Source organism: Phaenicophaeus curvirostris, chromosome 2 (genome assembly GCF_032191515.1).
Source record: "Phaenicophaeus curvirostris isolate KB17595 chromosome 2, BPBGC_Pcur_1.0, whole genome shotgun sequence".
NCBI lineage: Eukaryota > Metazoa > Chordata > Aves > Cuculiformes > Cuculidae > Phaenicophaeus > Phaenicophaeus curvirostris.
Window position 1 is genome coordinate 65,288,248 of NC_091393.1, and position 288,358 is coordinate 65,576,605.

At 40.2% G+C, this 288,358-nt stretch overlaps 1 protein-coding gene across 3 annotated transcripts; it reads left to right on the plus strand.

The window, feature by feature from the left end:
• The first annotated feature begins 22,120 nt into the window (after positions 1–22,120).
• On the plus strand, positions 22,121–224,005 carry DISC1 (DISC1 scaffold protein). 3 transcript variants are annotated; one of them, XM_069852290.1, is made up of 15 exons: positions 22,121–22,185; positions 42,096–43,084; positions 46,459–46,528; positions 79,100–79,250; positions 82,239–82,368; positions 86,280–86,515; positions 103,429–103,483; positions 107,919–108,021; positions 118,451–118,639; positions 172,976–173,036; positions 195,331–195,574; positions 200,974–201,018; positions 211,335–211,445; positions 217,075–217,246; positions 223,911–224,005. In XM_069852290.1, the coding sequence occupies exons 2-14, from the start codon at positions 42,113–42,115 to the stop codon at positions 217,228–217,230; spliced, it is 2,523 nt and encodes an 840-aa protein (XP_069708391.1). In that variant the 5' UTR covers positions 22,121–22,185; positions 42,096–42,112; the 3' UTR covers positions 217,231–217,246; positions 223,911–224,005. The 3 variants fall into 3 exon arrangements, 2 of the variants coding, with proteins under 2 accessions (XP_069708391.1, XP_069708390.1); XR_011337009.1 differs by lacking the exons at positions 217,075–217,246; positions 223,911–224,005 and adding an exon at positions 199,236–199,308 and having other exon boundaries at positions 211,335–211,411; XM_069852289.1 differs by lacking the exon at positions 223,911–224,005 and having other exon boundaries at positions 217,075–219,893.
• The last annotated feature ends 64,353 nt before the right edge of the window (positions 224,006–288,358 follow it).

The following is a 288,358-nucleotide window of genomic DNA, read 5'->3' on the forward strand; positions in this document are numbered from 1 at the left end:
CAAACCACATTTAGCTTTGCTGAACTCCCAGAGAAGTTATGCAAGAAACTTCCTGTTGACAGGACACGTATGTCTGTCTACTTAGAGTCCTGCTTACTTGGATTTTCAGTGAGTTAATTGAAAATAAAAACAGAAAAAAAATGGACTTTTAATAATATTTAGCTATTAGTGGACTATTTATAATATTGGGTGCCTTATGGAATTCTATGGACCGGATTCTGGCACTGCCTGGAAAGAGTTTGCAGTTTAAGAGTAAGTGAAAGAATAGCCAAGAGAAACAAAAGGAAGATGGTAGAAAGCGGAGGGAGATGAAGGGCAGGAATTTTTTTACCGTAAAACTGTGTGGGAGTGGGTTAGTACACCACTTCCCATTTCAGAAAAGAAACTTGTCAAAACTTCAGAAAGTCTGGAGTGTGGCAGTAAAGGGTTAGTTGGGAAGGGCAAAGGCAGTGGAGAGGCAAAATGGAAGGAAGTGAGGTAGAGACAAAGGGGGGAAGAGTGCTAAGGAGTGGGACAGCATGGAGGAAGAGCAGGCTGAGCTGCAGGACAGCGGGTGCACGTGTGAGTAGGGTGGGACTGGGGAGGACGTGGGACAGGAAGACAGCCCTGCAAGAAGCTGGAAACAACACTTCGAAACCAGGTGACTCGGCTATTAAAGAGACTTGGGGTTGACTGCAGGAAACGAATTTAAAATGACTACAATGTCCCCAAAGCATCTCTCTGTGGGCCATAAATAAGGGGAACTTGATTTTCTGAGCACAGCTAAGAAATTGTGAGGTTTGCAGGCTTCCAGCTGTGCTGTCACAAATCACAGGCACCCAAGTTCCCACACACCTTCCCTTCACTCCTGTGTTGGTAGCCACAAACCTTGATGTGTGAACTACCACCATTTGCAACTGTTAGAGACATGGTTAGACATAGTTTTGAACATAAAAGAATGCTTACAGTGACCAGTGTTCTCCTCTGGTGTGCAGTTTACGTATCCGTTTCGCTGTCATTGCTTCAACACTCTCTCTGTTTCTTCCTTTTCTTTACTTACCCTTTCTTAAGCTGTACCATTCTTTTGAGCTATTGCCCACGTCCATCTCATGGTTTGGTCCTTTCCATGTTTAGCTGTCATCCTGGGGTAAAACATCTCCATGCAGGAAAAGGAATCAGTTGGTTTCTTAAGTAGGTTTATCTGCCTGCACCTCCAAATTTGGAAGCAGTGCTCTGGCTGTGAGGGGAGGTCTGGTACTCCTGCTCTCAAAAGGCCTGGTGCCGTGTGTCAGGATGGATGAGTGGACAGATCTCATGTTGCTTTTGCAGGTGAACAAACCTAAGTTATCTGCAGAACCTAAGAGATTTGCAGTCATCATGAGCCAAGGTAAATTGCCTACAAACATGAAAGAAGTTTCTTCTCCAGTTCTGAGGAAAGTTGTCTTTGAGGAGTATTATTTCCCACTAAATCTGCCTCTTTTTACCTGACCCATTATGCCTTTGAAAGGCTTCTTTGCAGAATATAGCAGAAGAACTTCCCTATGACTTCTGGAGCCAGTCAGTGCCTCTCTGAACAATGGTCCAAATGTGATGTGATGGCTCCTTTCTCAGCTCCTCCCACAGGCTGGGCATGCTGGCTTGATTCTGCAGGTCAGTCATGTGGGATCATCCTCTTTTTCTTTCTAGTGGTGTTATTTCCGTGCTGTGCAGATGTTTACTCCTCCCAAAGAAAGAAACTGTTGTTTAGGCTCTGCTCCTCCACTGCCACAACAAATCAGATGACTTCTTGTGCCCATCTTAAACTGTTTCTCAGCTACCAGTCCAGTATGGGTTTCATGGGGCATCACCTGTGCTTTTCTGCAGGTTTGCAAGGCCCTTTTAATCCAGAAGGGTCCTACCACTTCCTCAAGGTCCTTCCCTCTCATGGCCCCAGCAAGAACTGCTGACAGAACTGACTGTGCATAAGTGGATCTGGAAATAGCCCCAATTTTGTTAAAATGAGCTTTTGCATGCTCGGGGACAGGAATTAAATGGGTGAAGGATGCACTTGAACAGAGAGTCCTGGGCGTTTCAGTGTCATAGAGATACTTAAGTGCTGGTGGTCCTGCTTTAAGGGGGGGAGATTGTTTATCTCCTTGAAGCAAGGACTGTTGGTAGGTATGTTTTGCTCTATGTACCTCCTACTTAAAGGGGAAAGTGATGGACTGGAGATGCCAGCCTGTGAGGGGAAATGAGTGAGATGAAGCTGTGTGGTGTCATAAAGCAAATGAGTCAAGGGCCTGAAATTAAACAGCTCTTTCAGCTTCCAGCACTGCTTCCACGGCTGTGAACCTGAGCTCCTTCTGTTCTTTAGAGTCAGCCAGTGCAAGGAGCTGCTCTGTGACCTTTATGGAACTGTAATGCAACAGCCACTTGCAGGTGCAGGTCTGCCACCTGCCATGTGTGTGTATGTGTTTGCATGCACATGCAGGTACCAGGGCTAGAAATACTGATGTTGAACTTCCAGCTGGCCTTAATAAAACCTGTTTTTTTCAGCAGAACCAGTTTTTGTAATTCTTCCTTATTTATTGAGCTGCCCTCAGGGTAAGGCAGGTTACAGTCTGACACCTCGTGGGGCAGAACATTTCCTTTGCTTTCTTCCCAGACTTTTATTCCAGCATTTTCAGCCCAGTTTTTACCTGTGGAGGCTCCCAGTTGATATACTATTGAAGAAATGTTGCTTTACAGGAATGAAGTAATAATTAGCAATTAATTTTTATTTTTATTTCTTAATTTGAGCTGCCCATGCAGAGTCCTAGTGATTTGTAGTTACGCTGATGTTCCTAAATAACTTGGACTCATTTGAAATTCTTGCCTCTCTGTAAAAACTTTCATTTTCTATTAAATGTTGGGGTAGAGTTTGCCTGGGTCCTACTTTAAAAATGTGTTTCTTGGGGAAAGGGGAGCCATGGGCATCTGTGGCAAAAGGCTTGAGTGACTAAATCATAACACTCATTTTGAAGAACATGAAAGGTTTAAACTCAGCCTTAACAGGGCCTGTACTCTACGGGAACTGGTTAGGGCAGCGATAAGTTTTCAATTTATTTCAGATATATGCTATACTTCAACGACTCTGGGCGGCATCACTGTTCTTTTACCAAAAGGATTCATATGTGTCAGTTATTAGAGAAGATATATTTGTTCTGCCACCTAGTGTCTAGCTCTAGAAATACTCAAAACAAGCTTCTGTGGTTTTTTGAAATACAAGTTATTTTTTGTTTTCTCCTTAAGTTCTTAAGAACATAATTAATGGTGCAGTGTATGCTTCATTTTTAGACTAAGGTAGGCCTCTGATAATAATAAATTATACTCAGCACCTTGTCCTATTTGGAAATTAGGGGAATAGCAGGGAATAGCATATGTTTATTTTATATCTCTTAATATGTGTGGGTGGTTTTTTGAAGGCAAATAAAAAACATGAGAAAGTTTGACCACATTTGTTCTGGCAGACTTGTGAATTACACAAATACCTTTATTTGAGCTAGTGCATTTAAGGAGTACTAGTGGTAATATGGATTTATAGACTTAAGTCCTAAATTCCTTAATCTATATTATAATCATGCTACTCATACAAGAAAGTGCAAGCCTTTTTTTAGCTGTTGAACTTGTGGTATGAAACTCAACGCTTTTGCTTGTGCGAATGCGCTTGTGAATGTTTCCTGATGTGACTATGGGTGCCACAGAAAACCCTCAGGTGGAGAGAACAAATGGCTTCAAACCCATGAGACTTTGTGTCTGTAGCAGCTGTGCTGCACTCTAGACAGAGCGGGGCTGAGGTTGGTGTTTAAGCCCTGGGACATTGCCCAGCTGATGCTAGAAGTGAGTTGGTCCCTTTCATTGTCCTGGTTTGTCAGCTCTTCTTTGTCCTGTGCTCCTCAGGTGTGCTCCGGGCCGGTGGGACAGTCCTGGCATGCACCACAGCAGAGGGGATGATGAAACACTGCAGTGGGATTTTAAAGGGGGCAATACAACCTGAGTTGTTATTTTGATTGCCCCAGTGGAAAGGCAGTGATACCAACTGCTCATAAAATTGCATCAATAGACTTAAAAATGGTAGCGCTGTTACCATGGACATGTATTTATTCTTCTAAAGGTTGTTCAAGGGTAATGTAAGGGTCCTTCTCCTACAGGGCCCATTCATTACTGAGTACTTTCCACAGAATACCTACCCTGGGATTGACAGCCACTGAACAGCGCATATCTCTTGTTCTTACATCCAGAATACCTGCTTGTCCTACACTTTACTCCAGGGTGGTGGGCTGGCACCCTGGAAATGATAGGGCAAGCTTGGTGTGTCTGGACACGTGGCTGCAGACATCTATTGCTACCCAGGCACTCTGCAATAGAAAATTAGCCCTGTTTTACGTTATATTGTCACAGTCATATCTGAGCATCTTTGGCTTTTTGTATCTTAGCTGGGGGCCAGGTACACCATTAATGTAAACTGCTTTCTGGATTACAGCCACGGGAGGAAGGAGATGCTAATTTGTTTTAGAGCAGTCCCTTTGCCTGTGGAAGATCACAGGTTTTGAAGGGTTTTCCATCTTTTTCCACTGCATTTTAACAAAGACTGAGATTTTGTGTGAGCCTCTGAATGTATAGGACCCAACCTGTGCTGTGTGAGAAGGTAGGAGAGAGTTGGAGTCTTTTGGATAAAGTCGGGTGAGTATCTCTAAAGATAGGGAAAAGGAGGTGAGCTGTGAGTTGAGAGAGTTTGCTCATGATGAGATATCCACTATAGTAAAGACAAGTTGAATGAAAAAATCCATAAGAGCATTATGAGACTGGAGAGTGACAGGATGGGGAAACAGATTGAGGGTGGGTAGATGTTAAGCAATATGCACAGGGAGAAAGTAATATCTGTGTGCCTTCTTCAAAATCAAAATACTGGGATTGTTTCCATGAAAATATCAACTCAACTCTTGTCAGCAAACAAAAAAAAGCCAGTTAAATGTTAGGAATTATTAGGAGAGGACTATAAATGATAAGGATATGCTGTATAAATGTCATCACATGTATCTCTGGGTCACCTGCTTTTGAGTGTGACTGATCTCTTACCTCAGAAAAGATATAGCAGAACTGGAAAAGGTCCAGAGAAGGGCAGAAAAAGTTGACCAAAGTTAGGGAATACTTTATCTATGAAAGGAGGCTGTGGAAATCCAGTGGGCTGGAATCCTTCAGCCTGAAAAATAATTGAGTTAGGGCAGGCATAATAGAGGTCTGCGGAATTAAATATGCCATAAAGAAGGTGGGTATGGAGCAATGGTTCACTCTGTCTCTGCCGAGAGAAGGATTACACACCATCAACTGCAGCTGGCCATAGGCTCAGAGCAAGCACCAGGAGTTGATGCCTTGCACAGTGGATGGAGACCTGGGGAACCCTTCACCCATGTATGCTGTGTGTGCCAAAAGCTGAAGCAGGCTCAAGGTGGGGCTGGGAACATTTGGAATGTGTGAGAGCCACTGCAGATTACTGACTTGACAAACCACACTGAGCTGAGGTAAACCCTGAGCCCTTTTGAGCCAGGCTTCTTTCAGGTAATTGCTGCTTTTGGCTGGAGGGTCGCCCTCCTGGCAGCTTTGCCCCTCTGCCTCACCGTGGGCAAGCACTGCAAAGCCAGGCAGCCCCTTCAGGGGCACAGCAACCGCAATCACAACCCTACATACTTGGGGAAAAGCAGCCTGCACTCTGGGTCAGCTACTGCTGGCGTTTTCCTTCTCCTTCCCAGGAGGTCCCCTGAGAGGCTTGTTTGTACAAAGGCAGCCACAACCATGGGGAGGATGCTGGCATAAAGTGCTGTAGCCATACTTGCACCCTCCTGTGTTTCAGCACAAGAGAAGAGAGTTTAAACAAAGTTTCCCAGGTTATAAGAGCCAAGTGCTTTCTACCAGAACCAGCTATGTCTTATGCCTGTCACCTCAAGCAAACTGGTTGGGTTTCTCATGCAGAGCTCAGGGCTGGGAAGAGGACAAGCAGAGGGTGGCCACAGCTCCTAAGCACAGCAGGGAATGGCCCAAAGAAGTGATGAAGATCCAGACTACACGTGCAGCAACGCACAGGAGAGACCACTTGGGCACCTCAACACAAAGGTACTGCTGGACGTGCTTCAGGCACATCTCTGTGGAGTAAACAAGACTATCAAAGCATCCCCACAAAACTCACACCGTGTGAGCTAACACAGGGTTTGATGTCGATGTCCTTAAATTGTTCATGTCTGTTTGTAATAGGCCTGTATTGATTTAGGTTAATTTGGTTACCCAAAAAAACCTTTGTGCTGATTGCTCTAAATGGATTAAATAGTGATTTTAGTTAAACTGACGGCAGGCTTGTGTGTAGACAGGGCCTGGAGCTTTGTAAGCTAATGACTTGGCAGTAATGCAATGAGGTTTTTTAGGCAGCTGAGGCCAAGCTGTTGTTTTAAATACACAACCATAAGTTACTATTCTAATAAGTAGTCCTCAAATGTGACGATTTTCCCCTAACTTGGGCTTATACTGAATCCTGGCAGATCTCTTTGCTAACTCTTGCTTTTCTGATAATAATTTAGCAAGTACTTTTACTCCAAATAGATTTTGGATTAAATGCAAATGTAAAACATGGAAAATTTCCATTTTGGGGGCAAGATTTTCTAATTTTTGTTCACCTTTCTGGCCTGCTAGATTTTCCACACTTTTGGCAATGGAAAAAAAAGTTTGCTTTAATTTTTTATAAAATTTCAGATATTTTGAAGAAAAATGTGAATGAGTCCAGCTGTTGCTGACATCAGAGACTTTTACCCACAAGTGAGACCTGGGAGGAGGATAGGTCCATATGCAGCCCCTGTTCAATTTCTTCATGGAGAAAAGAATAAGGGTGACATTAGCCCTTGGTCATTAAATCTTCCATGCCCATATCATCTCAATGGGAAGAAACCACTGTATCTGCATAAAGTCTTTCCTGCCTGCCTCTGAACCAGCCAACTGAGCTGCTTCTCCATGAATTTGCCTTCACAGGTCTTTTGTCTGTCAAACTACAAGTCCCATTTTGATTCATCTGCTTTTCCTGCTGATGTCTTTGTCTCCAGGTTGGGACTGAAATTTGAAGAGAACTTGATTCTAGAACAATGAGCCACTGAGCCTTAGTTATCTTTGATTTGCAGGGAAGCCTAGGGAGATACTGAATAAGCTTTAGCTCAGAAAACAACAATCCAGCAGATAGGCTGTGTTCCGATCCTGTTTTAGGCAGGTTTATGGAATCAGAAGCAGAAGGTTCATGGCAAGAATGAGAGGAGACTTCATGCCTCAGAGCACAGAGAAAACAGGAGGAAGGAAAAGCTCAGGGCTGCCATCAGGACAGTGATTGAGACCAAGAATCTCAATTACCTAGAGAAAAGAGTCCATTAACCCAATCTGCACTAAGATGAATTTCTAGCAAAGAGCTTTCTATATCACTAGTGCATGGTGGATCCTTCACTGCTTTCTGCATTCATGGGTCTGGGGAACTGAATCCCAATAACCTGGAGCACGTGTAGAGGTGAAGCTGAGGGAGAAAGCCAAGACATAAATTAGGCAAATCAGGGAAGGAGCTGCGTTACCCAGAAGGAGTAACAAACTCATTCTCTGTCCAAAATAGCCCAAAGAGATGAAGGAAATCAGCACCATAATGCACGTGCATTGCGTGAGACACAAATGCTTCCTGGGTGTCCTCAGTCATTTGTGTACCAGCATTACTCGACAACTGACACGTAGTCTTCATGCAAGGGGAAAGGAGCTGGTGCTCCACTACACACTTAAGGCAAGGATACAGAAACACTGTGGCAAAGCAGGACCCCAGAACCACATGCCTTCCAGACCTCAATTCATTCCCATTCATCACCCACAATGTAACACCCAGCCCCAATAAACTAAACCTCCACCAGAAGCCAGGAGCTATTCCTCATCTTGCACCCAGCTAGACAGCCCCTGAGGAAGTCTCAGGGGCTGATCATTGAGACTTCTTATCCACAGACCGTGTAGTCCAGGGGTCTGGGGGCAGAGTTAGTTGGGACAGGTAGACTGGGAATGAAGCTATTTATCCTCTCCTCCCGTTTGCCATCAGGTGGTGCCTGAGATCTCCTTCTGGAGAGCTTCAAAGCTATTTCGGGCTCACAGCAGAAAATGCTACCCAAGAGGGATGCTCTGCCCTGGAAAACAGCACCCCCTGGGCTATGACTCGTAAAATAAACAGATCAGAACAGCCGGCTTTGCTACAAAAGACTACAAAGCTCACAACAAGTAAAAGAATATCCTACAAAATCCTTCTTCAGACTTCCCCAAGCCTCTTCCATGAAACAATTAGTGGATACTCTTGTTTTGAACTCCATGACTCACTCCTGCAATGCATCTGTGGCCTGTGATCACTCAGTCGCTTAATGCACTGTGGGGAAATAGGCAATTGTGAGAATTTCCTTTCTCTCCCCCTCAGCCTCTTGTTTTAGCTCTGCGACACGTTGTACTGTAGCGCTGTGCAACCGCAGCCTGGATGCTCGCATCCCAGATGTGCTGGCTTACCATTCATACAGCAATTTCTCACAGTATTAAACAGTGATCGGGAAGGCTTCTCAAAGAGAAAACGCATCTTACTGCATTTTAGTCCTTTGTAATCCAGCTGCAAGTGCAGTCCTTTTAACAATGGTCTTAAGTTGTGGCTTGGCTCTATTAGTTTTATTTCTAATATGTTTTCTTTGTGTGTGCGTGTGTGTGCAGATTTGTTAAACTCTATTAAATATAATAGATTCTATTAAAGCAATTACAGTAGGTAATGTCTCCCACATTCTTTTCTGTTAACCATGTTTAACTTTTCCAGTCAGCAGTATGTTTACTGTTGTGAACTAGCAAGTTATTTTTAATCATGTGCATATTTTAAAAAATGTGCATAACATGCATATTTGTGTAACTTTTTACAGTGTATAACATACACATTTGTGTAACTTTCCAAGTATATAGTAGTCACAGAAGACATTTAACAATTAAACCAAAAGCGCTTCCAGTGATTCCCACCATCCACAGAAAATTTTTGGAGGCTTCTCTGTGCTTACCTTGCCTTGGTCATGCCGTGATAATTTTGGCAGCAGAGCAAGCAAAAAGCCCTGAATAATTTGCCAACTTTTTCCATGTCTAAAAGAGAATGAAAACAGAACAACAGAATATTCTTTGTGCTGGTACCATGCACCTAAACCCCTGTTCTGTGTCTACTTAACCGTGCTGTGTGCTTGTCAGGATCAAAAGATGATTTTATTCTCTGGCTACTGACTCCCAAGTGGTAAGTTCCTGTTGTTAACACAAACAGCAGAAGGGGCTGTAGCAGGAGTGGCCCAGAAGGAGCAAGCTGTGGTGTCCTTTATGCAGGGTTCCCTCTGGGCCCTGGGGATGGGTGAGCCAGTGACTACCATGGCCACAGGCAGCAGCTACTCCTTTGTTAGTGTTTGGGGACAAGGGCTTCTCCACTGGATGCTCAGCCTTCTTGCACTTTCCTCTACTTGATCTCTTCTCTCAGACACTTTCTGTATTAGTCTCTGTTATTTTGCTTTGGAAGTTGCTTTCCCTCTTACCACTCATTGTAATTTCTTTCCATTTCTTCTCCCTTCCTTCTTTTAGCTTCCCTATTCCTCTTGCTTCTCCCTCTTGCTTTTCCCTCTTGCTTTCTGCCAAACCACATGTGCCACTTTCTCCTTTTCCAATCATTTTCCCAAGGGATGAATGACAGCACCAGTGCTTGCATGGCCAGTTTTTATAGCCCCCACTGCTTGGGGCTCTCAGTGGAGGAGCCTCAGTTTTTAAGGGTTTTGAAAGACCTTGTGAAGACTGATCTCTTACCATGGTTTGTCTGTAGGACAGATGAATTGGGGGCCAAAAGTTATTTAGTACAAATCCTGCTTTTGCAGCCTTTGGCACATGTCGGCTGGATGGGGAGCACAAATCAGAGCATCTTCCCTCTAACCAACATTGCCCTCCCAGACTTCTGCCGCATCCTGATGGGCAACACAAGTTGCACCTGCAGCACAGCAGCAGACTTGCTGACAGAGCCTTGGAACAGCTTTCCTCTACCCTAAAGTCCCATATCTACACTACGGACAAGGCATTTGGTCTCACTTCAATAAGCCAATTGAACATTTTTTCTCATGTTCCTTTTTTTTGCTCTAAAAATAAGTATCATTTGAGGAATAAGGAAATAAAAGTGAAAAGGGAAGCCAAACTTTCATTCTCATTCGACCATTTTAAAGCAGGCATCTGTACAGATTCCACAGCTTTTGCTTTGTTGGGAGAATATCTCCCAGGGGCTAACTTTAACATTTTGAATTGAACCATATTTAGCCTTTTCAACAGTAAATCACACAGGACCCAGGAACTGCAAATGCAACCTTATCTCCATCCAGACATTTCTTATCAAAGAGATTTTTCCAGTTTTCTGTGATCATGCCAAGAAAATATAGGTGACATTAAACCAGCCCTCCCAGAGTTTCTCCTTAGGCACGCTCTATTGTACACTGAGGTTGCTGACAAGCTGTTATATGGTAAAGGTCTCTTTTCTGTTTAGAAATCTGGTCCTACAATCTGCTTGTGAGATTTTGTCAGTGGCTTTCCTAGGATTTTGCACCCAGTGTGGTGCCTGCTGGTTCAATACTGCAAAAATCTGTCAAAGTTGCATCCCTCCTCTCCTTCCCCGTGCATCTCTGCCCTCCCTTCCCTTTTAAACACTCGTGGGCACAGGAGGGATAACTGCTGTATCCAGGATCATTCCCTGTCTCTGGGGCATGCTCGGTGGGACATTCTTCTCCGCACTAGTTTCTTCTCTGCAGGTCACTCACTGGTGGAGGGAAAACTGGGTCTGTGTCCATGGGTTCTTTGACCCAGATAGCTCCTGCGGGTATTTTTGGCTAATTTTATTACTGACCACAGGATACGATCTAAGAGAAAAGTGTAATCCTTGGTCTTGTGTCTGACTGAGTTGGCTGTTGCAGTGGCTGCTGCAGCTCCCTCTCTGCCCCTTGACTACCATTTGGTGTGCAGCTTTGATAATCAAATTTTTACTATCCTGTCAAGTAAATTCCTGGCATAGAACCACTGGCAAATTGTAAAGCTGGCCAAATAATAATTTGCTCATATTGAATGTGGCCCATTTAAAGGTGGTGCTTGTTTCCTGAATGGAAATGAATCTCTCCTTAGGATTTAGTTTAGATTAGTTCACTGCATGGTTTGCTTGAGCCCTATAATTTTACCACCAACATGTAAAGCAGGTTCATAAAAAGAGACTTAGCTGTGCTAGGAGACAGCACTATGCACTGGTGTAAATTATAAATGTAGAATTAGAAAACCTAACAATCCTAGCTGGCAAACTTCCATGTATTATCTCGCAATAATTGCTTCCAGCCAGTAGACACTTTTTGTACAGCAGAAGACATGTTATTTGTATTATATATTTAGCCTAAAACTGTAATAACATCCTCTGGCAAAGGTATTATCTGATGGTGTCTGAAATGGAACCAGCTTTCCTCTTTTTAGGCATTAACAAATGAAAATCTTTGTGTCATCTCATGGCATTTCCTGAACTGGAGAATAAAATGAGGATTTTTAATTCATGTAGTTTATTTCTTAAAAAAATCTATTTTTGACAGCCAAGTTTCCCAGAATTGTTGTATGTGGTTTGTATCACCAGCCAGAGAAAAATTTTTTTACAATTCTAATCAGGCAGAAGCAACAGTATCACTAGCAAGACTGGCTCCTGGCTTAGCAGAGTCAGCAAAAGACCTGTGAACAAGCAAGGCGTGTGAAGGTCACGGAAGAGAGTATGTTTTTTCCTGTTGCCTCAGAAATGCCTGGAGGCCTGCTGTGATGCTCATCCACATATTCTCAGGCAAGCACTACAGTACTGAGGATGTGAAGTGAATGATTAGGAAGACTAATAAGGGTATGCTTTAGACATCTTAGGCAGAGATAAATCTTAGTGATGTGCCGAGGTCGCTGCTCAATGTTACTGTTCAATCTGCTGGTGATGACAGGGAATGAGAAAGCAGGAGTATGGCATCTGGGTTTTAGAAGATGTCTCAGGTGCTTTCCAGTTCTTTGGTAACTTGGGAGGACATAATAAATATTAAGAAATTGGTTGGCCTGAATTGCCTGTACTGTGCCCCACCCCTCCCCCTGCAGTCACAGGTCTTGACCAAAGAGTTTTCTGTCAGTTATTTGAACAACTATCACGTATCAACCTGATTTTTTAAAAAAAGAAAATACATCCAATATTCAATGATATGAAACCTGGTGGATTGAAAAGGTATGGTTGTCCAAGGACAACTATTAAGGAATGGGAGTGACTGTAGTGAAGTTGGCATGCAGGATATGAGGGTAAACGTAACATTTCTTCTAAGAACACTGGTCAGGTGGCAAATAATGATGAAAATTCATCTAGAGTTGCCAAAATTTCTCAGGGGAGAGCCCACCCAGGCAAGTGATGTCTTAGTACATTGCTAAGATACCTAGCTACGTTAGATATCTAAAAAGCAGGAACAGAGGCTGTTCTTCCAGTAGGTGAATTTCAGAGGGTAAGCAGTGACTCTGAAATACTTTGGAGAGGTCAGAACAGAGAAGCAACTCAGTAGGAGCTCCCAGTGTGATGGGAGAAAAAGTGTAGTGTTGACTGTCATTGGGTACACAGTTGATGAGAAGTGGGTTGGGATCAAAAGCCCTACATGAAACCATTGTTGGAATACGTATCCTGCTGAAGTGCTCCCACTGAAAAAGACCGTTGAAGAATTTTTTGCTGGAACATCAAAGAGTCCCAGATATAATTCAAGAACTGGGGAAAAAAAGGCCTTTCATCACCTGCTGTAGAGTTCACTTTACTTGGTTTATTCAAAGGAAGTAGATACCAGCCTTCACCACCTAGGGTATAAATATTTATGTTGGGGAAAAACCCCAGCATGGGATTCAATTGCCTAAACACAGTCACTTACAGCATGTTGGATGCTAGATGTGTTACTTTTCCTTTGGGCGGAGGGAAAGATGAAAGAATCCTGCCTAATCCTGCACCTGAGAATCTGCTGGATAGCTACAAGCTCAGAACCAGGCATGGTGTGCACTCCGTGTACTAAGTGCTTCAGTCTTCCCATGTCAGCGGGTTCCCCCAGCTTCTCTGCAAGCTCTACAGGTAGCAGAAGAGTTGTTTTAACAGAGCAGCAAAGTCTCCCTGCAATTATGGCAGTTCCTGAGGAAAACTCCAATGGCAGTCTCAGCACAGACACACATGGATCAAGTTGATTTGAAGCCAGACACCATGCTCCAGCTGGAGATCCAATGCACTGGGCTTTCAGTCCCCAGACTGCGACCCTGCTCTAGCATCCCTTGCATTTCTGGCATGCAAGAACTGCCAGGCAGGGAACATATATCTTGAGTTGGTTTGTGTAAGTTCTGGTTTGAGCTATAGCAGAATTTGTTTTCCAACTTTTCAGTTAATCCTCACCTAAGTAACTTGATTTTCTGGAAGCTAGCTACGTGTTTTCAGACAGTGTCTGTCTCTAGAACTTAAAATTTTCATCAAAGTTTCAGGGCATCTGTAGGCAGAAATTTGTTATTTTTGCTTATATCTGTTTATATGGAAGCCAAAACTAATCTGAAGTTGTTTGAATGCCATAAATCAATGGGATGAAAAAGGGTCTCACCTGCAGGGAGGAGCAGGGAGAGCAGGTGATCCAAAACTGACCAACAGAGTATTCCATCCCATATACATCATACTCAGTATAGACTGAGGGATCACAAGTAACAAGCTCTCATCTTTGATGGGTGGTGTCCAATAAAAACTCCTATCTGTCCTTTTGCCCCTGATCCCAGATCTGTGTGTTCCTGAACACAGTTCCTGAGTCCAGTTCCCATCTGCCACTGAGTCCAGACCAGAACCTTTCCCCAGGCCTCCTCTGCAGCATCTGTGGTGATGTATAGTCATGGTAGAGTTCAATTTCATAAATTTGTATACAATTTATTATTTTTTTAATCAATGGTGTTTTCATTATTCTTATTATTGTTTCATTAAAGCTGTTTTAATTTTAATTTCCAACCCACATGTTTCCCTGTCTCTCTTTTCTCAATCCCTGTCGGGGGAGATTTGGACCACAGCTGCTCACAGTTAGCTACCCAATCAAGTTTGGGCAGGGCTGAACCGAGACAAAGTATTTGCACTTTTAACATCTCATATTTATGCTTAATAGTTATTTGCTTGTGCTTAATCATTTCAACAATCCTATGCATATATGAGGCATATTGGCCTGAAAAGGAGAAAAACAAATGTGGCAGGAGGTTGTTGCTAAAGCTAACACATCCAAATGGTCTTCATGGTTGTGTACATGAGCAGCTCTGAGGGGCCCTGTACAACCCAGAGCCTTCTCAGCACCCACTGCTCCCTCAGGCATGGCAGCTGTGTTGCCCAGCTGTGGGCAAGTCACAGGATCATTCCTTAGCCGACATCTACCCCTGCACCACAACACCAGGAGGTCATTTGATAGCACCGATGCAGTTAGCTGGGGACTGGCAGGAGTGTGGGAAAGCCGGCAAGAGCAGCTGCATCCCACTGCTACAGAATGGGACAAGCTACTCCTACAGCTCCGTGATGTGAGGTGTTTGTGAGGGACTCTGTGCCAGAGTCACTGCAACTTCACAGACCCCAGATGTGGCCCTCTATGTGATACTCTCAGTCCACACAATACAATAGATACATATACATCGGATGAATACAATGATCACCTTACAGGTATGATGACATGTTAAAAGGGTAAGGTTTATTGAAATCAATGCTACAACCTAATAAGTTCAAATCCAGGTACACACATGCTGTGAAAAAATCCCTGTAATAACGATAATACAATAGAAAATAATTCCATATTCAGATGTAAAAAGATAAATGCAGGAATGGTTGCTTATTTAGTGGCTATACTGTAATGTTTAAATCCCAATTTCTGACAAGTAGTAGATACTGAAGAGCGTGAGACAAATAAATTTCAGGGAATCTGGGACTTGAGGGCATTAGTGTGGTAAAAAGGTTAGTTGCTGAAAAAAAAGAATTATTCTGCTTTTTTAAACCACCAGTGCTCCTCCCTTCATTTCTCCCAGTTTTGTTTTTAATTGATCAGTTGACTTAGAGTTATGTCTGGTTTACACTTGATGAGTAAAGTTCCCTAGAATCTATCTTCAAGGCCTGGAGAACAGCAATATGAATCCTTAGGTTGTTTGCAAGTGATCAGGTGTCTCTAGGGAAACTAATTCTTTTCTTGGAGTCACTTCAGTTTGTAGGAAAGCACTCAGTCAAAATAACCATCCAAAGGCTTAACACTTTTGATTTGTATATCCACTGGATTAGGGCTTCAAACATTTTTGAGTTATCTATGATACATTATTCTGAGTCCCATAAATATTTTTAACTGAGTGGTAATGTGCTATCAACTTTACTCTAGTTTTGAAGTCTACTCTGACACTAGCTGAGTTACTGTCTTTGGAACAGCATGAGAAAACGATGCCGGTAAAGTCAGCTAAGCTGCTCCATTACAGCTGTAGATGAACAACAAAAAAACATGATTCTGGAAAATGAAATGTATTCACCTGTAACAACAATCATAGTGAAGTCTCATCAGTTGCTATCAGATTAGCATAACTTTGATTTAATAAGTTGCTTGACTTTTTTTTAACAAAGTCCTGGCTTAGCTGGAGTCTCTAGAAGTTCAGAAGTTTAATAACTGGGACTTCTCCCTTTTACGTTAAGCACTCTGATTTATTTTATTTACCTATAATGAAGATCACTTTTGTGCAAATCACCTCACAAAGCACATTCCAGAGATATTGTAAGTAGCCAAAAAGTTGACTAAAGCACAACGAAATTTAGGACATCTCATTTGCATAGGGCATTATTGTATACGTTAGCTAAGCACTGATCAAAGCTGTGTAAAAAAATATTTGCTTCAGTTCTGTCTAAGAGCTAAAAGTAGACAAACTTAAAAGTTCTTTGCAGATTAACCCAAAATGCCCGTACTTTTATTGTTATTTGATGGGAAACAATCCTTTGGAGATGAACTTCACCACTGAAAGTGAAATGAGTTCTTCTGGGTTTGGACATTTAAGATGAAAATTAAGGAGGAGTGTTAGTTTTCTCTGCAAGTGATGTTACTGAAGGGAAAGAAGGTGGTGAACAGAGCCATGAGGGTGCACAGGTGAAAAAGAAGAAGCTCAGAGGTTGTTGCCCCAGCAGGACCAGGCAATGGAAAAGTACTGGGTTTTTTCACTTGTGCAGAGTACAGCAATGTAAGGAGTAGGAGTCTGTAGCCATGGCACAACACCGAGCTGAGCTGCCATCTCCCAGCCTCCCAGCCAGCCATGGTGATGGTCATCCCTTGTCCTGAGTCTTCTGGTGAGAAGTGGCAGCTTGGCTGGATGCCCTACCTCCCAGTGGGCACAACCTCCACCTCACTCTAGTCTGCACCAGCCCATGCTGCTTCTCTGCCCTAGCCACGTCTTCCTTGCCTCCCACCTTATTGCAGCTTCTCCAGTCCATGTTGAAGCCATGCTTTAAAAGGTGCCATATAAGTAGTTTTAAACGTGAAGGAGAGATGATGAAAAGAAAACTTGAGAAAATCCTTATTAGAACATGAGGACATGAGCATGCCGGCCATTTACTCTTCTGCTCTGTGATAGATGCTGCAGTGCCATATGTGAGCCTAGCTTAACAAGGTCATGATGTCTTGATCTGGGAGAGATCAAAATAAGTAAGCCTAACTTGTCTGGGCTTTCCTCATTTTTATGCTAGGCAAGACCTTTTTTTCCTGAATTCAACTCAAATTTGCAAGTAGAGTGCGCTTCCCTTCAGCAGCCTGTTTTGGTGAATACGTTATTTACTACTGAAACAGAAAAGGTCTCTGGTTTAGCAGTGACAGGGTAGAGAGTGAAAAACAATTATGAACGCAAGAAGAAAAGCAGAGTTTGCAGCTGAGCTACGAGGGTTCAGAATTCCTAAGGGAGAGAGCTACAATAAATATGTTCATGATGGCAGCAGGTGCAGGAGGGAGCTTTCACGCACTGATGTCAATTGGAAGTGAAGGTGCCGCACAAAAACCCAGCCACGTGTAGACAATGAGAAGCAGTGAGGCTGAGATGAGGAGTGGAAACAAAGGAGGCAATTTTGAGCTGGCACAAGGGCTCAGGAAGATGTTTGAGAAGGAAAAAGGCAGCAGCACTGCCTTCAGCACGCAGGAGGGATTGTTCAAATTTGGTGGCATTTCTGATGCAGCATGTAATGCTGTAGTTTCACAGTCACTTTCAACTGGAGAAAGACTTTTCGTGAGGAAAAAAAAAGTTTAAATCCACATCTGTTCTCAGTTTACTGTAGAGCCAGAGAAATGCTCTTGCCAGCACAAAACAAACAGTAGTGTGGGGGCAGGGAAGGAAGGCACAACTAGAGAAGTAGTGGAGGGAGCAGGCAGGATCATTTCTTTTGGCAGCTTTATATGCCATCATAATGAAAATTTGAAATGAAGAAACAGCAAAACACTGCAGCTCCCTCCTGTCTAATCTAAAATAGAACATAGCCATATAGTATCTGCTGTAATGTATGCTCTTCTGTGTAATTTCTTATTCCATCCATCTCACTTCAAACACCTGACTACTGCCCCAAAGTTAATTAGGGCAAACTGCAGGTGGGTATATTTCTTTGTAAGCTCGGGATTTCTCACCCAGATCTTCCACGACGGACACAATTCAAGCAGCATTAAAACACAAGAATACTATTCTCACTTACTAGCATTTGCTTCATCAGTCTATCAGCTGCCTGCACCTTTTTCTGCAGGCATGCTTAAAGTCCTCTATAGACACTATCTGCCTCCAAACCCTTTCTAACAGTCTGATAATTGAACAAGGGTGATCATCTGAAAACAACTCCTCTCTTGATAAATGAACACGTTGCCATGTTCTAGATTTATACCTATATATTTTTATATTTTTTTCCACACATACTGCTGATTACCTCCCCAGGTCACGTCTGTGGTGTACTCTACTGTAGTAGGACCTTTTTTGTTAAGTATGTGCATTGATATGAGTCTGCATGAGGAAAGGCAAAATCATTTTAAGCAAAAGTTTGGGTACACTTTAAGTCTGAATAGATTCAAAGCAAACAACCCATAAAGAGGGTTCCTTTCTGAGTACAGATTATGTCATGGTTCTTTTGAACATTAGCTTCTAGAAGAGTTATCTTTTAGTAGTTTTGGAGTGATTAATATCTCTAGAACCTCTGCTGTTTAACATATAAGCACCTGAAACAAGTCTGCTGATGACGCCAAGTTGTTTGAGCTAGCAAGAACGAAGACTGGCTGCAAAGAGCTGCAGAAGGACCTTATGAGGCTGAATGACTGGACAACCAAACAGCAGATGAAACTCACTGTGTATAAACTGAATCAGCACCTTGCTAAACTACCCTAACTTCTCATATAAGATGAACAGCTCTGAGATGATCACTGCCACTAAGAAGGGAACAGTGAGATTAGTTACATATGAGAAAATATCAGCGAAGTGTGTGGCAGCAGTCAGGAAAAAACAAATCAGATGTTACAGACTATTGGTAAAGGAACACAGAACACAACAGGAAACATGAAGATGCCAACACTGCAGAAATCCGTGGCTAATCTGCACCCTTACTTAGCCCCCTCATCTCAAAAAGCAGAAGTAGAGAAGATTTAGAGAGGAGCAACAGAGATAATCAAAGGTTTGGAGCAGCTTCTGCATAAGGCCAGCCTAAGTAGCTTAGCATCATGTGGTTTGGAAAAGGGACCACATGATGTGATAAAACATATGGAAATCAGCAGAGGCACATTGGGAAAAATCTATGTTTCTTCAAGCATAAAAACCTGGCAGCTTTCAAAGATGGGCAGCCATAGGCAGGCTCAGAGCAAGCACCAGGAGCTGTTACCTCACACAGTGGGTGGAGACCTGGGCAACCTTTCACTCGTGGGTGCTGTGCGTTCCAAAAGCTGAAGCTGAGGCTCAAGGGGAGGCTGGAAACACTTGGAATGTGTGAGATCCACTGCAGATTACTGACTTGACAAACCACACTGAGCTGAGAAAACCCCTGAGCTGACAATGGGCAGAGGGTGGGAGAGTCCAAAGGGGAAGTATGGCGTTTGCTGCCTTGTTCCTACTCTTGCTGAGGCAACTGCCCTGGGTTTGAGTTGGAGGCAAGGCTGTGCTAGATGGGCTCTTTGTCTCAGCCAGTACAGCTGCTCTTCGATTAGAAATTTCTCCCTGACTGATGGGAGTTAGCACTGACATCATCTGAATAAAACACACTATGATCAGGGCAGAAGGAAGAAGAAGGATGTGTGGCTATTTTTGGTATGTGAGGCGCAGCTGCTGGCTCTCTTCTCTCACAAGTCAGGAAGGGCACAGTCTGGAACATGGGGTCAAAAATCCCTTAGCATGTCCTGTATGTCTCAATAAATGGACTGAAACCTAGGAACCTAAGTGAGCTGTTGGCTTTTAGATAAACCTGGGCTTTTTTTTTTAGCCACTTTTCTGTATGCTATGAAAACTTCCCTGTGCGCAGGATGGTATTTTTAACTTACAATAGCATTTGTTATATCTGAGAAGGCAAAAGTTTCCCTGAAGAGGAAAAAAAGTTGATTCCATGTACATTGCTAATATAATGTATATGATGATCCACCTTTGAAGCAGTTACTATGATAGCAAAGCTGATACAAAGCTGTAGTTAGGAGATAGTCATAAACTTATACAAAGCTCACAGTTGAGGGTATCACTAGAAATAAAACTGGATAAAGAAATACAGGGTGTAGCTAAAAGTGATGCTAGGACTGAGAAGATACAAGGGAAATGATGTGGGACTAAAATTATCTACAATGTAAAACAGAGAAAGGGATTTCAGCAGAAATTCATGGTTTTGACACGATACGTAAGCTCAAGGCAGCAGCCTCAGGAAAGGTACAGGGAGCTTAGAATAAAGACTTGAAATAATTTGCTCTAATTGTTGTATATTAACTCTGATATGAAGCTAAGCCCCACACAGATGCTTACTCACTCTCCCCTGGTGGGATGAGAGGGAGAATCAGAAAAGTAAAAGTGAAAAAACTCAAGAGTTGAGCTAAAGACAGTTTAATAAGTAAAGCAAAAGCTGCACACATTAGTAAAGCAAACCAAGGAATTAGCTCACTACTTCCCATGAGCACACTGGTGTTCAGCCATCCCCAGGAAAGCAGGGCTCCGTCATTCCGAATGGTTACTTGGGAAGACAAATGCAGTAATTCCTAATGTTCTTCCTTCCTCATTCTTCCCTCCTACTTTTACTGATGCGCATAATGTCATATGGTCTGAGAAATCCCTTTGGTCAGTTGAGGTCAGCTGTCCTGGCTGTGTCCCCTCCCAAATTATTGCGCAACCCCAGCGTGCTGGTTAGCAGAACAGTGTGAGAAGCAGAAAACTTTTTGAGGCCTTCAGGTTGTGTAAGTACTGCTCAGCAGTAACTAAAACATCCCTGCGTTATCAACACTGTTTTGGTACAAAGTATGACACCGCATGAGCTGCTATAAAGAAAATTGCCTGTGACCTAGACAAAACCCGTGCATATATGTAAATCACAGCACCTTGCAGCAAAACGAAAAAGCTCTGTATTTGACATTAAGAGATGTGAAGCTGTACAAAGGTGATAAAATAACATACGGAGTAGAGGTTGATTCCATGTTTAAGCTACAGAAAGCCAAAGAATACCATAGTATCTAATTTTATGCAAGCCTTGCTGAATTCAGTGAGTACCTGACCCATGAGGGAATGCCAGAGAGGGGCCCATCAACAGTCACATGGTGGCTGTAAGGACCAAGCGAGGCACAGTAGGGCTACATTTGAAAATGAGTATTTTCCTAGTAGTGTATTTGCTATATAGACTTGGTATAGCCATATCCCCATGATGTGCGGAAACAGCCTCAAGTTGCACCAGGGGAGGTTTAGAGTGGACATCAGAAAAAAATTCTTTACCAAAAGACTGGTCAAGCATTGGATCAGGCTAATCAGGGAATTGTTCAAGTGCCTCCCTGGAGGTGTTCAAAAAGTGTGTAGATGCAGCACTTTGTGACATGGTTTAGTAGGCCTGGTGTTGGGCTGACAGTTGGACTGGATGATCTTACAGGTCTTTCCCAACCTTAATGGTTCTTCTATTCTATGATTCTATGCTGGAACTGCAGCTCCTCAGGATGTGCGGGTGCGAGTTTGTACACCTTGGTATGGGTGGCAGAGGTGGTCCTTCTGGTCTGCTGGTCCCCTCAGGCAGATGCAGACGGGGAAGGGGACCGCAGTGGCCTCATCTTCCCTACCATCTTAACACCAGTGTCTTGCAGACTTGGAGGAACAGTGACTGGATGGACAGCCCCAGCCCCCCGTGCTGACCTGAGGGATGAGAAGCACAGAATCACAGAACCACTAGGTTGGAAAAGACCCCCAGCATCATCAAGTCCAACCATTCCTATCAACCACTAAACCATACCCCTCAGCACCTCATCCACCCATCTTTTAAACATCTCCAGGGATGGTGACACAACCACCTCCCTGGGCAGCCTGTTCCAGTGTCTAGTGACCGTTTCCATGAAAATTTTTTTCTGATGTCAAGCCTGAACCTCCCCTGGTGGAGCTTGAGGCCATTCCCTCTCGTCCTGTCCCCTGTCACTTGGGAGAAGAGGCCAGCACCCTGGAAAAGAGGAGGCTGAGGGGAGACCTCATTGCTCTCTACAACTACCTGAAAGGAGGTTGTGGAGAGGCGGGAGCTGGCCTCTTCTCCCAAGTGACCGGGGACAGGACACGAGAGGGAATGGCCTCGGTTGGAGGCACGATCTTAGCGGTCTTTTCCAACCTCCACAACCCCAGGACGCACAGCCAGTCCTCTCCGCCAAACCCCCCTCCCCGCCCCGCATCCCCCCCAGCGCCGGACCCGCCCGCATCCCTCTCCCTCCGCCCCCGGCTGGGAGTGGCCGCCGCCGCTTTCCGCCCCGACGAGAGTGGGAGAAGGGCGGGGGGGGGGGGGACACGCGGAGACACCGGGGAGCGCCGGGATGTGGGCGCCGCCGCCCCCCCAGGCGGGCGGTACCGGCAGGCGGCGCCGCGGCGGCGCGGGGGAGGCGGCGAGCGCAGGTGAGCGGGGGCGTGCGGGGCGAGGAGAGCGATGGGGAGGGAGCGGTGACCGTATCGCTTCGCCTCCCCCTCCATCCCCCGCCTCCGCCTCGAACGAGTCGGTGGAGCGAGGCCGGCGGGGCCGGGACCGGGCGCTGCCCGCAGGCACCGGGGTCCCGTGGCGCCCGGGGCGGGGGGGGGGGCAAGTTCGGTACGGGGAGGGGAGGGCTCTTGGCTGGAAAACGCTGATCTCCGTGTGGCAGCCTGAAAGTTTGGACATTTGTAGGTTTGGGGGTTGTTTGTCCAAGTCCCTAGTGATGCTACCGTTTATTTCATAGTAAAGGTGGTCTAGGAAATAACTTTATAACACTGATATAGAGCTATTGTTATTATTTTGTAGGAAATGTGGTCTAGGAAATCACTTTACAACGTTGAAATAACATTACCATCATTATTACCAGTTATCGTTATTATCAGTATTATCGTAATGATAATACTGGTAATAGTGATCAATGTCGTTAGTATTATCGTAATGATAATGCTGGTAATAGCGATCAATATAATTAATATCAGTATTATCATTATTACCGTAATGATAATACTGGTAATACTGATAAGTATTATCGTTACTATAAGTATTAGCCTAGTGATAATACTGATAGTGGTGATCGATATCATTATTATCAGTATTGTCATTATTATCAGAATTATTGTAGTGATAATACTGATAATGGTGATCAATATAATCGTTATTACCAGTAGTATTATCATTATTATCACTAGTATTATTATCATTATCACTAGTATTAGTATTTTAAACTCCCCAAATCCTCTGATTTTTTTTTTCCTAAATAAGCCACTGCAAAGAGGGAGGTAATGATGCTGTCAGTAAGGTCACCCACACGATATCTCTGAACTCGGTTTAAAGGAAGAAAAAGGGAACTGCCACCTTAACAGAGAAGCTGTGTGTATGTGCTTTTACAAACAACTGAGTTTTGAAAGACCTCGGTCTCTGCTGTGGATGAGCTGCCCTTCTCCTCTCTCAGAGCAACAGCTGTTAACCCGAGGCAGGGATGCCCCTGTTACCAACAGTGGTGCTGGCAGAAGGCTGGAGCTGTGGGGAAATCCTGGGAAAAAAACGCTTAACCTTTCTGAGGAGAGCTTGAGGAGAGGAGCATGTTACTGTGTGGGTCCACTGCCTTTTGGGTTGTAAGGGATATGTGGTTCTCCAGGCTCTATTAGTCCAGCGAGGCTTTCTGCCAACACTTTGGTTGTTCTTGCCAATGTTGTGATAGAAAACAACTCATTCATGTTTTGGTAATCCATGCTAATCTTTGTGTACATGTGCTTCAGTAACATTTTGCTATGTTTCTGAACAGTGATTTGAGCTCTGCAACAAAGTAACTTTATTATAAAGGCTTTTACAAAATACACTACTGGTAAATAAAAGTAAATGAAAATTTTCAAAGAAATGAACAAAGTACATAGGGATGTGTTATCTCTGATTTTGTCCTTTTGTATTTGTTCATTTACTTTAGAGTAATCCATGAGAATGGGAGTTCTACTTTATTAAACTTTCCTTGTTTAAATACTGAGTCGCTTTAATTATGTTGTGTGGGTATTGCTGAAGTTAGAAGTTGTTGTGGTTCCTTCTAGGAAGCTACTAACAATGGTTTTCCCATTGAAGCTACAGTAGGTTTTTACTACTGATAGGGTTTTTAGGCACTTCTGAAATGGAAGTGTAGGGATATTTAAAATAAATATTTGATTTAATAAGAAAAAAGCTGAGTTTAGGGGTTTGTGGTTACTTAAAATGTTGTGGTTGTGGTGGGTCGAGGGAATGTAAATGAGCCCCTGAATACTTATGAATGGTGTTTTGTACACTTGAGATTAAGACCATGTCCAACTATGTCTTTTCTTTCCTTACTTTCCAGTGCTTATTGATTTTCTGTATAGTTCTTGGAGACTGGGCAGTGAAAATAACGTGTTCTCAAACACAACACTGTTTACAGTGCAGCAGCACTCTGAAGAGTGGTCAGAGGCAAGTATTGTATTGCCATTGGCTTCCTCCCTCTTTAAATTTAATCAGCCTTTGTTTTCTTCAGCAAAGTGAAGTCAAAAGTTTCTGCCTAAGCTGCCACTGCTGGAATTGTAGTGGGGCCGTGTAAGCAAAGAGGATTTATTAGCACCAGGATAAATTAATTGTGATGAACAGGAAGACAGAAAGCACTGCAAACAGTGTTTTGTACTTACAAAAGCAAAACCCGTAAAGGTTAATTCTGGCTTTGTTCACAAATTAGGCACACTCGGTTAGGCTTTTTTTGCTCAGGGTAACTTGGGCCTCTGACAGCTCTGAACCACCTGACCTTTCAAATGAGAGTTACTGGAGTGTGTAACACCTCCTGAGTGCTCGTCAGGAGGTGTTTTTTCTTTTCATTTTAGCATTGGGTTTCCTCGAACAAACCTTTGTTCTAATTGGACTGCAGACAGGCTGCAACCTTTTCTGGTCTTGGAGTAAAGTGTATTAGTGACTCCTGTGGAAAGGGGTTTTCTTACCTACTTCAGAGTATTGGCCTGAAAGGTGAACACAAAGGAACCCGTGGAGTTGCCATAGTGATTTCCAAGTTCCTTAGCATCTTGTGTCTTTTTCCAGAGAAAAGCCCTTTCATGCTGTGTCACTTATATTAGAACTGAGCCCAGGTTATGTTGTAATACTACTCACTATTCTTGGAGGATAACAGCTCCAGAACTCCTATGTATTTGGGATGAATGTGCCCTTTGTAAATCGTCGCCCCAGGAAGAACTTGGCCCTCTGGCACAGAACAAAGGCTACTGTTCTTGTGTTAAATGGTAGTATCCTTATGTGGAGGCATTTACTTAATTCTATTTAACACTCATTTTAATTTTATATTTTTATTCTTATCTCTTAGCATATAGGCACAGATTCCATTAACTGCTCACCTGAAAATTCTTTTAGGGAGAAAGGTTTCTTTATGAAGCCTACTAGGGACTGCTGCTGTGGAAGCTGAGATCAGATATTGATAGACCTTGTTTGTTAAACAAAGTTTACTGTATGGAAATTGAATTAGCTATTGACATGGAGTTACTTCTCTATTTATTGGTGCTGAGAATGTAAAGTGGCTTAATGACTAATCTGAAGTCTGCAGGCAGAGGAGTGAGATCATGTACTTGCCTCAAGTAGGATTTCTTTGTTCAGTGTGATTCCTTGGGGGCACACAGAATTTGGATTCTGCCTCCCCTTTGTACATACTGTACAATGCTGTGCTCTCTGTTTCAGACCCTCGTTCATCTTACAGCCATCTTCCAGCACTTGGATCTCTTATTATCTCTGTGTGATAAATTACTAATTGGGACCCTACTGCCTAATGAATGTGATTGGTGGCACTTTCTATTCTTTCTTACTCCGTCGTCCCTTTCCTTCCTTTCTTGCTGTCTTACAAATAGGCGTGTTAGTTGTGTGACCCTGGTGTCAGAGTAAATTGTCTGGTTACTGTGCCTTTTTGTTGACTTCTGTTAGTATGTTTATTTGTAACAAGTGTAAAAACATTAGGAGTTTACCTTGAAAAGTACATCATTACTAAATAAACAGCTCTGTTCTTAGAATTTAGGGATAGAAAGTGGAACATGCATTTTCTTAAGCTCCTTTCATTTCAAAGGTGTTTACGTGGTCTGTATTTATAGATCAGATCAAACAGCACCTGAATCAGAGCTGCAAATATGATAGTAATTTGCTAAACGCAGTGTATATATGCTCAGATGATAAAATCTCCTTGGCAAAGAGTTGTGTGGGAGAAGTGACTGCTTGAAACTGAGACCAGGATGAATGTGGTGTGTGTGAACTTTCCCTGTTCTCTGCGATGGCGGAACAGTTGGCTGTTCGGAGGGTTTTAGTAGGCTCTGATTGGAAGGTTTCTTTTGCTGGACTGAGAGGTGAGGCAGGAAATTATTACAGAGGAAACTCTCTTAGTAGAGCAACTTCAAGGTAACCTGTGTAGTGGAATGTCAAGAAGCTCACAGTATTGTAAAACTGAGCGAGAATGGAAGTGTTAGCATCTGTGGGAGAAGCAGGAACTGGAAGCTAGTATAATTAGGTTTTCTAAATTGTTTTGCATGTGTCCAGATCTGTGTAAGGTGAGGCATGTGGCATCAGTGTAGCTTTCCAAGGCCTTACTAAATTCTGCATAATAATTAGTGGAAAGGTAGAGTCAAACGATAGTGATGTTGTCAATATGCTTCTATAGACAGTGAACTTTGGCAGTGGCTTCACAATTTTGCTGACTGATAAGGTGAACACGGCAGTCACAAGCTCAGCACACCTAGTTGGCCACACTTTGAATTTAGATCTGCAGTCATGCCTTTGGGTCTGAAATGCATGTTTTGAACACTGTAGTGGGGACCCCACTTTTAGCATCTCCACGACGTCTCCAGAGGGCTTGGGAAGTGGAATCGCAGTTTTTTCCTCATGCAAAGTATTTTGTTCCACATCTGTCATACCCCAGATCCACACGCTTGCATCCAGGCCTGACTGGGGGAAGGGGACTTTTGTTTATCTGTGCAGCGATCCAGAGCCTAACAAGGTCACTTTCAGAGCGAAAATCAAAAGAAATATTTATTCTGGCTCCAGCAAACTGAGTTGTGGGTGTGTTGTCTTCCTAGCTCCTCTCTTGAAGAGCATAGGCAAACCAATCTCAGGAGAATGGAAGAGATAACTGCCGAGTTTGGTGGTCCTTTGCATTGTTGTCACTAGATTTCCTCGATTTTAACATTTTTGTGATTGCTGTGTTCCTAGTGGGAGTGCCTAGGAAGGGGTGCCTCTATCTATGCATCAGTAGTGGTGTGGGGTCTCTAAGGGCATGAGGTGGTCTTGGACACCCTGAATGGTCCCAGATTATGCTGTTGCTGTGGTGGGCAGCGCTGTTTTGACAGGGCACTGTGCAGAAGGTTTGCTCCTGTCCTGCCAGAGTACTCTGTTAGGAGAGCAGTGTATTTTTATTGGCTTAGAGGGTCTCAGTATTTTCACTGCTCTTCTTGAAATTGTATAAGAAGTGCAGCTGTTCCTCTTTGTGGTTTTGCTCTTGTGTGTCAAACTAGTTAATAATCAATAGGTATTGCATTTTCCCTTCCCCTGGGAAATCTGAACGTGGTCATGATGAGACGGCTGATGTAGTGTTCCCATGCTTAAGGTCTGCCAAGGTCTTGTACAAACTTGGCCATGAGAAAGGCTGCTCAAAGTAGTATTTCCCTCTGAGCAGTGCACCAAAGACTCTGTGTCTGATTCCTGGGGTGAGTGGGGGAATCCTCCTTGTTAGGGGGTCTTGGATTGCTTTACGGTAAGAAGACCAGGTCCTGCTTCCCTTGTGTGTGGTGAGCAGTAGCAGTAAGGTATTTTTCTTTTAGCAGATTGAGAATTTTCCTGCTATAGTGTTACTGTTTGTCAATGACAGAATTTTCCTTGAGATCACCTGCTCCAGTGTCACGTTTGAAACCAGTTCAAGTTAGCTGAGGAGATGTTCTCTGCCTACCTTGAATACAGTTATGATGGTTAGTTTTAGGAGTACAGTTGTCATTTTTCCCTGTATGAGGTAGGACTGGGAACTAATATCCAGTATTATTGTTTTGAGGAGAACTTCCGATTGCCCTTGTGAAATCTGCTGGCTTACCCTGTTCTTAATGGCCTTCAGTTTATTCTGTAGAGTGCAGCTGGTAAGGCTTTTCATGTTTGGGTTGAATAGGCAGTGTGTATTCACGCCATTCACTTTTTAATCTAATTTCCTATAATTTAAAAGTAATTTGGCTTTGTTAAAACTAGTAACGGTGTGTAGCAACACTTTTTCTATGTTTCTGGTGAGCTTGGTGTGGCACTCAACCTCTTGATGAGGGTCCAGGCCTTTCTACTGGATCTGGACACACACGCTTCTTGTGTCACAGCTTCTGCACTGCCAGGTCTTAGTGGAACTGTGTGCTTTGCCTCGGCATTAAATTGGAAGCCTAGGTGGTAAGTGTGGCTATAGCAAGTTTAGAGTGGCTGCAGTTTTAAGAGTGAAAGTATGACTGCTCAGCGCAAGCTGTGTGAGAAGTATGTGGGGTTGCTCTCATACTTTCAAGTCTCTTCTTGGGAGCAGTTGTTCTATGTGTTCACCGTCTAAAAATGATCTCATATTTTATATCGTTAGAGTCATTAGAGAAGTTTTTGAAAGGAAAATGACAATGCAGGCAGCTAAGTAGGGAATAGTAATAGTAGTTATAATAATAAAACTCCAAACGGGTCAGGTAAAGTCAATGCAGAGAACAGCTTAGTGCTACTCTTAAGGAATTCTGTGTAGCAGCATTTGCACATATTTTAAACACCAATGTTGCAAAGCAGTGGAATAAGAAAAAGACCAGCCCCAGAAATCCATCAACTTCCGAATAATATCAAGACAGAGAAGAGGAGATATAGAAATAACTGTATTTGTGCACTCAGTTATATAGAGCATTTGTAGCACAGTTATGGCTGTCCGATACAGCATGTGGCAGGATGTTCAGGTTTGCCTGTTTCTATGCCCATGTTATCATAGAATCATAGAATGGTTTGGTGGGAAGGGGACCTTAAAGATCATCTAATTCCAACCCCTTGCACTGGGCAAGGACACCTCCCACTAGATCAGGCTGCCCAAGGCCCCATCCTACCTGACCTTGTTATGATTAGACTTCATGGGCTGGGTAGAAGTCATCTTCCTCCTAACTTTGCCAAGAAATTTAAGAGGCAGGTTTTGTAGCAGTTTTTCATAATGATTTTAGATTCTCTGCGTGTGTGTGTGTAGTGCCCTTGGCACCATTTAAGGGATTAAGCTTTTGAAAAGGAAACGTCCTCTGACAGTTGCAGTCTAGCAGATGGCTCCTTCAACTGGCAAGCAGCCTAGGAAAAGGTATCAGAATAATTTTTAATATTGCAAACTGAATAATGCTTTGAGGAAAATGCCCTCCAATGTTTGCACAGCCAATGAAAAACCCTCAGTAATAATCGTTTTGTGAAATAACTGCAGCAGATCAAAGTGACGTTTAAGTGACACTCATGAGCATCGTTTAATCACCAGCTAACTATTAAAGATCTGCTGCTGTGGAACAGTAGTTCCTATGTTGTTACGCTTTACTGTGTCTGTCTTGCTTCAGGCCCTGACCATCACTGAAGCTTGTGATTTCTGTGTGGGTTTGCTGGATGCTTAAGTGCTGGCTGAGAGGAGAATCTATTTATTTCGAGTACTGAACTTTATTCTTCGTTTTGTTCATAGAAAGCTGTTTCCAGCTTACAAGGAAAGTATGACAAAACTATTGTCTACTAACTTCCTTGTGACTCCTTTGTGGAGTTAAATCAGATAAATTGCTTTCTTGTAAAGTTGGATGCATCTTCACAGATGAAACTCTTGAACTTTTCTTGTGTGTGTAGATAACTAGTGAAATATTGCAAGTCCTGAAACCTCTATTTAAAGCTTAGAGGTATGATAGGATAGTTTAGGTTGGAGAGCACCTCAGGAAGTCTCTGGTCCAAGTATCTGCTCAAAGCAGGACTAACTGAGGCTGGACCAGGTTGCTCTAGGCTTTATCCTGTTGGGTCTAGAAAACCTCTAAGGACTGCACAACTTCTCTGCGCAGCCTGCTTCACTGTTTGGCTGCCCTCAGGGTAAAAAAGGTTTTTCTTTGTATTCATTCTGAACCTGTCTTGCTTTACGTTATGTCCATCTTCTCATCCTGCTCCTGTGCCCTGCTCTGTATGGATTGCTGCTATCCTGGCTACTGATATGTAATGTCTTAGGAACGTTGTTGCTAGTAGAGGGTAATCAGATACAATTTGTAACATCTTCTGAAGTTTTAGAGTAGCACGCTTGATGTTCTTTTATTTACTTTCTTCCTATAGCATGAAGTAGGACTGTATTTGCTGAAATTTATTGTTGCTGCAAATATATCTTTATACCCAAAGAGGGCATTCTAACCTTAAAGATGTCTTTAGTTCTGTCTTCCTGGCTTTATCTGGTACTTGCCTATGAGTCGGATTTCATGTAATTTATGTTTTAAGATGTTTAATATGATTGTGCTCAGTAAAGCACTATGACACTTAAAATGTACAGAAATGAAAATCCACATGTCTTCTCGGTATCTTCAACAGTTTTATTGGCACTTTTTGTTTCTGTAAGGCTGTTCATGCAAGGTGTTCCTGCTCTCTGCAGCTTAGAGGGAGAGAGTGCTTTTCAGGTTGTGAAGCTTTTGCAGGGGAATTACATCTTCCATCTTAAAGGTAGCATTGTTTTACTCTGCATTTAAAGGAGTTAGTCAATTAACTTCTCTTTATGGGCTATCCTTCCAGACTTGCTTGACACAGCTGTTTTATAAGTATACTTTCCCCTATCAGATCTGTGGTTTAGTATAAACTTATTTAGATTTGGAGTACAAAAAATGTAGGCAGGCTCAAGTCATATTATAGATAAGTTAAGGAGTCCTCTAAATATGATTTTTGTATTTGCTTCAAATTTCTGATAAACATTTAAGTTAAACTTGAAGTTTCCAATGAAACTTCGCTGTATAGAATCCCACAGGGAATACTGTTATTGCAGAATCTGCCTTGGCGATACCTGTGAGTCCAAGGTTTCTAAAGTTTTGAGAAAATTAAGATAAAATTCTATCTAAATCTCTAATCTTTTCAAGGAAGAAAACTTCTAAGGGTAGAAAGCCTTTAGGTGTATTCTTACAGTGAAAGTTTTTTTTTTCCTAGTTGTCTTTTGGGAGCCCTGTGTAAGTCCTTAGTTCTGTCTTGGATATGGTGTGTGACTTGGATAGGTTGAGCAGCTTCTCACGTGGTCTGTTTTAACCACAAGCTAATGCATCAAATTATTGCTGTACTGCAGGACTTATTAGATCCAGCAATCACAGCATTCTGCTTGAGAAACTGTCAGCCTCTGGCCTGGACAGGCGCACACTCTCCTGGGTGGAAAGCTGGTTGGATGGCCGGGCCCAGAGTGGTGGGAAATGGTGTGAAATCCAGCTGGAGGCCAGTGACAAGTGGGGTTCCCCAGGGCTCAGTGCTGGGTCCAGCCCTGTTCAATGTCTTTATCAATGACCTGGATGAAGGCATCGAGTGCACCCTTAGCAAGTTTGCGGACGATACTAAGCTGGGTGGAAGTGTCGATCTGCTGGAGGGTAGGGAGGCTCTGCAAAGGGATCTGAACAGACTGGAGACCAATGGCATGAGGTTTAACAAGGCCAAATGCCGGGTCCTGCACTTGGGGCACAACAACCCTGTGCAGTGCTACAGACTAGGAGAAGTCTGTCTAGAAAGCTGCCTGGAGGAGAGGGACCTGGGGCTGTTGGTTGACAGCCGACTGAATATGAGCCAGCAGTGTGCCCAGGTGGCCAAGAAGGCCAATGGCATCTTGGCTTGGATCAGAAACGGTGTGACCAGCAGGTCCAGGGAGGTTCTTCTCCCTCTGTACTCGGCACTGGTGAGACCGCTCCTCGAATCCTGTGTTCGGTTCTGGGCCCCTCACCACAAGAAGGATGTTGAGGCTCTGGAGAGAGTCCAGAGAAGAGCAACGAAGCTGGTGAGGGGGCTGGAGAGCAGGTCTTATGAGGAGCGGCTGAGAGACCTGGGGTTGTTTAGCCTGGAGAAGAGGAGGCTGAGGGGAGACCTCATTGCTCTCTCAGGGTGCTGGTCCCTTCTCCCAAGTGACAGGGGACAGGACAAGAGGAAATGGCCTCAAGCTGCACCAGGGGAGATTTGGGCTGGACATTAGAAAACAAATTTTTACAGAAAGGGTCATTGGGCACTGGAACAGGCTGCCCAGGGAGGTGGTTGAGTCACCTTCCCTGGAGGTGTTTAAGGCATGGGTGGACAAGGTGCTAAGGGGCATGGTTTAGTGTTTGATAGGAATGGTTGGACTGGATGATCCGGTGGGTCTCTTCCAACCTGGTTGTTCTATGATTCTATGAAATGTCTATGAAAGCACTTTGCTTTCCTTAAAAGGAAGCTACAGCAGTTCTGTCTGCTACTTTTTGAATAATAATAATATTTGTTAGGAGTACTATATACTATGTGTAAACCTGAAAGAAGCCAGGGAAGATATACTACTCAGAAGCCTGTCCCATACAACTGAAAGGGACAGGCAGATGCAAGCTACCTTGCAGTAGATGCTACTCATCCTGGATTCTGAATTCAGTTGTGTGGGTTTTTTTTGGTTTTTTTTTTTTTTTTTTTAAGGTATTGGAAATAAGGAGTTAAGGATCCATATTGAATGACAATTTGAATGACACTCAAAATTTCCTCTGCCAAGCTTTTTGTTACTGAAGCAGATCTCTTCAGGTGTTCATGTTTAACACCATATGGTACATAAAACTATCTCATTGCATTATTAAAGACAATATTTTTGTATAGAGAGTATTTTTGAAAGGTCAATTGGATTTTTGTGTTTACTTCTCATTTTGCTTAAGACTTTGTTTCATTACAGTATTGCATAGAGTCCTTGGCGTGCAAGTTATCTCATGAAAGGGTACAAGGTCTTTGTTGTAATACTGTGCTTTAATTTAATTGGGTAGCAAAAGCAGACAGGTGAGGTTCAACAGAAGTTTGCAGATCCTATTGCCTTGTACTGAGGTAGGAATACTTAAGTGAACTACAAATAGCATGTGACAGAAATAAGTTAAAAAAAACCTCTGGCAAAAGTCTGTGCTTTTGTTGAGCATCATAGGCATATGTTAATAAGCGTAACCTGTGTTATTAGCTAATATATGTAAGCCCAGGGAGACTGTCAGAGTAAATTATGGCAGGTAATTGTCTTGATTTCTTAGACGTGAATAGCAGTGATGTATAGTCTTGGGAAAGTAGCTCTTTCATGGGTGTTTTATTGAGATAATCACAAAGAGGATGAATAGAGCCAGTGAGCCTTTAGAGTGGGGCTTGATTTAGATGCTCATACAAACTATTTGTGTGCTATGAAAGAGTTAACAGGAGCCCTGAGAACTGGCTGAAGTCCAAAAGGCTCAGTACCTGGAGGCAATCCTTGCAATCAGTGGACACAGATGGAGTGGGGTGGGCTCCTTATAAATGCACCTGAAGAAGCCTAGAAACTTCTTAGCTCTGCTGATAAGGAGTGCAAAGCAGGAAGGCTTTCCAGCTGGGAAGGGTTTGAGGGGACTAGGGAGCTGGAGGGCCTGGAAGCTTGTGTGAGGAGGTTTTTTTGGTGCAAGTTGAGATGTGCTTGTTTGTTGCTGTGAGGGGAATGCTGTTAGGGGGCTGGGGAAGGTTGTGCTTGTTGAGGCTGCAGTTGAAAGGAGAAACCAAAGAGGTGGTATTGATGAGTGATGCTGTGGAAGAGCGTATCTCTGTGTAGCTGTGAACATTGTTTGGGAGCTTTGGGGATGGTTATTGCTCTGGACTGAGTAATGTTAAGTGTAGTCAATGCAGGGTTCAGTCAAAGGTCCAGAGCAGCAATTGGAAAGACTTTTGGTTTAACTATATTTTTCGCTTACTTGAGAAGAAATGAGCAATTGGTTTGTGAGAACAAATTGGACACCAAGAAAATAAATGCAATGGAAATTGGTGGAAAAGGAGGCAATGCTTGATGGGAACAGTGGAAAGCATATGCAATGTTGGTATTGGCAGAGTTGGGACGGAGACAGAAATGAGTGAATGGCAATCAAAGTAGATCTGTTAGTGTTGATGATGTCCTCCCTCAGCATGAGGTCTGACTGGCTGCTGTCTGACTGTATCCTTTGATCCTTGTCTGCCTCTGTCGGGAATGGCTTTCAGATCTGCATGCAGACAGGGCTTTGGTCCTCCTGAGTCTTAATTCTCTTGTCGTGTTGTGAGGTGTATGGGGTAACTCTTGGCTCCTGCTGGAAGCTGAGTAGGCAGTTGTTCAGATCTTGTGCGAGTTGTCACACCAGTAGTCTGGTTGTGAAGACAATACCTGGTGATATGGGTAGGAAACACTGAGTTTGGCCTTTAATGCCAAGACACTTACTTGGGAAGGTATGGACTTTTAGCTGTCTAGTGCTAGTGCGTACCTTCTCTGAGTGTTCTTCAGCCCCTTCATGAGGTCTTCTCATCTTCTGTATTGATTGTCATTGTCACTCTGTGCTGGCACATCTGCTAAATATTGTAATTCAATGCAGTTTTCTTCTAGAAAGAGACTCTGTTCTTTCCTTAAACGTGATTTTTTTTGTTGTTGTTGGGGATTTTTTTAGATATCAGACTTGCTGCAGGTGCAGTGACTTCTGTCCCACTTTATTTAGAAGGAGCTGTGATTTCTGCTAGAAGAGAGGTGTTTGAGCCTATGATTAGTGTTCTGCTGTTGTTTCAGCAATACGTGCTATAGTACTTCTCCCATAGCTTGTTCATGAGAGATTATCAGAATTTCACCTCAACCAACTACTTTTCTTCTCCATGCTAGAGGAAAAGGATATAGCTGATGTCTTCACTCTTGTGTTCTCATGTCGAATTCAACAGACTTCCAACTTCTGTTTTGTCTGTCTATGGCCTTGGGTTGTAAAAGGGTTGTAAAAGTCAAACCACATTCTTCCTGAAGATCTCTAAAGGGATATCATGTGCATCTTTACACCTTACCACTGCAGGTCTCTAAGGGAACTGCTCTCAGCTTATTGGAGGACGAAGGCTGACCCCTCACAGGCTGTAGCATCTACATGCTGATGATGCTGAGCTTTCTGCTGGCCTTTAGCAAGGAATTCCATTAACTGAAGTTGTTTGTGTAGCCGTTTAGATGGGAGAGCAGTGCCTCGTGGCTTCAAATAAGAATCTTTGTCTTGCCGCTTGGAGTGGTGATTTATTGTCAGCCAGCAAAAGCACAATCCACACAATCGCTGCTGCAGAGAGCAGAGAATACCTGAGTAGAGGAATTTTGTGGGAGTACAGAGTTGTGGGAGTTCAGGCAAAGCCCTCAGACTTTATTTCTGGGGGAGTAGGGTGAAGGACCAGTGCTGCTTCTTTGCCTGTCTCCTCATTTGAAGTGGGCTCTGTGTACCGTGTACTGCTGTAACTGCAGTTTACGTACATACCTTGCTTCTGCGTTATCTTGTATTTAAGCTGCATCCTGAGGTGTTGTGCTTTCTGTGGGAAGTTATTACTCAGCTTTTCTGATGTCTGGAGCTCCATTCCATCTCCTTTGTTGTCTAGACAGCATTGATATCACATCCTCACAGTCTGACTTCAGCTATAAGGTAAAATTCCTGCACCAGGCAAAGGATGAGCATTTGTCCTGGGACTTAGATATTAAATTGTAAAGCTAAAAGCATTCTGACTCCTCACCCTTGGTAATATAGGAACTGCCACGTTGTTTTATTTCCATTAGATGTGATCACTACTGAGCTGTTAAGAGAAAATTACTTTCTATTTCAGTAAACTCAATTTTAGTTTCAGACTGACTGTGCATCAGATGCTTAATTTGGAACCCATTCTCTTGGTGAAATTAAAAATTCAAATCTCCAAGCTGGAGCACTCAAACTGTGCTTGAATTAGAAATTGACTGCTGTCAATGTGCTCTCACACTTCACTTTTTTTTCCTTTTTTTTTTTTTTTTTTTCTTTCTTCCCCCCATGAGTTTTTATATGAGAGTCTTGCTGTAGATGATCTGACTGAACAGAAGTAGTGGGAATCCACATTGTCACTCCGTAGACAGAGTGATGAAGGACGTGTGGTGTGTTAAATAGACCATTCTTGAAATAGGACTGCTGTGTACTAATTTCATAGTTGCATGCATGTTTGGTTAAATAATTGTATGGGATACGACTGCAAACCCATTAAGTGTTTGCAAATTAATTCAGGACCTAACCAAACTTTGCAGTTTCTATGCAAAATCATCACTCCCCTATTTCTGTGTAATATTTAAAGCTGTTTTGTAGTCTTGACTGAAAGAACCAGTGTTTTCACTCCGGTTGAGACTGCACTGAGACTGGGAACAAAAGTTTTTTTTCCTCAGGAAGAAAAGCAGCAAACTTTAAAAAAAGAAAAAGCCCCAAACTCTTGAAATAACCAATGGCTTTCTGATGTGAATGTTCTCTGTAGGCTTACAACTTGTGTATCCTCCTGCTTTTTTGGAAAGTGGATAAATTATTCTCAGTTATTTGACTGTAAGTTAAAAAGAATTATACTTGCAGGTTAAAACAAATTGAGCTAGGTATTTGAGGAAGTTGTCTTCTGTTACTGAGTGTGCAGAAGGCACCCAGTGCTGGTACTGGCCTGTTTTCCCAGACCTGCTTGTGTTCTCCCCTAGGGTGTTTCGTTGTCCATCAGGTGATCCATGGGATGCATTGCAGAGCTGGGTATAGGGTAAGTGATGACTGGGGAGCTTGAAAAGGTAACTTATGTTAGGCAGTTGATTGAGTTTAGCAGTTCCAGCTAGCCTAGGCTGATAGAAGCGTGTTGGGTGAAATATGAGTGAGCTGTATAAGGTCTGGAAACTGATGGGGTTGAGGCTCGTCAACCAGAGATGAATTTTCAATGTGAGATGTAACAGCTGGAGAAAGATGTGTGAGGAATGACTGTAACAGGATTACGCTAAAGTTTATCGCAAGGGTCTTGGGCTCCTCTGGCTTTTTTTTAATGCTTGGGACTTATATAACAATAGGTGACTATGCAAGAACAAAAATGAAAAGAGCAGAAATGTCCATTTGTTTTTGACAGTATCATGCTCTTTAAGTGGTTGTGCTTTATTGTAACAGTGTGAAGTCACCAGCCTGTTCTAGAATGAATTTGGCCACTTGCTTTTCTGGCCAGCAAAATGAGTTTTCTTATAGTGCTGCAGCAGAGAAGTTGGGTAGTGTAATTTTCATTCAGCTTCGAGGAATGCAATTTTCTGTATTATCAAGCCTTGGGTCTCAGGTGTTGATTAGTTATCAAATAGGCCTTCACAGTACAACTGCATGCTTTCACAAGCTGGAAACTTAGTATATTTTTAAATTTGAAAACCCCAAAAAAGGCCTGTTTCTGTTCTTTTTATCACATCAAGGCACTTAGTCCCCAATTCAGCATGGCACTTGCTTGAGAAAAAAGCCTGCTTTTGTGCATAGTCAATGCACTGCTGAATACTGATGGTTGTAGGCGCACTTTAAAGTGTTAGTAATACTGGGCACAATTGTAATATGTAATTAAGGAAAGGGGTGTTTCTTTTACTCCCCCTGACTATATAGGTGATTGCTTCTGACATGGGAAGTGTTTGATATTTAGGAGCTTACTTTTCAATAAATAATCTTTCTTTCTTGGGGTTAAGGCAAAACCAGATTAAAAAACCTTTTTTTTTTCTCTTGGGGGGGGGTGGGGGGGGTGGGAAGTCTACACGTACCGAAATTGGTATCAGCTACTGTGATTCTTACTATAGGAAGAGGTGCTACAGGTTCATCAAATGGCTTAAAATGAGTTGTTGCATTAAGGAGGTAAGTGGTTCAAATATAACAACTCAGTGACGTGTGCCTTATGGGAGTGAGTCAATAAAAGTACACTTCAAACTGGCTGAGGAAGACTGCTGACTTCTAAAATGCACAACTCTTTGAAGTGTTTTTAATGAAGAACAGAAACTAATATGCATTTAATGACTTCAGAGAATATTTTAGATGTGAGGTCTTGGAAATTTAACAGTTAAATAACTGATCCTGGCCTGCAACTTTAGAAATCACAGGAACCCTTTGTGAGGAAATAATTTGTAAATTCTATTAAATATAATGTAGCTCAGCTATTGCTCATCTCTTACAGATACTCTTTATAAAATGCTAGATAAATCAAAGCCTAGTTAACATTCAATGTGATGAAAAAGCTAAATGAGACCTTGGCTTTTAAGAGTTATAAAAATATTTGTTGAAAAATAAATTTCTTTGAAAGCTAGCTTGTATATAGAGGCTGTGCTGGATTGTTTTAATATAGGCTGTGTTGGGATCAGTGACATATTAATTTGAATATTTTGTGATATCTTTGAAATTCAGCAAATAAGTCAAAATATAACTAATTAAGAGGCTGCAACATTTTGCTTATTTTTATGACATAGGAACTGAACAGTAATAGTTATTATCATGTCAGATTCATTAATTCCTGAGAATGGTTCATTTTTCTTACTGATAGGTTAAACATTTGTGTGTATCTCTATGCTTGTAAATAATAAATAATTTCATCTCACTCACTTGGTTTGTGTATGATTTAACACAGGCATTTAAGGCTTCCTTAACAGAAACAGCAGTACAGAAATTACTTGGAGCATTGCTTTGATAGTTGCCTTTGAACATGACCAAGTATCTTTTCCTCCACACCACAGTTAGCAGCCACAAAGGCTGTAAAGGTGAATTTGTAAGAATAAAAATCAACTGTGTGTTATACAGGTGTATTCAGATAGTTGAGCTCTCTCTAAAACTGCATGTATAATTTCTCAGTTACTTTCAGGGAAAACTTACTGAGCTTGCAAGCATTCTGCATTATGTGTTTAAAGCAGGAGTGGGGAGGTGATTGCTTCAGAGTTTGTGTACCGATCAATAAAATCCTAGTGAAATTTACAAAAATATATGGTAGTTACACCTGTCCATCCAGAGATGCTACTTAAGCATTTGATCAAAATACCAGAACTGCTATGTTTGTGGCTGAAAACGAAGACTTACAATCTAAACTTAATTAGATGGCTTTTCTGCTACTGTTTAGTATTAGACTGGGTACAAGGGAATCTGCTTTCTCTGTCAGCGAGAAACGCTCTTTGGCTTCACCTCTCCCTTTTCATTTTACTGGTGCAACTAAGATGTGAGCAGCATTGCTGGTTATGCCTTGCTTTACAGCAACAGATGCTCCACCTCCCCTCCCCATGCTCTGACTCTCAGCTGTTAGTTTTTATGAAATGTTGGTCATCTAGAAAAAAATTTGTGATGAAAGAGCTGTTATAATTTAGTTATTTCTGGGCTGTCATAATTTGGATTTGAAGCAATTTGCACGTAATCTGACATTAGAAGATAATGCAATTTATATTCTAGGATCGTAACATCTTTTAAAAGTTGATGTGTAATATTATAATTGAAAGGCCCTTCTTCCATTTGTAACTTTTCTGTTTTTATAAGTGTGTGTTTCTTGTACAATGCATAGCATGCTATATGATGGAGGGGTTTTTAAATTACCTTCCATTGCTTCACAGTGTTTCAAGGTACTGTTTTGATAGTCTGGGTAGCTAATTGCCATCAGTTATTTGACGTGCCTGAAACTGAGGAAACCATAAGAAAAATTTGAGGCCTGTCTTTTCTTAAAAAGCTGGCTGAATCATTTCTGCATAGTTTTCGATCTGATATACCGACAAAGCAAATTATGATTGGAAGGCTGTGCAAGAAACCAAAGTCTTTGTAACTAAATTTCAAGTATGTGATGATAAACAACTGAAATCCTAATCTTGAGAAAAGGGACATGGCAGAAGGATAAACAGTGCAGAAACAAATCCAAAGCCATAGTAACATTCTGGCTGGATTTTGTGGTGACTGAGGGGACTGGTCATGTGGAGATGCTGCTCCCAGCTCTGTGTCTGTCCACCCCTTCCCTGCCTTGTGCTCAGGTGCAGCTACACTGGGGCCAGGGACCTGCAGCCCTCTCCTTGTAGCACCCTCTGAAAGGCTTATGGTTTAGGCTATAATCTTGTGTGTAATGCAGGCAGTGGTGCTGCTCTGGTAGTCAGGTGAAGGACTTGTGCCGTTGGGCTTACCAGGAGTCTGTGAAGGAGCTGAGTGGTAAATCTGTCTGGGGGCTTACCCGCAAATGTGGACAGGAGTGCAGAGATGTGTGGGGCTTGTGTTGACTGTTTCAGGATAATGGAATTGTACTGCTTTGGCTCCAGTGATTTTTAGAATTGCGTCCAGTTCACTTGGTGCAAATATCTAACACTTCAGCCAATTTAAACCTTACTTACATTAGCTTAGTGTAAATTTGGTGTTTAAAGAGCTGTAATTACCTGTCTGCTTTAGAAATTCATAGTGATTTACTAAGATCAATTTAAAACTGATTCTAATTATACCAAAGGACCTTTTCCATTTTTATGGACTAAGTCTTTTGTAAATGGTGATAAAATATATCCGATCTTAGAATAACTTTTTTTCTGCATGACTGATACCTTCAGCTGAAGGTGAATTTAGGCTGTTATTTTGTATATAAGCTAAAAGAATTAAATTCTAAAAAACACTTTGTTCAGTTTTTGTTCCCTTACTCCAAGAGCAGTTCCCATTTGTTAGAACTCTCGGTACAGCATTTCACTGTCTCTTTATAGTAGACAGGCTGATGGACTCGGTGACCTTTTTTATTTCTGCTTTCTCTGATGCTTTTTCCTCTGACAGAAAAGAATGTAAGAGGCAGCCTGGGGTATTCTAATTTATGGTGATAGGAAGCAGAATACAGAAGCTTAACTGCAGTCCCATGGTGAGATGTGCCACTATTGTACTGCATGGAAAATGTATAAATTGCTTTTGTTGAAGGTTATTTGGAGAGAGTGTAGTGAATGTTGGGAAAAGTCTCCTGGGAAGTATCAGGTCTGAGGCTCAATTTTTTGAGTAGATTGTCATTGTAGTAAGGTATGTATAAGACCTTTGCTGAGGTGTTTAGATTGTGTGCACATCTCTCAATGCAAGAGTTGATAAAAGGTTGTGATTAGAGATGAATATTAAATATATTGCTTGTAAAGAACATTTTTTTTTTCTTGAAACTTGTTTTTGAAAGAGCTCTGTGTGGATGATGGGAATGCTTCTAATGTGAGATTCTGGCAATTGATTCTGTTTTGGTGAGTAGAAGGCAGCTAACTGAGGGCATAATTTAGCTGGTCACTAGATGCCTTGGAAGGGCGATAGAGGCAAATAAGCCTAATCGAGATGTTTTTGTGCTACATAATGGATGATGATGCAGAGCTTGTGTTCCCATTGATTGTGTGTAGGACAGAAGAATGAAATACCTTTTGACTAGCAGTAAATCCATAAGAAACTGGAAGTTATCACCACGTTATCTCTTACCCATATTTTTTTTATAGGCATGTACAGAGAACAAAGACAGAATACCATGTTCTATTTGCCTGTTTTTAATGCTCTTTGTGGTTTTGTATCTTGGTTCTTTCTATTCTGCTCTGTGAGCAGCAAATTCATCTTTTCAGCTATTTAAGTAGGATGTATGTGGGGAAATAGAGCTATTGAGCAGAGACCTTTTCTTAATATATTAACACTACAGCAATGCTAGCAAGCATGTGGTGGCATTAGTTTTCTGGGTCTAGTGATCCTGCATGCAAAACTTTTCACATTTTGGGCAATAGACAGTATAGTAAAACTAAATGAAAACTTATAAAATAGCTCATTAGACTGACAGGTATACAGCCACAGAGTGTTAGTCGCATCTGTTCTGGTAGCAGAATCTGAAACGCTTGTGTTAATAAAACATGGATACAAACACAAGAAACTGAACATGAGCATCAACAGACTGTATGCAAAATTTCTTTGTTAGTATTGATCTCATTTTTTTGATGCAGATTCAGTCCTATCCTAGATGTGCTCGTAAGTCTGAAAATCACTCTGGATCAGAGAGACATAAACAAGGTCTGTGCTTCATTGTGCGAAGTGAATTGAGAATGGAGGAGCAGTGCAGAGCATTTGTATGAATAGGATAGATGAATCATACCATTTTACCCAGGTTTGTGTCCTGGTGGACCTGATTGCATTAGCGAGTTGATCAGATGTGAACTCTTCAGAAAACAGGTGAATACACAGACTGTTCTCTGGTAACAACTTTTTTCTTTGTCTGTTGTATGGTCACTGTCTTTGTTTTGTTGAAATGGAAACCAATGAGCTGTTTGACATTCCTGAAACAATTGTTTTCAGATGCTACAATATGTTAAATCTAGAAAATGACAAACTGTAATGACGCTTTCCACCCCTGCTTCCCTCAGGTGTTCAGGAGCAGTTAATGCTTGCAGGCTCTTTTAGTAAAAAGAAACTGGCAATAAGACCTGGATACATGAGGCCAGAGGCTCCGCGACAGATAGAGTTTCAGTCCCCGCGTGCCTGCAAGCCGTTCAACCCAGAAGCACTCAAACATGGCAGGCAGCATTGTGAAGACTTTGAGAACTGCCCTCTGTGCAGACAGTACAAAAATAACTTTGAATTCTTACACTGCAGTTCAGTTGCAAAAGGTGCTGTAGTTCCCACTAACGGGGTAACAATGTTGGCCACTACTGGAAATATGCCAGGAAGCTGCAAAAATCGTTCATGTTACATGAGTCTGCAGACAGAAAAGACAGTGATACCAGTTAACTCTGCCACAGCAACAAGCAAAGGAGATGTTTCTGCAATATGCTGTATGCAGCAGAAGAGCTATGGTGCTAAAGTGAGCGAGCCCCAAAAGACGTATGCTTTGGATCACACAGAAGTGAATAATGACTGTGAATATCAAATCAGAGATGTTTCTCATTCTGTTGGTACACAAGACAGCTTTAGTTCAAGTTTCAGCTTCATACAGCTCTCCCTGAACTCATCCTCTGGAGTAAGTGATGCTGAAGGCAAGTCAACTGTCAAGGAAGCTGAGTACGTTCTGCATCCCAGCACTACAGGAAATCTGCAGAAGCTAGAGGAGGTGGTGCAGACATGTCAGCACTTGGAAGCTCTGCATTGTCTCACCAGGCCCAGAGAGGATCTTGAGTATGAAAATGAGACGGCAGTGAATGGTAAGCCACAGGATTGTGAGACTTTCTCTCTCTCGGATATGGATGCAACGTTTCCGTATTCTACAGATTCCTCAGATGCAGCATCTGCTGGTTCTTCTGTCACCTCAGGCTATGAAAGTAGCTTTACTGTTAGTGACCATAACTGGGATACTTTGATGAAAAAGTATGAACCAGTGCTACAGGACTGCCTGCTTGGCAACCGCAGTACATTAAAGGTTAGTTATCTTACTTCCTATTTGATTCCTCTTCCTGGACCCCAAAGCATTTGTGCTTATGGTGTTTGTGACATTTCTTCATAGTGATTTACAGTAGTAGTCTGCATGATAATGATGAGAGAACCAGTTTCCTTTTTAGTTTAAAAAAGAAAAAAAGGTGATGTTATTGCAGTACCTGATTCCTATGTTCTACTGAAACTGTGATCCTCTCGCTTCCATTATGTCACACGTCAGTTTCTGAATTCAACCAATACCATTTTCTTTCACAGGCGGCTATTTTGTCTGCAGTTTGGAGCATATGTAGTACAAAATTTGGGGATGGCAAGAACTCTTTTTTTTTTGAAGCACCATGATTTAACAGCACTGCAGTATGTAGCTGGAAGTGTCTATATTCAGCTAAAAATGTCTTGGAGTAAAGCACTTCTATGACATTAGCCTGTAATCTCCTCTCTGCACAAAATAAAAATGGGGGATCATGTCACTGCTCTAACTCAAACAGGGAATCAAACCTTTTTTTCTTTATTTCCAGCCCAGAGGGGTACTGGGCTAAACAGGAGGAGTCTTTCTTTTTACACGTGTGTCTACCAGATGCAGGCAGTTTCATTCACAGTGTTCTTTGTGGGAGAGGGATGGGGGAAATCTTAAGAAGGATCAGGGTGTTTTTTTGTTACACAATTTTTTGGCATGGCAGGGTAGGCATTAGGGGGAAACCATACTGCAGTAAAGAACCACCTACTGTTTTTGTTGTGCGTGCAGGAAGCAGTAATCCAGAGATTAATGTGGACACAGTAGATTCTGCAAATTTGTTCAAGGTGCACTAGATGCTTGGTGGTGTTTTTGTTTTTTTTTTTTGGTGTGTGTCTCACTAGTGCCCTGAGTTTCTGGAGCACCTTTTGGAAACTCAGGTTTCTATAACTTCTCAGCTCATACATACATGCTGAGATGTACTGTATTGTCTTTAGGCCTGCTGAAACAACCTGCTTTGAGGCTTTGCACAATCCTGCTCTCTGGGTAAGACAGAGAATCGAGAAACTTTTATTCTGATTTTATTCTCCATGACATCTGTCCCGGGCTTGTGATGCTTTCTTATACTGACTTTCCATAGAGGATGCGTGTAGGGCTCAAACTAGGTTCCCTTATTTACAGACTTCACACACGTTGTCATAGAGCAGTTTCTTTGGCTTCATGCCTGGAATGATAATGTGCCCATAATCTGGGGTGGTCTTGGAAATTAATTTGCTGCAAATTTTGGAATTTATAACATAATCAATGTAAGAAATTATTTTTCTGTCTTTTCAGTATATTTATTTGATAGGCACAAAAGAAACATTGCTCTTTAATTTCTGTCTTTATGAATTCATTGAAAATTGGGGATTTGTGCTCTCAGATGTCTTTGCCCTTGGTTAGCCAGTTGTGTATGTTTAGTGTGAAGCACCTGCCTGCTGTAATGATAATGAGCGAGTCCAAACTTTTCAGGAAGAAACAAAGGCAACTGTAGTCAGGAAAAGGAGGCAATACCGAAGTTGTTAAAATTTATTAAGTACAGAAAAAGCAAAATGGTCATCACGTACTACAGATACAGGACATGCTGTGCTGAAGAAGGTCTTTGCTTTCTCGAGCTCCAAATGTCTTACCAGCCTGCAAATAGAAAGCACTTTACTGTGACAGCTTCAGTCATTTTGCCATGGGCTCGTCTGGTCTATGGTGTCCAAGTAGACTTCAAATGACCTGCCACTGTAAGTGCGTGATGGGATATACACTCTAAAGAGCAGCGAAGCTATACTTGCGGCATAGATGGTTGTTATAAATCACATATATGAAAAAGTGTCATTTGAGTCATTCTTTCTGCCGGCTTCTTTAAAACTCTATCAAAAGCAGGGCATAAAATATAGAAAATAATTTATGGTGTAGATTCAGAGCTCCTCCTTCAATGTGTTACGCGTCCCTTACCAGCCTCAAGAGAAAAAAGATTGGAGTTCCAGGTAGTGAAAAACAAAATAAAATGAAGCCTTGAGGAAAAGGGAACATATATGCAATATTGTGGGGTGTGTGGGTTTTTTTTTTTCCATTCTGGGGAATCTTATAGCCTGTTATTAATCAAGCATTCTTTGATTCCTTTCTAGCTTTATTTTTTATAGTTCTTTTCCACTAGTCCACTTTCACCTACTACATTTAGAAGGGATACCATGAATTTATGTTTTGCTTGATTTATGTGTTGATTATGCAGTCATGATAACTGAGTGTTTCTATTAAGTTGTTGACTGGCTGTATCTATTTCTCTTCATGCAATTTAGAGTTTAAATATAGGGATTTAAATATGAAAGAGTTTCAAGGAGGAGCAAAATACTTTGTAAATGCAGAATGTTCAAGTATTGATTTTCTTGTTGGAAAATGCTCTTGTAAGCATTTTCAGGTTTTCAGCTACTGGAATATATGCTGCTGCTTTTTCCAGGCCTATCTTTTTCACCCCTGATAATGACTCGTTTATTACGGGTCATGTAGAACTTTAAGAAGAAAACACTTTTTTTCAGTCTTGTAACTGTAGCCATGTTAAGCTGTGGTTGGCGTGACAATGAGAGGACTGCCTACCTTCTAACCAAATTCTTTAATGGTAAAAACTTGTAATGGCCTTTGGGTGAACATTTAGCCTTACAAAATTTCAGAACTTTGATTCAGAGCCTTCCTGTTAACAAAGAGATGCAGTAACTTTTGAAATAAAAGGACACTCCATATGTGGTATAGGTAGTCTTGTTCTTTTGCTTTTTTTCCCTCATCTAGCATTTGCAATGTGAACATTTCAGAAAATGCAAACATTGATGTTATGTAAATGAGCCTAAATTATATTTTAATGAAACTTCATTGACTGCAAATGAACACCAATTTCTGTGCCGTAACATGAGGATACTTTTTCCAAAATGTTCATGCTATATATTTCTTTTTACTTGTTGAAGAAAGTGGTTTGCTTATGGAAATTCTGGATTTGTTGTGTACAAAACTTATATAAGCAAAGAATTGTTAGAATGAACACACTGAGTACAACGTGAACAGAAGTAGATGTGCTGACAGAATTCTCTAATAATCCTTATTTTGATTTATTCAAAGGGTGAAAAATATACTGTGATCACGTGATCTCTTTTGCCTTTCAAGAAACATTGTTAGTTATTCTCTGTATGTCTTTGGACTAAAGCCACACTTGGCTCAAGTAGCTGCAATTCAGCTGACTTCCGAATAAGTCCGTCCACTTAACAAATGTTTGAGTCTCAAAATTGGACCATTGTAGCAATGTAGTAATCTAGTAAATTTATGTAGAGGTTAATAGTTTAAATAGCTTGAAATGCAACCCCTTCATAATAAACTTTTTTCTCTTTGCATAGATAAAATCCTTGATCTTACGGCTTCAGAGGCTTCAGGAAAAAGCAATAGAGGAAGATGACTATGATAGAGGTGAGAGTTGCTTCTCCCTATGCCTCACTGGATAATGGTGCTTTTTTTTTTTCTTCCCTTCCCTCTCCTTCCTCTATTAATTTTATTTTATATTTGCTACATAGCAGTGGTTTGGTGTGGAAGACTAGTTCAATGAACAGTATTTTTTTTTCTGTTAAACGGCAGGAAACAAGTAAAGGAAAGAAGTAGGTCAGCAGCAGGTAGCAACAGTTTTTATCTTCTTGAGCCACATGGCCATGTAGGAAGGTTGAAATCTAAATATCCACCATCTGGATCAGCTGTTTTTGAAGCAGCATGACTTCAAAAAAATGCAGAAATGAATGAAAGCTTTGAAAGGAGAAAGGACAGGCACTGGCTGCTGACAGAGTGTGATTTGTTGCTTGCCACATTTAGTCATGATACTACAGCAGGGCTCAAACACAGAAATGAGGTCAGTAGCTATTAAAGAAGTGAATGATACTGTCCTGTGGGATTAATGTGATGTCCACTGAGATGAATCAAAACCAGCTAGAGAATATGGTGGTAATAGAGCTACTGGCGTATATCTGTATTTGAGAAGCGCTCTTCCTTTTGTGCTGGTTTTCATTGGGATAGAGTTCATTTTCTTCAAAGTAGCTAGCATGAAGCTTTGTTTTGGATTTATGCTGGAAACAGTTGATAATATAGGGGTGGTTTTAGTTATTGCTGAGCAGTGCTTGCTCAGTCAAGGCCTTTTCTGCTTCTCCTGCCACCCCACCAGTGAGTAGGCTGGGGTTATACAAGACCAGCACACCTTTCAAATGCCTTGGCACTTCTTGTAAGCTGTGTGTGTGCGTGTTCATGACTAGTGCATCTGTTAACATGTATCTTGGGGTTTCTTGCTGTTTCCTGTTATGGTAGTCTATGTTCAAGTACTCATATTTTGTTGGTCTTGAGGTTCTAGATGAAATTCTTCCTGCTAGATCTGTTTTCAGTTGAGGACCCCTGCATAGGTTTCAGTAAAATATGCATGGGTACTTCAGAGTAAAGCTGGAAGAAGATAGTTCCTTTCCTGCCGCTTTTTTACTCTCAGCTTTTAGGTATTGGGGAGTGGTCAGACTTGTGGTTTGTCTTTCAAAATTATGTGTGAAGCTTTACCATGGCTCTGTTTCCCTGCCCTCAGTAGTGTCTCCCAAGACAATTAAAATGTGGTTTAGTAATGTCTAGGGAGTAGGTGCACAGCCCTTCTGCAACAGTGGTCCTGTTAATATCTTAAAGGCCTGCCTATATGTAGGAGAAAAATCTGCTACTGTCACAAGTCGTTCTTTTAGTGTGGCACCTCCTAATGGGGAAAACCTTTTAGATATGTTAAAAGTTGAGAGTGTTGTAGATACTAATGGATTTAATCTCTGTCAAATAGACATTACTGAGGAATAGCTTACGAGGAATGGCTGAGAGCGCTGGGTTGTTCAGCCTGGAGAAGAGGAGGCTGAGGGGAGACCTCATTGCTCTCTACAACTACCTGAAAAGACGTTGTGGAGAGGAGGGTGCTGGCCTCTTCTCCCAAGTGACGGGGGACAGGACAAGGGGCAAGCTCTGCCAGGGGAGATTTAGACTGAACGTTAGGAAAAAAATATTTCACAGAAAGGGTCATTGGGAACTGGCAGAGGCTGCCCAGGGAGGTGGTTGAGTCACCATCCCTGGCGGTGTTTAAAAGATGAGTGGATGAGGTGCTGAGGGACATGGTTTAGTGTTTGATAGGAATGGCTGGACTCTGATTCTGGGGTCTCTTCCAACCTGGTGATTCTATGATACATAACCATGCATCTTTAATTTTGAGTCCTTGACCTGCTTTCTGGTACCCACATACTGGCCTCTGTTCCTCTTCCGAAGCAGCTGTGGACAGGGGATGGGATACAAGTATCCTGACTTCCTCAGGTTGTTTCCGTTTCTTTTTTTGTGAAACGTGGACAGTGTATTTCCAGGGAAAGACAGTGCAGTGCTGCAAGAAGGATTAGAACTGTGACCTTTCCTCTTCCTCTTGCAGTGGTAAGCTTTCCACGTTTGCTTTTGGAACCATGTCACTGCTCCTGGTGGAGAACAAAGTCTTGCCTGGCATGAAGTGAAGTTTGAATGCTTATTAAAGAGATTCCAGATTGGCTAAGTAACAATTTCTGTTCAAGTGAATTCTCTAATTAGCCGTCTTTAAAGGTATCTTATTGCCAGATATTGCTAGCAGGAAATGAAAGTGCTAGAAGTGCAGAGATGTGATGTGGGGCATAAATGAAAATATTATTAGGGAGTGGGAAAAACTAACACAGTGTATGTGGAGGCTGAGGACATTTTAACTATAGTGTTAAAAAAAATTTGTCCCTGTAGTCTGGGGGACTTTGAGTTTTCTGTTAAGAACAGAACAGTTTTGAATCAGATTGTGGTAGTGCTGTGTGTGGTTGTAGCATGATTCTTGTGGATTCTGGAGTGCTGCAGGGGAATAGGAGAAATAGTGTGATGTGAGTAGCTGCAAAATGCGCTGTATGTGAAAGAGGTGAGTAGAGGGGAAGGAGAGCAGATGGTGGAGGAGGGCTGTGGGTGGCTATACACCCAAATGGAAAAATAAATTGTCAATAAATGCATGTAACTGCATTATTGCTTCAGTGGAAGAGGCTCTTCTCCAGCTTCCATCGTAGACAAGAACCAAAGAGAATTTTCCAATTTTGACTTTCTAGGAGCCACCCACTATTGCAGGAGAGGACTCTGTTTTTGATAGCAGTTCAGTGGAAGGAAGATGTATTATCACTTAAAGCTCCTCAGAGCGCTTAGGACTGGTTTCTGCTGTCTGACAGTTGCTTTCCAGATCTCTAGAGCTTTTTTTGAAAGCCCCTGTAGTTTATGGTAGCTATACTTTTGAAACTAAGTGCATGTAAAGTAGTGCCACTTCAGAGAGGGTAAAGTGATGCACTGTGGTTTTAAGTGTGGCAACCAACCAGACTTGGAAATGGCACAGAAATATAGGCAAGTTTTTCCTACTACAAAGCCATTAACAGACACCTTATTGCAAACACATCAGAAATAAGAATCTATTGGTTTTTCTCCTTTGCAGAAGCACAAAACAGATGTGTGCTGCTTGTATCTGTTAGAGAACATGTGTGTTTTCAGCTGCTTGTTAATGAATGAATTATTTATTTCAGGTAGTGCCACGGGTACATAGGAGATCCTTTTATCCTCTCAGGACAGAGGCTGTCCTCCTGTCCCATGTTTGTGCCCACCTGCTAGCAGTCACTGAGCGAGCCTGGTGCTGTGAGGCCTGCAAGGTGCCACCAAGACACGCTCTCTTTCTACTGTAGCAGCAATAGGTTGTTTCAAATGCACCTCAGCTGTGAAATGTTTGTGTCAAATATATATTCAGTTGAGACAAGTCTTATCAGTCCTGGTTTAATTTTAAATAGGAGCCATTACGATGTTACATGTTTTGTTGCTCATTCTGTGTTTGTAGGTGAGGAAATATCATGAAGTAGCCTATTTTTTTTCTGTATTTACTTGTGGTCTCCTCTTGATGGCCACATTACTATATATTTTCAAAAGCAGGTGCAGTACCATGGGAATAAGAAAAGTGTTTTGCCTTGCGTTGCATATAGTAAAAATTGGTCTGTTCTCCAAGGATCATTTGGAGCGTTGTCATGGCTCATTATTCATGATGGAGCTTGACAGCTCCAAGGTTAAACACACTGCTGAATGCAGGAGGGGAAAAAAAGTAGCATATTTTTGTTTCTGTGGGAGTTGTGCTTGCAGTCGAAGCAAGTGTATTTTACTTAAGACAAATCTATTGCTGAAACATTTAAAAAACATTTGCTTGTTCTTTGCTTCTTGAACTTCTCAGCCTTACCTGGTGTAAGGGGCAAATGGATTGCTAAGTGTTAGGACTGAGCGTTGTTGCTGAACTCCACTATTGGTTCACATGCTCTCTCACTGATAATAAATACGTTTCTGCAGACCTTCTGGTTAATTTTAAAAAATGTATTTAATATTTAAAAAAATATCGTGTTGCAGGAATGTGAGTGTATGGATTTACTGCTTGCAACTGGTAGGGAACAGTAACATCCCTGTGCAATCACGTTATATTCAGTTAGGACTCTCCAGTGAAAGTCATTGATTAGATTAGAGTAACTCCTTATCAGTCCAGCGTACCAGCTAGAATATAGAAACATTTATGCTTGTCATGGCAAAATTTATTCTCATTGCTGAGATAGGATTCATGCTGTAGACACATCTAATATCATGCAAGCCATTGTTTTTTTTAGTTCATATCTCAAAGCTTGAGCTATATGAATTGGTGAGCTGTTGTGGGCTTGTGCAATGTGTACTACAGAAAAATAGTGTTGTTATGTTGTTTTGTTTTTTTTGCTTGTTGCTTGTGCTCTTTAAGACTTCCTCACAGCAACTGTCCTTTCCATGTCTCAAGATCTGCAGGGCATCACGAACCAAACCCTGTGCTGTGCTGGAGTTGAGGAGTGTGATTCTGCACATCTTCCATTAATCAGAAGTGTAGGAAGGGAAAAACTTTGTAGTAGTTAGTGTTTGTATGCTAGGAGAGATGCTGTTGCTGACTTTAACCAGCTGTTTGCTTTAAGACAACTGCAGAGAGAGAAAACAATAAAGTATAATGTTAAGTAATGTCTGGTTTGAAAATGTCATTTGTTATAGTATTCAGAGGGAGGTCTTGACCACTTATTATGGTAGAACTTGCAAACGCTGAATTATGCAATAACCCCAAACTCCTGCCCAGGTGTATGGTTGTTGGTCTTTCCAAATTTCTCTTTGCAGTTTAAACTAAAAAAATAGTTTTCCAATGTGCGTATGAAAGATTTCACTGCTGAGTGCATGCAGGATAATACAGCTGGCATCCTTGTGCTCGTTGGCAAGAAACTGTGGGACATCTAAGGAGAAGGAGGTTGCTAGATAAGAGAAATATTTGTAGCAAGTAGAGTTATGCTGAATTACTGTAACTGTGAGACTTCATTGTGGAAAACCACTGGGTTTGCTAGCTAATGGGGCAGATAAGGGTATATAAAGCTTTGCTTGTGCATAATAATGGGATTTTGTTACTGCACCTGGATGGAGTCTGTGCCTTTAGTCACCACATTCCAGTTTAAAGTGCTATTTCTAGTCACAGCTCTTAAAGATTTGAACCAGGCAGTTGAGTGGTATGGTTTGGTTGTTTTGTTTCTTTTTCTTTTTTTTCAGAAGAGCTATTTGCAGATGAGGGTTGGACAGAATCTGCTTTATTGTACTTCTGTTATTTTGAACTCAAATGCTTGATTGACAAATGGTTGTTATAATAGGAGGCAAATGAAGGCCAGGTAGCTCCTTTCCAAGGAAGGACAGTGAATTTGAGAGAGAAGCTACATCCTGAAATAACTCTGAACACATTACTTGGGATTGTACTTGTTTCAGGAAGATGGTTACCTGTGGAAGTCCTTAAACCTAGCTGTATATTGAGTCAAGCACTATATCTGAGGCTACTAATTAATTAAAAGGTGGTGGATGCTGGAGGGGCAGAGCTTCTGAGACACAGGACTTAACTGGGAGCTTGTAACTTGCAGTTGAAGGCCATTGAGTTGGAAATAGGTTTGGGATGGATGAGACAAATATGGCTTTCTGATTGTCAGAACCTTGATTGGTTAAGCTTGTAGAAGGTTCCCGAAATCTGTGGTTAAGTCTTTGGGTTTCATTTTTATAAATTTCCAGTAAAGCTATTAAGAGGACGGGGGAAGGGCTTGTACAAATTCTCAAAACAAATCATCTTTAGATGGATCTTGTTTATCTTGTCTTTTTGTGTCAAACTCTGCCTCCACAAAATGGTTTGAGTGGCGAAGGAAATAAGTGCTGATGTGAAGTATAAATTAGACTTAATTTTCATTGCAATAAAACAGAAGCACCGCAGACCCTGCAACTCTTCCACCTTGTCTGGGTTTCTGTGTTTGAGACACCCATCTAAAATGAAAAGGTAGGACTTTTTCTGTCCATATGTATTTATTATTCAATGCTAGCTGAAATTGTGGACCAAGATGCTGTCATTTAAATGCTTGGTCTTGGCTTCTGTCTACAAACATTAGTAATGACATTACTGTTTCTCTTTATCCAACCTATGTCAGGCTTTTCCAGTTGCGATAGATTTATTTATTTATTTTTAAATCGCGTAATTGAGTTGAGATTTGAGCCAGCCACAATTTAAAGGTCTGAAACTCCTTATCTTACTGTCAGGTAGATGGCTGAAAAACTGTGTTGTTTTTTTTTTTTAAATTTTTTTTCCTTGGTAAAACATAATAATGGCCAATGGTTACTAGGTTGAGGGTCAGGTACACATTTCTGAGTAATTTGGCTTCTGTGTTTGCTTATTACATATGCAGCACATGCACCTTCAGCAACTTCTTGAAATGTTTTTGATGTGTACTCTCATTTTGGCCTAGTTGTTCAATTTCCATCATGTCAGAGTGTGTCTTTATGGTAGATCAGGATCTTGTTGGTATGCTTATGCCTATGCATTGAAAATGCAGCTATTTTCTCTATCTTTAATTTCATAGCAAATATTGGAGAGGGAGCTGCCATAGTCATGCAGTGTCGTGCTTAGACTGTACAGCCTAAATATTTTTGGGAAATGGTAGTATTTTGTGGAGTTCTGCTATGCTCTCTTATTTTCATCTTGGCCAGCGTGAAGAGGTTCAGCTACATCTTGTGTTTCTGGAAGCTGCCTGACAAAAAGAAAATTGCTGAAATTTTGGCATACCATGTGCTTGGAAGCTTTCTGTACTCCCAGCCATCTGCTGTCTAAAACTGACACTGCGGGCTACCACTCCTATGATAGTCAGGCTCTGATTCTCAGTCCATGATGCAGCCAATCTGTTCCCAGACAACCTGGCAAGTCTTTTACAAACGGACAAGCAATGAAAAAATCCAAACAAAATAAGCAGTTATGGGTAATTTAAGAGCTTACTTGCTGAATTGCTGTTTAAAGCATTGAGCTCTGATGGGTGTAACTCGGGAGAAGTGTTGATGTGGTATCTGGACAGTACCCGCTGAGTGAGTGACATGGCTCTCCTGCTACCCAGCCCATCTGCTTACTTTGCACTTGCAAAATCATGCAGCTCAATTTTATATTCGGAACAGACTTATCTTTCCCTTGCTCTTTAGAAATATTAACTGCAGATAAGAAAATTGTCTGTCATTTGCAATGTGGCCACTGGAGACGTTAAGACTATTAATTCAACCAACAACTAGAAATTGATTTTGCTGCCCTTGTCTCACACTTAGAATATAAACATTTTAAGGGAGTGGGAGTACACCTGTGCTTTTTTCTTGTCGTCTGCTTAATAGATGAGTGGATGTGGATAGAAACTTCTAGGTGGTGTGGCAGTGTAGCTTCTGTGTAATTGGGGATTAAAAAAGATACTGAATGACTCTGACTACTACTTGAAAGCAAACAGGAAAGACTTCCAGTGTGAGTCCTCGGTAGGGAACTGATGATGCTTCTTGCTGATTGCTGGGCAGTGTCTGCTTGAATTCCTTAATAGGATGTTTTATTGGAGACCTCCACAGACCTTGCGTTGCCTGTCAAACTCCCCTGCAAAGTCAGATTGCCTCAAGTCAATTAACTTCCTTCTACTAAGGTTTTCCTCCTGTCCTCCCTGTCTGCATGCCTAGACTGAACTGCCTGTGCTCGGCATGTCTGTTCTCTCCTGTGCTTTGCTGCCCTGCCTTCAGCATATGCAAGCTTTTGTATATTCCTTTATCTGTAGCCCTTGAGAGGTAAACAGAGTAAAAACTGCTGTTTTATCAATATTAGTCCTCTTAAGACAGTGACAGGCTTGTAGCAGTAAGTGTTAATCAAAAAGGTGAGGAGGGGAAATTTCACATTCTCAGCGCTCTTGTACAGTAATGTTCTTTGGACAAAGAATTATTGAGTCAGAAGGAAGTGCTGACAGTGGCAGCAGCCAAACAGATGCCAAGTAATGTAAGTTTTAAATGTCTGCTGTTGATGCCATCCTACCACTCTTAATACTAGTCAGTATTTCTCATAGATTTTAATTTGACGTGTAGGAAGTAATTGGGACATCTCCATGTTTGCTGAGATTCTTGAAGAATTAGTTGATTAGTTGGATTGGTTTGATGTAAGGCTAAGTTGAACATGACCACCATGCCTCTGCCATTCCAGAGTGCCTGTTTGTCTTCCTCCTTCTTCACTGAAGAAGTAGCATCTTGGAGAAAAGATTAGAATGTTTGGGTTGCTAGAAGCTGTCCAGGATTCATTCAACTTCTTAAGGAACTGTGTCAATGGGAATAAAGAGCAAAGCCACACTGGGTTTGTATGTGCTATGGCACCATACTATGCATCCGTTGCATTGTTTCAGAGTGTCAGGAATAGTGTTGTAGGCTAGAACACCTGGGATATTGGTCTCAACAAGAAGACCTGTTTATAAACAGTTAGATCTCTATCAGTTGTGGGTTTTTTTGGGTTTGTTTTTTTTTTTTTAAATATGATGTGCTGCACCTGTACTTCTATCACAGAATTACTAGGTTGGAAAAGACCCCCAGGATCATTGAGTCCAACCATTCCTATCAACCACTAAGCCATGTCCCTTAGCACCTCGTCCACCCGTGCCTTAAACACCTCCAGGGAAGGTGACTCAACCACCTCCCTGGGCAGCCTGTTCCAGTGCCCACTGACCCTTTCCATGAAAAACTTTTTTTCTGATGTCAAGCCTGAACCTCCCCTGGCAGAGCTTGAGGCCATTGCCCCTTGCCTGTCCCCTGTTACTTGGGAGAAAAGGCCAGCTTCCTCCTCTTTACAACCTCCTTTCAGGTAATTTTAGACAGCAATAAGGTCTCCTGTCAGCCTTCTCTTCTCTGCTGTCCTAATGTCTTCTATGCTCTTCTTTCTATGCTGTCCTAATGTCCAACCCTCTGAATAGGTGCAGCTGGCCTAAGGTCTAAAACTGCAACCTCTAAATTTCAGATAGTCTTGTTTTTAGTGTTTGCCTCTACCTGAGCCAACCTTCAAAAGTCATGTTGCAAGGAGGTACTAACTGATGTGTCCAGAAAAACCAGCATATGGGAGACATAAGGAGATGGAGACTTAAATTTGATAAGCTTAACAATATAACTTCAATACTTAAGAAGACTTAAGTCTTGAATAATGTGTTATATAATTTTTTTTACCCTAGATCAAGGATTTAAGTGGTGCAAAAGATAATGTGGATTTTTTTTTCTTAATTTTCTTCCTGTTCTGTTGTGAAGCAGTGAGGTAAAATTACTCTAGATTACAATTACTCTTGATACAGGTATTGACTTTCTGCAGTTCAATACGCTGATTTCTTGGGTGGTATTTTACAGGGCCATTATGACTTCCAGTAAAGGTTTGTTGCTAAGAAAAATATCTGTAGGATTCTGACCCTAATTAGGTAAGCTTTTGGACACACTAGCTTGAAGAAGGGCTTGTGTGCCTGTCTGTCATAGTGTTCCAACTTAACTAGTTGCCCTTGCTGACCAGTTAGCCGGACAAGCCTTGTGCTATCTATTTCATGGTGTCATGGTAAAATGCGTGATAAGCAATGCTGTGCCATGGTGATATATGGGGGTGGAAGGAAGAACAGTTTCAGCTTCGCTTTGCAAGATGGTAGGTTCAGTGTTTACCATGGAGACTTCATGGTGAAAACACGACAGCTGCTTCTAAAAATGTCATCTCGGTACTTTGCAGTGGTTGTAAATCTAGTCATGTTAGGAGAGCAACAGGGGACAAAACTGAGGTCTTGTTGTGCCACTATTGTACTTTGTGCATACGGTTCTGGTTGCTTCATCTCAAAAAGGATCTAGTTGTCTGTAAGTAATTGAGAAGAGGACAGCAAAGATGAGCTAGTGGAGCTGTTTTCATGTTACTGCTTAAATGCATCAGGCAAAGTGAGGTAGAATTAGTATATATGTATACAATGTGTCTTTCAAATGAAAAAAACCACCAAAACCTAACAAAAACCCAAACATCATTAAATATTTCTGTGAGCTAGGAGGGGAATCTGGAATCAGTAGTTAAGAAGGGGAAACAATTCTGCCTGGCTTTGAATAGCAGTTGATAATATGCAAGTTACAAGTTTGACCTTCTGCATTACATCTGCGTAACCAAGAGAATGCATAAACAACTAAATCTGCTAGAAGAGGTTTATTTTTTACAAAAAATATTCTGATTTTGTGTTAGAAAACTGGAAATTCAGAAGCAATTACTTAGGAGTTTTCTATTTTGTGTACCAATAGCAGAGAAAGAAATGTTGGTGGAGTTAAAAGGATTTTATTTTAGAGAATTCTGGAAGAATTATTATTATTACAAAGCTATTTGTTTTGAAGTCATACATAAAGTTCTCAGGTGTAGCAAGCAAGTACTGGGGAAGCTATTACAGTTTTGTTTTCAACTAGCAGGTGTTTTAGAAAATGTCTTTCTAACATAAAGCAATTCTGTAGAAGTGAGACATTTAACTTTGAAAAAGCCATTTGTTATAGATGAGTACATTGTTTAGGCTGCTGGATTTCTTCTGGAGGCACAGATGGGAGAGGTGGTAGCACTCAATCTGTGACTTTTTCATGCTTAGTTTTCCTAACAGAGGTGAAGATCAGCTGTGCAGTTGCACCAATGATCTGTCACTCCTAGAATTGTTCATATTTTTAAATGAATCATGGCATCAGAAAAAGACATAGGAGTAGGGATGTGAATATCTGTCTAATTCTTAAACTTAATTCTGCTTTATCTGTTTTTGGCATAATTCTTTTAAGTCCCAAGAGACTATATAGTCTTAAAGAGAAGTGCGTGGTTAAACTCTCTAAATAATAGAGCGTGTAAGAGGATTTTTATCATATCAAATGCATATGAAATGCTCGTGTAATGTTCTAGGTGGTTCGATAGTTTTATATTTCGCCAGTGAAACTTTCTTCTCATGTGTCGTTCTCCTGTATTTATAGTTTGAGATAAGCATTTCACTAATATGTAATTATTTTTTTCAGGAAAAATGCATAGCCACCCTCTAAATATGTACACACAGTGTTATCTGCTGATTTACATATTCCCAAACTACAATTCATTTAGCAATGTGATGGATAGCAAATTTTTTTTTTACCCCTGTAAAAATTAATATAATAGGGGTTTATGAAATACAATGTAAATTCAGAGACAGGTTAGATGATATGGCAGTAGGGATGTAGAAAGACTATCATAGGTCTCATCAGGTCTAGGAGATGCTTCCTTTCTGGAATAGATTACTGTTCTGAGAATTCTTTTCTGCTTCAGCTGTGAACTGTGTGCCTGCTCTGCCATTGCCCTTTTCTGTCCTTCACCCTTAATTGGCTTTATTCTGAGTCATTTCAGAAAGGTCATGAAAATGTAACTGTTCAGAAGCAGGCAACAAGAACGTTTCGAACAGAAGACTTGCATAAGCTTTGAGGCTCAGGTGAAGTAGCTGAGTGCTTTAAGAGTAGTAATCCTTTCAAAAAAACCTGCATTTCTTTCAGCTGACTATACTGGTGTTCCACTGTATGCATCTCTTCTGCATCACTATATAGTCCCTGTGCACCTGAACTGTGTGGTTTCTTTATTTTTGTGTTTTGATCATCACCTGCTCATTCTCAAGGGTGTGTGTGACTCCTAGTACTGTCAAATACTCTGGTTTTATAGTGGAATGACTTTCAGCTGCTGCTCTGCTCTTGGCTAGAGCTGTGCTCTCTTCAGTCTGAATCCTGAGTGACAGTGAGAACTTTCTCAGTAGGAGTTGGCTGAAGTTAAATGACTCTCTTAATGATGCACATATAGAAGCAGAGAGAGAAAAGGTCACTGCTGTACACAATAATGTAGTGCAAAGCCTGCTAGTGGGGTTTATTGCTGAAAAATCCCCATCTATCAAATACCATTGAAGAAGAACAATTTCTCAATCCTTTATCTTGAGCAAGTGTCAAACTGGTAAACTGGATGTAGAAAGCTCAGTAGTGCATTAGTAGTTCTACTGAAGTCTTACATTTATAGGTTTAAGAAAGTATCTCTGGTGACTTAAGGCTGCTGCACTGCTCCTGACCTTCTCCAAGTGTCTACAAGCAGAATCTTCTCTATTCATAGGCTGAATGTCATGCTTTTTTTGTCCAAGTTTATAGAGAATCTACTGTCCTGTCCTTTCAAAGAACAAAACAAAAAAGCTGAGCTCATTTAAGTACACAGCAGCAATTAAAATCAAACACAAATTCATATTGAAGTGCAGAGGTATTATTTTGAAATATTTTAATTGTGACCTTTCCTTGCTAGAATAGAACACTTGTGAGCAAGAGGCAGGCTCCAACAGCTGATTGTTCTGCTGTCACCTAGCTAGTAACAAGAATGAAAGTAGTAAGGATTTTGGAACAAAGAAATTCCAAGCATGCTATTTCACCTGCCTTGCAGGACCTAGGGTAGAAGAGTTGAGATGTAATAATGCCTATGAAAAAAAAAAGTTTTTTTGGTGTTGTGTAAAATGATAAGGTCTTCTAGGGAAAGAAATGCTGAAAATCCTGAAAAGGAGAAAGAATTGGAACTGTTCGGAAGAAAATAAAAAAAAGTATTATTCTAGAATTAAAATTTAATTCTGTTTGAGAGCACTGTCCCTGCAGAAACACTGCTACTGGGGTAGCTTTCTGATATTAATTATTCTGCCATTGTAAGTCTGCTCATGTCTGCCTGTAGATGTTTCTTCTGAGTTTTGTGCAGTTTTACATTTCCTGTCTCTGATTCATTTTTACCCTGTGTGCAACTCCCAGGACTTGTAATGGGGAACACACAGGATCCAATAGGATGCTGTCATTTCGTTTAAATGAGTCTGACAGTTTTTCTTTTGGATGTTTTTGGAGTCTGTTATGCAGTTCCAAATAAGGAGCAGAGGAACAAGGCAGAGAAACAAATAATGCCTTGCAGTGTATTTGTGCTACTCTCAAATATTGTAATTGTTCTTATTTATGTGCCGCTTTGCTTGCTAGGTGAAACTGCCTGTTATTGTATACAAGAGATGAGTGTCTCTTCCCTTCTCTTCCTTTCAAAATGCTTTGGCACTGCTCACCTGTAGGTTTTGTGTTGACTGACCCATTCAGTCTGAATGTTTAGGGGCAGCCTTCCATGCTCAGCAAAATTATTTAGTTCCCATTACTTCGTCTGGGAAGGGAGTTCTAGTTCTAGAATAGTTTTAAGGAAGCAAACTTTGACTTCAACAAGCTTGTGATGAGAGGTTTCTTGTACCTCCATGTATGCCCCTGTTGGGATTGTGCTATTAGCAGCGTCAGCCACGTTTCCTGGCCGCCCTTGTGTGCAAGCAACAGCACTGTGTTTCCTGGTCCTGTGGAGTTAGAGGCCAAGCCTGCCTTGCATGCTGTGAGTGTTTTAATTTGTCTAGAAGCCCTTTTTTCAGTGTTCTAATTTTAGAATGTATAATTGCTTAATAGAAACTTCCTTGTGAAAAACCTCTAGGCATCATTCAGCATGAATGCTCTTAGGAACAACTAATAACAAACTGAAAAATCAATTTTTATCTCAGAAGTTAGGAGGGATGGAAAACTAGTTCTTCAGAGAGAGAACTTACCTTCCTTGCTCCTTAAAGGTTTCCCAGCTCTACCTTCCCTAAGGGGCAGCCTTTCCTCTATCTTTCTTAGAAACATCAACTTTTGTGCTTTCATTTCCACACTCCAGAGTTCAGCACGCTGCCTGGCCATCTCTGTGCCTACCCAAGTTTGTTCTTTCTGTAACAGATCATAGAATGTTTTGGGTTGGAAGAGACCTTAAAGATCATCTAGCTCCAACCCCCCTGCCATGGGCAGGGACTTCTTCCTTGAGATCACATTGCTTATAGCGTCATCCTGCCTAGTCTTGAACACCTCTAGGGATGGAGCATCCACAACTTCCCTGAGCAGCCCCTGTTCTAATGCCTCACCAATCTTACAGTGAAAAAGTCTTCCTAATATATAATTTAAAACTACACTCTTTCAACTTAAAAACATTCTTCTGTCCTATCACTGCACTCTCTTATAAAGGGCCCCTCCCCAGCTTTCTTGTAGCCTTCCTTTAAGTACTGGAAGGCTGCTATAAGGTCTCCCTGGAGCCTTCTCTTCTCCAGGATGAACACTGCCAACTCCCTTGACCTGTCCTTATAGGGAGGGTGTTCCATTCCTCTGATCATCTTGATGGCCACATGAGCATATCAATGCTTTATGTACGTTCCCCACTGCTGGAGCAGGGATCCTAGAAGCTACAGTGTGCCTAGACAAGGTAGAGGGGTGTGCGTGCATGTGTGTGTGTATGTATAGTTGGTGCCTCTCAGTTCTAAGGAACATCTTCTTTCTCATGATCATAATTTCTTTCTCCCTATTCATTACAAAGATATGCTCTATGCCTGCCTAAAGTTACCAAAGCCCATTTCTAAGAATAAATATTTATCTGTCATGTAATGCAATGGTTTACATTGTTCCTACCATCTCCCATGCCTGCTTAATAGAAATGTTGTTAAATGTTACCTGTGGTGCAGAATTTCTTGATGGTACCCTTGGGAAAGCGAAAAAAGCAGCCCTGGTAGGCAACCAGAAAGGCTGACTATACCAAAGATCACTGGATAACCTTTGGAAAAAGAAAGAAAACAGTGTGAAATACTAGATTTTTTAAAAAAAATTTAATTCTCATCTGCATACTAATTGACCTGACAATTGGAGGTCTTGAAGTGATATTTAGCACACAAACCTATTATTGCAGCTTCCAAGCAAGTAGGCAGAAGATATCAGGGCCAGCTAGAAGTCACAAAACATACTGATCGCCCCTGCTATATAAAGGAATTTAAAGCAACAACCGAAAGCCATCTTGCAGGAGAGAGATACAGAAAGTCTGGCTCTTCCTTGATGTTAATATTCTGCTCAGCGAACATTAACTAACTGCTGGAGATTTCATTCAAAGGTTAGGATGAAGCTGTGTCAATGCTTGTTTTGAGTCACAGGATGTTCTTTTTGGGAGTACAGGGTAAGGTCAGAAAGCTGAATGTGTTTCATCATTGCCAACTCTCTTGAAATTCATGACAGTCTTGTTTCCTGCCATCAGCAGAGGACAGCAATTTGGCCTCAAATACCTGAGAATTATCCTGTAGATTTGGGATATGTTTAGCAGTGTTAGGATGTGTTCAGTGCTGTAATGCCTGTTACTGGCTTTTGTGCATGTGATGCTTTTGCCATGCTTGTTTTTTTTTTTCAAATGGTATTTAAGCAGCCTCTTCCTTATTGTTCAGCTGCTTCAAGGCACAGGCAGGTGCTTGCTACTGAAATCTGTGGGAATGACCATAATGAAAAATTGAGTGTTAATAACCAGAGTAGTCCAGTGGGAAATAGGGATCTGTTGGAACTGCTGTCCCTGGGCAGACTCTGACTTCTGGGGTTTTCCAGTTGTTTGTTGAGAAATATGCTGCTTGGGGTCCATTTCTGGCAAAAGGGCTAACAAATGGTTATTCTTTACCATGTTACCTTTGGCTGTGGGGAATTGCCAGGGCTTCTACTGTGCTAATTCAGCCCTAGCAGGTGCTGTTTTCAAGTGAAACATCAGAGTCTCACCTCAGATCACATTCCTTGAAACCTGTGTCCACTACCTGCTGTCATCATCTTTTGTGCTTTCTGCCATACCTTCTACTGCAGCTGGCATTGTTTGCACCTTCTGCATTTCTGTCCTTTTCTTCCCTTTTTTCTTCTCTATTTCTATTAGTTCCATACTCTTCCTCTACCCAGTATTCCCAGGCTACATTTAGTATTAGGAGTAGAGGTATTGTGGGACATCTCTGCTGATCTAGCTGCTAAAGCTTATATATATATTTTGTTTGTTGTTTTCCAAGTCACTGGCTGGACCTAATGCTGCTGGTGGTCTGATTGCTTCCGTAGTTCCAATGTGACAGCAGGCCTGCTAGCAGCCAGCCAGTCTGGTGTTCATCTGGAATTGCCCCTAACTCTAACAGTGTTGGGTGAGCTTTGCAGCCTGGCCTGATGAGAGCCTTGTGGCCAGCCACCAACAAGACTTTAATCCTATTTCAATCCTTTTGCTAGAATTTGAGGTAATGTGTATTCATTTCACAGCTAGGGCTCATTGTTAGTGGATTTAGGTAAATAATTCAAAGTCGTCTTCACACATGAAAAAAATAAAGCAAGGCTAGGAAAGGAAAAGAAGCTGTAGCGTTAGCAGAAATCCTAATATCTAAATATCTTAATCCTTTCCTTAGGAAATAAGTAATTTAAAGAGTTGGGTTAAGTATAAGTACAAATGATGGTTTGTTTCGTTCCTTGAGGAAGATTTGTGAAACTGGGTGGAGTGAACAGGAATGTCTAAATTAGACAAGGCATGTATTTGCTACTTATAAAAGACCTTATTTCTACCTTTTTTTTGAGTTTTATGTTAATTCCCTTGCCTTAAAACAGTGGAGGAAGAAAGTGATTATAAATTAGAATTATGACAGCGCAAATTTAGCAGTCAGGGAGAACGTCTGTAGAATTTACTTGAAAAAAACTAAAAAGGCTTTTGATCATCAGTGAAGCTTGGTAGCAGGGATATATTGTGGGAGACAAGGTGGTTGTACAGAGGGAGATATTCTATAGCATTTTTTGGAAAGAATAACCTTAAGGTTTTTACAGAAAGTTTTAAAGAAAGTAAAGATGTTGTTACATTTTTTAGTATACTTCCACATATTTGACACATTAAGTGTTGCGCATGACTTCACCTTCTGCTAGATCTCTTTAAAGTATTATTTCCAGAAAAGATTTTGGAGACTTAGCACCATGAAGTTTTCCGTGAAGGTTTAGTTCTTTATGTTCAGTGTAGCCTAATTGCATGAGCTATAAGGTATGGCAGCTTTGTAATTCCTGGAGCCCACTGAAGAGATCCATAGGATTTCCTGGCACCAGAGCTGTGTGCAGCGTTTCAGAGGCTGGCAGGTGGCCCCCGTAAGGCTTTCTCTCCATCCTTTGATATGTTGAAACATCCAGTCATCACTGTTGCAGGCAGAATCCTGTGCTGGATGGACTGGAGTCTGATCTAGTCTGGCATTTTTTGTCACTTCAATACTGTTTTTGTTTCTTCTGCTGGTGTAATATGCCTATATTTTGTTGTATGCACTCATGTGCTGCTGGTTTGTGCCTGAAAGGTATAAAGTATAATCTCTAAACTCTTCTTTCTAGTTGTTTGTAAGAAAATTTATAATAAAAATCAAATCTTCCTGAATTTAAGCTCTTATAAGCAGTGTAACCTGCAAACAGACTGCACATCTGATCTTTTGGACTAATTTTGGGTTTTTTTTCTGGATGTGCTTTACTGCAGTTGCAACCTAACATTGCAATGCTGCCATTGTTTATAGTGCTTGTCACTGAAGAAACCTACAGTTCCATTATGGCTCTCTAAGGTCTTGATAGTGTTGTTATTGAGTATTTTTGAATAACTAGTTGAATTTGACATGCTTAGGAAACGTGCCAGGGGGTAAAACAAACATTGCTCCCATTCTTGTATGTGGCAGCTGAATTGGCAGTGAAGAGGTCAGTGAAGAATGCCACTCTGTCCCTTGGCCAGTATCCAGCCTCCCGTTCCCCATGGAAGTGAAAACCTATGAAAGGAGCTATATGTTACCATGCTATGCCAGATCTTTTTTTAATATTGGAGCAATAAAGCTTTGAAACAGAGTTATGTGGATTCAGATACTAATACGATATCTCTCCCAGTTCTTACTGGCAGGATGGTCCAATTTTCTTATCAACTTGGATGGTGTTATTTCTACTAGCCTCATTTTGGAGTAAAGTTTATTCTGTATGTGAGGGACAGAGTTGCAGCTGTCTCTGTAGGGGGCTATCTCTTGGGGGATGTGACAGCTGGAGGACACCTGGGAGAAAGTGATCATGATAGAATCTTCAGTTCATGATAGAATTTTCAGTTCTAGGTGAGGTGAGGAGAGGGATTAGCAGAACAGTCATATTAAACTTCCAGAGGGCAAACTTTGAACTGTTCAGAAGGCTGGTTGACAAACTCCCATGTGAGACAGTACTTAAGAGCAAGGGAGCCCACGAGGGCTGGGAGCTCTTCAAAAAGGAAGTCCTAGCACCTCAGTAGCAAGCTGTCCCCGTGTTCTGGAGAAGGAGCCGGTGGGGAAAAAAACCAGCTTGATTGAGCAAGGAGATCTTGCGTGACATCAAAAAGAAGAGGAATATCTATGAGCTTTGGAAGAGGAACAGGTGTCTTGGGTGGACTATAGGGAGGAAGTGAGATTGTGCAGAGAAAAAAATCAGGAGGGCTAAGGCACAACTAGAGCTCAGATTGGCCAAGTCTGTGAAAGATAACAAAAAATCTTTCTATAAATACATTAATAATAAAAGGAGGACCAGGGAGAATATTCAGTCCCTATTGGATTCAAATGGAACAACTGTGACAAGGGATGAGGGCAAGGCTGAGGTACTTAATGCCTTCTTTGCTTCAGTCTTTCATAGTAAGGAAAGTTGTTACCTGTGTGTACATCCCCAGGAGTTAGAGGAGCAGAACAAAGCTCCCATGATCCAAGAGGAGGTGGTCAGAGACTTGCTTGGCCAACTAAGCACCCACAAGTCTATGGGGCTGGATGGGATCCATCCAGGAGTATTGAGGGAGCTGGTGGATGTGCTGGCCAAACCCCTTTCCATCATCTTCCAGCGGTCCGAGCTGACTGGGGAAGTTCCACTGGACTGGAGGCTGGCTGATGTTGTGCCCATCTACAAGAAGGGTCACAGGAAGGATCCAGGAAACCACAGGCTTGTCAGTCTGACCTCAGTGCCAGGGAAAGTCATGGAGCAGGTGATCTTGAGTGCTATCATGAAGCACATGCAAGAGAACCAGGTGATCAGGCCCAGTCAACATGGGTTCACAAAAGGCAGGTCTTGCCAGACTAACCTGATCGCCTTCTATGACAAAGTGACTCAGCTGGTGGAGGAGGGAAAGGCTGTGGATGTGGTCTTCCTGGACTTCAGTAAAGCCTTTGACACAGTTTCTCACAGCATTCTGCTTGAGAAACTGTCAGCCTCTGGCCTGGACAGGCGCACACTCTCCTGGGTGGAAAACTGGTAGGATGGCCGGGCCCAGAGAGTGGTGGGAAATGGTGTGAGATCCAGCTGGAGCCCAGTTACAAGTGGGGTTCCCCAGGGCTCAGTGCTGGGTCCAGCCCTGTTCAATGTCTTTATCAATGACCTGGATGAAGGCATTGAGTGCACCCTTACCAAGTTTGCAGACGACACTAAGCTGGGTGGAAGTGTCGATCTGCTGGAGGGTAGGGAGGCTCTGCAAAGGGATCTGAACAGACTGGAGACCAATGGCATGAGGTTTAACAAGGCCAAATGCCGGGTCCTGCACTTGGGGCACAACAACCCTGTGCAGTGCTACAGACTAGGAGAAGCCTGTCTAGAAAGCTTCCCAGAGAAGGACCTGGGTGTTATGGTTGACAGCCGACTGAATATGAGCCAGCAGTGTGCCCAGGTGGCCAAGAAGGCCAATGGCATCTTGGCTTGTATCAGAAACGGTGTGACCAGGAGGTCCAGGGAGGTTCTTCTCCCTCTGTACTCGGCACTGGTGAGACCGCTCCTTGAATCCTGTGTTCAGTTCTGGGTCTCTCACCACAAGAAGGATGTTGAGGCTCTGGAGCGAGTCCAGAGAAGAGCAGCAAAGCTGGTAAAGGGGCTTAAGAAATAAAGTCTTATGAGGAGCGGCTGAGAGAGCTGGGGTTGTTTAGCCTGGAGAAGAGGAGGCTGAGGGGAGACCTCATTGCTCTCTACAACTATCTGAAAGGAGGTTGGGGAGAGGAGGGTGCTGGCCTCTTCTCCCAAGTGAGAGGGGACAGGACAAGGGAGAATGGCCTCAAACTCCAGCAGGGGCGTTTCAGGCTGGACATCAGAAAAATTTTTACAGAAAGGGTCATTGGGCACTGGCAGAGGCTGCCCAGGGAGGTGGTTGATTGACCTTCCCTGGAGGTGTTTAAGGCACGGGTGGATGAGGTGCTGAGGGCCATGGTTTAGTGGTTGATAGGAATGATTGAACTCAATGATCAAGTGGGTCTTTTCCAACCTAATGATTCTGTTCTTTAACAAAAAGTTATTTCATCTCAATCTGCTGTAAATTTTGCTTAGGAGATGCACAGTTTTGATTATATTCACCTGGCTTCTGGGAAATCTAGTAAGACCTAAAGCAGCTTTGCAGCACATCTATTATAGAAGCCCAGTGCTTACAATCAGTGCATTGATTGCACACTAAGGTGAGAAAGGTCTGTGTTTTTCTGCTTTTAGAGTCTGATGTGTAAAATATTTTTACTACTCTTGTCATTAAGTGTAAAATTTCTTCCAAACTTGTCTTAATGATAAAGGATGTGCTAGTGTTCAATTTGTAAGCTGTTATTATTAATGGGAACAGTACGCTGAGTTCGGTATGAATTGCTTTTGGATTGATGTAGTAAGGTGAGGTGAATCTGAGCATCTTCCTTCCCTTTTCTATCATTGTGCAACACACATCAAGCTTCCTTGGGTGAACAGGGGTCGTATGTCTGTGTTCGTTGGGTTTTTGCTCACTAAGCCTTAGTATTTCAGTTCCAGTATTGAAGTGCCCTAATGCTGACTTCTGTATTTGTATACATTAATTTTATGTTTCACAACACATTGTGATGTTCCAAATGATATAGTGATACTTTTTGGAGAAGCAGAGAAAAATGTTTGAGAGAGAATGAATTATTATAAAGGAATAGGGAGCTGAAAGAAAAGAAAAAAAAAACCCAACACAACAGATCAATATTTTTTTTTGTTTGTTTTGGACTACATAATTGTATTTATCTTTTTGCTGTAGGCACGCTGCTTCAGCATTTTAATTAAAGACTGTAAAATCTATTGAGCTCTTATCATGATTGGAGCTTCAAAGTTGTAAGGTGTCACTATCAATAAATACTGACATTTTAATTTTCATGTTTTTATAGAAAAGTTGTCTGTGTGTTACTTGGTGTATTTCAGTTTATGTACTTGTGGAGCCCGTAAATCAAGCTGTTCTCATTAGTATGTAAGAAAGTTACATTAATGTTGGTTTGTCATATCTTGGAAGAAAATGAAGGACTCGGTGCTTTTGTCCTCTATCATGTTGATGATAACAAAGTTTATTTTTCTGTAGTAGCCATTATTTGATGGACTGACCTTTACCAATTTATGGCGCTGATGTAGTGGAAGGGACATTTTTCCACTTGACCTTTATGCAATGTGTCAGCTTGTTTTGTAGCACCAAATGAGTTACAACTGACAGATTTGACGGATCACTAACTTGACAGGAGTTTATCGTTTCGAAGAAGAAACGTGTTGAAATGCGGAGCCTCTAGTACATAGCATGATTTGCATGTCCTCCATCACTAAGAAACAACTGCTGCCTAAATTGCAATGTGAACACTGATTAATGGAGATTCTAGGCAAGCAGTCATCAAACAATGGTTTCAAGAGTCAAATCTATTGTTCTAATTTTCTCCTCTCTTTGTTTTTTAACAAAATAATGATGTTGTTCTGTATTTTAACCTTGCTTTGTCTTAATACCTCTGTCTATAAAAGGAAGAGTAAGTCAGATAAACCGTTTTCAACACACAGTGAGGAAGACTTCTGCTCATATGTGTGTGTATATATTAGTTTGTTTATTTGTACAGTAACAAAATATTGGCCAGATATAGTTCTGGGAATAAAGAAGTTCTAGGTGTGGGGAGCTATAAACATATCTGAAGTTGAGGGTGGATAATGTAAGGGGAACCGTAAAGGAGGACTGAACGGCCATGCCGTACTGCTACAGCCAGGAGACACAGAGGGCACCTGCTCTTCAGATTTGTTGCAGTAAAGCAGGGAGAGGATTGTGCTCTTTCTTGAGGATAAAGTTAAAAGCAAAGAACAAGTTGGTCAGTTCATATAGTCTTATTATAGTCCTTTTTCTGCTCTGGTTGAAGGGTCTAATACTTCCTGGAAGCAGAGTAATTCCACTTATGCAATGAATAAGACAGAATTGTAGCAGAACCCAGGATGTGAGACTATTTGAGTAATGAATCATCTTGGCTTTTTTGAAACTATTGAGCGGCAGCATTGATAAAAGAGCAGCAAATGCCATCTGTCTGAGCTACGTATTTTACCATGGTTCTTCTCAAGCTGTCCAGCTGAGGTAAATCAGAAAGGAGCCGAATGGGTGTGGGAGGGGAAAGCAGCTATCTTCCATTGCATTTTCAGGAGGTATTTGGAAGAAAGAAAAAACTGTTTACAGAGGTTACTTTGTAAATATATTAATCCTTGTTATTTCCAAGACACACTGCTCAAACAATATCAATAAGAGAGGATGCTACTGAGCAGAATCAAGGTGGGAGGCTGAATGGAAACATTTTGTTTTACTATGGCAAAACCTCTTAGTACTTGTTTAAGTGTAATGAGGTGTTGTGGGTGTACTGGCATAAGGTGAAATTCATAGCAAAATTCAGCACTGTAGCAATACTATTTAGTAGTAACTCATGAAGAAGGTAGAGCTTAGTTATTGTGAATATGTGTGCTAGTAAAAAGCTATTGCATGTAGTGTTTTCATTTGTATGTATTGTATTTAATATTTTAATGCATTTATTTTACATGCTTGCAGGAGGTAGGGCCTGCAGCAGGATCACACTTGACAGAAGTCCTCTCTTCTGTGTGTGGGTTCATGTTAAAATGGCAAATCCCTCATCCTTTCTGGAGCAGCTGCTTTTCTGAACCTCTTCTGGGAGATGGTGGCAATAGTTCTCTCCTTGAGCTCGGTTTCTATGAGGTGCTTCTGCCTTTGCCTCTGCAGACCAACTTCCATCGGACTCCCACTCTTCTTTTCCTCTTCTCTCCTGGCTCTAGCTCTCACTTGGCTCACTTTCAACACAGGTACTGGTCTGGCAGCTTAATTGCCAGCCAGAGAAGGGTGTGATGAGCCGGTGGAGAGGCTGCTGGAGGCACTAAACTCTGTGGACTCAGGCTGGAAGAAAGCAATGTGTCTTTATTTAAAATTTTTAAGTATTGTAATATGAAGCAAGGAGGCACCTGTGAAGGTGCCTTGGCACTGCTGTGCTCCATTCAGGTTGGAGATGCAAGAGGCTTTGTCTGAAAAGTCTAGTAGGTGCTCCTACTTCACCTCAGCTGGACAGTAAGATTTGTTACCAAGCATGCGAACAGCTAATCTCGCATGCCATGTTGAGACATTGATTTTACTACAGAGTTGTGCAAGTCTGAGTGCTAGGTGGATTTTCCATAAGCCTTATCACACCTGACAGGAGCCTCTGTGCTCAATTTATTACAAAAATTACAGGTGATTGTATCATACAACTTCTCTGCTACACATGCTCAGTGAGTAGGGGCCTGCTTCTGGAGGTGGGATTTTATGTTTCTTGCCAAATTGGCAATCTTGATGACAAGGCTTGATTTTATGTCCTCCTCTGGCAGATTGAGCACTCTGATCTTTTACTTAATACAAGTTCTGCTATTGCATTTAATATTAACAAATGTTAGTTTATTCAGCTGATTTGCTTATCAAGATGTGTAGAACAACACACTCTCTTTGCAAAAGCTCTTTTGTGGAGGAGGTTGGACTGCTTTGCAGTGGCTGGCCTTGTCTGGGCTCTACTGTTCTGATGTGAATGTAATCTGGCTGAACCTCTGACTGTGTTGGGTGGTTGATGGGATATTGTCCATTCATGACTGCTTTGCTGAGTGGGACCCAAGTGGAGTTAAAGGGCAGTAGAGCTTGCCTGAAGAACCCTTTGGTCTTCTCAAAGAGCAGCAAAACTGGTGAAGGGGCTGGAGAACAAGTCTTGCAAGGACTGGCTGAGGGAACTGGGGTTTATTCTGCAGGAGAGGAGGCTGAGGGGAGACCTTATCACTGTCTACAACTACCTGAAAAGAGGTTGTAGTGGGCTGAGTCCTGATCTCTTCTCCCAAGTAACAAGTGGTAGGGCCAGAGGTAATGGCCTTAGTTTGTGGCAGAGGAGGTTTAGATTGGATATTAGGAAAAAAGTTTTTACTGAGAGAAGAGTGGTCAAACATTGGAACAGGCTGCCTAAGGCAGTGGTGGAGTCTCCTTGCCTGGGGATGTTCTAAAAGCATGTAGATGTGGCACTTTGGGACATAGTTTGGTAGGCATGGTGGTGTTGGACTTGATGATCTTATTTTTCAACTTTAATGATTCTATTATTCTCCCCCTGGCGTTCTTCTGTTCAGCCCTACCTAGTGCCCTGTGTGCTGAGAGGGGTAATTCTTATGCCTATAATACTTCTCGGAGCTCTGTGCTGGGACAGTGGGGAGAGCTTCTGAGCTAGGATGAAACAAATATCATAAACATGTGAAGTGTGTGTATGAGAAAGGGAGGAAGGTTGGGGAACAATGATTTAAAAAAAAATAAAATCAAACAACCCCAAAACCCAAAAAGAAAACCAAAACCCCAACAAAAAAACTCCAGGATAATTTTTATTTAAATAGGAAAGAAGGTGGGTTTTATTGGCTCTTGAAATTGGAAAATTACGAGGTTACTCCAGGAGGTAAGAGTCTTTTATATGAAACAGTCCTATAGAAGTACAAAAGGGCACTAACTTTTTAAAAAACGTCAAATTATGAAAGAGATAATACAAGGTTTCTTATGCAAGAAGCAGTTCAGGTTGTGTAATTACAGCAATCCTTTTATCTGAAGATCTCACACAGGTGTTAATTAAGACTAATGAGGCCCCTATGGAGCAATTGTTACTATCTACATTTTTAGAGAGGACCTAGAAGCTGAAAGAAATGGGATTATTCGTTTGAAATTGTGTAATGCAGCACTGTGGAATTGGTGCTCATGGGAGAACAGGCAGAGCGTAACTTGAAGCTCTACCCGGCACAGCCATGGGCAGAACCCTTTTTATGAAACCGTGCTGTGTATCTCTACTGCTTTTTAAATCTGGAAATGTAGGTGTGTGTAGATGTATAAACAGAAACTGAAGTAAGAAAAGTTATTCTTTCTAGATGGGCTGTCTTGATTATGCCTGTAACTAATCCTGGTTATTCTTTTTATTCTTTATTTCTTTTGTCTGACATTATGTTTAAAATTTACAGGATACTGCAATGTTTTGGTTAGCATTCAGTGTTTTGGGAGTCAGCAATAAGGAAAATATACCTATATTGATGAGGTATATTATGTCAATTCCTTTCATGTGTTCACTTTAGTCTTTCCAATGGAGAGCAGAGGGTAGTTTTTTTATGAGTTTCCTACAGGGGAAATCAAACTACTCTTATGTTGTTTTTCTTCCAATAGTATTCTTGAGCTGTTGATAATTCCACACAAATTCTTTACAAATGCTGGTGGGTAAGCGAGGATGAAAAACAGAAATCTGAGATACTCTTATAATGCTCTGTAGGACATTAGATTTTTGAGTGAGTCATCTAAGTTTTTCCTTTGTTTCTGACCATGCCCCACATAGTGTGGATGGGTGCCTGCCTTGTACATGTTTCCTTTGGGGCAAATCAAAGGTTAAGCCTGTCAAAATTGCCACCTGGAAGGCTCCATAATGGATTGAATTCAACAGGTATGTTAACTCTGCCACTACTGTTATGTATTGGTATAGATATAAAGGAGTGCTGCCCTCTGAGTCGCCAGCTCTGCTTTGCACCATATTGTCCTCCTGTATGGACTAGATCACTTATAAATACTGTGCCATGCTAGAAATTTGAGTTTTCAAAGGCTTTGTTCCTCATGTGAAGAATGTGGCTGTTGTTTCAGGGGAGGCATGTTATATCTGCTTATCTTCTGTAACAGACTTGCAGGCCATAAAAGAGGAAATAGCTCAGCAAACCCAAGTTATTTGTGGAATAAGAACCTGCAGGATTGGTTTTGGGGTTTTTTTTGAGTTTTCAGGTATGTCAAAATGAACAGGAGTCCATGAGAGTATATTACTTCCAGTACAGAGTCAGTATTTGAGAGAGTTACCTGGGACCTTTATTTGCTGTTAGGTAGATGGTCTATGTTACTTCAGAAAACATAACTGCTCATCAACATAAAGGGCAAGATTCTGTTTTGCAAGTCTTAGAAAATATTTTAAGATAAAGACTACTTGAGTAGTTTCTCCTTTGGGTTTCTGTGCCATTTAAGGGAAGGTCTTTTCATTTTCACACAGTGGAACCATTCATGGCAGTGAACCATTCATGTTAATGTGCCCATAAGGAGTGGAACAAGTCTTTGTTTCAGGGCAGTGCTTTGGTCAAAGGTGGTGCCTTGTAGTGCTGTGAAGCTGATGATGTGAAGTATGACTTGAGAGCAGAGCAAATGCTTCCTCTGAGACTATTGCAGTGAGATCCAGCTTTGTTTCAGTTCAGCTTGAGAACCCATTTCTGTAGAGAGGTTTACTTTGTAAGCTGCTCTGAACTACACAAACTTTCTGAACTTTTTACAGAGTTTGGTGCTATGAGTGTTAGGGAATACTGAATGTTTTGAAATTGGGAATCAGTTGCACAATGCATGTTTGAGAGACAGTTTCTTTGACCAAAAAAAAAAAAAAGAAAAAAAAATGGTTTACAGCATTTACATTAGATATTCTATATTCTTCTTTTCTTTCCAGAGTTGCAGGATCCAACTACAGTTGTTACTGCCCAAATTTTTTTTTTTTTTTGTGTTTACCTGTCTACCAGAAGCAGTCTTGGAAAGGTAGTGTTGAAGGTGGTAGTTAGGAAACAGGCAAGAGCTCAGCCAAATAAACAACATGTGTAACTCAAATAGCTAAAAAAGCTTTGTTTTGTTTGGCTTTGTGCCCCACCAACTTTATTCTAACCTTTATTTATAGTCTGGAGTGTGGGGAGAGGAGTTTTGATGGAGGCCTCTGTGTAAATCTATCAGGGTAGTTCCTTTTATCTTCTCTTTCCCCTTTTGTTTCTACAGGAAAGCTTAAAATTTCTTGTAGAGTTTCCCCTTCTCCCTCCCAAACCTGCAGTCTTCAGAGCAATCAGTTTGGGGTTGTGTGCATGTATTTATATTCTCTTTGTAGTTCTTCATGTGTAATATCCATTCTATAAGAAAGAATATTTGATACCCTTTCATCAGTTTCATCAGCATGCCTTGCCACAGAAAGAAGATAATGTTACCTAATCACGTTTTGCTTTTGGTGGTGCTGATCTGTAGCTGGTGGCTTAAGCAGAACTGCAAGCCAGTTTCTTCACATGTTATAGTCCCGGGGGAACATTTCACAACTTGATATACACTGCACTTAAAAATCTGTTCTATTTCCTTTTAGAATTCAACTTGAAGTAACACTATACCTACTTATTGGTGTTTCTCAGTCTAGACTTTGTACTGCTTTGTTGTGCGTTTTTACAGTGTGACTTTTGAAAGTATGAAGATAAAGCTTTGTGGAACTCTTGGACTTCTGTCATTAAAGAAAAAGAAAATCTTTCAAATGGTGTGCTTTAGGTTGGTATTCTCAATATGTTCAGGTTATGCAATAACAAAGGAGCCTTTTCTTTATTTGACAGCTGGAACAATGTGCTTCAGATTTACAGTATGTTGTTAGATAAAGCCTAGCACAAAAAAAAATCCCAACATAATCTGACTGTTGCCTCTAGTCATAAAATTCTTGATATAGAATCCCAGATATAGTCCATCAGATTTTTTAATATCTTGTTAAGAGTATTTAGAACTTGCTTTATGAAAATTACTGGTATCTCATAATATAATGCAATTAGTTGTAGAGTATTGCATCGTTTCACTATTAATTGACTGACCTGTCTTCCTATCACCCCATGGCATTTATTCAGAGGCAGTTAAGAAAGGCAGGTGTTAAAGCTTTTTGGAGCAAGGAAAGGGTCGTAGTGAACTGGAATCGAATCATTGTCAGACAACATTTACTATATAACCAACGATTCTTCATGTATGTGAACTGTGCTAATAGGATATCTTTGCCAGAGCTCTTCCTCTACCATTTCCAATAAAAGGAGCTGTGTCGCTGGCCAAGGAGCCTTGCATTGATTTCTGCTAGCTTCCTTGTCCTGAGGCATATTTTTAAGAGAATTTAGTTCAAAATAGGGACCTATGCTGTTTTACTGTATAGCCTTACTTTTAAAACAGTGCAGATTAAGCCTGGAAACAGCAGTACCTGTTTTTCTTTCTGTACAATGTCATATGTAGTGACAGTACTGTCAGTACTGCTTACAAAATCATGTTGATACCACATGAGGTGCACCAACAATCAACTTGTTTTTTCCTTTAGCATATCTTTTGATGTTATTGTAAATTATTTTTACTGTAAAGGGATATTAGTAACGTAGGTATCTCAGGGGTTTCATTGGAAATTTGGTATTTATGAAAGAATATGAAAAGCAAACAGTCAACAGGGCACTGTTGTTTTGTATTGTGACTTGACTAAAGCACAAATGGTGTCTCAAAAAATGCCTGTGTATTTAAACACTTGTTCTGTTCAAAGGAATTTGCAAATGCAGCAAATATGGAAATGAGGACTATATGATATAGAGGCTGTATAAAATTGTACTGTTATTTTAGTGAAGTTAGAAGGATGAGTAAGAGGTTGCCACGTACAGAAAACTGCCCACTATTTCAGCAAGTGTTAAGCATGTCATGCACTCAAATGTAATTACTCTACCATTTAAAAAATTGTGGAAGTGGCTAATGTATGCTGTAATGTAAATTACTTACGAAGCTCTTCCTTTTAGCAACTTTGCTGTTAAAAATCCTGTAAAAACTTAATGGTTTTTTCAGAGTGTCAGATTAAGAGCAGTGGATTTTAAGCTGCTTCTGGTATGCTGAAATTATCATACATTTTTTTTTCCCATGTTTTTGTCTGATGCTTTGTCCTCTCCATTCTTCTTGTTAGCTGTCATTTGTTGATTGTAAATTTATTGGAGTAGCTTTTTTTTTTTCTTCCTGTTGTGTGAGCCTAATGCAGTAGGAGTCATTCTGTCAAAGGCTCCTCACAGATGATAATGACAAATAACTGCTTTGCTTTCAGGATAGTCATGTTACAGGAAATGTTAATGTAGTTTTGTCCAGATAGTCCTGATGTGAAAGAAACATGGCAAACCAAAACAAGTCTTACAAGGAGCGGCTGAGGGAACGGGGGTTGTTTAGCCTTGAGTAGAGGAGGCTGAGGAGAGACCTTATTGCTTTCTGCAACTGCCTGAAAGGAGGTTGTGGAGAGGAGGGAGCTGGCCTCTTCTGCCAAGTGTCAGGGTACAGTACAAGGCGGAATGGCCTCAAGCTCCTCCAGGGGAGGTTCAGGCTAGATATCAGAAAGAAATTTTTCACTGAAAGGGTCGTTGGGCACTGGCAGAGGCTGCCCAGGGAGGTGGTTGAGTCACCATCCCTGGAGGTATTTAAAAGATGGGTGGATGATGTGCTGAGGAGCATGGTTTAGTGGTTGATAGGAATAGTTGGACTCAATGATCCAAGAGGTCTATTCCAACCTGGTGTTTCTATGTGATTCTATGATTCTCAAGAGAACTAAGCCTTATTCCAAATACTTGTCTGTAAAACAGTATGCTTAAATACGTTGAAGCTCCTTCATTGAATAAGTTAATAGAATGGATTGCTTTTTATGTATAACCTGTGTGTTAAATGACTTTTTTGGAAGTGAAGTAAGGGATAGAAGAGAAGGAAAAAAAAGTATTAAGCCTTTGTGTGTGATGGAGATATCTGAGTGCCTGTGTTTTTTTCGTGTGTCATTGTTGTCTGTGTGCTTAAAAGACTAAAACAAAGGTAAAAGAAAATAGGATCCTTGAGTCTGGTGGCTTATGAACAGCAAAGGCCTTCTGTGTCTGCTTCTTGGCTGGAAAATTCTAGAAAATATGGTGCGAAGGGATCTCGGGAGAATGCATTTAATCTTGCTGGCCTCAACCTTAAAACGTATGCCAGAGCTGTTCCCAAGAGCTGTTCGCCTGACCTGAAAACCAGCACTGGTGGAGATTTCCTGGTTCTTCAGAGTAGTTAGTGCTTTGCTCTCTCGTGTTTTTCCTTATCTCCTTTACTGCAACTAAGGTTTGCAACTGAGGACTCATGTTCTGAGGAGAGATGGAAAATATTGTATTGCTGCTTTCTTTGCAGCTTCCTGGTATGTAGTAGTACTGGAAATTATTTCCTTTACTCTTTTTATCTTCCCTGGATTGAGGAACCCCGCTTATTGCCATCTTTTTCACGTGTCCTATTTGCTGGACTTGAACATTTCCATTGCTTCTGCTTGATCCAGATCTCCCTTGAGCTACAGTGCTGGAAGCTGGACTGAGATAAGCCTTAATTGCATGATTCCCTGCTCCATGGCTGGCAGAGATGCCTTGGTCTCTCTGTGCACTGAAGATATCAACCAGGTCAAACCAAAGGGTCTCTGTTCCAGGAGAGGAGCCTAGAAGCAGAGTACTGCAGTGTTCGGCTCAGTGTTGGTGGAGTCTCTTGAGATATAACCCCTAACTGCAATGCTGAAAGGGTAACCATCATTTAGTGCTGAGAGATGATGAGCAGCTATTGCCAGCAGTAGTACTTGTAAAATGCCAGTGAAACAAATTATTTAGAAATGTCTGTTGATAGAAACTAATTGAATTCTGTGTAGACTGGAATATGTAGAGTAGGGTACAGCCAAGAATTAATGAGAGAGAGAATGAATTGGCGTGTGGATCCCCTCATCGGTTTTCATCTCAAAATATCCTGTTTCTAGTGCAAGGATGTGTAGAATGATGAAACAATTGGACACACAAATGCAATGTGAGCATAATTATGTTGAACAACACTGACAACATCACTGAGTATTTGTGGAGGGTTGCCTCAACTCCCACTTGGGTAACATGGAAGGCCCAGTGGTGAATGGTTTGAGTAAAAGGAGGTGTTTCTGTGTGTTTTGGAATTCAGTGGTCATTGGTCACAATCCAACCCTTACTTTTCTGTTTATAACAGTGATGTTTGTGATGCCAGTCTTTGAAATGGCATGTGAAATGCTAATGCTAAAATGTTTTTCTGACCAAAGTATGGGCTCGGAACTATCACCTGGGCCCAAATTCCAGATTCATAGTGGTGATAGGGATAGGATGAATCTATTCAGGTGTGGTCCCCAAGAAATGCACTGCAAACGAGGTTAAGCTTCACTGCTGGAAAGGTGTTTTTCTCCTTTGCAGGAAGACCATTGCATGTGTACATGTGGACTTTGAGGCAAGGTCTGGACCCTGCAGTGATTTGTGTGGTGATCATTTCAGCTAAAACCTTCTGACAATGTTTTGCACCCCAACAACAACAAAATTAACATGAATTTAACTACGCTGGAATGATGTGCTGACCTAGGCAGAAGATCTAGTCTTAGTACATTCTGTGTCTTTATTCCACTTCATTGGCACAGAAGCAGAAGGAAAATCAATACTAGTGATAGATTATTGTAAAAATGGATCACTTCACTAAACCAGCAAACATAAATAACCCCTCTTCTTAAAACCCCTTTGAGAATGAAGAAAGAAAATAAGCAGTAAAATACACACAGATGGATGTTATTCTGATAGTAATGTTGTGTTGGAAGTATTAGAAGGGAAGGAATGAATGGTAATCGAGCGAAATTGTAGGCAGCGAGGTCATGTGGGCAGTACTGAACTGTAAAGGTTTTCCATTTGTGGGCTATCTCAACACAGTCTGATTTGACTAATGTATCATCAAAGGTGTTCTGGCTTGGACCAGCCAGGCTTGTTATCTGCCACGTGTGATTTTGCCAATATACTGACTCTTACAAAGAAGAGAACATATGTACCAGCAATAATAAATTGTAATTGGAACTGTGTTCCTTTCTTTCCTACACAGAGAATGAAAACCAAGTATGATATACTTTATATAGGGAAGCGTTTGCTATAAGAAGTTTAGAGTTATGTTAGAGTCAAAGCACTGTCTTAAGGGCCACTGTTATTTTTACTTAGTTGACCATACATAATTTGGTTGGATGATAAACTAAGGATAATTAGGGACAGCCTGGAATAAAGTAATTATAATTGCTTTGTTTGCATGTTCATTTTCTGCTGAAATATATTGCTGAATTATCATATGCGATTCTTCAGTATGTGACCTAATGTCATAGGCTAATAACACCTGATGTTTTATTAGGTGCAGGGCACCTAATAACGATGCATTTTTTTTAAAGATCAGACTTTAAATGTGTAACTGCTATCTAAGATCATTTACATTTGGAGCACTGAAGAGAAGGAGTTTTCCTAGAATTAAATTCAGAGCTGTTACTCTAGGAAAAGAGTACAGATGATATCTTTGAGCCAGTTCATTGGATCCTTACCAGATTTAAACTATGAAGAGTTAGGAAGCTAGTAGTTTTGTTCTTGTCATAGAAGAAAGTAGCTTAGCGTCCTGGTTATCTGACGTTTTCCATTATAGTCTTAGGAGTACATCCTTGAGCAGACCAGACTGATATATTTTATCAAAAGGGGAAGAACCATCTGTGAAGTGGGTTTTACTTTTTGTTGACTGACCTTTTTTTCTTCTTCAGGTAAGATGGAGTCTTTTTGTCACTGTTTAGTAACTTTAAAAAATTTAATTTCTAGCTGATAAATTTAGACGGAAACTGGAAGAACTGGAAAAAGAGAAAAAATCTTTAAAGTTTCAGCTTCCTTCAAGGCATCCTTCAATTAGCAGGTTTTTGGATAGTTTTGTTACCCAAGTTCAAGCAGCATTACGCTGGGCTGCTGATCATCGGTAAGTTTGTTGATTCCTTATTATATAAAATGACAGCCCTGTTTTTCTCAAAATGTGGAATACAATTTACATATAATTTTAATAAAGACCATTAAGGACCTTCTAACATATCAATATGTAGTTTGTTTATGAAAATCCCCTTCTGTCCCCACCCTTTTTTCTTTCTGCAGTTCTTTCACAATTGCTCTGGAACAAAATGATCGTGATGAACTGGTAAATTAAATGGAGCTTTCTCTCACTGATGTTGAGTGGGAATGGGATTGAATCCTTGACATGGCAGTTTGAGCATACAACAGTAGAGCAGCTTGAGTAACAGTTCCCCATGGAGTTAATTCTGATGCTTCTTTTCAAGCAATGAAAGGATATTGAAATATAAAGCAAAAAACCAGATTATTTTTTGATATGCATGGATGTTTGGGAGCTTCTTTTTATGCATCATTTGTTAGGTGGCAGTAAAGCGCTTAGCACTGTACAAAGTCACAAAAATAGATTCTCAGCCATCTCTTGAAGGGATAACGACTTGAAAGATTAGGGGAATGTGTGATGTGTTGAATGACCCATGGGAGGTAGTTAGCTTTGGAAGAAAAAGTTGTCACTACTTCTAGATCTTTCTTTAGCTATGCCAGTGGTTACTGTTATTACGAGTAAAAGGATTCTTCATAAGTGATGGAAGCTATTCTCAAATGCAATAGCACAAATGAAAGAACCACCTTTTGTTTGTTGGCAGCTTGTATGTACGAAGGCTGCAGTGCACTAGTCAACACATTTGGGTGTGATTTTTTATATATTAAAAAAATGGATAAAATCAGTAGAGGTAATAGGATTTTGTTGTGAAATTTGGAACTTTTAAGGGTATTTTTAGCCTCTATTTATGGTATTCAGCAACAAGGCAGATTTAAAAGAAATTGCACACCCTCAAAGCTATTTTCCTTCTACTAAAGGGCCTAAAACTGTGTTACCATTCCTTAAGGATTAGGATACGTTCTACGTTTTGTCATTAAAACGTTTGCATTAATTTGTAACAATGATTTTTGCTTTAGAGGTGGTGTAGCTGTCTTCGAAACATATAGTCTGCTTAAGTTTTTCCTGTATATTTAATATATATTTTATATACATAAATATGTATCATGTAGATTAATATACATTTATGAAAGCTTTCTGTTCTTTGAATGATTATATCTAACTCTTACCTGTGCACTTGTTTCAGACCAGTGCCATTCTTCAGAGTCAGATAAATATCCTCTTCACTTTTGTCTTATGCACCCTCCTTTCTTTGAGCTTGACTGTTGTTGTGACACCCTTTCTTTTTCTCACTTCATTCTTTCAGGCTTTCACACTGCTTTATCTGTGGTGTGACTCTTGTTGATGTAGCCAGTGCACCCTTTGTCTTCAATAGGGATGTTTGAGATTTTTCTGTTCTAATAGCCATTTTTCCACCAAGTACTATCTAAAAATACTGTTTCTTCAAGGAAAGCTTGTAGGCTTTGGTTTTTATATTCATTTTGAATTGAAGCAAGTGGTAGGAGCCAGATTTGGTTATGCTTACCTTGGGAAAAACACCATGTTCATGCAATCACACAGGTTTAGTGAGACCAGAGAGATATTTTTTCCGTTTCCTCAGTACCGAGTAGACAGCTGTATATGGGATTTCCAAGGAGATTCTGAGAATAATTTATGTTTCTCCTGGAATGTTTCCTAAATTTTGACCAGCCACTCAGACATTTCTATTCATACAGCTTTTGGAAAGACACAGCTCTTACTGAAAAAAGACTTCAAAGCTGCTGGGAGGTGTGGTTGGTTGGAGCTACGGCTGTCTATAATGACTGTAAGGCAAATAGTGATGGCCTAGCACCTCATAACACAGGTTATTTAGTTATTACAGAAATACAGTTACCCTGTCGTTATGCCTGTTTTGTTTAAGTACTAATGCTGTTTATTTTAGCACCAGGGTTTTATTTTGCTTTTTTCAGTACATTCTTCAGCCTACAGAGAGAGGGAATAAAGCATGCATGTCTTCTGATGATCCTGCAGAAGAGATGAGGACCTATTGTTCTACACACTTGTTAAGCAGCTGTGCAGGGAGATTGTAATTCTATGATTAATCATACTTAAACCAGACTTGCGATGCACGTTTTCTCTGCAGTATAGATGCATTTGCTTTGCAAGATTACAATGGAAAATCATGCTTCAAAGCATCCTTTTTTTTTTAAACAAGATATTGAAATGCATCTCTACCCTTTATGTGGAAATACACGCATTTGTCTCCAGAAGTGAACGCAGAAATGCAATTGGCTTTGCAAGTGTGCATGCCTTTAATGCAGCAACATGCAAGACAAAATAGGTTTGCACTGCTTACAGGTGCATTCTGAGATGCTGCTCGTAGACTTGACACTTAATGTAAAGCACTGATTACCTTGGGGGTCTGGTCATGCAAAGATTTACAGCTGAGGGTTTTACTGACCACTGTGAGGAATCCTACTGACTGTGATTTTGAAGAACTTGCTGTGCAAGAATGAAGTAAAATTTGGCATGATGGAGCAAACACTCCAGATGATCACTAATGTAGTCTCTAAAAGCTGACAGAAGCTGCAAAAATGACTTTGGCAAGTTTCTCAGCTTCTGTCTAAGAGAAATTTTTCTCTGTATTGATAGAAATTACATGCCTTAGTTTTGTCTCTTTCAAGGCAGTGATGGATAAATTTCTGAAATATGAAAAAGCTGGGGAAGCCTGAAGCTATACAAGTTTTCTTGTTTCCTTCTTCAGCATGTTGCAAAAACAGTGTAAATGTTTGAGATGATAAAGGAAGGTATGCCAAGGAAAAAAAAAATCTCTTGTTCTCTAACTGTTTCTGTTTAAGATGTAATCATTCTGGTGATGTAGTATTATGACTGAAGGTAACATGTAGTATTCAGATATATTTAAACTTTGAGACATCATTATTGAGAGATAATGTTAATTTTTAGGTATTTTCTTTTTTTTTTCCAAAGCGTTAGAGATGAAGAAACCCAGCTTTGGCACGAAAACGAACATAAACTTTTGAGATCCGCTTACCAGGAGAGGATGCAGTTTTCAGCCACAAAACGAAACCAACTTTTTCAAGAAAAGAAATGGTTACAGGTAACAGGACTGCAGAGTTGTATATAAGAACCAGCCTTATATGGAGAAAAGCTTGTAAGCTGTCACAAAGAGTTAAATAAATTTATTATAATCGTGACTTTGCTTCTGTGCAGCAATTAGAGCCTTGGCTGTAGTCCAGTTGATAATATAAGTGATGATGGGAGATGGCAGCCACAGGAGTTGTGTTAATCTTATTGCAGAGAAGTGGAACTGGAAGGCTCAGTGGCTTATGTGTATGCTTTAAGTTTCCTCATTATCTTTTTAAGTGTCCTCTTTATGTTATGATTTACCATTTTAATATTTCACTGGTCTTCAGAAGTTTTTATCTGAAGACAAGAAGTTTTGAGGGAAGCAATCTTTCATCCATTTCTGATTAGAATTTACTATAAATACATGACTTACCAGCTTTTGTTCCTGAAAGATGATTGATGCATTTCATAAGGATGGAGGAATGATCACGGAGTAGTTGGCATTTGCCAGCAATAACTTTGCATTGATGTAACAATGTGGTAATTTGGCAAATGGAATGTTTTTAAGTTGGCTTCCGTCCAATTTAAAATCTGCAAGCCTTTTAAGCAAAATTTAGCTTTTTCTTTTCACTGTCCTTGGAAAAATCTCAGTTTACTGTCTAGTGCAAGTCTTTGTACCATCTCCTCCTAAACCCTGGCAGTCACACTTGGCAATATGACATCTTAGCTAGTTGGTCTACTTTTCTTTTTTTCTGTGGTCTTGCCTTGAAATCTCTTTACTTTGATGCTTTTCTTCCTTTGGTAAATTCAATAGTATAATCATCTGTGTGTTTGACACATAAATAAATGTATATATTACAGAAATGGATAAAAGCATCTTAGATGGCCACTGAAAAAATCCTTACTTAGATGAAGAAGTGTCTTTTCTATCCTAGTCATACTTTTTTGTATTGTTTGGATTTATTTCATCAAGATATGAGAGGAGAAGACGTAGTGTAGTTCAATGTTATCGATGTCCAGAAAACTGGTTTTGGTCATCTAGACGTCCAGCCAGCCACCTCAAGCTACTGAACTGAAAACTGCTGTGATTAAGACTTCCCATCAGCTAATGTTTTTATAGTTCAGGTGATTCTTTATTCTTATGTGGTAAGACTAGGGAGAAATTAGCTACATCTTTGTACAGATGTACTACTTATGTACATTTGATCAGAATTATCATGGATTCAAGGTTTTGGAGAAAGCTGACTTGTGTTTGATGGCTCCCATAATCCCTTATGGATTGCTTCTGCCTAAAATATCACACAATCTGAAAAAAAATCACACAATCTGCCTAAAATATCACACAATCACAATCTGATTGTGAAATCACACAATCAATGATTATTATTATTTAACTTTGCCCTACATTATCTCCTTTTCCTTCTACCCTCTCTCCTCCTGATTCTTCATTTGTCTTCAGGGACTTGAGAGCCCTGGGACTTGAGTATCTGAAATTTATATGTTAATGTTTACTACAGTCTGTACTTCATGGAGGCCACCAGGCCATATGTGAAGCTGGATGTTTACAATCAGTAGCGATTAGCTGTTGTGTTAGAAATCTCAGTTTAAAATTAAATCCACAAACTAAATCAGCTTAAGTTTAGAGGGCCAAATATCATCTGCAGATCCATGCTGAGAATTTAAGTCCTTTTTATTTGTCCCTGGAGGCTGACCAAAAGCATGTTAAAAGCTTCCTTGCTTTTTTGGAAAAGAACGCAAGAGAATTCATTAACTGACTAAAATTTCCATGCTCCCAAGAATGCCTGTGAACTATTCCCAAGCAGAACAGCTTTCTCTCTGTGAATGCAGATTGTGTTCTTCTGGTGTCTATTTATGCTGTAAAAAATATTTCAGTACTAAAAGTGTGTATGGAAAACTGAATTCTGTTTGTGTCCCTTTCTGTTCTCATGTATGTTGCTTATTGCAGTGATTGCAATTACTATGTTTTCACAGAATATGAAGGTCTTTGTATTAAGTAGGGCCTATTAAGATTTTGGCAGTATTCTCAAACCAGTAACACAGACAGAATTGTGCTTTGTGCTCACTAAAAGCCTAATTTGAGACTGAAAGACACAATGGATGTTTTTGACCTGCTGACCTTTCTGTCCTTGACAAATGCCAGTGGGTTGAAACGTGGGCCATTATATTCTCTTGTTGCTAAATCTCAGGCAAAAAAAAAAGGAGAAAAACGATTATTGATAAATCTATTGTGCAGCATTAATAGAAGTTGAAATTTTTGAGCCACTCAATCTCTAAACATGCAAGGACGTTTTCTTGTTGTGATACTCCAGGAGCTCGTTGCAGTGCAGCAAACCTGAAAATGTTTGTTGGCAAAACAAGCATTAGTGAACTAAACTTTGCTAAAATTGTAAACATTAGAAGAATGTTAAGGTTTTAAAGTGCAGCACCCAAACAGAAAAAAAATGCCAAAGTCAGTTGTCTGTGCATTGTATGTATGTTTGAGTGTCTTTAATTGTATAAGCATGCCTTTTATTTTTTTCCCTGGATCCCTGCCTCATACATCGCTGAAGATGTAAAGTACTTGTTCAGATATTCAGAATACCATTTTATCTTCATTACTTAGGATTCAGCCCCAGAACCCTTTCACTGTATGCCACTCAAACCCTCTTTTGGATGCAGATTTATTAATTTGTGAATGTACTCTTTATAAAGCTCTAATCAACATGGCATCTGAATGATTCAAAACCACGTAATTTTATCTGTAACATTCCTTTGGGGTGGAGAGATATTCTTAATGCCATTTTAAATAAAGAGAATGAGGAGCTGAATTACCATCAGAAGCAATATGGTTGTTTCTAGTGTCGGTTTTGTAATGTGTAGTTATTTATCTGAAAAAAAGGTTAGTGGATTTTGGTTTTGTTTATTTTTCTTTTTAGCTGGACTGAACATGGTCAGAGCTTTGATTTCTGCTGAGAGTCTATAGATAGCACTTCAGAGACCTCTCTTGTTGCTTGTAGGGAAAATGGTGAACATTCAGTTTGTGACTGTGTGTTGAGATAATAGTTCAGTGGCTTGTAAAGTTTCACACAGACTGTAAAAAAAGAATGTCGGAATAGAATCAAATTCTTGAGTATGACATCCACATACTTTTGCAGCAAATAGTTCTCCTTTTTGGTTTTGGTTGTTTGGTTTTTTTTTTAACTCTTCAAATTCTAGTACAAATGAGTCAAGGACTGTATATTAAATAACTTTATTAACTCGGCACACCAGTCTCCTTTGTCAAGTGCTACTTCCTTTGGTGCAAACTGTCTTTCAAGAAAAAATTAGAATGTGCTCTTGCAAGAAATATTGGTCTCATAATGCATGGGATTTAAACCTCTGGGAAGATGAGTGGGATTGAACCTCTGGCCATTTTCAGTTAAGGGATTTTTTGCCTTTATTTAAATATTAATCAAAGGGGCTGGTCAGCCACTCAGTGATTTGCCACTTGCATCCTGTGCCTGATATTAGGTTGGAAGCCTAGAGGAACTGTTGCAGGCATATTCTGGAGGAGAGCAGACAAAGGACTGATCCCTTTAGCTGCCAACATGTGGCAAGATTCTGTTGTCATGGTTAAACTGAGATTTTTGGGGAAGTTTTTAACTTGGAAAATACTCACGCATTTTAAAGGTGAAAGGTGACTGATGGTGTTGGAAGAGGTACCTGAGATTTGCTGTTTAGATGGTGGTTGGAAAATTCAGACTGTGGAAGCACTAGAGTTTCTAAATACAAGAGATGTAAGAATTTTTATACATCAACAAAAGAATGTATTCTCATTTAATGTTGTGCTTAATTGGGCAACCTTAACTCATACTGCTTCTGAGACTTGTACTGAATTTTTCGAAGGGCAGAGGGCTTTCTTTAAAAGGGCTCAGAGTAAACTTGGGTTTCTGTTCTATGCAGAAAGAAATTGAAGACCTGCAAGCAAGACTGGCCGTATTAGAAGCAAAAGATCAACAACTAAGAAGAGAAATTGAAGAACAAGATAGGCTTATTCAGTCACATGACTGTGAACTGACTGCTTTACTTGGCTGCGTTTCTTTGAGACAGCTACAGGAAATAAGCAAGGCTGTGGATGACACTTTAGCATCGTCCTATCAAATTCCATTCAGTCTGGATCTTCCAGGGACAGTACAGAGGTATTTGTTTTTTCAGTATGTTGTCAGTGATGTAGAGTCTTGTATCTTCCCGATGTCCTGTTGAATTAAGCTGTGATTTTGCCAGCTAATAATCCTGAATTCAGATGCTTTGAAAATTTTCTAAGAACAGATGTTGAAATGCTAATATTAATATACTTCTTCAGGAAGGAAGACTTTCTAGTTATTTGAAGGTCTTGAATTTATTTTTTTTAATTGTAAAAAGCTATCTACATAAAGTGTACATATCTATCAAATATTAATACCAATCATCAGTTTAAGCAAGTTCTTGTTAACCGGTGGTTTGGTTTTTTTTTTTTTTTCTCAGCTTGACAATGCAGTAATTACAACACATTTCTCACAGCCTGAAAGTCTGTGTTAAGCACCATTCAGATTAGTATTAGAGATGCTTATTGCTTCAGTGAACTTCCGATCATAATGAAGTCTGATGTGATGAGTGTTAGGCTCAGGCACTGGATTCTAGGTAGTAAGGGAAGGGCTATGGCATGAGGCTTTTAGGACACCTCTAGTTCAATATGCAGTGTATGATTCCTGCAAGAGTAGCTTCTCTTGTTAACCTTTCGGAAATAACCTGATCTTTATTTACAAAAGAAATAGAAGGGCCTAAACTGTACTGGCAGTCAGTGGGAATATTAGTGATGGAAGTTGGAAAGTCTTAGTGCTGCTGTATCAGTAGGACAAAATAAAATTCCTGTTTATCCTAACTTGCATTTCTTCCAGCTAAGTAATAACTGTATTACTTGCATTTTTTTTCTCCCTTCATGTTTATTGGATTTATCTTGATTATATTAACATTCATGAGAAATTGCTGCTCATGTGTGGTAATTTATACCATTTTTTTAAGTCAGTAGAACATTTCCTGGAGGACATATTCCCCTCTTTTGAAGTTTGTTTAAAATTTTAAATTAGGTTATGGGAAATAGTTTTTTGAATTAAGTTCAGTTTGTTTTAATAGTATATTATACCTGTGTTTCTGAGGCTGAGGAATAAAAGGTCTCAAGTAGTGTGTCTGAGAACCCATCCTTTAACGAGTTTTGTTTTAGTTTTGGATTTGCTTATGAAAGAATATTCAGATTCTTCTCTGTCACATTGCTGACAAAACATCTCAATTGCACTTAAATCTTTGGGAAGTTATTTAAAGATGTGTTAAATCAGTACTGATTCAGCAGGAGCTTGCTCAAGTTCTTCACTCACTGGCACTGTGGGTAACAATCACTTGAGGGAATGCAGATGCTTATTATTTGAAGAACTTTAAGCAAGATTTAGGTTTAATTTCCTTGCTTTGTTAATTTTTAAAAGATAGCTTGAATGAAACTTTGCTGTTTTAGTTTTGTTAGTTGATCAGCTTTGTTTCACCAAGGCCAGTGATCAGGTGCTTCTGCTCTCTTTACTGATTCTAAGTGGGGACAGATAAACACTGTTTTGGGCTACATGAGTAAGCATGCTTGGGCAGGTATCTATGATAGTCTTTGGGAGCAATTTATATCTCCTGTATCAGATTTTAGTTATGTGCTCTTGTCAAACCCTGAGACCCTTTCTAACTAGAACTAATGGCAATGATGTAGATGTTCCCCTGTTGTGTGGTGACGTGGAAGCTAGAGTCCTTGGTTTAGAATGCGGAAGCTCTCAATTTAGAATCATAGAATAGTTTGGCTTGGAAAAGTCCTTAAAGATCATCTAATTCCAGCCCCTCTGCAATGGGCAGGGACACCTCCCGCTAGATCAGGCTGCCCAAGGCCCCATCCAGCCTGGCCTTGAACACCTCCAGGCATGGGGCAGCCACAGCTTCTCTGGGCAACTTTAGATGAGGTCTGGAGTATTGTCCTTTAGGTCCTCTGCAGCCTGTGTGCATCTGAATTTACAGCCTCAGAGCAAGCTCTTACCAGCCAATGATTTCAGTATCCTGGCAGGGAGCATGCTTCATCACAGTTAATAAGCTATGCCTTAATGTACCCCGGAATGCAAAAGCAGAAATCTGGCAAAGTTTCAGAAAGCTAACAGGGCAGAGAACATCTAACTCTGGAAGGGATTAATGGTTACAGCACTCAGCTGAGATGAAAGAGAGACCTGGTGATCATAGTTATTGAGGGAGCTGGCAAGTGACTGTCAGTGAAATGCTAGATTTCATTTTTGTTTTTCTTCTTCCCAACTTCAAAGCAAAATGGAATGTTCAGAATATGTCACAACCTGGCTGATGTAGCCTTTCAAAGTAGCAAGATACCACTCATTGCCCCTTCAGCAGCTTCTCCTCTCTTTGAAGGAGATGGCACCTCTCTCTGAATGAAAAAACACCTTGTTAGGTGTTTTCTCTACACAATGTGACTTCCTGGACTGGGAGATCCCATTCACAATCAGCCCAGGTGTTTTATGTGCTATATGTGTTACTCTATTGAAAGCACAAGCTGCTTTGGGAGTATAGACTGAAATCTTCAGTCTAGTGATGTGACACAACTGCTTGACTTTATCATGTGGCCCCTTCCTTGCCTTTGATTCTCAAATCTCTTCCCCCAAACAACTTGCTGATTTAGGTGGCTGAACAAAGAGCTGCTTTTGCGTGATGGTCAGTAAGCCCATCTCCAGCATGGGATCTTTGCCACTTCTTGCTTTTGGAGCATACTATGTATCCAGAAGGGCTGAGGAGAAGAATATGCTTTGACATTGGTTGTGGTTAGTTAGCAATGAGAGTTAGGCTCAGTGTTAAACTTAGTTATGGATGTCTTTTAAAGCTGTGCAGTCCATCATACCTCAATTACAGTGATTTCATGTCTGCATCCAGTTGGGTTGTGTTCTGTTATGTCTTTCTGCAAGATGAAAAAGCAGCAAGCAGATATCAAGACATCTGGTGTGGATATACTTCCTGTGTGCCTATGGGCATCCCCTACATTGTCATACAATTACAGAATAATTTAGGAGGTCGTTTTGTCAAACCCCTGCTCAAAGCAGGATCACAATTTCCAAGTGGGATCGGGTTGCTCAGGGCCCCATCTGTTTGAGGTTTGTCTGTCTCCAAGGACAGAGATTTTGCAGCCTTACTAGGCGTCCTGCATTTCACCACCTTCGCTGTGAACTCTTCTTCTCATATCTAGCCAGAATTTCTTGTGTTGTAAATTGCAGTGGCTTATGCTAAATCAGTACTTCTGACAGGCAATTGCATAATAGGTAACAGGTTGAAGTACTTGATGAAGCCAGTTCAGCATATTAGTTTTAAATTCCAAAGACTTGGGATATTTAACGTGAAAGGGATTTTTCTGGAAATGTACACTTTAAGAATCATTGCAGAGAAAAAAGTTAAGTCCTCTAGCATTAGGGCCAGGCTTGAATAATAAAAGTATTACTCAAGCTTGAATGTTTAGTATATGTGCATACCTAGAAGGTTGTTCAGTACTGATGGGCTGTAAATTAACAGCTCCTGGATATTGGGTTGCAAGATACTATGTATTTACTCTGATTACATTATGTTAGTCAGTAGAGTACTGCTATAATGTACTTTTGCATAATTATTTAAGTACATGAATTGTATTCAACATAGGAATAACACAAAGCTGATGTGAGGCATCTCTTAAAACAATATGAATTATTTTGGTTTCCCTGATCTAAATGCTATTAAATAGCAACTTATTTAAGTAAACTTGAGGGAATTTGATAGAGTGTGGTAAATGAAGAATAATCGTCTAGGTAGAAGAGTGCAGAAGCGAGAGAACAAGCCAATGTAACATTGGGCTGAGCATCTGTTTCCAAGCTTATTTTTCTTGTCAAACTTTGTTACTTTCAGGAAGATTAATAATGCCGTGGTTTGTCTTGTTCATCTTTGGTTTGTGGTGGAGTTCTTGAAAACAAAAAGCCTTTGTCAGTACCTATAGTATGCTTTGAGTTTGACAAATTGAAAAATGCTGGATGTGTTGCATGGGGCCCTTTCTTGCAGGCTCTTGGAAGCACAGGTTAAAACATGGCCAGTTAACATGCAAACAAGTATGTCAGCTTGTGCTTTGACAGGGATTCTCATTGAGGTTGTGACCATAGAATGTGGTGGTTCTGCTCATCTAGACAGATCTAATTGGCCTTGGTAAACTAAAGGTTTTGATATAAAGTGAGGGATTTGCTGTGTGAAACCTCAGTTCACTTGCAAGGGGTTGTGTGGAGATGTGTGTAAAAGGTGGGAGTAGCTGTTGTGTGCATCATGACACATGTCTATTTTAACTAAGATGGCATATTGAAGTCACAGGAAAATAGGTCTGAGTGTTCCAGTGTGAGGTACTTTCTCCTGTATCCTCTGTTGAAGAGGACGCCATGTCAGAAATACATGTTTTTAACATAGTGTAAGTTGAATCTTATAATTAGAAAATAAGACTGTTAATTATATGACTTATTCTCTTAACTACCTGTTGTTTCCTTTCCCCACCCCTTTTCATTTCACAATCCAAACTATGAAGTCTGTTATACCTCTGTTCATGTTTCTTTTCACTTAGCATTTTCTGTTTTGATTTTATCCCTACAGATGCATGAGACTTTATAGCATGTCATCCTTGAAATAAATTGCACAGTTCCATCTGGACTATTGTCAGCACACTGAATGCTGGTTGAAAGAAATTCAATTAAATATCTTTCAAAATATTTGAATGCTTCACCTCTTCTTCCACTCTTACCATGGAACAATTTTGAATTATTAGGAATTTGTTCCACAGTAGGTGGGAGGGACCTTCTGAAAATAGGGAAATTCACTATTCTGTATATTTGTAGCTATAATACTGTCATGGCCAGTGGTGCGAGGAACCGAACTTCAAGTTTTATGCTACTAGTTCATTCTGCTTTAATGATGCCTGGAGCTCATCTGACAAAGATTACTATGAAGTGAAAAGCAGATGCTCAGGAGATTGAAAACCTTATTAGTTGGAATATACTCAAAGCATTCAGCAGCTTCAATTGAGGCCAAAGCCTAATAAAGCCAAAAAAGTTCAAGTTTTTTAGAGAAGTTGGTTTACTTGGGAAAATTTGGAAAAAGAGACTTTTATAAGTAGTTTCACTTATTAACCTAGGAAAAGTGCCATTCAGAACAGACTGTCATGTACTGTCATTGGGAGAGACTGCTTTGTATGTGTTTTGTTATTCTTCAGAGGCTATGTCCATGTGAAGTTTCCAGTCAAATTAGCAGTTGGCAAGCTACGTGCAGCCATGGCTGAATGCAGCCATGTTTATTTACATCAGCCTTTCAGCAAAAATTTTGGCTTTCAAGAATTCTGTTTAGAAGCAGCAAACCTAATTGCATCCTATCCTTTCAAAAAGATATATGTTGTTTACTAGATAACATGCAGTCTATCCAGGAAAGTCTTCTTTCAATATATAGCCTGAGGTTTTCCTTGGCTATTTTCTATGAACATGCATACATATCAAAAATGTCCTCTGGGAATAGAAGGATGGCAGAACAACTAAGACCAGAAGTATGAAATGGCTTTATAGCGTCAGAATGTTTCTGCTGCTGTGCACAGTCTGGTAATGTTCCTGACTCTTTGCTGGGCCTGTGTGTAGGGCATCAGAGAACCAAATTGTACTTTCCATGCCTGATACTCTGAGTCTTTACTTCTGGGTTTACCTCTTGGGGTTTTTTGTGTTATTGGGAGCTCTTTGTGGTCTGTGCATTTTCCTGATTTTACAACCTTAGTAGTGCTTAATTGCAAGTAGAATGTGATGTTGGTAGGTAGGTTAGAGGCAAAGTAATCAAAACTTTCTGTAAATGGTTCAGTAGACCTCTGAGCACATTGCATCATTATGTAACAATTTCTGACCTTATGTGGTGCTGAGGAAGTTTTAGCTGATCTTGGGACTGGCTGCACATGGAGCTGTTTTCATCAAGTCACTGCTGCTTTCATCTTCTCATGCAACTTAATTTACTTCTGGGTCTTTCACTCAGTGGACAATTTTCACATGCTGCATCATTGTGTCTCTGTCTTGGGAGGATGTCAGCAATCCTGCAGTGCTTCCTTGTCCAAAAGACTTCTGCCCTTCTGACCAGACTTTCCCTCTCCTCCTGTCATTTGTCACTGCTGGTCTTCCCAGATGCAGTTACATTTCATGAATGATGGTGCAAGCATGTGTCTGTCTGGTCCATGTAAGATGCTTGCTCCTGTGCTGTGTGAGAGGATAAAGCTTCTGGGCTTCTTCCTCTGTAGTTACCGGCTTTGTATGGCAATCTTCCTGCTTTTTGGCTGTCATGGAAATCTCTCTCTTTTTCTCACACACCGATACCAGACTGTGTGTACACGTGGTATAAAATATCAAAAGGCTAGGGAAAGGATAATACTAAGAAGAAATGCAGATAAGTAAAATAAGTGAAAGAAGAGAGCTTTCCCCACTTTGAGTCTTACGCAAGATGCTAATTTTATCATATGTCTTGAGCTGTCAGATGTGCAGACAAAACAGGTAACTTGTGTAGTGGCCACCCCAGCTTGGCCTTCGTCACTGAGTAATGGGAGAAAAGAAGAGAGAGCCCTCAGTCACCTTACTGGTTCAGTTATTTTAGTTTTGCTGGTCTGCAGGAATTGAAAGGCAGTGTTTGCATATGAAATACACCACATGAAATGCTGCACAGCCCCAGAAACTGCTTTCCTTTTTGTTCACTTCTGTCCCAGTCATAAGCTCTGGGCATGACTCTTCATGGCTTCTGGAGGCTTTATTTCTCCTGGTTTGTGTTGACTTAATTTCAGTCAGTGATAACTCGTCTTCCATGATGTGAAGATGATGCACAGGTCACTCAGCCTTGCTGCTCTGACTTTATTTATTTTTTTTTAAAGCTTAATGCAGAATTTTAATTGTTCTCTGTAGTAGGAAGCATCTCTCTGTCTATGCTACACACGATGGACCAAAATACAGTTGTGAGGTTCTCAAAATATAGCTGATACCACTGCTGCTACAATAGCTAGGTGTAATGAAGATGGTATGATGCCCTGGTTTTTTAATTATAGTTCTTTTGTTTAATGATCTGTTGATCTGTTTTATTCTGCACACTGCAACTTCACAAAACCTGCAAAAATGGGATTGCAGCAGAGGAGCACAGCCAGAGAGGATGTTCCCCAGCGCCTGGGGAGGACTGCCCTGAAAAATCCTTGGAGTTACTGGCTGTGCAGCCAGCTTCCTCTGCCACAAGGGGCTTTTTGAGGGGAAACTTCAAACGTAGTGTCAAATGTTATAACCCAACCTGAGCTTTGATAATAAGATTCTCTCACTTCCCATGATTGGGTTTGTGTTTTGAGGAGGCCATAATTTCAGTTTTCTCAAAGAAGGTGGCTGGAGGCTTTTGTGAGAGGCTAAGACAAAGACATAGGTTAAAGAAGAGGTCTGGCTCTTCCTGTGTGATCTGACTGATTAGAAGGCTCAGCTTTCTTTTTAGGTAGGTAGGTGTTTTCCTCTCCATTTTGTCTAGCTAGGCTTATTGCATTCCTTTATTATCTGCCTAGGATTAAAGAGTAGACTCTCTTCAGTCACATGACTTTTTTTGGTTTTTTTCTCATTCATGGGAGCCACTTTAGAAGAAACTGTGTACTGAAAGCCTGGCATAACATAAAATGTCTGTGCTTCAGCACATGAAGAGAATTTGCTTCCTGCAAAGGTGCAAACAAAAGTAATTGGACAAGAGCTGCCAGAGTTTGAAATTATGGCAGAGGACTTCTTGATCAAGTTGCCTGTATCTGAGCAGAGTCCCTTTTTTGTTTTTTTTCCTTTGTGGCTTGGCAGTTCACAGTGGCTCTGATCCAATCAAGAGCAATGGGGAACCCTGTTGCAGGGAGGAAAAGGGGCTTCTGTGGAGTCTGCTCTTGCACCATAGGCACTGCTTTTCCTTGGGAAGATCAGGAGGGGTTGGAAACACAGCAGGTAAATGACAGAACAAGTTCTCCAGCTTGGAGGACAGAGCCATTCCTAGCATTCTGAAGTATTATTGAGCCATCTTAGACACGTTTTTTCTTCCTTCCATGCAGCATTATAGAAGGAAAAAATCCTAGCAGAAAGAAGAATACCACCTACTTGAGTACCCATGTGTGCAGTGTAATGAGGAATCTGATTTTCCCTACTGAGTGTCTGGTTCCCCCTGCTTGCCTGAACAGCTTAGAGTGTGATGTAGGAGCCTATAAAGTCCAGGCCACATGTGTGCTGATCCTCTGGGTATGCATATGATGACATTTATTTCTCCTTAGGGAAAAATGACCAGCTGTCCCAATCAATATATGATACTGAATTCATTTATATATAATAGAGGAAGAACTAACAACAATATCCAAGGACAGACTCTTTCAGCCAGTAAAGTAAAATGGGTGTTATTCTTAAGAGAATAATTGCAGCTGCTGTGGGCAAGTTCTAGTTCTTGTGCATCCCAGATGGATGTAGCAGAAAAATGGCAATCTCTTGACAAGTCAGAAAATCTGGGTAAAGTGTTTGGAAGTAATGAACTGCTGCTGCAGAGAGCTGTTTGTTTGTGCTTTTGTTTTCAGTCTGGTGCTCTTATTTCAGGTAGCAGCTGGAGCAACAACTGCCACAACTGCTCTGTGGCAGAAGACAGAAAAGCAGTGGGAAATACAGCACCCCATGAGTGGCTGGCTGAAACAGACAGCCAGCTTGACTGGCTGAATGGTGTGTTACAGCACCAGAAGATTTCCCAATACATGGCAATGAAAATCCAGCTTGGAATCGTCATTAAAGATGTTGGCATCATCATCAAATGGCTGTAAACTGGTTGTTTCTGTTGGAGTGATTTTATCTAAAAAAACCCCAGCTACCATACTATGCCAACTGAGGTGCTACCTCAGTCATCCTAGTGCAGGCACAAAAAAAAAAATCTTAATAATTATTCTTGCAAAAAATTATGAAATGTCAGATGAAGCCCTGATTTTTCTTCAAGCCCCTCATAATTGGGGCTAGTATCTGGCAGCGTTGCAGCAAATAAGGGTCATCTCAGTTTAGGGTTCTGTGTACGTAAGAGCTTTTGGGCAGGATGATGTGTTGTTATTGCCCACTTTGTATAGGTAAGACTCTTAAAGAGTTGACAAAGACAAGCGCAGTCACTCAGCAACCCATGGGTCAACAGTGAACCTTATTGGTAAGCTAAAGTTAGACAAAGCCATTTTGAAAGTGTACTTCTAGTTCAGCCTCTTTATAAATTCTGAGTGAGGTAGCATGTGTATTGAAGCAATCCTTCTCATAAAGCAACAATGAAGAAATTACTATGCTGTAGATGATAGCTAGAAGAAGAGCAGCTTGCTGGAGCAAAATCTGCTCTTTGATGTTTCAGACCTAGATGCATAATTTTGGTTCTCATTCACATTCTTTGGAGAACTGTAGATTGAAATGTGCGGAAGATCCAAAGCTCCTGTACCTTAAAGTACCTATCTTGATAATTTTTGTCTCAGATTGGAAGCTTTCTGAGTTGACACATTGCGTTTTGCTTCTAATTCATGTGACTAGTACTTGCAACTGACACAAATTTCCTTTTTGATATGAATTAAACACAACTTTTCTCTCTATTTGCCTCAAGAGCATTGACGGGTTTAAATAGAGAAATGGGATTTTCACTGCATCTGTTCAGCAGAGTTTTATTTTTTTTTCCATTGGTAAACCAGCTGTGTTGTCTTACAGAAGTTTTCTGTGAGTGCATTATCTAAGGAAAAAACAGAGTTTGTTTGGGAAACCCTGACTTAGGTTTAAAGGATGATTTTGCTTTACAATGTGGAGATATGGCTTCTGTGGAAATCTCATTGTTTAAAGACCCATGGATCATTGCACAAAGTTGAAAAGGAACTTATATACTTGACTGAAAAATTGATTTCCTGATGTGGTAACACTCAGATACATAGCCCAGCCAGGCTTATAAGCAGATCACAGATAATGTAAATCTTGTTATCCAATGTCTTCCTTGATTAGGTAGAATCAAACTTTGTGGTCAAGAGTTTAAAAAGAAGACAAAAAGTGGCGTTTCATTTTAGTGCATTTAATGCAATTTAGCTCTGAATGTTCTTAATTGAACAAAACCATTAGACTAGCAACACCCTTGTAGGTCTTGTCCTGGTTAAAAAAACTACACATAGTACCTGTAATAACAATTCAAGAAAACTTTCAGTACAGATATGTTTTCTTATTTTTTCTTGTAGTCCTAGTTGTACATGTCTAGCTTAAAGCTGTCTCTTGTTAAGTATGGTTTTGTTCAAAAGCTTTTTTCTTGACTTATCTTCAAAGCTTTTTGAGATATACACATCAAGGGAACCATAAAAGTACAAGAAAGTAATTTTTGATTTGATTTTGTACTGTGGATTTCTTCCTTAAAGACCCAGTGAAGGTCACTAGACTTAAGATTTCTGATGGATTTTTTTGTTGGATTTTTGCCTTGATATAGACTGTAGCAGATGTTTACACTGTATGTTCCTCAAATAGCGCTTCTGAATTCGTTTGCAGAGGACTGGACAAAGGGGTTTTGGAAGGTCAGGTTCGGCTTGCTGTTAAAAGTGAGATTACAAGTGTAGGGATCGTTTTGTGTATTTTTGTCTTCTAAGAGAGTAGAGCTTGTGCCTTCAGAATCAGAGAAGGAATCATGTTAGAAGACTTAGAGTTGGAAAAGTCATGTTGTCTGTAGGCTGTGGCCATTAGAATGAGGTTTGCAGTCACTTCCATTACTTTAAGCTGTTTAAATTTGATGATAGTCAAGAAAATACTCTTTATTAAATATTTTATCTAGAAGGGAATACGTATTTGTATGAACTGATGGTTTAGCTCGTCATATTTTCCTCATATGTATGTAGAATTGGCGTTGCTCCTGAATTAGAAATTCAAATACAGATAATTTTAAATTGTTCCAACTTATGCTAAGTTTTAAAGAAATGGAAGTGCTTTTTGCTTAAGCACTGTATTGTTGTGTGAAGATAGGGAGTGAAATAAAAGTATCTATGTGGCAGTAACGTAAGGAAGAATATTCACTGTTTAAGTGCATCATTTTGTCTTTCAGTCTCTTCAGGTAGAGATCAGAGACGGCTGCCTACTTTTTGTCACTGAATATGTATAGTTTGTTATTACTACAGGAACCATTTCTGTTTAAGCAGTATGTATATTTATCTTGAATGTAGAGAACAACAGCATGACTTACCTTTTGCCTGTTTTCATTCTTTGAATTTTTTCTTAAGAAGCAAAACATAAATACACAATAGCCTGGTATGCAAAGGGAAGTATACTAGTGAAGTGGAAAGAAAGATTCCATAACATTCCTTCCTTTAGTAGAAAGCTGTTTTTCCCAGTATTGTGTTAGTCAGCTTTCCTTTGAACAAACCCACTTCCATAGCGTCTGTAATTCCTGCATGTAAATCATAACTTCTCAGATTATTTTTTAAAAGGCTGTTTAAACATCATCTGTTCTGTCATGACATTTAATGTCCTCTGTGGTTTTGTGGGAAGCCTGTGATAGAGCAAGGAATGTGTGAACCAGACCATTGGATTCCTAGTTTTCTTTGTCCCCTATTGCATTTAACTGACTTGCTTTATTTTGCCAGCACACCATTCCTTGTTAAGAACATCATAGTCTCATCAGGTTCCAGCTGTGTTATTACAATCCAACATACTCAATATCTATTTTTCTTTAAGGTCACTAATATGAGATACTTAAAAGTCACTGGCTTGCTTGAAGGATTTGAATCTTAAAATTTTTACTATGCTCTGTTATTACATGCCAAGTCAGCCTTAGCTCCTCAATATGCAGGATTCCCACATCCTCCTGCCGTTCTTCAGCTGTTTTGCCAAAGTATTACTTCATTCATCATCCAGAAAGGGTAATTCCTTTGCTTCTCCTTTCGTGTTCTGGTCTAGCATGTATATGATGAGCCCTAGGAGGTAGCAAGTCCATGTTCCTTTTCTTTTCCTCTCTTCTTGTTATGAATACTAATATGTGTAAATCCATTGGAAACCATTTAAATTATAGGCCTACATGGCCATCTGTATGAATGTAGAAATTGCATGTGATGTATACATTTCTGTCAGTTCTGCAAGTGTTAAACCATTTTTTCTCCCTACATCTAGTCAGTTAAATTTGTATTAATTGCATTCCTGTCTTGTTGTAGTCCTTCCGCCCGTTGACTCAAGAACTTTGCTTTCTCTATAATGGAGTTAGCTTATATTGAATTTGAGAAGTAACTTCTAAATGGTTCTTACAAGATTGCAGAGAATGTGAGGACAAGCAGTCAAATTCTTGATTAGCTGTTCTGCCAGAGAATAGCAATGCGTTAAAATAATGGATATCTTCCCAGGCAAGAATTTATTGTTGGTCTAAGGAGCTTTTTAAAGCCATTTTTCCTGGTAGAAGCAAGTAAAGCAACTTTTAAGCAGACAGAATACCCCTCTTAAAATGAAATATGATGCTCTGGGGTGGTAGTAAAAGAAAATACTATTTCTAGGTCAAATTGCATCTAACAGATCATGTCTGTTAAAGCCCATTGTCAGTAAAATGACTTGGTCTGGACTGCTTGGCTTCCCTTGTGGGTTGTTAGGTTGTCAGTTAATTGGAAAGCTTGTGATAGGCTTCTCTGTGACAGTGCTTTGTAGCAGAAGAAAACAGCCTTAGTTAAAAGCTGTTCATAGTTGCTAACTATGGCAGGTTGGTCCACAGTTTTGATTGCTGCATTTGAATTGTACGATGGGCTAATCTCAAAAAGGATAAGGGTTTCCTGTGGTATTTCTCTGAAGGCTAGCCAGGATTCAAAACAGGATACTACTGTGAAATTCATACCATAAATAATACCAATAGACTTGCAAGGATCTGTATTAATGCTGTAACTGCAACAAAAGAGTTCTTTAGATTCAAGTCTGTGGTAATGCGGCTATCTCCAGCTTGAGTCAAAATAATGGTTTACTAATGGTGTTCTTTATATGTCAGATTAACATAAAATTCTTAGAACTATAGTTCTGCAAAATTATCTTAAAACTATGGTTTTGCTGTCATTGAAATGACAATGCCAAGTTCCTTATTTATTTTTCAATGAATTGATAGATCCTCATGAAAAGATACATGCTCATAAAAAAGAAATCTAGATATAGAGAGGGGTGTGTTTTCTGACTCAGCATCTGGTTCTGAAAGCCACATGGGTTTGTGCATCCTTGTTAGCAATATGGATTCTACAGCTGTGTCTTAGTTTGTAATGCTATTTTGGATATGTGATTTAAAAAGAAATTAAAAATTGATCTCTCTTCCTGTTAGCCATGTGAGTTCTTTTCCATCATCTTCCAACAGTCCTGGAAGACTGGGGAAGTCCCACTGGACTGGAGGCTGGCTGATGTTGTGCCCATCTACAAAAAGGGCCGCAGGGAGGACCCAGGAAACTACAGGCCTGTCAGTCTGACCTCAGTGCCAGGGAAAGTCATGGAGCAGGTGATCTTGAGTGCTGTCATGAAGCACATGCAAGAGAACCAGGTGATCAGGCCCAGTCAACACGGGTTCACAAAAGGCAGGTCTTGCCAGACTAACCTGATCGCCTTCTATGACAAAGTGACCCGGCTACTGGATGAGGGAAAGGCTGTGGATGTGGTCTTCCTGGACTTCAGTAAAGCCTTTGACACAGTTTCTCACAGCATTCTGCTTGAGAAACTGTCAGCCTCTGGCCTGGACAGGCGCACACTCTCCTGGGTGGAAAACTGGTTGGATGGCCGGGCCCAGAGAGTGGTGGTAAATGGTGTGAAATCCAGCTGGAGGCCAGTGACAAGTGGGGTTCCCCAGGGCTCAGTGCTGGGTCCAGCCCTGTTCAATGTCTTCATCAATGATCTGGATGAAGGCATCGAGTGCACCCTTAGCAAGTTTGCGGACGACACTAAGCTGGGTGGAAGTGTCGATCTGCTGGAGGGTAGGGAGGCTCTGCAAAGGGATCTGGACAGGCTGGACCGCTGGGCAGAGTCCAATGGCATGAGGTTTAACAAGGCCAAATGCCGGGTCCTGCACGTGGGGCACAACAACCCTGTGCAGTGCTACAGACTGGGAGAAGTCTGTCTAGAAAGCTGCCTGGAGGAGAGGGACCTGGGGGTGTTGGTTGACAACCGACTGAATATGAGCCAGCAGTGTGCCCAGGTGGCCAAGAAGGCCAATGGCATCTTGGCATGTATCAGAAACGGCGTGACCAGCAGGTCCAGGGAGGTTATCCTCCCTCTGTACTCGGCACTGGTGAGACCGCTCCTCGAATCCTGTGTTCAGTTCTGGGCCCCTCACCACAAGAAGGATGTTGAGGCTCTGGAGAGAGTCCAGAGAAGAGCAACAAAGCTGGTGAAAGGGCTGGAGAACAGGCCTTATGAGGAACGGCTGAGAGAGCTGGGGTTGTTTAGCCTGGAGAAGAGGAGGCTGAGGGGTGACCTCATTGCTCTCTACAACTACCTGAAAGGAGGTTGTAGAGAGGAGGGTGCTGGCCTCTTCTCCCAAGTGAGAGGGGACAGGACAAGAGGGAATGGCCTCAAGCTCCGCCAGGGGAGGTTTAGGCTGGACATTAGGAAAAAATTCTTTACAGAAAGGGTCATTGGGCACTGGAACAGGCTGCCCAGGGAGGTGGTTGAGTCACCTTCCCTGGAGGTGTTTAAGGCACGGGTGGACGAGGTGCTGAGGGATATGGTTTAGTGTTTGGTAGGAACGGTTGGACTCGGTGATCCGGTGGGTCTCTTCCAACCTGGTTATTCTGTGATTCTGTTATTCTGTGATTCTTCAGAGGAGTGAAACTGTATAAACCTTTTTGTGAGGAAAGTAAACAGAAAAGGAGAGATACATGGAAGAGTTTTGTTAAATAGAGATGCCATCTTCATACTCTTAATTCTTCTGGTTATAACTGCACTTTAATTTTTGTTATGGCCTGGGTCTTTAGAGATGAATGTTATAAGGCACTTTCGGAACAACTGGGTCAGTCACCCATTATTCATTCAATTACACACTGCAGCCTTGCTGCTCCCCATTGACATCTGTACACAAAGCCCAACTCCTTTTTTACATAACCTGACCAGCTCAGAGGCCGATTGTAGGAGATGCTGAAAGTCACTTGGAGCTCCAGTGTCTGAGAAAATAAATGGCTAAATAGTTCATTCCCTCTGGCATGCCCAGAGGCAGGCAGGAAGCTGATGCTGGCATCATTACACGTGTAATATTCTGTATTTTGCCTATATATTGCTGTGGATGTGGGAGAAATTGGAGACTGTTGGGTGGGAAATGTAAAACCACTTTTATGTAGCTAGCCAGCTGTATGTCTGTTTGTTGCCTTACACAGACATTGACTTACACTGTCATGAATGATTTATGAGAGGACTGCCACATCTGGAGCTGGAGGTATCCCTGTGTGCTGTAGTAGTAATGAGATGACTGGTTTTGCTGGGGTGTGGGTTGGAAAGGTGTGTACTCCATGAAGGAAGGCATTAGGGAAAGCAATGCAAATAGCTGTCTCATTAACGTGATTAAATGACACACCAGACAGCTGAATTCTGGCTTTGAGGCTGTCTCACTCCTGTGTGCAGCTGGGCAAGACGGTCCAGCTGGCCTTTCTGTAGATGGTCAGTGACTGAGTGCAAGTCCAATTTTGTCTGCACTGGGGTTCAGACTTACATAAATGCCAGCTCTTGGAACATTACTTGGTAAGTGCTGTGCTTGGAAAATATAAAGGAGTGAGTTCTCAAAAAAGAATTGAAATGCGTAGAGATAGGCTGCAGAGACTGTGTTAGTGTCAAAACAAGCACTCAGTCTTCACATGCTTTCTGAATTACAGTGACTTGTGTTTCTTCTACCTGTAAAGTGAATAGAGCACTACCTTATATTGCGAGAGTATTAGTGAAATAAATCCAGTGATGTTTCTGAAATGTTTTCCTACTTCAGTGCCAAACGCTTAAAAAAAAGGCGTAGAAATTAATACTTCTTTATTTTGCAGGAATATCAGCAATAGGTTGTGAAAGAAATACAATTTTTATAATGCAGCTAAAAAGAATTGAAATGCTCCTGGTGTAGAGTGCTGACTGTCACGTACATTGAATTGAGGTGTTTGACAGAAAAGAAAATAGCATGTGATAAAGTAATTGAACACTATAAAAGTGTACACCTGTGAAGCAAGAGAAAAGGAAGTATCAAAGTTGCAGACTTAATCTCTGTTGTAACTCCTAATGTTTGATTTGACTTGGATTTTTGAAATTTATGTTAAAAAGTAATTTATAAATATATTTACAAGTTCCAAAGGCACAGGTTAACATTATGTTCAGTAACATCAAAGTAGTAAACCTTCCTGATTTTCTATGTGGAAGAAAGCCTTGAATTTGTTCATATAAGCATGGACAATGCCTCAATTTCAGCCCACTGTTGAATCACTTTGCTACAAATATTCTGTATGCTTTTATTAAACAAAACAAATAAAGTAGTGGTGTTACTTATAAAATTTTCGTGAGAACAAGTAACTACAGTTGAACTTTTCCTGGCAGGCTTGGAAGTTGAGTTATAAGAGGCTAGTTAACCACAACTCTGTGTCAGAAATACCTTTGTATTAAGTGTTTGGATGGTAGCCTAGCATGGCACCAGTTGTGGATCCTGCTGGAGATATTAAGATCCTGCTGTTTTTAAGATATTATAGTTACACAAATAATTATAATTGTGTTTTGGATGGTAAGTAAAATGCATGCAAACTTATTAAGAAATGTAAAAGTAATGTACAAGCTGTTTTGCACATAAAGAGGAATAAGTGGGTAGATACTGGGTGGAAAATACGTCGCTAGCAACAGTGAACCCAAATATATGGATGTCATCTTGGTATTGGCTCTTCTGTGTTAGTGTAAGACATCTTAATGATTATGTGCATCCATATGAAATTGTCTTGCGCGGAAGACCATGTTGAGCAGAGAAGGTCACCTTTCTTTTATTTTATTTTAATCACTTCTAGCCTTCAGGAAAAAGAACGGTCATTCAGCATGTCCATTAAAGAAACTACTGCCAAAGTAAGTACACATCATTTTTCAGTTCTTCAGAATATCTAGAAAAGCAGATGAGAGCTTGCATCTTAATAAATTGTCTGTATTTTAGAGAGTTGGTTTTGTGAAATTTCCTCTAAACAGACTTTGCATGTAAATATTTTTAAACATACACTCCAACACTGCTCTTCCCCTCCCCTCCAACAACTTGTATTTGGACAGGCCACAGAGATTATGCTTAAGAAAGCAGGTGGATTAGTCTCTTGTTTCTTGGCTTATGTTTACTAGTAATCAAGCTTCTCACTAGTCTCCATTTAGGAACAGACTCCTTAGCTTCACGAAACGGAAGTGCACTTTGGTCTTACCTTAATGTTTTCACTCTTAATACCAAGCCTCTTAATTTCCTAGCTGACTGGTTTCATTGGTGTGAAGGAAGAGCACAAAATGAAGTATCTCCTTTCCCCACCCTTTAACTAATGATAAACCAGCAATCTAATTCTAACCCTTCTTAAAAAATACAAATAAAAGTGGTGCTTTTCATTTAGTTTTCTTATTTCTCATGGCCTCCCTCCAAGGAAGAGAATACTAAAGTTGTGGTTTCATTTCAGAATGGCTCAATGAGCACAGAGCATCTTTGCTGTAGGAGTGCTCTAGAAAAAAAGGTATATTTTTGGTTTAATTCATACAGGTCTATATGTAATGGTGAGTGGAAAATATTTCTGGCTTTTTATCAGCAATGAATTTATACTTTGAAATAAGTTTATTTTTCAGGCCCTTTCTCTAATATTACTAAAACTAGTGAAAATTTGATCCATTATAATCTGTTCTTCCTAGTCATCTTGACCAATATTTTCAGTGTGCACTGTTAAAAACACTGTTTAAAGGCTTGCATCTCAATACCCTTTCCTCCTTGTCTCCTAATTTGAGCTCATTCAGCACAATTCCTTGCTTATATCCTCATCTTGGGGGGAGAAATTAGTATAGACCATTATAATGTGGTGTCCCCCCGCCCTGCAAATGCAGTATCAAGGAAAAGATTTTAATTGATTTATGGCTCATCTACTAAAATGAATGAGACATTCAGTACCTTAGAGCAATGTGTTGTTTCAAGCTATCTGCAAGCTAAAACATAAGTTACAGATTTTTGTCTTCTTTCCTGGAAAAATGTGTCTCTCTTGTGGTTTATTTTATTACCACAGTGTCTAGAGACTTTTTCAATAAGAGCTGAAACATTGGGTAACAAATGTGAAGTCTGTGAGGAAGAATTCTACAGCCTGTTAGTTTCTTAAAAATTCAATAGATAAAATTATTTTAATTTCATTCCATTCAAATGTGATGGCATTTATTTATTAGAGAAGATAAATAGGAAGCATGTAATGAGACTCCTCCAAATACTTTATTATTTTATTTATTTGGATTGACTCATCCTATTATTTTCTTCTCAAACTGATGAGACTTTTAAACCTTTTAATTGTACGTGGAAGACACTGCTTTGACAAAGGTCTTTTCTTTTTCTATGCTACTAGTATTTGTATGGTCTTTTCTGCCTCATTTGTGTTGTTTTCACTTGAGTCTGTAAGACCTAAGATTAGCCCATTAATGAAGGGAACAATTTCTGTAATCCACCACCTTCCTTTAGAAATTACAATCTGCTTTTGCTAATACAAGATTGCACTGTATGGGAGGTCCAGGTGGGCTCTCCTTTACTTCAGGTAGTTTAAAGAGAATTTCTGTTTTTTTTTTCCCAGGTGCTGTTATGAAAAAATGTGAAGATTAGTTAAAACTTACTTTTATTGAGATGGTTGGAGGAAGAGTAAATGTCAGTTTTTCAGTGCTTTAGTCAGTGTCTTCGTTCCTGTTTCTGCTGCTTTAGATTAACATCATATGCTGGCAAGATGGAAGAGGATGACAATGGGCAAATTTGCTTTTGATATTTTGCTGCTTTTCATCATGATTCCATATATCTTTGCTAGCAGCATCCTACTGGTTTCATATAGACTGCTTTCTTTGAGTAGTGTTTGTGTGTCTGAACACAGATTTGAAAGTTATATTGCTAGACAAGAGTCTTTTTTTTTTCCTTTTAAATCTGTTTTTAACCCTCCTCCAAACCACCAAAGAGAATTTTTAAAAAGATTTAGTAATATTTGGCTGTAAAGAACTTCTCTGAAACTGAAAAGGGGTTTGTTTAGACTTAGACCTCATTGGTCCATGGCTGCAGCAGAGCTGATCGCTTACAACAGCAAAAGGGCAGTGCTGGGGCCAGAGGCACAGGCGCTTGCAGTCAGACTGGTTAGGGGACGATGGCGTGTCCCTTGGGAGCAAAGGAGGTTGCTGGCTCTGTGAATGTTCATCATCTTTGTTAGATAAGAGACAACCTGTCCTCGGTGACTGAGTAAGCTACTGTAATGGTAGCTGTTATTAAGACAAAATAATTAGAAAAAAAATGATAAGAATTGGAGCTTATAGAGTACAATTGATGTAATGTAGAAGTGGTGTTATTTGTTTAGAGGATGTTATATTATTTTACCTCTCTCACTCATTTTGTTTTGTTGAACTATGACATACGGTAGCTCTGAAGATTAATGTTGTTCATTTATCTACAGAATACACATGACAGATAAGAGGCTTAGTAATGTACTTAGTTCACGTTCTAGAAGAATTATCTCTGCCAGGTGGAGGAACTTCCTTTCAGCCTCTGGTTTCTCCATTTGGTCCATTAATAAAGAGTGCCAGTGAGCTTCATTCTGATAGGAGTGCTTCCGAAGTGGACAGTGTTCACTAGAAACTGATTAAACCTCCCAGCTTATTTTGCATAATTGCCAAACAGCTGTCTACTGGTAATGACTTCAAGTTACTACCAGCATGGGGTATATTCATGCAGTTTTCCTGGAGCTGAAAGGTTCCCTATCTAATTGCAATTCACTGATCCATTCAGTACCCTTAAAGAGAATGCTGTTTTGAAAGAAATCATTAAACTTTCAGATATACTTGGGAGATATGAGACAGAAATGGCCTTTGGGTTCTTTGAGCATGCTTATTCACCTCTGATGAGTTTGGGTTTTCTAAAGTATTTTAAGTGAATTAGTAGACAAATTGCTTAGAAGGGGTTACTGAAACAAAGTGAAATATCTGGGAATTGAAAAATAATAATTGGTGTAGAAGTGATGATATATATATGTTTTTAAATTACTACGAAGACTCCCAAGTCTTTAGTAACAGTTACTGCTTGGAGAATAGTTCTTTTGACTCAAGAAAAAGTATGTCCTATTTATGGTTAACAGATGCTCTTGGCTAAAGCAAGGGAGTATTATCCATTTAAAAGGATTTACAGTTAGTGTCATATCCAAATTATTACACTTGTATAAACAGATAAGCTATGAGAGCTGTAAGGATTTTGCTCTTAAAGTGAAATGATAGCTCTGCTTCTGTTAATAAGCATGCTACATCCATGTGTTTTTGAGGGGGGTGAAAAATAGCCAAGGAGGACAGGGAATCATTCTGCTGGAGATGTCATTTCACATTTCATATCTTCACAACTGGCCTATGCCTCACTTGGCTATTGCTTTACCCTTTGTTCCAATGAATGCAATGTTTTCTCAATTATTTAAAGTCAGTGTTTGATATCTGCCTCCAGAATAACAGATTTGCCTTAGCTTGATGAGGGGTTTTTCTGTTTATGTTTTGCTTTTCTTCACAAATGATGCAATATGGAGTAAGAAGTAACATTTTTGAATATGTGGGATTTGTATGAATTGTGTATGCTGTATAAAGTCCTTCTGAGATGGTAATATGCACTTTAAAGTACAGAAACTGTTGATCTTTCTTTCTTTTTTTCTCCTGTCTCTCTCCATGTATTTAATACCAATCCTGATTCATTGCTGAAGCAATCTCTAGTTAAATAGATTAAAAAACAAGAGAGATGAAAAGTCAGAAACCTGAGCCCTAGTCAGCTGTCTGACCTGATTGTGTATTGAGCTGGTATAGCCCTATTTATTGCCTGTGCAGAGAGTTAACGATGGCTGCTTTGACGTTTTTCAGTTAAGATGTGTAGCATGGTATGTTTTATGTAAAAGTTGCGGTACATTGTATGTTACAACATCTTAAACTCCAGATGTTGAGTAATTTATGCAGCACTCCAGGCATCACGGTTAATGCTGAATTGTACAGAATTTGTATGATGGTCTTTCCTCTATGAGCAGCCTTGGTATCCTTTAGCAAAACATGTCCACTCTCATACAGGTAGCTAATACTTTTCCATATTTTTAGAACCATGTGCAGCAAAGCCTGGTAACTTTGATTCATGTAGGGTATTCCTGTAAAGACAACATTTTTTATTAAACTGCTTCACCTTGCTGTAGGATTTTGTATCATGTCTTTAAACCAAGAACATTTGAAGCCCCATTTAAATTGCCTTACTTTTACATGAATGAATTGTATCTCATGGCTGTCTGCCTCAATCTAGGTTTGCACAAGTCAGAAACTCTGCAGCTCTTTGAGGAGGAAAGTGAGCGATATTGAGACTCAGCTACCAACTCTACTTGAAGCCAAAATGCTGGCTGTTTCAGGTAAGTCTTAAGTGACAAGAAAGGCCAGCACTGAGTAGTGTGTTAGGGCAGTTGTTGACCTTTTCATAGCTGAGACTTCTTAGGAAGTGTCATTGATGTGCACTTGTTTTGATCCCTTGAAGTCATGGAAAGTTTGTCAGAACCAGGCTGTGTCATAGCCTGGGTGAGGTACTTCAAGCCCCTCTCCACAGCTGAGAATGATGATGTGGGTACTGCGTGGTAGGCAGTAAACATGCAAAGAACATATTTTTCTATAGGTGAAATTGATAAATAATTATCAATAGCTATTCCTAGACTTTACAAGTCATATGCCTGGAGCCCTCTAGCTAAGAGCATAAATTTACAACAAAGGTATAGTAATTACAAATATAGCTTTAAATTACACTTTAAAGTGGAATACAGTAATTGGCGGCTTCTGCTGTTCAGATCATTGAACAACTAATGTTGGCAGCAAAAGAGCAATTTGGTCCTTGGAGCACTCGTGCATGTTATTTACAACCAGTAAAACATTGAAATGTGATTATAGTCTGATACGTAACAACTTTATGTACCACTTACTTGGGATTACTGCGTTATTCACTAAGGAAAAAAAAAAGGCAAGGTACAGTTCTGTCTCTTAAGTTTGAAGAGATGAGTTTTCTAATTCAGCAAATTGTTTGCAGATGTGTAAGTAGGTGTCTTTTTGCTAGACACCTGCCTCAGAGGAAGCAGAATAGGAGGGATTGTAGACTTGGGCACAAGGGATTTTCCAGTGTTACACCAAGTAAAGAAAGTCTAGAGAGCTTTTAATTTGTATTAAGGCATTGTGTTATAGCTATCTGTTGGTGATTTTCCTTCTGAGTTAGATACAAGAATCTAGTACTTGGACACACAAAATATTTTCAAATGAAACCTTGTGCAGTGTTACATGACTTTCTAGCTAGAGGTGGATAACATCAGGCTTGAGGAAAATCCTTAAGGAAATTAAGGACCATATCTTGTATTGGTGCTGAGGATGCTCAATTTCCTTGCTTCTCATAGCACCTTTTGGAATGGAGACCCTCTCTTTTTCTGTGTCCACCTGTGAGAGGTAAGCTGAACAATCGTCCTTTTCTGCCTATGGGCTGTTTGAATGTAGGCAATTTTCTTGTTTTCAGAAACAGGGTCAAAGTTTTCCCCAGCCATTTTATGACTTTCTTGAGAACAAAATAGCCCATAAATGGGATGTGCAACTGCTTCGTGCTGCCAACAGGAAGCAGTTAGCCAGAAAATATGTGGCTCAGTCCGACACATTGAGAGAGTAAATGACAACTTGAGGATTATTTCCAAAACATTCATAATATAGTTGTTAGCTCTTAAAAGAGGTTGTTTGTTCCAGGAATGAATTCATAAGACAATTTAATGCTGCTATTTCTAGAAACTGTTTTCACAGTACAGTGACTGATTGCCTTTCTATGCTTTTTAAGAAGTGTCAGTGCTATTTCTTAGTACTTATAAGAAGCACTGTTTCATTTTTCTTTTTATCCGTACTCTGAGAAAAATCTTACTTTGGGAAATTTTGATGCCTGTGAATGGTACAATCCTAAGTTGTTACTAAGGCAAAATTCTGGAGGCAACTGAAAATCAAGGACAAGAGGTAGTTTGGTGACAGTTGATACAGTAATTTCTTTTCCTTATTGTGAGATATGGATACATTTAATTGATCTGGTGGCATTTGTTTATGTTAAATGCAGAGGATACAGAGGAAATACAGGAATAAAAAAAAATTAGCTCTCTGAAGACCTGAAGGTAAAAAAATAAAATAATTTAGTCTTGGAGTGTGAAGTGGTAAAATCAGAAAAGCAGGGATGCAGAATGAATTGTGGCTTACAGAGAAGCAAGTCAGAAAGAAAAGATTTGGTAAATGCAGAAGAGGAAAGAGGAAGGAAGAGATGAAAAATAGCGTTTTTTTCTTAGCAAGGTGAAAGCAGTGAGTAGTGGATAATATAGAGAAGGCTGTGTTATTCTGTTTCTATGTGTTCCTGTTATGCATAAATGAATGACACCTCTCTTAAATAAGGCACAGTTAAGAAGTAGGTCTTAACCTTTTAAGTACTGGTTAAAATTTAAGCGAGGCAGTTTATGTGCATATCTCCTGAACTGACAGGCAGCTAACGGAATGGTAATGAACAGACTGAATATATTAAATTGTTAGGAGGTGTGAGAATCTTCAACTGGGTAATATGCAATTATATAAGGAGAACCGTGGAATAGCATGAAATTCAGAGGGAATTATAGTGTATATATAAATATGCAGTAATAATGTTTTGTGGTCATAGGTAAAGGTTTTCATTTAGCCTGGAAGCATCAGGCAGTGATAAATGTCTGTTATTTCTGCTTTTTTACTGTAGCAGTTAGATCATTCATTCAAAATTTCCTTAAGCAGCAGTACTAATGGATATGGAGAACAACTGTTTTTCTCTAGACAGATGTTACATTGTTTTTGTTTAACACAGCATTTTTCTTGAGGAAACAGACGAATTCAAAGCTAAAAGGTAACTAAATGGACTTGTAAACATCTAGATTCATGTACCCCAAAAGTTAAGTTAGATGAGGTTAAGAAAATAGTTATTAAGTGATACATTAGTTTTGCAGAGCTTACATGTAGTAACTTAATGGTGTGATGACTTGGAAAGCATGATACGTATCTCAGCCTTGATAGCTTCAGACGATATTAATCTTTTATGTGAACGGTACTTTCTACTCCAAATGCATTGATTTACAGTATTGGTGTATTTGCACTAGAAAATGTAAGAATATAGCCGATCATGTTTTGAGAGAAAAATACCACCATAAATCCAAAGTAAGCATAGCAGTTCTATTAGTCCTGTCACTACAATACCTTAGATTTTAAGACTGTATAATAAATGATACCTTTAAGACACAAGAGATGATACTACATCTGTACATGTCTCTCTTCTCTATTATTCTTTCTTTGAAGAAGTGTAAAATTAAATTTGGAGGAGAAATAGTTTTGGAGTGTTTGGTTTATTGAAAGTCATAGAATAAGTTCATATGATAAATCTCAGGAAGATTTTGTATGGGGGGGAAAGAAAGAAGCCTATACTTGAATGTTCAAGAGGTATTTCTATCAACAGTTGCAATTCAGGTATATCCCCATCTCCCTTACTTCTGATTGGCATTTGCCTGTTGTGATAAATAATTTGCAGTTAATACTCCTGAGATGCTTGTCCAGTATTTTTCTCCGAATGTAATTAGTACAATCTTATTATATTGTTCACCGTCTTTAAGTCAGTAACTTTGGCTAATTATAACTAATAAGTACTCCTGATTGCATGAGATGTTACTTTTGACATAAACATTTGTAAAAACTTATTGATAAAATCCTATGTTTTAGCATTTAGTAGTTTGGTTGGGTTTTTTTTATTAAAACAATACACACTACTGTCAGTGCTTAGAAACCGTGTGTGGTTGTTATAACAGTTGTTTCTTACAGTAGCTCATAACATATGCTTATAAAAAATTTATCAGTTATGGGAAGTACATGGCAGTACATGATACTGCGCTCTTTCTGTTAGCACTGTGTGTCTTTTTAGCATGAAATTTTTTTGGGAAATAAATTGCAGATGAAATAATCCTAAACCAGTAAGAAAATTAAAATAAGATTATATGTAAGCAAGTGTGAATGTAACAGTAGAAATATTAAAATGTATTTTCCTATATTATGCTGTTTTGCAGGAGAGAAAGTCTTTTGTGAGAAATGGTGTTTCTTGGTTTTGCTTAACAAGAAAATAATTTGGGAATAGGAAGGAGGATGTAAATGTAAAATAATTTTTAGTAGTCATTTCATCTGTTTCCTATATTTGAATAGAAGAGGTTGTTTGACATTTTTATAATGTCTTCATATACTCCATTTTTGGGGTTTTTTTATGCTCTTGAGAATGTGTAATAGCATCGGACTAGATAGAAAGTGCTAGTGGGGAGCTAAGCAGATGTGAATGAAAATCTGGCTTTCTTAGGTGATTATCTATGAAATACTTGTCATTAACTTTCCTTATATCTTTGCAAATACAAATTAGATTCAAACACAGAAGTTAGAATGAGGTTGCTTGTAATTAGCTAAAAAAAAGATAATAATTCTGATCTTAATACTGTGTCTGTACCAGTAAGAGATCTTGTGTCATCATCCTATAATTAGCACTATATCTATTTTAATAAATACCTGCAAGTGGGAGCGGATTTGAAATAACTTTGTGGGGTGTTTTCCAGCAGTACAATGAACAGGGTTATTTCCCTTATATCAGTGGAGAAGCGTAGTTTATAAATAGTATGACATGAATACTAGATTCTGTATTTTCACCAAACTTAATGCTGGGGCTGTTGTCTCTTTGTGCTTTGATGCTGCAGCCTGTGGAAGGTCACGTTGACGTCCCTGTTTCTAGAGACTGTCCAGGGAGTCAAGGTGATGAACCTCTGAACCTCAGTGCATGCCCTTTTGGTGCCTAAGCCTAAATGGTATGAATATTTCTCTCCATGATCCTTCTCTGGCTTTCTTTCCTGGCTTGGTTGATAAAAATGAGTGTGGTGATTTCTTGCAGCCCTCACGATTATGGAGATGGGGTTTGGGCAGTTTCCCTACCCTCAGCTTGTCCCTTCCTCTTTGCTAGTAACAGTAGTGAATGGATGCATAGGCTTGAGAGAGGGAAGGTTTTAAAGAACCAGAGATAGAAAGGCATAAGGTGAATGGGAGCTATAAGTTAGGGAGAAGAGATTATGTAGGGAAACCTGTGTGCTACGTGTCAGTGCTATTGGGTGATGCTTGAGCTCTAGAAGCAATTTCAGTTTTGCATCCTTTACCATGGGGAAGGAGAATTTTATGTAACTTGCGATTGGCAAGATTCTGGGACTAACAGGCTCCTGGGCTATACTTGTAACCCGCAGTGCAGGCACTTGAGAGTATCTGGTGGCTGAGCAGTCGCTGGTAGCTATGGCTCCTTGGAATAAGTTGTGCCTCTGTTGCTGAAATGCCATCTTCCAAACCTCTGCCTCTTTCACCAGCGTTTTTGTACTTTTTCTCATTGATAATTTTCACTAGACCCTTTGAGTTGTTATTACTGATTTAAAATTGTTACTGTTATTTCTTCTTTTCCCCTCTTTTTTTTTTTTTAATTGATTTCCTGGGTTGCTCTCTGGCAACTGCCTCACTCGGGGTACAAGAAGGTTTCTGTGACAAAGAATTCTTCCTCCGAATGTATGTGGTATCTCTCATCTGCTTCTTGATGGATTTTCTCATTTTACCTTTCAGAATCACATCAATCACTCAGTTGCATTATGCTTCTTAAAAGTTTTGGCATGTGTTATTGTTTAAAAACAATAATTATTGTCCAAAGATGCTGGAATTCTGTAAAGTATTTCAGAAGATTGTAGACTGTCAGGCATTTCCTGTTTGGTTTTTTTTCAGAGGTGCAAACACACAGTACTTCCAAAATCCTGCTTTTCTGTCACGTTTTTAACTTCTCTTTTTTCTTTGCGAGCAGCTGAATGATATTTGTTTTCTTCAGTTCTCTTCTCGTGTAGGAATGTTTTTGTATTCTCATTAATCACAGGGTGGAGGATTTTCAAACTTGAATTCCAGTGCCATTGATAAATACCATGGTGGCAAAGCCCCTAAGCTAAAATGTAACTTCTCATTTTATTATGTACTATTAAAGGGCAGTGTTAGTCTATGAAGAATTAGCTTATAGATAATGATGAATAATGACCGGTCTGTTCTTTCCTATGTTCGAGCCAATGCCCATTATGTATTCTTTACTGTTAGGCAAAAATTGTTCCTTTGCTTAAACTACAATGAGCATGGCTTCAGTAGGGAGAGGATGCGTACCTCTCTATTTCAAGTATGAATAATGGAATCTATGAACATATGCAATGTCCAGCATAAACATGAGGAAAAGTGGGAGTAAAATAGTACAAAAAAAATTGTGGGCCACTAACTGTCTCGTGTTTTTAAGTGGAAATATTTAACAAAGCTTAAACAATAACACATTTTTTGGTTTTTACAGAAAGGGACAGATTTCAAATCATATTCTTAGACAATTTGTTACTGGCAAATGGTATCAAAGTAATGATATGTTATTTTGAGGCTAGTAAATCTGCCCAATGTAGAAAAATCTGACAATGAGCTGGTTATAGTGGACGTGAGTTTGTGGAATGTAACTGTCTATAGAGAAATATATTTGAAATGCAGAGCACTATGTAGCTGCAGCATATAGCTATGCATGTAAAATTTTGGGAAGAAAGGAAAATGAGGTAAATATACTAGTTATATTTATAGCAAGTAAAAGCAATTTTATAACTACTCTGTGCCTGGGGATAACTTTTTATTATTTTTCCTGTTCAGGAGGTTTTGCTTGATTTGGCTGGAATTTTTGCCTTCAAATCAAGCCTTTGGAGCTTACCTGATATCACTATATGTAGAGTGGGGGATGAAGTAGAGATGTGAGGAGAAAGCCCCAGAGGCCAAGATCAAGGAGGAAGTTTAAACTGGGTTTTTGCTGTTGGATTTTGAAGTAACAGCTTTTTGAGCCTCTCAAAGTTAAAAGTGTATGTATTCATCTCCAGTGTATTGCAAGTATGTTATTCAACCTGTTCAGAGGACTGGATACATCGATTTAGGTCAAAAGTGAAAATATGACTTTCCAATGTTTGACTTGTAGAAGTATAATCAGTTTTGCCAAGTTCATATGAAATGATTTCAGCTTTTATTGTAATAACTTTACTTCATATGGTTATTCCTCCTCTTCCCCTGCCCTTCCCATTTTATCCAGGTACTGTTGATTCCATGTATATATTCAAGTTGAAATGGTATAGATTTAAGATTCTGATAGTGCAACTGACTTTCTAGCCTGGACATTTATGAAAAGTTTTCTGATCTTGTGTGTTCCCCATTTGATCTGCCAGTTTGCACCCAGTGTGTTTATATGAACATGTACGCGCTGGCTGAAGTCACACATTGCTAGTAAGCATCATGGCAAGACAGGAAGAAGGATGGGAAAAGTGGCATTTCACCCTTGAGTCCCCTTCATAGAATGCTTGTCTACTGCCTTGGTTCAGACCAGAAGCTCAGTTTTGGTCTTAGACTCTTATTTCCTTAGCTTTGTTGTCTCCGTACAGTTTTTCTGAGTGAGAAGTCATATTAGCTTCAGTGATTTCTGAGTTCCCTGGGAAAAATTAAGACGGACTTTATTTATCTAATGTCACCCAGCTAGAAGTCTCCAAGCAGTATGACTATATAAAACATAGTTCTGAGTGGTTGACAAAGTAACAGTTATTGTGTTTGCTTAGGCAAAATATTTATCATCATCAAAAAGAGGAATTTTAACTTTTCCAGGTTATTAGCAGAATAAGTTATTTTTTTTGTCTTCAGAGTGTTTCTACAACATCCCATGTGACTGTCTCTTAGCAAAAACCCCAGAAGGGCATGTTTTTTAATGCTAGCAGATAGGGATTATGTATTAATTTTTAAGTCCACCTTCTTAGAGCATATAGAAAGAGGTTATTTTGGTTGCTGTGATTGAGGTCACTGATGGCACTTGTGGTGCATGAGTTTGTATACACTCTTCTGAATTTTTCACTGCAGGCTTCAAGACGTTTCGGCTGTCATGGAGAGCTGCATGAAGCAGTTTTGGCTTTTGGGTATATATCTGATGCTGCTTCCTCATAGCCTCAGTTTTGATATAAGCCTCTCTTTTGGGAATTAAGATCCGTTCAATGCATATTAAACTTTCATGTATAATATCATACCTTTTTTCTTGCTGTCTTCTGAAATGTAAGAGCAGGCTCTAGATTCTAATAAAGAATATCTTGCCTTCATGTTTTATTAAGCCTCTTGTGCATCGATGCTTGGGAACAGTTCAGGTAAAGTAGAGGTGCACTGGTTAATTGTAAGTCTTGTTGCATAGAAGCATCTGCCATTTTTCCAGTGATTCTGTCTTGCTTATCTTGCTGATGTGTTTTGCCTGTTTGGAAATGTGACAGACTAAGATAATAACATTTGTGCTGCTCTTCCCAAATAAATGTGCTGATAAGCCATGCTTACAGTTATTTAAGTGTATAATTCTTTGTAAGATAGAATTGGCAAACAGTTTTAGCTGACAATTAGAAATAGGGGAGTTCTGAACTCTTAAAACTAAACAAAAAAGGTCATCTTAAAGCAAGGAAAAAGGATTGACTGAAACTATCATACCCTTAGGACTAAATTAAACAAAACTGCCTATTGCACGAGGGAAAGGCTGTGGATGTAGTCTTCTTGGACTTCAGTAAAGCCTTTGATACAGTTTCTTACAGCACTCTGCTTCGGAAACTATCAGCCTCTGGAGTGGACAGGTGCACACTCTCCTGGGTCAAAAACTGGTTGGATGGCCGGGCCAAGAGAGTGGTGGTGAATGGAGTTAACTCCAGATGGAGGCCAGTTACAAGTGATGTTCCTGAGTGCACCCTTAGCAAGTTTGCAGTTGACACTAAGCTGGGTGGAAGTGTCAATCTGCTGGAGGGTAGGGAAGATCTACAAAGGGATCTGAACAGGCTGGACCGCTGGGCTGAGACCAATGGCATGAGGTTCAACAAGGCCAAATGCTGAGTCCTGCACTTGGGGCACAACAACACTGTGCAGTGCTACAGACTAGAAGTCTGTCTAGAAAACTGCCTGGAGGAGAAGGACCTGGGTGTGTTGGTTGACAGCGACTGAATATGAGCCAGCAGTGTGTCCAGGTGGCCAAGGCCAATGGCATCCTGGCTTGTATCAGAAACGGTGTGACCAGCAGGTCCAGGGAAGTTATTCTCCCTCTGTACTCGGCACTGGTGAGACCGCTCCTCGAGTACTGTGTTCAGTTCCGGGCTGGAGAACAAGTCTTATGAGAAGAGGCTGAGAGAGCTGGTGTTGTTTCGTCTAGAGAAGAGAAGGCTGAGGGGGGGCCTTATTGCTCTCTACAACTTCCTGAAAGGAGGTTGTAGAGAGGAGGGAGCTGGCCTCTTCTCCCAAGTGTCAGGGGACAGGACAAGAGGGAATGGCCTTAAGCTCTGCCAGGGGAAGTGCAGGCTTGACATCAGAAAAAATATTTCACGGAAAGGGTCATTAGGCACTGGAACAGGCTGCCCAGGGAGGTGGTTGTGTCACCTTCCCTGGCGGTGTTTAAAAGATGTGTAGATGAGGTGCTGAGGGGTATGGTTTAGTGATTGATGGGAATGGTTGGACTTGATGATCCAGTGGGTCCTTTCCAACCTAGTGATTCTGTGAGTCTAAAACAAAGCAACCCACCAGAAAAGCCCCACCTCACCTAACAAGGTTACCATACTTAGCATTGTTCTTGAATCCTGATTTATTTGATACTGTCTTTTCAAAAATTTTGGAAAGTGCAGTCACCCTTTGGCACACCTGTCCTCACATGGCCACTTCAGTGAGCAGTAGCACCTTTCCTCCAGGATGATGGTTGTCGTTATTTGCTGGAAGTACTTTCATTCACCCTTATGCTCTGGAGGAATGAATCCACTCTGAGCAGTTGGCAGTGGTTTGCCATTGTCCAAGCAATGTCAATATTTGAGTCCCATCCTTGCTCCCCTGTTGTGAAGGATCTGAACAGCAGCCAAACCATTCCTGTTTAAGACTCTGTGACTGACATTTTTGAGACACCAGTTAAGACTAATGTAATGCTGTGATTTCAGGTACTACTCTGGTGTGGATTTGATGTTTTGGATTATGACTTTATTTTCTAAAATAAACTTTTTAATTCATCTGTTGTGTATAAGCAACAGTTTATTATATTCCTGAGGAAAAAATAAAGGCAAAGGAGACCTTTATATCTGATATTATCAAGGTATTTCAGGAGTCTAAAGTTATTGCACATAGTTCAGATCTGATAAGACATCTTATGTGTGTGACTGGATGTACTTTAATATTTGCTTCAAGGCTAAACGTTCTAGGTGCTTTTCGTTTCTCAAGGCATCTACTTATTCAATCACATCACCAAATTTTTGCTATGTTGGGATGATGCTAGAGTTTAGATATTATGCTACAGGTCTTTTGTCTTTTATTGGGCAAGATGATATCACAATTACAAATGAATTACAGTATGACGTGTGGACCTTGGGAAAAGGTTTTCTTCAAAAATGTAAATTGTATCAATAATAATAAAAATATATTATTTCTGTGTTTATAAGGTTAAATGTGCTACAATTATGATTCTCTTCATAGTATATTAATGAAATGCATGCTTGTAAAGCAGTCTTGTTTGTGGGGTTTTTTTTGGTGGTGTGGTTTTTTTTTCTTCCAAAATTTGTCCTTTCTGTTGCTGTTGGGAAATATAGTTGCCTAGTTTCCCTTGTTTGCTGGGTAACCTACTGATACTGCAAGTGTGTTCCTCATTGTCTTTTCTCCTTGCCCCCCCAAAACATACAGGAAGTAATTTTGGAACTGCGAAGGATCTGTCAGAGGAAATAAGATCATTAACATCTGAGAAGAAGGGACTAGAAGGACTTCTCAATGAACTGTTGGTTCTGAGTGCCCAAAATGTCCAAAAATTAGAGAGAATTAAAGATGATTACACCAGACTGAAGCAAGAACTTGAACAAGGAGAAGCTGCCTTTGGTAAGTAGTTCACAGGCTGTTAGAGCTTTTGCTCAGTCATGAGTGCTTGGAAGTCTACTGGGTTTGATGAACCATACTGATTTTTTGAGGAAAGTTTGGCCAGGACGTAGGTAAGCAATAGGCTGAATATTGTCTCAGCTGTTTCAGCTTGAGGTGAGGGAGGTTGAGAGGAGAAGAGGTGGCCCAGAAATGTACAGCTTTTGGAAATCTATCTCAGCTCTGTTCTCATAAACTTTTCTAAGTCTGTTTTTGTAATAATGATGATGAGACTGGACATTTATTCATACAGAAAAACTTATGTAGTCTTCTATGTGGAAGCGGTAGATGCAGTTTCCTGTGACAACAGAACCATATTTAGTATATTTAACTGAATATTTGACATATACAGATTTTATATAAAACTTAATTGATAATGAGTCTGAACACATGAGCTGCAAGGGATGTCTGGTTCTAAAGACAAGGAAATTTATGCTTGAGAGTGGAGTTGAACAGCTTGCCAAACACAACTCATATAACTATAAGCAGGGTGCTTGGGTTATAGCGTCATGGTAGAATTGGGGAAGTTCTCCGCTATTACTAGAAAAGCTACTGACAACAAAATAGCAAAGTCATTCCTAAGCTTGCGTTATCCTCTCGTCTGCTGTACCCTGTCCTGAAGTTGAGCAGGTCAAGTGGCCTTGCTGCTTGATGAAATTAAAAGCCTGAATAGCATTTAATTGATTACAAAACAACTGTTACTATAGTTACCTCTAAACAGCCAATTTTAAATCCGGAAGCCACTTCAAAGATCTAGGGGTTTGAAATATGTCTTTCATACTTCAGGACGTTATGAGTAGTAGGTTGGTTGAAGAGAGTAAAGTACCTCTGTTTTGAAAGTATATGAAGTTTCTTTGTAGGCAAGTGGAGAGGCCAGAGCTGTTGTAGAAACAAAGTTTTGTAGGCGGTGGAATATGTTGTAAGGCAATATTTTAAAGATGTATGGAGGAATATATATATATATACACATATACACACACACTCTACTAGATAAGAACTTTCTTAAAAAATGCATGATTAAAAATTTAAAAACTGATTCCTCAAAGTCGTGCATTGGTACCTAAGCCATGTGATTCAAATCCACATCAGGCAGTATTTCCTCATTGCTTGGATTTGCCAGGTGAGTTGAAGGATGTTCTTACCTTCCAATCTGTCCATTTTGTTGCTCCTTTGTTTCTAGGATAATTAAACTTCCACTAATACACATACACGTCTCATTGGTGTTTTTCTTAAGCAAGGTTTTAAACAGCTACTGTGCAAGACTGTTGCTGAAGCAGCATAATTGGTTGCAGTTCATAGATTCTTTTTTACCCCGTAGCATTTATGTAGCCATAGTGAAGTGTCGTCTTGGTCTGGCCTCCCCTGTCCCACTCTTTATGGCAATAAATTACAAAGCACTGGATGATTACTGTGTGGATTGTTCTTTTAATTTACTGTGATTCTGTAGGTGCAAGGAGAAATTTATCCTTGTGTAAAATAAAGCTCCTATCAAGCATGTACTAGTTGGAGATGCATGAATTGAAATTCAAGATTTTCCCTTTTTATCATCCCTGCCCCCTTGCTTGTAACCTATACCATTTTCTCACTTAGTTTTGAGAAGACTAGCACAAGTTTGATACCAACATGTTTAATTGAATGAAAGCCTTCTGATACTCTCTGGGAAAGAGTAAACAGATTATATCTTAAAGATGGCATTCACATTTACAAATCAGTTGTTATTTTGTAGAATACTTCCACGTTTGGGAAATAAAGCATAAACAATTGGAGTATGATTTTGTTGCCATTTGTTTTTACTGTTGTTCCAAAGAGCTGGAGATAATTGCATTGGCTTTGTCTGTCCCATGAAAGGTGTGAATTGTGTTGGGATAGCGAAGCTGGCTTCCTGCATGGCCTCAGGCTTTTTGGTTCACTTAAACCAGTAAAATCCATGTTGCTGCTGAGACAAGTAGTTCTGCCTTGTTCTATTCCTGCCCAATCCCAAATACCAGCTCAGTGCTGACTAGAAATCTGATGTGAGCAAGATGTTAGCCCACACATGTGGTGGGAGTGCTAGCAGTGATATGAGGGGCACAGCAGGGATGTGGGGCTTCTGATGGGGGAATGTGTTGACCTGCTGCTGTTGGTGACATGGTGATTTTGGGAGACTATAGTCTCACAGGAAAACAGCTCCTAAAATGCTTCTGCTGTTGGAGCTAGTAGCGCAGCACAGGCTCAACTGCTCTGTGCTGGGGGTTAAATTAGTGTGAATGGTTGGTACAATTGTTTGGTGTAGCCCATTCCTAGTTAGTTTGACTTCACCCTCTAAAGCTATGAGCCAGGGAGAGAAACCCTTCCCCAGTCTAACTCTTCTAACTTAGGATATTACTGTTTATCTTTTCTTACTATCTATCTGCCCTTCAGACCAAATTAGCCACACTAACTTAAACTGCAAAAATGATCAGGGCTAGGCTGGCTGATACGTGTCCCGGTGTGCAGTAGGGATGTACATGTGGGTTCCTGCTTGCAGCAAGTTGTGCTGTGCTTTAGCTCAACTGTTTATGAAATAGGTGTCTGCTTATGACCTAAGTGTAGGTTACTGAAAGTAGTGCGGAGAAAGTACTGCTTAGGTTGTCTCATCTTTGTCTTATGGTAGGGTAAATAGGTTAGTGAGTTTCAATGACTTTCACTGCAGAAGGTGCTTCATTTTTCTTGGGGAAAGATAATTGGATCAACTAGAGCTGTTGCCTTCTCTCATTCTTGCTTTCATATTGTTTCCAGGGCATAATACATAATCTGCTACTTCCCATGTATCAGGAGGCTTCCCTCTTTTTTTTTATTTTTTTTTTTAATACCTTAAAACATTCTGCACAGGTATTCCCACACATGCCTATTTCTGCATCATCTGGCACTTAAATTGTTAGCTTTCATGCCTGTAAACTTCTTGAAAACTTATTCTGAAATGATTTTTTTTAGCTGAAGATAATATTGCTTTGTCTGGAAATTATTAAACAAAAATATGAAATGCTAAAAAACATGTATGTTTGTGTTTCTCTTGTGTATAAATTGGTCACCTGTTTTTTACTTCATTAATAATTGTTGGTTCCTCACAGTAATGCATATATAAGGAAGCAGACGTCAAGGGAAGAGGCTTAATCACACAATAATCAGAGCTGGAATTTTAAATAGGACACATCATTAGCATGTTAATGAATTTTCTCACTTTGTGCCAGCTGCCCAAGTATAAAAGATATTGCAGATGTAGTGCAAAAATCAGGCTTGGCTTACTGTGCTGAGAGCTGTCATTGCTCCCTATAAAGAAGATCTGACAAAAATCCTTTCGTATTTTTAGAGTTGCTCAAAATGTCTTTTTCCCATTGGATAATAGAAGCATTGACAAGTAACACTCTGTATTGCCATTTTAGGATGAATAGTACTAATCTGCTCTTTAGACAGTAACTTTGTTCTGAGAGCAGTGTTACAGTAATCAACTGTTATTGCTGTTTTACAAATAGGAAAGCTAGAGACTCAGAGGTCATGTAAATTTACCTGAAATGGTGGTGAAACAGTTTCCCAACTGATGCTCTAGCATCAGTCTTGATTGAATTAATCACTTGCAATAAACAGACTTGAAATCAAGTGATTCTCTGAGCTTTATGTTCTTTAGGCTGCAGGTATATACGTAGCCTAAGACATGGTTCTGGGAAAATCACTGAAAGTCCTGTGCTTTACTGTTGAGCGGAGTCTTGCCTTATAAAGTCAGAAGACTTGGTTATAGCAAGGAAGAGAACTCCTTTGGAGCCCAAAACAACCAAACCTGTGTTCCAGACAAGTGAAGCTTAATTACTTGCCCATCTGCCAAACTGCTGGATTACATTTTAAAATCCTGGCTTAGGTTGACTGGCACTTGTAACCCAAGTCTGGAAATAAAACTTACTCTCTTGTCTTGGTTTCCTCATTACTGGTACAGTTGGGCAGGTTTTCCTGCCTTATTTGCTGAATTCCTTTTCCGTATGTGCTCACCTGTTTTCTGTCCCTATTACACTTTTGGGAAAGCATCTCCTGGTAAATAATATATGTATGCTCAAAACTAGGGAGGACTGTATTTCGTGATCTAATTGCTAGGTTGTGCCTGTCAAGTCATCTAAGTAGAATTTCTATTCTGAATTAATTTCTAGAGGAAATCTAAAGTAAAGGCTATCATGCACATCAAAATACCTTTTTAACCCTTTTTTTTTTTTAACAAAAACCCCACAATGCTTGGAAGCCTATACTTCAGTCTTCACTGCTCAACTCTCATTGATGTCATTGAGTTTTATTGTCTTAGAAGTTGGTTTTGCGAGTCCTAAAACTTTTATCAGCCTGCATCTAGAATGAAGCTTTCTGGAGTTGAACAGATAAATGTCTGTTAAGCAATGAATTAGCCATAGCAGAGAGGTTTCTTTAGAAGATGGAAGAAAAAAGTTTTTCAGAGAAAGGGTCATTGGGCACTGGAACAGGCTGCCCAGGGAGGAGGTTGAGTCACATTCCCTGGAGGTGTTTAAGGGATGGGTGAACGAGGCGCTGAGGGGCATGGCTTAGTATTTGATAGGAATGGTTGGACTCGATGATCCAGTGGGTCTCTTGCAACCTGGTTATTCTATGATTCTTTGACACTCAGTTTTTCTTTCTGTTGTTCAATGCATTTGCTCTGCATGCTTGCATAGAATATCATGTAGTTTTTTCCTTTAACAGAAAAGAAACCCATCGTAGTCCATTTTTTCATTTACTTTTAAAGGAATGTATGTTTTGGCTTAGCTACTTAAGAATAAAATGTTCAGAATGTACTTCAAAGAATAATAAAATTTTTCATAGCCTTTTTCCAGTCATTGTTCAAAAAGCTTCATATTTGGCTTTTATGGAGGATGCAATTAATTAGTCTATCTAAAGCTTAATACCATGAACAGCGGAAACCACAACTGGTACTGCTTAAAGTAGTACTGGCTTTGCATGCTGAAACAGTTATGAAAAACAGGTTCTGTTTTGTTCTGTTGCATAGGATGTGATTTAGTTTATTGTTAAAGACCACTTACTGCTAAGTATTTTTACTTTCTTTCAAAGACACATTTTTTTTCTGACAGATTCGACACTGCAAGTCTGAATAGAAGCACGTGCAATGTGCTTCCCAATGAGAAACCTTTCTTTTTTGTTGTTTAAATATTTGTATTTAATAATAGCTGTTATATTAAACTTCTCTATTTCTCCTCATAACTGATTTTTAAATACTTTTTGAAAATGTCTAAAAACTATGAAAATTTTGTACTGCTTTTAATTATTTAAAAAAATACCAACTCAGTATCTGCCTATGACATGATAGAAAATGATTCGATGTTTTGCTTCACTGATTTTTCAGGTGGTTTTATTTTTTTTTCTTCAGTACTGTTTTTTCTGATCCAAATAGGCTCTCCAGATTGTTTCCACAGTTCATCCTGTGTCTGAGTGATTATCTGATTCTAAACTGAAAAGCTGAATATTTTGATTGCTTCTGTTTAAATAAATCGTTAAAGGAGAACCACATAGCGTGTAACAGATGGGCTTCCATGGAGAAGAAGCTGTTCTGAGTCTCATTGTATGTCCACTTCTAATTTGTGCAAGGTCATTACATTCTGCATGTCATACCTATAATAAATGCTTGTTGTCATTCAAGTGAGTAGTGAAATGGAACGATTTATTGCTTATGTCTGTGGCCATCTCTGTTTAAACGGTGATCTTGTCAGACTTAGCTAGCATTTACTCTATTTAGCTTTCACACGAAGTATAAAACCCTCAGTGATGGTGCAGGAACGGAACTGGCACTGCAGCTGGTAGCATCCTTTATTCTGAGCTGACATTCAACCAACGCTCCAAAGCAGTGCTTCAGTCTTCTGTCAGGCAGCATGTAAAAGCCAGGTCCACATAAGAAAAGATAAAAAAAACACCCAACAAAATCCCCAAGAAGCTCAATCTTGCAGATCTGTTGTGTTGTCATGGTCAAATACAGCATGAGTGATTACACTCAGCTGATTAGTATTCTCTGCTGTTTCATTGAAAAATTGGTATTTCCGCATTTGCTTGGACTTGTGTTGTTTATGCATATTGTGTGCTTGTCTGCATTTCATGGACTGTGAACATGATTGTAGTTTTCTTGGGTCATTTTTAAAACTCTTCGGATCTTTCACATCAAGGATGCCCATAGACATCTTTTGGTATTATGATTCTGTAATGCTAGTCACTGTATTTTGACTTTTCATCAAGCTTTGAATATTTAATTCAGATTGGTAATTTTTGTTCCATGTCCTGCTTCCATAAAATTTATATACAATAAGTAAAATAATTTCTTAAATAACAGCTCTGTTCAATTACTTAAAATAAAACATTAATTATGTTTTGTTTTTTTTTGTTATGGAATTGACTTTTTTGATTGCCTGTAGAATTTAGCAACTTAGAGACTAAGTTCTGCTAAGCATTAGCTAAACTAAAATGTGTAGTATATTTTTATTTTAGACATCAATTTTTGTCAAGATTTGAAAAGACTGGAAACCAGTCTGTTTTAGTGTAGTTAAGTTTGCCATATGTCTTGAACCACTTGCAGTTGTGTTTTTTATAATGACAATTATAAAGGTCATCTTATCTGGTGTTGTTCATTTAAATATGTAAAATACTTCGGGTTTTTGTGTGGAGGATAGTAGGTTTAGTTTATATAAATGCAATAGAGATAATAAATTTAATCTGGCCGTTCTATGTAATTAGATGCAAATATCTGTAATGCAGGAAGTATGAAATATGTGTTCAAGTAACTTTGACAGAGCAGCGTGGTTCAAAGCCTGCTAGTATCGATGAGTCTTTTGATCAGGCCTTTTCTCTGCTGATGCTCAAAGGTGAGCTTCTCTCTCTTTCTTCTGAGATCTGATGGTATGAACTTTACTGAAGTGTTTTATATACTTGTGTAATATTCTGTCTTTGTAAACAGCAGTATGACCTAATTACGTACTGAATAACTCCTGAAATGACCTGGTGCTGGTTTTGCAGTCATAGAGGTTCTTGTGTACCAGATGCAAGAAACAGAGCTTGGTCTGAAGTTTTATGTTGGCTTTCTTCAGGGGAAAAATTACCTTGTGTTTACCTAGGATAAGCAGTAAAAATATCAAAGTTTCCTTAGTTGGAGTCATGGAAGTACAATCTGATGGTGAAAAGTGTTGCTGAACAGCTGCAATGAGAGATGGACAACCTCAACCCTGTAGTACAACACACATACAAACAAATGAACAAGCAGAGAGTTCTGGTAGTATGCCAGGCAACTTCTTCCTTTATATCTGAAATGCTGTTGCCAGCTATCTACACAGTGTGTTAAACTTCTTGTACGGGAGAGGATGGGAGAGGATAATATCAAATTATTCCTCGTTTGCTATCTCTGCTCTGCTTTGCTCCTCTTTTTTAGTTCAGCTGCTTCAGCTGATTGAGTTGCAATGGAATGAATATGAAGCAACACAGATGAATTTGGAGTCAAATTGGAGAAGTCTATATTAGATTCTAATTCTGCAGCTGTATCTTCTGAGATGGAACTTTCAAAAATTTTTTAATGACTGTAGCTAATTGCAGAAGGAATGAGATGCTAAAATGCCAGAAAACTGGGATTAAAAAAAAAAAAAGAAAAAATTAGTCTTCTGTTCATCCAACAGATGTAACATGTTTCTGTATGCAATTCTAACTACTTTAGCACGATATTTATCCCAATGATGACCAATGAACACTCCTTAAGGCTTGCCACTTCTTCTAGAGGTTGAGCAGATAGTATTGTCATGCTGCTGTACTTTGTTTTATTTCATTGTGAAACCCTTTTTTTCCTGGTGGCATACAACTACCATTTCTAGACCTTTTATCAGGGGAATCCCAGTTTTGGCTAACAGATAAAGCTTTGTCTGTTTGGAGCTGCTCAGAAGGCAAGCAGAAAGGTGGAACATGTCTGAGGGTGGTGGGGTGCTCAGAAGAAGAAAATTGATGATGTATGTAGTTATACTTAACGGACAGGATCAAATTACTTGTCAAGGAAAGGTAAATGCTGCTTTCCTCATCTCATGGATGAGGTAACTGAGACAGTCGGGTAATTGGTTTTGTGGTTCTGTTCATTTCACCATTTTTTACAGGTACTGCTTGTATATTTGGTCAGGACCTGTTGGATAGGATTACGGAATGTATTTGACAACTTAATCCTGAAGCATTAACAGGTTGGAAGAATTAAAAAGATGTTTGGTCTCTTAAACTGAAGTTTTATTGAAAAAGTTAGTGAACAGCCAGCCTAAACTTCACAGGTTTCTTTAAGTTATGTTTCAGTTTTGATTCTAAGTGTTACACAGCAGGGTTTTGCTTTGTTTTCTTGTTTTTTAGACATTGTTCAAGTTCAGTTAACATGACATGTTATTTTGCAGTCCCAAAAATGTGCAAAGGACTTTTGAGGATGCTTTGCCTCATTTACTTTCTTTTGAGGATAAGTATAGGGATGGGTAGCATATTTAAGGAATAGTAACAGTTTGTTTTCAATTAGCACTTCAGTGAAAGCAATCAGGCAGTTATCCTTCCAAAGATTCAGACTTTCTGCAGATTAAAGACAAATAGTACCTTATTTTAGATTCACTTAACATTTTGGGTTTAATTTTGGGTTTTTTTTTTTTTAGCTGTAAGCAGGAAAACCTCGTTTTGGGTCATCTGGGATCACTGATGTAAAATCTATGTCCTAGAACAGGATAATACTGCAGCAGAACTAGAGAGTGAAGATATTGTTTAACTATTCAGTTGCAGGTATTTTTTTCAGATGTATGTATTGATCCAAAATCTTAGCATGTGAGTCATCTCCACCCAGAAGTTTTCATTCAAGACTTTTGGTAGCGTTCTCAGGTTACAGTGTACAAGTTTAACTTTGTGCTTGCATAAAAGCATGCGATTTTTAAAGAATTGTGCTGCCCTACATTAATGGTAAATTCTCCTTGGTGACTGAATAAAAAGTCGGATAATTTTCAGAGATGTTACCTTTTATGTTTGCTTTGATATTGGCTGGTAATATTTAGATACAGCATCTGGAAGCGTGAAAATCTTAAGCCGAAGGAAGCCCCTTGGATACCGTTCCATTTGGAATACAAGATGTCCCTCATGAAATAGTTTGGGATTTTTCCAGTTTTTGTTCCCATTAATTGTAAGATGCATAGTAGTTAGATCTTTGTGTCATTTTTTCTTGTTGTTACAGGTTTCAAAGTTTTTTTTTGAGGTATTTGCAAATACAGTAGTAAAGATATAAGCTAAATAAAGATTTGTGTAATTAAGGTATTGTAAACAGGGATATTTTCATCCTTGAGTGACTTTACACTTAGTAGTTTCATTCATTTTAAGTATATAATTATCTGCCATATAGTTTACTTGAATCACCACAGGGTTCCAAGTATGCTGCAGACTTTATACCCGCAGATAAGTGGAAGCATAACCAAATTTGGAGTAATGGAAAGTATTTGTTGAAAGATGGGGGAGGTACAACATCTGATGATAAAAACAGAGTAAAACCACTGAAATTATACTCCTCTATACAACAGCTATTTTAGTACACCAAATTATTTTGATGCTGTATCCTAAAGAAGGCTTTACAATAGGAAAACCTGTTCCTATTCACACCTTCACACCTTTTACCGACATACAGAAGTAGAAATATAGAGAATTTAAATGGAAGAAAGGGATTATTTGCTCTGACTATGATTCACCAGAGAAAAATACACTTACAATTCTTAGTGTTTTTTCTCTAAGCTTTTTGTCTTTTTCTGTACCTCTGTTAAATCCTAACTGATTACTCTGAGACAATGGAAATATTATTTAGAGCACAGTTAGGTACCTTGTATCTCCTGGAAGTTTTCATCTAAGAATTTTCTTCCTCCTCTGTCCTTAGAGGCATGAACTGGAATAAAAGGCAGAAAACCAAGGAGCTACTAATGCCTGGGGTCAGGAGCTGGAACTCTGTATCCTTCAGTTTGATTTCTCCCGTTACTGGAACACTTTGCTCACATTGAAGTTGATTTTGTGCCAGGGTTTCCTTGTATGAGGACTGGAGATAATGACTGCTCCTGTTGCAATTATGTTGTGAGGTCTGTGGTCCACAGGCTCAATGTGTAAGCATAGGAGACAGTAGTAGCAGGCTATTTCCCTTATGTAATACGAAGGATTTTTCACATAAGTGCACAAAATCTGTAGTCCCTGTGCAGCAGGTGCTAGTAATTAGTATTATTTCTGATTACCTGCCAAATTTCAACTGATAGGCTGAGATAATGTAAGAAATACATGGAACTGGATATTCAAAAGACTAGTCTTTGTTGTATTTGAACACTGGTTTATTTCTTTATACAAAAATAGTGTACTAGATAGAATATAATTAAAACTTTGAATTATGCTAACCAAAAAGAAGATTCAGTTATCATATTTGTGGAAGATACATTTGGTTTGATGTGCGTGTTGAAGGCTTGGGTAAAGATAAACAGACTGTGTTTGCCAAGCTGTGTAAGATTAAACAGTTCATTACCTGTTGGAATTATCAGCTGGAAGACACACTGCATAATTTGGACTGCAACCTTTATACACATTTGGCTGGATTATACCTCTTATCTAGTGAGGTGCATTGAAATATAATTAACAATGTGAGCTGGAAATGACAGACTGAAACTATGTGTATTTTTGTGCAGATAAACAATCCTGTATTTAGATCAGAAGTCATAATAACATTTTCTTGACTCGTTTTTTTTCAGGTTCTTGGATTCTGAAACTGTATATAGAGAATTATCTGCATTCCATGCCAGAGAAAAGCAAATAGGCATTAGCCAGATTGCTTGTGGGTTTGACTTTAAGAACTTTTGGAAGATGTTAGATACTGCGGAAAACTCTGCAAATTGCAGGTCTCTTGTATTCTTGATTTTGAATGTTTTGTCTGAGAGAGACTTTTGAAGATACAGAGAGGCAGAAATTCTGTTCCATTGGTATAAGAAATTTGCCTGTAGTTTCAGCAGAGTTCAGGGTTTCACCTCTGACTATGTAATTCTGCTATATTGAAACTGCAGTTCCTGTTTCTGATCTGAGCTGCTTGGATGCAGGTCTTTTTGCTTTGATCGAAGTACTGTGCACATAAAGAGCAGAACTTGGTCAGAAATATTTTCAACTAGAAAATCCTTTAGTTTTATCACCAAATCATGCATTTTGCACTTTGTTGCCCTCTCCTGTTAAAGAAGAAACAGATATTTTATTTTGTAGGTTTTTGGCTAAGTGCTAATTACTTTGATATTAGTTTTGTGAGTTTATAGCCCTTTCACCTTTTGCAATGAATTTTTTATTTTTGGGACAGCGTTTGTAGTTTGGAGGAAAGTACTTTTCTTTACAAGTCAGAGCATTTGCAATGTGTTATTTCCAACTGAATCACTGGTAGCATTCATTCTTGTTACTTCAGGAAAAGAATGACCTGAATGAAATGTATTACTCTTTTATTTTCAGGTTTCCAATGTACAACTTTGAGTATGTGAATGTTCTTGTTAATTCTCGTGTAGTGATCCCCGCCCCCCTTTTTTTGTTTAATTTTTTTATTTACTAGCTTCTCATACTTACATCAGTCTCTGTGGGTCATTTTCTTACCCAGCTTATATGCTATATGAAATTGTTTTCTTACAATTCAATAATTCATTGAAGTTCTGCTCATCTGAGCTCCTAATCACATGCTACACCTTTTCCAGGATAGTGCACAATTCCCCAAGGCCACTCTTTCCACCTGATATATTTATTCTTAAAAAAAGCTGCTATGTCCAAGTCTTCTTTGACTTGTTTAACTTCTCAAAGGCACAGTATGTAGGTGGTATCTCATTCTTATGCTGCTTGCATTTTGGCTTTCATGGTGACCCTTGCTGAGGTTACTTATGTAGTGTATGAGCAGATTCGTTAGGGAAATGGAGACTGCAGGAGAACACAGAAAACTCTAAAAGCATAGAGTATTTTACAAGCTGTCTGACTGACCTTGAAAACAAATGTTCACTGGACTAAAGGGAAGATGCATTCACAGTTTTGCAGGATAAATTACTCAGGCACTGGGATCTTTTCCCGTGTTAGAATGCTTTGTCACAGTGCTAAAATGCTGAACTGTGGCTGAGAACAATCAGAGTAAGCATTTATTAGTTCTGCTTTTGTAGCATTCCTTTAGGTTGGGTACATCCTTTCATGCCTTTCAGAGAAATACAAATAAGTAAGAAAATCCTTGTCTTTTAAAATTCTCTTGAGTTTTGGGAGTTGTTTTAACAGTTCTGAACCCCCAGAGTCTGTTGTCTTTGGCATTCCTATGTTTATTTTATATCCTCTTTCTAGTATTAAGCATTCTGCAAAGAATGTGCTTTAATGTTCTCCATCTCTGATAAGTGCTATGCATCTCTGCAGCAGAAAAAAAAAGTTGTATCCTCTAAAGTCTGGCATTAAGTTGTTTACAGCTTCTCCTTTCCCCCCCACCCCCTTCTTTATTGTTCTTCCTACTGTTATTATATGTTCTTCATCTTTCTAAGTTCAGTTAACATGTATTTTTTCCATTATTTATCTCTCTGTCTTCATGTTTGTTCATACCTTTTTTGCATTTTCTGTAGTATTTTTATCCTTGTATGCATAAAGTAATTTATTGTATTATCTTTCATTTCTTATAATAGTTCTTCTGATGGTTCCTTTTCCTGTCACAGGGCACGAGAATGATGTAATGAAGTGCCTTAACTCAAAATACTGCGCTCACTTGCTATAAGGTGGTCTGCTCTTGTTAAGGACAGCCACACTGGGCAGCTCTCAGGTGGACATACTGTAGTACAGTTTCCTTATCAAGGACCTGCTCTTTTTCTTAACTTGTCCATTATCTCTGTTTGATGTGGTGCTTGAAGTGTTTGCGTCTGGGTGCCCCTGGCTTAGTTGTGCCATCAGACATCGCAAATGTGGTTTCCAGCTTTGCATCTGTTCTTTCAGTTCTCCATTAGAAAATAAACCATGTCGATCTGCGGTGCGTTACTAAGCTGTCAAGGCAGAGTATGATGATCTCACAGGGGAATGTTTCTTGCATGTTAAGCATCAGGGAGCCCAGGATGACTTGGGTTTGGAATTATTGTGTCTATCTGTCTTTTTCTCCCATCGTGTTTTCCTATTGAACAGTAGAACTGGTGGTAAATTTGTAACCCTGAAATATTTGTGGAAATTACATTAGCTGTAAAGATTAAAAAGGCAAAAATACATTTCTGGAAACAACTTATCTAAAATGATTGTTTCAAGAATTCTGCTTCAGTACTTATACTATTCTTAAGGGAATAGATTGAGTCTGACTCTTTTGAGCTTTTAATGTTACAAAATGGGTAAAAAGCATAGTAATAGAGGAGTTGCTGTCAAAGTGTATGTCAATGGTATGAGGTTTAACAAGACCGAATGCTGGGTCCTGTACTTGGGGCACAACAACCCTGTGCAGTGCTACAGACTAGGGGCAGAGTGGCTAGAAAGCTGCCTGGAGGAGAAGGGACCTGGGGGTGTTGGTTGACAGCGACTGAACATGAGCCAGCAGTGTGCCCAGGTGGCCAAGAAGGCCAATGGCATCTTGGCTTGTGTCAGAAACAGTGTGACCAGCAGGTCCAGGGAGGTTATTCTCCCTCTGTATTCGGCACTGGTGAGACCGCTCCTTGAATCCTGTGTTCAGTTCTGGGCCCCTTGTCACAAGAAGGATGTTGAGGCTCTGGAGTGAGTCCAGAGAAGAGCAACGAAGCTGGTAAAGGGGCTGGAGAAACAAGTCTTATGAGGAACGGCTGAGAGAGCTGAGATTGTTTAGCTTTGAGAAGAGGAGGCTGAGGGGAGACCGTAATGTTCTCTACAACTATCTGAAAGGACGTTGTAGAGAGGAGGGTGCTGGCCTCTTCTGCCAAGTGTCAGGGGACAGGACAAGAGGGAATGGCCTCAAGCTCTGCCAGGGGATGTTCAGACTGGACATCGGAAAGAAATTTTTCACAGAAAGGATCTTTGGATACTGGCAGAGGCTGCCCAGGGAGGTGGTTGAGTCACCATCCCTGGAGGTATTTAAAAGACAGATGGATGAAGTACTGAGGGTCATGGTTTAGTGGTTAATAGGAATGGTTGGACTTGATGATCTCAAAGGTGTTTTCCAACCTAGCGATTCTGTGAAGAGTGACTCTGTTATGAGAGGTTATGTAGGAGAAGTCATTTGTATGTTCTAACAGTAAGATGTCACCAGCACAGGCAAAACTAATATAGCTTTTGTTTCATATCGTTACTGTAGGTGATTTGCTTTCTTCACGTTATTTGCGTTATTTCAGCTCACCGCGTGAGTTGACAGCAAGCTCTTTAACTCTTCCTGTCTTTGGCAATCAGCCCCCACCCCACCTCTGTGAAATCACATTCTGGCTATAGGTTTTGGTAAAGCATTCTTTCAAAGATTGTTTAGTCTGTCGTCATTTATTCCATTGAAATATGGTTTTGGACTCTTTGCTAAGAGTTATTGCTTCAACCGTCACAGGCAACTGATTTACTGTAAATAGTTATAACAGTTGAGTAGGTATATGGGCTGCAAATTGGCTGGAAAATGGGAGCAGAGAGAAAGTAGCATGAAGTTAAACTTCTTGGAGTCTTCTATCATCATCACTTGTGCCAGCTTAAATAAGTATTATGAGAAACCTTTTGCGAGTTCTTGTTTTGTCACTTACTTTGTGCTGATGTTATCAGAGAGTACAGAGAAGGGACTTCCCTGGGTGGTAGGCATGGTACCGGCTCAGTCAGGGAAGGGGCTGTTCCTCTGTTGTCCTGAGAGGGCAGCTGTGATTTGGATATTGGAAATAATTTATTTTTCATTTTGTCTGATGAACTGGAAAATTGAGGGAGGGTAAAAAAAAAAAAGCCTTAAGTGGGACCAGGGAGCAGGCAGGGTGAAGAGAAGTTATAGTATATTGGAAGAATCTCTTGATTTAGTGATGCATGAAACGTTTCCTTTTGCCAAAAGCAAAACTTATGCCTCTTCCCCTTGCATACCTCCAGAATGAGGTGAATTCAATTCTACCCCCACCCACCCCATTCCTTATCCCCCCCTTTAGAGAAGAGATAGGAGATCAGTAGCCCAATTGTGAGGGCTATCTCAGTGTGCTATATCTGGATTCAGCTTCTCTTGCATATAGAACCTGAATCCATGTCTGTGGCTCCCCTGACCCTCAGGATAGGGGCAAGGCTGGAGTGGGGTCGTGGGTCCCCAGTAGCTGAATGGAGGAAGGACTGTGCCACCACTTGCGTCCTGATTACCATACTAGAACTTTCTTGATTTAGGGGTTAGAAAAATCATCCTGCTTTGTTATTAATTGTAAATTGTCCCTGGAGCCATGGAAAGTTCTAATTATGCAATTTATATGATTTATTGCTTGCACTCAACAGCCACTCTGCAGTGCTGTTTCCATTACTTCTGAACTGGATGCGTTTGGAAGTTTGACGTTCTTGTAAGTATCACATAAATATGATTACAGGTAGCGTGACGTTATTGGCCAGACTCATTTGGGAAAGAGTTAATTTCAATAGAAGGTACTTTCAGGAATGATTTAATTTAGACAAAAGCCTCATGTTTGCTGAGTTTTGTTTGGCGCATGGGTTAAAGGGCTATCGTTTGCGTACATGAGGTGTTGCCTTGCCGCAGGTTTTACGCTGAGGGAGGCAAGCTTTGTACTCGTTAGGGCAGCAAGTGTCAAATTTTACATTAAAGAAGAAAAAAAGAGAGAAAAAAATACCCTTTATGCTTCCTCCGAATGTTCCTTTTGACCTTGGTGAAAGGCTGTAATTAGTCTGCAATTAGAGTCCTGCTAGCCCTCGCGGCGCCAGGGGGCGCTGTTGCCGCGGGAGCTACGCGGCTGCGCTGGGGGGGGAGCCCCTCACCCCGGGGTCCCTCCGCGCTTGGCATCACCAGCCTCCCATCCAAAGGCAGGATGCGATTAGATAAATCGGCGCGATTACGGGGCTCCTTGGTAGCCAGTCGTCCTCTTAAAGCCTGATTTAGGACTGTTGTTCTGGAGTTGGAATTGCGTTTTATTCCGTCTGGGTTCTTCTTGAATGCGCACCTTGCTATAATACTCCAGATGGCTGTCATCTTAACAATAGATAGGAATTAAGAATGGTAATAGGGGATATTTTATTTAAATCCATTTCTTTATCTTTCATTACTTATTCACTCTCTATTGTACCCTGGTGCTGTATTCAAAACACTTGAGGATTTAACAAGGGGAAAAATAACCATTTAAATTAGGATATTATGTCAGCACCCTTCCTGATGGCATGTTTTTAAAGCAATAGTGCAGTATGGAAGAGCTGGAGCTGTTTTGCATGGAGGAGGATGCCTCACAAACTTAGTTTTGTTCAAGTTGCATTTTGCAGAAGCAAAGACTCTAATTCTGAAAGAGGAAAAGACCAACTTACATAATTGGGTGGAAAAGTGTCACAAACAGGTATGCTCACAGATCTCGTGTGTGCTGCCAAAGTGATAACAACTGAGCTGAACGTTGTTAATCACACAAATAATAAACTCTTGAAATTATCATAGGAGCACTGAGAGAGCACACCACATATGTATTTTGTGCTCCTTCTGCTGCTGCATAATGCAGTAATGATATTCTGTATCTCCCATATACCTATTAAAACCCACAGTACTAAGAAGCATTTGTCTTTTGGATGCTGAATGGAAAAGTGAATGGTACAGGCTGTGTAATATAACCATCGAGAAGACTTTTTGTAAAAGCTTTGCTGTGTTGGTTATTTTATTATTTGTTGGAGCATCACAGAATGTTTTGCTGATATTTCTGACTAAAACTTCCCCAAGCAAAGGGTGCAGAACAGGTAGTAAATACAGTGGTGTGGGAAATAGGATATCCACATGTAGATCTGAGTGTGGTTTGATTCAGAGCAATCTCGGTCATCGATTTCTTCTCAGAATGAGATAGTGGAGGAGTAGAGGGTTATGCTGAGCCTCTAGTTCTACTTGTCTCTGCACCAGGTTTCCTGGGGTGGATGGATCCACTTTCCTGCTTGTGAACAGACACTTAAAGAGAATTAATGTTTCTTTAGGAAGTGACTTGACCAGATGACTCTGGGCACTGTCAGACCTAGTCTCGAAATATCAGAAGGCTGCTTTGAATCTGAATTATTATCTCTGGTCACTGCTGGTGATGCAGCAACATGTAATAAAGCCAAATTTTAAAATGTCTGTGTAGTAATCAGTCATTGAGCTGTATAAAGTGCTTTTTCATAGAGCAAGAATGTCTTCAAATGTCAGTACAGGGAGGAAACAAGCGGGTGCATTGACACTGCTGTAGACTTGTTCCTGTGTAGCCACTGTGTGTATAAAATCAGGCTACTGTCCATGATAGTTTTTGCAGAGATGGAAACACTATTTTCCTTTGTTGCTTGTGGAATTTGAGCTTACTGAGAAAGCTTATTTGGTTTGTAGTCTTTATGCTTAGTTTCAGGACAGCCAAATGCTTCAAGTCGTTGTTTATGAAAAGCAGACCCTTCCATGTCTTAATTTTGGGCTTCAGGATGAATCCACTCCTGGTAGATTTCAGAGTTGGTGGCAGTCTGTTTAGTCTGTCTAAAATGGTTAGTATGTGTCCACATTCCTACAGGTACAGCTCAACCTTTTGAGGTGTTATGCCTTGATGGGAATTGCATATGAGCACTAGCACTGCATTATAAGCATGATACTTGAAATCTCTCTTCAGCTTGTTCCCTGAAAGTCATCAGGATTTACATTCATTGGTATAATAGTGACAGTGTGAGAGAATGAAACAATATCTGCGACTGTATCAAAAAGGGACCTAAAAGTATCGGTAATTTGCCAAACTTAAAATGTGCATTGGGAAAAACTTCCACTTTGATTCGGCTACTTTCTTGTAGAAGACACAAACAGCTGATTATTGCTGGTAAATCTAGTGTAGCATGTTCTTAGCAAGGTATAGGATATATAGAAAGAAACAGCCCATAATAAAAATATTGATTCTTTTTATTTAGCATGCACTACCTGCCTATTTTTGGAGCTCAACAAAATTTCAGGATGTGCATGTGTAGCTGAAAGTCTCATCAGACTGTTCAAAACATTTATAAAACACTACTGGTCAGTGGAAGGAAAACAACAAGTGAAATATGTTTTAGGGGGAAATGTTATTATCTGTAAGAATCAATACAAATATTGCAGGTGAGTTACTGTTTCAGGATATTTGTTATGTTCAGATATGCAGCCATCTTCCTTTCAGTCCTAGAATTTAGCCATTTATTTGGCAATAAGAGTAAAATGTGAATTTCATAGATGACCTTACTGTGATTTTTTTTTCCCTTTTATTTTATATTTTTTATGAGTTCACTTTGCTAATTCTATTCTATGAAAGATGTGGAAACCCATACCAGGACTTGCAGTTGGATTGCGTTGTTGTCTGGAATTTTCCCGTATTTTTCTTTGGAGAAGAACACCTGGTATAAGATGAAATTTGGACAGTTTCAATGAGTGCAGGTTTCTGAATCCCTTTTATGCACATTAAAATGATAATTAAAGGAGAATGAGAATAGATCTTGGAAATTAAGTTATCATCACTCATCTATCCCGGAGTTATTGTGGAAGAGAATTTCAAAAAGGTGGGCAGGACCTAGAGTCTCTGTTTTCTTAACCCAAAGCCTTGCAATCAGCAATTTCTCTTCCGATGGGTTTGTGGGAAGACATGACTTATTTAAATGTCTCCTTATAAAGGCTTTCTCATCAAACCTTTTTCTTGTTGAGTTTTGAATACAGTTCTGTTTTGCTTAGTACAGTTTGTTTTGGTTTGTGTATGCTGTTTGTCTTCCTTCCAGAAAGGTTATATAGGTGAAAAGAAATTATTTAGGGGATTGTCTTTAAAATGCTGCTATAAGCGTACTTGTTTGATATGCGTATAGTTAATCTGATGTGTCCAAAATGCCTGCCCTGATGTGGCCTAGTGTCTGCAGTTCACGCTAGGACTGGGCATGGGTAGGAATATGAAGCCAAATTTGTTATGTATGTGTACTGGAAGTCATCCATGTCCCTGCCTGTAAACATGCAAGTGGTTTTGTCTGTTCAGAGTGCAGTTATTGATACTGTGTAAAACTGTGCTTGTTTGTTTTAGAACCTAATTCTACGGGTTTAACTGTTTCTAGCTTGCTTTCCCCAAGGGAAATGGGCACTTCAGCAGGAGTTTTCTGTAGGTGTGCTTATGGACCTGTGACAAACAGCAGGTTTTTTACTACAATCATACAAGTTAGGTTTTGTCTTTCTGTATCTCAGTTTTGAGTCTTGTTCTGTGAGCACAACTGAAAACGATCACAAGAAGATCAGTTTAGGAAAAAATCAGCCCTCAATTACAGTGTGACCACGGAAACGCTTTGTTATGGATTTACATGAAGGTCATAGGAACTTCTAGCATCAGGGTGAAATGAGGGAGTTGAAATGGGATGGAAATGTTAGAGGGTGATACAAAAAGAGGTTGGTAGTCTCTTGTGGAAACCCTTGGTAAGCAGGTTACTTATGCTACAGTCCCCATTTCAGCTGAGTTTCTTTATTCAGGACCCTGGAAGCTGCTGTGAAAACTGCGCTCTCTTGTAGCTTGCCCAGGTAATTAGTTTTGTGTAAAGAGTTGTGTTACTGCTGTTGCTGTCAGGTACAGATGAGATGGAAGTTGTGAAACTATTTACAGAGATCTCTGGAATTAGAATGTGATTAAACTTCTCCCCTTGAAAGATTTTTATGACAAAAATGTTTTTAGGGAGGAGTTTATGGAGTACCCAGTGCATTGAATGTATCTTAGCATTGAATGTAATATGTGCGTGCATGACATCAACTTGTAAAGTGGTATTCAAGCTAAAAATTATGTTTTTTTCTTCATAAGTTTGAAGGGCTGGAAAATCTTGTGGGAAGTGCTTAATAGAGTTTATTGGGTTTGCCTAGAAGACTTCATTGAAACATTAAGCAATTTTTGGCTTTTTGTCATGTTAATCATGAAGGTGGTGTGACAGCTCAGGACTGTGAAGGACTAAGTTATGTGCAGATGGTCTCTGAGGCTGACAAGACAGTAGCATCAGTGAGAGGTTTGTAGACACTCTGTGGGGCTCACTGGTATTCCTCTGTCTTTGAATTTTATTCTAGTTTTTGCAAGAACATGTATATGCTTCCCCCCACACTGCTGGTCACTGCATCCTTCTGCCACAGGCAGGTTTTGGTTTAGGTTCCCTCATAATAATATCTAGTTCATGTTAAATGCAGCTGTTTGGACCTTGGTTTTCAGAACCTTACAGTGCGGTGGGAGCAGTGCTTCCCTTTGAGCCCTAAACCAGAGAGCCTTCAGCAATGTTCGGTTTCTTTGTTTAATTCTAAAATGTCATTAATTGAAAACAACAAAATAATATTGACCTTCATAGGGAGAACGTTTTCAGTTGTGTGTTGTCTGCAGTATCTAGCAACTTGCACACTGCTAATATTTCCATTTTCTCTCACCCTTCTCCCTTCCCTGCATTTTATTTTTTGTCCCTTCTTTCCCTAATAATCAACTTGCTCAGACACTGATCTTCTTCTTCTGGTCTTTACCTGATTTCTAAAGAAAAACAAAAAATTGCTTTGGGAATCTTGCAAGAATACACTTTCCAATGCAATCCCAACCTCAGATTTGTTTCAGATGTGTTGCAGTTATGCCCTCACTCATCATTGTGGTAGCAGTATGGTAAGCTTTGGTTTCAGTGCAACTGGCACGTACTTAAGGAATCCTAAAAAATAGTATTTTAAAAATCTAGAAAATAAAAAAACCCACAACTTAAGACCTCCCAAAAGATAAGTAAATAATTAAAATAATGTTGGAAGGAGGACTTTAAATTACCTTTTTAATCTAAATAATCGAGAAAATTAGCTATTGTGTAGCTTTTCGAGTAGTTACTACCTTAATGTCAGTCAATTGCAAGGCAATGTGAAAAGTTCAAGTAGGCTTGACAAAACTGAATGTATGGTCAGAAGTCGTTCATCTTCAGCTGTGTTTGTTTCTTCTAGCAGCCATATAACCTATGTACATGGGATTTCTAGCTAATATTAACAAATAGCATTAAAAATCTTTAGGATTTTTCCTATTTCAACTGATTTTCCTACCTTCCTTTATATAGAACTAACTTCTCACTAGTATTGCTAAATCTGTCTGTCATTGTGGTTGTCTTTGCCCCTCGCTTTGAGGAGTTAAAAAAAAAAAAATGTATTTGCCTGTAAGTGCTATTTGACATTGGAGGTAGTGAAGCTGACAGCAAGCTGGCTTGGGATATTATCATGTGTCTCGAGAGTCTCCCTTTGCTTAGCCTTGTCCAGTGGAGTAAATTATCTCAAGTCCTGAAGTCCCATTAATTGGACTAGAATTTAGGCTTTTCAATAGCATAAATGATTATAGAAACAAGATGTAAGTCTTATTTTCTATATATTGCTTCCAATATATTTTCAGACTTTTTTTTTGATCTTGGATCATTGTTTAATGACAACTGAGTAAAAAAAAAATTTTCCCTTAAGTAGTCCTGCAATATATATTTTTTTAATGTGAAGTTCTAGCACTAATGAAAATTTGACAGAAAAAAAAAATTCTATGAACAGAAAGGGGATTCATTTGATCAACTATTAAGGATTATGAAATTGAGCCAGAGAAATGCAATTTTCTGACTATGTATTTTATATACTTTTGGCTAACGTTATCTGTGGAAAGAGAAGCTACAGTGCAAATGTTTCTGAAGTTAACAACTTTGTAAATACACACAGCATTTGAGGGCTGTGGCAAATGAGGTAGGAGTGTTCATCTCCCTCACTATGCTACTTTAATGTAAATTACTCTCCTGAATATCCATTTTGTGTACAGGGAGCAGTGCACAACAGATGCTTCATATACTTAACTATAATTATTTAAAAACCAAAGCATCTCTGTAAAACCTGACCCTTTCTTGGCCATCAGTATTTCATTTGGCAGTGGCATTGCGTCTTGGAAGAAAGTTCATATAAGAGCAGCACAGGCAGCATCTCTGCCCAGGAATAAACATTGAAGATGATAGAAAGGGGAGTTGTTAGTGATATGTGATTCCAAGCTGGAGTTTATAGCCATAAGGAATCTGTGTTATATTAATACACACATGGAGTATTAAATATTAAAAGGAGTTGTTTGCCAGAGGAATATACAGGTGTACCACACAGGCTGCCAGCAATAACTTGTTCCCACTGATCTTATAAATAGTCTTTGGCTTGTTTTGTTTTAAATCAGAACACCTTAAAGGGCAGCGTATCAATATATAACTGTATGTCCCTATATGGTCTTTCACAAATTAACTTTGGCAGATAATAAAATGAAGATCAGACTTGTTGGGGCCTCAGACAAGACCTGCTTCTACAAGACTTTGGTGTGAACAAAAGTAGTGTAAATAAACAGTGCTCTGGATGACACGTTTGCTTGGGAAATAGATAAGTACACTGATACGGGTTGTTTTTAATGTAACTGTAGTAATGAATTATTATTTGAGTAGTCATTCCTGGCTGTGCTTTTAAAGATGGTATCACGGTGCATACAAATTGTCTGTATGTGTTCTCAAAGAAGGTCCTTCCTGATGAGTGCTACATTTTAGTCTAAATATTTTTATTTTTTCTATTCCTAAATAATTTATATTCTCTTTGTTACTGCTTTCTGCCAATTTCCACACCTAGACATATCATAGGTTTGCATTTTTTTGAGTATTCTTATGCATTTTCTGTCTTTGTTAAGTTCTTTTTCTTCCTGAGAGAAGCAGGAGTTATTTTTCTGCTGGAAAGTACGTGAAGCCTCCCAGCTCCATTACTAATGTAAGGGTTCATCCCTTGAAAGTAACACTGCACAGTGTGTGCTAGCACAGACTTCTTCCCTGCCTTGGAATTGGCTATTATTTGTTGAGCACTGTCAACATGCTCAGTGCTGTGTAATATGAAGAAAAAGGAAGATAGGATTTCTGCCCCTAAGGGTTTGCAGTCTGTTAGATGCACAAAATGGATTAGATAATGCTAAATATGGCACCGGTCAGATGCACAGATTAGTCTGAAAATGCCATGGAGCTTTTTAATATAATTTTCTCCTTTGATGGATGCAGTCTATTTTTTAATGAAAGTATAAAAATACTCTTGGCTTCCCTGAAGACTTTACAAAAAGCTACATCTGAATAACTGACAGGTAGGATCTATCTTGCCAAGCTTAAGCTTATTGCTAAGCCAAAATATCTGATAAAGATGGTTTGCCTACTGGCAAAGAATTAATTGGATTTCATACTTTGAGTCCTTTCTTTCATTTCATCATTATTATCATGGAGTTACAGGAGGCAGAGATACAAAAGACCTATTAAGTCACTCAGGCGATAGACTTCTCAAAGCCTGCCTTCTATTACCCTTCTTTTTTTCTTGATAGTCAGGCCTGCCTTAATTTCATCTTGTTATTCCTAATTGTATCTAGGTTTTGCCAACCTAAATATTTCATTTTCCTTGTTGGCATATGTATCCTTCAAATATTTACTGGCTGTTACTGTGTCCCTGAGAAAGTTGTTCCTTAGCCAACCTCTGTGAGGTTAACTTTTAATGTCTTGATGCAATCAGTCTCTTCAATCTCCACTTATCATTTTTGTTGCTTCTCTAATAGCTCTCTCTAATGTGTTATCTTTCTGGTAATGAGGTGTCCAGACCTGAATGCAGTATTTCATATGTGCCTGTGCCAAAGCTCTGTGGAGGGAGACTTTCAGCTCTCTGTGCTGGGAATTGATGCATCTGAAAATGCAGGCTAAACCCCTTGAGCTTTCTTGTGCTGTATTGTGTAGTAAACAGGAAACCAATTGATTCAGATGACAATGGCTTTGTATCATTTCAGGTGATAAAGCTATATTATGTGTGTTCTTCCATGCAACTGTGAATGGAATCATCTAGATTTTTATCTCTGCGGGAGTGAACTATACTCACAGAAAAAAAATTGTTTCTTTTATCCCCTCTTTATAGTGTGGACAGTTAAAAGCTGAACAGACAAGTGATGTTGAAATAACACCAAGGAGATTGGCAGTGCCCCGCTGCTGATCTCTCCTTTGCACATCTGTTGGCACTCTCAGGGGGCTGGGAGGAATGGTTGGGATAGGAATGATTTCTGCTGATTCATTATGGTTTATTTACACTAAATTGACTATATTGGCCATGGAGGTGTCCCTGAGGAAGCAGCAGCTAGAAGACCTAGTGGTCTGTAGGTGTGCATTATTTGTTTGTAATTAGAAATGCATAAATCCTCACATTGGAAAGAGCATGCGGGGTTGCAATTGGGATGTGACACTTTGGGAAGTATAAAGGAAGAGTGCTCCTGCAACAATCCTTCATTATTTTAAAGTGCATTGAGGGAATTGCAGCTGTGGTTTATATCCTCTGTGTAGCAGAAGATACAGGGCAATGCGAAGGGAGAAGAGGCCAGGGAAGTGCTGCCTGTTCTGGCAGCAGGCTGTGTTCTGCGGCACCGTGTCAGCCCCCTGAGCCCAGCCGCCAGTTACAGTGTGGATTTAGAACCAAAGGTGAAAACAAATGGTATGAAACTGGATTTGATATTATTATGAAGCAATAAAGAACCAAGCTTGCTATGACATGTTACATATATTTGTTCATGTTTAGCTTTTTGTGTACAGAAGTAAAAATTTTAACAGGAAAGTGCAGCCACCGATCTGAAAGGGAGTTTAGGCTCCAAGCACCCAGGATTCCGGTTTATTTGGAACAGTGAACCTTCTGACAGCACCTTATCTTTCTTGCTTCTCCTGCAGGAGTTGCAAGCTCATTTTTCTCCTTCAATTTATTTGACTGATTCGTTTTAGCGGCTGGTTTATTGAACACTGAGGAACTGACTGCATTAAACCAGTAACAAACTTGCTTTTTCCCCTAACAATCTGGAAATAAAAGCTGTGTGTGTGGACACACAGGGCTGCAATCTTAAAAACATTTTGAATCCAGAACTGGGTGTGTCTACTACCTAATTGGAGGCATTATTTCCTTTTGATAAATTTTGATTATGATTTCTGATTTCATATGTTCACAAGTCATTACAAGCAATTTATTTAGTGAATTAATACCATTCTGCAGTGTTCTTTTATGCCTTATAAAAAGGGCTCACTTTTCATTCAAGCTGAGTTTGGTTTAAGTATGTTAAAATCACTGCAGAAACTTAGCTTACTATTTTCTAATAAAATAAATATGAGGATAATAAATATAAAGCTACAGCTCTGACAGCTTACAACTGTTCAAATAACATTTATGTCATGTGCTCTCAGAATACACAGTATATATTCTAACATACAGTGTGATTTAGTTGCGAATGAACATATTTTAATGATTGCTATCCAAAGAAAATGACATTGTTTAAAAATCAGCTAAAAAGTAAAAGCATAGGTTAAGACTGATTTAAAGGTAGGCTTTGTTCTAGTTATAATCCAAGATTAAAACTGTCCCAGAGAACAATGTGATGGTTTTGCTTGTTCTGCAGTTGTGTATTTCATGCAGTGATATTTGCGACTTTGCCTGCATTCCTGTGCAATGTCTATCGTCTTGTGTTACTGTCAAGATAAATTATTCTTGTACTGTTCACTTCAGCGTATGTGTTGGAGAAGAGTGTCTGACTGATCCCCACAGTGGTAACCCATGGTCCTTCTTAGCACTGCTTTGGAATAGTTAGCTGTACAAAGGGATCTGATCAAGCTGGATCTATGGGAGGCCAACGGGATGAGGTTTAACAAGCCAAGTGAAGAGTCCTGCACAACAGCCCTGTGCAGCACTACAGGCTTGGGAAGAATGGCTGGAAAGCTCCCTGGCAGAGAAGGACCTAGAGATGTTGGTTGACAGTGGCTGAACATGAGCCAGCAGTGTGCCCAAGTGGTCAAGCAGGCCAACAGCATCTTCACTTGTATCAGAAACGGTGTGACCAGCAGGAACAGGGAAGTGATTCTGCCCCTGTACTCGCACTGGTGTGGCCACACCTTGAATCCTGTCAGTTCTGGGCCCCTCACCACAAGAAAGACATTGAGGTCCTGGAGCGTGTCCAGAGAAGAGCAACAAAGCTGGTGAAGGGGCTGGAGAATAAGTCTTATGAGGAGCAGCTGAGTGAACTGGCGTTGTTTAGGCTGGAGAAGAGGAGACTGAGGGGAGACCTTATCACTGTCTACACCTACCTGAAAGGAGGTTGTAGCAATATGGGTGTTGGTCTCATCTCCCAAGTGACAGATGATAGGCCAAGAGGGAATGGCCTCAAGCTGTGCCAGGGGAGGTTCAGATTGGGCATTAGGAAAAACTTCTTCACAGAAAGGATCATTGGATACTGGTATAGGCTGCCCAGGGAGGTGGTTGAGTCACCATCCCTGGAGGTGTTTAAAGGATGGATGGATGGATGAGGTGCTGAGGAGCATGGTTTAGTAGTTGGTAGGAATGGTTGGACTTGATGATCTCAAAGGTCTTTTCCAACCTAGTGATTCTGTGTTTCCCAGTGCCTAGGCTAGTATCCCAGTATCTGGAATAGCTGTTCTTCAGCACCTACTAATCTGTTTCAAGTACCTGCGTGGAGGCAGATCCTGGTTTTGACCAGGAGGCATGGTAAGAGGTTCCCTGATAGTTTTTTTTTCTTGTAATTGAAGCAAGCTTGGATCTCCTGATAATACAAAAGGAAATTAAGCCTCCCAGACATACCTAGTTGTTTTTTTCTGTTGTAAATGATCCTATTCTGCCACAGATGATTAGGTATGTATTATTCCCAACATTCTGGCATGTTGAGGACAACAGGGAGGAACAAGGGGCAAAATTGCTTGCTTCATTACAGTCCAAAGTTTTGACTTATTTTTTAACTTTCAGTCAGCCTAGCACGTACAGAATATAAAAAATGTGGTAAAGCAATACATATAGTCATTAGCCTTGAACCACAAAGTGTGTTCTACTTCTGTGCTTTATTCCATGTATCTTACTATGGAATACACTGATATATGCTAGGGGAAAAGGAGTCTGAATTAAATTAACTGAAGTAGAATGAATGATTTACAAGCAGGCTAGCATCATTTTTCCAATTTTCTTAAGGATTTTTTTAAAGTACAAGTTAATTGGTGTCTCAGTCCCTCTGAAATAAAGATCCTTTTACACAGGGCTGAGGCTATGAGAGACTTTTACATCATTTAGTCTGACTTCCCTCTTAGCATGTTCCAGATAAATCCTCTCTTAATGGCTCTCACAGACAACATAATGTAGCTTTTCCTACTGGTCTTTAATAAGTTATTGAGGACTTGATCTGAAAGAACTGGATGCTGCAGGGCAGATTGGCTTCTAGATGCTAGATTCTCCAGTGTGTGGTATAGCGCACTGATATGCATACGAGTATCCTATATTGTGCTTGGGGAAGATTAGTGCCTTGGGACAGGGATCTGCAGTCACTGCTTAGAGCTAGCCAGGAAGAAAGGCGAAGGGGATAAATGAGTCATCAGCCTGGTGTCTCTCCAGAGCTTAGATATTTAGCCCAGACCTTCAGGGAAATGTTTCTTTCTATTTTATTCATAGCCTGCAGCCCACTCCTGAAGACAGGGCAAAGTGTTTTTTTTCTTTTCTTCCTTCTAATTTTTTCCAAAACCCTAAACAAAGCTGGTTGTTGTGCTTTAGAGGTAGTATTTAATTTCTCTTATCACCTTAAGGGATTGACAGATTTCACTCTGGAGAATATCCAGACTGCCAGGGAAGGAAAGGGAGCCTAGTTTTACTGCTAGGCGTCTTTGTCTTCCACCAAGTGGATATACAGTAATATTTCCTGGTTATCTATTTTTCCTCTCTAATGAGCAGTGGAACATTTGACTTGATACCCAAGGTAGATGTGGGGGATCATGCTCCTGCTGAAACAGGGACACTAAAGCCACAAGGCTTTAGCTGATGGTGGAACTCAGATGTTGGTGAGCTTGGAGGCATATTAAGTGATTTAGGCCACCAACAAATTACCAGGATAATATATCCCCAGTCTTGAGAGAGCTTGTGAACTAAGTTACATGTTAGTAGAGGTCAAAATGTTTGAAATGAGTCATTTATATTTTGCTGTGAAATTACTTCTCTTGGTTAATAAGATCAAATAGCATATTCTGTCAAATCTACAGGTTCCCCAAGTCCTTTATTATTTCCAGTTTAACACTTACATGTTGTTGAAACATCAAGCAAATACTAGAAAAAAAAATGTTATAGCATAGAGAATGTTTGTAAAAAGTTAGTTTCCCTTAGACTTTTCTATGGAAAGATTTTTCAAGTTTGTTTTTAAAGCAGAACCTTTGCCTATTAATCTCTACTGAAGCATCATCAAAACTTACAGTACAAAGGACTAGTAGATTACTTTTGAACCTGTTCTATTCTTGCCAATTGTGAGTCAGTGCTATTATTTTTGGTAAGATAGCATTCTTTTTCTTGTGTCCACTCCAGTGTCCTCTCTACAAATTACTGCAGAAATTATGGAATAAAGTAAGTTTGCTATGTAGAAAAACATCCCTTGTAAAGAGAACGCTTTTAACATAAGACATGAGCATTCCATACCAGGATATACTACACAAGGCTTGTCTTACTTCTCTTGGGAATTAAAGTTACTGTATTCTCAGTAAAACCAGTTAAACTGCATGGCAAAAAAAAACCCCTTAACTATAGTGTTGGAGGTAAAGAAGGATAAGGGGAGAGAGAGGTGTAGGTTTGTCTTAACCACAACCACATCTCCCATCCTGATTGGTGTTTTGTTCTGGTTAGGGATGTCTTACAAAACCATGTCTTAGTGACTGAGCAAAAAAAGAGGTCATGGCTTTGAAAAGGTTCAGTCTAATTTGGAGGATGAAGTCATCCACTGAACAATTTTGGCACTTCTGAGTATCTCTTTGGATGTTAGTGGAGGTTAGGCACCCTAGTACAGAAAATAAGAACAAGGCATCCTGTGAAAAATCTAAACCTTGTTTTTCATTCCTTTAATTGCTACTTTTCACTCCTGTCCCTTTGAATAATTTTTTAAACACACTGTTGGCTGGAATGGCTTTGAGAGTCCCTTCCAGTACCAGTCCCTTCTCTCCTTGCTTTTCCTTCTGTTCCGCTGGGCAAGCAGGTTATTCTTATAATTAAGAAATGGGGACTATGGGGATTTGGGATAATTACAGCATCACTTTTTCTTATATTTCAGCAGCTTTCTAAGTCTGTAAAGGTTGCGAGCATTGCATCAAAATAACCATCTAATTATTTTTTTCTTTCCTCCTTCATTACTGTACCATTGGTTATGTCACATAATGATTTTATAATGTTGCAGAACAAGCAAACTGTGCAATTCTTTTATTTTTGATAAGTGAGATTTGTGGCAAAGTGAATCTTACGGTTGTGTTGAAGTTTGCTGAGCCCTACTGCTAATGCCCTTGCTGAATTCTAGTCTGTGATACTGAAGAGTGATGTGGTGGAAATGTCAATACCACTATAAGTGAAGGATGGTAGCTTCACAACACAAGTGACCAATTGCAGCCAGTTAATTCCATGAGGAATTAAATATCAGGACTTACAAAATGATCTCTTAAAAGAGTAGCTGTCATGATCTGTTGGAGACTGTTTTGAAACAGATCAAGCTTCCTCTTAAATGTTGAAGTCTAACATTAGATTTTATGGAAGATACGTTCATACTTCTGTTTTTTTCCCACTTCAGCTATAATTTGAAGACTTAGGTTGCTAGTTTTAATTACTCAATATGTGGTGTAGGGAAGCATATTCGGGTCAGTCACTCCTGATGAGAAACAACGTCGGACAAATCTCAGTGGAATGTCTTTTTTCACATCTGGTGGGTCTTTACTGTTCAGCAGTCAGGCAATCAAGTGACTTCTAATATGCTAGTGACTGCTTTGTTATCACTTCAAAATAAGTGCATCGATTACCTTCTCATGCTTTAAATTTAATGATCAGATTGGCCTGTTTGTTTTTAGTGTACCATTTTTAGTTGTCATTAAAAATAACATATTTCAGAAAAATTGCTTTATTGAGTCTCTTTGGGGAAATGAGAGAAGGAGGAGATTAGAATTGAATTGTTAATACAAAACTATGCTTTGTTAAATTACTAAGGAGAAATACCTTTGGGATGTTTATTGCTGCAGCATATATGGATATGAATGCGTTGATCATGCACCAAACAGTTTTTTGTGGACCCTCCCTCCTTTTTTCCACAAAAGGAAAAAATATTTATATGTATGTATCCTTAGTTTTTCTTTTTGATTGCTTTGTTTTCATCCTCAATTCTGTCACTCTTAGACAGCTGTGGTAAGGTTTTTTTTGCTTTCGCTCTATGGTTGCACAGCTTTTAAGTTATCCCTCAGTGACCAACTACAAGCCACTTTTTCCACGCAAAAACACTGAATGAATCATCCTATTTTCCTCCTTTTTCCTTTTTTCCCGAGTCTTCAGCATATTTGTATTGCCTGAAGAGCAGCCTCACGGTGACGTTTTTTTGTTCATTATACAATATCCAAGCTTAGGTTTCTATCAGCATTCTGCAGTGAACTTGCCATGGTTGCTTTTATTCCTCTACAGTTTGCTGTGATAATGGTTTTCAATACCTTTTGTGATATCTTCTTCATTTATCTGGAACAGCAAAAAGGATTGTAACAGATGATGATGTTGTGGGGGTTCAAACTGTGTTAGGTGAAGCCCATCATTGTATCTGCCTGCTTTGATGACAATGAAGTAAAGAATAGTAACACACTTTTTTAAAAAAAATCCAAAAACACCAACAAAAAACCTTTTGGTATTCCCTTTATGTTAAGTGGAAATTTCCCTGCTCTCCTCCTGGGAAATTGCTGTATGCAGCTCCAGTGTGAAGACTTTTTATGCATTTGATTACATTGATTAGTTAAGCAGAATTTATGTCCACAGCAGGAGTCTGTTTTTCATCTTTGTTGTTCATCACTGTCAATTTTGCCTAATTAAAATCCTTTACGTTTTTAACAACTCTATCAAGTCACTTATTTTACTATAAATGTTTGAATCACCCAGTCATTATTTGCCTTTGAAATTTAACTATTGCTGCATGTGACAATGTTAATAGTCAGTAATAACCTAAAAACTAATGCCACTTGGAAATTTTCCATGTTTAAACAGGATCAAAGTAGCTAAATTAATTTTTTTTTTATACTTTTGAATTGTCTTTGCAGTCTACTTTTGTGCTTAAATATGTTGGAGATACTTCCTGATTGTTTAGGGTACTACCTAATACTTATCTCTATAAGTAACTACCCGTTTCTGATGTTCCCCCCTTTTAAACTGTCTGCCCTCTTGCCTAAACCTTAGTTGCCTTGCTGTCTTCTGAACTTTTCCATGTCCCATTAAAAAATTGTAAAAAGAGCAGTCTGACAATCTAGTGACTGTGAAGAGTAATTAATTTTTGTGTTGCTTAATTTTTTTTGTAAAATATGCAAGCAGAGTGGGAAGTATTTGGAAGATGATGCAAACTTTTTATTTTCAAATGAGAATTTTTTACTGTTTTTTAAAAAACACAACAGTGTCTATAATCTAAATTATGATTAATAACAAATTAAGCATGAAAGAATCCTGTGCAACAGCACAAAAGCTTTGTGATGAATATAATGTTCATATTGCAGCATTATCCCCTAGTTCATGGTAATTATTAAATTTCAAAGTATCTGGAAGAGAAGATGGAACAACTGTGTTTTTAATGAATCTGTAATGAGTTCTAAGGCTGGGTAACCATGTGGAGTTGAGAGATTTGCATAATAATAATTATATGTGGGCTAAAACTATAGAGCTCTTTTCCTGAAGAAGTTAGAGTTGTCTTAGAATTCAATGAAAACTGAGGTTTTGTAGCTTGACCAGTGATACCACAACAGTAACTAAAGAAAAAGAACTATAAGGAAGATTAGGTAATGGCACTTCTCTTGTGCATGTGTAAAAGTGTGCCTTAAAGCGATGGATTTTATGGACTGTATAATTACAAAAAAATAAGTTTGAACTTTATACTAATTAGATCTCCTTCAGCCAATATTAGCATGGAGAACTGAATAACTGAGAAGCATAGGTAAAAACCTCCCAGCACCTTTACACACCAATAAACAGAGACAATTCTTTTTTAGTATGAGGATTGCCAATGAAGGAGAGAGATTGTTTCAATTTCAGTTGCAGGAGGGGAAGGTCTTTGCTTAGTTTGGAGGTGTTGCATGCTAACATTGGTGGGCTACTTTGTTTTTCTTCAGTTTTACTCTCTACTGTATTTCTTATAGTATACAGCAAATGGTCCAAAACTGCGTTTGCTGATTTTCTGTAACATAACAAGGAAGAGCTCCCAATTTTGAGTAGAAGTAGGGGATTCTGGGGGATCTAAAACAGTGAACTGGAAATTCTGTTTTTCTTATGATACTGGTTTTGAGTTTATATTTCAAAAATACAGTTGTACAGTTTTCCAGGCAGCCAATGTTTTACAACAAAATGACTTCTATATGCTGCCTGTCTGGGCTTGTTCCATCTTTTATTCTGTCAGGATGCATTTTTAACTTTGTACAAGTGGAGTGTTTTCTTGCAGGTATTAAAGGGCAGCATTAAAATGAACCTTGTTTTATCCCCAAATATTATAATCAAAGAATACTGGCTATGCACTATTGTGCTTGTGATTCAAAGCACTGTGCTGGCCTAACCATTTGCAATCACAACTGGAAGTGCAAAAATGAAGTTATTCTCTCTTGTTAGTCATCTCTTTATCCCTCTGCTCCATTAGGTGGTCAGTTTGTGCTGCTTGGCTTCATCTCACAGCTGGGTTGGTTCTCTTTCTGTCAGGATTCTTTCTGCTCTGTTTCTCCCCTAACACTTGCTACTGATAAATTCACAAGCGTTTTGTGACTTCACTGATCTGATTACATTTCTCCAGAATGTCCTCTCTAGAGCGTTTTCTGTTGCTCTCTACTTTCTGTTGTTGCACTGCTTGCGTTTTTCTAGTCTGATCCTGAGGTGACTTTGGATATGAGGTGCTCTGATATAGTACATCTGGCTTCTGGGAAAAGTTGCAGGCAGTGAGGGAAAGTTGCTGAGGTTCACCTCCACCCCAAAAATCCCCCTTGATCTGTAGAGATGGATGGGACTCTTGATGACTCTGCGGCCCCTCTAGCAGAGTATGCTTGTCTTGAAGCACTGGTTGGACAAATAATAGGAGTAGGTCAGTCATTACCAATACATTCCAGGAAGTGTTCTTTTGTCTCAGGTCTGTTTTAATATCAGTGTTGGCTTAAAGGAAGAGGGAGGGGAAAAAGAGAGAAGAAATACAATCTGATTCTTCTGCAGGCAGGTGGGCATTGTCCAGCAGGGCAGGGACAATTGCTGGCAGGTTATATGAGCCTGTGTGAAGTTAGGTGATTACTCACTAGGTGTAGCTAGGATTGTCACATATCGACTTTCTTTTGCCTTCCAGAGGTATGTAAGTCAGGCTTGTCTTTTTTTTTTTTTTTTTTCCCTTCTGCCCTGGATATGAATGTACCATGGTGATCCATTAGTCTTACACTGGTGAGGACAGCTGCTTCTGACAGTGCTGAGGCAGTTTGTGTGTCTGAGGTCAGCAAAACCAACCATGTCACTTCAGCTTCTGGTCGCAGGCTAATGAAATCTTTCATCTCAGTGAGACGTGTATGCTTTCATTCACTCTGTCTTGTTGTCATGTTTAGCCAATTACAAAGATGTAAATTCCATTTTCTGACCCCCTGTCTCCACCCAGAAAAATTGAAGTTGAATAGGGTCAATGTTGCACATGGAGTCAAAAAGCACATGGGTTAGTACCATGCTTATCACAATCTTGTGGCTCTAGGACTGCACAGGAGGAACTGTCATTTTCTTAAAACCTGAAATCCCTAAAGTGAGGTCTTTGGATTTATGAAAGGGTTTTTTTTTTTTTTAAAGTTCTTTCCTGTGTTCTGAGTCTGGAGCAGCATGAGTCCAGACAATGTGATTTGAACTTAGAAAAATATTTATTCAGATTTATGTACCTCTACTACTGAGCTAAAATGATCTGTTAATAGAATCATAGAATAACCAGGTTGGAAGAGACCCACCGGATCATCGAGTGATCACAGTAGTGTCCAGAACAGTCAATGGCTTGATTAGGAAAAGAAAATGTCATTCAGAAACTTATTATTTTCTTGAAAAATTATCTGGCTGCTTTGAAGTAGCCTTAATTTTGAATCCTTACCATGATATTATTTGTGCGTGCGTCTGTACTCAAAAAAATGGGGGTTTTTCCTGTTTAAAATATGGTCTTGAACACTTTATCAAATACTCCTTGTTTAAGTGGAACTTTAGGAATTTTTTGAGATGGATGTTTTCTATGAGTAGCTGTTAGTGTTTTTAAACTGCCCATCACAGTTTTTATTTTATCTCGGTTGGAAACAATCAAAAGATTAGCAAGCAGTGATTTTTGGCCTCAATTCCTATATCAAAGATGTTTGCATTGACTAGATAAAAATGCATTCTGAGGCAATATGTGCAAAGGCTTGTTTATTAGCAAGAAGGATAAAGTTATCCTCACTTGACCTGAATATTTTTTCTGTGCTTTCTCTGGATGCTTCTGAAGCACTTAAATAGAAAAATAATTTGTATGTGAACTGCACTAGCATAATTTTATTTTCATGTTTTATTGCTTTATTTATAAGAAATATGTAAGAAGTAATATTAATAAAATAGTGCTGTTCTTTATAAAAAGGTTAATGCTACTGAGAATCATACATTTTTAAGTTTCATCTGAGAACAGTGTTATTCAGTAAAGCAAATTTTGACTTCTTCTTAAAAGTATTGTAAGTGAAAATCCATCTATGTTTACTTGTATCAGTGTAGTGTTAAGAGTATTATACAATAAAACTATTGCCATATCTCTGCTATCTCATTTGAGCCCATTCTGTGTATCCCAGTCGAGCCCCAGAACCACTAGATGTTTTGCGTTCGACTTCCCCTTCCACATGGGTTGTCATTAAGAGCAGATCAACCTTCTGACCCCTTGCTCTATCCTTGTTACATCTTCCTGTGCCACTTACCTGCTGCGAACCGTGAATGCTCATCAGGAATTGAAGCAGTAGGCTTCCAGAGTCTGGCTGTTTTATGCAGGTGGACAAAGGAGCTGTCATTGAGGCAAAGAGATTTCTGCTCCTTTTTTTTCCAGTGGCAGTGCTGTCTATTTGAACTCTTGGATTCACTCTGCAATGCCTCACCCATCAGTAACTTGTTCTGATGCTCTCTGCCAAATCTAATACAATCTTCATAGAAAAGATGAGTCCTTTGAAATACCAGAATGCAAAGATTGTGTTTCTTTCAAAATTCAGGGTTTTGCTTCTTGTTCCTCACAACAATTTAAAGAAGATACTGCCTTTAACTGCCATTTTTTTTTTCATGCTGTATGCTGAGGTTTTGGGGCTATTTTGAAGCAGAGCTTTAGTGACATCACTTAATACTATGGGAAGTTTTTTAACTCAAAATCCATTATTATTGGAGAAAAGATGTAATTGCCTAGGAAGAGCAATTAAAGAGAGATCTTGGAGATGTAGTTTTGCTCCCCAAGAGGTAAAAGTGCTGAGGGGTGCTGATCTTGGCAGATGACCAGGAAAAATGATATAAAGTGGAACACCCTCAGTGAGATAATTAGTAACTGAACTTAGAAAAAATGAATGTCAAGGTAAGTAGCAGGATAGATGGTTTTTTTTTTCTTTCTTCACTTCTCCAAGTGTGCACATGCCTGGAAGAAGGATCTTTCTATCTCATATGAGGAGTAGCATATCTACATAAGCTAGAAGTGTTTGAAACTTGTAAATCAAACTTGGTTTAAGGTTTGTTTTTTTTAAAAATATTTTGATGGTTTCATGAAAAGCCAGTTGTGAAAGACACTTGCTTCTGCTAAGGCAGGTTTCCCCTGCTCTGTGTGGGTTTTGTTGCACTGATTCTTGAGGACTTTAGCTTTCCTAACTGATCCCTGGCTGCACCCACAATTTCTCTGTATTCCTCCTAGGTTACCTGACTGTGCTTCCACCCTCTGTAGGCTTCCTGTTTGTGTTTAAGTTTGTCCAGGAGTTCCTTGTTCATCCATGCAGTCCTCCTGGTGTTTTTGCCTAACTTCCTCTTCGTTGGGATGCATCACTTCTGAGCTTGGAGCAAGTGACCCCTGAGTATTGAACAGCCTTCTTGGGCACCCCTCCCTTCCAAGGCTTTATCCCATAGTACTCTACCAAGCAGATCCTTGAAGAGGCTGAAGTCTGATCTCCTGAAGACCAGGGTAGTTAGTTTGCCATGCAGCCTCCTTGCTGCCCAAAGGATCTTGAACTTCATCACTTCATGGTCACTGCAGCCAAGGTTTCCTCTGAGCTTCACACTCCCTACCAGTCCTTCCTTGTTGGTGAGAACAAGGTCCAGCATAGCATCTCTCCTCGTTGACTCTTCTGTCACTCAGAGGAGGAAGTTATCATCAACACACTCCAGGAACCTCCCAGATTGCTCATGCCTATGTTGTCCCTCCAAGAAATATTGGGGTGGTTGAAGTCCCCCATGAGGACCAGGTCTTGCAAATGTGAGGCTGTGCCTGTCTGTCTACAGAGGGGCTTATCTGCTCACTTCCTGGTCCAGTGGCCCATAGCAGAATCCCTCTTTCATGTCGTCTGTCCCTGTCTTCCTTTTAATCCTTACCCATAGGTTCTCTGTCAGCTCCTCAGCCATACCCAGGTAGAGCTCCATGCAGATAGAGGGTGACACGCAGTCTTTGTCTCCACTTTGTGTCCTTCCTAAAGAGCCTGTATCCCTGCATTCCAACATTTCAACCCAGCTAAAGCCAATCACAACAGAAATACATTTTTCAAGGAGCTTTTTGAGAGATCTCTTCCATTTTTTTTTATTAGTTCTACTAGAAAGTATAGAAACATTGTGCTGGGGAGTGGAGTGGGAAGAATTTCTATTAAAACTATAAAGGGTAATGTAAAAAATGATAACAATAGGAAGAAATTGAAACAAATCTGTTGACTTGAAATATCATGTGACATGTGCTTGAATTGGGTGTTCCATATTATGCCATAAGGAAAATAACTTGCCTGTGATGAGTTGTGCTGATGCAGCACTGCAAACAGCTGTTCACCCTGAGATTGGCCTTTGTACGTGTTGGTCATTCAAATATGTGAGGGTATAGTCATGTTGAGCTGGACGCCTATTAACTAATGCAGCTAAAAAAGGATTTTGCTGAAGTTAGTTATATTAGCTGTTCTTTTAAAGGCACAAAGATTTTAGCTGATTTAAAATTAAGTACCCTGGTACCTCCTAACCCTTGCTCTGCAGCAGTTCCTGTGCCTTAGCATGCCTCCTTCCCTGAAAGGCTGCCTTCCCTACCAGCCCACCTTAGTGGTAAATGATCTGTGTCTGGTTTCTGGGTTAAGGTGAATGCTGACACTAATGCTCTAGGAAGGTAGACAATTGATGCAGGTGCTAAATACTGTGACTGCAGAGAGATGAGACGCCTTTGTTAACAGTCTTTTGCAGAAGAGTGAATGGAAGCGTAAAAAAAAAAAAAAAAAAGAGGAAAAAAAAACAGGTCAGAAGCACAGCCCTGCTGAGAAGATGAGAGGAGTGAGAGTTTGTTTCTGTGGTATGTACCAGCCAATTAACTTATTTGCTTTGACCTCTGCGAGGTACACTCTCTCTTCAAGGAGAGTTTGAGGGACCCCACAGTAGACATTGTCAATCAAAATCGGTCGGGAGATCTGCCACCTAGGGTGCTCTGACCTTCATGAACTGTTGGCATGTCTCAGGTCTCCTTTGGGGAGGGGTGGTGTATCCCTGTGCAGGAGGCTAGACACTTTCTGACATAGAGGATATCCCCACTGAGCTTCTTAATCATTCTTGTCTTTAAGGTGACATGATGATCCAGTCCATCACCTGTAGTGAAATGTATGTTGGCAGGATGTAGTGTATCCTCTTTTAGAACTGAGGGATGGGGTCTGATTTTACCACAGTAATGTTTTTTTTGAAATGGAACACCAGAAAACCCCTTAATTTTGATTGTGTTTAATAGATTAGGCTGTGAGTCTGTTGAAGCAGCGTGCAGTTTGGAGCAACAAACTGAGCAGATGGACTCTTGGATTCATCTCCTGTTTCTGCTTCATATTTTCTCTGCTGATGCTGACACAGTACCTATGTCTTTCTGAGTCCGTTCATGTAACTCTGAAGTGGTGAAACAGTTTGTCTCTCCTTGACGAACATCACTTAGTTTTTGGGATCCAGCAGTGAATGGTGCTCATTTATAAAAGCACGACGCTGAGCAGTTCCTTGGCACAGGAGCTTAATGGAGGAGGTAATATGCAGCCATCAACTACAGGCTGCTGGGTAAGGATCATCTGAGCCTCAGCAGAAGCCCGAGTAGCCTGAAAGCTGCTCTCTTTTTACCAGGAGATAAATCCCAAAGATGTCTTCTACTAGCTATCATATCCAGTTGAGAAGAAATTTCATCCACTCACTGTTTAAAGCAAAAATGAAAATCCTCGCTCTGTTTCAGCACTTGCAGTGGACAAAGCACACTTAGAAGAAGCTGAGATTTGCCCTTAAATACAGTCTAGACGCAGAAGCTGTTGCTTTTCAGATCAGGAGCTTCTGAGTCATAGTTGTCATTCCTATAAGCTTGAATTCTTATCATGGTAGCCGAAGTACATTGCTGCCTCCACTTATTTTTTCTGAGAAGTGCTTTTCTGAAAGAGACTTTTCTGAACAGTGAAGGATTTGGTCTGGTCCCTTCCTCCATATCTGATATACCCCTCAAAATGAAAGGTGTGTTATAGGTTAACACTGAAACGGCGGAGTCTGTTTCTGTGACAGTTGAGGCCCAAACAACAAGTATTCTTCAAACAGTTGACAAGGTATGATAAGGACTTTTATTTTTTTTATAGATGGAATGAGTTATATCTATGTTGTATTTTCCATGCCCTGGTAGAAAGCAGATTACATTAAGGCATTTCAAAACTGACGAAGTCTCAAAATGGTACAAATCAAATATAAAAAAAATCTAATGCTGCTAAGAAATTAGCCATTGCTTATTTCTTAGCTAGGAAGATCAGGAGATGAAAGTAAATCAAAGGTGACTCTTTCTAGGCTACAAGGCAATTTTTATCGCTGGGTGACAGAAGCTTTTATGCAGCAATTTGTTTCCTTGCTCCTTTGTTTTGTTTATCTCTCCACTTCTCCATGTAGCATGCAAGCTCGACAGGTCTGTCCTGCCATCTGAATCTGGGTAAGTCATGATATGCCTGGCTGACTGCAGAAGACTGGCATGACCTAGGAGATCAGGGAAGTGAGTCAGAAGATGGCACTGTTCACTCTCTGTAGGGCTCCAGTCCTGCCAGGGTAGTCTGAGCTGGAGACCGTCTCCTGGGGTGTCTGCTGCATAGTATGCTCCTGGTCCTGAGCCTTCCTGATTTCCAAGCAGAAAATAGATGACTACAATAGTAACTGGAGGCAGGATGGAAAAAGTTGTGAGGAGAGCTCCTCAAACCAGAGAGCATGGATTTTAAGAAATGGTTACAAAGTCCAGCAGGAAGAGGTGGTAACTTCAGGCAGGAGCAGTTGAATTGTCAGATTTTTCTGAAATGTCCATGCCTGACCCCCTGTTGTCTATTGACAAGTTCAGCTGGGTAAGAATTCCTACAGGTCTTCCAATTTGGTGGGAGAACCAGTGCTCAAAATTCTGTTAAAAAAAATATGGAAACATCAAAATGTTAATGCTTTTCAAAGAATCACGACAAAGAAATTTCTTTCCTGACATGTTTCACTCTCAGTTTTAGTGAAGTAGTTCACTTCCTGCTACTGATTGCTGTGTTGTACCCTGTTTAAATATCTTCTGGGGGAGACCAAGGAGAACAAGCCTGTTAAAAGAAGAAACAAACAAAAAAACCACCTAGGTCCTCTGGGATAATTTGAAATTAATCATTATTAAGCATTTCTGCCTCACAACCTTTTAGAAGGCGAGCATTTAGTTACTACTCCTAAATGTGTTTTCTTAGGGAATGGATCCCCTCTGGACATCTCCTTTCATTTTGGGTAATTTAGTTTTAAAAATGCTGAAAATAGCAATAATGCACAATTAAGAAGAATAGTTAGACCACTTATTAGGAGAGTGATTGAAGACTTGGTGTCATGTGAAACACAGAGACAGCAGAAGCTTTTTTCTCCTCAGTGCTTTCCCTGAACCTTGGATGCATCTTGGAGAAGTCTGACACAAATTCCCATACACTTGTGTGTCTGTATATATTAAAGAGAAACTTCTAATTGATGTTTCTATGAGGATATATAAATGCAGAAAATCAGCCTCTTTCCCCCAGGAAAAAAAAAAGAATGGCAGTTTCTCTACCTCTTTTTAATGGTTATAAAATGTGATGGAAGAAACATTAGCCATCAAGAACCTGACAGAAAAAAACAGCAAATTGAAATGAACAGCTGTAATTGAAATAAGGAAAGAAAATAATGTATGAGTTGATTTTACAAAATTTGGAGAATCCAAGTTCAGCTGGATATTCCTTTAAACACACAATTTTCCTCACAGTAGATTCTATTGAATCTTGTAGTAGTATGTTGATTCCCTGCCACTGCAATTTCATTTGTGCTTGTAATCTAATCCTTTTATGGCTAATCTAAGCCTTCCTATGCTCCTAAACAGGTAGATGTAATGAGCAGCCTGTTGATTTGTGTTATTCTGCCTGGTTTCTGAAGCACTTATTATACCAAATAGCTTTTACTTTGCTGGGCACTCTAGCTCATTGGTTTTTGCTGCTGAGTTTTCATGCAACAGTAAGCATATTATAGTGCTTACTTTCTGAAATATGCCTTTTGTTTGTTTGCATTCTGACAATATATTAATTTTCTTTCAATTTATGTGCGATTTCTGATCTTTCATGTGTTACTGTCTTCTGTATAAAGCATTTTTTGCCCAGCTGGGTGTTTATAAGTCCTTGCCAGCTATTTATAATTCACTAAAAGCCTGTTTTCTGTGTCACACATCAGTTTGAATTGCAGGTAGGGTGGAATCTTATTTATTTGCTTGCTATTTTCTTCCAAAAACCATAACCAGTGTCTCATACAGGCAAATTATTTCATTCTCACCACTTCATCATGATGTTACAGCTATGTAGCTGATCATGGTCACGGATCTGGAAACATTTTGCAGAGGTATATCCAAATTTGTTTTCCAGTATCTCTTTTTCTCTGCTTTCCTGCCTGGTTCTGTATATATCACAGTCATTTTGTCCAGGGCTTGTCAGAAGCTTTGGTGTGTTCAGCCACTATAGATCCATTAGGCAGTTGCCAAACAGGTGGTAAAGAGAAAGGAATTATAAATATTAATGATGGAATCCTCCTCTGTGTCAAAGCTTTATACATCTTAGTTTATCAGGAATTATTATTTTTATGCAGTTGCTTATGAAACTCATCCATTGAATAATTTCTTTCTGTAATCTGAGTTTCTGTAGTATGGTTTAAGATTACATAAATTTTGAAGTCACCTAGATGTTACTTCAAGTACGTTTATGTAGAGAATAATGATGTATTATGGGTTAGAATTTGCAGAATAATCAGCTTTGTGAGGCAGCTGTTTGGCTAATATTTTGGAAGCCAACCAAAAAATGATCCAAGGAATGAATCTTAAGATCATCTTTGGCTGGGCAGAGGTATAGCCCATGTGCTGTGCTGACCTGATGGCTGAATTGACTAGAGGGTTTAGACCAGTCAACTGATTTGAGCAAAATAATATCCCTTGGCCCTTTCTTTTATTTTTATGCTGCTTTTCCAGCAGTTTGATCTAACAATGCTGTATGTGGTCTCTAAAGTTCATTAACTGCTTCCATACTTGTGTGTGTATGTATATTTAGAGAGTGTGTGTGTGTGTTTATATATATCTCTCTGTATGCTGTTTGCCCAAGAGGTAAGTAGTCCTACAGCACTTGTTACTGGAGACTCCGTGCCTTAACTTGTTGTGGACCTCTTCTCATCATTATTAAACTGTGACTTTTGGTAAGTGTCTGTGGGCTTGGTTGTGCTAGGTTTATCTCTGTGGCAGAAACTAAACAGCTTTTCTGTGTTAGTTGTATTTTCCTGCGAGCAATATATTCTGAGTTAAATTTCTGGATCCTCCCATTCTTCCTCATACTTATCTGGTTGGGGTTTTTTTTGGATGGAGAAGAAAGTGTCTCTATAGAATTCTGAGGATTTCCATGCCTTCTGCAAGTTAATTTTGCCTTTTCTTCAGAGCAAGCCAGTATTGTTTATCACGCATTGGGATCATCACCAGTGTCAGACCACACTGCCGTGAGCTGAGACCTTCTGGTCTCTCCCAGAAGTGAAACCAGACCTCTTTTGAGATGCACTTAGCCTAAGAAGGGAGAGGATTTCCTAGTATTTTAATCATACCCCTTATGTATGTAACTGTACCAAACTAATGTGCTTTAGAGCTGTGCTAATTGACCTGATGTTCTGGTTTTAGATTTGCGGTAGTAACCCTCAGAGCTAATTTACACAACGTGCTTTGAACTGAACTTGGTAATGCAAATATAATGTCCTATTAGCAAACTATGAATGGTTCCTACTGGGATTTGTACAATGATTCTGAGCTCATTATTACTGTCATTCGATACTGTGGATGAGTAGAAGAAAAATAATTAAACAAAATAATACTTTAAATCCCAAAAGGAATGTAAAATCAACAAAGTTGAAAACCCAGAAGTCTTAACTTGTGTTTAATATATGTACTCTGTGGAAAGAGAAGGGGAAGCATGTGTTAAACAGTCAGTATAGCTGCCCAGCCAAATTGGATGGTAAAATTGATACCCAGTGAATCATGTATTTCCCCCAAATTATTCCATATTTCTCTGAATTTAAGGCTGATAATGTTACGTGGAAAATGGTGTAGGAAGTATTTTCCTCTAATCCTCTAAATAAAAGTCATTTTCCAAAAGTGTTGCTTGGGGATTTAGCTGTGTGACTCCTGCTGATATCAGTGGAAGCTTCATGGCTAAAATGCACAAATAGCTCTTTGAAAAAGCCTCTTACAATCCAACACAGTGTTGCTGTGTGAGCATTTCCCATTTCTACAACCTGACTCAGTGTGAGCAGCAAAATCTGTAGGAGACTTTAAAGTTCTGAAACCTGTTGCATGTTCCTTAGCTTTGCATAAACATACAGGTCTGGCCCAAGTCTGTTTCTAGTAGGTTGTGGGCATTTTGGCCCAACCTTTAAAAATCAGTTGGTGGGGGTGCTTGTGAGTCAGTTAAGCAGAGGCAGCAGTTCAGTTGAAAAAATGTGCAGTCTGCTGTGCTGTAGCACTTGGCTCTTCTCAGACCTGATCAGAGTGCCCTAGGAAGTGGACTGTGATGTGCCTGCTCATCAGCTGCAGACCACCAGTTCAGACCAGTGGGGTTCCTCTTGGACACAGTTCTTCCAGCAATCGCTTTATAATATACTCTTCATTATCAGTTTTTTTTGACTCCATCCACTTCTCTTTCTGGCACTACTCCAGTCTGTTCCTAGGCAGGCTGTCTCTTACACTGTGAATTGCCCGATAATTAAACCAGGTAACTAAGCAGGAAACCCAAGGCATCATAGCTCAAATTTGGTGTGGTCCAGCTGGTGACCTGCAGACAATTCCATCTACCTGGCCACCATTTCCATGAAGGAATGATCCTTTGGATGGATGTTGTCTGAAGAGCTGATTAATTTCTCCCAAGACTGCCCAGAAGTAGTAAGGGTTATTACTGCTTTTGTACATTAATGAGAAGAGAAGGCTGAGAAAAGGAGGCATAAAATCCTAATTTTATACTTTTTCAAGCAGCCTCATAAAACTGCTGGTGCTGTTGCTATGTGTTTTTTGGATGTCCTGAAGATTTGGACCTTCATGAGAGCTGGACTTCTAGTTCATATGTTAAAAACTTAAAAAAATGAAAACTTTCCAGGTGCCACTAGGAAAACAATTTGGGTTATGAAGATTAGATCAACTAAACACATGGATTCATACTTAAGGAACATTTGGAATTAGGAAATGTTAAATTAAGCTGCTGTAGAAAGAGTCTACATCAGCCCTGAGGAAGTTACTTCAACATCTCCAGAATGACCAGTAAAGTGTCCACAAACTGCCAGCTTGGGAGTCTGTATTAGATTGTGCTAAAGGATTTTTTATTTTCTGGCAGTAACTTAAGTGCTGCAAGTTAGGTATGGAGGGCAAAAACAGAAGTAAAACTCTCTGTAGTAATAAATGATTTACAGCTTAAGTAAAATGGCAAACCTCATGAGAACTGAAAAAGAGGAATATGAAAGGCAGAAGAGTGGAAAGAAAGAATGCAGGAGAAAATAAGATGCAAACAATGTAGACTTAGGAGTAAAGGAGAGAGACAGCAAAGGTAATATGGCAGACAAATGTACAAAAAAGAAAAACATAGTCAAAAGTAAAGAAAAAGTGTCAGCTCCACCAGAAAGAGTTACTTCCATTCAATAAATAATTTTAAAAATCCACTACATTAAAGTATTGTTCTGCTTTGAAGAATGAATCCACTCATCCTACTTAGATTCTAGCTAATGCTGAGACTTCATGCAACGGGCAACTTCTTTGTTTCCTTTTATGGACATTACTAAAATAGAGGTCTTAGGGTTTAATTCATGTGAAAGATTTTCTATTGATGCTCAAACTGCTTCTGTCTAGAAAGAGATTTTGAACTCTTAAGGCAGTGTTTTTAATCATTTCTCTAAGCAAAGTATGAATTAAGTCTCTCTTTTTGCCAAAAAAAGTTCACAGGGAGCTCAAATATTTTACAGTTTATCCAGATTTATGTCTGGCTCTGGTGACAGAAGAGTACATAAGGAAGAAAAGATATGAAATACAGGGTAGCATAGGTAGAAATAACATGGTAGTCTGCAATGTAGGATGTTGTCTTCCATTGGAATGTTATTGTAAACTCTTGTTTATTGTGCAGTTGAAAGTGGTGTCTGCAACTCATTTACAAAATCTGCTTTATAAACTTGTGGGAAATCTTATGCCTTCATTGGGACCACCTTAACTTAGACATACTAAAGCTGTTGCTTTCAAGAGCTCCAGCACAGTAAAATTTTGCACCTGAAAGTTAATAAGAAAGCTTATGAATATGTTATAATGTAAGTAATATTTTTAAGTCAACCAATTAAATTACTGATTTTATCCTGAAAACAGTTCAGAAAAAGTGTACTCAACAGTGCACACAGGTGTGTGTGACTCTGCCCTTTTGGGTGCATAGGATTTATATGAGCAGTTAGTGCACATGCATTCTTGTAGCTACATCTGTTTTGCTCAGCTGCTGAAGTTTTCGCAATTACCTTTTCTAAATCTCTGCTCCAGCTTTGTATGTTAGTACCGGAGAGGCTTTTAAGGTGGCACTGCATGTTCATGGTTGAAAGCATCATCTTTAGCTACATCAAGTGTAGCTAAATATTTCTGATATTACTGCTTATAAGCAGTCATGTGCAAGTTGTATAATGTGAGGAGGAGGAGGTGGCGGTGGCAGCCAGGGCAGAGATGATATGGGAAAGTGATATATTAAGGCTGTCTGCTGTGCTTCTTGGGCCTGAAATGGCTACAGGACGGGCTCCACTCAGCCTCTTAGCTGGACAGATTCGCTTTTTTTCTTGTTTAGAACTGTGTAATTACACAAAAGATGTTTGGAATAGCCAACAGCAGTCAAATAGTTTACAAAGGGTTTCTGAAAACTGCTGTGTGTTGGACTATGTGGGACAGGTTGCCTCTCTGTATTGCTGCTCATTGTCAGCTGTTTTTCAAAAGAGAAATTGCTGCTTCTCTGTTCTAGATCCTTGGAGAGAACAGCAGTGCAAAAACGCAACTTGGTGCTATTTGCAGTTATCATTTGTAAGCATCAGTATAGGAAGTCACTGCTTTATTTGATGTCATTTCAAGGTTGTTAAAAATAGCTCACAATGCTGAATATTCCTCTTTTTCGTTGCTATTGCAATTTGTATCACTTCTAACCTTCAGTATATACCCTTGAGTTCTGATTTGCTTTCTTTAAAATAATCTAAAGGATTGATGTTTTAGCAGCCATTTATTCCACTGGAGTGAACATAAGTGTTTGTCATTTTCCTTTGTCGATGGTAACATTGGCCTTTTTTTGTCACTTATATTTTTATTTTGTTGCTTTTCAAAGCTCTTTTGCTTGTAACTTGGCTCTCCCTTTCATCTCTTTTAGTAGCCAGATTCTATGGCAGCATTTGGGACCAAATTCCAATTTATTTTTTTTTCTTTTTGGCTGTGCTGCAGTGCAGTGTTTTTGTTCCATAAAGAACTGTTGAGCACAAACATGATCTGCATTAAATAGTTTTATTTGTTGAAATGCGAAATGTATTTTACCCTCTGATTGAGGGCTATCTTTCTGTAGGTGCGTGGGTTCTTGCTGATTTGTATAGCCTGACATGCTAAGCTGGAGAAAAGAGATTTAACAATATTGAGTAGGATGAAATTTTTGCAGAACGTTTAATATAATTGTTGGTTGCAATTCAGGAACTGAAACATTATGTGTAGTACTGAATACTTGGAAGTGCAGCAGAACAGCCACTGTGGGAGAATTTAAAACAGCTACTGTGTATTTTAAAAGCCTTGATGTTGTTGAACAGCTGTGACATATGTTTGATGGTCTGTGGATCATGCCTGTTGCTATAAGGTAAGCTGTTCAGCCAAAAGCTGAATCATGATTTCACTTGTCTTATAGTTTGTCTCCTTAGACAAAAAAAAAGTTTGAACTGTTCCTCCTTTTCATAATACAGACATTAGATGTTGTCAATTATTGTCATAGAGCTTAGCTCCTACATAAAGCCTAGTTGTTCTCTGTTGTTTCTCTTGGATAACTATATAAATGGCACATTCTGGGTCTTTTTGTTTTATCTAACAGTGTTAAAATAAATCTTATTTTCAGGAAAAACTTGTCACAAGTTTGAACTCCTTTGGTGCCTATGCATATGTCAAGTCTGGTTGCCTTGCTAGATTGTGTAATGGTTTCCAGATGATGCCTTGTGACTGCTGACAAGCCACAGAGGGCAAACTGGACACACGGCTCTCCTTGATGTTCAGGCATTGCGTTGCAAAAAGAAATGAGGAAAAAAAGAATTTTTCAGCGGTGTGGGGGCAGGTTTCTGAACAGATGTTCAGCAGAGAACTGAAGTAATAGGTTGCAAACAGGGGGAGGAGAAAACCGGGTAGGAGGAAACCTGAAGAAAACCTAGGCAGATGGCGCTCTCTCCCCTCACCTTCCCCTTAATTTCTCCACAGTTATTCAATGAAGAACGGAAAGGAAATAGGAATGGAAAGTGAAAGGAAAATTTCCTCATGGTTTTTGGAAAGGATACGATACTTCCAATGCTAAGGTGCATTGGTAAATGATTGTATGATGTTCTAGGTAAACAGGAACTTAAGTAACTGCAGAGAAACTAGAAGAACGCGTAGGAGGGGCTTAGCTATGTGATGGAATGGGAGAGTAATCTCAACTTTTGTATGTACGAATTCAGGAGCCTCCTGCTCCTGAGGATGTTCTTGATGGGTATAGAATAGAATAAAAGAGTTCAGTTGTTTCTCCAGCATTGTTCCGGAAATGGTGCTGTGCAGTCACGCACGGTTTTGTGTCTCAACTAGTTTTAAGTAAAGTAAAACCTGTCTACAATGAAGAAAACCTTCCTGGGGGAAGCTGGCTTCTTTGTCAGCTGTGCAAAGCAGGGAGAGCAGGAGTTTGTGTTTTGGGGTTTCCAAGCATTGAGAACTTTGCCATCTGGTGCCAGGTGTGTGAAGAGGCAAGAATGTTGTTTTTTTCCAGGTATGCAGCCAATCTAAAGCACCATTTGGTACACCCTAAACACAACATTCACAGCTTTTGAGTAATTTGTGGAAAAGTAATCAAGCCTGTGACAGAGGGGCTCGGTGCCTGGCCTGTGGTTACCGCAGAGGTGGTACGTGCAGGAGAGAAGGTTAAGTTGGAAGGCCTGGAGGCTACTCCAAACCTGTGGCTGGAGAGATGGGCAGTCTTGCGCTAATCATTTTATAATCCCTCCCTACGCTTCATATAGCCTCTTAAACTATCAGAGCAGGTCTGTGGTTACAAATCTGCAGTGCTTTGCTCAATGCTGGGTCAACAGTTCACCTACAGCCTCTTTAATTTAGAAGCAATATGCTTGCTTTGATACTGCATAATAAAACAATTGTTTACATTTCAGCTGATTGTTTTCTCAAAGGTAGACTATTTACTGAAAGTATTTAGAAAGTAAATTGCCTCCTTCCTTGACACTGTCTCCCACACGTGGCATGGAATTAACTGCTGTGTCTGATTCACCAGATTTTACAGAAATTTGAAATACTCTTAGGAAAATTGTGAAGGCATGGTAATTTCCTTGAATTTAGGCTATTTAATCATCATGGAACTTGAAGGATAACCTGTCACTTTAGATGAAAAGTACCACATACGTTGAAGAAGGTTCAGGAAGCAAATTCTCAGAATTTGTTTTTCAAATGTGCCTTTCTATGCAGGGTGGTTTCCCCTCACCCTTTTTCAGTTCTGTGAACCTTTTATGCCATGACCCAAAAGGCAAAACTGTAGGTTGTTATAGGCAGAGCTGTTGGCACCTCCAGTCATTCCTCTTTATAAGATCTAGTTTTCTAGGTTTTATTTCTGTGTCAAACTTCTGTTCATGCTGATATTTTCTGTACCTTTACATCTGCTGTAACATCTAACTTGAAGGCAGGACATGGTATGTGTCAAAATTGGTAATTTCTATAGGCTAGGTATGTTTTTTACATAAAATTGCTATGCAATTGCTATGCAATTTTTTACAGCAAAGGCAAGGTATCGCTTGATTCAGTGCAGGCACGTATTCATTGTTGCACCTGGGCCAACAAATGAACCCAGCTGTAAATATGTTGAGGTCTTTGTAGGCAGAAAAGCAGATGGAGCATGTATATTGCCTGCTTCTGTGTGTAAAACACTGCTGCCTCTCCAAATGAGCTGGTACTCAGCCTTTCTCCTAAAGGGAGAGAGCTCATTTTCTTGGGTGTTGTAGCCTCCACCTAATCCCAGCATGTCTAGAGGTTAGACTGTACTCTTCCTCCTGTTCAGGATGTACCCGTGTGTTTGAGAGGAGTTTAACTGTAGACCTGCTGTATCAACAACCCCAAAGGAAACTTCCTGAGGAAGATGAGTTGTTCACTCTGTACTCTTCCTCTTTTCCTGTTTCTGTGCAGCTTAAGTGGGAAAATGCTATGCTGTCCTGTGTTCTGCCACCTTTGTATTTCTTTATTACTCTCCATATATTTTTATTACCTTTCCTGTTTTTGCAAAGGTTGAGAGTTTGAAGTGACAATATATTATAAGATTCTAAATGTAAGAATGAGCAAACTATTTTAAGACAGTGATGTTCAAGCTAGAACCTTCAGTTATTTTCATATGTCAGAAGAGTTGCCCTATATGGTATCAGGGCAATTGACTAGCTAGTGCTGGAAAGGCAGCTGAAACTGGTGGTAGAAAACTTCACGTGGACAGGATAAAACATACTGCATCCCTCTGCGAGCTGTGAAAGCAGTAGAGTGGCATTTGACAGTAGATCTTTGAAAGCCCCTTGTCCTGTTGTGGGATGGGATTATAAGATCAGTGTTACCACATAACCCAGTAGTTGCTGGACTGTTACATCTGGAGGGATTGAGGTTGACTGGCAGCCTTGTATAGTACAGCCCTGTTGCATTCGTGCAACTCGGTGCCAGCAGAACTGCTGTGCTTGAGCTACTCACTGGTGGCATGTCACTGCAGAGCACAGCTTGGCTTTTGTGTGCCAGGTCACTATCCTATTGTCCAGGCCAGCTTTTTTTTTTTCAGGAGGAGGAAAAAACCCCGTTGCTGAGTTATGGAATCATCTCCAGTTAGACAGTATTTTCAACTCCATCAAGTAAGATTGGGTTATATCTTAAAACGTGCGGCTTTAATTTTATGGATGTTTGGTACAAATTTCTGTAATTGCAGTTCACACATTCGTTTAGTTTTCCAGTTCACCATTGTATATTTCTCCTGTTTGTGGAATGGCCAGTTCATTTAGACACCCCCTAAATTTTGGGCACTTCATCTCTGATGGAAGTAATTTCCCCAGGCTAATTTTGCGGTATTCTGCAGTAATATTTAGAGGATTAGCACATTCCTTAGAACAAAGCACAATTGCTGGAAGAGACAGGTAATAACTACATATCTCAGTATTTGCTTCATTACTGGAAGACAGTCAGTGAACCAGAATAGAATTCGGTTGACTGACTTGACCCAGAATGTTAGCTTTTTTCTGGAATATTTGCACATCTTTATTGAGCCACGTGTTTCCTCTTTTTAATCCTGGCCTTTTCTGTTCTTTTTACTTGAGTACCATGGGAATAATTCAGTGGAGAGAAGCAGTTGGTTTTTTTTACACAGAGCTTTTTGTTTGGTTTTTTCCACTGTCTGTCTGCACGATGCAAAATTACTCACTATTCTGTAATTCAAAATCTTGTTACTGGGGCTTGATAAATCATCTTGACATGTAGTGGAACAGCTGAGATGTCTCTGAAGTTTGACTGGCTTTTCAACGTAACCTTTAAATATATCTAAGCCTTTCCACGGTTTTTCAGACCACAACTTCACACATTAATGAAGTGCATCTTCCAGGACAGAGAAGATCAAATATTTTCAATTAATCATGTTCTGCTTTCACCTTTCTCTTAGCATTAATAATAATTTCTGCATTTAAAAAATAGAATAGTGACAGAACAAGCAATCTGTCACCTTGTTCACACACAGTTCTGCCTTACAAGTTTACCCTAGGTGAATCAATGCATGTCCATACAGTTAATTCTATTTTTATATCATTCTTAAGAGCCAAATCTCATCCTACATGTTTAAGTTGGGCAAAAATCTCATGCAGTCAGTGGGAATTTTGCTGTACATGACTAATAATGTATCTGAGAAGGATTGTAATTCTTACAGATCAGAGAGGCTAATTGTATAAGCTTCAGATTTGTCTTAAAGGTAGATAATGTCTGGAAGTTCTTTTCACGCTGGGTGTAGATCTGCTAGCAGCCATTGCACCTGTTCCAATCTTTAATTTTGTGTCAAAACGTGTGTCACTATTCACAGCCCCCAAAATAAAATAAAAAAATAAATTAAAAAAAAATTAATTAAAAAGGGAGGGAAAAATTAAAAAGAAATAGTGACTGTTAGAATGAAAGGAAAAAAAGTAACTTTAGTGCTTTGTATGTCTAGGACTCAAGGTGTGGATCACTAGTCTGGCAGAGAACTACAGACCTGTGGTCTAGCACTTAAAAACTGCTGTAATACTGGCTGTTGGTTTTTTTGAGGCACTCAATGCAGTTTTTATTCTTCCGAGGTGCTAAACATCCACATCTAGAGTGTATGGACACTGGGTTCAAAGCATCTCCAGTAAGCTACTCAGTTTCAGAAAGTTTTTGAAAATATTGGTTGTAGAATGCAAAGAATTTGTCATGGTCCATAGTTTGTAAGCTCGATTTGTGAGGACCAGGAGTGAAGGACAAGGATCATAGACCTCCATGTGCAGGCTCAATATTTATATGAGGAACAGCGTTACCCCTTTGGGGCTGCTTTCAGATGAGAAGAATCATGTGATACATTTTAAAAGCACGCCATGTAGGTTAATTATTGGAACAGCTTCTGAAATGGTCGATTTACACTCAGCGACAACTAGAAGGTCACCACAGGAGCTCACTGCTGCCCCTCAGCTTTGTCAGTCCAGGGCTGATTCCAAGACTAGATGTTGTTTGCTGCTGTAAGCAGGAAGAGAAATACATGATAAAATAAGAAAGAAATGCTGATTCGCTTTTCTTCAATTAAGGCTTCACAAGAAAAAGTCTAGTTTTAACCTTAGCAAATACCCTGATGTCTGATCTTCCATGAGTATTTATGCTTTTTTAAATTTTAATAACTCCCTTATGGCCAATGTGAGATAAGCATGTAAACCCCCAGAGAACTGATAAAAAAGCGATCACATTCACTTAAATGTGAAACCACTCGACATGTTTGTGCAGAAAAGAATTTCATAAATTATTATTACTTTTTTTCTGTCATCTAGTACTTGGTTAGCTAGATTGAAGGCATGCACAGCTTCCTGTTTGCATTCTTTTGCTTTGAAGCGATGGTGAATATCTTCATTAAATTAGAACACTAAATCTGTGAATTTGTTACTTGTCTTCTGTATCAAACAGATGATCTAAAAGGTTGGAAGTATTTGTGTATTTCTTACAGTGCTGCTTGCAGTTTGTTATGAAGGAAGTAACCTTCATTGGATTTTTATGTAGTATCTTCCAGCAAAATCTCCTGGTCACAGCTCTTCCACTTACATGCAGAAGGTGACAAGGAGACAAAGTTAGTCTGGGTAGCTTTCTTTTTCAGAAGCAAAGTTTACTTTTCTTTTAATGTATTTTAAACATTTGACAGAAGAGAGTAGGGTTTAGTGATGTGAGGTGATTTCCAAATAAGTGTTAGCTTTTTACTGACCTACTTTTGACTAATGGTGTATTCTTGTGCAATACTTTTTGTCATTGAATAATGCTGATATATTAAGCTGTGTGCTTCAAGGGCATTGTAAAATTGCTTGTAGGGGCAGGACTGAACTGTGAAAGTGTGAATTACTCTATCAGATCATACCCAATTAAAAACTGACAAGCACAGCAGGAGAAATTGAAAGCAAGGTTTATCTTTCATGTAACATAAGAAGCCACTATATCGGTTAGAAACAAAGTGAGTGTGAAACAGATTCTCCACCTCTTCTCACCCCTCTCCAAAAATTAATGTCATCTGCAGACTTTATTATCTGAAAGAATAAGCCTCTTGGTTATAAAAGTTCACATTGAAGAATATTATGACAGTGGCAAGAGAAGGGGAAGTAAGGCATCTTATTCACCTTTTAGATATCTGCTATCAAAGCGTGTGCTGGACCTCGGGTCAGTGTATTGGGGATTGACAGAGAGGGAGTTTGGAAGAAGTGGTGGTAGTTTATATAAAGCTGTAGTGTGTCTTTAAAGGAAGACTTGCAGTCTTGAGGGCTCTCTGCAGTTCCACAGGAAGCATAGGAATAAAAGCATGGTAAGGAACCCAGGAACTTCTACTGAACCCTGTACTTGTTCTAAAAACTGTTCCAAGCTAAGAAGACTTACTTAGTTTCCAGTAACATTGCAAAAATCCTTGTATAACATTTGCATAACATTCACCAGAACTCTTCTAATGGTGAGATGTGTCTGTGAATGTAGAAATGAATCTAGTTGTGTGAATATGGTATAATCTTCCATAATCCCGCTGGCTCAAAATGTGTTGCAGAACTGTTTTGCTGGTGAACCTGGATTAAAGATGTTACGAACAAAGTTGTGGTGCTTCCCCAAAGTACTAGGGTTGTGATAGGTTTAGGGGTGTTTGGGGGCTTTGTTTGTTTGGCTTTTCCTAACCTGATAAAGTCTCATAAAATACTACTACTAATAAAAAACCCTGAACACATAAATCAGCTTTGTAAAACGTGTCTTATGTTTGCGATTGTTTTGCAGACTGCTTTGGTGATGTGTGACTACTATGTGGCCAGGTGAAGTTGTAGGGACTTATATACAGGCAATATCTAGGTCTCAAGTTTAAAAACAAAGCTCCCAAATCTTAAGTGGTAATTCTTTCCATTCTGTAGTGTTTCAGTTCTATCAGAAGTAGTATGATAGAAGATTCATAACATTTTTAAAAGATTCTTATGTGTGGACTGTCAAGTTAATTAGTTTTGATTGCTTCTCATGAAGGTAAAAGGAAGGACCTAGCTGCGTGGTTTGGTGTTTCTTTTGGTGTTTTTTTTGTTTGTTTGTTTATTTGTTCTTTTGTTAAGGAAACTTGTACAAACTGTGCCTTTGATCCTCTCGCTGTTTTTCTGGCATGACCAAGAGTTTAAGTACTAGATTTTTTAATACAACACAGATACAACAGACTTTAAAGGAAAAAAGGGAGAAGACACCCACACTGTAATTTGAATGCTGAAAAGTTTAATGGAATTCTTATTTCTAATTGATACATATAAAATTTGTTCGTAAGAGATGAGTTGTTTTTTTAGAAACAAAAACCAACCAAAATACCCCTTACCTAATTTTGACTTTTATTTTGCAGTGACCACTGTAAAAGAAAATGCTGAAAAATACATGGAGATGTTGGAGGATAAACTACATAGGTAAGGATGATATCATGGAAACCTTTGAAGGCTTAAAAATGCTTGTTAATGCAGCATTTACCTGCATAAAAGTGTTAGGGAATGTTTTGGAACTTGGATTAGAATAATACCAAAAATAGTTCAAAGCTGGAAATCCCTTAAGTGTTATTGTAAAGACCTCTGTTCGTGGCTACATTCAGCAGCTTTGCTGCTGGCCTGACAATGGATGCAGGTGAAAGAAACAATCACTGTGCATAGAACTTCTCTGGAGCAGTGTTGGTATGGCCAGAGAACAGGGAGTATGCGTGTGGCTGTTGTGTATCACTCCAGCTCTGCCTGCAGATGCTGTAATGTGTTGTATGAGCTCTTCAGCATCCGGAAACCTTGAAGTACTGGGGATGTGACAGCTGATTGAAAAAATTCCCCCTCTGTTTTATGCAAAACACAACTCTGAGCAGAGCCAAAGTGATCCTTTACCAGAATTCTGGGCATCTTCAACAATTAATGACTCTTTATATAACAGTTCTGAAAGAGTGCTATTTTGGGAGATTGTGGAAAGCAAATAGAAAACAATGGTGGTATTTTAAGAACTGAATCTTAATGCAGAATATACTTTTTTTAATTATTTTTTCTTTCCAGCCATATGCTAGCAGTTATTTCTATCTCTTCCTATATGAAGGAGGGACTCTAGTTTACCCTCAAGTTTTGGGCTATTCCTTGAAATATGATTAGTAAATGTTACTCTGCTGATTTAATGGAATCTTCTGTTATAATGGACTTTGCCCTGCACAAGTATATTAAGATTGGAGTCTGTGCCTTAATAAAATGCAACCCACCAAATTAGTGCCACTTCCCTTTCTATTACTCAGCAGGTATAATTAATATACTTGTTGCACTCACTGTTTTTTGTTATTTTGATAGAGAGGGTTCTAGGTGTTTAGATTTGCTCACTCATACTTTTGAATACAGAAGTAGTTATTTTGTGTAACACTTAAATGTAAAAGCAATTTAGACCTAAGTGAAAAATGATGGAAACAGACCTGTAAGATCAAGCTGTGTGTCTGTGTACTGCCTAACATCCCCCATCCCCAATGACATTTGTACTCAATATAATCCAGTCCATAAATGTAAGACAAATATTAAGAACTTTCTGTGGGTTGTCTTTTAGAAAAACATACTCTTCATTAAAAAATCAAATACAAGGTGTAACAGCATCTATTGATGCTTCTAGGCTGTGTGTTTTTAACTGACATATCAGGTTTCTGGAAAGAAGTAAATTTCTCTGTAGCAGTTAAATACTTGGAGAATCTGTACAGACTTTTTTTATTCATTCCAAAAATTTATCAGATAGAATTTGCAGTTGTGGCTTGTTTTAATTTATTTGTGCCCCTTTGTATGTTATTTGGGCTGTCTACCTGGACTTTACTGCATCACTATCTTAAACTGCAATGTATTTTTATGTGTCTTAATAGGTGTTGTTAATGAGCTTCCAGCATGTTTCCCCCCCACCCCTCCCGACCTTTTCCTGCTGTTTGTGGGAGAAATTCTCATGCTGAATTGCTGATATTCATCCTGCTTCTGTAGGGAGTATAATTTCAGGGGAGGGATTAAAAGTTAAATCCTCTTTTTGGCACTGCTTTATATTTTGGAAGCATTTTTTATGAACAGTAATTGACAATTTCAAATTTCCTTCTTAGCGGATTTATGAGTTGTTGAATATTGTAATATAATCTATTGCTTTTCTATGCAAAGGTTGTCTTCTTCAGTACCAGAGAATGACCTGGTTTTGTTTCAGCCTAGGTTCTCTGTTGCAACCAGGCCACAAGCTTCAAAGTTTTGTTGTTGCGATGTATTCTTCCTAACCTATGCTGAGGAAACAAATTCATCAAGTCCAAGTATATCGCGGCAGGTGTACTGCGCTTCAGAGCTTGCCATCAGCTTCTCTATCTCTAACAGACTGTTACGTTATTGCCGAGCTTCTAATATTTCCCTTACTGCCGTTAAGAATTAAAAAACCCCAGCTACAACAACAACCCAAAACCAACAAAAAACACCCCTCTGAAACTCACCAAATAAACCCAACGAAAAGCTCTCCCAGAAAAACCACCACAGTGCTGGCCAAGCCCCCAGATGGTGAAGATTCAGTTCTGAACCATTGGCAGGTTTGCAATATGTACAAATGGTATTCTAAAAATATTTTATCCCAAGTAATTAAGGGCTAAGAATTTCTTTTAATAATTGTGGGAAGAGAAAATCTCTAATGGTTTTATCAGAAAGAATTTCTTAAGGTACTACATCTTTAAAATCTTTTTATGCTAACAGAGTCTTTATAGACACTTGTTTTTTAAAGCTCCTTTTGACTTGTAATTAAAAAAAGTAAGCAAGAGCCCAAGAGGCTTTTTTTTTCCTTCCCTTGTAAGAAAGTAATTTGAGAGACTTTTTCGGTTTTGGGGTCTTCGTAGAGGTGCTCAGATTACTCATGTATCGTAACCTAAATAAAGTGTCTCTCGGGAAAGTTAAAAGATTGTTTTAAGTTTGCTTTGTAGACAGAGGTAAAATTTGCATCTGGCTCATGGATGCACTTTTTTGAAACCAATAGAGGGTTATGTCTGTGCAGCATGAATTCAGATAAGCTGCTGAATTTTTTCTCCAGATGAAACGTATGATTTTGCTAGGTAGTGTTTCAGATAGAAACAGCGTAGATACAAATCCCTTCAGTTTAAATTTAAAAATAGTATAGCTTCAAACAAGATGAAGCTGTTAGAAATGTAATTTTTGACCACTTTTCTTCATTAAGTCTCTTCCATTATAAAACTCAGACCGAAAAAGCTTTAATGAAGATTAAAGCTTTAAAAGGTATCAATTTTATCAGTTAAAATGTTTCTCCCCTCCGTTTTTACTTTTGTTTATTTTCTTAAGAAGAGATTAGAATATATTCCTCTTGTAGGTTTTATTTTGTTCTTTTTTTTTTCAGAGGCGAGGGAACCTACCTTCATCACCGGAGTGCCTTTTTTGTGGTTTTTTTTGTTGTTGTTTTTTTAACAGATGCAGTACTTCTGACTGTAGCTTCAAAATGCATCTGTTCTCAAGTAGCTTAATAGAATGTTAATCTAGTTGATTATAAGCAGTACTCTTCTAAGAGCCTTAGATCTACAGAGAGGAAAAAAAGGGAAAATAAACATTGGTGAAGAAGGAAATACGTTCACTATCTAATAATTTTATCTCAGAGAAGGCTAACCATCCATTACCTATAAAGATTACTTGGCATTGTTTTTTCCTTTAAAAATATAGGTTGTATTCGGAGCAGTGGAAAAGAATAAAGAAATAGAATATTTAATCGTGTGTTTCCTCATTTCCAGCCACCAATATTTATCAAGCCACTCCTAGAGTTTAGACATTAAATCACTGCCTGCTCTTTTGAGCATGTAAATACCTTTCCTATTGCTTCCATGACAGACCTTGCCAATCGCTTACCTTATGTTAGTAAAAGGGAGATGTGCAAAAGTGTTTTTTAATTACAGTAATGAAACTGTGTTCAGTGAAGGCATCTGTCTAGAAGAATATTTTAGGTGCAAGAAGTTTTGCTTAGGTGACTTCAGTTTGTTGCTTGAGTGATTTAAGAGGGATTGTACAGGATAAGTTTCCTATAGTTGTCTGATTCAGGTCATTGAAACTCAGCTGAGCATCTTCTTATGGGACCCTCATTTTTCCACAGAAAGTGTCTTTCTTCATCTCCTTTCTTTCCACTGCAAATGAAGGCTCTGCTGGTGCTTTATATCATTACTGTGACTAAAGCAGCCTTCAACAATCCAAGTCTTGCAAGAACCACCAAGTTCTGCCATAAGTGAGTTTAAGTCATGTAAATGATTGAGGGTCATGAATTGAGCCCAGGAAAAAAGCGCTATAAAATCATAAGAGCAGAAGATTTGGATTGCAATTTCATGCTTAAAATGTTGTCTCCTGAATCAGTGCTTAAAGAAAAGTGGCCAGATTTTGCAAAATGTATGGGGTAATAATAAACACCTTTGAAATAAATGGAGATGGAGACAGTGTCAAGTTATGTTTGTTTAGGTACTTAGATGTGGGAATTCCAGTCTAGACTTAGGATTTGTAAATATTCACTTGTTTTTTGAAGATACCAAAAAAAAAAATCACCTGCCTTTTAAATGAGTAAAAAGCCTTTGATATATATTTCTGCATTAAAAGTCATTATCTTCTAAGGTATTTGCTAGCTCTTACATATCTCAATGGAAGTCATACAATGTAAGCAATTGTGTGTCTGTCACATTTTACATGTGCCCTATATCTCATTAAATTTCTGTCCGAGATTCAGTTTATATCCCTTCCATTGCAGGGGGTTGTGAGAATGCGTATGCATAGTAAGGTTAATCTTTGTGAGAACTATATTTGATAGATTGAGAAACAAAAATAAATCTGTGGAACAAGGTAATTTTTTTTTTTTAAATCTTTCAGACCATTGCCTTTGCAGAAGCTAGTGAAAGGTCCACAGCAAATACAGTCATATTATAAAATGCTGTGCAAAACCAGGAATTTTGTTACATTACTGAAAAATGCAGCAAAAGGCTTTGGTTCTTTCAGCTCAATCTTGCCTTTGGTAACACTGCTGTGCTATGCCTGTAGTAGTAGAGGGGAGTAAGCCATTTTATTTAAAAAGAAAAAAGTTTTTTTCTATACTTTTTTCGTTCTTAGTTTTCATGGGTACCAAGAAATATAAGATGAAATTAATGGTGCAAATCAGCTTCACGACATTTAGGATAAAATAACAATACTTTTGTTTTTCAAGCATCCACCTGCTAGATCTCCATAGAAACATGTTTGGAATACATTGCCTTTGTGAAACTTATTAGAAACTGATAATCTGTGAAAGTTTACACTTTTAAACAGATGGAGTAAATAAGGTGGAATTGTTAGAAGACAGTGTCACCTGAAGATTTCTTTTTTGTATATTGTGAATGATTTTACATTTGCCCTAAGAACCGGGATTATTTTGCATACCAAACCATCTGCACACACTCAGAATGTAAGAGCCAGGCCTGTTATGGAGAGTTGAACCTTGAGGCACCAGAGACCTCAGAAGGAGCTGTCTTCATCACTAATTGACAACTGTGTATTTAAATGTTTCTCAAAATGGTCATGGTTTTCTGCAGTGAGGTGAGGTCCCTGTGTCCAACTGAAGCTTTTTAGCTTCCTGCAACCACCCACAGCCCTGTTTGAAGACTGACTCTGCTTTTGAAGAGCAGCCTTGAGTTATCCAAGTCTACCAGTACAAGCTTGGAAATATTAAGCCTTAATGACAAAGCCCCTCCATGGCCATCTGCAGACTCTTCTGTAAGGGTAAGATTTCATATTGGACTATTAGTGTCCTGAACGTCATTGTGTAGGAAGCTTGGTGTTTGCCAGAGGAGAACTGCTGTGCTATGGCTGCTGAGCAGAGCTTTTCAAAACCTTTTCCCTCTTGTATATAGAGCAGCACAGGCAAGCTTGGGAGTGCCAGATGGCCTGCAGTAATTTTGTGTAATCTGTGACCCACCTTAGTTGCCTTGAGGGCTGTTATGTAAGGCATGCAGAGACAAGACTGAAATGCCATCTTTGCCCTCCTCCTCTCCCCGCCAGTCCCCCCCACCCCGCCCAGGACTCCCAAGACTGTGTGTTTTCCCCTGTGCTTCCAGGAGAGCTCACAAGTCTGTCCCTTGCTGGGTAATGATCTGGACTTAATTTGCTTACCAACAGTTCTGCTGTAAGAGTGTTAAATGCAGGTTAGACAAAATACAAGATCCTTCTAGTGACTCATATAGTTCCTTTCTTCTTCCCAGCTGGTCTAAGTCATACACAGCTGTGAGAACATTAGCTCTGAAATTGTGAGCAGCAGACACTTTATATGCGGTGATGCATTCCTTTATATCTCATGGCCCACGTGGTGATGGCTTCTAAATCCCTTATCATAACTGCCTCAGGCTGGGAACTGGTTTTTTGTACCAGCCGATGTAAAGATGACTTTTTTTGAGCTGAGGGAATTTAATGAGATTGTACTGTTCTCCAGGCCTCAAAAGATTATGCCATTCATAACAAAACTGGAGCTTTTTAGTTGCTTTTTCTAATTCCCAGATAGGAATCATGAAATTATTTGGGGGGAATAATATCGTTCAAGATTAACTGGTGGCAGTTACACAAAGCTGTTTTATTGAGCTATTTTCTGTGTTAATTCTGCAAGAATGGAGAAACAAATAAACATGCCTGCGAGTAAGATGTAATATTGCAGTGACTGTGCTTTGCCATTGTTGAGTGATGCAGCACCTGGTAACTTTGCAAATATTTGCAAAACCTTTCTTCTTTAATAGACTCTCCTTTGCTATTTATCTTGGTTCATTTTCTGTTCAGCAGTGTTTGTTTGGTGTTAATGGTGGCTTTTTTTCAACTTATGGGTGCACAGTGCAGGAAATGCAGAAGAGTCTTACCCTGATATAAGGTACACTCACCTGTATGCTCCTTATTCTCTGAAGTACGAAGGGTATTGTGTGTGTTTAGGACAACTTGTATTTACTGAAGAAGCAGAAGTCAAACTCCAGGTGCATTTTTCCTCATCTCATACATCTGTGATTATTTTTTTATGGGTTTCAATGAAATCCTGTGATGTCCTGACATGAAAGAGACCCACAAAGACCATCAATCTACCTCCTGTCCCTGCATAGGACAAGCCCGATGTCACTTGACTAGTTCAGAACAAGTATGGCTGCAACCTAGTTGCTCAGGCTGCTAGTGCATGAGTGCATTCAGCATCAGAAATTTGAGGTTTCCATGTGCAGGCAGTGTTTTTGACGCATTTGAATATGTAGTTTTCACTGAGCTCCATTCCTTCAGACGAGACCACCAATATCCTGAGAGTTCATGCTACAAGACAAGTCAGGATTAGTTGCCACCACACCGTGTTGCTATTTACTTGAAAATGAAACCCTTCCAGTATTACTTATCCTGTTTGTTTACACACCCTATGTCTTGAATATCCTTTATAGCATACTGAGTTTTATAAATGTTTTTGGGAGCTGAGCTGGATGGGAATGCTCTCAGTAGCACAGCACACTGGAGGGATGGTCTTAAAGCTAGTCTAAGATGGTCTTAGAGCACATCAAAACGGCTGGATGTCTTTGTGGATGAATAGGTCCCTTTCTTATCTAGTTACGACCTCTGCTTATCTGTATGGGAATTTGGTTCTGTAGGGGTAGTTTCCCAAAATGTGTTGTTTGCTCAAGACTTTAAACTCTTGCTTATGAGTGATCCTTACGTCTCTCAAGAAATGCTCTTGAATGTCAGTGTAATCACTTGCTTTGCCTGCCCTTGCAGCAAAGGGCTGCAGGACTAAGCCCTGTGTGATTGTCCTAAATACTGAAAATAGGGAACATGGCTATAAGTTGGTGTCACTGAAAGTGAATATGTGAAATGACGTTAGATGTTATCACAACACTGGAAGAAATTTTTGCTCAGTTTTGTGACATCAGAAGACATTCTGCCTCAACTGTGGTTTGCTGTTCTTTAAACAGTCTGTTATGAACATTTGTTTTACCATACTCATGAGTTCACAAAAATCTTTCCACCACCACTGCAAATAAAAAGCTTGTTTGGGTCAAATAGTGTTGAAAAAGCATTGCAATGTCACCAAACCCACATGGGGATGATCAAAGATTTTACTTTGGAGAATCAGTTGTTGTGAACAATACATTCACTTTGTTGCAGTTACATTATCCTTAAGTCTACATGAGACACACTGTCATGAAAATATAATTATTGTTTCTTAAAGGCTCATGTTTTCCTGATACTATTCTCCAGCCTGAAAACAGCAACCTATGTCATAGCACTTGCTTTGTTGCGGACAGGTTATGATATAACGAATTGAAGGGTTAGCACTTCAGCCGTGTGTGACTGGTAACAAGAACATATGAACTTGTGAACCGAAATAGCATTTTAAATAGATTGCTATAAGGAAGCGAAAAATTGGCAAAAGCAGCATGGATATGCAGGGTTGCTACCACTTGATATTCAGAAACACTACTCGAGCTTTTTTACTAAACCAACTATCTTTTGTTTTGGTACTGTTGCAGTGAGGGAAAGTTCACTTGCCTGAAATATTTATGAATAGAAGGAGCTGTGAATAATGAAAAGCAAACTGCTAAGTGTGCTAGTTAATAACTTATAGGTGGTGTTTTTTTTGGTTGCTGTGTTGATCTGGTCTTGCTTGGGAGATACATCCTTTTTTTTTAAGTAGTTTTTGAAACTTAATTTTCATGGTGGTGAATCCAATTAACAACCAAGAAAAACCGAAGTATCCTTTCTTACTCTGTTTCCCTCCACCCACCCACGCCCAGCTTTAGACACAATGGTTGGAGGGATGGGGTGCTGGTACGGGCCCTCCACCTGCTGCCCTGGGCCGTGTGGGGATGCTGCGGCACAGCTGAAATCCTTTGGAGATGAGTGGGAGGTTCTTGAGCTAATAGGTGCCAGAAAGGAAACTTCTGTAAAACACTTTAAAGGAAATAAGGAGTCTTCCACTAAGCAGGTGATGTGATGTGGCGAACAGCCCAGGAAGTACCTCTATACAAATGCACAAAGCATGGGCAACAAATAGGAGGAGCTGAAATATAATGTGCTGTTACTGAAACTTGGTGGGATGAATGCTTTGACTGGAGTGTGGCTATCAATTGTTACAGGCTGTTCAGAAGGGACAGACTGGGAAGGAGGGCTGGAGGCGTTGCCCTCTGTCTCAGGAAATGAATAGAATGTGAAGAGTTGTCTTTGAAGAGTAGCCATGAACAGGTTGAAAGCTTGTGGGTCAGAATAAAAGACTGAAGCAGCAAAAGGAGTGTTGTCATTGGTGTATACTACAGCCCACCTGATCAAGGAGAGCCAACTGATAAAACCCTCTTCCTCCAGCTACAGGAGGCTTCACGCTCACAAGCTCTCCTCCTACTTGGGGACTTCAACCACCCTGACATACGCTGCAAAAGTAGCACAGCAAGCTGTAGACAATCCAGGAGACTCCTGGAGTGCATTGAATATAATTTCTTAACCCAGCTAGTAGAGACCCTCACCAAAGGGGATGCAATACTGGACCTTATGATCACCAATACAAATGAGCTCATCAATGAAGTCAGGATTGGAGACAACCTGGGCTGCAGTGATTATGCACTAGTGGAGTTCAAGGTCCCGAAGAGATATGGGACAGGTGAGGAATATAGTCAGGACCCTAAATTTCAGGAAAGCAGAATTCTAGCTTTTCAAGGAGTTAGTCAGTAGGACCCCGTGAGATACAGTCCTCCGGGATGGGGGAGCAGTACAGAGCTGGCAGATATTTAAGGATGCTTTCCATAAAGTGTGAGGTGTTAAGACATGAAGAAGAGCATGAGAATTACAAGCTTAGCAATTGTTATTGTCTTTTCTCTTTTTTTGGTATTTTGCCTGTTCAGGGATGCTGGGTTACAAATATTAATTACTTTTTTTTCTTTTTTGGTTGGAGGTGGGGTAACAGTGGCACATGACTGTTTTATGAGAAGTAGTGGAAAGTTCTGTTCTTTTTAAATCTAAATTCAGCATTGAAATGAGATCTTTTTAGAAATTTAAAAAAAAAAAAAAAGAGGTCAGATTTGGGGCCAGTTTCCCAGTTTCCAGTGTCTCTTTAAAGCGTTAGAAAAAACAAAGCACGTGGTCCCACAGCCTTTAGTAACTCACTGTCCATATTAATTCAGGTTTAATCTAGGCTAGGGCCTTTTCAAAGTTACTGAATTATCTTCAGTAGTTAGTGTGCTGCATTGGCAAAGACGAGGTGACAGGAGATTTTGCTGCTTATTCATGGAAAAGCTTGCCCACCTCCCCCCTTTACCTCCAGGCTCTTTGTCTTACATTCATTTTATACTTAGCATAGCAAAAATCATCAGAGGACAAGGCTGGGTCTACCCTTCTAAAAACAGAAGGTATTGCCCATGCTTAAAAAGAAAATGTGCTGAAAGTTCACAGCTCTGTAGCTAGTTAGTAATTGTGTATTTTGCTAGGCTCGTTTCTTATTCTGTGCGCCTTTTGCTTATGCTGCATTGTTCTGGTGCTGGTCAGTCATGCCTGCAAAGCTAGAGTTCAACACTCTGCTGAAACTCATTAATGTCATGGTTGTCCTCTCCACTGTGAACTTTTGCCTCATCAAGAATAAGTAATTCTGTATCACTTTGTGGCTTTGTTGTGCTGAAATTTCCCTAATTTGGAGCAGAAGTAATGTTTTCCTTATTTATTTGTTTTTTCAATCACTCGTGCTAATCACTTGTGCTCTTTCCTGTTTTCTCATCTCTTTCTATTTTATTGAATTACATGAATTTTATTAAGAGCTTGAAGTTAGTATTTATCTTTTTTTGTTGTTAATTGATTATACTTGTGAATGCAGACAGGATCCTGTTTTGTTAATGTTGAATGTAGAATATGACTGACATCAATCATATTGGCTTTCTCTACCCTGAGAGAAGGTTGTGTGGCTTTTCAACCTCAAAGACTATACAGTTTTTCTTGTAGATATCTATGCTAATATACCTTGGCATTAGTGAGGGGAAGGTTGATAAAAGAATGCTGGTGTTTTAATAGTTTTACTTTTCCTACACAAAATTGCTTTGGCTGTGAGACAGAAATATCTCTCAGTTCCATTGTGCTTCAGAAAGAGTGTCCAGCCACTGACCTTATCCTGGTATTTTCAGATGATGTCTGAAGATAAGGTCCAAAATTGTCAGCATGAAGATGCACTTGAAGCGTGCTATATCTGATGAGGAGTTACCTTTGGATGCTCTGTCAGGCTGAAGGATGGTAGTTTCATCATCCCATCAAAATAATGGAAAAAAATGTGCAACAGTGTCATTTGCAGATGTTTAGTAAGAGCATCGTGTCAGTGGTGAAACACTCTAGAAACTAGTGATTGATGCTGAAAAACTGATAAAAGGCATCTGCTTAAGCAGAAGACTGTTTCCAGTAATTTTGTGGGACTTTTTCCAGACTTTTTATCATTATTGAGCAAGAGGTGGGTGCCCATCAGCATCATCTGTGCCTTGCCAGCTCTGCCCTGCTGTTGTATTCTCTGTGAGTTGATTTCATGCAAACTTCAACCTGTCTTAGTTGTGGAGATATGACTATAGACTAATAGACTCATAGAATAACCAGGTTGGAAGAGACCCACCGGATCATCGAGTCCAACCATTCAATCCACTGAAAATATCCCCTAAGTTGTGAAGTTCAGAGATCTTTGTTGTGTTCCTGATAATATCACCTATAAAATGCGTATTGTGGGATATTCTTCCAAAACTGCCAGCTCTGAAATGTATTAGAAGTGATATCATTGTATTTATTGATGGTCACGTTCCCTGGATCTGTTCCCTGCTCCATCCCTGGAAAAATTATTAATGACGTTGGCATTCTTGGAAAGGAAAAATAAGTGTGTTTCTTCATACAAATATACATAACAAACCTCATCTCAGTGGCATCAGCTCTTGTCAGCTGCTGTTTCCAAAACAATGATCTGTCAAAGCTTCAGTGGAATTTGCATTCATGTTAGTAGTAAAGAAATCCAGTGGCTTGTTTTTTTTCTTTTCTGGCTTGCTGAATAAGTGTAAAATTGTTACTTTTGCGTATGAAGAGTGTAAAAATGTGAGGGAAGAGAGAGATGCACAAAACTGTTTATCCTTGTGGCCATGACACTAAACTTTTCCTATCTTACCAGGTCCTCTTGGTGGTTGCATGTAGGTGAATATATGTAATGAGAAAGACCTGATCCCTTCTGAACTTGGCAAGAAAACTGTTCAGAGGTGGATGTGTATTTTCCTGTTGCTACCAGTTTTGTCCCTGAAGACAAGACTTGAAGAAAATTTGTGCATTTCTCAGAAGCTTTGCCATCTTTCTTGGGCAGGATTGACCAGGATGAGATGAGGATGGGTATCTGATGTCATCTGTCTGCTGTTCTGCAGTGCTGCTAAATCCTCCTGTCCTATGTTTGGACGATAACTTTACACAAAGTCCTGGCTGACCAATTAGATACAAGCATCTTGTCAATTAAATAAGTAGAAAATAAATGAAGTATCTCCACTTACAGAGCACAAGTATGAAGATGTAGTATAGCTTTCTCTTGCATGTAACTGGAATAGTCTTTCCCACTAGCATTTGAAAGCATTCATTGCTTAATGCACTTACTGCTGGAAACATAGTCTGCCAGTGGTGGAAGTCATGCAGGCTCCTGCAATTTAAAGTGTGCTGTGATCAACAGTGCAGGGTTCAGTGTAGCTAGCAGGGTCCAACCAGGGTGGATTTGTAGTCTCTGCAATTTCTTTTGCTCTTTAGGAGCCAGAACAGGGTTTGGCTCCTGACCTTATTTAACCCTGCAGCTATAGTGGGTCACTTTATGTCCTCAGATATTTCAAAGGAACTCTAACTATTGACATAGTGCTACAGACAAGGGAAGAGTGGCTGGAAAGCTCCCCAGAGGAGAAGGACTTGGGGGTGTTGGTTGACAGCCGACTGAACATGAGCCAGCAGTGTGCCCAGGTGGCCAAGAAGGCCAATGGCATCTTGGCTTGTATCAGAAACGGCGTGACCAGCAGGTCCAGGGAGGTTATTCTCCCTCTGTACTCGGCACTGGTGAGACTGCTCCTTGAATACTGTGTTCAGTTCTGGGCCCCTCACCACGAGAAGGATGTTGAGGCTCTGGAGCGAGTCCAGAGAAGAGCAACAAAGCTGGTGAGGGGGCTGGAGAACAAGTCTTACAAGGAGCGGCTGAGAGAGCTGGGGTTGTTTAGCCTGGAGAAGAGGAGGCTGAAGGGAGACCTTATTGTTCTCTACAACTACCTGAAAGGAGGTTGTGGAGAGGAGGGACCTGGCCTCTTTTCCCAAGTGACAGGGGACGGGACAAGGAGGAATGGCCTCCAGCTCTGCCAGGGGAGTTTCAGGCTAGATAACAGAAAAAAATTTTTCACAGAAAGGGTCATTGGGCACTGGCACAGGCTGCCCAGGGAGGGAAGGTGGTTGAGTTGCCATCCCTGGAGGTATTTAAAAGACAGGTGGATGAGGTGTTCAGGGATGTGGTTTAGTGGTTGATAGGAATGATTGGACTCAATAATCCTAGATGTCTTTTCCAACCTAATGATTCTATGATTCTATGATCAATATTTGGCCAACACTCATTTTTCCAGGTGTTTCCTGGTTACAAAGATTGAATTTCAAGGTACATTCCCCCATGATGACAATATATCATGTCTCCCAATTGTATCTCTTCTAAAAGGGCATTTTTTTTGTGCTTTTTATTTTTTTAAATTGTTATGTATGCTAAATTCCTGCTCATTCAGTAGTATAAAGGATGATTCACATTCCCCAATCCACTTGACAGTGAAAGTCTAAATCTGCTATCCTTTCAGAGAAGGGAATATGTTATGAACTGTTGAATTTTATATTAGAGAACAGAGATGAACAAAAATTATAGAAGAACTGTAAATTCCTTCTGTATGCTTCCTAACACTTGTGGTCAGAAACTGTACTAAACAATAAGAAATCAGGCTCATTCTAATTGCTTTGCGATAAGAACACATTCTTCTCTTGGTATAAATAGCCATTGCTGCTTATGCAGCAGTGTGAATTTATGGCAGCTGAGAACGTGGCCTCAATGCAAGCACTGTACTTTCTTCCTGTGGCATGCTTTTGGAAACAATTGTGTTTTCTTGGATTAGAACTGTTTGTGACTTTGAAAGCTGTTGAATTGCTTCAGTTTCAATGGAAGTCACTAGGGGTTGGATCCTCTCTGGGGTTCAAGCTCATGAAAGTATTTAGGCTTGGGCAGCAGCTTAACTGTTTGAACAGAACTTAGATTGTTACATAGATCCTGAGATGCATGCTTTCCAAAATCAGAGGCTAATTCATTACTCTCCTTTACGTTTGATTTGGGTCAAAAATTAAATAGGGACGAAAAAAAAAAATCATTCCTGCAATTCCCATCCAGTCAACCCCCCCTCCCCCAGCCCAATTGCTTAATGACATTGTGGGGCTTTGCTGTTATTGCAGGAGCCAAAGGCAAGCAGGACGCAGACTGAGTTATCAGAGTTAGTACCAAACTTGAAATGCTTTATCAGGTTATGAATGAGGTGAATGATAAACTAGGGTTGCAAAGCTGGCTTTATGCGGACTGTTTAATAAGAAGAATTCCCTGGTAGCTTTCTCCTCATGTATCAAAGTTAAGTTTCTTTACTCTTAGAATGGATTATTTATAGTAGATGTTTCTGTGGAGGTAGGAGCAGAGGATCCTTATTTTATTCCTTTTTTTAAAGATAAATAAATAGCCCTGAAAGCAGGTAGTAAATTTTCACATTATAGATTAGGTAATATAGTAATAATAAACTATACAGTAAATGTATGGACAAAATTGAGTAGTAAATTCTTACTACAAGGTGCCTTCCTTCTTCCCTTGTAAATTACTTAATTTCCTGCATTCAATATGTCTGTCCCATTAAGAATCAGAGTGAAAAACATCAGCTGCAGCAGTGTATCATTTTGTGTTTCCAGTGGAGATAATTTAAGTATAACACAGTGACATTGAATATAGATAGAAGGATGACAGGCCATGATTAAAGTTTTGTGTTGGGTAAAATAAATAGCTTGAGGATGGGAGGGAAAACGACTGAAATATTGTTCAGTATTGTGTGGTATCTTGTTTTTTTAATAACACTAATCAAATGTCCATTATTGGTTTTAAGCGCTAGAAAAATCATTCTTCTTCCTGTTTTGAACATGCTTTTCAGGAAAGGAAAAGCAGACATAAAATATGTACATTTCACATAAAATGCAAGGAAATACTTCTGTCCTTAAGATGCTGATATCAGTTTTTTTTCTATAGGTAAGGGAAAGATGTAGTGATTCTTAGGGGATTGTTTTTAGATTTCAGTGTAGATTCTAATCCTTCAGTATCCTGGATGCAGTAGGTAATACTTTACTGAGTTATAGAATTTGTGGATAATGAGTGTAGCTGACAGGCTTAATTATTCTAAACATTTGGAAGAAAATACTGTCAGATATTTATGATTTTCTGTTCACTGAGATCACCATGTTGGGGCATGTATTTTTACATTAATATTATTTCTTATTTGTTGTTGTTGTTATTAGCCTCTTTTTTTAAGAAATGTTTCATAGACAGTTCAAATTAATAGCATTTGAAAGGTCTGAGAAAATTTCTTCCATTACAATCCATCCATTACAATAGAATGCATTTAACCATTTTTTCTTAATTATGCAATTTATAGAATTGGTGGCGTAGCCTTGTTATACGTATGCACTAAATGCCCTAAGCTGATTTAAAACATTAACATGAGAATCTAATGAGTCTTCATGTGAGAAATATTTTGACACATTACATATAATTAACTTTTCTTGGACAGGGGAGTGGAATTTATGGGAGAAGGTACAATTTATGTTTGGTTCATCACTTCGTTAACTTACAATTATTGCTATAAAACATAACACTCATTAAATGAAAGCCTATGGAACTAGAGAGAAAAATGAAATTCTGTAAGGAGATCAGATACACTTGACCCCCTTGCAGTTAGTCCTAGGCAGTGGTTTGCTTTCCAGCCCTCCCTCCCTATACACAGTTTGTCTTGCCTTCTGCACTAACGTCTGTATTCTTATTGACATATCTCAGCTGCTGATAGAAATCACTCAGCCACAAATCCGAAGTAGGAAATTGCCTACTCATGGCTACCCTTTGTTTACCATGCTTTGATAATTTGGTATGCACATTTGAATACTCTGTCCTTTGTTTTCATAGCACTGTGAAGTACATAATATTTACACATTACATTGATTTTGCTTCAGTGTCACTACGATTATATTTAAGCTTGTATATATACTTCACTTTTAAAGGCTTGTTTCCTTCATATATGTACATCTTCACATCCATTCACCCATCCCTCTTCACATACTATGAAGTGCTTCACACAGGATAAAACAATGCAATTAAAATGGTTTACAAATAGAAAATAATATGTATAAATATAACATGTAATTTAGATGTTCTCTACTAGTCAATTCTGCAGGCAGCATATGCTTATTATGTGCATGGTCTTTCATAAGATCTTCATCTTAGGTGACAGCACAGAAAATAGAGGCAAGGAAGGAGAGAGTTAAGTTTTCAACTGAAAGGAGTATAAAGGAATGTAAACCTGTAGAGGCTGTCCCTGCTGCCAGACCTGCAGGAATACACTGCCCCTGGACTGAAAGTTCAGATGGGGCAAGGGGAGAAGTGAAAGCAGCAAGGTCTGTGCAGCAGGCAGCAGCAATCTGAAGGAGGTTGTGCAGAGTTTGAGTGGCTGCATTCCAGTATGGCATTTTTTTCTTCCGAAGTATTTTTGTTATATTCAGTTCCATTCTGCAGATGGTTGTTTTTTTTTTCACGCTGGGCCTTGATTGTCTACGATGCTAAATACCTCAGACAAACAGGTGTCTGCTTATATTTGGGTTCTCTACTAGGACTTGCCTGAAATTTGGGATGAGGGAAAGGAGGGAATTGAACTATTGCTCTTCTTCTTGCTCCCAAAGCTGAGAAATGATAGCTCCTAATCCCATCATAATGTTCAAGACTGTGGTGAGTGTCCCCTAGCAATACTGTAGAGGTTAGATCACTCAACAAAGACACAGGAGACCTGGCTGCAGGTATTCTGCTTACTGCACCTCCATAAATACTCTACCTGCTTAATCCCTGAATACAGAAGAGAAAGTTGTCATAGCCATCACCTAAGCACTGGTGTGGGGGCTCACCTGCTTCCTCAGGTCTGTCCCTTCCTGCACATTTGCGTCTGTTCCTGGGATGCTGTAGAAAGCAGAGCCACTTGTATCACACATTCTTCCAGTTGTGTGAAAGTAGCATCCTCATTTCTGTGCTGCACTGTTGCATCCTGTCTGAGTGTGCTGGACGTCTTTTGAATAGGAGTGCTGTGCAGGGGACTTGTCTGTGGCTCATAAGGTTTATGAATTAGAAAAGGCATCCCAGCACAAAATTTTTAGGTGTTGAAGATGTAGGAGTCTAGAAGTTAGATGGGGATTGTAAGAATTGTTTCTTGGGCTCTTGTGGTCATGGTCCAGAGTGTTCTCCAGAAGCTCAAACATCACATTTAATGTTTTCTAGATATTTTTTGTATGTTTTATAGGGTGAGGGCAAAGTCAGAGGGGCAGGTTGCTTGTGCAAGGGAAATGTGTTGCAAGCTTCAGACTTTGCCTAGGAGTTCTAGCTAGTCTCCAGGGCAGAGGGGGATGTTACAGCAGATTGATAGGGAAACATGGAGTCTCCTGGCTTTGTTGAAATGAGCCTTGTTTTCACATGGAGAAGTTTAATAATAGTGCAGCAAACAAGTGTTGTTGGTGAGCTTTGAAATGAGGAAGGAGGAATGAAGTTTACTGCATTGGGGGACAACCACAGGATTGGAACAATATGAAGTCAATTCATGATATTTTTGGCTCCTGAGGAGACTGGAGAAAATAGACAATGCAAGGAGTTGAATGGTGAAACTGAGGTTGTATGAAGGGGTTTATAGGATTAGGGAGTCTTGCAAGAAGGAAAACCAGAAGGTTTTAATTTCAGATATTTAGAAAAGGTGACTTTCTAGTGTGCTATTCAGGCAGAGTCCAGGGTTTCTTTATCACTTTTCCTGCATCTTTTTCTATGTTCATCAGCTGAGGGCTGTGATCTGATGAGCCCTAGCTGTGCCTTCTGCCTTACCAATATGATAAACCAATCAGAGGGTGGATTTCTGCTAACAGTAAAGCATTATGGTTGCCTGCCTTCCTCTAAGTATTGTTACTCCATACTTTCTTTTACTTCCCTCCTTTGTTCACTGCATGGCTGTTGCCTTAAGAAAAGGCAACAAAGACATAACTAAATGTATCATAAGAAAAGTGAGTCCCTTCCCTGTGGTGCAAAATATAAATAGAAGTGAGTGACAAAATAATAGAGAAACTTTCCCTCGTTTGTACAATAGATCAGCAAAGAATGGGGATGTAAAGCAAAGTCTTTTGATTTGCATTTTCTGCAAGCCTCAAAACTTTCCAATAATTTTGATTGTCGTAATGAAAATCCCCATTGTTTTTGGCAGACTGCTTTAGTTGCATTTTGTTTAGTTTCTTGACAGAGAAAACTGCCTTTAGTGTTAATGTGTGCCAAGTACTGCGAAAACATGAATCTGCTTTCCTGAATCTGCATCTTCATGTTGCTCGCCTATTAGAAAGAAATGGTCTACAGTATTTCTTCTTAGTGATGGTTAATCTCCCCTCATAAGTTATCTTTTGTTTATACAGTTTCTGAATACATGTCTTACTATGTAGCCTTTTAGTTTCAGTGTCACTCTTGGTTTTTCAAGATGTGGCTTCTTGTAGGGATTTCCCTTAAAATAAGTAATATCATCTGTCAACGCACAGCGTTGACCTCAGGGTGCCACTTTTAACAATTCACTCACCAAGAGGCATTCCTAAAAACTAGAGATGATGAAATTTACAAGTAGTGACATCTCCCTTTGTTGATTCCTATTTGCTTTGATGAACTTTTGAGGGGCGTTGTTTTATTTTGGGGTTTTTTAAGTAGGTTTTAATATGAAAATCTTTTGGCTATTTTTACACGGGTATGTTTTCTTTTAGGCTATAATGTTCAGGAACTGAATGTGCCTTTTGTATGTATGCAGAGCCTTCAGTAGGAGAGTCGTGTTCTCATAGTTCCAGTTAGCACTATAAATAGCTTTAGAATAATGTGCTGAAAGCCACATAGAGAGCCCCCATTGATACCTCTGGGAATCTTATGAAAAGACAGAGGAGCAATGTTCTTTGGATTTCAAGGAAGAGAGAAACAATGCTTGCCGTCTCTTGACACAAATTGTGCCCAACATTATATGTAGATTGTACCCTCTAGTTTCCTTGTGCCCTCTGGTGTTGTTTCCTAGAAAACTACTTGAGACTTGGTAAAGGCATATGCAATTACCATTTCAGTTGCCACTTTTCAAAGAGAACTCAAGGATAAATATTCCTGCTACACATTCATTTCCTCCTATCCATAAATGGCTTTCCTTCTCTGACAGCTCTTTCATCATCGTCAACTTGACCTAATCCAGAATTCTCTCTGATGCATTCTTTTGTTTTGCTGTGTTTGTTTCAGTCATTCTTCAAGTCAGCTTAGGTCTGCTCTTGTAGATTGTTTCTGCACAGAATCCTTGAGATAAGACCTGGCCTAGCTGTCCACCCAGCTAAAAAATTACTTGGGTTGTCTTGTGTCTTACTCCAACATCCATTTCCCTAGCTGTGGCTCGATTAAAAACAGTCTTGCCCTACCCTCATCCATTCAAAGTGCTGTTGCCACTGCAATGACTTTTCTTTCTCTCTTTCTTTTTTCTTTTTTTTGTTTTAATTCTGTATTTCTGATCATTTCACTTTGTTTGCTTTTCTCTATTAGTTCCCTCTGTCCTGTCACATCAAATATAACTGCTAGTCTTCAATGTCAAGGCTGCTAACAATCTTACTGCCTGCTCAGTCTTTTTATATATATATATATTTTAGAAGACATTTACAGACGTTAAACCATGTCGGTATCAATCACTTGCCCATTATGTTTTTATACTAGCATCTTTTGCCTTTCTTACCTGATTCCTTTATGGAGGGATAGAGATCATCTGTTATCCACTGACCTGTTTCATTGGCCTCCTGCAAGTCCTTAAACTCCTCATTCACTGTGATACCTGAGTGTGCTTGACGGTGATGAGAGAGATTAGTTACTGATATAACTAAACTGTTGTACTGTAACTAACATGCCATGTTCAGTGCCACGTTCAGTCCACTCTTGTCTCAGTATTTCTTTGAACATCGTCATCATTATCCTAGCTCTTCGTTCCTTGTTTTATACTTAAAGTCTTTCTGAGAAAAGGGCTGTCATTGTAACTTGTTTGGTCCTGGCACTTTGGACTCATGAGCACTCTGGCACTTGGAGGTTCACAGTCAGTAGGTGATTAAGGTACACTTTGTTGTTACAGGGTCTATATAAATGATTGATGGATTGTGATTTGTTGTGGGTTCCAGCAAATTGTTCCTGACACCTCCTTTGGACTTGCCACAATGTTCAATATATCACTGTCTGTACGTTAATATCAAAGTGGTATATACATGTAACATATACCACTTTGATAGTAACGTACAGACAGGCATATAACACCTAGAGGCTGATACATCATAAAATATTTATAAGTATAGGAATAATATAAAATCTGATCTCAATCTAGCAATTTGAAAAGTTGCATAACTGAAAAAGCTCATTGTGTTCAGTACAGACATACATATATTTTTGCCTTCGTGAAGACTGTTAATGCACTCTTAGTGTGAATTGAACATGCATAAACCAAACCATGGAATTTGATTGAGCTTGATTTTACACCTGATGTAAAAGCTGAAGATTTTTACATGCTGTAATTTTTGATAATTACTTGGTATGTGTTTCTCTGTCAGCTGTTTCCATGTTTCAAATAATTTTCATGTAATAAGTGTGTTTGAAAAAAATGCTTCTAAGCACTGAATTTCAAAATACTGACTAAAAGGTGCAGAGTCCTTGAGCTTAGGTATGTTCAGAATATCCAAGCATATGTGCTTTCATTAATTACAGTTGAAAAGTTCAGTGTACCCTCTTAGTTCAAGATATGTCAGTTTTACAGATATGATAAAAAACCAAATATGTCCTTAAAATGAAAGCAGTCTATTAGCAGTATGTTGAGTAGTTGCTGATGACTAAAATGGGTGTAAAACTTAGATGCAATCAAAAGCATGTTGACCAATGAGCTTAGTCATGGCCAAATAACAGCAGCCCGTGCACTGTTACACTGTACTTTTACATATGTTAATCATCTCCACTGCAAATACTACATACATCACTATCTCTGTCCTAGTTCTATCAATAGAGGTCTTCATTAAATTGAAGAGTCAAAACAGACTATCCACTGGAAATCATGATTTAGGTCTCTAGCATATTTTCTGAGCCTTTAAAATTAAGCCATATATAGCTGCAAACAAACCTTTTCAAAAAGCAAGTAAATGGACTTATGTATGTCTGCAGGGAAATGTAACTGTAACCATGATGATGTGACTGACAAGTAGAGAAACACTGGGGGTTATTTTATTTTTTTGGCTTGGTAAGTGAAATGCTACCTGGATGAAACACAGAAGACTTCCCCCACCACCCCCCACCCCCCTTTCTAATTAGTGATACTCTGAACTCCTTAGGGAGACCAATTTGTGGACCTCATGCTGTATTTTGCCTTCAATAAATATATATATACTGACTGTAAGCACAGATCACGGAGCTCAGCTTCTGGAGCTTAATTTTGCTCTCAGTCTCTCAAGATATTGCTGTGTGAATTTTACAGCTTGGCATCTTGTACAGTTTATAGAGTTAAAAACATACCTTTATTCATTTAATGGATTCATTGTGAGCAGTAGAGCTCCTTTACCTTTCATTGAGAATAAAACATAAGTTGTTATTCAATTTAGTCAGAAAAGTTAAAATCAAATAATTATTTTCCTTCTCTTAGTAACCTATAATTGCTGACATCTTTGAGAGATGATCAGTGGTTTAAAAGTATGAAGAAGTTTGGTATTTTGAGTTTCCTAATATTTCTGTTTTTTCAAGGGGGAATAACGAAGTAGTAAAACATTACTTAGAGTTAAGGATAGCACCCAAAAGTGTAAGATTGAAGGAAAGGAAGATAATTATAGCTTAAGCTAATTTAGTTCACTAGGGTTGAAGCAAGCACATTTCAGTCCAACAAGAAATCTAGTGTACCTGTTTTCCAAAACTTAGAGCTAAAGCAGAAAATAGTGTGATTTCTCATACATCAAACAAATCTGGGAAAACCACATGACTGCTTTTAGGATAATAGGCCTGAATATCCGATAGCATGAAGGAGGCTCTGGTTGTGATTGCAGGACCCCTCCTCTTGTGTCTAATCAGGAGGAGGTCACATGCAGCCAGCATGTGCTGTGCAGTTAGAAGCAACATCTTAACACAAAGGTGTTTCTTTATGGCATTTGCTTTGTAATAGGGCCATAATTTGATTGCTTTTCAGTTTGAAATAGCTTATGTTATCACTGAGGAAGTATTTGAGCTGCTGTTGTATTTTTGTTGTTTATATTTTTCTATCTAATAATAAGCAGTCGCCTCAGAAGTTACTTGAAATAGCAACTATTCTCCCTGAACCGCAATTTTATTTTCTTTTTACTTTTATTTCAGCTGTAGGAGCCAGCTGCTCCAAAGAGTGTGGGAAGCTGACTTGGAGGCCTGTCAGCTGTTGATCCAAGGGTTTCAGCTGAAAGAAACTAGTTGCTGTGGTTTTGAGGAAGAGGAGAACCAAATGGATGAGATGGAGATAACTGCTGGAGGCCCATCTGATTCCGAGAAAAGGAGAGAAGGTCACTTTCCAAAGGACATAGAGTGGGGCACTGCTCCCTGCCCTAAACGCTGTGAGCTAAAAGAGGTATCTGAAATATTCTACAGCTGCATTTCAAGCAATACTGCTGGTTTTTCTTTTGGGAGGCAGAGTTGAATCTTGGGTGATGGGTTAAATATGAAATTAACATCTGGCCTTCAGTCTGGAACATGAATAAAATAACGCTAGCTTCTCAGAAGCTCGTTAACCCTTCTTTTTATGATCAGTCTTCTTAAAATGTGGAAATTATTCAGGCAATGAATACAAATTGTGTTTAATACAAATGATTGGCTGTTCCTCATCTGACTGTTGAGTTTCACTCTTGAGTTAGTTGGCTTGTCAGCCTGGATCTGTGTTTCCTCCCCCAGTGAAGTGGTCAGAGGCTTCCTAGCTCAGATAGTGCTAGGCTTCCAGAGTCCTGCAAATATTAAAAGGAGGGAAAAATCATGAGGCTTAAAGGGTTTGACAAATTTCTTTGAAGTTTTTATATTCTGCCCTGGAATGCCATGTTTGCTTAAAAATATACAACTACCTAATAATCTTTTAACTGCACTGCCAAGGTAAGCAAGCTGTAGTTTTAACAACAGAAGTTATCAGTTTTATTGCCTTGGAATTTGATGACAAAAATTAAAAGAGTGCTTAATCACACCTAATGTTAAGGGACATTGAACTGTATGTTACATTGAAACCTGATGCCTAATTTTGCATTTATACTAGCTGAGACTTAGTGCAAAGCAGGCCTTTGCCTTACTGTAAAATCTTTCATCAGCAAAATTCTTTCTTATATTGGTCTTCAATAGCACTTGCAGCTTTCTTGTAGGGAAAATGGTTTATGGACTGGCTCCACATAGAGAGCATTTCTTTTGGAAATGGTCAGCTGTGGCTTTGATTCTCTCCCTCCTCCCGACTCTTGATGAGTCTACTGAAATAATATGAGCAGTTCTGTTGGTCCTGGAAAGCCGCACTTCCCTTTCAAAAGTGCTGCTGAGAAGCTCTGGGGGTTTTGAGATTTTGTGACTGTTTCTGTAGCTCTCTTGACATTTGGGCTGTAGATGAGTTTCTGTTTTGCCCCTGCCAGTCCACATCGTTTCCCTGGAAATCGGCATTTCTATCCTAGGGAATGACACCTAGGGAACTGAAGTGGTGTGACTTCTGGTTCTGGACAGAGTTGCAGGACTCGGAGAGATATATTACCCATATGTTTAATGGAAGAGTATTTGCAGTGTTCCCATTAAGCTTATCCTCTATCAGTTATACAGTGAACTTAGGGAGACTATACCTTACCTTTAGCTCTTCGTCTAGATGCTTAAACTTATGGTATGAATGCCTTTACCTGGGATCTGGTCTGTCCTTGTATCGTGAATAAACTGCATTTTGAGAACAGGCCAAAACCCATTCAGAAGCTGATGCGTAAATACAAACATGAAAATGCCCATCAGTAAAGGAATGTGTGGGAGATATTCCTGCAGCTAGTCCCACAGCACTTCTAGGGCTGACAAACTTTAAAGAAAAAAAGAAGCAGTTTTATTAGTATGAGAACGTTCATTCATGTTCTAGCTTTTAGGAGGAGTTCAGAAACACGTTGTGTTTTATCTCTGTTTACTTGACTAGCTTTCCTCTGCTTCAGTGCTGCCTGCAGCTTTGACCCTTGAGGTGATAACTGCAACCATAAACTCCAACATATATACTGGTATTCTGGTTCTGGAATTAGGGTTGGTCTGCCTGGTTTTATACTTTCAGGAGCTGGGATTTTTAGCTTGTTGTAGGGTATAGAAATTTTACCCCAACAAGTACACCGTAGGTAGTAAACCTTGTAGGATCTCAGTAGGAATAACAGGCAGTGTCTAAACTTTTAGAGAAGAGCTATAGCATAACATTCCCTAACTTCACTTAGTAGTTCATCAAAAGACACAATATTAAACCAAAAAAGCTTACACATCAAACAACTTCAAGTTTTTAATGTGTTGAAGTGCAAGAGGGAATATGTCTTGATTTGTAAATGGACTTAGTTGAAAGACAAACCACTTCTTTAGCATTTAAGTGCTCTCTTATATGGTATTGTATTTTTTTAGTTTTAAAATATTTTAATGTTTATGACAAATAAAGTAGCAGTGTGACTTTTAGTCTCCAACGTAGACATTCATGTCACTTTCATGGAAAAACTTCATGTTGTCCATTATTAGTGAACCTTTTTATAGCCCTTTATCAGCAAGTGGGGATATCTAGTAGAAACACATGAATTTGTCAAAATACTTGGTTCTTTGTTTTGAGAAGTTACTTAATTACTTGCTTCAGAACAGTATAGGAAAAGGTAATAATAGTCTGTGTGCATACATGCCTTCGGAGGTAAATTTAATTGATTTACTTTATGGTGAAATTCCATAATGAAGTTTTCCGGTTATTTATCATGTTGTGTCTGGCTAAGTATTACTCTGGAGTGGATATTGGGTTTGCTGATGTATTCTATAAATACAATTTTCTTGCATATAACTATCTTATTGTATAGATTTCATTAGAAAACAAAGAAACAAATAAGGAACGTAACAATATGAACAGCAAGACAGGCAAATGGAAAGAACTTCTCACTTAGATCCTCCAATACTGCTTTGCAGAAGGGCTGTTTTTCATTTTAAATTAAATATCCTCACTAGATCGTAGAATATGAAATGTTCTGGTATAAAATATGTAAGGTATAAATTCTTGGAAAGTTCAGACATATTCCTGTCGTGTGTCAGCGCAGGTTTATTAACTGTCAACGGTTGCTTTATAGTCTTCATAACTGTGTTTTCTAAGACAGTACCGATTTTTATTCCCCAATTTGTTTATGTGCTAGACTGTGGCATCTCTAAATAATCAGGTAAATCAAGTTTCCTTTATAATGCTGACTGTTAACCAAGGAAAGAAAATCACGTGCTTTGGCAGCTCAGCTTGTTGAAACATTGCTACCAAGTTTTTGGTTAAAACTAAATTAAGTTAGACCAACAAAAATCATCCTGTGGAACACTTAAAAATTAAGATGTGCTCCTCTATATTGCAGATAATTTGTTAGATTATAGTATTTTATTAAAATGCTGAAGGAAAGTTATAGATAATATTAATAGCCTAAATCATGTCAAAAGTCAGCTTGTTGTCTAATGTATTTGAGATGAATTCTGGAACTTCATATAAGCGTGAATTCTCTAGCTGGTAGTTATGTTGATGAAATTAGAGTGCCCCGTCATTGCATTTCTAGTTTGTTTTTTCATGACTTAATTGGACTTGATTTTTCTCCCAAGTCTCTGGAAAATTAAAGATGGGCTTTAGTTTCATCCCAGCAATGTTCCATACTTTTAAGCTGGCTGCAAATTATTTTGCCCAGGTGACATGAGTGAGGTGGAAGTCGCCATCATCATTACTACATAGTTAAATACGTATCTGGATGATTTCTAAAATTCGAAGTAACATTTCATTTCTCTTCAGACATTAACGCCTGCTTGTGCCACTCTCTATGATATCTTGCTTTATTTTTCGCTTGTTAATAATATATGTGTAAGCAAAACCTTATTGTAACACCAGAAACACTGATGATAACTAATAGAGAGATGTGTGTCTGCTGGGACCTCCCTAACACCAAGTATCTTGATGAACATGAGTTATGTGTGCACCTGCAGGCTTGAGTTCCTGACCTATCCTTTTTTCTTCTTCTTCTGCTATCTGGCATGCTGTGCAGTGCTCCCTCTTAATCACTATGAAGGAAAGAAACACCTAGATTTCAAGAAAACTGAGGTGATTAAAGTTACCAGGTAAAAACCGAAATTCAGTAGTTTTACTTTTGTAAATCAACGTTTTTGGGAGTTATGCCATCAGAATTCTTTGTAGATAGTTTTTCACTTTTTCACCGTAGAAGAAACAGAGAGCAGGGGTCTGCTGTCTTTTCCTCAGCTCTGCATACTTCAATTTTGCCATCTGGCATGATGTTTCAGGGTCTTTGCTGAGCACTCTGTCGTTGGGAATATGTTCTATAATTGCAAAGCCTTCATGTGATTCACTTTTTTAATGATGCTGAATGTTCTGAGTGATACTAAGTGGACAATCATGAAAAAATAATAGTTAATATTTAATGTGGTATCTGTCATTAAAAATAAGTCATCACAGGATATGATACAACATTTTTCAGAATTTAACAATGGCACGCACCAAGGCAGCCTCTGTCAGCAGGCTCTGACTTGTTACTATGAATTGATGTAGCCTGTGGTCTAGAAGGCAAGTGTGCACTGTGTAAAGGACAAAGCCTATAGAAAGCTAAATAAACTGTGCATTCATTTGGATTTTAATTAAAAGTTGTATTTGTAGAGCTTCAAAAATAATTTGGAAATTTTAAATTTAATCTTAATTTTTAAACATCAGCATTAAGTATCAGTGAAAGTCAGTGTTTAAATGTTGTTTGTATTCATACAAACTGGAAAGGATTTCTGTAGCAACAGACAGCTGGCTTGTACATAATGCTCAGATCATCATTGTATAGTCACTTCTATTGTTGTGCAGTACGATGCCCCATAGCAGCATGTGGTACTGTTGTGTAGGTGTGTGATAATAGTAGATACTGTGTGATAATGGTAAAGATGCTAATGCTTTTGCTAGAGATCATAACATCCTGGTAAGCTTAATGCTTATGTGTATTCTGCAGTAAAAATGTAATCAGAAAATTAATATTAAAAAAAAAGAAGTCTAAGCAACCTTTTTTTCAGATAGTTTACTGAAAGTAGTACTCGGTTATAATAATCATCTTATGGAAGAGTAGTGATTTTGCACTTTATCAAATACATAGGTACATACCTGTGATACGAAGTATTGCCTTACTAAAGCACTATCCCTGACTCAGTTTATTTAAAGATTATCAATACTGTTATGTGTGATAAGTATTAACGGTTTTCTAATATTGTTAACATCAATTTCTTTTCTCTCAGCCAATCAATGAAATGTTGGCTAATTTGTTATAGACTTTACAGATGAAGCTAGTTTTGAAAGGGGAACTGGTGATAGTTCCCAAGACAAAACATCAGTGGGGTCTCTTATTTCTTCTGCTCAAAATCACTTACAGGGTTTGTGCCAAAAAAAATTTTTGTAGACTCTTAAATGGTGTATAGATCCATAAGAGCTTGATAGAAAAGTTTGTTTCAGTCTGTAGTTAGCCCTTCAGTTTGAAGCAGTATTCCTTGTGAGTTTTAACTGGGAAGCCAAAGGCAGGCTTTCATAAAATATATTAAAATTTAGCTTTAAATATTGAGTGGCTACCACTGCTACATTATAAATGCAATTGAAATGTTTCATGCATGTGAAACAAAATGATGTAATTGTTCATCTTATATAACTGTTTAATGTTCTACATGGGTTTTATAAGTTCTTTTGAAATCTTACTGTTTACATAGCCTGTATCTACCATATACTTAATAATTTATCTCTAACAGGTTATGGAAGACATTTCATTTGGAGCAGAGGGTCATTTATCTGAGGTAAGTGTTTTCTAGGCAGTATATAAAGCAGTAATACTGTACAGACATTTCTAGGTCTCAATTAGAACTAATGACACTAGTTTTTACAGTGTTACCTTTGGGTAAAAATTGCTAGACAGCGTGCAAACACTTAGAAAAAACAACACAGGCACAACTAGAGTGGGTCCATTCTTTTTCTCCATTGAAGATGATGGCAAAATTGCTGTGTGTTTCAGGGAGTTTATAGTTCAGTCCTGTGCTAGGGCTTTTAATCCATACCAATAACAGGATTAATATGTTGGGGGAAAGTAGCATCAATAATATTTAGACAACCTCACTGTAGCACTGTTGTGATGCTTAGGAACAGAACAAAGTCTTGATGCATTAATTGCTTCCTTGTATACTACTAAAAATACCTTTGAATTTACTTTTGAAGTATAAAAGCGTACTGCAGCAGAATGACAGGGTAATAGGAATTTCATCTAAATAAAAATACTGGGTGTTTGTCATCTCACGCTATTTTCATAAATAAAAAGATGTTGGATACTAGTCTATATATTTAAGAAAGTGTAGAATAATTGAGTAACATGGAAAGCATTTACCCTGAGAGTAAGCGATGAGAAAAATCTGCTTGCATACAAAAATTTGTCTACATACCAACTAAGCGTTTAGATCGTATGTGTGGAAGGAGAGTTATACTGGTTCAAAGAGCTGTGCTGATTCAGTCTGGTTCATTTTTATATCAGTATGCCTTGGGTTGCAACTTATGTGTTAAGGAAATGTAGTATCCAAGCATTGTGTCCAGCCAGCAAATTAATTACATGGGTAAGTAACCCACAGTTCATCTTCCATAATCTCATACATGCCACCTGTCAAGTATGATTGACAGATGTTTGACCAAATGATGAATAAATAAGTAACAATTGCAGTTTGGGATAACTTTTCAGATTAGGCATTTCTCTGGATTCTGACCAATGGGGCAGCTGGAATGCTTCAGAAAAGATAATCGAACTGCAAGACCACATGTAGATATTTGACCTTGCGTATGAGGAGACTGTGACATGAGGACATGCCAAGGATGGACTGCTTGGCTGTGCATGAATCCAACATGGATAAAACCAGGAAGTTCTGAAAGTGAAGGTGAACTTTGCAGAAAATGCAGATAGCGTCTTGTCGGTGAACTTTGCTGTGACTTAAAGCAAAATTGTGCAGGTGCTTTTGTCCACAGATGACATGAAATAGGGGCAGGTCATCCTGTGGATAAAGGTATTAAAAAACCCTAGTGCCAGCAGGGCAAAATCCTGAGGGCGTAGTCATAGCAATAGCTGCCAAGACAGAAGACTGCTTGCTGGAAACTATAATAATTGGTGTGGACCAAAGCAAATTAGAGTACAACTGCATAGTTACGTCCAGCAGTAACCTGAAAGCTGTAGTACAGCCCAGTCTTTGACTGAAGAAGTTGTTCTTTTGCTTAACAGGAGATGTTTCCAGAGCATGCGAGTGTGATGTATGTGTTGGGTCTACAAATGTACCAGAGCTCACAGGCATAGAGGGCTGCTACTGTAAAAATATGCACTAAGAGCTTAATATCTTAGAGTCCTCACAAGCAGAGGAGCTTTGCCCTTTTGAAGTTTTGTGGCAGGGGGCAGAATACTTAAATAGAGAGCAAGGATAGAAGTAAAGGAAATGGAAATCTGCTAGAAAGCCAGGCTCTCCCATACTGCCACAGCTGGATTGATGTTGACTTGTAGGCAGCTCTATAAAAGCTCTGTGAAACTGTCAGCACTCTGTACCGTGTAAAGGCTTTGCCTAAATATTCCTTTACGCTCTGGTCCCCTAATCCACTCCTGTCAGTCTCCCTGCTGCCAAAAGGAGAGCACCCTGCTAGTCATTCCAGATTGTTGCATTTTAGGGACTCAGGAGCAGAGATGGGAGTGAACAATACTAGGAACCACCTATAATTAATACCCAGCTATGATGACTCCTAGCACAGAAGGGTGTACATGTTAGAAAACATTTTCATGCTTTTGTTTCTTTTCCAAGTCCTGGCCCACCATCAATTTTTATTGGTAACTCAGTAAAAAGCCTCATCCTCCCACAGCAGGAGCTGGAATTATCCCCATTTTATTAAATGAGCCAGTGAAGTAGTCTGAACTGATTTTAGGAAGTTTGCACTCAGGAAAGATCTTCAGTCTACTGGAGATGAGACTGGGAAGACTGCCATCTCTGAGACCACAGCAGGGTAATGAAAGGCAGTGGAAAGCTTTGTTCCTGTGTAGTTGCTTTTCCAAAGACATTCCTCTATATCTGTAATAGAAGATGCACAAGGGGAAGAATTGCCAGCATTAGGTTGTAATTGTGATGAGTCATTTAGCACTCCCATGTGGTGTTGCATCCCTGCGGAGGAGGGAAAGGCATCAGTGCAAGCAAAAGGAATGTGGGGAAAATCGTGTGGTGGTGGGGAGGAGGTAGGTCACAGTTGCGAAACAGCTGTCTGGAAGGCTTTAGGCCTGAATTGTTGCATATGAGAAATGGAGGAGCATGTTGTAGTGCTGCATTCTCCTAAATACACATAGACAGGCTGAAGGAACAAGCTAGCAGTCTGTAAGTGGAAGATAATAAGAGCAAAAGTAATCAGGAAATAGCCATGATTCCTCTTCTGAGAAAAGGCGGATCAGCACTTGTATGAAAGAAAAACTCAGCTAAATAAAGTCAGGGAAACACAGGTAAATTTCTGTGGGTCCAGTTTTGTAAGAGGAAGAATATGCAGATGATTTTTGGTACCCTCCAGAAGACATAGTAATTTTAGAACAGCACCATCTTCTTTTGGTGCAGAAGAGAGCAAGCACAGTAACATACTACATATCTACGTCAGAAAATCTTCACTGGCCCTGAAGAATTTAGAAGAGGAAAGGTCAAAAACAGTGCTAATGATGAGCCTGAAAGGGTGCTGCACAGTATACGAGTGAACCAAGAAGATCACAGAACACTGTAAGCTACTGTAAGCAAAAGACATGCAAAGCAGCAAGGGAGTTAAGGGATAGGCTATATGTAAGGGGTAGATGAAAGAAGGCATGCGTGTCTTCTAATAAGATAATTGAATGAGAAAATAATGAAATGAGAACAGAGGGCAGTAATATTTTTTTATTCCTTATTTTCTTCACTTTTGGTCTCTCTAAAAGTGATAAACTGTGCCCATCTATGTAGTGCTCTTAGTATTCCCTACAAGGTGGCAAGAGATGAATACAGTAAAGGAGTCTTAAGGCAAGTGGGATGTACTCAAGTCAGACTAGACTGATGAAATTTCTTCTGAGAGCATAGGAGCCAAGAAAAACAATCTCCAAACCATTAACAAGCTCCTTTGAAAATTCCTAGAGGAATCTTAAAGTCCCAGGGGATCAGTAAAAGGCAGACTTGGTATTTGCCTTTAAAAGGAGGTAGACCAGGAGTTTATGTGCCAGTCAACATAATTTCAATTAGGATTAGAATTCCTAATGCTCTTGATAGATTGAAAGAATAGTCTGAAATCAACAAGATGGGATATGCTAAAAGACAGGTGCAAATTACATTTGAGGAAGAAGAAAAGTTGGATTTATGCATACAGATGGTAAATAGCAGCTAAGATGGCAATACTGCAGAAACAGAACCTAGGGTTATAGTGAACTACAAATAGAGTGGAATTCATTACCTTCATCCTTCTTCAAGAAAAGGCAAATGTCATTTGTAGCCTCATTAATGGGAATGTCAGTTGTAAGACAGGAATAATTACTGTGCCTAGCTGAGAATGTTGAAGCCTCCAGAGGCAACGGTCTGGACACCTCACTGTAGAAAATAGGAATACACTGATGAAAAGTAAGGAAAGGGATAGAAATAAAAGCTTTAAAAATCCTGGTCTGGTTGAAAGTAAAAATTCTTAAAATCACATTAAAAATAATGATAATGAGGACCAATGGTTAATTATGATTGTGTGCTATGTCAGGGTAAAATGAAACGTAACAGTCTTGGTTTGTAGCAAGGGAAGTTTGCATTAGGAGAAGCTGCTCACTGTATGGGCAGTTTAGCCCTGGAGCAAGTTGTATCCTGCAAGCAGAACCACAAAATCCCTGTCAGCTGCTAAGAGCTGTATAGAGAAACATCAGCTGAGGACAGTCACACTGGGCTTGACCTCACTGCAAGTCACAGAGCAGGATTTGGTCCCTGGTTGATTCCTAGCCAGCCTTGCTGTGGTGCTATAATGGTGTTGGTCATGAAACACACATTATTTTCAGAGTAAGAGATTAGGCCTCTCTCAGTGGCCACTTTGCCTTCCTCCTCTGTGACACCTGCCCAGGGCAATGCACACATGGTAGGACATCTGAAATGCCCCTAAGCGCCTCGTCCACCTGGCCCTTAAACACCTCCAGGGAAGGTGACTGAACCACCTCCCTGGGCAGCCTGGTCCAGTGCCCAATGGTGGCCTGGCCTGACTTTCTGGAGCTTCAAGTGCTCGTAGCTTCTGTTAACATCTGCAAGGGGAGAGAGGGTAAGCATGCAGCACTTCTGCCAACAATAAGTCACTGTTTTAAACTTTGTGCCATAATGCAAAGTGTCTGTCTGTAAGGGCAACTTTCTATATTTGTTATTTGTGTTATTATGAATGAGTTTTAACTATTAGAGGAGAGAGAGGATTTAGTACAAGTGGAAGAAAACTGGCTTTGATGTTCTGCAGAAGGTCTTCTAAGGCTTTTATGTTATTGGGGTTATGATATTGCTAGACTGAAGTAAGGCAATGCCTTTTTTACAAAGTCCTCTGTAGGAAGAATGAATTTTAAGGTTACATCTGGGAATACTGCTTCTCAGCACAACCATCAAAGATCTTAATAGAGACTCTAATCCATAGCTACTACAATACTGATTCTTCTATGTAAAATTGCTGAAATGTATCCAAGAGAGCATGGAAGGTGTTGGCACTGGAAAAGCTGATCATACATTTTCCTTGAGTAGTGTTATTGAGGACATGTTGGTAGGTTACTAAAATGACTTGTAAAAGGGTAAAATGAAGGAATACAGAAGTGGAAATCATTCCTTCTGCTCTTAATTTAATATACTGATGCTCCAGCTGTGCATCAGCTGGAACATTATCTGTTCTTCCTGTTTCTTGCATCAGACATTCTGGGAGAGAATGAGAATTTCTACTTTCCATGAGAAGGCAGAAGATTTTCACCTTAAAAAAAATAACATATCAGGGCCGTATTTGTGCTGGTTTTGCTTGCTCAAAGATTTGGGGTTGGGGGGGTGGAGGGGAAGAAGCCGAATCAGCTACATGCCCTGTTCACAGAAAAATCCAAAAAGCATTATTGCATCTCAGCTGTTCCCTGACTCCTGTAATCTCTCTTAGCTACTTCCTAAAAGTGTTGTTAGTGCAAAAATACCCAAAGAAGTCTTGAGACTTACAGTAGCTTGTAGCATTGACATAACCTACAAGCTTAGATGAGTTGTATTGTAATATGTTGAGCTGGAGGTAGAGTCTGCTCTCCTCTTGGAGATTGTTGATCAGTGTTAAGTGCTGCTTTCCAATCCAGAGCTGTTTTCAGTAGTTTGTGTGTCACTGACATCAGTTTCCCTACCTACCCAGACAAACGTCAAGTAAAAATGTTATCAGTGACACTGAGAGAAATCTTTCCTATCTACTCCTCTAGGTTATCGAATTTTTTTCAGATGAGGATCTGGGGGCAGAAGCTGTGGAATTTGTTGAATATTTAGAATGCTTCCTGTATGTTTTTGAGAGCAGTATGTTTTTTTCCATTTCATTTATTACTCTTTTTGACATTAAATTAAAGTTCTCTGCATGACCCCATCTTTCTAAACCAAAAAAGAAAAGCCATATATATGTTCTGGAAAATCATAATTTATATCATGAACCTCCTGCAATTTTCAGCTAGTGCCTGGAAGTAAGTCCCTGAGAGAGGACGCTTGTCTTAGTTATGGAGAAACTTCTCATTTCAACTAAGAAGGCTGTTGCGTCATGTAGGTGCAAAAATAGTTTTATCCATTTGCTATTGTTGCTGTATTAAAGAGGAATTAAGCTGCAAAATACCTATTAGGAGTTTATAAGTAATAGAATATAGCTCCTAGCTCCTATCTTATGGAGTTGTTTTAGTGACACTGCAGTGCAACCATAGTCTTAACCATACAGTTATGATCAGATAGGTTTCAGGTGTTCAAAGGTATAAACAATTTTGTTGCTTTTTTAAACTTACTCAGCTTTCCCTGCCTTCCTATGTTGTTGTAACAATTCTGCACTGAGCATGCTTTCCTAGTAGTCATTTTTCATTTATCTTAATTTGCAAAGTAAATAGGATTTGTGTTAAAGTTTTAGATAATTCATTATGTACTAGGAATATGATAATTCAGGGGGAATATACTACATTTTTTCACATGAGATAGAATGGACATTTTACTTTAGGTGAGAATAAGTATTCAGTTGGCAAAAGAATGAAAGCTAGTGAGTTAACCCTAGTCTGTTATTTCTAAGCACATTCAGTGCAAGACCGGTGCACCAATGAAGTCCTTGGCTGAAACTGCAGCAGGGTAGAAGCTACTAGCCAAAGCTTAGAACCCCCAAACACAGGTTAGTACTGCTGTAAAGCAAGTGAGATGCCTTTTTTGCGGATCAGCGTTACCTGAAGTCCTAGGGTTTTGGGGGCTTTTTCACTGGGTTCCTTCCATCCATCCTTCCTGGAACATTACTTGGCTGTGAAGTTTTATTTTAAAGGGGAGAAGAAAATGTCAAAAAATCATGCAGATTATGTAGCAGTACATCAATAAATGTAGTCATCCAGCTGCACTGTGACTGTATGTAGTAAATGAGAATTTTGTATCAGGACTAGAAGTGTTATCCTCCTTGACAGCATGTATGTGATCCAAAATCTCATATAGTAATAGTTCTTGATAAAAGCAGTGACTGGATCAGACTAAAGTATTCCATAAAGGGCATGGTTTAGTGTTTGATAGGAATGGTTGGACTCGATGATCCAGTGGGTCTCTTCCAACCTGGTTATTCTATGATTCTATATATTGATGTTGTAAGAGCAAGAATCAACTTTTGATGTGTCACTATAAGATACTTCAAGGTTTGTACAAAACTAATTTATTTTGTTGAAGTACACAATCTATAGAAAGAATCTGGGTTGAAAACCTCACTGATGACTTTTGTCTGTCTGAGAAATACTTAAGAGCTTTTCAATTAATTAAAAGCTATTCTTCCTAAATTAACTGTTCAATGATTGTATAGTATTGGATGTTTTTGTCTTGCTTATCTTGCATTTGCGATGGTTATGTGAAGACCTGATTTTCTTATGTGTAATTAACTGTGAAAAATCATTGTTCAGAGGTGTAGCTTTCTCTAGATGGTTTTAATTTTAGATGTGCTTTCATAGTACTAGGTTTTTACGATTTACTGACTCTTCTAGCCTGAGACCTAAGTTCTTTCAGACAACTGTCATCGTTTCTTGCATGCTTGTCACAGAGTGATTCCTTAAAAGCTTTATATTGATATAAATTGGCTGGGTCATCCCACTCCCTAACAGCATATGGAGTCCTACTGGTGTGCTACATAATGATTTAGCAGCTGGATGGAAGCCTTTTTCCTCATCTTCCCCTGTACTTGGTACTGGTGTGGCCGTACCTTGAATACTGTCTTCAGTTTTGGGCCCCTCACTACAAGAAAGACACTGAGGTGCTGGACCATGTCCAAAGAGGGGCAGTGAAGCTGGTGAAGGGTCTGGAGCACAAGTCTTATGAGGAACAGCTGAGGGAACTGGGGCTGTTTAGTCTGAAGAAAATGAGGCTGAGGGGAGTTCTTACAACTGTCTACGACTACCTGAAAAGAGATTGTCGTGAGGTGGATGTTGATCTCTTTTCCCAAGTAACAAGTGATGGGATGAGAGGAAATGGCCTGAAGCTGTGTCAGCAGAGGTTTAGACTGGATTTTGGGAAACATTACTTCACTGAAAGGGTTGTCAAGCGTTGGAACGGGCTGCCCAGGGAAGTAGTGAAGTCACTATCCCTGGAAGAGATTATAGAATCATAAAGTCATAGAATAACCAGGTTGGAAGAGACCCACCGGATCATCGAGTCCAACCATTCCTATCAAACACTAAACCATGCCCCTTAGCACCTCATCCACCCGTGCCTTAAACACCTCCAGGGAAGGTGACTCAACCACCTCCCTGGGCACCCTGTTCCAGTGCCCAATGACCCTTTCTGTGAAAATTTTTTTCCTAATGTCCAGCCTAAACCTCCCCTGGCAGAGCTTGAGGCCATTCCCTCTTGTCCTGTCCCCCGTCACTTGGGAGAAGAGGCCAGCACCCTCCTCTCTACAACCTCCTTTCAGGTAGTTGTAGAGAGCAATGAGGTCTCCCCTCAGCCTCCTCTTCTCCAGGCTAAACAACCCCAGCTCTCTCAGCCGCTTCTCGTAAGACCTGCTCTCCAGCCCCCTCACCAGCTTTGTTGCTCTTCTCTGGACTCGTTCCAGAGCTTTTAGAAGATGAATAGATGTGGCACTCAGCATCATGGTTTAATGATGAACTTGCTGTTTAGGTTTGTGGGATGATGATCTTAAAGGTCTTTTCCAACGTAAACAATTCTGTGATTCTGCCCTTGGTCTTGAGAAAAGGACGTTCCTAGGTGCTGTAGGGAAAATGTGTAACTTCTCACCTGTTCTGATTTTAAAAACAGTGGGTCATTTTTATGTCTATAATTTCTGTGGAGCGCTGCTGTAGATTCTGCTGTTTGCTAATGACTCTGAATATGGCTGCTCAGGTCTCATGTATAGAGCCAGGGACTCAGCCAACTGACTCTCAGGTTGTGCTTCTCTGTCTCTAAGCTATTGTTGTTTGCAGCATTTCTCTTCGGCTCACTTATCCAGGGTTCAAGCTGCAGCTGGTTGCGTACCCATGTGATTTGCTGAATAGCCATGTCTGGCAGAAGACCTAGGAAGACAGAAAGGTCAAAGATCTGTGCTGTAACAGAGGATGTGCTAGCAAACAGAGCTCTTCTCTATGTGTGCAGTGTGTGATGCAATATATAAGGATAGGACAGAACTGTGGTGTGGTAAATGTGTTTACTGAAAATAATGTTGTTTCACAATAGGCAGCATTACAACAAATATCAGAATGATTTCTTTGGAATGTGTTTGAAGGCTAAATTTCTCTTAAACTTCCATTCATACCTGATATTATAGCAACAAATCAGTACAAAGGATTCCAAGTACAGAAAGGACAAAAACTGAACATTTTTTATGGCTACCTGTGCAGCTGGCTATATAGATGAGCGCATAGACTTAGATTTAGAGAAAATCCAGTTGTCTGGATTTCATCTGATGAATGACTCCAGTTTTTTCAACATCGCTCCAGCAGAACTTCAACTTGACTGTAATCTTTTCCTTTTGGATAACCCCTGTCATTCACTGTGGACAGCACTGTACTACCTTGGGAGGGAGAGGAAAGGCCTCTGTGTGGCACAAATTGGCTGATCCCTGCCACCTGCTAATTTGCTGCTTATTCAGGTCATTTCTCAAAGTAACAGTCAACACAAGTTACCCTGGTGTACTTTATCTGAAATGAAACAAACTTATGGGAAGGAATTTGCTGCTGGTTTAAAATACTCAGTTTAAAATAGAAAAAGCATTTGTCTGTATATGGAACCATTCTTTTTAAAAATTTAGTCTTGTTTCATGATAACACAGTAAAAAAGTGTAGTTTCATCTTGTAATCATAGAATTTAGGGTCTTGAAGACCTTGATGGATTTTCTCTGACTAGTTGAGCAAAGTCCATAAATATTATAGCCAGATTTTTTCCTAAAAAAAGTAAGTACATTTTAAGAGATTTAAGTAAGTACATTTATAAGAAATGCCAAAGTGATGCTTCTTGAAATATTTAAATGGCCTAGAAGTGTAAATGGTATTTACTGATTAACTTGAAATGTAGGAACCTGAATGGCGTAGTCAGCATGTAATTTCTCTCTCCTGCAGTGCTGAGACAATGGGGAAGAGGGAGAGCACTTAAGTCTTCATATGCCTTTAGTCCTCTGCTGAAAATGAGTTCCTGACTTTTTGCTGTTGAGATGTAAGCTGAGACTACTAGCTTGTTCCATTTCTCATGAATCACCAATTGTTATATAGTAACTACTCTTTTTCCTTTCTAATAGGAATTAGCTTTCAGACAATGTCTTAGCACTTCGAAGTATCATATCCCCTTACTAATATTTTATTTCCCCCTTAATTTGATGCAAATTTGATTTAGAAAAGTGCAGTCAGCACCAAACGTATTTTCCTTTCTTTTTCAACTTCCTGTAGGAGTTCTTCATGTTTTCTGCGGAGTTGGGAGAAAAATGCGAAGCAATAAGTGAGAAATTGATGCATCTGGAAGATCAACTGCAAACTTCCATCTGCAGAGTTGATGAAGGTGTTATTCATATCCTTTTTCATATGGCTTTAGATATGTATTAATCTATGTAAATATGCATGCAAAGTACTTGCCTTTCTGATTCTCATGGTGTACTAGTTCTCAATGTAGAATAGATACATTAAGAAGGGAGAACTGACTGTGTTGCTGAAGTGGGCATTTTTGTTGTAGCAAGTTTTCTTACTGTGGTCTGATCCAGTTTTAATTGGTTTACACAGAAGTTAACTCTTTGAAAATTGAGATTAGGCACTGAAAAGCCTTTATTCTACAGTTAAAATCCTTTTGTTTGTAATGCTCACATAAGTAAATACCTGGTGCACCAAAAGCTACCTGAATACATCCACACACCTGCGTTTCTCAATATGATTTTGCTAAACTGAATGTAATATCATTGGCTCAGATTGTGTGGATTGTCACATGTAGTTTGGGGTTTTTTTCCTTTTTAAAAAATGGGCATGTTGTGCACCATGTGACATAACATGCAATTTAATCTCCCTCTAACACTGCTGTGTAAGTAACCACATGATATAATGTCTTATAAAACACCTTTATCTCTCTGTGATTCATCTGTCATTCCGTATCTGGTTGAAGATTGCTTGACCTTTGTGAGGCGTTTGTTGGTCCTACATCTGTGGACATTTTTCAAAATTTAAGAGCAATGTACTGTAACATCACAAAAGAGATTTTATTCTTCAGAGAACGGGAAAAGAGAATAAGAACCAGAGAGGCTGAGGAAGATTACAGTACTTAGGTGGTTAGGTTTTAGTGGAGAAGAGGTAGCGGGCAATGGGGTAATGAAGAAAGTCTAATAAATTCAGGTTGGAAAGATTAGCAGAGAAGCCCTTACAGACACCTGAAGGTGAGTTTAGATGACACTGGTGCTGGGAAGGATTCAGTTTCTCCTGAGCTGAGGCAGGCAGTCCTGAAGGAGGGAGTTTAGAGAAAGGATAACAATTAGTGTGTGGAAATACCGTTGTTTTAGGTAACTGGGCACCTACTGCCAGCTCATTGCAAAATTTCTATTCTAGCAACTTGGTTTCTTTCAAGGTATCAGAATGATAAACTTTAAGAGGGGGTGGGTTAGAGGGAAGGTGTTCAGGAGGGTTGCATCAAAGGGGAGAAATCCAATCAATAAGCTGTTACTACTTCAAATCTTTCTTTACTAATTGTTTGAATTTAGAGGAAGATTATTTTCTTGTATTTGCCACAGGCCTGTTTACAATATTCTTTTAATTATATTTACAGTGTGTGTGCTTGGTTGCAGTTGTGTTTCCCAAATGCTGTTTATGAGCCTTTTTTTCAGAGCTATATGGACGTCCGTCTCGTGTGTGTGTGTGCAGAGCATCTACTTCCTTCCTCCCTTACATATACTTACTCTCAATAGAAGAATGCTAAGGATTGGAGTAATGGATTCTTTGCAGTGGACAAAGTTTTAGTTCATAATCAAACCAAACAGTCAAGTCTGATCATAGTTACCGTTTACTGGGTAAGGTGAAATAAGCTGAAAACCTGCTTTTTTGCTTACCGGAGGAAATACAGTGCAAGTATGTAAGTAGTAGTATTTGAATTTTCTATAAAGCATGCATATTTCTTTGTAGCTGTTGAAACTGCCAAGACGTAGTTTAAAAAATAAAATCTAATCGTTGAAAGTTTGAGAAAAGTTATAGATTAGTCTCATTCTAATCCACAGTTGCCTGATACAGATCTGATTTCTTCTATCAGTGAAATTCGGCTCACGTTATTTAAATACAGAAATCCACACTGTGTGATATCCTGGTCCTCCTAGCAAAACAGTCAGTCACAAAATAAGAAACCATGTTTAAAACATAGAGACGTACAGAGAAGGAGTTCAGCAATTCAGCTATCCCTCATTAACATTCAGTTGCTATTTCAGAGGAAGTCCAGATCAATGTGCATAAAATGTTACCATCTGGTACATGTAATTGCTCTGTTCTACTTCAAAAAGGAATGAGAAAATAGCTACTACAGTGCTACAGACCTATATATTGTTGGGTTTTTTAAATGAAATGTGCTCATTGCATCTAAACTAAACTTTTGCTCATTGGTAACTTGCCTATATTGCAGGACTGACACTGAGATTGGTGGCAATAATTAGCCTGAGTTGAACAGTTTATTATTAATAGATGGATCTGTTTTGCACAGAAGTTTATTTGATTTTGAGTAAAGCAACTTCATATCCCAAATATTGGACAATGATTCAGTCTTCATTAAAAATCCATAGAAAACTGAGTAGGAGCTTAACAGATCTAGAATTGTAAAGAAAATAAGTTTTTCAAACTCTTGTTCTCCTACTCTCGTCCCCTCAAAAACTGCCTTACACGTGACTCTTACAAGCTGTATTAGGTCAAAAATCTGACTAGGGTCTGCAGAGATGTAAATTAGTTCTGTCACTGATTATTAAAAGGCTTTTAAAAACTCCACTGAGAAAAATAAATTCCTTATGCTCTCGAGCCATTTGCCAATGTTTAGTGTGTGTCAGAGCTTTGATTAATAATTAAGTTTGTATTAGAAGAAAAATCCCAGATGTCATTGTTTTTCATCTTACATTTTGATGGCATAGAAGACTTAAATCAACCATGCTGCATTTCATAATTGCCAGCACAACCTGAAAAAGGAGAAATCCAGTGATATTTCTTAGTCCTGAGTATATGCGCTGAGCTACTTGGCATTCTTGCCTATTACTGAAGTCTTTCAGGGAAGATATTGAACTGTACCTTAGTATAAGAAGCATGAAACAATAGCAGAGGGAGGGAGAGGAGTGGTAAATATTTTCTAAATTCTGTGTAGTATAATCAAACAAACCCACAAAACATGCAATTACGGTTAATCATTGGTGAGTGTATGAAAACAGTCCACATCATTAATTGGAAAAACCAAAGAATGAGAGGTGACTCATTCTTATGTCTACAGAGCTGATGAGAGGTGTTACTTTGCTGACAGTAAAGGCCTGGAATTCCCAGTAAAATTAAATGGAGCCTATATTGCAATTTCACAGTCATTTTTGTTCTTAATTAGCAGTTACTTTTTTTTGATAGACAATTTGAATGCTTGTAATAGTTCCTCCTGGTGAAAATGCTTTTGTTGGAAGAAAACTTGACTGGACTATTATTATAAAAGCAATCACCACTTCGCACCCAAAAATGGGTGTTTTAAACAGTTATTTTGAAAAAAGAATTTTGTGCTTAAACATTCATTAGGCATTGCAGGTCACTTGACTAACCCTTCGCGTCTATGGTACATCAGGCCCTCATACAAGTCTTGCTTTACACCAGTATAGCTTTTTGACAGAATCAGGAGTGTAAAGTCTAGGCCCATCTGTAAGAAATGTTGGGATCCCAAAATTTGAATGGCAGGAGGGTGGGGTGGGCTGTTCCCATTGTGCCTCACAGAGAGAGAACGTGGCTCCACCTTTCTCGTTTGTGCTGTGGGTCAGTGCATTTCTACCCATGCGCTGCAGCTTCTTTGTCTTCATTTTGTGCTGGAACAACTTGTTTTGGAGACAGATCTGATATCCACGTCACTGAAGTGATCAGTTTTCAAAATGTTGCAGTTGTTCTGTTGGGGTTTTTTGCTGAATATTTTTAGGGGGTAGTATTTTGGGTTTTGCATGGAGGAGTGTTATGTTAGTTGGTAGAAATACATTTGTGGCTGTGAAGGAGTTAGACAGTAATGGAGGGGAGAAATGGAAAAATCCTAATGAAGTTTCACTTCCACGAGTATCCCTGTATTTTGTAATAAGTGAATGATGGACTTCCAAAGGCTATTTTACTCTTTTGCTCTGAGAACACACAGGTTGCCCAGGACTACATCCAGTCAGGTTTTTAATATCTCTAAGGATGTAAATGCCAAAACCTCTCCATGCAACATGTTCTAGTGTTTGACCACTCCACAGTAGAAAAAAACATTTCTTGTATTCAGATTCAATTCCCTATTCTGGAATTTTTGCTGTTGCCTTTTGTTCTGCCAGTGGATACTAGTGAAAAGAGCCTGGGCCCCTGCTCTTAAGTCCAGCCTTCAGGTATCTGTATATATTGGAATGATCACCTGAGCCTTCTCCAGGCTGACCAGTCCTAGCTCTCTCAGCATCTCATATGGCAGTCCATTAAACTAGCCCTGTGCTAGACTCTTTCCATAAAGTTCATATCTTTCTTGAACTGTGGAGCCCAGAACTGGACCCTGCACTCCAGATAGGATCTCACTAATGCTAATTAGAGCAGAAGTATCGGCTCCCTCCACCTCCTGGCAAAGCTTTTCTTATTCCAGCTCAGGAGGCTGGTGGCCACCCTTGTGGCCATCCTTGTTGTGGAGTATGGATTGAACTTGTATGAAGCTATTGCCAAGAACTTGACTTTATTGCTTGTGAGACTTTAGAAAGGGTTTGCCAGTTTTTCACAGGAAGAGAACAGTACCAAAAAATGTTCCTCTTTGGAACTCATTTTGGCTCCTGCCTTTGATGTTGGCTCAACATTTGCAGCTCTGGATAGAAAATTTAAGCATGAAGGACACGTTTGCCTGTGGACCCATGCAAAGCTAGGTTTTTTGTGTTTTTAAATGGGTGAAGCTCTTTATCCAGCAATAACCTCCATATATTGATAGAGATTCCGTGCTCAGCCTTATACCATCTCTTTTGCCTAGCCATAAAGACTCATTTCACAGTTACTAGTTTACGGCTGGTTGTGGTTTTATTTATGAAGTTACTGAAACTTGCTGTAGGTTGACTATGCAGTCATCTCTTGTTGTCCCATCTTCCTGTTGTGTAAGGTTTTCTTTCCCTGTCCCCTTAATTTTCCTCAGACGTTTGATCCACTGGCAGTGAAATGTTTCAATTTTGCTTTTCTCTCTATCTGAAAAGAATTTTGAAATCATTTGGGATATTACAAATAACAGCACGTAGTCACAGACTGTGTGTCAGAAGTAATTAAATTTCAGAGGCTTCATGGTTTTCATAAACTGAAGATTTTCTGTTTTAGCAGTTAGGTTTTCAGCAGAGTATTATGATTAAATTGCTGAGTGGTGGACAGTCCAGAACTGCTTATAAGAGGATGATAATGTTTTTTACTTCAGAGAAGATGCAAAGCAGAATTAATTTGTCCTTATACAGTGCTTTGAGATCCTAGGATAGAAGCTTTGTGTGTGCTGATGTTACTTGTAATCAGAAACAGAATGTCTTTAAATTAATAGACCTATCCAGAAATTAGTAGTATCTTGGTGAACATACTAAGACATCATAGTAAATGCTTGTGGGTATGTAAAGATGAAAATTTGCATAGCACATGATGAATTTTCTAATGCCACACAAGCTGTGGTCACTTTGCTTATGTCTCAGGCTGCTCCTGATCCCCTGTTGCCTTAACCTGGTGTCTGATCTACTGCCTCTGTGTCTCTAGTTTAAAAATCCACCCTCTAACCAGTGGGGAACGCGCAGCTAGTGCTGCTGCCTCCATGATACAAGTGTGAGAAATGTATTAATATTTAATCCAAACAATATGGAAGAAGGTACTATTAGATAGCTATGGCCATCTGTTGTGAGCAGCAGAACAAGAATTTATTTAATAACTTGGAAAGAGAAAAGGGACTGCCAATCACCTATAGATTTATTCCTTAATAAAGCTGTCACAGTCTCTTCAGAGGGAGATCCAGGTGGTGAAGGAGACACTCCAGACCATGCTTGTACAACTTCAGCCAGCCAGGGAGGCAGGAGGAGAAAAGACTGGAGACTTCTTCTGCGACAGCTGGTGTCCAGGAAAACAAGACTTGAAGGAATAATGAGAAGAAAGATCTGGTAGGATGACATTAATTCACAAAGGGCTGCTTTTAGTAACTCAATATCATTTTACCAAGCCTCAGGGATCTCTTTTCTCCCTGCATAACTAATAACTAAATCAATTACGGAGAAACAGAGCCTGGAGGTCTATCATCAGAAGTGTTCTACACAGCCTCACATGTTTTGGCACAGATTGGGAAACAGCTTTAGAGCAGAGCAGCCCCTGTAAAATGTGTAGATTACAAATTGATATATTTCAAGGGAGTCTACAAAGTTGCCTTTAATGTCAGTGAAACCTTCTTGAAGACTGTGAAAGGTATCCTCTTCCTTACTCATGGATTTTTTTTCCCCCACAATTTGAAAATGTAGCATTAAAGCTGGAACATTAGTATTTCTTGAAAAATAGCTGTAAGAATAATAAGAGCTTCTTTTTATCCTTTGGCTTTAACAGCTTTCTTACACTGAATGTATTTTCACATTCCTGCAGTAATTAAATCAACAGGATGAAATTCAAGCTAACCAAGTTCTTTCGACTGAAATTTGGATCTCATTTACTAAGTGATATTGAGTAGCGTGGAGGTAACTAACAGCTGCCTCTATAACAGTAGTTTAATTCTCTTCATTAGGTATTAATAGAAACTTGTTTTAGTACTACAGGAGTTGTAAAGCACAAAAAAATACTGTTTGTGATTTGGGTTCCTTATATTTAAATGCTGTGTGAACAAGAAGTCATTTAAGTCTCCTTGTAAAGTTTATTACTATTATTGTATCACTTTGATCTTCCTTATAAATGTAGAAGGAATGCTGTTTCTTTTTTTACAGACATGTATGTATGTATGTACATACTTAAACATGTATTTTTATAGGAAATAATTCATGTTCAACTGAAGCCAACTAATATAGATGACCTGTATTTAGACCATTGTTCAAAACAGTTAATGCCTTTAGAAATTCACCATGTACTCTCACTTGGATAACAATATACATCTGATGTCACAAAATGTCTACTTCTGCCATTTGTTGCAGAGGGAAAATTTGTTTAAAATCTGATATTGGGTTGGGTTTTTTTTTGAAAGCTAACAGATGAAGAAAATGTCTTGCAACTCAGTACTGTATTTTTATACTATTTTTCTGACATTCTTAGAATTACTTTTTTCCTACTACTTAAATTACTCATTTTATAGCTGCATTGTGAAGGTTTTTGCAAATTTTGAAGGTCATTGGGCTACTAGCCCACCAAGATTGTGTTCATTTTCTCTGTGTGTTTTAATACTAGTTGAAACTTCTACCTCAATATTAAGTACATATAGAGGGAGGATAAAAAAAAGTTTCCAGGCAGCTGAGATGCAACAGGATTATAATTGCATCCAGGCATATATGGTTGTTGAATCAGGGGAGCAGATCTCAGGTCTCTGTAGTCATCAGATCCTCAGGGTGGAATTGCAGCCCTTTTATTCAGGTCATGATTGACTTTTCTCATTGTATGTGGGCCAGCAACCATGTTGTGGTAAGGACTCATGGATCTCCACCTTGCATGGGCTCTGCTACTTGGTTCTCATCCACAGTCTTAAATGGAGATCTCTTGCTGCTCTACCACTGCTCTGTTTGACAAGTTTCTTTCTCCACATTTTTCTGGACAGTCCCTGTTTGATACCTACCTTCTGTAGTAGATTTGACACTTTCTGAAACTCCCTCAGACAGAGGCATTGACTTATGACAACACCTGGCCAGCCTGCCAAGTGCAGCCAGCACCCTGTCGCACTGGTGTTCAGCCCACGCATGGGACCAGCTGCCCTGGGAAACCCTGGCTGGGCACATATAGCCAGGCTGCCTGGGGATGGCTGCTAGCCCGAAAACACTTATTGGAAACCCCCATGAGTTCAGGTAAGCAGAAAGGAAAGCACACTGACAAGACAGATCTCTCTTACGTGTGTTTCCTTAAGGCCAGTAGAAGCTGCCCATGAGTCAAAGCCACTGAGGGCCTGGGTATTGAGTTTCTAGTAATGAATATTTATCTAGGATGATGAGGACACCCCAGAGATGACGGCCAATACTCTAACATTTCATGAACTGCTCTCCTACACACAGAGGGATGTGTGGAGTTTTGCCCTTTGCATACAGAGTACGTAGTGCCTGGTAAATGGTTGGTGGGCATTGTGTGTGTCTTAGACATGATGAGCCGCAGCTGAAGCATGAAGTATGCTTCCTTGCAGCAGCAAAAGCTCAACAACAGGGGTAGTAACCAGCCATCCCAGGGGCAAAACAACAGTATCCTCATTCCCACTAGCAAGGTTTCTTGAAGACATTCAGATACGATTAATAAACCTGTGTGGATTTTGTGTCTCACAGCTTCATAGCACTGATGCATTTAATAAAAACTCAGCTTATGCGACCACTCTAATAAGACACTGAACTATGGAGGAGAAGGAAAACTGAATCAGTCATCATTCATGTCATATTTGTATCTGTTAACATTTATTTTATACATAAAGTGGACTACTAGTACTTAAATTTATTATTCCATTAACTTCTCTGCTTGTTGTGGGGAGTTAGAGCCAGTAATCATTCCTTTTCTCAGACATGCTGAATAATAAACATAATAAAAAAAAGTATACTATGCAATCTATCAACTGCCTTTTATCTGTGGATAGAAAGCTTTCAAATAAAGAGAAGTATGTTTTTAACTAAGCCAGTGTCTGATTGCATTCTGTGCAGTGTACAGCATTTTCACTGATGAGATGGACAGCGAGATTGACTGCACCCTCAGCAAGTTTGCAGATGACACCGACTTGAGTGGTGCAGTTGTGACACCAGAAGGACCAGATGTTAGTTAGAGGGGCCTAGACAAGCTGGAGAAGTGGGCCTGCGTGAACCTTATGAGGTTCAACAAGGCTAAGTGCAAGGTCCTACACCTGGGTTGGGCCAATCCACAGTCTTAATACAGGATGGGAGTTGACATGATTTGAGAGCAGTCCTGCAGACAAGGACTTGAGGGTGCTGACTGATGAGAAGCTTGACATGAGTCAGTGATTTGCACTCCCAGCCCAGAAGGCCAACAATATCCTGGACTGCATCAAACGAAGCATGGCCAGCAGGTTGAGAGAGGTGATTCTGCCCCTCTACTTCACTCTTGTGAGACCTCATCTGGAGTGCTATGTGCAGTTCTGGAATCCCCAACATAAGAAGGATACGGAACTGTTGGAACAGGAACAGGTCCAGAAGAGGGCAACGAGGATGATCAGAAGGCTGGAGCACCTCTGCTATGAGGACAGGCTGAGAGAGTTGGGGTTGTTCAGCCTGAAGAACAGAAGGCTTAGAGGAGACCTTATAGCGACCTTCCAGTACCTGAGGGGGGCCTACAGGAAAGCTGGAGAGGGACTGTTTACAAAGGCTTGTAGTGATAGGACAGAGGGGAATGTCTTTAAATTGCAAGGGGGAGATTTAGATTAGACATTAGGAAGAAATTCTTCATGATGAGTTTTTTTGATGGGTTTTTTTTCAGTGTGAAAGAGAAAGAAATATCATGCAGCAAGTGATATGCATAGGTAAAACTGGCAATTGAGTCCTGGCTTGGCTCAGCCAGTCTTGCTGTGTGACTGAATCTTGACTTCCTCCCTCAGTTCCTCACCTATGGGAGGAAAGCCCTTCCCTTACCCATGAGGAAAGGTCGTGGGAAGGGATGTATGGCACTACAGCAGATATACCAATATCTGATGTCGGAGTCAGGCTTTTATATGCCGTCATTGCCCTCATGAAATAATAGGTGGAAGAGTGACTGGGGTGTCCCAAGAACAAGTTTCACACGTACTTGCTAGGACTTTGTAAGCTTTAGGTGGACTGCCTTCCACCAGCTGCAAACATGAGTCCCATCAGAAATAAGCCCTTTTTCTTCCTGTATTCTGCTTAAGACCCCACATCTCAAAGGTTTGAGGAGTACATAGAGAAGCATATAGGTTTTGTGTACAGAAACATCTACAAAAACAACGGAGAGCTGCAAGACAAGGAAGATGCTCACCTTGAGCAGTCCATTGAATGTGCTTTGGAGGAGTAGTTGGTTGTGTTTAACACATATTCACAGTGTACAAACATATCCTCAAGGGACCAAAGAAGAGAGATCCTTTCTAGAACACTGGTGAAAACAGTGCAACAATGGGTCCCAGATAGGCAGTAGTGCTAGAGAGTGCTCCAGGGTAAGATTAGAATAATCCTGATGTATCCTCTTAGCTTGCTATCCTATTAAAAAAAAAGTGAGACTGGGGCCAAGAGATTTCTTTAGGCTCAGATTAACATATGCTACAAAAAAGCTCTAAAATATTAGGCTCACGTGGATGTTTCTCTGCACTGTTGAGAGAGGATTCTTTCTGAACTTGAAAAGCAGCCAAGCCAGCAGCCACAGTAAAGCATTTCTCTAAAATTTCTAATGAAGGTTTTAATATAAGGCTTGGGAAAAGAGCATCTGGGATTGGATGAGTGAGGAAATGTCTGACTTCTTCACATGCATGGTGTTCAGTCACTCTTTGTTTTATTGTCTGAAGAACAGCCTTAGGAAAATGGGTGTTGGGGCGTTGTCAAAGACGCACACAAAGTCAATACATCACTAGGCTATTTGTTCTTATAATCGCCTGCAAAGATGAACAAATAGTTTGTAACAATAAGCAGCTTTACAGGAATACCAAGTGGAGAAACAGAATATTAAAATAAACAGAGTTACAGCTAGGAGACACATGATAGATCTTATTGGAGAAATGGAAAATTAAGAAACCTTTCCGCAGTGAAAACACAATTTACGAGAGGAAGAAAATAAGCTCTTAAATATACTACTTTTCTGACAATGAGACTGTGGAACACCAAAGGAAGCCCCACCCCGAGGTAATCTTCCCTAGTAGGCTCAAGATCGCGAGTGTATCGGCGCACTCACAAAACCCAAAGCTTTGCACCCGCTCTCAGGCTTCCCTGTAGAAGCAGCCCCATGCAAGACTGGATCAGGAGCCCAGAGCCAGACACAGTTCTGTATATAGGAGCTTCTCTGGGATTGTGCGGGAATCAGTGTCATAGGGATTGGGTTAGAGATACCAGGGCAAAACTGTTCCACTCCCTGGGGGGTGGGAGGGGCAACATTGATACATCCATCTTACTCTAGCTGTGCTCTTCCAGAAACTTTTTTTTTTAATCCCATTTCCCATTGTACTTTTTTCCTTTCCTATTATTTTTACCTTGAAGTGTATTTTCAGAATGTTCCTTGTGCATCTTCCCTGAAATTTAAAAAGATCAGGACTGTTTAATTTCTTCTGGTTCAAATATGGAACAGTCAAGCAATGAAATATATTTGTTCTTAGCTATTGTCTGATAAGCTTGGATCACAGCGTACTCCTCTACTTCCAATAACATGAGTTCCTGGAGCAGCAAGTGACTGGTTGACCAGGCTATTTCCGCAAATTAGATGGGCAATGTTGAAGAGGAGAAGCATGGCATTACCCTCTGCCCATGGCACTGACAAGGCTTTATGCATGTTGCCAACTCTGCTGGAACCACAAAGCAAAAGCAGACAAGATTTCAGGAAAAGAGGTACCAGAATGGATGGAGATTAGGAGAAACTAACTTCCTTACAACAGAAGACCAGCAGAGCTTATTACAAATAACTTAGTCAACTAAAAACCAAAAGGTGACCCACTTATGTCTTATTGGAAAGACTTCCAATGCCTACTGGCTGTTTTGTCTAGCAGAATCCTCCACAACAGAAAAATAAGTCATTTCTAGCAGGGAGAATAATTGACTATTGGAGCAAGAAACTACCTCTCAAAGTTAAAGCAAGGTTGGGATATTTTTTTCCCCCATAAATTGTGAAGAAAGCCCTCCTGCATGCCAGATGTAATGCACTTGATTCAAAAAACACCACAATGCAGCTTCATACAGCCTACGTAATACATATGGCACTGAGGAACAGTCACAGTTCTTTACCTTAAATACAGGCATTTCATGGCTTAAAATAAAAAAATCCAATAAAAAGGCACAGAACGAAGAAATTATTTCATGAAGTATTGTTCAGCTGCAGAGGTGGAGTTGGAGGACAGGGAAGCTGGGTGTCTGCAAGCTGGAAAAGTCTATTTACCTACTCTCTGATCTTGCCCTTAGCTGAAAAGGGCAAGTGAAACCAAACGTTAAGGAAGGGCTTATTGTAAATCTTTTCTGGGATGCCAAGATTGAAGCTATTACAAAATGGTTCAGAGCCTGACTAGGTAGGAGCCTAGGGTTTCAAGCCAAATTTCCTCCCTCCCAAGGCAGTTACTTTAAAAGGGGCTGGGGTCACATTTCACAGTTCAGCACCAGGAAGAATGGGTGATGCTGGTATCAGAGCTAGTGGCTGGACAGCTGAGGCCTAAGAGGCATCACAACCATTTGCATCACTACACAGTATCTTCCACAAGAGAGGAAAACCCAAAAAAACCCAACCAACACCATAGCCATCAGGCACCACTTGTCTTGGTTCATGGTGCTGGTGTTTGATCAGCTGATTGCTGCTCGTTTTTATTAAATAAGAAGGAAAAGGTGAAAAGAGCAACCTGCCTCTCACAGTCACACGTGATTTGTCATTGCTAATTTACTATAATGAGCTGTAGCAAGTGAAGCCAATCTCTCTCCATTAATCTTGACAGGAAACATTTCTTCTTTGTCTTCCCATCAGGTGCCCCAAATTCTTTGAATGAATATGTGCTACAGCTGCACCAAACCCCTGAGTCTTGGCAAAACTTCTCCCTAGCATCCTGAACAAAAGGCATCAACACACAGCAGCTCTTCCAGCACAGTACCACTCCCTGGTTATGTCATGGGAACAACAAAGCATCACCAGCTTTATTTCCTTCTTACTACTCTGTGTGTTTTTTATTATCCTGAATCGGAAATGTAATATTGATTTATTCTGTTTAAATGTCAATGCTTAATAATCCTATTAAAATAAAGATGATCTTCTGTAGTGGGAAAAAAAATAAGCACCAATGTTGTTTCCTGAAAGATAAATAAATCATCAGGCCTGATTAATGTCTCCTTTTCTGCAGCTGTAGTCCTCACGCTTTAGAAAGTTCTTCCCAGAAGATATATTGAGGTCAGGGGAACAATCACTCCGGGATTTCTTTATTCACTTTCCCTATAAATTGGTAACAGATCCTGCTTATCTTTTGTGAAAGATACTGGTAATCTTTAAGTTTTGCCTCTGAAACTGTCAATGGATTGTTTATTATGGGAGGTGGTGTTTATCTCTAGGAGTTGAATCAGTATTAGAAAATAACACCAACTCCTGTGTACAAAGGGTCCTCTAGAGATACCTAAGTAAAGTCAGTTATCTCAGAAGCTCCCAGGGTGCTTATCCTTCCCTCCTGTCAGCCCGCCCCTAGGATAAAAGCTGCAGCAGACACACATGCTCCACATTCATCCCTTTAACACATGGTATATGTGTGTCCTAAACAGTGCAGAGATTTGAAAGAAAGGTGAAAAATTTTAAATTCAAGGATTTTTTTTCCCCATTGCAAGTGGGGAATGCTTTCATTTCAGCTCACCTCTTTGATCTCCCTGCACAGCACTCTGCCTTTGCTGTGGGCTGAGCACCTCAGCTCCAAGATGCAGGTGGTTGTAGCTCTGCACTCTGCACATGTGCATGGGTATGCACGTGCCTCCTCACACACATGCTTGCTCCAGGGGAATAAAGAGAGCCCAGATGCTTCACCTTGACTCCTTTGGCTTGAAGCCTGATGCTTAGGGGAGGCAGGCATGCCTGTCAGGAATTAAAGATTCCTGGAGGTCAGCTCAGAGAAAGCTGTTTTCAGTAGTCTCGCGTGTATCTGCCTCTTCAGAGGTTGAGGCTAGCCAGGCACAGAGCAGACCTGTTTGCCTCCAACCACTTGCTCAAGGTATCTACAAATCTTCTTGCTATAACTTCAAAAACACAGGCAAAACACCACCAGTTAGGAGAACAGTTTGATTTTGAAAATGCCTACAGTGCTTCAAGGAGGCTTGAGAGAAAAGTGTCACAATCATCTATATTTAGGCAGGGATTTGTGTAACTCCTAGGCTGATGAAGAAGAATGAAGCCCACAAGACATCCTCCATGAAACATGTGCTCTAGGAAAAGACAGATTCTGTGTGACTACACAAACCGCAAAATTCAGCAGCCGTTAGAAGTCAAGTATTCTGATGACTTGGTGACAAGATATCAATCATACACTCTTGTAAGCCTCTCACACTGTGTCACTGAATGAAGCTTAATTCTCATCCAGAGCAAAAAAGTTGCCACAGCAGGACTACCAAGTACAAAGCCAAACGCCAGTACTTCAACTCCCATCCATTGGCCAAGAGGTCACAGTGCCAGAATAATCTCACCAAGAGGTGGAACAACTTCCCTCACAGCTTGTGTGGAACAACAACATTGCTCTGAAGCAGATTTCAAGCTTGAAGGGACCTGAACTGAGTTTTCTCAGGCATCACTTACATGGGCAAGCCCAGTAGGCATGCCCACTTCCCATAGGCTCAGTCACTCCCTGAGAGCCTGATGCTGATTTTCAGCTGCTCTTTCTGCCTCTGGAGAACCTTCAGAGTTTCTCCTCACAGATATTCAGCCTATCTAGCAGGGGACATGGTATAAGAGTTTATATAAATGGCTATTGAGGGGAAAGCTTTGTCTACACCTCAATACATACTTTCCCACCCAACCCCTTTTCCAGGTTAAGCATCTAGTCTTGAAGAAAAACCCAACACCCTCCCAAGCCTGGCAGGCAATCTGACAGCTTTCAAACATAGGTAAGAGGCAAAGAAAAAGCCCAGAAAGCAAATTGCACTACTTTGTTCAGTCTCAGACCTGACAAGTGTTCCCTGCCACTTTTAATCACAAGTCAAAGTAATCCTTTAACAGGTTTTGCTGGAGGGAACATTACAGTGTGCAGGATCACAAAGAGTTCTCCAAGGAGAGTCACAAAGTGATAGCAGGAGTAAAACTGAGGCAAGAGGCATGGCACTAACATGTATCCCAAATTCTGTTCTTTAAATGTTAGGGAAACCTGAAATTAGACAGATACACACAGAGGATGCTTCTAATGGCAGCCAGTAAGAGCGTTTAATTTCTGTTGCATCTTTACAAGCAGCACTGACCCAAACATAAGATTTAAGTAGAAGGAACAATTTACTGCTCTGTTTGAAGTAACAGCTGAGCTGCTTAAGGAAATCTTAAGTGACAAGAAGATAAAGAGCTCTGACATCCACAACTGCATACCTTCAGCACGTGAAATTTGCTTGGACTTCTTGTGTGTCCCTTCCCTTTGGAAGTGGTAGAAGACAGTCCTCTTGGTTCATATCTTTCTCACTCATAAAATAATAGGGGTGATGACACTTGTCCCTGAAACTTTGCACCAGCAGGCAGGCATTGTAGAAGTAAAGTACAAGCCTGGATCCTCCAGCTCAGAGACAGATGAGAAGCTTTCAGAAGGCAACAGGAACTTGCTGTTCTTGCAATAAACAGAAAGCAGAGTCAGGCCATAAACTGCAGAATTTCTACAAATTACACACAAATCTGACACTTTTCATCCTCTGAGGCAGGAGATGCAAGGCAAGTCCCTTCAAAGGGCATAATTTAGCATAGCTTATTTCATGAGTCCCTCTGTGTAAGGGCTTGTAAAACCTCAGTGCCCATCATGCACTTCAAAGCCATCATTGGATTTGTTAAGTAAAATTATTACCTTACTTAGATTTTTTTTCACCTCTCATCCCAAAAAAATACTGTGAATGTTTTCTCTCCAGCTGAAACAAAGTTCCTTCTGTAAAGGGCACAGGAGCCATTCTGCACAACCATTTTAAAAAGGAAAAGGAAAGACATAACCCTCATTTTTAGCAACAATAAGAAAACAAAATGTAAGTCAGCAATTCTAAAGATTATTTGAGAAGAACAAAATATTTATTTTTCTAAGCTAGGATCTGTCTTTAGTCATCCCTCTAAGTACTGACAGCCACAAAGGGATACAGACCTATTTTCTCAGCAGCCCTAGCACAGAATCATTTGGGTTGGAAGAGACCTATAAGATCACCAAGTCCAACCATTAGCGTAGCACTGCCAACTCCACCACTAAACTACGTCTCTAAGTGCAACATCTACACATCTTAAATATTTCCAGGGATGGCAACTCCACCAGTTCCCTGGGCAGCCTGTTCCAGTGCTTGACAACCCTTTCAGTGAAGTAATACTTCCTAATATCCAATTTAAACTTCCCCTGGCATAACTTGAGGGTATTTTTCTTGTCTTATCTCTTGCTTCTGGGGGAAAGGGATCAAAATCCACCTCACCACAACTTCCTTTCAGATAGTTTTAGAGAGTGATAAGGTCTCCCCTCAGCTTCCTTTTCTCCAGACTAAACAGCTCCAGTTCCCTCAGCTGTTCCTCATAAGGCTTGTACTCCAGACCCTTCACCAGCTTCATTGCCCCTCTTTGGACAGGACCTGTTCCAGCACCTCAATGTCTTTCTTGTAGTGAGGGGCCCAAAACTGAAGACACTATTTGAGATGTGGTCTCGCCAGTACCAAATATAGGGGAATGATTAATTCCCTAGTCCTACTAGCCACATTATTTCTGGTACAAGCCAGGATGTCATCAACCTGGGCACGCTGCTGGTTCATATTCTGCTGGCTATCAGCCAATACCCCCAGGTTCTTCTCTACCAGGCAGCTTTCTAGCCACTCCTCCCCAAGTCTGTAGCATTGCACAGCATTGTTGTGGCCCAAATGTAGGACCCAACACTTCGCCTTGCTGAACCTAATACAATTGACCTCAAAATAGAGGTGGTTACATATTCACATGTAATGCCTGCCCACACTGGTCCACAGCAGGAGTCACTAGCATCACTACATAAACAGCAAGACAGTGCAGAAGGTGGCATATGCTCCATTCCTTGCATTATGAAAAAAAAAAAAAAGAACAAAACCCAACTTTTGTGGTGGACAGAGGAGTAAGGTAAGGAGTTCAACCACCATCTCCTCACACACCAGCAGTTAGCAGCAATATTACTCATGTTGTGGTTCTTGTGCCAGGGAAGCTGCATACAGCAGCTGGGCACACACTGGATGGCTATATCGACTGCTGCACTGCAGCTGCCCTGTTTCCATGGCTCCATAATGCTGAAGAGCTGTTGTGCACAAGGTAGCAGCATGCTCTGTGTCAGGAGAGACAAGGGGACATGGCAGGACCAAGAGAAAGGCCTTTTCTGACTCAGAAATCACTCCACTGTTGCATCCCAGACATCTTATTGAGCTAGATCACACTAACACATCAGATGTGTTTTATATGAGGGCTCTGGCACATCTCTGTGTCAAGTGAGGCTTAACCAGTTTTAAAGTAGCTCTGTGAGAGTAGCAGAGCCTATGAGCCTGTTTTGACTCAGCCATATCACAGGTTGTGGTGCCAAATAGTCTGCAGGCAAGGTGTAACAGATCTATTGAGCCAAACTGACCCAGGGAGCAGGATGCACATCCCCAGGAGTACCGGCATAACAGAATTTCACATGTCATTTTGAACCACAGATATCAGTTTACTCTGTAAATGGTACCAAGTTTTAAATATCAAAAGCTCTGTGTGAACATGGTATTTCTCCTCGCCTTGCCCCCATTCCCTACCCGCAAGGCCATATTACCCTCCTCTCAATTTCTAGCTTTCAGACTTCTTGATGAAGTTTCAGTACTTCTCTTAACTCTCTGGGCAGTAGTCGATAGTGCCAGTTCCTTAATATCACCTTATCTTCTGCCTGGTGGAATACATCAGGTGACTGAAAGGGATGGAACGTTTTATTTTGGGAAGGTGCTTTTATGTGTGAGGATATAGAATATTTTACTACCTTTGTAGCAAGCCAGGACCAACATATTGGTATCCACTCTAATACCTATCAGCCCACATACACCAAGTTAGGAAATCTGGCTGTTGGGGGGCGATTAAACACTAGGCAGGTCCAGCCCTGGTCCTGTTAAACCAAGGAAGGTATGGTTGTTTTTCTGCACACTTGTTCTGGATGTCTGATGTGTGAGCCAGTGTGGGTATAGCTGTCTCTCCCCACTTTCTGTACCCATCACCAGTGGTATTGTATCCCAATACCGGTTAAATGAATGGTAATCCACAACAGCTAGTACCTGGGCCAAAGACTGTCCATGCTCTGGATCAGCTGCTGACAAAGGACCTTTGGGGAGCCTGGGAAAGGTACTGAGGGGCCTTCCACATTTCCAGAGGAACACATGAAGCTTGCTGAGAAGAAATCCCATTATTAACCACTATGAAGATATCTTCATCTCATAGTAGATGGCAGCATCACATAATGAAGCACTTTTTAAAAGTGTTTTATGTGCTGGAAAGCCGTCACATCAGGTTAGCAGTTCACAAGCACACTGAACTGTGTATCAGAAATTCATTTACTGGTGTTCCAACTTCAGTAATGGCACTTGTGAGACCTGCTGCTCCACCATGACTATATTCCCATTTTCCAGCCCCCAGTAGCTGGAAGGTGCATTTTATGTGTTACCTCCCCCAACATGGATTCCCACAAACATGGAGCTTTTCAGAAAGACTCCACAGGGTGGGCTACTCCACAGCACAACTCATCTGCCTTGACTGGTTTTTTACATCTTTAAAAAAACACATTTAATAAATCTAAAGCCCAACAAATTATGGTTGCAGAACACATAGGAATGTCACGTCCACAGGCTGGCTTCAGTCTACATTAGTAATGTAAACCCTGTAACACAAAATATAGCCCAGTCAAGTATGGAGCTGATGTTATCTCACTACTGTTCCCTAGTTAAGTATGAATTGTTCAAATAGTACAGGTGTTAGACGTTCACATCACAAACCCCTCCAGCATCCTCAGTTTCAGGGGGTATGGAGGATGTTTGACAGCTTAGTTCAGATACTTTAACCTATACTCTGATCCCTTGAGGTTGATGATTTTTAAATTTATCTTTCTGTCCCATATAGTAATGTGCAAAGTGTTCCAATTTGGCCACAGCCTTCTTTGAGTACGGGTTGCAAGTGAAATATTTAAGTAGTCACATTCCTCAATAGGCCCTGTAGTTTTTAAAGGCTTGGATAAGCATATGAAAAAGTGTTCCCTCTGTCATCCCAGCAGAGACATTAGCAAATTATGTCAGATAAAACATCGTTAAAAGGGTGCTGTCAGGGATATCCGAGCAGGGATATTGCCAGACATTAAGAGGGAGAGCTAGGATTTAAATGGTGAAATGCCAGCAAGCAGCCTAAGCTGAGCCATCCCCTGTGGGGACTGAGACCCTGAAATTATAGCATTAAGCCAGAGAGTGAGAAACATTAGAAGTCAAATAGATGAAGCTGGAGTAAGTTTATTCTCAAAGGTGAGCAAAAAAATTGTGATCTGTGATTTTAAGATCGCTTGCATTTGCTTCACTAACACCACAGTAAGAAAATACTAACATACAAGTTAATTCCTGAATTATGTATGAACAAATCCCTGATTATGCTGTCCCTTAAGGCAAGTTGAAAGGGTGGCAAGGTTTTCCTGCCTCCGACACTCCTAAAAAGACAGAGAAAAATTGTCACTATGAACCAGAACCCAAACTGCTGAGGGGCAGCAGCATTGTTCTAGAAGGATCCTACTAGGGTTAGGAAGAAAAGCCACAAGGCATGTAGCAGCACATCACAAAACAATGCCTGATAATTCTGTGTTTCTCTGGCCCAACATGGCCAGGTCCCATGGGTTATAAACTCATGGATTAGTATAATCCATACAAATGTAATTACAGATCTTTATGGCTCTTAGCAAGCTCTGCATTCTGGCCATGTGCAGAACTACAAGTACTTCTCTAATCTAATTTTCTGATTATTTTTTCCTCCAAAAGCACATTACCAAGTCCTCCATTATCCAGACTGAAGTTTGATGCTTTTGATCTGTTGGGATTGAAGACTCTATGCTGCTCAGAACAGAAACTTATTATTCTTATCTCTTCCTCCAGCATCCCATTTAGTCTCCAAGGCCACAAGGAAACATTGATGGCAGTTGTCAGGCAATAAGTAACACCAATCTGTAACACCAATCAGATTTTAACTACAGGTCTGACACAGACTTAGCTGAGAGTATCATGGTGTCTATGCTAAGCACCATATATACTTGGCATGACCTGGACATTGGGACTGCTAATCTAACACAAGTGGTTATAGCTGGCTCACGCCAGCAGGCTGTACAAGACAGAAGGACTGTCTCTTTGCCCTGCCATCTCATTTCAAATATCTTGTGCAAGGGCTAGCTCAGGGCAATGCAAACGTAAGAGCATGGCCACAGGAGAACCAGCATGCCCCTCCTCTTCTGCAGTCAGAGAGGAGAGGAGGTTTTGCTGGAAGGCACCATCATTTAAAGTACCTTCCAGTGGCCAGATCAAGACTGGTACAAGCATGTGCTACACCTGACTCTGGTCCTGCATACATCAGGTTTAGCTAGCTAGAGCTCCTGTGGGCTAACCCATACAGCTAACCCAGGATCCTCCTTTTAGGACCCGCAACTTTCTCCTAGAGCAAGCACTTGGGACTGTCATCCTTGTATTTTCTCCATCAAACCCATTTTGTGACCCTTCACTTGAGCCCTGGCCTGAAATTTGGGTATTCGCAGTGCTGGAGAGGAAGATGAGACCACAGCATGCTCTGTCGTGCCACTGAAGGAGGAAGCATGCTGATCAAATTGGCAGCTCACCCCAGCTCCAGTGCCTGCTTTGGGAAGACAAAGGAGAAAGGCAAGCTCCAAGGGCAATTGAGCATCTCTCTTCCCCCATTGGCTCTGCAGGAAGCCTGTGGAGGCCACTCAGGTAAAAAGCTACCGTCACTGTTTCACCCCAGAGGCTGCTTCAGGAACAGGCAATTAAAGAACAGCAGTCGGGGAAAGTTTCCAGCCTGTCACCCATATCAATCTCCCAGACCTCTGTGTGTGTGTCTGTGTGTGTTTTAAATGCTGGTGAGGGATGCCCCAGGTATCAATGAGCAGACAGGGAGCTAGGTTAGCCAACATGCTCCATCCCCACACTGAGGAGACACCTTCGAGAGCAAGGGGCAGAGTTCATTTTTTCTGGCTTATTACATTAATGTCCCCTGTAATGGAGACAGACAAGAACTATGCCAGTTAATAGCAATTATAATGAGGGAGAGAAACAATCCTTTTTCTAGTTGAGATGGATAACAAAGGTCCCATGGGTATCTATGGGAAGTGGATTAGGGCAGTTACAGGAAATTAAGATGTGTGCAGAAGAGTGTCAAAGGAACCATGGAGAGGAGTTTTGAAACTCTTATAGCTTGATGAGAAAGGATTTGCTTATTTTCCCAGGTGGATTTTAGGAGAAGGGGCAGAGTTGCACATACTAAAGAAGCGCCATGCATTCACAGGAAATAGGTAAGCCACAAATGTTATTTGCTCGGCTCTAAAGCTCTTCTCCATACTCCAATAGACATAATTGCATATAGTGTTCCCACCTTGCCCTCCAGCTAATAAAAACCTCGCTTCCAGTGAGCTTCACCTGAAATAATGGTAGAGAACCTGTAATGACTATGCTTATTCCGTATCAGTTCATCCAATGCAGAGTGTTTCTTTAGCACAACTCACCTTTTTCTGAACAAACAACATTTTCTGCAGGCAGAAAGGTCTTTGTTTCAACAAGCTGAGATTCACTCTCACACACGGGCAAAGTTTACCTCTTCCTAGGCTTTACTGGCCACCCCAGTCTGGAGTCAGGGCTTCACTTTTTCCTTGGTAAATCGTATCTCCAGCAACCCTGAATGGCTATTAAAGCAAATTCAGTGGCAGCCTGACTTCTACGCTTCTTTCAGTGCAGTCAGCTGCAGAGGCAGCGTTCCTGGCTCAGGGCTGTCATCTCCCAGCCCATGTGCTCAGGGCCTGCTTGTGGTCCCTTTGCACGCAGATGGCCAGCTGCTGTGCCAATTAACAAGAGTTCTGATTTTGCTCCCTGATGTGAACATGTGCACTTGAGACACAACCCAAACAGCCTGCCCAACTTCACTGAGCAGCCAGGTCCCAAACAGCTGATGCTGCATTATCAGCAAGGACCACATCTGAGTGCTGGCTCATTAGTTACCAGCCCTTTGTGCCATTCAGCAGAAACCAAACAGAAAATGCTTCTGGTTTCTGAAAAGCTGGTCCATCTCCAGTTCAAGACTCACCTCCATTCACTGTCTTCCAACACCTGAAACATGAGCTCTTTCCCTTTTGAGGCAAGGCTTTACTCTCCTGAAAATCAGGTGCTGGGTGCCAGTTTTCCAGGTAGCTATGTCAGGACATATAGGTCTGTTTTTTTCCACAAGGATGAGCTTAACATTTTTGCCCACCAGCACATAATTTATAGACCCAGGAGGGCCAGAGGGTGCTACCGCCCCCCAGGCTCTGCATGAACAACAACAGAAAACCACAGGCCAAACCTCATCCAGAGAGTAGTATTTCAAGTCAAAAAGCAGGATCTCCTTTGTCCTACATACAGTTCCTTACCTTCCACACCTCAGACTGCCAAATGCAAGAGTATGACCAGGGGGCTCTACTTATCTTTTTTTCATGGAAGTGAGAAAGCACAGACAACATAGAAAAGAATAAGAAGGATGTTTCCCTCTGATTATCCAAACAGCAGTAAAAATCTGTGATTAGATTTTTTCAAGTAGGTCTTACTAGCATCTGACATTCTATCCCCTAAACAGACAACAGGTATTTTTCTCCTATATTGCCTCCCTTTGTTTGTCTTAAGTAGCTACTTCTTTGTGCCAGTTTTCCAAGGAGAGAAGTGCTAGCAATTTCTGCCAGTTTCTGTGGGACCTGCAGGTGTCATGACCTGTGAAAAATCAGGATCCTTCAGGTCAGGTGCTTACACAAATATTTTGAAAAAAAATTGTTCAATTTACCAACAACCTGGATCCAGGCTCAGGAGGGGAGCAAAATAAGTGAAGGGCAGAAAAATGCTTGGCAGTCCTAGGAAGTTTCATAACCCAGAAAGCCTGGGAAAAAAGCTGAGTTGAGTGGAGTGCAAGTGTGCAAGTTGCTATTTTTGACCATCTAGTGACACATAGAAAAATCTGTCTTTTTTTTTTCTTTAAACTATTTCATAAAAGATGCACAATGAGTTAGTGATGGCAAAATCCTGCAAGTGCCTGCAACTTTTTAATCTGACTTTGAGTCCCTTCAAATTGAATTTCCAGGTATTGTTGCACTTCATGTGGCACTTGGAAAAGAACTTCAATTACAGGCTTTTGTTTTGTCTGAAAAGTAATCTCCTCTATTTTCTCTTTTATGGTAGTTACAGTGAAAAGGGACTCTTTCAAGCCTTTTTGAAACCCTGACATCAAAACCCATCTAAGATTAGCAAAATATGTGCTCGCTATACATCTTTATTGACTACAGCAAGCTTCTCCCTTATTTAGCATTCTATATATATCAGGAGCAGATAGAGGGGAGAAAGAAGAAAGGGCACAGAGGGTGCCTAATTCTTTACCATACAGAACAGTAGTAGGTTTCAAATCAGAGCTCCCATCCATCCCAATCGTACACACAGCAAATGCAGCTGGTGGTAGAAAAAAATGCGCATTTGTGGCATGGAGGTCAGAGGCAACCTATCCCGCTCCCCCTTCCTCCACTGGCTCAGTCACACACAGAGCATCTGCAACAAATTAACTTCCCTTGGTGTGCTGCAGCCCTCTTGGCTGCACAAAGACCATGCACTCGGCATCTGCTGCCCTTCCTCATTAGTTCATGGCATGCTTTCAGCCAGTCAGTACAGCACCTACAACTGCAGACTTCGAAAGGCTTTTACAACTGGGTACAAGATGGATCTTCAAACTCAAAGTCAAGAATTAAGACCACTATGTTCATTCTCATATATTGTCCAGATGAGAAACTGAACCTGGCTCTTCTTACAAGAAAAGCTAGGTACAAAACTTCAAAGGGCCCACATCCCTTCAAAAGCCATAGCATTGTTCTAAGGAGACTGGATGGTTAAGTCCCTACTGTAGAACAGTTTTATCGAACATACTTTTCTCCTTACCATTTCAAATCCAAGGTAGGATGTAAACAATTTCACTGTAGTAAATCTTTTTTCTGCTTTGGAGCAGCAGCTATGAGTAACAAAGGAGCCATGGTTTTGAAAATGCACACTAGAAACCCAACTAAAGCACTGTTGTGTAAAGTTTGTGGGTTTTTTTCTCTAAAGAAAAAAGAGTATCTTAAAGCATGAACTTCAGAGAGGCTGTTGACCCTTGAAGTTCCTTTCACACGCAACATGCAAAGATCAGATGAACCTGATGTAAACAGGGAGAAGGAGTAAGATCTATAAACACAGATCTGCCAGAGATTGATATGAGCTGCAGCACATCAGCCAGAGATGACTTTTCATCCCTCAGATTCCTCCTTCTTAAAGCCTCCTGCTGCAGACGGGTCCTTCCTCCTTTGCTAGTAGCTACTGTCTGGTTTCATTTGTCACCAGCTAAGATGAACACACAAGGACACCCTGCAAACGTGCTCCAGCTAGGAGTTAACTCATTCATCGCCCTGTGCCAGAGGGATGAGATTTCCCCTTCCCAGACAGGGGACACTGTTTTGTATATCACTGTGCCATGCTCACTGGGAGGGGGCTAGGGAGTCATAAAGGCAGGAAAGCAGCTAGTGAAGGAAGGGGAAGAGGTGCAAAAACTAAAATCCAAGTACTCACTTGCGGAAAGGCCATGATGACAAGCACCATCCCTTTGGAGACCAGGACTGTGAGCCTGTAAGTGGGAATTTCTGCCTCTGATACCTGGCCTCACACAAAGCCAACTGATGTTCTTGGGCACTACACCAGCTGGTCTCGATAACCCAACTATGAGGCACCCCTTGTTGTTGTTCTGTCCCCCCAGCTAGGTGTGGGCCCAGAGCTCAGCACGCCACCACCGGGCTGCTGGGGTGGGACATGTCCTTTCCTCTGCTTCTGTCCATATGTTAAATTTTCACCACTGGAAACTGCTGCTCTGGAGCATCACAACTTGCTCAAGCTTGTGATTACAGGACCCCAACAGGGCTTATGCTGTTTTCATTTACTTTAGCCTGAAATAAACCAAGAAGCCTGGACAGGAAAGTCAAAATTTCAAGCAAAGGGTCTGGGATATTCATCATCAGTTTTCCTCCTAAAAAACAGATAATCATCGTTCCTTTAGCTATCCAAACATTTCCTCCACTGATTTGCCCCTTCTGACTACTTCTCCAACACAATGTTGCATAACTTGGGACTTCCTTCTCACCCAGTACTTCATAGTGCAGCATAGGTGGAAAACTTTGCCAAACATGGAGAAAAGAGGCTTCACCCTCCTCTGCCAGGGTCAACAGGCCAAGAGATAACTCTGTGCAGGTATTTCTGCTCTTGTGATTGCAGAGAAACACTTAGTGAACGCTTAAGAACAAACAATAACCAAAATCCAAGACTAAAATATACACCACCAGCAGTATCACCATTTACAAGGTGACAATTTACATAGAATGAGAAAGGCAGCAGATAAAGGTTTGAGTTTCACTGATAATACATAAGTAAATTGGCCTACCTTTAATGGTTCTCATCCGTCATCTAATGCTTCAGCATAGATCAGCAAAGGCTCCAATTTATCTTTTTTATTACATTTGTTGTGTTCCATATTCATCTTTGCTGTGCAGCAGGAACTGCTATCTGAGGAAAGCTAGTAGGGCTAATCTCCAAGTTAGAATAATAGAATTGTAGAATTGCTCAGCTGGAAAAGACCTCCGAGATCAAGTCCAGCCGTAGCTGTCCACTACTAAACCATATCCCTGAGCACTACATCTGCCCCTCTTTTAAATACACCCAGGATGGTGACTCAACAGCCTCCCTGAACAGCCTGTTCCAGTGCCCAATAATCCTTCCAGTGAAGGAATTTTTCCTGATGAACCTTCCCTAGCTCAACTTGAGGGCATTTCCTCTTGTTCTGTCACCTGTCACTTGGGAGAAGAGACCAACACCCACCTTGCTACAACTTCCTTTCAGGTAGCTGTAGAGAGCAATAAGGTCTCCCCTCAGCCTCCTCTTCTCCAGGCTAAACAACCACAGTTCACTCAGCTGCTCCTTGTAAGACATGTTCCCCAGCCCCTTCATCAGTTTCATTGCTCTTCTCTGGATGTGCTCCCACAGCTCAATGTCTTCTTGTAATGAGGGGCCCAAAACTGAACACAGTATTCGAGGTGCAACCTTACTAAAGCTGAGTACAGGGGCAGAATCACTCCCTTGGTCCTGCTGGCCACACTGTTTCTGATACAGGCCAAGATGCCATTGGCCTTCTTGATCACCTGTGCACACTGCTGGCTCATATTCAGCTGGCTGTTAATCAATACCCCCTTGCCCTTCTCTTCCAGGCAGCTTTCTAGCCTCTCTTCCCCAAGCCTGTTGCATTGCACAGGGTTGTTGTGTCTCAAGAGCATGACTTGGCACTTGGCCTTGTTGAACCTCACACCACTGGTCACAGTCCGCTGACTCAGCCTGTTCAGATCCCTCTGCAAGGCCTCCCTATCCTCAAGCAGATCAACACTATTCTGTAGTTTAGTGTAATCCTCAAATTTACTAAGAGTACACTCAATCCACTCATCCAGATCATTGATAAAAATATGGAACAGAACTGAACCCAACACTGAACCCTGGGGAACACTACTTGTCAGGGGAAAAAACTATGTCTGCAACAAAACCATATTTCCTTGGGGTAATGCTGTAAGCAACAGTACTTTCTATTCAGGATGATCTCTACAGCTAAGCAGTGAAGCACAGGATTTGTTTTCAGGTGTACAGGATGTGAATACCTACTTGAACCAACCTGCCCACATGAGCATCTACAAAGATTGTCTCCTACCTGGTTGGAATAACCCAGCAGGGACCAGATCTTACCCTAACCAGTCTGTGATGTAGTAGGCTGTCCCTGCAGTGAAACACGAGCATCAAGCAGCAAAACAACATGTTGAGAAGCTACATAGTAGGCGGGGATAGCGGCAATAAGACATACCAAGTGCCAAGTCATCCTTAATCTTCCCTGTTACTCACTGCCCTTCTGCAAAGCTTTCTACTTTGCTGGTATCTGCTGCTCTCATCAAGAGGCAAAGGCAAGTTCCTATCATCTTTGAGGGAGCTGATGGTTTTCTCTTCTGCACTGATAAAAGCACCAAGGAATGGGCTCCTATAAATCGCTTTGATGAACTTGGATGAGGGAATTGGCATTGATAGAGAGAGAGCCATTGGCCAAAACCAAGTTCAGCTCAGACTAAGGCTGAGCAGCCTTTCAAGCCTGATTAACCACAAATGTTAACAACAAAGCCTTCCCCTCCTGTGCTGTGCACCTTCTGCCTCCTTCCAATTCCTGTGAGGGTAGGGGGTGGATATAGATGAGTGACCATTTTGACTAGTTCTGGAGTTTAGCAGCAGCCAGAAAATACTGGAAACAGATTTTTTAAGGGGAAACACTTTTTCCTAGAAGTTTCCCAACTGCCCAAAGATACTGCTTACCTGAAACACTGACTGAACTAAAGGAAAATTGCTATTTGAGATGGGTCGGAAATATTTTTCCTATCCTATGAAAAGAAATGTTCCTATTGTATCCCTCCTGAGGAAATCATGCTTTGTTAGTCTTCTTACTCAAGGAAACGAAAGCCTAACAAAACAACAAAAGACCCCAGCAATTAATAAATTGCTTGTGCTTCCCATCCCAGCTAGTGGACAAGCAATAGTGCGCTTTCTTGGAGTACAGGGCAATGAAGTCCAAATTCTTGATCTTCCCACCACAGAGAGTCTTTAGCCTCAGCCTGTTATTCTCACTCTATTTCAGTCCAAATATAGTCATCTTGCTTACAAAATTTGAGAGGGAGCTTCACACCAGTCAAATTCAGAAATTCTTCTAGATCATGCTTAGCTTTGTAAGCTGAAATGAGTGAACTCCACAGACAGAATGAAACCAGTTTGACAGCTTTGCGTAGGGAAACAGTTGTATTGATTGCCAGGAGCTTTTGAAAAAGCAGAGGCAGATACCAAGTTGTACAGCTACTATTGTAACCAAGGTGTTTGGAAAGACTGCTGAAACTGCTGACCGAGAAGAGTAGTGCTGGAAACTACTTGTCATGTTGCTTTGTAATTGTACAGGAAATCTGATAAATCAGAACTTTACTTCCCTATATGCCCTCCCCCTACCCCCTGCCTTCTAAACAAGGGAATATCTAGGAGCAAGGACTTCTGTAAGTGGGCCCATATAGATCTCGAGTAATGTCACTTTTGTCCTATATTTTGAAGCATAGCACTGAAGACAATGGTGCATACTTCAAACCATGTAGTGCTCCACTAGAAATACCTTAGTGTTATGGATAGCCAGATCCCAAAACCTGGTTGAAGTTTTCTATTTAAGAAAGAAAAAAAAAATCTATTCTCAGTGTCTTGGAGCAGCCTGTGAAACAAAAAGATGTTTACACAGAAGTTGCCATACAGACAGTTCTAAGAGGCAATAGATTTGTCCTACAGATCAGAAACAACAGATTAGTTTGTCCCAAGCCAGACTGAAACAGATTAGTACTAATATACTACAGCAAGAGCAAAAACTATGGGCTATCCTTTCCATCACAAAACTGAAATAAGCTTGTACATGCACATGTGGAAAGGTCCTTTTATACAACTTATGTAGATTCAACTAAGACTGCATCAGAAAAGAAACCAAATATTAGTTCATCCATATGTTTGTTAATGAATGGATAAATCAAGTTGTGTCAGATATCTACTTGCTGTACTGAAAAAAAAAGTGACATTGATTTTTAATGGAGGATATCTAGCCACCAACCTTACTTTTGACTTGCAATGCTAATGTGACTGTAGTTAAAGGTATTTCTGAGTAAACTAAAATAACTCTTGATTAGTCTGTGAAGTCCTAATATGCATATGCTCCTCTGAGAAAAAACCATTTTCAAATGGACAAGTTGAAGGTTGGTTTGTTTTTTTTTTTCCATCAGAAAAGAGCTCAGAAAAACAGACTGTATTTTTATTATCTCTTCACAGGGCCATTTCAGATGTTCTAAATCTGACAAATTCAATTAAGTTAAAATCACAGACAACCTTCCTGAAAAACTGGTATCTTAAACAGACTACCTAGAAGATAATCTGGTTTTGTAAACCTAGGTCAGATACCCCTCAAATCAGCATTCTTGCTCACCATTCGCAGAGAAGTGGAAGTTGGAAGCCAGAAAGTTTGGGACATGAGCTCCTTGAGACTCAGGCTTCATGACAAAATGTTCACCTGTTGCCTATCATTGTTTCTGGAAGCCAGGAGAGCCAACACCCCCGTCCCCGCCCACCCCAACTTGCATTGACTGTAGCACAAGTCTCCTTCACAAGCCAGCTGGTGCAATGAATAGCAGCAATACTGAACTGTGTCATCATTTATCATCATAGAAGAAAAGACATAAGGTTATCTCGAGAGATCAGTTGTTTGAAATTTCACTATGTCTTTTCAACAACCACCCTGCAATTTCAGCTATTGAGCAATTCCATTGCCTGTCCTTCAACCTGACTGGTGTGGTATTTGGGAGGCGCTTTATGGCCAACATAGCTCTTTATGTAGTGACATGAGAAGTCTTACAGAGTACTAAGAGATAAGGAAGTAAGTGCTCTTAAAACCAGGGAAAAATGTCAAGAAGCAAAATTGTCTACATAGAGTCACAGAGTAAAAATAAGGGGAAGAACAGGAAAGAGGAGTTATCCTAGCCCTCAAGCACTTCCAATTCCTCTGGAGATGCTTACCCCCACTTGCAGAAAGACTGAACAAAAGAAGTTTTCCTTTGAATGCCAATCAGCTCCTTTACCAGATACTCTTAAATCTAACTTTATCCCCTGATTGCTGCAATCTGCCACATTAAAGCAATTCTCTGAAGTAACTCTGATTTATTCACAATACTGCTATTTAGCAGCCAGAGCATCAGAGCAATACGGTTATGTTTTGATTTCAATTCAATTACCAACAAAATAGAAGCCACAGCACAAATCTGATATATGCATGGCACAGCTGCAACAGCAGTCACACACCAGCCGCTTGATGCCTCCCCTTCCTCAGATTAAAGCCTTTCTGGAAATACCCCTCTACCGCATGGCCCTGGGCTACTCATGGGGGCTCACATGATTTTACATGGGCAGACAACCAGGTAAGAGGGGGCAGATTTGCTTTCTAATAAATGGATAGAAACCCCTCCTTGCCAACAGAGACAAAGCAGGATTCTGGAACAAGCATCAGCTGGAGAGGCCATAGAAGCTGAGGTTTGAGGAAAGGGAATACCACATCACAGGAGGACATGGGCTCTTCACATGAAAGAGATCTACAAGCTTAAAATAAAATAAAAAAAAAATATTCAAAAGGAGAAGTTCTCTTTTCAGAGGAGAAAGGAGAAGTCACCTTAGACCAAACCAAGAATAGCTTTTCCTACAGACCTCTTTCAGCACAGCTGGGATCACCCTCTGAGCAAAGGGGATGAGTGCCCAGATCTCAACAGGGTCTGACCATGAGAGATGGATCTCAGTTTTAACTCTTATGCAAACATCGAACATCGCAGCACCAGAGCTGCAATACGCAAAGATACAACTACCTCCTCGGAAAGCAACATTTTTTACAGGATCCTGCCAATCAGGCAGGTAAAGGGATGCTAAGGTATGATTAAAAATGACATAGACACTGTCAGCTTTTCCCATGTTGTGTTCTGCCAGTTGCAGCCAAACTGCTGTATGAGAGCTTAACAGGTAGAAATCAATACTCACCAGTAATTTTTAGCAGAGATCTATGAAGCTCAGTCCACAAAACTGCTTCTGTTGCTCTTAGCACCTACAGTAGGCACAGCTTCCCAACTTTTCATTATTCGCCACCCAAAGGCGATCAGGATCACATCACTGCTCAGCAGAACCAAATGTTTTGCTCTAGGCTGTGTGGCCAAAGGGACCTTGCAGAGGCACCTCATCATTAGCCACACCTGGTGAGCACTCACCACTGACAGAGACTCCTCTGCTTGCAAGTCATGAGATTAATTACTGTTTTGGCTACCACAATGGCAAATTAAATTACCTCCTTCAGGTGGCCTGCATGAGTAGAAAAGTTCTCACTCCCATGTAAGGGAGTTAAATAAAAAACAGCAACAAAAAAACACCCCAAAACACCAAAACATCAAACCCCAAACCCTTCAATCCTTGGAAGAGGATAACAGTAGCAGCCCAAGTTACTAGCTCAGTTTACCATTCTACCAAAAGTCTTGTCTTAATATCAAATCTTAACTCCTAAAAGCTGAAAATTGTCTGTCTTAATCCCATTTTTTCCCCAATGCCTCTGAGTAACAAAGGAATCAATTCTGCATGTCCTAGATATTGGGTTTTACCCAGAGTTGAAGGAACTCCTTTTTTTGGGAAGGTCTGTAATTTACCTGGAGGTATGAGCTGCTTTTAAGCAGAGCTTGCTACTATGACAAATCTGTAGCACCAAGGATTTCATCAGCGCCCCTTGGAGAATTGGCTGCATTTATTTACAGGCTCCCTGGAAGCTGTGTCAGCTCTGGTGGCTGCCTCAGAGCCACTTCTGGGACACTGGGAGGCTGTGGTAGGCTTCAGAGAGCCATCCCCTCACTCCTCCTTTTCTCCCCTGTGCCCAGGGGGAGAAAAAAAACACAGAAAAGAAAGGGGTAGAAAAGGCCCAGGAAAGTCCTTTTTACTGTAACACTGAAGACTGCAGTTTTAGCTAGGGTAATACCACAGTTTTTGTCATCCTCAAAGCAAAGGTAACACTGTTGAAATAAAAGCATCCTGCCCTGCTGCCCTTGGAGAGAAAAATGAGGCCGAAGCCATTAATTAATTCCCATTCTAAGGTCTCTGGGAGTTCTTGAGAGCTTTGCATCCTGCTCTCAAGGGCCATCCCCAGCCTGCTCCCTGCCAGTTTATTTTTTTTTATTATTTACAAAAGGAGTTGAAATCTGAAAGTAAACACAATTGTTCTATTTTGCATCTAGGTTTCCATGTGTCCCATGTTCCATATAACAGAAAGCAGTAGTTTTTAATGGATTGAAGGATGTTTTCTTAGAGCAGGACTTTATTAACCAGTTGATTGATTGTTTAAAGTAAATTCAGCTATGGAGCCACTGAGATTCCCCTTACTAAATGTTTGCAGTTCTGAATTGCCATCTGGAGGAGCTGTCTGGCCAGGGAGGGAGGCTAAGGGATCAAATTCAGATGCAAGACCTCATATGGGGGGACTAAAGTTAGGTGAGAAGAATCCCAACCAAGGCGCTGCAACAGCTGCAGAGAATATTTGTGGAACAGACACTGAATGAAATATAACCTGAGGTTTTTAATGGGGTACACTGCTGGTTTTAGAAATTAAGTTTTCCAGCCCTGCTCCTGCTTTGGAATTCTTTTAAGCCCTGGAAACATGAAATGTACTTTGGTTCATCACCTCCAAGGAAAACAAGTGTCTAATTCCCAGTGATTTCAGTAGGAGCTGAGATCTTCCAACTCAAGCTTTGTAACACATTTAGTTCCCCTCTCTAGTGACTAGTTTGTGCACACACATACATAAACATGAGTTTTAAATCTTTACTTAAGGAAAAATTCGTAGACTCTATGATTTTTTTTCAAGCAGAATTCACTGAAATTTGGGAAAAATAAAAATCCTCTACTATGAGATGTGAGTCTGCTGGTGGACAGAATGAGGTGTTGTTCTCTGCATTGACATCCCTAGCTGAGTTTATTGTTCTGGGTGGTGGGAAGCAGCAGCAGCAGCAGCTATAGGTACTGGGCAGACCTGCTCAGGCACCATGCAGCTAACCTGGCTGCAGCCTGCTTTACTGGGTCCCTTTGTCAGCTGATAGTGCCAAACTTTGTGTAAAGTCTGTGAGTATTTTTTATTATTGTATCCTTTTATATCCAGCCACCCTGTCCGCTATTGCTGGATAGTAGCTATGAGCAAATTAACAGATTATACTATCTGTGAGCTCTGAAATTAGCTACTGTAAGCAGTCATCCTATACATCCTTTTACTGCATTGATATCTAACTGGTTTATATTCTGATGGGAGGTTTTTTTCTGTTTTTTTCCTCCTTGTGCATGCAGCCCAACAGGGCAATAGTACTGACCAAACAACACTGGATCAGTTGCTGACACTGCCATAGCCATATTTGGGATATAACAAAACTATCGTGGCTACTGCTTACTCTGAACACTGTAATGTTTGCACATGAGCCATGCTAGAAAGAACTGTCCTTTCCAAGACAGCGTTTCACTACCTCTTGTCTTTGTGAGAGACTTCAGTCTTCCAGATGTCTGCTGGAAGTACAATACAACAGAAAGGAATCAGTCTAAGGAGGTTCCTGCAGCGCATAGAAGGCAACTTCTTCACACAACTGTTGAAAGAGCTGACAAGGGAAGGCACCCTCCTGGACCCACTCTTTGTCAACAGAGAAGGCCTCGTGGGGAATGTGATGGTTGGAGGATGCCTGGGACAAAATGATCAATGTCTTTATCAATGACCTGGATGAAGGCGTTGAGTGCACTCTTAGCAAATTTGCGGACGACACTAAGCTGGGTGGAAGTGTTGATCTGCTGGAGGGTAGGGAGGCTCTGCAAAAGGATCAGAACAGGCTGGACCGCTGGGCTGAGACCAATGGCATGAGGTTCAACAAGGCCAAATGCCAGGTCCAGCACTTGGGGCACAACAACCCTGTGCAGTGCTACAGACTAGGAGAAGTCTGTCTAGAAAGCTGCCTGGAGGAGAGGGACCTGGGGGTGTTGGTTGACAGCCGACTGAACATGAGTAAGCAGGGTGCCCAGGTGGCCAAGAAGGCCAATGGTATCTTGACATGTATGAGAAACGGCGTGACCAGCAGGTCCAGGGAGGTTATTCTCCCTCTGTACTCGACACTGGTGAGAACGCACCTTGAATCCTGTGTTCAGTTCTGGGCCCCTCGTCACAAGAAGGATGTTGAGGCTCTGGAGCGAGTCCAGAGAAGAGCAACAAAGTCGGTGAGGGGGCTGGAGAACAAGTCTTACAAGGAGCGGCTGAGAGAGCTGGGGTTGTTTAGCCTGGAAAAGAGAAGGCTGAGGGGAGACCTTATTGCTCTCTACAACTACCTGAAAGGAGGTTGTGGAGAGGAGGGAGCTGGCCTCTTCTGCCAAGTGTCAGGGGACAGGATGAGAGGGAATGGGCTCAAGCTCAGCCAGGGGAGGTTCAGTCTTGACATCAGAAAAAAAATTTTCACAGAAAGTGTCATTTGGCTTAAACAGGCTGTGATTAAACAGGCTGCCCAGGGAGGTGGTTGAGTCACCTTCCCTGGAGGTGTTTAAAAGATGAGTGTATGAGGCACTGAGGGGCATGGTTTAGTGGCTGATAAGAATAGTTGGACTCAATGATCCTGTGGGTCTTTTCCAACCTAGTGATTCTGTGACTTATTGCAATATGACAATTTACTTCTACATCTGAAACCCACTGGGGTAGGGTGACAGTGGTTTTTTTTTTTTTAGTTATTATTATTTAGACATTAAGAAGAGTGGAAAAGGAGATCATTTAAACTATCCTTGAAATCTTAACTTAATTTTTCCTAGGTAGTTATTTTTTTTGAATTTTCTTATTTTAAGTGCCAAAAGAAAATAACATCAGATAAAAAAGATTAGGCATATCACATTTGTGATAACAGGTTAAGAGAGGTTTTGTGCTGATAATTTAACTTACAAGATCAGATATTGTTGAACTGTGAGGTTAAAAACACTCTCAAAAAAAAATGGTAATTCCCTGAAAAGTTACCATTATTCATTACAAGCATGAAATCGATGAATGTATTTATGTGGCAGGAAGCAGTGGTTAGTAGCTTATCTTAGTAGACCATCAAGTGTTCACCAGCTGTTTGAGGTAACCAGCTGTCTATCAGTCATTGTGCCACTGAATTGCTGGATATAGCTTTGCACAGATATCTGCAGTGTTCTGCTTATAACATTACATAACATTACACATCTTTATTTCCCGAATTACTCCAGACTAAGCATGGCATAACGGTGGCCCCTGTTTCCCAGCACTTCCTACCACGAGACAATGTGGACACGTGATGGCAGAAGCTCAAGAGTTACCTTCAAACATGAATGGTAAAACAACAGCTACAAAAATAGATGCTGTGTTTAAACCATGATGAGTTGTACTCAGAAAGGAGCCCAGCTGGCGTTCAGATAAGACATGACTGCAGATTTGAAAAGACCTTTTTGCTGGAAAACAGCTTGATCTTGCCTGAAAACACATACCAGACTGCAGAAAATTTCTATAGGCAGAAGAATGAATCTGGCTGTTACCATTCAAAGTCACCATTCCTGGAGGTGTTTAATAGATGGGTAGAGGAGGTGCTGAGGAGCATGGTGTAAAGGTTGGTAGGAATGGTTGGACTTGATGATCCTAGGGGTCTTTTCCAACCTACTGATTCTGTGATTCTGTGATTAAACAAGAGCTTTCAGGTTCAGTGACAAAGGTATCAGTGGCATCAGAAGGTATTTGAGTGGCCTGATATTCTCTGTTTTACAGAGTACCAAGGAAAGAAGAAATGCCTTTAGAAAAGCAATGAAATGCCATGATGTGTAAGAACAAAACTGGGCTCATTCTGACACTTCAGGACAAATCCCTGCTTGGTCTTAACCAACATCTTTGCTTCTAAGATAAGGTCCTACTTTAAGCTCTTTGAAGTAATTGAACAGCTAAGCAGCTTCCTGTGTACGAGAGCATGCCAAAGCAGCAGCAAGACAAGCTGGAGGCCCAGTGACCACTCTCAAGCCACCAAACTTCTTGTCTTTGGGCTCATCTTGTTAATTTTTGAGGATTCTACAGGCTCTGTGGAAGTTTTCTGGCCTTCAGCTGCTGGAGCAGGGAGCTGTGGTAGAAGCAGGAAGGTAAATGATAGAACAGGGAGAAAAGAAATTACTCATTTCCCTCTAAAACAAATAACTGGCTGCCTTTGGCTAAACTGAAAACACACACACGTGCACTTACATATGGTTTTCACTGGCATAAGACAAAATATATGAAAAATTATCTCAAAAGTAGTATAGCTTTTGTAAATAGCTAAATTAAGGGAGTTTGACTAGAACTAGATTTTAAAGTGGATACTAGAGGCATGATACATTATGGTCTATTTTTGGATATTTAAAATCGTTACAATCTTTCTAAGCCTTGAGTCCCTCCAAAGATACCTTGCTGTGCTTGGGCATAAAGGCTGTGAGGCTGGATGCTCCTGATGCATCTCCCCAGGTAAGGGCAGCATTTGTGGGCTGAGAGTCTGGCTGAGTCTTTCCAAGTGCAGGAAGCACTTCGACAAACCAGCTGAACAACTGGGCATCACCACCCTGTAATGCTCAGTGATGTAAGACTCTGTAGGGTCCAAGACTGGTTAGGACACATCCTATGTTGTTCTGGGGAAGAGAATTAGAAAAACTCCTTACCTAATTTCCATCTCAAAAGGCCAGTCACAGAGCTGTGAATCACTTAGTGGGAAGTGTTGCTGACATTGGCTTCTTGGGACAGAGAAGACCTGCGAGGTCTGGTATCATGGACTTCGCAGAAGGAAAATCAGATTTCTGTCTTTCCCTTACAAGCCTCAGCTGCTGGGGCAGGCAGGGCATAACTCAGCCTTCAATGCAGGCTGCAAAGTAAAGTAGTCCATCTGTCTACTCAGGATTTGGTCACCACAACGCAGTTTGAAAGACAGAAAAATGCACGTTTAGAATAAGTCCTGCTTTGAAAATCTCATCCTTAAGGCTTCCTGGACAGAATCCCTTTGGTTTACAATGAAGCAGAGCTGACAATTGCGACTTGGTGGAGGTGGGATGGAGGGCTGCGCTTGGGCTACCCACCATTCACACAGCTGGGGTTGTTTAGCCTGGAGAAGAGGAGGCTGAGGGGAGACCTTGTTGCTCTCTACAACTACCTGAAGGGAGGTTGTGGAGAGGAGGGAGCTGGCCTCTTCTCCCAAGTGATAGGGGACAGGACAAGAGGGAATGGCCTCAAGCTCCGCCAGAGGAGGTTCAGGCTCGACATAAGGAAAAAATTCTTCACTGAAAGGGTCATTAGGCAATGGAATGGTCTGCCCAGGGAGGTGATTGACTCGCCTTCCCTGGAGGTGTTTAAGGTGTGGGTGGATGAAGTACTGAGGGGCATGGTTTAGAGATTGGTGGGAATGTTTGGACTCGATGATCCGGTGGGTCTCTTCCAACCTGGTGATTCTCTGATTCTATGATTCATGTATCTGGGATGAAGTATCTCTGAGGCTTCTTCTTTTCTTGGTCTCTGGAAGAAAGGTAGTATCAAGGACTGGCCATTGCTTTAAGTCTCTTCTATAAGTACTGTCAAACTCCTTCATTTACTATTTGTAACAATACCACTTTTTGAAGTGCATTTACCATTTAAGCTGCCCAGCCAAGGGTCTTGCCTGTTACCCACTGAATGCAGCTTGGCAACATGGGTTTCAGGGACAGGTCTCCAATGCCGCAATTCAGCAATGCAGACTATAAGACTTGCTTCTGTGACAACTACCTGCCTGTTTACAGAATGCATCTTTGTACCTGGATGGTATTGAATCAAATCCTCTATACATTCAAAGGGAAACAGGGGTACGCCCTGTTTAAAGTTGCTTAATTGTTTTGAATGGCTTATAACAGGAACTGCAACAAGAAAAAAAAAGCAAATTGTGACAAGGGATGCTTCCATCCAGCTCCAGGCAGTGTCTAGGATCTTTCCACAGTATGCGATTTTTTGGGGGGTGGGGTAGGGGAAATGAAGCATCTAGGTCAGGTTACGATTTTAATAGGCAGGACTAGTGTAGGAAAGCCTTGTAACATGCTGCTAGTGACATGCTAAGCAGAAATGACAGTAAGCTTATGGAAATATAGGGAAATTTGACATCCCGCCTCTCTGTCCCCTTCCCCTCCCACCCTCTGGTATGCATCACTTCGAATCTGCTTTCAAGAGCCCCTGCTGTGCAGGGGCTGTCCATCCATCTGGCAAGGTTACAAACACATTTCAGCGCTGTCTACAATATGTCTGATGTAAACTCCTTTCTATAGCCTCTGCCCTCCTCCTCGCAATCTTTGTTTGATGCAGAGGAATGAAACCCTGCAAAGCAAAACCAATGAACCGTGAAGAATCACAGGGCCCAGACTGCTGGATCTCAAGGGGGGTGGGGGGTGGGGAGAAGCACAAAAGGAAGAAAGTGGAAAAGAGGTGTAAGAAAGGGCTAAAAATACAAAGAAGTTCTTACAAAGGAGGGGTGGAGGAGAGAGGATAAGGAGAATGCCAGCAGAGATGGGCTGAACCCTCTCTACAGGAGTTTAAAACTCGGTTATTACTTGCTTTGCAGCTATGTTATATCTGTCAAAATCTCAGATTCTGCCTGTCAAGGTATTTACATTATGCTCACTCATGACAGCAGTGAGTCTGTCACCAGCTTCTCCTCTCCAAGGCTGTTAAGGAGGGAGAAAGCCTTTGTTTGTTTGTCAATCATGACTTTCCCTAGCCGGGTTACAGACTGGGCTCCTGCTTTAGAAACTAGGCACAGTGATATTACAAGTGTTGGTGGCTGGTAGGGCAGTTGGCATCAGTGGCTGAATCTCCTGTTTTAATCAAGAATTGCATTTGCTTATTTAGCTAAGAGTTAAAGTGTTAATTTAGTTGTTTGGTAATTTACTTCAGTTTCTTTATGAAACTGAGGCAAATTATTCTGCACACATTAATCAGAAGTTCTACAGCCCACGACTTCAGAAATTAGCTAAGAAAAAAATGGGAATTGTCAAATCTCTCCCTGATATGACTCCATGGAATAGCTGTTTGTAAGCTGAGAGCCAGAGCACTGAATAAAAAATCTGTGAGTCAGAAGCATTAAAGATTGAAACAGACTACTGGTTTTGTTTCTCCCAGATAGAAATTATAATTGTCCTGATAAATTACAGAAGAAGCCCAGGTCTTCCTATCTTGATGCCTTTGACTGAGGATAAACAGGGAAAGCTTTCCTGAAGAATACGCAGAAGGAAAATTTGCCCTCAGGAAGCACAGATTCCCCAGCAATTTATTGAGGAGTGGTGGGACACTGGGACACTGACTAAGACCTGATCTCCAGAAGGTCAGCTTCTGCTCCCTATGCACTTTGCAGGCACTGCTCAGATGCAAATGCCAACATTTGTCGCAGGGAAACTAAAGGTGTTAGCAACTAATACAGAAGCATCTTTCCACTTTTCCACGTCATTTTTTTTTCAACAGTAAGTCACACTGACTCAGCCTCACTAAAAATATTCCCTTTAAAAATAAACTTCGCCCCAGCTTCCAAGATGGTGGAATTTTCTGACATAGGACCTCTCATGGGCCACCAGCAGCTTTCTACCAACTTTTAAAAAGAAATTAATTTCTTCGACCCTTACTTTCCATAGGTCACACTGCTTGTATTAAAAATAGAGCACCTAAAAAGGCAGTGAGAAAGTCTGTAAGGGCTACTTCTTTTTCTTTTATTTAAGAGCTTCAAAGGCAATTTGAAAAGAAAAGCAGGGTTGCAAAATTCCCAGCCAGATCTGCAACCTTGAGAAAGCTGAGAGTTCAGCTGGAGCCAGTGGAGCTATCTACCTTGCTCACAGCTCCCTATTTGGCCTCAGGCTTCAGACTTTCAAAGGGAGTTGATACATAAAATGTTCCACATCAGTTTTGCAGATTTTTTTCCCCTTCTAATAGGAATCAAAGCTGAGTTTTGGTTATTCTCTGCTGAAGAACACTGGTTACTGCAAAGTCAAAATCTGTTTAGATAACCGTAGAGGAAGATCATGTAGCTGCTTGCGGGCTTTCATATCTGTTAAACTTAATCAAGTTTGCCAGGCAACAAACAAGAGATGGGATCACTCATGTGCTATATTACTTCACTTAAGGGCCTTTTAACACTTTGCTATTGTTTGAAAAAAATTGCTTGTCATGTGTATTAGTCACACTCTTCCTCCCAGGAACATAACCTTAATTACTTTTACTAGGTTTGTGTGCCTAATGTGTTTGGTCCCACCTATTTCACTTGTGAACCTGTTATTTTCAATCACTGCCTTAAAAAAGTAGTTCTTCATTATTAGGTTTGTGTTGCTTCTTCACAAAATGCCATGATATTTATTTTCCTCTAGGCTAGAAAGACAAGCAGAGTGTTTTGACTACATTGTTTGGCATGGTAGCATCCCTGTTTTTTCCTTGTTATTTACAAACTATAAATGTAAATGTTTCAAAATAAAACAAAACAAAAAAAATAGTGATGCTGGGTTGTTTTAATTTTATGACTGTCTGAGACTGAAAAACCCTTGAAAAAGCCTTGCTCTTGGAATAGGATCTCAAAAAGGAACACAGTGCCAAGTGGCCAACCGCAGCAGCTCCGTGCTCCAGTGAGGTACTCAGAAATAACCCCACTCATCTACAAATCTGGAGATTTCTCATGCTTGCCTCATCACACTCCTCTTTGACTTCTGGGGAGATACTTGATAAAGAAGTGGCACAGGGATTCCTGTTACAGAATGTACAGTAAGAAACTGGGTTTTTGTCCCTGCCTGCAGCACACCATATTCACAGTGATTGGTTTCTTTACCTCACTGGGGGATTTTGTTTTGTTTACTTTCTGATTGTAGTATCATCACTTTAGTATATGGCCTGAGCACACACGACAATTTTTCTCCCTGACTAGACTTATTTGATGATGGGTTTTCATCTTTTATTGACTTTCCCTATAACAAGTATTTTGAAAGACATTCATATGCTACCATATTGGCTGGTTCTTTTTTTCTGCATTTAGGAGGAACTGTGTATACAGATGCCACAAAGACTAGTTAGCTGGCCATCCTGTGCTGTACAGAGACAAAATGGCTGGGGAAGATCACAAATTCTCTGACCCAACTCCTTTTTTTTTCCCTGAAATTATCCTTATTTATAGTATTCCAATTGGATTTTTTTTTTCCCTTAGTGTATAGCAGAGGTTTCCCACTTCCCAGTCACTTTCCTTCTCCCTACTTCCCTACTGTGAGACTGATGCGAGCTTTTGAAGAAATTTCATATCTAATGACAAATACAAAAAGTCACAGGAGAGAAGGTTCTGGAGAAAAAGTTTGCTTTTCCATAATACAATGCTTTTAATTGGTTTTTGTTTCGACCCCAGAGATGTCAGCTTTGGACTCCATTTTCCACCTGCACTCTTTGCAGCTTAAACCTTGTCATAGTGTCAGTAATAAGAAGAATTTATTTAGAAGATTAGATCATGTAACATGGAATTCAGTAATACTGGGACTTTTAACCTCATTCAGTCCCAAAGGTGTTAAATGCCTTATTGCGCCAAGCACAGACATAGTTTGTCTGATGTCTCACTATTTTAAAAAGTCCTGCTGAGTGAGCCTGAATATATTCTGCTTTTTTCCTAGTCAGGTGCTGAAAATTTCCCAAATGCCAGTCATTTCAGGAAAAAGCAGCACTGAAAAGAGTTATTGTTTGACAGATTACATGCTCAAAAATTAGGCAATTATTAATGCATCATGTCTGAAATCACCTTGCCCACATATCTCTTCTTATTGTGGGACCCATTGCAGTAACCATACATGGTGGATTGTGTTCCTTTGATGAGCAGATATTCAATATTTTCTGTTGCAAATGCAGCCTTTCACAAATGACACCTTCTTTTCTGTGCGGTATACAAACCCTTCTCAGAAAGACGGGTGTTTCCACATCTGGCTGTCTGCCAGTTGAGCACTAGAGTCTTCGAACCTATTTCAAATGTTGGTCCAACAACTCCCAAACTTCTTTTCCCATTATAACTTTCATGGCAATCCCTGTAACATCCTTTTGCTTTGCACTGTGGCTGAGACAGTGCGCTATCCTCTGCCACCCTGCTTCCAGCTCTGGGACTAAGGTCCTGGCATTGTGATGGGACACCCACTTTCCTGCAGGCTGATTCACACCCTAGGCCTGCTGAATTTCTGCTTGACTTTGCACCTCAGCAGCCCTATGAGGGGTGGAGCTGTTTCACAGCTGAGGCATAGAAAATATACGGTCAAAAGGTAGCATCGATTTCAGCACCTTGTTTGAAGTGATGAGGGAGTGATGATTTGGGCATATTTGGCAATTTACATCATGAAACACACCTACTAGCATTGTTCATTGTAAGCCTCAATAGCTAGGAAAGCTGCAGCATCTCAAGTCAGGCACCAATAAATAGAAAAATAAACACAATTTAGTGATCAGCGGTAAGGACTGCAGCTAAGTCTGAGTTTGGTGTGTCTGAGATAACACAAACACTGCATAGTGGCAGGCAGGGAACAGGCACCCATCCACATTAGCTCCAAAAGCAGAAACCCTGTCATCATATTATCACTATTGCTCTAGCTGACTAGTTCTGCTGACAGGCACAACTAATTATCTTAGGTAGCCCTCTTTTATGCCACCTATACATCCTTTGGGAATCAAAGTAACATTTGTTATTGCCTGTAGCCCATACCATAAGGTGCCTCAAGACCAGTCAATGGTAATCTGGGATTCACTGTACTCACGTGTGAAATAGAAGTAACCCCAAGATCCTCTTTGAGCATTCCTGAGTACTTAGAAGCAAGGCTTTCCCTTCAACAGAGTCCAGGTGTCATCTTTTGTAGCATTCCCAGTGACATAATATCAACCTGCTGGTCAAAACCAAGTCTCCTATTTGATTCTTTGTTCTGGCAGTTTCTTTAGACATGATCAGATATTTTTTGCCTGATGTACTGATCTAATGTACCGCAGTTTCATTGATATTCCCATGTTAATTCCCAGTCTTGCGTGGCATCACAGAAACTTTTGCTTGCTTATGTAGTATAAATTAACTTGAGCTCAATTAACCTCTTGACATATATTGGTTTTTCTGTTTCTCTTTGGACATGCTCATTTTCCTTCAGACCATCAGCATTCAGTTTCTTTGGTGAAAACTTCTCTGCATTATGATACTGTACTGTTTCAGCAGTGGCTTCTATGACACAAGGGTACAAAGCCACTTTACTGCACAGTTTTCTGAGGAAGGCAGATGTGTGCCCTGGTGCATGAAATCCTCTAGCCTCATGGTCCAGCTCAGTGAAAACAGAAATCAGAAAATGGAAGAAGACAAGATCTAGGGCCCCTGAAATGAAGTTTGTGAACTTGCATTTCTGTTTAGTTCCTGTGCCTATATAAGAAGAATCTGACCCAGTACTATCAGGGTTAGGGGGTATACAAGGTGCAGTATACTGAAGTAATTCACCCTATTCATCTTCATTAGCTCCTTTTCTTTAAATCCCCCCTAATTCAACAAGGAGAGCTCCACTCATTATGGTCAAGAAGGGTATAACTGCATATGAAGAAAACACAGATTTCTAATGGTGAGCTCCTATTTAATTGAATTTGGTGAATGACAGCACCATGACATTGCTAAGATTAATGACTCAATAATTTTTGAGACAAGGCAAAACGTGAAGTAAATTGATTGCATTAATTTTATTTTTTTTCCCCTTGGAAACAGCACCGAATACCAGCTCAGCAGTTGTCCTGGAAAGGACAATTTGCTGTTAAACAGTGAAGCCCAGCTACCCCTTCTCTGTTCAACTCTTGCACTCTGACATCACTTTGGAGTAACTTTTAATGTAATTTTGTAGTTGCAGAGATAACGGCTAACAACTGAGCTGAGATCTTGGAAGAACAAATGATTAATGCAGAGGGCTTTTTGGAGTAGAAATTCAGTTATTATTAGATTATTCAGGAGGAGAGACCGTGTCAGAGCATGGAACAGAAGACTACACTGACTGTACATCTCACTCTTGAAGAAGTATGAATAGATTTTCACTTCTGCCATCTTGTTAGTAACTCTTATTCACGTGAAAATCAGCTCATGCCTAAATGCAATGCCATGCAATGCCAGATGTAAAATATTGTTTAAAAATCCATTTACAGACAATGAGATAGCTGCTTCTTTCCTAGGTGTGACAGAAGTTCAGATGGTTTTTCATATAGTACCTGTGACAGTGTCTGCTAGAAGTGTCTCTGGAAAACAGAGAGTAGTGTTTGGTGTTGTTCATCATCATCTGTAGTTCTGGTTCATCATCATCATTTGGTTTTTACAAGATAGACTCAGGAAAACAATAGTTATAAATCTAACAATAAGACTGGGCATTATTACACAGGCATAATGTTTTATCTGCATGCGGAATACAGTGACAAAGACAAGTATTCCAGAGCTAGGATTTTGCCAACTAGGATATAGATTAGAAATGTTAATCAAAGGATCCTGAGGAGTTTGGAAGACAGAAGTAAGGTAACTCTTCATATGACATCATCTGGAGTCCAGAAATGAACCACAGGGGTTGAGAAGAAAGCTTTCTCAAGTAAGCTATGTGAAAACTGTGGTATTTGAACTTTGGATGGTATAGAAAAACAGCTTTTGCCCTCTACCCTTCCCTCCCTTGGGCGAATGGTGAGTGACAGTGGAGACAGCAGTGGGCAGCAACAGCCGTCTCTGGCAATGAAACTATCTTACGTCAATAAAGGGAGCTTCTGGTGCTTAATGTAAGAAAAAAGAAAACCATAAAATGACAGAGATCTACAAAGGATCTTTACCAGTAAGTATCATCTCAACAGGGGGATTTTTATTACATTATCTGCTTGTATCCTGTTGCATTATTGCAAATATTTTTCCCTTAAATTTCACCTAAAAGTTAAACTTAACCAGAGTTAACAAATGACACATCACAACTTGTTCCTCAGCCTTGATTTGGTGACCGGTGGAGTAAGGGTACTGGTATGTGTGCCCTGCTTCCCAGCACAGTCCTTTCAGGAGTAGAGGGCAGCTCAGGATCACGGAAGCTGTACTTTTGGGATCTGCTTTCTCAGGATTCACCAGGGAAGACAAACCTCTAGGAAAGCAGGCAGAAAAGGAAACCTCCAGGCACGCCTGAAGAGGACTGCTTCTGAACCCTGCAGTTCCCAGAGAAGATGATAACAATGATGTATCTCTTGCATTTCCCCATTCGCTACTTGTGCTTCTCTGCTTTTAATCCTAGTGCAGATCAAAACCATGTGCAATGGTGCACAACAGATACTGTTGAACCAAAGCCTGAGAAGATCACTGCTGGCCGCCACCACAGAGCTCCCAGTTCATGTAGCAAAAATTGGAGAAGGTCCATAGCATCGCTCCTGTGACAACTGCAGAAGAGCCAATCTCTCTGAGAAACTGGGTCCTTAGACACTATCTACATCCTTCTGGGTAAAGGCTGTTTTCCTGCAAAAGGGCTTTTAGATGTGGACATATGGATGGTACCTCAGGAGGAATAAAATGGGAATAAAATCTGGATTCAGGCCTACTGTCATGTGACAGGCCTTTGAATTTTAATGCAAACCATTTGTTTATACAACTAATGTTTAAGGGCACCTGCAGCCTAGAATTTAATCTTTCTTCTTTGTTGTCTGACTGAAGGGAATTTCATCAATGTAGACATTTAAATGAATCGCGATTATGGTTCTGCCCCAACGTCCTTGTTTTGCAATGGTCAATGTTGAAGAAAAAAAAAATCAGTTTGAAAACACATTGTGTTCTGCTTCAATGGCTCAAACTGCTTGTTTTAGTGCTGTATCATTTACCTTGTGACTCAGCTGCAAGCTACCTTACCCAGACCTAAATGCACAACAGATGACATGAGTAGTGAAAACTGCTTCTTTCAATAACATTGCAGCAGTATAGAGAATTTATGACCCTAAAAAGATGGATGTTTACAGTCACAGAACACTGAATCACTACAAGTTTTGAAGGAAAAAGGGCAAGGACAAGTTTTCCCTGAATAATAAATAAACATTTGAGGTTCAGATAGTTCAAATAGATCAGCATTCAGTGACTTGAGACTCCATGACTGAGGCAGAACTTGTGCATTCAACGATTTCTGCAGCATTGTTCTTGCATGCCTGGATGAAGACTCATTGCACACGTATATTTACATTTCCATAAACGCCTACTCCTTTCTTTGGGGTATTGTCAGCTATGCAGTCCAAATTTCAGGCACGATGTCTTGTCTCTGAGTAGTGCTGGAAGCTCAAAATTCTGCATAAAGTTTACAAGAACTGAAGTTAAAGAGTGTTCCTGCAATTCAGAGCAGTAAGAAAAGAAAATTAAGTGGATTTCAAGACAGTTTTGCAAAGATTTCTGGCATCAGCTTTCTTCTTAAGAGTGTCTGCAAGACTCAGGCTCGTGAAGAGCATTTACACAGCCACAATAACTTCTATTTTTATTTGAGATAATTTACATAAATTTTTCCAAGTGCCTGAAACAATAGGCAAAATATAATTGGCCTTCAAGGAGTCTCTGGATACATTACAACTAACAAATGATGGAGACATTTGTACTATATGGTGTCTTTCATCCAAATAAGACAATGTTCTCAAAACATTGGGCAAGTCCAATACAACTGTACACAGTCATGATTTGACTGGTACAAAAATGTTGTCTGTCCAGCAACACATGAGGAAGTGTGGAGATGAATGTAGGAGATGTCCCAGAGCAGTGAATCGGGGCTGTGCCTCGCAGCATTAGCAACATACCCAATAGAATGGAGAGTAATGGCTCGTGCCAAAAACCATCTTTCAGGTATAAAGTAAAAAGCAAAAAGGCCAGTTCTGGATAGAAGATCTGAGGCATAAACTGGAGTTGGTACTTCTCCATTTGTCTGAGTTAAGTGAGACTGTAGATAAGGAGCAATGTGTGTTTGTGTGTGATGCGTACGCGTACAGCTTGCTCAGCCATCACTAAACCACAATCTGCTCTGAAGTGGTGAACAGATGCCGTTAAACTGGATGCATGTCTGCACAAAAGGTTTGTGATCAGTACTCCATTCAAATAAGTTATAAGGAAATTGAGACATGCAAACTGTAATAATGTAACTGGAACTCACCCAGCACACTGAAGGCAGCGACCTTTCATTACTGCTGTGAAGATTGATGTGGGAGCTAGAAGAGCTAAATGGCTAAATGTTTATAGTTTGTTCAAAAGTTTATAGTTTGTTCAAAAGACTGCATCTCTGACAGCTGACTGTCCCCTGGCACTGGTTTATTGCACTGAGTGAGAAGCAAAAAAAGCACCAGCTGCTGACCTTTTTATTTTGGTATCTACATTTGCCTTATAGCATTCCAGGGACTGAGGAAGTTCCAAACTTGCCTCATTAATGGTATTTAGCTGTGCTTCAATTCAAGGTTGAAATCTTGGCTGTGGAAGAAAAAAACTATAAAATAAAATATGCTACAAATAAAATCAAATAATTGAGGCTAGAGAATAATGGTAAATGGACAGGTAGCACAGAAATAATTATTTCACTACTTTGTATTACAACATACCAAGGGAATTGTCGTTGAGTCTGGTTTTATTAATGCAATGCATAACTGGTCCAGAGGAGGCAAAACGCAAACTCCCTCCTGAATTAGTTTAACCAGTGTGAATTTGCGGGTAGACTAGGCCTCAGTCAGGACAAAAGAGAAAATAATCCCCTTGTAATTCAGCATTTAACACCTAGAAAGCAGGTGATAATTGCTTCAGTCCAAGGGGATTAGCACATTGTAACCTCATTATAATGTAAAATGTAGCTTCCCTACATGGAAAACTTATAGTGGCATAAACAAAGGTATGAATTCAAACTGATTTAGTTTTACTGGAATAATTCCTTGCGCGAATTTATTTCTTTGGTGAGAATAATGTCTTCTGTTTGTTGGGTTTTTTTGTTTTTTTTTTTTTCCCTTCTTTTTTTTTTTTTTCTCCTGCAGTTTAGTTAATGATGTTTTAGAATTAATTCAAGACAAATAAAAACCTACCAGTATTATCCCTGAACAAGAACATACAGACAAAATGTCCAGTCTGACGTAAACTCTGTGAAGCTCTACATCTTTTTACCGACACAACGAACAAAATTTTTCTGTGTAAACAGACTTTAGGCTAAAGGATACTTTGCTTCAAACAGATGGTGCAGTTTCATGATAGGTGTAGCCCTAAGACCATCTTGCACCTGCTCTTTGTGATGGTAGTAGCATTTTGAAAGGCTGTATACCCAGGAAGATCAGATACTTTTAAAGTAATCTTACAGGCAAAGAATGAAGGAAAAGAAAGAAAGGGGTCCGCTTGTCCATTCTGGAGAAGGATTAGTCAAGGTAAGGTGCAAGAGATGGAAATTACCTCCATCTAGCAGGGGTTTAGACTAAATTTAGTTGACTGCAGAGCCACACAGTATTTTTCTTTCCTCCTGACTATGGCAACTTTAGTTGTCAGATAGTTGCCAACTATCTGAAAACCAGACGCCCTTGTCTGAGTTAGTATTTTAATTTTTATATATCTTCAGTGGAGACACGCAGGCCCTGCAGGCTTTAGACCTGCCTTAGGCACTTAGCTTAGGGGATCCTGTGTCTCTTCATTATTTAATGCTAGTTGAGATGAACCCCACCAATGAAATATACTGAAGCAGTTCAATAAACTCCACTTTAATAAGTGCGATTTTCTAAGAGTTAGCCCCAAATGAGAGATATTGGATGTCAACCAAGTCTCCTACCACTTAATGCCACCAGAACATTCTTAAACTGAAGAAATACATGGTTTGGGGGAGTCAGTTTTTATTAGTTTTATTAAGCCTGCTTAATTGTATGGAGCCAAGTCGTAACGCGTTTATGCAATACGCACATACAGAAACACCAAACAAACATATATTCTTGCTAAAGCAAAGTGATTACTGATCTTGGCGGGAATTTTTACTCAATTGCTGGTTGCAGGATGTATGGAATGCTTGTGACATGAAGATGTATGAAAAAAACAGCTACCAGTGGTGCAGAGCAGAGTGAAGTCTCACCATCACAGCTGGTGCCTAAACTGACCTCCAGGGCACCCTTTGCTAGCCTAGGATATGTAGAGAATGGCTGGAGCTAGCAGGGGGTGACATTTTCCTGAGAGGGTGATACACAGTGCTGAAAGCCTCAGTAAAAGCTGCTGTTGAGGAATAGGAATAGTAATAACTTCATGCCAGTCTCGCCATCCTTGTACACTGGGGCTGCTCTGCTCTGTCTGCTGGTGGAAGAAATTTCTACTGTTTATTTGTTATCAAGTCCTGAGGAGAACTTACAGATTATACCTTATTCTTGAATGTATTTCTGTTGTTTATTGCAACAAGCCATTTCAGTAGGAAATAGTAAAACCTCATTTTATCAAGGACCTTAAACCAACATTAATTAAAACTCAAGTCCACTTTGAAAATGTGTGGTGTAATGCTGATTTTATAAGTGATCTAAGAGAGGAAAGGGGTTAAGAGAGCTCTGGCTCAAAGCCACAACATGTGGGAGCTGGAAAGTGCTGTTTGTGAGGGTATTCTCCCAGATAATGGCAGGATCAAGAATTTTATCACACACTTCTTCCCATTGCTCCCTAAGGAGCAAGTCCTGATGAGGTCTCACCTGGTTGTAATTTCATGCATAGGCAAGGTCACAATGAAGAGTAAAATATGAAAATCTAATCTGCTTTGCTAATGCAAAATAACTTCTTTCTGTATGTAACCTCACACAGAGTTCAGTCACTCAACTATAACAGGCTAAAGATTACTTTCAAAGGCTTAATTGAATTTTGGTGAGATTACTGTGAACTCCAAGAGAACAATGCGGGTGCCTTTCCTTCCCCGAAAGGGATACATCATAAAGCTCACGAGGATGAGCTCTTTGATTTCAGATGCACTCTTGCACATATCAGTTGGCTCAGATGCATCCTTCAAATTTGAATCACCTGGGGATTTGGCTGCCTTATAAACAATGCATGTTGCCACTTACCAGGCATTTACATACCAGAGAAGCCTAAGGAAAATTCTTCCATGTGCTGTAAGCTTTCTCTTAAGTAGGAGTATACAGAAGAACACGCATTTTTCTAAACAGGATTTCTTTTCTAGATAAAATAGCATGCAACAGGCCGCCTGTGTTTTGCTATAAACAAATACTCTAAGGTTCTTTGGACCTTTCTGCACAGGAATAATCAAAAGTATTTGCTAACTGTTCCTTTAATCTCTCACTACTTGTTGCAGTCAATGGAGTTAGGCCAATGAGCATCCAAAAATCCAAGCTACATACCTCTCTTCAGGAGCTCTGAAAAAACTATTTCAAACATCTGACCCACATTTCTTTGCAGCTTCCCCTGAAGAATGTGCCATTGTTAGAACCGAATAGTGGCTCCATAGATTAAGTGTTTCTCATATTTTCACCCTTCTATACTACTGATATGTATGGAAGCTTGTAATTTTGGCATATATGGGATCAACATCTAGGACTGCCTTAGTTCCTGAGTAGCCAGAGTGACAAGGTAGAAATTACTGTAAAGATAGAAAGGTTGTGGTATAAATTGATTAAACTGCACTTCTTTACATTGGAAGAGTAGTTAGGAATGCCTCCTGATGTCCCTGCCCAAGATCCTACTAGGTGGACTTTATTTCCAAATACCTTCTTTTATACTGCTATACTTTCAAGTACTTAGGATTGAGGATTCTTGTCATATAAAGCGTCAGCATCAGTATCAGGCATAAGCACCTCTAAAAATAAACATGTTGTTCAATTTAATTGGAAGTATCTAATAGATGGGGCTATCTAGAAAAAGGTCTTTAGTGAAGAAGCAAACACTTATCTCCCTACAGCAAGTGCAGTTGACGGTTACCTAATTCTTTATAAGAGGCATTAATCTTCTAGTTCAGCAATTAGAAGAAATTGTTTCTTTTTAATTACTCTGCAGTATCTTTACTACATTATTCAATTCAGCTTTAATAATAATAATACTTCCTACATACGTAGCATTTTACATCATCTTAGTGGCCTATAACATTAACTAATGCATCCCAGAAAATTCTGCACTTGAATTAAATAGGTACAGGACTGCAGGTAAATGTTTAATTTGCACTTCCTGTGGTGTAATTTAAGATCACACAAACATAACAGAAAGCACATTCCTGTTACATTTCTAGGACCAAACGCAGGTCCTAGGATTTCTCCCTATTCTGTTGTTTGAAGTAACTTTTCCATCCATACTCCTGCTGAGGAAAAGAGCTCTTTTAGGAAAAAGTACGTGCAATGCTCTTTTAGGAAACTATAAACTGGAGACAGTTCTCTAGCTTGGGAAAGGAGAGAGTTATTTTTACTCTTAAATTCCTTAGGGGTAAAGGCACTCAGATAAGAGCATGATGAGAGCCATACAAGTACACAGAGTGAGAGCGAGCATGAGAGGAAAAGAAGTGATTAATGTGGCTTGGCTACACTACTAGCTAGAAGAGGAAACTGAACGAGCAAACCCAACATTTTGACCAGAAGATTCCTTCCCAACTATGGTCACTTTCAAGTTAAAGATACCAGTGCACTATTAACCCTATTTTCAAACATCTCTGTCAGTAGCCATCACCACCAGCTAGGAAGAACTCCTCTTCTAAAGAAAATTACTAGAGATAACTAGTACCAGTTGTTCTTCCCAAGCTTCCTGGTATGCCTAAACCACTTCCAGGCTTCTCTCAGGCTTCCTCTCAGGAAGTGGCCCATCTCTGGGGAACTGCCACCACAAATGGTGCCTCGCTTGTACAGCAATTGGGTAAAAGCTGGTCCTCAAAAAGTGGTACAGGAGTCCCCACACTGTGCTGCAGCCAGGACACTAGGGCACTGCATCCTCCTCCCTCTTGCTCTGCAGAGCTGCTAAAAGCCAGGTTTCCGTGAAATGCCCCGGCGCAGCCCTGGATTGCAACACATACAGCTCCACTGCCAGTGCCAGCGTTGCTGGAAACTCTACATGGCAAACAGGCAAGTACAGACAGGGAAAGGTCACTTCTTGACTCTTGATTTGACTCTGGAGCACATGCACTGGCCAACACCAGCCATCATGGTGTACACCAAACAACTCTGAAATTAGTAACAGAATAGTGGGCATAAAGACAGAGTATCATAGCTGATTTTACTTTTGGTTATTTAAAGAAGATGGAAATGACTAGAAAGTGCAGGCAATGAAGTCAGTTGTGTTTCTAGGAAGGTTATGTATTTTTGTGCTTTGTTTTTCTGGGGGGAGTTATCTATGAGACCGCAGATAAAATTAGTAGATGTATCAAACTGCAGTCTAAAAAGACCTGAAACATTTTCCACAGTGTGGACATTTCTCCTCAGGAGCTGTGTGTGACTCACTGTTCCTGTCAAGCAGGTTAATGTGCCTCTAAATTTCAGCTGACAGAAAATGTATCACAGTGTCAGCTGCATTAGGGAATGATGAACACAGCCCAAAGGTGGTACTGTTGGACACCTTGAGGTTGTTCTGTGCAAGCACAAGCAGAGGAAGTAAACTGCCTCAGTTCCAATAAAATAAAAGGACATTATCACCTCGAGGACACACTGAGACAAGTTCAGCAACTTGTAAAAGCACTCATTAATCTCTCTAAAATGAGCCTTCCAGGTTCTTGGAGGGAGGGCATGTTGAGGTGGAATCAGTGTGACCTGCTTATAAGCAGAAAACCAACTTAGAAACAGTGTTTGTCCTCTGAACAACTTCTACGATTTCAAAATCACCTTCCACCAGGCCACTGCCCACACTGCACAACCATGCAGCCACAGGGAGCTTGTTGGCTTCATGAGTGGCTGGGATGTGGTAAAACAGGGCAAGCTCTGCAGCACAAGTAGTCAGAGTGCTGTTTATGTTGCTGCTGACCAGGGGAGCTCCTAACAGCTTACCCTGTTTTGGGGCCCAGTCTTGTAACTGTCTTCATCATGGTTATGCCAGTCTGCATGGGATTAACTGGAGATAGCCCAGCGTGTCTATAGGCTGTTAATACCCCTGAGAAAGCAGGCCTTTAGTTTTGGCCATACTGACTTCAGCTTTTGTATTGAAAGAGACAAGCTCACTCCCTCTACATATCCTAACTAGCATCTCATCCAGAAAGTGTGTTTATCTTTTCCAGAACTGGGATTTCCAAGCCATGAGATTTCTTGAGACTTCAGATTCTTGACTGTTACAGCCAGGATCAGGTACAGAATGATGCCACCTCTTGTACTGATGGTCCAAGGGGCATGCTACACCAGGAACTGAGGATCTGGAGTAATGGATCTGGAGTCATGGATCTGGAATGAATCTGGGAGCAAAGAGAGGATTGCTCCAGCTCTTCTCTTCTGTGGCTGCTCTGGGAATTATTACAGTGCATTTTGTTTGAGTTAAGACTGATAGTGCTAGCTTCTACTGCAAGGATTCAGTTCCTCAGCAGAGCTTTATTTGCTTTCCTTGTTTTCTAAAATCTGCTTTTAAGAAATCTGAAGAGTGAAAAAAATCCACTAAAGCAATTGCAATCAGCTCTCACTTGTCTATCTATATATCTTCATCTATTCACTGATGTCTTTTTTGCATAGATCTCAAAGAAATGGATGGAGGATGCTGGGCAATGGGTGAATACATCCGGCCAGACTCTGAAAAGATTTAAAGGTAAACCCCCCCACATATAAGCACAATGTTTTTTACCTAAGGACAAAGGTCTCAATCAAGCAGAGAAGAGAGTCTAGACAATCTCTCTGCACTCTGCTTGTTCTTTGTTATCCCTTGTGATGCAGTGCAGATGTCCAGGAGCTCAGCAGCACAAACCTCTGCCTGCAGTGCACCTGTCCAGATAATCCACTGTGGGAGCTACAGTGGGTAACCCATTGGCATCCGTCAGATTTGTGCTGAGTCTATTCCATGAGTAATCTGCAGTGTCTTTGAAATCTCTGGCTTTCTGGATTCCTTCAGAGTCCCTTCCTTTATACTATAAACAGAGACAAACACTGTAAATAGATTTACTGGAACAATGGTCTCCATGTGTTGCTACATCTCCACAAATCCACATTTGATAGGTTGAGATTAAGCAGTTGCCAAGACAAGATAGCCAATGAATCAAGAAACTGTAGCATAAATAAAACCAGTGTGCAAAGTCAGTTAATGAGAAACTGGCTTGTTCTTCAAAGCCTCTGAAATTCTCCCCAGAAGCTTAAGGGGTCTTTCTCCTTAGCTGAATTCCTCCTGACATGACAACTGCCCCAGCCTTTTGACTCCCCCAAACAATCAGTCTGGCTTAAAACCCCTCAAAACTAAACAAAACTTTACATCCTTTTCACAATCAGTTTATTCTTTGTTTGTTTGTTTGTTTGTTTCTCCTGTGAAAATCAGAAATATGTTTATTAAAAAAATAGAAATTAAAAAAATAGAAATTAAAAAATAGCACTTAGCTGTTTGGGTAACCATTTATTTCCACTGCTATGGCCTCCTTAAATCATCGTTTATCACAAGTCTGTGGGCGAAAGTTAAGTGCTGTTGATATTGAGATGTCATATTAAGTCACAGCCAGCAGAGAAAGGCTGGACAAGGCAGCTACAAGAGAGTCCTTCCAGGGCCCCTACTCTTAGAAGGGGCTCTGTGCCTTTCGGTGTGCTGTGTTACATACTGGGAACCTGAACCTCAGAAGTGAAGGGAAGGAACTGCTGCAACTTCTGTCAGACCCCATGGCTCAAACCCTTTTCTCAATCTCAGTGAGGATGCTGCAGAACAAGAGGAGAAATCCTCTGTTCTCATAACTACTCGTGGTGCATTTCAGCAAAGCCACTTTGGCTCTGTCTCCTGCATGTATGGTAAGAGTGAAACAGGTTTAGAGAAGCAATCGTCTGTCCAGAAAGGATAGGGAGGATGGAGCAGGAAAGCTTACTTATCTGTTGTCTGCAATGTGTTTGTCCTGTTGCCAGAGGACTACACTTCTTATGCAGCATAGCATGACAATAAACAAACATTTAAAGCCTCAGGGAAAAAAAATAAAGACACTGGTACTAGGAGTAGGTTTTTGCTGACTGCTAGCAAGACCCCGAGGAAAAGATGCTTATTTTTACATCCATGTGTCAGGCGAGAAGCCAAGCCAATGCTCCAAGGCAAGTCACTACCTTCTCATCTGCTCATGCTCTGTTTCCACACTGCTTACAGCCATGATGTCACCTTCTGTCCCTCACAGCGGGATTTTCCTCCTCATGGTAGAGTAACTGTGTGCAGCAGCTGTGTGCAGCTAACTGAGCACTGCTCATCACAACCAGTTTTAAAAACCTTATTTGTGTGAGGTGCCCAGTGAAACAGAAAGGGTAGGAGGCTTTGGAGGAGTCAGAAGCCACTTCATAGCATCTTTGGTGGCTGTTGACTTAGGTGGGCTTAGGTTAATGTATATCATTGCCTCTTTAAAATCCCTGGCTCAAAATTTCTCATTTTGTTTTTTCTCAGGACACTGGCTTAACCCTTATTGACACTGCACTCTACTCCATATGCTCCTCAGCACAGAGCCAGAAGCTGGAGTCTTCCACAGCAAGATTTGCCTTCAGGTCACCAAAATGTTAAAACTCTAATGTGCTCACAGACTGGATGTACCTTTCATCCCTGAAGACAGGTTTGTATTATGGTCCAGAACCTACTCCCTCAGGCTACTCCAAAGGCCACTAAAGTTAGTGGAAAGGCGTGTTGTAGGCAGTGACAGGACCAGGTGGGCAACAGCTTCATAATTGAAAGGACTTATAAAAATTCACAATCAGTTTTTAAGAAGTGGCAACTCATTAGCAGGCAACTGATTTTTGAGATGCTACCAGCCCAATCTTCAGAAAGCATTCCTAATCCCCAATGTCTCAGCAAGGATGAGGTGTTTTTGGCATTCCTGAAATGAGTTCCAGGAGCATAATGATGGTAAGCACCCAAAGACATTTCAAGTTTAGAGTCTGTGGAACCAAGAGATCGAACTTATTCCCAAACCTTCATCTCCAAAAGAGTGGTTGAAATACATGCCACATGCAAGTCAGATCTTTTTGTTGGAAGCCCTTGTGGTTTCCCCTGCTGCTTTACTGAGCACATACTGTTACTATTTTTGAGAAACAGTGTCTCATGAAGTTGTTCCCCTACTCTAAGAATAGGAGGATTTTTTTGGGAAATTGGTTTCGTTGCAGAGTGGCCTTGATGCAGAAATGTAACTGTCCCTGCTCAAGATAGAGGGATTCCAAGTTTGTTAAAAAATATATGCATTTGTCAATTTTGCTGTAACTTATTATGAGTGTGAAATAATATAGGAGGATTTTTGTGGTTTGAATTGCATTTCTGCACTTATATATGGCAATTAAATGTAAAAATGCCAATTAAAAACAAATTTTGGCATAAGATTAGTCAAAGTATGTGCACTTGAATTTCCAGGGGCTTGAGGGGGCATTTCTTTAACATCTGTTTTTTAAAAAAATGCCTTAAAATATGACACTTCAAAAGCAGTTGCTTTGTGTGTTCACAGAGTGGTTTCCATATGCAGAGTTCGTGTCAGATGTACAAACATGTACCCAAATGACTATAACATTTGGCAATAGGTTAAATATTTATTTGCACAGTGCCTTCTCGAGATTGATGTGCCTCTGTTAGTGCTCCGTTTATATGGAACAATTAAGGACAGAAGATGAACCTTACCAGTAATAAACACCCCTATCCAGCGTGATGTGCCAGGGAATGAACAGGCATTGGTGCCATGAAAAAAGAACAAGTGATGTGATATACCTGACTGGATTTTCTGGCCTTTCTTACATATTTCTGTGAAAGCTATTGGGTCTTGACCTGGTCACATAACTTCTCTGTATTTCATCTTCCTCATTTGCAGACTGAGGATAATCATTTCTCTAAGTGCTGTCCAATACAACAAAGCAAAGTGCACCAGAAGCACAGAAAATCATTACAGGAATGGGTTGTTCATTGTCATACATAAAAATTGCCTGATTAACTAGCACTGCTGTGAAAGACAGGAAAGCGAGGTGCTCAGACAGAGTGAGAACTATTCAAGTTTTTTTGTTATTGCAAAATATTGTTTCAAATTAGGTGAAGGTTCAGATGTGCTATTGCAGGAATGTTTTGTGCACAGCCTGCTGTACTTTGTTTCTGTTCTGTGGGCCTTTGCTCTTTCAGTATGTAGCAGTCCCAGCTATGATCCGTCCCTGCTCCTGCCAGAAGGTTCTGTCCAGAGACAGTCCCACACCTGCTTTGGGGACTGCTCATCCACTGGGCCATAACAGTTCCTCCTGCTAGAAAAAAATGCAGCCTCTGAGAGCAAAACCATCTGCTTTGAGGAAACCCCCTGCAGGAAAGCCAGGCAAGCATGACGTCTCATGGGGACTGGGAGCGTTAGTGCAATATGTGCAATATGCAGTCATCACTTGAGACAATTAAGAGATCTGCTCACAGGAGAAGCAACAATAAACCCAATATTGTGTGCTTCCTGGTGTTTATCATAGAGATTTTGAATTTAAAAGAAGCAAACATGCAGGCTGTGAGCAGCAGTAAGGAAGTAGGTACAGAGCTGTGTCCAATCAGGATGAAGGTCTGGTTTCATCAATGTCACAGTGACTTGCATTTATGCACTTTGTCCCAAGATCCTTTTGCTTCAATGCCTTTGCTAGCCTGCAGCTTCCTTCAGTAGCCTACCTAACGGTGGAGATATTCTCAGTTCAGCTCCCTTTTATTCCTTCTGCTCTGAACCACATGGCTGAGCTATTTGCTTTCAAGTTTGCAATGCTTTCTGGTCCCCCTGGCAGTGGTGCCTGAGCACAGCTGTGAGCTGGTGTGCAGGGTAACGGTGCCAGGGTGCCCTCTCTCTCCCTGTCCTGGGCACTTAAAGCTTTCTGCCTTAGTGAGAGAGTACAGGGTGAACTGGGTCTCCTTTCCAAAAGCTGAGCTGGGAAGCAGCCAAGACTTCCCTCTGGTGACTTAGGCAATTAGCAACTGTGGAAAAGGTTTGTTCCTTTCTGCTGCACATAGGAAGATGTATAACTTTGTGTCCCTCTCCTAGTTCTAGATTTGTATGATCCAAAATTGTTAAGTATAATCCCTTTGGCAGACCCAAAATTCTTGAGTCACACACGTCTTGTGATGCAATTTCTCCTAAGTCGGCAGTGGCCATGCCAATACTGAGAGGTGGAAGGCTGGTGAATATGTCCTCCATCCGTTCTTCTCCATCATGTTTAGGACAAGTTGTGGTCTAGTGCCATAGACACAGCCTCAGTGAACCAACAGCATGTGGCAGCAGGAAACTTGTGCCTTCCTATTCAGCCCTGCCCCTAAGATGTTTCCAGTCTGGACTGGTCTGCAATTGATGGTGAACCAATCAACAAGATTGGTGCATTTTGGGAAAAAAATGGCAAATAACTAGATATTTGCACTAAAATCATGCCTAGCAGACTTGTATCAAATATAAATATTGATTGAAAAATTAAATATAAAATACAATCACAGAATCACTAGGTTGGAAAAGACCTCCAGGATCGAGTCCAACCATTCCTATCAACCACTAAACCATGCCCCTGAGCACCTCATCCACCCGTCTTTTAAATACTTCCAGGGATGGTGACTCAACCACCTCCCTAGGCAGCCTGTGCCACTGCCCAATGACCTGTCTGTGAAAAATTTTTTTCTGATGTCCAGCCTAAACCTCCACTGGTGGAGGTTATGACACTAGAATTCTTCAGTCACTAACTGCAGACCTGTGATCCTAGGCATCTCCAGATGTTCGGGTGAAAGGAGGAGGTTGTGATGAGAAAGAAAGAAAAACATTTTTTGTAAAATAATATTCAGACATTCCCATAATTAAAAGAGTAATACAAACTGAATATCCAATTATGGACATTAACACTCAGATGAACACATTTAGAAAGAAGGTACAAATAAAGATGTAACTGCCCCCAAGCATTTCTGGCACGTCTTCATCATGTGAAAGCCCAGAGGATTTTATGAAGAATTTTTATGGCAGTGCTTGCGAGGAATGTGTTGCAGTGCCGCAGGGAGGATTTTTCCATTCAGTTGACTGCCACTCTGGTGGTGAGCACCAAAGGGGCACGTTTTTTCCTCAGCTTGTTTTTGGGTTTTGTGGTTTTGGTGATGCAAGTGCTGCAAGTGCTGCAAGAGCAGTACCTTTTCCAGGTGGCATTCTGAAGGCTGCCTCTCTTCTGACTGAGCCATCAAAGGTCCCTCAGGAGACAGGAATTGGAGGGAGCATCCATATTGCCCAGGTTCCCATACTTGGTAGTCCCCTCCATGGACTGCTTAGGAGGGATACAACACTAATCTGGTGGAAGGCAATTACAAACTGCCCTGCTCCATATTTCATCTTCATCTCTCTTTGAAAATTGCCTTGGAAAGAAACCTCCCACGTTCTTCAGAACTCCTTTCACTTTCATTTTTTGGTGAAGAGTTTAGAAGCCACGAGCCCACTCTTTGGAAAAGCACTTACATTTTCCCTTTGTACTGGTTGGTTCGTCACTCATGTGGGACCAGATGCTGAACTAGGAGAATGCAATTTAAATCTTGTCCAAACTAAAGCCTTTTTTTTTCTAAAATTCACCTTTTCAGGTCTTGTCAGCACCTCCAGGCATCACCAGAGCATATTGAAAAGCAATTTGTGACATCTGTGTTCAGCAATTTAAGTCTAGGTCTTGCCACAAACAGCTTCAACTGGAAGAGCATTAAAAGGTTAAAAGGACAAAGCTGCACAGAACAAATTCTCCCCAGGGATCCAACATAAGTTGGTCGTGTGGTCTTGGAGGTAAAAGGAGGTTAAGAAACAATTGCAGACATACCACTGAGTATGGCTGAGCAAATCACTTTCCTGCTGTAATCCTAACTGGGCAATCAAGAAGCTGAATCTTGAGAAAGAGTAGCACTTCATCTTAGCAGAGCATCTTTGCTTTTCCTGAGCAACTTAATTGACTTTCCTCATAAATGAGTGCATGGTGGAGACAGTGCAAGTGCATGGAGTGTGGAACCAATAGCTAAGCACAAAGGGCCAAGCTCCCATCCTAGCTCTGCAGAAAAATGCTTCTGTCATTCAGGTTTTGGCCCAAAATAGCCATGCAGAAAATGAGGAGCAGGAGGCATAGCACTTGCACAGTGGTGGAGAGGAAGCCTCTCTCCTCACCCTTCCTTCCTCTTGCAGCAGGTGTGCTTCCCTCAAGCCCCACACCTCCTGTGTGACGCACACTGCATAGAGCTTGGCACTTCCCTCTAAGTCCCACATCCTTGCCTACGCAGGTCCTCCGTCCCATCCCTGACACGTACCCTGACATCCGCCCAGTCTCTGACAACCTGCAGTCTCAGCAGTGCTCTGTTCAGTGGAGTGGGGAAAGGAGGGAAGGGTGGCACCCCTTCCCTGGATGGCTGCACATGGAGTGGGTAAGGAAGCATTGTCTGATAGTGGGGCAGTGATGGGAAACTTCATGTCTGTGATCCCCTGCACAGAGGGACAAGGGAAATCAGACAGAGATGTTTTGTTCTTTTCCTCCTTCCTGTCCTGTGGCCACTGCTGAGCAGTTTAAATAGTTTAAACGGGCTTTAAAGTTGATTTTACAGACAAGGCTATGATCTTAATGTATAACATTTAACCAAACCACGTCAGTTAAAATTCTGTTGCTATAATTCCAAACTGAAATGTTCTTCTACATTGTTTGAAATCAAAACTAGCTCTTTTCTCTGGCTTACAGGAACTCAAAAAGCAGGAAAGAAAACAACTCTATCTTAACTGTTGAAGCTAAAAAAAGACCACTCAACACTCATAAAATAAAAGACAGAAACGTCATCAGTCAGAGGAAAAGAGATTTGATTTTAAAAGCTTGTCTGTGTCATTTGTAATACTGGTAGATGAATTTATGTAAAGATATGAGTGTAAGGCATATGATAATATTTCCATGCATGCAGTTGAAAACAATGTGATCCCTACTGTATTACATGTAACCATGTTACATACACAGGTTACATATAACCACATAGCAACAAACAGAAAACAAACTAAAGAAAACTTGGCACTGGCCTTCCTTCTGAGAGGTGAATATTTATTCCCCCTGCAAAACCTTATTTCATGCCATGTGTGCTGAAATCATCACTTGCTTGCTAGCAGGTACAGTTGAGAGAGAAAACCAAAGAGCACTGGGTAATATCAATAAAAGTCCTTGTCCACCAGCTGCCTGCAGAGACCAGCAAGAAGATACCTGAACAAGAACCAGCAGGGCATGCAGCACTGCTTCAGATTTCTTCACTTTCCAGACATAATTTGTTTCACATGCTGTTTACCCACAGATTCTTACAAACCATGTCTTGGCTAGAGGGCAGGTGATGACAGGTCATGGAAGAAGAATAATAATTTTGCAGCTTGTCTTGTCTGTACTGAATATGCCCTCATGTTTGGATCACATCAAATGCGTTGTACCACTAACAAACTGTGGCAAGTCCAGTGAGCCTTTCATCCTTAGCAAAGACTGAAAAGATGCACCAGCACAATAAACAACAGAGAGTTACGGGACGTGTTCAGGGCATTAATATTCTCAGTGGAGAATCACAGAATCACAGAATCACAGAATAACCAGGTTGGAAGAGACCCACCGGATCATCGAGTCCAACCGTTCCCATCAAACACTAAACCATATCCCTCAGCACCTCATCCACCCGTGCCTTAAACACCTCCAGGGAAGGTGACTCAACCACCTCCCTGGGCAGCCTGTTCCAGTGCCCAATGACCCTTTCTGTGAAGAATTTTTTCCTAATGTCCAGCCTAAACCTCCCCGGCAGAGCTTGAGGCCATTCCCTCTTGTCCTGTTCCCTGTCACTTGGAAGAAGAGGCCAGCACAACAAGGTATGGGCTGGCTGGCTGAGGACAGATGAGCAAGTGTACTTTACTCTGGATGGGCAGCAGGGGACAGTGAGAGATTGCTCTCCATGACCATCATGTGTCATGTGTCTTCCTTTACTGCCTACTTGGGAGCTGCCTTTGAAGCAACAACAGTGCCCTCATATTTCTCCAGTTTCCAAAATAATCCACAAACTTCTCAGCAAATTTCTTGTCCTACAAGCCGCTGGGGTGTCATTTGCTAAAGATATACTCTAGGAAGTAGCTATCACTGCTGGTGAGTATGGCAAGGCTTGCTGATTTCATTGTGGAAATTTCACAGTTGTTCTAGGTATCAAAGCTTCACAGTCAGCAATATCTAAGTCACATCACCATGAAAAAGCATAAATTATAGCTCATGCTGCACAAACCTAATCCTTAATAAATAGACATGAGGAAATCTCCCTCTTTTGCAAGCTGGCCTTGCTCTGGAACCTGCAAAGAGAAGGAACCATACACTTCTGCCTCCATTGGCTCCCTTGGAGACTAGAAGAACTATGTTTTTCCTTGGTAACATCTTCTCTGCTTCTTCAGGCATCATTGAGGGCAAAGCCCAAGATTTCACAGCTGGAGACAAGATTGACAGCTGGAGGCTGTGTGGCTCCAATGCCCACGTCTGTCCCTGCATGTAGACATCCAAAAAGGGCAGTACAAGCAACAGGACTAAGCCTTAGCATGGACTTAACAGCAGCTGAATAAATGTGTGCGGATTTGCGTCAGTGTGTTATTTTTGCTGTGGGACCCTGCTGAATTTATTTGACCTGGAAGTCACCCATCATCTACCCAGCTGGGAACAGAACAGCAGCACATGGTGTGATCTGTATAAAAATCTAAGCTACAATGGCCAACAGAAAGAGAGGAATTTGTTGAAGTATATTTATATGCCTGTGTCAAAAGATCAAGTCCACAAAATCACTGGATTGTTATACAAGTATGATATGTCTCTATAGCTAAAGATGAATAGAGACAGAGAGAAAAAAATGCCAATTGTACCATGCAGTTGATCTAATTCACCTCCATGACAATATATGTGTATTTTCTGCAACGTATTTCCTATCCTAAAACCCAGTAAAATTCCTGCCTTCTTCAAGACTGCCTCCTTATCAGATTGCGATCAGCAGGTTGGAGTCGGTGTATCAGTGTTTCCTTACACGTGCCAGCATCAAAGGGAAAGTACATGCTCCTGTCTCCAAATAAGAGACATTTTCCATATGTGCACTCCCCACTCTGTCCTGCCTAATGACTATACATTAAGATATTATGTGGGAAAGATCGCAACGTTTTGTAGCATATGTCTGCACAAGCGAGAAGCATGTCTCACACCTGTTTCTTGGCTTTGGAAAATTTTTCCTCATAGCTCTCTCACAGCCTGGCTGGATTGCAGAGCTGTGGGCTTTGAATGGTAGGCCAGGGCAGCAAAGCAAGTCTTTCCCTGCGTGGAGTGACAAGCTGTGTGAAAGTCTGTGGTCCCTTTCCCAGTCCTGTGCTCATCGGGAAAGGGTTCTTCGTGAGAAGGTAATGGTCAACCCCTTTCAAAACAACAATGACAAATGAGTTCTAAACAAAGCTTACGATTAGGTGCATGGAGAAATGCTTATGACTTATTTTCTCATTGGAAATTCAGAGAGTTGGTCTGAAATACAGGCTATTTTCCCTTAAAAAATTTAAGCAGTGCTGGAGCAGGATTGCACCTGTCACAGATAAAAATGCTCTGTTTATGCATTATTGTAATCTATTCACTGGCTTATGGTCCTTGTGTCCTTTAGGGAGTGTCAGAAACCCATGCAGTGTTCCCGAGAGCTACATTTTGCATTTGGATCTCCGATTCTGTTGACAGATGTGTACAATCACACACAGCAGTCAGACAACTCCCTCTTGACTCTGTATCTGAGGAAGAGTGAGAGGGCAAATTATTGTAGCTGAGGTCAGCATTAACTTAAGCTCAAAATAACTCCCTCCAGATCCACCTGTTTCAGACAGAAGCATGCGAATAAGTGGTGGTCTTTGGTGAATTCCAGCCACTTCCCCATTTCACAATCCATTTTGGGGCCCTGCCATCACAGATGCAGACAACACACATGTACTCAATTAAACAAAAAAAGCTGCAATCAGCCTGATAAATGAAAAAAAAAAACATACCCCTCACTCTGCAAGTATAATGTAATGGGTTAGTAAATACATATTACCCACTTCTTATATAAGTGTTCAATACGTAAACACAGGCATTTTCCTGGATGCTTTGGGAAAAAGATTATTAATTTATCAAGAAAACTCCATTTAAAAAAGAGACTGATGATTACATTCTTGTTAGATTAAACAAAGGTTTCTGAGAAGACACCCTTTAAACAGAAGAGCTTCCAGTTTATCTTAGTTTCAATTGCTGAGAGTATCAGCTTCCATTTCCCCTGTCTTTACATATAAAAAAATAGCTGCTTCTTTCAATCATTGTAACAGGTCATTCCTAATAAAGCTGAGTGATTCCAAGGAAAAGCAGTGAATTACTAACTCTCATTCCTTGTTCCACTTATCGTCTGAGATCCACCTATCCTCCAGGACAAAGACTTCTTCTTGTTTGACCACATTCAACTCAACCTCAGGTTGGAGGGCTTCTGGCCTTGCTGTACCCCACTGAAGTTGTCAGGAAACACCCAGAAACAGAATCCTATTTTTGGCAGTCCCAGTTATTGATACTAGAGTATACTGGATGGTGTTTCCCAAGCCTTTTGCCACTGCTTCTCTGATAAATATGCCTGGGGTTTAAGCAAAGTTTCTCAGAGGAGCTTGGGAAGCAAGAATGGAACTCTGCTCTTGAAACTGTTATCATTCTTGAAATAACCCTTAATAGCATAGATCTGTTCTTCTTTATATCCACTTAAACTGAAGTTTAAACTTTCAAGGACTGGGAAATTTGTCATGACTAACCACAAAGCTTCTTACAGCTGGAGGCCAAAGCTGAGGGGAGGTATCATCACGTTAACCTCAAGCAGTTTTGATATTTTTGTTGGCCGTATCCTCAGAAAATGCTGGTATTAGCATCTCTGACTTAAAATACAGAGAATTGAGGCTCCCTCACAGCAGGTAAACAATCTGTGCAACTGGGCACAAATGCTGATAACAACACCTTCTTCCAATTAGGAATCAACAAAACAGACTCTGTCAGCAAAAATTCCTTCAAGGATATTCCTTAAGGCTTCTTTGCATTCTTTATAAAACACAAACATTTGTACCATGCAGTATCCCCAAATATGTCAGCTGCCCACAGGAATACTTAAGCACTGCTTCTTCGTGAAACTGCACACAAAAGATTTCCTGGTGCTGTTGCAGCTAAACCTTGGCATCAGAGCCAGAGGGATACATCTGCATGAGAGGCACAGATAGACATGCAAAGATACAGAACTGCAGCCTCTCTGGGAAAGGGAGTTTGCAAGGGTAAGCCGAAACTTCTGTTTAGACATTTTCATTTTCAGAAAGCTGTTTGAATGGAATGTACTTGAAAAACAGATGTGTTTTGGGAACAGACACAACAAGTATCAAATGAGAGTGACATGTAGGTCTGATATTGCACCATCAGAAACATCCTATTCTTGGTCCCCTTCTGTCTGAACAGAGGGCTGGCTTCTAATGCTGCAGAAAGACATGAGTGCTCCTAGAGTTATGCAGAACACAAATTTTGCAGATTATTTTTCATCAATGTATACACAGTTCCCTAGCAGAGACAATTACACGGTTTGACTGTCTCAGCCATTTATCGCATTGTCAGAGTTGCTTGGCCCACATGTGAGCCTCTTGGTGATGGTACATCCCGTGGGTCTGTGACTCTATCTTCCCTGAGGTCCAATTCATGGTCTTTGGCAGCAGGCGTACGCAGTGCACATGCAAAGCAATTGGATTTCAACCTTGCACTGGAGTGTTGAGGAAGAAATAAAGGGAACCAAGGAGTAACTAAGACCATGAATTAGTGGACTCGTGATGAAACAGTCATTGACTGTATTTGATGCGTGTTCTTAACCTCTGGAAGCTCATGTGTGAGTGACATCAATGACTCTTGGAAGAACTACTGAGGAAAAATTTCTTGAGGCAAGATGAGGTTCAAAGGATAAAACACACCATCAAACGAAGGTAAAAAAAAAAATACCGAAGAAAAGAGCCTATAAGATTCATAACTTGAAGTCAGCATTGGTAAAACTGGAAAACAACTTTGTTTTTTTACAATGTGCAGCATGGCCACCTTTTTATATTGCCTGAAGGGATGTTCCCACTGCTCATCTGGATACAAAGGGCACTGGCAGAGGATGAAAAGCTCTTTCTGGGGCTAGGCGCACCTGGAGGGCCTGTGGTGGTAGCAGGAAAAGGGCCATGGCGCATCGACCTGGTGAAATGATCTCCCACACCCTCAATGCAGTTGACCTTAAGACTTTCAGGCCAGAATTTTAGTGGTGGGCTAAGAAAAAGCAATTTTCCTAGGAAAGGGTAGCAATATTACTTCTGAGAGACTCGGGTTCAGTGTCAGGGAATGGAGTTTGCCAATAGCAGTTTTTAACAGCTAGTTTGGCTGTGATCCTGACAGCCATTTCTATCAAACCGGGCTGAATCATCTCCAGTACGGCTCCGTCTAGGCAAGAGGCATAAGATTTACAATGATCTCTTGGAACTGTTTAGTAAGTGTTTTGTAAATGGCTCTTTTGATTTGCATATAACCTTCTTCAGTGGAGATACTGAGCAGCAGTAGCTGTCTGTGAACTGAGTAAAAAAGAGCTAATCTTCTTTCTGGAGGCAAAGGCCTTTACTGCAGCTCACAGTAGGAATAGTCCCTTCAATCATAGTAATGATTCGTGATTATTTTGAAAGTTGATAGCTCAGCATGCCTGCGTCTATACCAAAAGCCTGCATGGGATGTCTGGACAGTAGCCCAAGTGGGGGAAGGAAAACTGCAGTCGGTCTGGCTAAGTGACCCAGCCAAGTCCCCAGAATTAGTTGCAACCCAGATGGCAAAGGTAGTTCACGATGAATACTTGTGTTTAGATGTGAGTATGAAGCTTAGACACCCCTGCCTTGTTTGAATGACTGACTCACAATATTGAAGAGGGCTGGACTGAGTGGTAACCATTCTGTATCAGCAACATCTGCCCTTATGCAAACAGTATGGCCATATTTTTTCCCTCAGAGCAATTAGCAGGTTCACAACCTTCAACAATGAGCAAGCAGAAAGAGAGTTCATGTGTATTTTCTGCAGTGAGTTTGCTTTCCTGGAGGAAGACCCACTGGTAATTGTGGAGCCCTTAAATGTTCAAGATTTTTCAGGGATGGGGTTAAAGTTCCTTTTGAACATGGGGTTTATCACCCAGATCACCTGAGAACCCACTCTGTGCATATTCTTGACCTTCAGTGGTTGAAGCTTGTTTTTCCCATGCATGGACAGGGCATAGAATGAGGAAATAGCTGCAGTTTATCTCAAGGACAGTATTTTTGGGGTGCAATGGTAATAAGAGACCTTCAAGGACATTACATAACTAGTAAGGATTATTTTAATGGTCTCTCTCCCAATGAAAAGGTAGCAATGTGAAAAACAGAAAAAGAAATAAGTGTTGTTAAGTGGTGGAAGACTGAGAAGAAATGTTTTAAAGAGAAGATAGAAGGCAGTCTGATATATATCAGAGATGTGAGGTGTGACTGCTGAAAACCCAATTAGTCTTCGCAGGCTTTATGAAAGTGGGACATTGCATAAAGTGAAATCCTAGAGACACTTCTAAGGGTGCAAACAAAGTCAAAGGCAAAGTTAAGAAAAAAACTTAGGCTGTCTGATCTTCACCAAAGCAGGGAACAAGAACAACCCCTGGCTGGCAGGATCCAGGACAGCAACAGCACATGGAAAGGCAAGGAAACAAAAAGGTGCACATCCAGACCCTACAGCAAGAAGCGTCAGCTTGCTGCAAGCAAGGAAAGAATCAAAATCTGTAAAAGGCTTTATTGAATAGAATGAAAAAGATGCACCATCAGGAGTAATAGTAAAGGATTGTTGCAGACACATTTCATACCGTTGAGGACCTCTGCAATTTCTTTTGATTAAAAAAGAGCTCTTTGGTGGAGCAGTCCAGAATATTTCTGTTGAAAAATATTCAGTCATAGAAATGGTTTCAGCAAAAGTATTTAGATTTGTATGCACACGTGTGTGCATGTGCATATGCATGCCTGTGCATCTTTGGATTGACGTGGATGAAATTCCCCAGAAAGCAAATCACAGGTTTTGAACTGATCTACTTTTCAACACTAGTGCTCATTTTACAGACTTTTGTTGCTTTTCAAAGATTCCTCGTGTAAGTAGATTAATTATAACAATTCTACACTCCTAAAGTTCTTGTATGCTAAGAGGATTTTTTTATACCCTATTGATGATTTCTGTGATTCTTTTTTTGCTTTTATTGAGAATACTAGAAGAAAAGCATACAGGAGTTAAAAACTGTCTGTTTTGATTTTCATAGATCTTTGTGCCTGGAAGCTGCCAGAGATACCTTTGTTATGAAAGAAAAGAGGAAGCACCTTGTGTATTGCCCTTGGAAATTTCCACTGACACATACACAGCTATTTCTAATTGCACATGCTGCAGCCATGCAATGGAAACATAAGTCCCCTCTTTTTTTTTTTTTTTTCTTTCATCATAATAACGGCAAGTGGATGACATGGCCGAAATATTTCAGTGATAGTCTTGTTATAACCGTGACAGTACAAGGACATGTGTAAGACAAGGCATTTGTTTAGAGCTGCCTTCACAAACAAGCACTCCAGTTTTGTGTTCATGTCTTCCTCCAATGTTTTTTCTGAGAGCTGCCCTGGCAGAGTGAAGGGGCATTTTGGAATGGTGGGAGCTGAGTGCCTCACTACTCTCTGTAACTCTGAGACTTTCCGCTACAGGCTGTCTTTTATTAGACTAAATGGCATAACTCGAAAAGATTATACAAGGTTTCTACCATATAGCACCTTTGCTAAGTCTGAAATGCAGCAGCTGACTTCAGAGCTAAAAGCAAACCAAAACCAGCTGCTCAGAATCTGGTCCCTCCATACACATTTATCCCTTATCATAACATTGCTTTCAGTTACTTCCTCTAGCTGAAGTCAGTTGGTGTAATACTGAAGCCTGAAATATTTGCCTGAAAGACACTATTTAAGGGTGATATCTGGAAGAGAACAGGAGTAACAAACAGGTAAAATTTCCTGCTCTAGAAAGCAGGCAAAACTTAATGGGTACTGATGGTGAGTTCAGCTATGTGCACAACACTGGGAAGGAGCAAACAAAATAGTGTAGAAGAACTTTGGAAGTAAGTATATAAGTACTTAGATACTAAGAGCATAAGTATTTAGGCAAGCATTATACATAAATCACTCTATTTATATACATTTTGAAGGGAACAACCCTGCAGCAAGTAAAATGATGCTACAGTGTCCATTACGGTAGAGCTGTTTTCTTGGGACACTTCCTTCCATTAAGAGCAGGGCCAGCATGGCTCAGCAGCCTACTGCTCTGCCTCTGTAGAAGCAAACGCCTAAGCCTTCTCAGCATCTTCAAGTATTCCTCTTTCTTAACAAGTTCCCTGCCTTTTCACTTTCCCCACACTTAACCAATTAAAATGTTCTGGCTCTGGACATGGGAAGCCGTGAACAGCTGTAAGCCCAGCTTTCCAGCCTGCTGCCGTGACGGCTGGAGCTGCTGGTCAAAACCTTGCAAACAGATTTTTAATTTAGATTTTTGGCTAAGCTGTGGCCTATTTTAAGCCTTTAAAGATACTCTGGATCTCATGCAGATCTCCATTGCCTTGAAGTCAACTCTGGGCAGCAGCACAACTGAACTTCCCAGCAGCACCCCGGGTGAAAGCAGGGGGAGAAGGGATAAGGATCCTGCCTGTTGTTTTACTTGTTAACACGGAGGATAGAGTAGTTTCAGTTTCTGTTCCAGACTTTCCACAGAGGCAGACTCTCTACTATTTTGTCTATTTAATGGAAATTTAATGTATCATTTTCTTCTCTCTGGATGTGTTAACACATAGACCCATGAATGAATGTCCAAAGGAGATAAAGGTGCAAAGAGCTTTCCCTTGTCCTCTCCAGAACATGTCCCAGCTCCCAAAATGTCCATGCTGCCTACCCTGCTGCCTCACGGGACCTCAGGTCCAGGCTGGGGAGGGAGCACCCAGGGCCTGGCTGCCCTCACACACCAGCTGAGTCTTGGCAAAGGGAGAGGTTCCCTTTTCCAGAGGTCTGTGAACAGTCCTGTTATAGGGCATCACAGCACTGTTATCAACCCTCTTCCAGCAAGCCCTGGTATTTTGCAGTAAGGTCCCCCTAGCCCAGCACTCTGCATCTGGCAAGGTAAGAGGAGGCAGTGGGCAGGGGAACCACATGAGCCTGACTATTAATTGCTGGTTAAGATGATTAATTCCCAGTCAGGAATATATTTGGTTGTGGAATAAGAAGGTTTTTGTGAAATCAGAGCAGTGAAATTCTGTGCTGGACTTTAAAAAAGAGTAAGGCCAAGGACTGAGCTTATTTAAAACATAGTTTACGAGGTTAATGGGCTTATGTGGTGTGGCAACCTGTGAAGAGGGGCCCCATGTAGCTGGGCTACAGCAGCCCTTCTCCACCCTGCAGCCAGGTGAGCCAGCCTCTCTAGGGTAGATTGTGCAGCTGCCTCATCCTTTGCCAGAGACAAAGATATGCCAGGTCACACTGCCGTAACATAACAGGGCTCTTCTGACAGAAGCACTCTCTTTACAGGAGGAAAAGCAGTTTGCCTCGTCTATTACACAGTGCAAGCAGAGACATCAAACATCAAGTTTTCTCCATTGTCAGTGAGTGAGGTCAGAGTTTATATCAGAAACTAAGGAAGATGGTCTGAACATGAACTCTGCCTCTCTTCTTACCAGCTCAAGTGTTACAGCTGAAACTTGACTCAGCTCAGATAAGTTCTTGGTACTTAGTTGCTCTGTGCCTTGTTGTCCACAAATGGAAATCCTGAGATGATGACAGTGTTGAAGGCCTGTGACAGGTATAAAACATCACTCGTTTGCCCTGGAAGGTGCTACTAGTTGAGCTCATTAACGCAGAAAATATACTGTTTTGTTTAATAGCCTGCAGTTGGGCTGAGGTTTTTGGCACCAGGCAGATTAAAATGCAGGCAGTGTTGTTAATTTTCAGTTACTATTCCTCTTGTTTGCTGTTAACAACGGAGTATAGATCTATTATTCAAATATAAAAGCACCTGGTAACTAATGCATAGCACTAGCCTGTAGACTGGGTTATTTTCTGCCATCAGGCACAGCTGTGGAAGCTGAGGCACAGTTGTATTCAATGACTTGCTTTTATTTGTGCAGAGTGACTGAATGAAGATCGTGAATCAATTTGCTAGAGCAGTTTTACAAACCCCTCCTCAAACCTAACACTTACTAAGATTGTGTTCTTCTCAGTTGGACTTTCTTACAGTTGTGTCTTGGTGTTAGTATATTATGTCACTCATCCCTACAGGGAAAATGCCAACAGCCAATTTATGTACATTAGAATGAGACAGGCTAGTTAGAAGGTGTCCACTGTGATTCAGCATTTGGTGAACTGTTAACACATTTCTTTTCAGCTGACAGTGCTTGCTGTAACTGGAAGTCTAATTGGAGTAAGAGATTTCCACAAATAAGCTGTCCTATAAAATTTGTTTTTGAAATTAATGTATAGTATATTCAGTATAGTATGATGTCTTTTAAATAGTATTTGTCTTTTAGATAGTGTGCTAAAATTCATACAAAAAGAAATTAATAAATCTGGGGGATATGAGTGAGATAATACAGCTGCATAGCAGCCTGTAAAGCTCTGCAGGTCTAGGCAAGTAAAGCAGACATCTCATGACCCCCCGACCTAGTAACTCTCTCAGTAATGAAGAAATGTGTAATAAAAGCTTTTAAAAGGAGACAAGACTTTTGTGCTGCAGATAGCCTTGGTTAGGATCATATTTTAACATAAATTTTCATGTAGCTTCTCCTCAGCAGACTGTAGCACTGCCTGATCATGCAAGGTAACATTCCTCCTCAGCGACAGCCACTTGCCCACTCCATCACTGTCAGCTGGCCTGTGGCCTCTTTTCTGTGGACCTGCTTCTGTTCTGTTTTGGGATTTGGTTGGAGGAGTGAAAATGTTTTGGCCTCAGGATGGATGTTTGGGAAAGGGTGAGAGTATGATTGAAATGGACCAGAAATTAGGAGCTGATGCTCAAGGGGAAAGAGGCAGAAAGGCAGTGTTGCAGGTATAGAAGTTAGAGATGAAGTCATCAAAGGGTGTAAAACACAAACCAACAGCTAACAATAAACTCAGGATCTCAAAGAATACAATGATCTTTAGCCAGTAATTTTCAGTGAAAATATATATATGACAACCTTCCAAGAGGACAGCTACAATCAGGGATGAAGTAATTTCACAAACAAACACAAACAGAGATCAGCTCTTCAGGCTATGAGTGAGGAGCGTAGCCCCTTTCAACCTTGAGATAACCTTGGAGCAGTGTCCAGACTGGGAGGGAAACAACAGAAGTCAATGTGACTTGGCACTGGCCATTGCCAAGGGAATGTGATATGTCAGACTCATTTCTAAAAATTCTGTCTCTAGCTGTCTAAATTATCAAGGACCAAAGCGCAGACAGCTCCCGTGCAGACTGCACAGGATGGGGCATGAGCTCACAGTGGCTTCCCAAACCTGTTCTTTGGCCTTGCCAAGTCTGTCCTCTCAAGTAAGGACCACCTGTCCCTTTTCTTTCCTCTAAGTCATAGGTCTCTTCAGAAAAAGATGGGAAATAGGTTCAAAAAGGTTCAGTTGGTCTTAGTCTTTTTCCTTCTGCTTCTGCCTTATGATATAAGCTTTGGGAAGGGATATAGCCCCAGCCTCTATCATAAAGACACAGACAGGTTGTGTGGTAGAAGGTGCAGATACTGAACACACTGGTCAGTAGTGGTGGTAGGGTTAAAATCCTACAGCACCCCAGAATATCTATGGGTAGTCCCTAATTAGTCATTTATCTTTTGATCATCATTCAGTGCATAGGCTAGGTGGTAAAGAATCAATATAAACAAAACATGTAAATGTAACTCCCAAACAGCACTTTCTTCCTTCTTGTATGCAAGTTAGCCACAGGTTTACACACAAAAGAAGCAGACCATTTGTGTAAGGATATTAAGTTCTAAACTCAAAAGAAGATTTATGGTGAAGTTATAGGATGGATAAGCTTTACTACTTTGTATTTATCATTTTAAAAATCAAAGGAAAAGCCATTGTTTGCTTCCTGGTTTCTGAGAAATACAGCTTAAGAAACAAAGGTATAAAAATGTATTGCATCAGCAAAACAAACCATAGTAAATAGTATCTATTCGTACTCTATGTAAATTCATGCCCTAGATACATAAACACTAGTTCAGAGATTTGTTAGCAGGAGATGCAATAGACAAATACACAGGCTATTGGCAGAAAAAGTACTACCATTATTCATTTGCCACTGGTACCTAGGACTGTGATGCTATTCAAGGTAATGTACTGCCTCAAAATAAATCTTCTGTCACTACTCACTTCAGCAGCTGAAGCTGGTAATGTATACAAGCACATACAGATACAAGGCCAAAAGACAGCCATCTCTTGTTGGAACTGTTCTATTGCAGCACAGTTTTATTTAAACACTTTACACTGTTCTTTTTGAGGTTTTATCAAGTTAATGGTCAAATGCCTCTGCTGATCTGTAGAGGGTCTTATGTGCTCAACATCTAATAAGGCACATTTACAGTAAAGACCAGAGTCAGTAAGAGTCTTCATAAAAAAGTACTAAGGGTGAGTGACCGACTGCATTGGAAAACATGAAGGGATTTTGTGGTTCCCTGTAGCATGGACCACAATAGTTATAACAAGAGCCAGAACAGAGAATAAACAAGATTTTATTTTTTTTTTAAAGTATTATCTTCTGTAGAGTGGACTGATGCTAAGATAAACGAAATCTCCTTTTGTCCCTGAAGGGATGAAATGGTCTAAGGTTTAATAATCTTTATCTCAATCAATTTTATTGAATAAAATCAGGTCTTTCATCAAAGTAGATGTAAGAACAGACTTGGAAACTGACAAAAAGAACAGAAAAATTTTCTGCTGAAGTTTTGCATACAGCAACAGTGGCAATATATATACAAAATCACATTTAACTACAATTCCATATAGCAAAAAGAGGAATGGCAACTTTGTGCTCAAGGCAGTGTTTTAAAACTTTGCATTCAGAGTTTTACCTTATATCTGAAACGTGGTGGAGGGGAATCAGTGTGTGGAGTCTGAAGCGTAGCAAGGGAGACTATTTTATGGTAGAAACCAAAGGAGACAGGAGGAAAAATGCAGAAAAAGATGGTTCCTACAGAGATTAATTAACTTTTTTCTTTCTAGTTAAGTGGCAGTAAAGGTCTTTTTCCCTGGTTAAAATACTAAAATGGGAAGTACTAAGTTCTTGCAAAAAAAATTTAGGGGCGATTTCATGTGACAATGAAAATTGAAGAGGCCATTTCTCACATGCTTTAGGTCTAGTTCATAACACTACACAGCCTTTTGAGTGCAGTTGTATTTCTCTACTGTCTCTTCCTCCAAACACGGAATAAGTGAATAAATAGTAGCAAAGAAGGCAAAGGAAAACTTTTGGAGAAAAAAGATAGAGGAAAACGACAGCATTTGTGGTACATGAGGCACAGGAGGGGCCACTGCTCCCATAGTCATCATGGGACATGAAGACCCTCCAAAGAAGCAGAGTGACCAGAGAGAGATATAGCAATCCAGACCACCATTCACAGACAAATTCCCTCTGTGAATCCTGTGGCTTGAAGGCTGACCTCAGCTTGAAGGCTGACCTCACCGCTGCATGTTCCCCTCCTCCACCAGCACCCACATCAGCAGCCATTCTCACATGGCTGTGACAGATTACTTTAAGAGCAACCCTTCTCTCCTGCCAGGCCTGCTTCTATACAGGAGAGACAGAAAATGACATTTAGATATGCAGAGGAGTTGGCTGGGGGCTAGGATAAGCAGTTTAGCATGCTTAAGATAATTGTTTATGTGGTTCTTGAAAACTCACTCCTCCAGGGTTTGATTAACAAGAAACCCCTTATTTCTCAAAAAGCTGATGAGGGAAGTTGACAGAGTGTAGCTTTAATCTAAACAGGGAAAATACTGTCTTTTAAATTAATTTTACAGTTCCCATCATTTGCTGCAAGAAAGAAGCAACACTCAGAGTCCATTTAGTAACAGTTTTTGCGCAATATTTCTTTCAAGAAATAGATGTTTGTCCTTCAGAATCCTTTGAACACTATCCAGGTCTTCATGTCAGTTGAAATCATTGTGTTTATAGATCTTATACATTTTAATCCACCATTCACCAGAGTATGTAGACACCATGATTCAACAGCCTAAGCAAGAACTTGTGCCATGGGATAAATTTCTGGTCCATCTTCTCATGAGTCACAAAAGATTGCCCACTTTGGCTGGGGAGTTACTGGTCCTGCCTGCTCTGCTGCATGCCTGTATGAGCTAAAGACGTCTACTTTTTTGTGCAGTGTGGCCGTTTCTTCTGAAGATGCACCCAAATGGTCTTGCTACACCTCTGGTAACTGAGCCATGAGCAAAAGCTAAGGCAGCTGCTTCAGTTTTGACCTGCACTGCTAAGTCTTTTAATACAAACAATAGAAACACTGTCCATGCAGTGGGACAAATAAAATTTTTCAGTGGTTTAAATTGCAGATGCTATTGATAGATGTCAGGTGAAACTTGGAATAGTTGTTCAGAGGAGAATTTCTGCACTTCAGCATTAGTATTCTGAAATAGGATGTCAAATTCCTGTAGGACAATATGTTCCCAACAAGCTGTACAACATTATTAGGAGCTTAACTTCCACCAGTCTAGTGCTGGTTGGTTGCAAGCATGGGATCAGCTGAAAGAATTCTTATAGAAAATCAGAAGCAAACTACCAAATTTATGTGCAAGTGGGAAGCCTCTTTAACCAGACAGTGAAGCAACCAGAGAACCCACACTGAGGTTTTAAGGTATTTGCTAACATATGTACAAACAAATGAAAAACAATTACTCATCAGAGAGATCCATTGGGCTTCCTCAAAGCTTACACGTCATGTAGGCTTAGGTCATCTCAGCAGTGGGCACACTTGCCTCTGTGTCTCATGGCAATCAGAGCAGCTAACAAACTCAGGCAGGACCTGGCAGCTAAATAATAAATACTTCTTTTATCCTGACCAAGGGAAAAGTGCTGACATGGAGGTGGAGCTGATCTCTTTTGATTAGGGGAGAGAGGATCCAGATGTGGGTTCAGATGGCAGCTGAAACACCAGGCAAAATGGAAGGACTCTGCTTCTGAGACTGCCTCTGTCTCCCCTGCATACCACGTAGCCTGGATGATTACCCAGTTTGGTTTGTTGTTGTTGTTTTTGGTTTTTTTTTAATTATTTCCTGCACTGTCCTTCCTTTTTCTTTCTCTCCTGTGCCCCCCTTACCTCACTGCTTGCCACCTCCCCAGCCTCCCCTGTACTAGGAAGTTTTGCCAAGAAGCTTTGTTTCACAAAAGGTGGCTATGAGTCACTAACACTCAAGATCTGTTTTGGCTGAGCACCACCACCTTCCTCAATAGCACAAAGCAATGTCCACTGGCTAGCAACACAAGGCCAAAAAAGGCATAGCTTTTCTCCTGCCTCGTGGTATATTGCACTGTCTGCTCTGTCCTTGGCTGTAAGCTTCAGTGGGAAAGGCTGAGCTGACTGAAACTCTAACTGCCATTCCATGTCTTTCTTTCAGAAGCACCTTTCCCACTGTTCGTCCATGTGTGAATAAGCAGGTGGAGGAGCATGCTCGGAAACCTCATGCTTCTGCTGGGCTGAGACACAGGTACGGGAAGTCCCCAGCCTCTGGGGAGAAAGTTGTGTACACCCTTTGCCCTTGAAGGGGAGGAATGGAAAGGCTTCTGAAGAGCAGCATGGGCTATTAAACCCTTGTGGGCCATGTCAATATCATCTCTACCAAAGAGCCACTCTCCAGAAGAAAAGCCAGGAGATGCCAAGTGATATGCCCAGCAAACAATAGTTTCACATCTTTGCAAGCAGGGATCCCACCATCTCCTACCTGTCACAGCAAGGAAAGCAGAGGGAAACTCCGGTGCTCATAGTGCTAAGTTAATTGTTCAGACTCAATGACCCTAAGAGTCTTTTCCAACTTAAATGGTTCTATGATTCTGTGATTCCTGTGGCACTTCCTTCCTTTGGATTATGATGGCCTTGGTAGTCATTTCTCAGC

What these genes read in the sequence shown, in the direction of transcription:
- DISC1 (XM_069852290.1), top strand. Translation starts at nt 42,113, where the DNA reads ATGCTTGCAGGCTCTTTTAGTAAAAAGAAACTGGCAATAAGACCTGGA. An exon ending in GGAAGATGACTATGATAGAG is followed by an intron (nt 46,529 to 79,099) that starts GTGAGAGTTGCT and finishes TTTAATTTCTAG; the next exon opens with CTGATAAATTTAGACGGAAA. An exon ending in TCTGCAGAGTTGATGAAGGT is followed by an intron (nt 211,446 to 217,074) that starts GTTATTCATATC and finishes TCCTTAATAAAG; the next exon opens with CTGTCACAGTCTCTTCAGAG.